The sequence below is a fragment of the Ambystoma mexicanum genome, chromosome 6q (assembly GCF_040938575.1).
Source record: "Ambystoma mexicanum isolate Mex_15411 chromosome 6q, UKY_AmexF1_1, whole genome shotgun sequence".
NCBI lineage: Eukaryota > Metazoa > Chordata > Amphibia > Caudata > Ambystomatidae > Ambystoma > Ambystoma mexicanum.
The window spans coordinates 516,998,462-517,286,819 of NC_090937.1; positions in this window are offsets into that span (position 1 = coordinate 516,998,462).

Below are 288,358 nucleotides of genomic sequence, written 5' to 3' on the forward strand. Positions count from 1 at the left end.
TTAAAGGGCACCCTCCAGATGTGGATCAATGCAACAGGAACAGATGTGGCTCAGGTGAATCTGAACGGCTCCCTAAAATGCGACGCCGGCTAACATTTACAGTGCTAGCATAGTTTGAAATGTGGTAGGGCTTCCAGGGTAGAGTGATTGCTCTACCCCCACCCTATAGGAAACATAGCACAATATAGATGTGTAAAAATCATGAGTATAATGAGGATCACATATGGCCACAAGCCGCAGGATGAGCAACAAGGGTAACCAGAACCAGGCTGCACAGAACAGAAAGGCCAGGGCTCACAGCCAAGGTCAGAGATAAGCAGAAAAATTACAAACGTGAAATGACAAGGGGCCATCTACAGAAAAACAGACTAAATCCTCATAAATTGCAGACCAGAATAGTTTCAGTTTGTGGTCCTCAACCACGTGATGCAGCCGAGCTAGACAATGGTTATTCACCCACGGTGGGAAGACGGACAGATATGAAGTGAAACACGAACAAGTTAACAACATTGCAACATGGAGAGAACTCTCACAGGCATATGTGGTACTGCTAAGAGATACATTGGGAACATATATTCATTCCCAACACCTTGAAGGGGTGCACAGAGCGTTGAGAACAGATATGGGTCCCAGGCTTTGGGAGACCAGTTCTTGCCAATCACGACAGAAATACAGGAGTGGATGGCAGAGGACAAAGGCCAATGGTCATCCTGTGACCCTGCAACAATGTAATAGATATTTTCTTGGGGAAGGGGCAGGTCAGCCACCTGACATGAGAAGGCCAATTAAGTAAGATCCATAGGAGATATCTATACTCTATACCACTCCAAGCACGTAACCAGAAAGAGGGATAGGTTTTTCGGGAGAGATCTCATGTTGTGACGACACTCTGCAACAAAAAGGAGTGACACAGGTTTGGGAGTGGTGACTGTGGAGATATTTGATTATTCTGTATGATCCCTGTTGGATTTTGTAATAGACGCCAGTTTAACTTGCCCTTGGATGAGTCCTCCACGTTCTGGGGGAGGGTTGTTGGGCCCTTGGGAGCTGAACGGGTTAGGTCATAGTAACCCTCAGATTTCTGGCATAGCAGACCTCACCAACAAGCTTGCAGCAGAGGGATGGTTTACTACGCCCGTTCAGCATCAACCACCTCTTCCGCCTCAGTGCCTGGGGGGTTGTGGGGCACCTCGCGGGAACCGGGCCTGACGGGGTGTGCACCCCCGTACAAAGGCTTTCAGTGGCCAGTTTAGAAATATCCTCCCTGTGGTCTGTGAGGAGTCTGGTGACCAGAAGGGTGACGTAACAGTTTTGGGGGAGCCGGTAGCCAAAAAACATCAGTGGATCACATTGTGTAAGTATTGACTCAGCTACACAGCAACTAAGGGGAGTCGGAAAGTAACAGGGGGTGCAGGTGGTGATGAATATTGTTGAGTACTTTTAACGTATTCTTGAGTATTGTCTAGTAATGTTGAGTATTGTGAAGCGTAGTAGGGAAAGGAGCAAAGAAAGATGTCATTTCTGTGGTTAGGTACATTCAGTCTTGAGGGAAAAGTTTCTGGTGAATAACCTAGACTATTGACTTAAGGGCACGGATGACAGAAGTTATGTGATATTCCTGTGAATTGGGCATTTTTGCTCAGGTCATGGATGATGGTATGCCCGTGTAAAGACGTAGCAAAAGGAGCTGGGCTACATTCCGGAAGGTGTTTGTCTGGTTAAGTCTCGAAGAGGTGGTTTATCTGCATTGTGACACTGTATGTACAGATTGAACATGAAAAATATTGGTATCCACTGTTAAGAGGCAGGAAGACAACTGTGAGTTCATGTTGGGGTTGTGTAAATGTGTGTGTAATGGGACATTGGCATTGTGAGTGCTGTAAGTGATCTGTAGCACTCCCTTGCTTAGTGAAGTGGTGATGTCACCCATCAGGTCTGTGGATAGGACTCGAAGAGCACAAGGTGTTATAGAAGTTGGTGATGAGAAACTTAAAATTGACAGAGGAGGCTGTTTGTTGGCAGTGTGCAGACGACGCATGCATGAGTTTGGAGGGTGTGCCTGAGGAGGTGGAGAGTGGCAGAGGGTGGTGCACGGAACATGCCTAACAGGTTGTTTTGAGGCCAGAGAGGTACAAGAAGAATTGTTAAGAACTGATATTTGTGCTATTCATAAATCTGTGCTGAAAATATTCATTGTGCTTGTGTAATAACACAGTGTCGAAAGCCTCCACTTGAGGTCAAGTAAGTGAACAAGTGATTTATCAAGGGAACACACACCCCAACAGCACTTGTGTAAGGCTCTTCAGCAAAATAAGGACACAATTTGTAAATATAGTATGGAATGGACCAGAAGCACAGAGTGTAAATTGACTAAGCCATGGCCACAATGAAAGGGGCCCCTAGGGGTCCCTCGTGCTATGGAAACAAGGCAATAACCATACACAAAAAGATGCGCCAGACACGAGGTTCAAATTCCCAATGCTAGGGTTTATTGCAAGCAAAAATAGTATCAATTGGCCAATTCTGATCTCACGCCCCGCGACGTGAGTTTCCTAGACCTCGAGGGACGCAAGAGAGCGAATTATGTACATCAGTTACATGTATACAAAATGCATATCATACAATCAGCAATGTCATGTTTAACACCCCTCTTTATTAAGTTCTTTTGAACTCGGGGTGACGATGGACATATCCGAAGAGTATGACGATTATGACACTTTCGATGTCTATTCTAGTAACAATGTGCAATTAGAAAGTGCAGAGGCATCTTTTAGTTGTTGAACAGAACACGGTGGTTCTGTTCTTGGAAGCAAGCTGCACACGGGGGTAGAGCCACATTCCAAGCTTTGCTATCTATGAGGTACTATTCGTGTCCTGGGAGCCGACACGTTCTAAAGGGTTTTGCGAAGGGGGGCCGTAGGAAGAGCATAATTCAAGCCTTTAGCTGTTTTATTCTAACATATTCTACCATCGTACGAGACTGGCTGGCAGCTGTGAATTGATTAAATGCCCTGCAGCTCTCTCCCAAGGCTACAGAGAGGGAGCGCGGGCATTCCTCTCTGGGCTACTCATGAGGAGTTTCAACGAACTCTTCAGTCCTGCGACCTTGTCCTTTCATATTCAGACAACAATGTTAACAGTTGAGCAGAGTAAGCAGAATTCACAAGAATTGGAAGCTGCAAAGCAGTTTTAGACAGAAAGCAATGAGCAATGGTTAACAAGCAAAATGGCGATTCTTGCTACATTTAAAATGGCCGCTTGTTGGTCAAGCATAGCAGTTTATATTTCTATAATTCGGTGCATAAGACGGTTGGCCTACGGCCATCAAGTTACGTCTGTCACTTAAATGAAGGGTATTCATTTTTCCAGATTGACAAACCCTCCTTTTGGCCGTATTCCAAACGTCTTATTCATTCATTGTATCCTCCTCCAATGAGGATAAGTCTGGGGTATCTATGTCTGAACCATCTTCATCATTAATGTCTATAGCCATGAATTGTTTTACTGTTTTTGTTTCCTCAGTGTCTCTGTTATTTCGGCTATGCGTAGGTTTTCCTCTCGACACCATGTACATCCATCAGTTATTTCCGTGCAAACTATTGGTAAGCATTGTATGCAACAGCAGCATGTTATGAATAACCCAAGTACCATCATTAGTATCGAAATTAACTACCACCCCCAAGACCGCAATAATCCCCAAAACCAGGATCCTATCCCCCAACGCCCTTCTTCAGTAGAGAGTGTGGAACTTATGACATGTAATTTCCGGATCGCTTTAAATATCGTAGGGGAGTAGTCATCTATATACACACAGCATGCAGTTTTTACGAGTTTGCAAACCCCCCCACATCAACTAATATTATATTGAGAGCCATCCTGTTTTGCAGTGCCATTAGTCTTGTTCCTATTTCTTCTAACGTCATATTCAATAAAATATCCGTTGTGGAATCTATTGTTTTTTGTAATATTCCAGACAGTGTTCTTATATTGTAAGAATGTTCTATTTGGGACAAGAATGGTATAAATGATTTGGCTATATCCATTGCTATCATTCCATCCTCGCTACTCCTTTGAGTTCTACCTTTTGTTCGTCTGGCTACTTCTGCTGTCTCCAAGAGGAACACTCCTGGAAACAGTAGACCTAGGTAGCATGTACCTCCCCAGTTCCTAGGTAACCATGGATATGCTTTTTCTCCACATATAAAGTAAACTGGGTCTCCTACGTACACAGGTTCTAGTTCGTGTTTTAAAACCACTGTGTTCAGGCAGTTGCTAAACGTTCCTACTTTATAGGAACCCTTTTTCTGTAGACATAGGGGAGCAGTTTTGGGGCTGTGATCCACTGTATAGGCAGGGGGAACAGCATCTTTATTCCATTCATCCCTCATTCGAAATGTCATTACTGATGTTTTTTCTGCTGGCGGGGTTGGTCTATTTTGCCTATGTAATCTATCTAGTCTTGTTATCTTTCATGTGTTCTTTCTCATGGGTTCTAGTGCAAACACGCAAGCTTTTTGGAATATGGAACAACCCACAGGTCTCATGATCACTTCCTCAAATTCATTCATATTGGTTTCATCTAGCTGACCCGTATTACTCTTGTTCCATTTCCCAAAGAACATTGCACTTAATGTTACCTCACATGAATAAATCAATGGCAACGGTTGTACATACCAGCCTATCCCTTTCCTACGTGCTGTGGTAAATGGGCGCAAACCCAGCATTCTTTTTTCTTTACAACCGCATGCGTCATGTTCATGATGAGCAACAATGTATTGTTGCCGTATCCTTCTCTATGTCTCTCTTCCATTAGGGGCAAAGTACCAGTGATTACATGAACCAGGCTTTCAGTAGCTGCTTTTGGCAAAAGGGTTTCTAATGGGTGCACGTACTCCAGGAACCATAGTGTAATAGCTGTTATTGTTGGTACGACCATACTTAAGAAACACAGGACCAATGTCCAAATCAGTACCTTATTCCTTTTACCATGCTTTTTCCTTAAATTTACAGTCTCTAAATCTATTATCTTTTCAGCAGGGATGCAGGAGGAGGCTGAAACCGGTCTTGACTTGTTCTTCATCGTCCTTCTTCTTGCTGGAAAAGTTTGTCGCAAATGTCTCTCGTTCTTGATGCCAGAAAAGTTCAACGAAAAATGTCACAGTTCAATTCTGCCAGCCTTTTCACAGCCTGGATCACTTATCCACTCCGAGCATGATTAGTTGTTCTTTCTCCCACTGCTCAGACGATTTCTGAACAGTTCTTTATTGATAGAGTAGTATGTGCATCCAGCTTGTCCCGCTCTGGCTTAGGACACATGTACTCTATCAGCCTTAGTACTTATGTGCGTCCAGCTTGTCCTGCTCTGGCTCCTGACATATGTACTTTTATAAGCGCACCGAGGAGCCGTGAGTCTTGAATTGTCCGACTTGCACAATTCTCACACTTCTGTCCTCTATGTCCCTGGCTCCTACTCCATCCGTGAGTGGAACCAAAGGCAAAAGAAAAGCACCAAAGATCTGTGGATCACTTTGCCTGTCGAGTCCGCAAATTATACCGAGTCACTCCTGGTATTGTATGATCCGTGAATAGTGCCGTTGCATTTTCAGTACCAGGCTCAGTGTCAGCCTGTGGCACAATGATGGGTAGCAATGAGCGCCGTGGCAATGATGTAGTTTCTTTCTTTGGTTTTGGTGCATTTGCAGAATCTGGTGGGCGCCAAAGGGGTACACGCGTTGTTTCTGCTCGTGTTTGCAATGCAGGGTTTGCGTCGCTCGGCAGTGATGTTGTTTCTGTTGAGCAACGTTGGGGCACTTTTCGCCCTCTCCCCTTACTGTCAGCCTCCTCAGGCTCTGTTTCGAGTTTCACTTCTCGCTTGCGCTTTGTTTCAACTTTCACTTTCCGCTCAGGCTGATGCTGTGGCAATGGACTGGCAACAGTTTCTTTCGTTTCCGAGACCGTTTCCTTTCTCTGGTTCGGAAGTTGTCTGCAGTCCTGGGAATCTTTTTGCATGTGTTGCATGGATCCATGCCTTCCGTCCGTCTACTCGGATGGCCGTTTGCGTCGCCAAAAGTACTTGGTAGGGGCCGCCCCACCTGGGTGCTAATCCTGTCTTCCGTTCAAAGTTTTTTATTAAGACCCAGCTTCCAGGCTCCAGCGAGTGCCCTGGTCCGGTATATCGCACTGGTAACGCCTCCTGCGCCTGCTGATGAATCAAACGCAACTTATGTATTAAAAATCCACAGTACGTGCTTAACATAGGATGCTCGACCTCACATAATATTTTGGGCTGCAGTGCGCACCACACATTTGCTGGTCTCCCCATTATAATCTCATAGGGGGTGAGCCCAGTCTTAGCCTGCACAGACGTGCGCATACACAACAGCGCTAGGGGTAATGCATCCATCCAACTCAACTTGCTCCCAGCGCAGATTTTTGCTATCTTTGACTTCAAGATTCCGTTATGTCTCTCCACAAGCCCGGCAGAACTGGGATGCCTGGAACTGTGGAATCTCTTCTGTATCTGCAGACCTGCACAGATCTGTAGCACTACTGCGCCCACAAAGTGGGGGCCGTTGTCTGACCACAGGACACGGGGCAACCCAAACCGGGAGAAATACTCCTTTAACATTACTTTTGCTGTTGACATGGCAGTACAGTCTTTTAACGGATATGCTTCCACCCACTTGCTGAATGCACAAATCACCACTAACACATATTTGTAGTTCTGGCACCTTTCGATTTCTATGAAATCAAAACGGACCACCTCAAATGGCATAAAGGGTGGGACGAAACTACCTGCTGGAGTCACGGTTCCCTTCCCTACATTGTGTTGCAGGCACGTAATACAATTCTGCACTAGTCTTTCTGCATGCTTTTTTATGTGCTCGTTTTTCCATACTGTGGATAAATGCTGTACCATCTTCACGTAACAATTTGGCAACATCCAGTTCTTTGTTTCCTTGTCCACCCAACATCCTTCCAAATCTAACTCAGCAGAGCCCTCAGCCCACCCCTGAATCTCTTCGGTCGTGGCCTCAGCCTGCATTTCTTTGACTGTGGCAACTCCATTCTCTATCATACAAGGTACTTCCTCAGTCTGTTCTGTCATTATTTTATTTCCCAAATCTGTGGCTGGTTGCTTCGCAATCCTGTCTGCAAATGCGTTTCCCTCTCCCACTCTACATGTTACTTTCTTATGCGCCTCGCACTTCACGATAGCTAGGCGCTTTGGAAACGTGTGTGCAGACAACAATCGCACAATCAAAGGGCCATGCTGAATCCTGGCCCCATTTGATGTCAAGAAACCCCTCTCAGCCCAAAGTCGGCCAAAGTTATGAACCACGCCAAAGGCGTACTGGCTGTCAGTATAAATATTCACGTTCAAATTCTCAGAGAGTTCACAGGCTCGGGTCAGTGCTATTATTTCTGCGGCTTTCGCCGAATTGTAGGGGATTCTTCTGCTTTCTACAACACTCTCTAGGGTAGTAATTGCATATGCGGCTGTTGATGTGCCATCAGGTAATTTAAAACAAGAGCCATCACAAAATAACTCCCCATCTGGCTCTTTCTGTGGGTTATCGCTCAAGTCAATTCTTCCCTTTGTTTCTTCTTCAGTGACCATTAAACAATCATGGGGTGGTGATTCGTTGTCACCAATTTCTGCTATTGGCAGTGGCATTAATTCTGCAGGATTCAATGCGCTACACCTCATAATTTGGATGTGGGGTGCAAACAAGATGAGCTCATATCTTGTCAGTCTAGCTGAGGTGAGGTGTTGCGTCTGTGTCCTATTTAATAGAAAGTCTATAGCATGTGGCACCATCAGAATTAAAGTGTGCCCCAATACCATTCCTTCCGTTTGTTTTACTGACGCAGCAGCCGCTGCGACAGATCGCAAACATCGTGGTAGTGCGCACGCTACAGGGTCCAACGCGCAAGAAAAATAGCTGCATGGCCTATTTCTTCCACCTTGTTCCTGTGTCAAAACCGCCAATGCAAATCCTTCACTCTAACTCACAAATAGTCTAAAGATCTTTTTATAGTTAGGAGTGCCTAAAACTGGCGCAGCACACAGTGCATCTTTCAATTGCTCAAACGCTTTCTGACATTCCTCATCCCACTGTAAAGGCATCTCTTTTTAGTCAACTTTATCATCGGCTTCACAATCAACGCAAAATTACTGATCCACTGCCGACAATAAGAGGCCATGCCTATTACAGCTCTCACTCCTTTTTGAGTTTTCGGAATAGGCATACTAGAAATACTTTCTATGCGTCTGGTGTTAATCTCACTTCTTTCGAAAGTAGGTAACCCAAATAAGACACTTCTTTCTGATTATACTGGAATTTCTTCAAACTTGCCTTATGACCATGGGTCGCTAAGTGTGTCGATAGTAATATAGTACTTTCTTTACAGATCTCTTTCGTGTCAGCAGCTAATAACAATTCATCTATGTACTGCAAGAGTACGCAACCTTCGGGTAATTCTAGCATGTATAGCTGCTCTTTTAGCGCTCTGCTTTAAATGCTCTGGCTTTCTGTGTATCCTTGTGGAATGCGTGTGAATGTGAATGATCGACCTCCTAGAGTGAACGCGAACAGATATCTACTGCTTTTATCCACTGGGATGCTAAAGAACGCGTTATTCAAATCAACTACACTAAAGTATTCTGCAGTAGCCGGTATCATTGTCAGTATTGTTGTGACATCTGGGACCAAAGGGAATTGCGGGTCTACCACTTTGTTTAATGCGCGCAGATCAATTATGAAACGATAGGGTACCTCATTGCCTCCTTTCTTGTAAACTGGAAGAATCGGGCTGTTGCACGTGCTACCTGCAATTTCCTCAACCACCCCCAATCTCACCAGGTCAGTAACAATGATTTTCAATCCCTTCTCACCTTCAACAGAAATTTTATACTGGGGAATTCGTGGTAGTGTGACACCTTCTTTCAAAGTTATTTTTGCTGGCTCTATTTTCAAGCATCCTACATCATTATCATGCATTGCCCACAGACAGGTTGGTACTCTACTTAGCTCTTCTGGCGACTCTTTTGAGATAAATTCCTTCACCGGTGCATCGTGAGGCCACATCGTGAGGAACACCCCGTCTGCCGTACAATGTATGACTGCCCCCAATTTTCTCAACAAATTTAATCCTAGCAAGTTCTCTCCACAATTTTCTGTCAAAAGAAATGGACACTGTTCCGTAAATGGTCCTATTGTAATTGGGACAGCTTCGGACATGGGGTTAATTACTGGTGTACCTGCGAACCCTACAGAAACATTCTTCTGCCCCGACAGTGGTATCTCCGGAACCAAGTGGTGGTCTATCGAGCACTTCTGTGCCCCTGTATCTACAAGGAAACGGTGCTCCTTATTCCCGACTCTCATTTCTACGTAGGGTCCTCTCTGATTCACGGGAATAGACACTGGTTCCGACCCCTGCCGTGGGCTGTCCTATCGCGAAAATAACACATCGTCCGATTTCTAGTAGCCTCTACTGCTATAATACGTGTTTGGTTGTGTATCAAAAATATTCCCATTTCCCCCTCGATGTCCTCCACTCCGATCATTTCTCTGTTGGCCCTGCCCGCCCTGATTTTGGCTCGAAACACTTTGGTTCAATGCCTGGTTCTGTTGCGCTTGGTTTTGACCATAGGATTGGGTTTGAGTACCTCCATTGGTATATCCTTGCTGCTGCTGCATGCTATTTCTGCTTGGGCCGTTTGACCCCTGATATCCTCTATGAGGCCTTCTCTGACCAAACCCACCTCTATTCTGTAGGTGCAGGCATTGCGTTCGCCAGTGTCCTTCCTCCTTACAATATGCACATTGATTTAATCCCAATGACACCCCATGCATATTATTCAAATTTCCTCTGCCTTGTGCATTTCCTCTACCTCTATTGTATCCAATGACCTGCTGCAGTAACACCCCTACTATCGTTCGCATCGCTTCTTTTCTCATCTCCAATGGGTACCCATTACATATCTCACTTACTTCCTTTACTGACATTCTTTTGTTCGACATCCATCGCATTGTTTCCCCTACCCATACCTGCAATCTTTGTTTATCACCTATTTGTCCTGGTACCGGCAAATGCATTGTACCACCTGGAAAAACTCTCGGCCATGATTTTTGCATATACAACCCTGACGCCTCCTTCCTACCTTTCTTAATATACTCACTACTATATTCAGGTGTAGCAAACATCTCAGCATATCTGTCTTCCATTTCATTTTTTACTTCAATGAGTGTGTGCACATGTTTTCTTACATCCTCATCTCTTTGCTCACTGCGTGCTAACTTATTCATATCTAACAATCTCTGTGGTGTGAAATTCCCGAGTATCTTTTTCCATTCTCCCACCAAAATTTCCCCCATCCATTCCAACACTACCTGTCTCTCGTCGCTTCTTTGGTACCCATACAATGAGGCCAATGCTGGCATCCCATCATTTCCTTCTATGTACATTTCTGCCTCTTGCCGTAATTCAATCTTTCTTTCTTTGCTGATCGCGCTTCGAGTTACTCGTCCAAATCCTGTTCCTTCAGCCCCACCTCTCGCCTCCCCGCTCTCAATTTTGACCTCGGGAGGGGCGGATGGTGCTGAATCTGTCTCTGGAGCGGGAGGTGCGGATGGGATAAGTGACACAGGTGGCATCTGTGAAGGGCCTTCCTGGATGCTGGGAAATTGTGTGTCCGTGGTCTGCACTTGCGGGAGTGCTCGTGCTGTTGGTGGGGCTTGGGTTAATGCTTGCGTGAGGGGAAGTGCTTGGGCTACGGGAGGGGGTATGAGAGCTACTGGTTGGGCCTGTGCAGTCACTGCTGGCGTGTTTGGTTTCGATTCTGGTTTTGGGCCTCGACCCCTGTTAGTTAACAAATGTTCCATTAATTCGTCCGCTATGTGTAGTTCCCGCTGCGGGTATATTCTTTCTATGTTCATCTGGTTACCACTCCCTTCCCGTCTTAGACTTGCCGTCCACTCCTCTTCCTTTTCTTCTGCTACCTCAAGCTTCGTTTTGTGCCTACGCGCATGCTTCTCTCTACTCCTAAGTCGGAGCATTGCTTCCCTCCTCGAATCTTTGACAGTCTCAAAAGCTGCAGGTCGCGCTTTCTTTCTAATTAGCACCCTCTCTAGGTTATCGATCCTCCCAATCTCAAAACTACCATTAATCGGCCACTGATGGTCGGGTTGCTTTCTAGTTTGCCTATGCCAAATTTCACAAAATATTATCGCACCCACACCATATTTTGCATACATATCGTAAGCCGGCGTTCCCCCAGGCGGTGCACTTTGGCCATATTCCAAGGACTGTCTACCGCAGCTGAAAAGCCCCGCTAAAGTGGACAATACTCCAAGCATGTTTCTTTAACCTTCCCCTTTGGTTAGCTAACTTTTACCTGGACGTTTGAATTTGCAAAATCAGCACTCTACCAAAAATCAGGTTTTTCTTTGAATCGGGGAATGACTCACCTGATAAAACAAGTCGCCTGTCCTAACGCAACCTCTCCCAACGTCATGTCTGTGCTTCTCTGGCTTCTGCCTCGTCTCGGGACCCTCGCCTCCTTTGCCCTCTGGCCCCGTACATCGATCAGGGATCAGATGTGTGCAGATCTGCGCAAGGAATCTCTCCTCTCTTCTACAGGGCGCCCCGTACACTTCTTTATCCCGGCTCGACCGTCCCGTCCTCGCCGTTCTTCCGCCTTTACTCCGTTAAAACGTATATAATGGGGCAAGTGGGGGAGGGTCCCTATTCGGGCGCCATCTTGAAAGGGGCCCCTAGGGTTCCCTCGTGCTATGCAAACAAGGCAATAACCATACACGAAAAGATGCGCCAGACAAGAGGTTCAAATTCCCAATGCTAGGGTTTATTGCAAGCAAAAATAGTATCAATTGGCCAATTCTGATCTCACGCCCCGTGACGTGAGTTTCCTAGACCTCGAGGGACGCAAGAGAGCGAATTACGTACATCAGTTACATATATACAAAATGCATATCATACAATCAGCAATGTCATGTTTAACACCCCTCTTTATTAAGTTCCTTTGAACTCGGGATGACGGTGGACATATCCGACGAGTATGACGATTATGACACTTTCGATGTCTATTCTAGTAACAATATGCAATTAGAAAGTGCGGAGGCATCTTTTAGTTGTTGAACAGAACACGGTGGTTCTGTTCTTGGAAGCAAGCTGCACATGGGGGAAGAGCCACATTCCAAGCGTTGCTATCTATGAGGTACTATTTGTGTCCTGGGAGCCGACACGTTCTAAAGGGTTTTGTGAAGGGGGCCTTAGGAAGAGCATAATTCAAGCCTTTAGCTGTTTTATTCTAACATATTCTACTATCGTACGAGACTGGCTGGCAGCTGTGAAGTGATTAAATGCCCTGCAGCTCTCTCCCAAGGCTACAGAGAGGGAGCGCGGGCATTCCTCTCTGGGCTACTCATGAGGAGTTTCAACGAATTCTTCAGTCCCGCGACCTTGTCCTTTCATATTCAGACAACAATGTTAACAGTTGAGCAGAGTAAGCAGAATCCGCAAGAATTGCAAGCTGCAAAGCAGTTTTAGACAGAAAGCAATGAGCAATGGTTAACAAGCAAAATGGCGATTCTTGCTACATTTAAAATGGCCGCTTGTTGGTCAAGCATAGCAGTTTATATTTCTATAATTCGGTGCATAAAACGTTGGCCTACGGCCATCAAGTTACGTCTGTCACTCAAATGAAGGGTATTCATTTTTCCAGATTGACAACAATGCAGAAGGTTCTCCAAAAATGTGCAGCAACCATTACAGACACACATAAAAAGACACCAACAAGGGGAAGAAGTTGGCCAATCATATGGCGATATTTGAGCACTGGCAAATGTTCCAGGAGGACAAAGGGGAAGTAGTAAGGTGCCAATGGATGCTGAGCCAGCAAGAGACACCAGGGGCAGCATCCTCGGCCCCCGCTCCGCACCTTCTCCTGAAAATAAGAAAGAAGGAGCTGAAGAAGCGCAGGGATTATACCCTATATGGGATCTAAAGTGGGGAACACAAATCCAATATTTCAACCTCAACCATACACCAAGGAGGAGGTGCAGAATATTGTTGTTGATTCAAATGGTGGAAAAGGAGCACACAGCAAGTCCCAGACTAGCATCAAGAAGGGGCTAGAGGGCATAGCATCAAACAAATGGGTCGGAGGGCAGATCCTTCTGAAATTGGATGGCAAGGCCACAGGAGAATCAGCCGGGGTGACTAAAGACATGGAGTGTCATAAAGGGAGCAGCAAAACACAAGACTGGGTGGAGATAAAGGAACAAGTAGAAAGAAAGGAGAAGGAAGAAGAGGAATGATGCGAAAGAGCGCGTAGGGACAAGCAAAGGGAGGAGGAGGAAGAGGAGAAAGAGCGGGATCAGCGAGAGATGAGGAGAAGGAGGGAGCTTGAAGAGATGGTGAGGTGAAGGGAAGGAGATGAGAAACAAAATCATGTTTTAATGAGAAGGGAACAGAGAAATTAAGAAAATGAACGACTCGTAAGAGAGCACAAACAGAAGGAGGAGGATGAGTGCACAACAAGAAACAGAGGAGTAAAGTGGGGAATTGGCACAATAGACAACGAAGCGGGAGGAGGTAGGCGAATGGAGCCAAATAGCAGTACCACACAGGACAGGGCTGCCACTCCACCAAACAGGACAGACGTGGGGTCCTTCGGGAGAAGGGGTAGTGGGGACCTGATTGACTTTTAAGGGAAGTTCAGAGAAGACACAACCTCTAAGAGGCTGAGCTTCACGGATGATTTAAACAGTGATATGGATAACGACTCAGATGGGGAAACAGAGGGAAGTGAGGACGAAGGAAGAGGGTGACCCAAGCATCGGTCGACAGGGAAAAGCACAGATAGAAGCGTGACATTTGAAGTAGGAAAAGACACAGTGGGATTTAGGGGAGACAAGGATGATCCATCATAACATTCCAGAGGCGCATCACGCAGTATGGACAACCTGACCCCACATGTGCAGAGGCTCAGGGATCTTCCAGGGAGAAGGAAGGGGGAGCCTGTAAAAACATGTAGTGGCATTAAAGATGCTGAGAGTCCTGATAGGCAGATCAGGCTGACACGAGGGGTGAATGGGGAGATCCGGTTCACACAGTTGCCTTTACTGGAAAAGGGAGGGAGGCAACCTCAAAACATACCATGGCAACACATAGACTAGTGTAACTTGAGTTGTAGGCTACCCTTGTTAACTGTGGGCGCAGGGAAACAGATATATGAAATGGAAAGAATGACAGTGGGACATAAATCAGCAGTGGGGGATTTTAAGGGGCTACTTGTGGTAATCCTCTGGGAAGGAATACCACCCAGGATACTGGGCACAATGGGGCGCCATTTGCTAACTGCCAAGTGGCCATATGGCAACTCGAGAAACTGGTGGGGATGAAGGCAAGGGCTGGTCAGAAATAGAGCTCATGATAGTACACTATTGCATATTAATGCAAGAGAAAGCAAGGAAAACATGGGAGAAAATAAAGCAGGAGAAGAAGCTATCTAAATATGCCATGGAAGGGACATTATTGATGAGAACAGGAGGACAAGAGGCACCACAGATGGAGTTCACACCACAGCCTGTGGGGGGCAGATTCATGAGGTGGGGGTGCACTGCATGGGTTTCAAGGAAGAGTGGGGTCACCTAGAGGATGTGGGTATGGGCATCAGATGCAGCAGAGCCACAGGGGATTACCGGGAGTTGGGGGGGTTGAGGATATGGGCAACAAATGCAACAGGTCCCAAAGAGGTTTTCGGGGGTCTAAAAGCAGGAGAGAGAACCACCCCAATGTTGACTGTGTGGACAGATAGGGCATATCTTGAGGGTGTGCAGAAACAGGGGAGGGGCACAACAGAATGGGGGAATGGAGCCAGCATACCAGTGAGAACAGGACGAGTATTACATGCAGGGCCAGACACCACAACAAGGACAGACACACCAGCCCATGACACAGGCACCACAAATGCAAGTGCCTATGCAGTAGTATTCACAGACACCACTGATGCCACAGATGCAGGGTGACACACAACATGCATACACGGCACAGAAAATACTGGAGACGCAGAACAGCACACAACCAAGCAACAGGACAATGGCTCACACATACTCCATGACAACAACTCCCATTAGGAACCTGGGGGGGTCATTGTAGTGAGGGGCAAACCATTCCTAGGGAACAGGGTGTACTTATACCCTCAATAGGACAGTCCACAGATGGACTTGATGTGTTCCATCCTATCGATTGCACCGACCCTGCGGATTAACCACGTATAGGGGTGACGATAGGTAACAAAACATGTTCCTTTTTTTAGACACATGGGCGACCAAATCCTGCATCTGGGAATTGAAATATGGTATGTTAGGTGATGCCATGAATACTTAAGGGTTCTCTGTGGCGATGGAAGTGGTTCCTTTTATAGACGATATTGCAATCCATAGAGGAGCACGATCTATTTACCCCATACTCTATTCTCAACAGAGACCTGTAAATATACTGGGGAGAGACATCATGAGCAGACTTAACATTACCATTTCATTCACTTACCAGGGAATAGTGTGTTCCACACCAGGGTTACACTATGTAAATGTTAGGGAAGTCATTCAAGCTTATTGTGGTTGAAGGGTACATGGGGATCGGTGCCAGTGGACGCAGAGCTGTTCCAATATGGGACTGAGATTATAATAACTTGACTTCCAGGGGTTCAGATGAAAATGTGGTGCCTTTAAAACAAGTACTTATTCAGGCCATAGATACCATTAGATAAGAAAAAAGGGACGATAGTGCCACTAGAATTAGATGTGGTAATGGTGTGGAATGATTGGATAGCAGTGCACTGACAGATGACACAGGGCGACCATGGCAAAATAGATGAAGAATACAGTTTGACTACAGTCACAGATGAAGAACTATTTAAAGACAACACATCAGATCACGAGATAGTGTTTTAAATGAGCATCACATTTTGGGTGAGAATACATTACTGAGAAGTACCACAGAGAATGGTGATGGCGCTGAAAGCACTGCCAACCTTTCTTGGGGAGGATTTGGCAAAGGTTAACAGTATTTTATGGACAAGTCCCTATGATGTGGGGCTTCTGAAGGGGATAGGAGCAGTGAAGATAAAACTAGAGCCAGGAGCCATTCTGTCATGAGTCAAACAATACCCACTTTCAAGTGAAGCAGACAAAAGTATTTATGAGACCATGGCAGCACTAGTGAAGCAGGGCATCATAGAGCCATCATAATCTCCATGCAACACAGCTGTGTGCCTTGTCAAAAAGGTGACGGGTCAATGCATTTTATACAGGACGTGCACCCTCTTAACAACATTGTAGAAACAGAATATCCTTTAGTTACAAACCCAGAAACAATATTGTGCAGCATCCCCACAGAAGCCATCTACTTCACTATCATAGATCTGAAGAATGCATTCTTATCTATACCATTACATTCAGACTCACAAGTCATTTTTTTTTTATTTGCATCAATTGATTTAAAACAAAATCTTAGATGCAAAACACAGAGACATCAAACTAAACTGGCATAAAAAAGCAGTCACATTTTTAAGAAAGAAAGAAAGAGAGAAGAGAAAAAGGAGAAAAGAATAAGAAAAAGAATCATAAGAATGAGAAAACAAAAAGGGTTACTCTCAGTTGTGATTATGATACAAAGTTTCACATTTCAGTAGTTAGAAAGTTTCAGAAGGCATCATGGCCACCTAGGTTCATTGTTTGAGAGGCTGTCTTTTATGTCTTTTGTACCATTAGCTCTAGAATGCCAAAAATCAACTTCACCAGATTCAGGAGCACCAACGTCGTAGACAGCCCCCCCCCCTCCTTAGAATCGGCCACCATTCTTCCAATGGTCTGGTAGCTTTTTCTTCAAAGAATTTTCCCAGGAACCTGGCTCTCGTGTCTGTTAATGGTTCGCAGAACATAACTAAGTGCTTCACGGTGTCAACCCTTTTCCACAGATTCGGCACATAAGGATCCTGTCCTCCCGGGCCTTCTTTCTTCATTTGATGGTCTCCCTGGTAAGGAATAGGTTTAAGTGGAATCTCAAAATGTTCAGCCTTTCCACCTGAGATGGAAACCTCTCCAAGTATGGTGGGACAGTACCCCTTTTAAAGTGTTCTTCCGGACCCTGACCTGACGTCTTGTAGGACTTTAATTTGTCCTTCGTAAGGATTCAGTCCTGGTCTAACAGCTTTGTCTTGACCTCAGTCGGATTGACCAGTAGTAATTCTTGAGACTGTGCTATGTTTTTTAGTATGGAAAGTCACGTTCCTCACCAGATGTTTGAAATAGGTACCACTTTGCCCTAAAATGCCAGATTGGGCATCGTGAAACCACATTTCCCTGGCAGATCCAGACATTTCCGATAAAGACCCAGTGATTTCCACACCATCAAAGAGTACAAGGATGATAGCCCCAGTTCTCTCCTTATGAATACTATTGGGAGTGAGTTTAGTAGCTGCATGACTCTCTTCCAAAATAACCTCTCCAGGCACAGCCACACCTTTGGAGTGATAAAGAGGTTTGCTTCAGCTGCATAAGTGAGAATGGGAGCAACTTTCATCAATCAACGGCAACCACAGAAATGTGCAGTACTTGTGTTTGATCAACAGTGCCTGAGAGGCCACATTTTTCGCTTTGCTTCTCAACTGGGCTACACCAGGGGCATCATTCCAACTGTCGTTCAGGGTTATCCCCATGTACACCATGGGATTAGGTCACCGTTCAACTTCCAATGGAATTTTTTGAGCTTTCTCGACCTTCCACCATCCCCCAGAATTAAGACTTTAGATTTCTTTGTGTTAATCTTAAGTGCGTTTTTTTGACCATAAGTATCCAGTGCCGCTAGCTGCCTCTGAAGGACTTTTTCAGTTTGGTCCAACAGCAGAAGGTCATCTGCAAAAAGTAGATGACCAACAGTGGTCCCTGCAATCCTCGGTGGAAAGCATCTCAGTAATTCAAATGCCTCTTCCATGTCTGATATAAAAAGGCTGAAGACTGCAGGTGCAAGGCGACAACCCTGCTTCAGCCCATTCCCACATTTAATTCCATTGGACAGCGTGACCCTTCTGTCCAGCCTGATTTTCAGTGAGGTGTTGTTGTGTCGAGCTTCCATTGCTTCTCTCAAGTCAGGAGGAAACCCCCACCTTTTCAGTTTGTTCTAGAGAATTCTCTGGTCACTGAATCAAAGGCCTGTACTAGGTCAATCAATACAATGTAGATGGATTTGATGGTTCTCTGTTTTACCATACATTTCAGTACACAGATGATAAAAAATGTTAAGGGCTGTGCCGATCCCCCTGCGGAACCCTGCCTGCCAAGTGTCCTATTGAACAGAGACCAGCTCCATGCATTCAGGTGCCCCAGAATGTCTGCCACAAAGATCTTACCAACAACATTGAGAAGGACGATAGGCCTGTATTTCTTGGGATTAGACCTATCGCCCTTCTTGAAGATCAGAACGACAATTGATCGTGTCCAAGACAACGGGATCTTTTTTTCCTTCTTGATGGTCTTGAACAGTTGCACCATAAAAGTTGCCCATTTGTCTGGATCTTCTATCAGAATTTCGTTGGCCAGGCCGTCCGGCCCTGCTGCCCTTAACACATTGGATTTGTTTATAAGGTCTAGAATGTCCTGTTTGTCAAATTTAAACTCCCATGGAGTGTTTGAGACCATGTGTAGCTCGCTGGGACCTGGGACACTGATATCATACAATTGAGACTAGGTTTACAATTCTTGAATCCTCGCGGGTATTAAGATCGTTGATCAGTTTCCACACTCCGGCAGTGTTCTTCTTAGATCCTAGATACAGCATTCTTTCGCTGTCATGTTGGGAAACTAAGTACCCATGTTGACGCAGGTAAGAGATTTTCGGTCTTTTTAATCTGGCTAGGTTTTCCGGTGTCTGTTTTTTTTTTCTCAATCTTCTTTGTTAACAGCTCTTTTTTTGGACGCTATTTGTACATCAAAAGCATGCCTGGCTTTAAATTCAGACCTTTTGTTGTGCTGGCCTCTTCCCATAAAGGCAAGAAGTGTTTCTGGATAATTAAGGATGCCCCCACTGTCACTTGAATTCCCTGAGCTCAAATCCATCAGGGAGTTCATTAGGGGTAGCATGTCTCTTGGTCTTATTCTTAAACGGTTTCCAGCCGGTGTGACCTCCTAGTGAATGTCTTGCTGGTGGTAGACTATTGAAGAGGTCTCTGTCACCCAGTGATTGACCTTCAGCTCCAAGAGTTTGTGGTCACTTCGATCCGTATTTTTGATAGTTAGGGATAGAGGTTTTCCAAACAGGCCTTCTGTAGTAAAGATGTAGTCAAATGTGTTACCTTGTGCCCCCCGTTGCCATGTTATGGCTGCCGGTTTGTCGCCCACGATGCTACCATTTGCCATATGGATGTTTCTCTCCGGAAGTTCTTTTTCAAATTCTAGGCCTCTTTTCACATTGTCAGACACGTTTAGGAGTAGTCTTGATGTTTTGAGACCTTGTTTGTTAAAGCACTCCGTGTTCATGTCCCCACACAGTAGAGTGTCCAGGTTTACCCATTCCGCCCTTCCGTTGTCAATAGTTCTTAATATTGAGTCCCTGACCCGACCCCTGGCCGGCCCTCCAGTATATGTTGCAGATCAACAGCTTCCAGTAGTCGGGGAGATTAGAAGCCCTGTTAGTTTTGACTGTTGAAAGTTGAGTACATGGGTTTATAGATGACCACTTGATCGTTTAATCCCTGTTAACAGACCTGCCGCAGGGCGACCTTTAAAATCCTTCAACACTGGATTTATAAAGATTTTGTACCCTTCCATGAGAGGTAATTCTCTGAGCCAGGTTACCTGGAAACAAAGCAAGTCGTACTCCATCATGTTAATTGTGCTGTTTCCAAACAGATGAGAAAACCCCCTTGTGTTTCAGCTAGCTAAGAAGGTATCTTTTTGGGGGACTGGGTAGCAAGTCTGCTGGCATTATGATTTTGTTGCCAGCAATCCCGCCAGCCAATCTTCACAGCTGCCTACCGAGACGTTGTTACATTTCTTAACTTTATTTCTATATAGAAATGAAAAATTGAAACATCCAAGACTTCCTCAAGGATACTGCGAATCACCATCCATAGTCAATAGGGTCTTCCAAATGGACCTAGGCAACATAGAGATAGAAAGCACAGTTATACAGTAAGTAGATGACATATTGATTTGCAGCAAGACAGAAGAACAGTGTAGAAATGACTCTGTACATATGCTGACAGTACTAGCAGAAAAGGGATACAAGGTGGACAGGGCCGAACTATAATATTTTCAGACAGAAGTGTTATACATTGGACAGCCAATCTCCCAAAATGGCCGACAAGTGATGCCATAAAGGGTGGAGGCAAAACGTAGGACAGCAAAGCCCACAACAGTCGGGGAGATGCATCAGTTCTTACAGCTATGCAATTACTGTAGGGCATGGGTATTCAATTACATCACTTACCCTAGGCCCTAATTAGGTGCACTGGAGGAAGAAGAGAGGGTTGAAGACAATACAATGGACAGCAGAAATTACTGAGGCATTTAACCAGCTGAAGGAAGCAATATGCACAGCTCCAGTTTTAGGGATCCCAGACTATCAAAAAGGAATTATTTATGTTCTCACATTCCGACAGAGTAGTGATGAAGGCAGTACTGACACAGCAGACCAACTTGGGGCACAATAGCATACTACAGCAGGATTTTAGACCCCGTAGTGAGAGGACACTATCCATGCAAAAAAGCATTGGCTGCAGCCGCATTCAAAGGGGACAAATCAGTATTACAAAGTATTACCATGGGATGGAGCACCATTCTTTATGTGGAGCATACTCTCTTCGCAATACTGGAAAGACCGAAATGCACACTGACAATGTAGCGTGCCTCGGGGTATGAGGTGTTACTATCTAACCCAGCCCTCAAGATTGTGAGATGCAGACTTGTCAACCTGGTGACCTTTCTCAAAAACATTTTAGAGAAGGGTGACTAAGCACATTACTGCACACCAAATCTAGAATAATTCAGTGACACTCGCAAGGTATAGAAGGACGTACTTGAGGGGGAGATGTGCTCTATATTGATGAGTCATCAACAATTGACCAGACGACTGGGGAAAGATGTACTCGCACAGCAGTCATGAGACTGAGAGAGGACGGGACAAGCGAGGTAGTGACAAGCACACGCATACCATCACATTATTCAGCACAAGCAGCAGAATTAGTGGCTTTAATATTGGCATTGGAGAACAGCAGGAAGACAGAAGTGACGATTTATTTAGATTCAGTCTATGTGACATCCACAGTGCATTCTGGGCTATCACGTTGGATGAGGGTGGTATTCAGACATGCTGATGGGTCACTGGTGAAGCACGCACTCATATTGGGCAGATTAGTAGACACCATAGATCTCCCAGAGTGAATAGCAATCATGAAATGCCAAGCACACACAAATGGGGAGGATACTATCTCCAGGGGTAACAAAGCAGCAGATGTGGAGACAAAATGTGCCACCTACTTTTGACACATTTTAGAAATGGATGCTTCATCACACGCGTGCGATTATGCAAGAACTTTGATACTAAAAGAGAGGTACTACATATTACAAATGACACAAATTATGGAACTACAGGGAGCCGCTCTCAGGAAGGAAAAGGAATTGTGGCTAAGGAGGGGATGTGCAGTGTCTCCAACAGATGCCCTATGGTGGCAAAAACAGCACAGGGAAGGTGGTCATGCCACTTGCATTTTTGCACACAGCACTGACGCATCTACACTATCCAACCCACACAGGGAAGGAGGTGCTTGCTACCCATATTGGTAAAACATGGTTCTGTCCTAACTTGGCAGCACTTGTGGCCAAAATTAATGATTAATTGTTTGGTGTGTAAACAATATACTGCAGGTCATACAATAAGGGTAGTGTCAGGATCCATGCCGTGCCCAGTGGGTCCATTCCAACACCTACACATTGACTATGTTGACATGATTCAAGTCTGCCAAGGGTACTGCAACATGATAGTGGTTGTGTGTCCATTTTCCTGTTGGATCGAGGCCGGTCCTTGTTCTCATCCTGATGCCCTTAGAGCAGCAACATTCATGGTCCGGGAGATATTCCAACGATGGGGCATGTGTGAGGTCCTGTTGTATGGCAATGGCCCTCACGTCGCCAATGAGATGTTCCAGCATATCACAACCTTGCTGGGGATTCAACACAAATTCTCCTGTGCCTACCACCCACAAGTGAACAGGTTCTGTGTATGGCTCAATGGCTCGCTAGAGGAAGCTATAGCAAAAACTAAAAAGAGTTTGAACAAGAGGATGAATGCATTGCCTTCCTCTAGCTCTGTTTGCACCGCCCAATAAGCCTGGGTCCGACCACCATTTAACCCCATACTAGATGTTGACAGGACGGCGCATGTAACTTTCCCTGGCTCCTCCCACAAGAGCAATCAGAGATGCTGAGAATGTGAATACTGTATTGGGTCAGGAAATGTTTGAGTATAGGACTTCCTTGATTGCTAGTGCCTTTTATTTCTTGCCAGCTGTAAAGACACCAGGAGAGGACTAAAGCCAGAGAAGGAAGCATCAGCATCAAACTCCAAGAGGAAATACTAAAGCAGCCAACCGTATACACAGGAGACCAGATTCTCCTGAGGAATGTTTCCAGAAAGTGGGACGCGCTACGGTTTACTGGACCCCATATAGTAGAGATTGTGACTGAGAGAGCTGTTAAACTAGTTGGAAAGAATATTTGGAATCAGTTAGGCGACATCAAGCCCTACAAAGCAGTGGCTTTACTTGGCACCAACATCGACAGGGCCAACAATCCTCAGCAAGAAGAACAGAGGAATGACTCGGAATCAGCACTGCTGAGCAGAGGACACCCAGTGGTTACTTTGTCACAGGTAGAAGGGTTAGGCCAAGGACTTCCTATACACCCAGATTGAGGGTACACTGTCTGTTATTTTTCTTTCTGCACACATTCATCATGAAAGTGTGACAGTTTTTATTGCATTTCTCACATGCTTCCCACTGATCCCCAGCTTGAAACCTTCCAAAGCCAATTTGTCCAATTTATTAGAAGGTCCAACAGGTCTCCAGGACGCCATACTAATATGTATTTTCATGTCTTCATAGCATACCTAGGCCAAGTTTATCCACACCTAGAAAGAGGAAACCCATCTGTCCATGCAGTCTTTAGAGACCCTAGAATTAAGGCTGCTTGGAAACAACTATTAATCTTTGCTATGACAAACTACATTGTCTACGGGGCATGAACTAATATAATACTAACTCATTAACGCTCCTTTTTACGCATTTCAGGCGGGCAACTGGTATCTCCATGCTGCACCAGGATCCAAGCAGCACAGGTAATGGAAAAGGTAATTATAAACATGCTCATCTTGTTGTGTCTCTTTTTTTCAAGTGGTATTTTTACACTTCTGTTTTGGCGAATATCCCTTGTATCTAGAGCTATCGCTGTATCCTATACTAACATTACCCCAACTCCAGCAGGTGGAACAACCATATCATGTGGACAGGGGAGCAATCTAAGCTCAGTAAGGAGGGGTAAGTTCAGTGCGGCTACAGACATGGGAGGGGTGAACCTATATCTCACTGACACTGATCGAGTGTCTAACAATATGGGTACAAACACATGGCCTTCCTCGGAGGCCCTAATCAGAAGTAGTATGCTGTTGGAGCTGCAGGACCAGCTCTCCCTCATCCCTCATCCCAACAAAGCCGTCAACTGCGGAAGCAGCTTCACTTTGTGAAAGCCAGTGCACAAGCTGAACCAGAACATCCAGCTGCTGTTTGCTCCACTATCTCAGTATCTCCGCCACCTGTGAAGCCCACTTGGCTGAACCCTTGCCTGATTTCAGCCAAATTTCATCCAGATTTGAAAATCTCCCACACGTGGAGCTCCCATGCCATGATACGGTCCATCTAAAATGGCTGCTGCTTCCCAGCTCATATTTTGTTTACCTGGTTACCTAGCAACCATCTACGGCACTGCCTATAGGCTCTGAGGGCAACATGAAGGTCAAAGCTGCCCCCCACGCCTAAGGCCTCACAGCACAAGGCCTTACCTGTCTGTGCATATCCATGGCCGTACATGCCGTCGGCCAGCTATTCTGTCCTACAGCCATCAACTCCCCCACTAAAGACTTCGCCAGCTTCGGATCCTGCTTATACAAATCATGAGTACTTCATGCTCTGTGTGACTTCCTATTACCCAGTCACCTCACCACTCTGCATACTGTGATAAGCCATGCCCAAACTGCACGTACTTCCTCACCTGCACAGTGTATTCATCTAAGAGTATATATATATATATATGTATTGTGTATACGAAATGTCGTTTTCACACTGTTAACATTTAAAAAACAGTATTTGCTGTGCCCATATATACATGCATCTGTATCATCTGTACCTGTACTCTAATAACTGTGTCCTGTACACCTCCCCCTGTCATTTGTGATGCCTATGGCTCCCACAATGCCAAGCCACAGCCACCTCACTCAAACTTCCCAGATCCCGGACGACCCACGAGCACAAGGTGAGCAGAAGCCCATTACTCCACCTTCCCATCTCACCTCCACACCTATATCCCTACATCATGCTCCAACAAACCCCCCTTCCCTCCTGATCAGGCATGCCTGCTTCCAAGCCTGCACTGACTCTATGCCTCACCATGTGCGCCCCCCAGCCCGCTCAGATACAGAAACTTACATCTCGGCTACAGGCTATAGTCGCCAGCCCATCACACATCGACCCATGATACGCCACCAAAACTTGGCCGCTTTCATCTGACACACAACTCCCCACCACGAAAACCAACATCTAAGCAAGCTGACCCTGCACAGAGTCCTCACCATGCAGAGCCCACACATAACACTCTAGCCCACTTGAATGTAAAAGCAGGAAAGAACCCTTTGCCTTTGCATGCAACACCATCCAACCATCCCACAAATGAAGATCCAATTCACATTGAAGCGCCCACCTACCGCACTAAAGTGAATATATGCCCAAACAACACCTCTGCATATCTCGCATTTTATGGAAAGGTTGTCCCAAACAACTATCTGCCTCCGCCTATGTATACCATGGAAGTTGTGCCTACTACTCACCTTAATGTAATGGCTACAAACAAAAATAACAATGATACCATGAATTGTATGCACTTCCCAGCCTACAATACTCCATCACTCAACAACATTATGGCTGCGGCTGATGATAACCGTATGCCGCCTCAAAGTAATGTCTCACCCAACAATGTTAATGATGATACTGTAAGTACTTGTATGCACTCCCAATCCAATCATTCACTTGACATTGCAAATAATGATATTGTAGGTACTTGTATGCCTATCCAAGACAATGACCTACCTTATAACGTAAATGATACTGCTACAGTCACATGTGTGCACTGAAAACAAATGACTTACCTAACAATGTTAATGACACTGCTACTGTCACTTGTGTGCAGCTCCAAAGAAATGACTTACCTAGCAATGTCAATTATATTGTTGCTGACACATGTGTGCCGCTCCAAACACATGACTTTCCTAACAATGTTAATGATACTGTTGGTGTCTCTTGTGTGCCGCTCCAAACAAATGACTTACCTAACAGTGTTAATGACACTGTGGCTGTCACATGTCTGCCCCTCCAAGCCAATGAATCACATAACAATATAAATTATACTGTTGTTGCTACCTGTATGCCCTCCCTAACCAATGACATGACGGCATCCAACAATGGAAATACAGTTGCTAAGGTCACTAGTATGCCGCCCCTGCCTAGTGCCATTAACACTTCTTGCAGTGGGGACAATGCACTTCTGAGATGCACACTGATCAATGCCCGCTCCATTAACGCTCACGCCTTACACATACATGTCCTCATCATTACCCATAACCCTGATATCCTCATGATTACTGAATCATGGCTACATGACACATCAGGACCTGCATTATCCCTCGCCTTACCGCCAGGGTACATTATCATTAGACAGGATCGCCACACCAAAGGTGGAGGCATAGCTCTGATAGCCAAAGACTCCCTTTCCACCAGACAATTCAACAAAGATATGGAAAACAATAGCGATTACCTCCTTCCTAAAATCAACCTCTCTCAACACTGCACTATATCTATTCATCTTGTCTACTGCCCTCCAGGATCCTTGGGGGACTTTCAGACAGCCCTCACCCACCTGCTGTCTGACAATCTCAAAAACTCAAACTAAATACATCCTACTGGGAGACTTCAACTCGGGCCTCAATGACGGCAAAGATCCAGCGGCCAAGTCACTCAACGCCACGCTTGAATCCCTAGGATTCAGCAATACCATATCTGGCGCTACCCACATTCAAGGCCGTACCCTTGATTGGACAGCTCATCATAACTACCCATATCCATCACTGGCAACACCCCTATTCCATGGTCTGACCACCATGCCACCCACTCTAATATCCCCACTGCCAAGAACAAGCACCTCACCCCACCACCCCTGCCCAACACATGCTCCAGAAGCTCCTGGCAGCTCACTAAGGAAAGGATACTTCCATACTTAGAAGGACCAGCCTTCAGACCCCCTTTCTCGATGGACCCAGAAACCCTCACCCTCAACTATGACAAAGCCATTAAATCAGCAGTTGAAGCAATTGCTCCACTCAAACCCCGAAAAGCTAAACCCAACAGCCACACTAATGCCTAGTTCACTGCTGATCTCCTGGAGCTCCATACTAGAAAAATGGGCGGCCTTATCCCTATGGTAAACAACCCACACCAAAGCAGCTAAACTAGATTTCAAAATCTAGTCAAAACAATGCAAAAAAAGCCATAATTCCGGCCAAATCCACTTCATTTTAAAGCAGGATCCATGAAGCACAATCCAACACCAAATAAATCTTTTCCATGTTCAGGGATTTAGAAACTTCAACACCTCCCCCTCAGAACATCACCAAAGACAAGACCTGGTGCTTTGGAATTCAAACAGCCAGGATTAACAAATTTAACATTCTCCAAACCAAAATCCAGACAAGCCGGCAGACCCTGACAAGCATGCATACCCCTGTCATCACACAGTCACCAACCAGAGACACTGCCACGTAATTCTCCTTCAACAACAGGACATGATTAATATCATGAAATCCATTAAGCCATCCAACTGTAAAGGTGACATCTGCCCTGCCGCAATCATCAAGGATTGCGCCAGCACCCTCACCCCATTTCTCACTGCATTCGTCAATGCTTCCTTCGCCACCGGGAAAGTCCCATCTTGTCTTAAGTAAGCTTGGGTACGCCCTCTGATAATAAAAATAACACTTTGGACCCCAACTCCCCCAAAAACTACAGGCCCATCAGCACTGTACCCTTTTTGTTGAACATTTTGGACAAAGCTGCCTATTTACAGGTGCAACAATTTATTGAGGACAACAAACTCCTTGGGCTATGCCAATCAGGCTTCCGTCCAGGGCACAGCACTGAGACAGCACTACTTGATTTGAAAAACCAGTTGGATGATGCGAGAGACTCAGGCAAACCTGCTCTTCTTCTTCTCCTTGATCTCTCAGCAGCATTTGACCTTGTAGATCACAACGTCTTATGCCACCACTTAACTTCTACCGCCAAGTTCTCAGCTAAAGCCACTGCATGGGTCTCATCCTTCCTACAAGGAAGAACCATGCAAGTATTTTCCGACATAGCCTCTCACTCTCCCATCATCATACTATGTGGCGTTCCACAAGGATAATGCATCTCGCCCACCCTCTAAAATATCTTTACACATCCACTCTTCAACATTCTCGACTCATTGGGTATCTCCTACACCACCTATGCGGACGATACCCAAATCCTTCTCACACTGACAGGTGACTATTACACTGACTCCAGGACCCTCAAAGAAATCTACACCACCATCCAGGCATGGATGGCCACAAACAGACTCTGTCTAAACTCTGACAAAACCGAGCTGCTCCTAATAGGATCTAATGAAACACTCAAAAACCTTGACTCACAATTCAACCATTTTAACAATGACTAGGCATGTCAACGACATTGCATCCTCCGCAGATTACCATGCCAAAATTCTGAACTCAGTCACACAGTTCCTTTCCAAGGACAACTGCATCACCATTGCTAGAGCCATTACATGGTGAAGACTAGATTACTGCAATGCCGTCTTCTTAGGCCCATTTTCAAAAAACATGGACACATTACAAGTCATTGAAAACAATTCCCTGCATGCAGCCATTGGCATTCCTAAAAGGGAGCACATCACGGCCACCAGGAAGCAAGCTCACTGGCTCCCAATCGAAGAGCAAGTACTCTTTAAAGCTCTAGCACTGACTGACAACTGCCCCTCCATACCTCTCTGCAAGAATACACCTCTCTACATCCACAAGACCAACCAGAACACCCTACTCAAACATGCTCACATTACCCAAAGTCAAGAGAGCCCACGCAGGAGGTGATAGCTTCCTCTACCCTGCAGCCCAACACTGGAATGCCCTTCCTCCACCAGTACGAGCTGAAAACTCCCACCTAGCATTCAGAAAAGCTATAAAAACATTTATCTTCGCCTGATCACCTCTCACTTCACCCCCTAGCCTGTAATCATGCCTGTAAGAAAATATACAATGTATTATGGCATGTAATTCTAACAAAGCCACAAACTATGATTTGTAACTGTAACCAAGTTCTGCACAAGTAACAGCGCCATGATGGCCAACGGCTGCCTGAGCGCTATAAAAATGTAATAAACAAATAAATAAATAAACCTCTGGGGAGAGCTGCTATGTGTGCTCACTAATCCCATATGCAATGAGTGCCTCCAGAATGTTTATAGCAACTGAAATACCAGCAGGAAGAGCACAATGCCTCATGTTCCTATCCATGGCTACAACCCAAGCAAGATTCCAAGGGAAGACAGCAACATTGAGATGTGCAAGGCAACGTTCCCCGTTGAAGACAGTTATATAACGACTATTGGCATGATGAACAATTACTGGCAATTAGACCAAGCTATACAATACATAACTAATGGCGCACAGAAATGAGAAACAAAAGCAATAACACTAAAAGAATTGCCATGCCCGAAGAGGGGTGTTAAGGAATTAGCAGGAGAACCTGGATGCTGGGAAAGACCACAGATGCTCGTGTATGGCCAAGAATACACTGCAGAAGGATGGAAAGAGGGAGTAATAAGAAGCAAATCACACACCCTAGTACAAGCAGCGGTCAACACAGTGCAAGCCAAAAACAACAAGTGCTTGAAGGAATGGGATGCAATCACCAAATTGCTCAGACAATGAAGCTGGACCAATGCCCATAATACCACTGAAGAAACCAGCACTATGTTACCAGAATGGTGGTACAATAAATGCTGGCGATCACACAAAGTGTAGATGCACAGAAAAACATCCAGTAATGAAGGTTGGCACAGAAGTATTTATGGACCATTAATGGGCTTGTGGATCCAAGGCATTCGAGTAACTGCCACCCAACTGGGGATGAGTTTGCTCGTTGGTGCAGATCAATATGCCAAGACTGGTAAATCCACAAAAGGATGTGAAGATAGACGACTTTCCTAAAATGGAGACTAATAAGAGAAAGAAGAGATCAATAGAAGTGGAAGAAAAGGGAAGAAAGAAACGGTCAGTAGAAGTGAGTAGAGTGAAAATAGCCAACTATTGCTCATCAGAATCAGAAGCATCACTAGACAATGTACCAACTGATCATCGGTTGTTCAACAGGACAAACATGTTTTTCGTGTTAGTAGTTCCAGCTTTCCAGTTTTATACAAACGTCAAATGGGTGCAGATAACCAGATGGGAGCTGAGGAAGACCATACACTCTGAAGTAAATGGCTTCAATATGATAAAAGAAGAGCTCCAAGCAGTAGGGTTAATGGCACTTCAAAAGAGATATGGTCTAGACCTTCTCACAGCACTGGAAGGACGGGTTTACACCAAGATAGGTAGTTCCTGTTGCACATTCATTCCTTTCAAATAACAGAGAGAATGGCACACTGACAGGAGCAGTGACAAGATTATTGTAGATGCATGCTGAGTTTGAGGAGGAAGCTGAAGGGACAGGAAAGGACAAGAGCTAGTTTTCATACATATGGTCATGGATGCCAACATGGCTTGCATATGGACCAAACGTATTACTAGATGCACTGATACTAATTTCAGTGGGACTATAAGTGGTTAATATCTGCACTATACAGTGTTGCAAAACCACTGAGAAGACAATAGGGTTGAAAGTGTAGCTAGATGTGAACATGGAAGAAGAAAAAGAAAAGACAGTAGAAGAGAGAAATAACCTGAGAGCAAGGATAAAGGAATGCCCACTGTTCCCGATTGAGATGATAACATTCAACAATCCATTTGACAATAACAGATACTGGGGGAAATGGGTATGGTGCAACCCGGAGGGAGACTCTAACTACATGACCTGGAGTTTTGATGACCATGCAAATTACTATGGACATTTTGGAGGAGTAACAAAGATATGGCTACCAAAAGCAAGAGTGACAAAGTATGGCAGTTTGGTCGGTATGTTGACCAGAGGGGTGAATGAAGAGAGGGTCCCTGGAATGCTCCTCCTCACCCACATGAGCATGACACCCTGAAGAGTCAAAAACACACAAAGAAACTCACTATTTGGCCAGGCCACAGGAACACAAGTTACTGACATGTATGCAGAAAGCTATTCTCTCAGACAACCATTCAAACCTTATCCAGAAATTATTTTTATGGATACAGGTGCTTCAACACTGGTCATGGAATTATGTTGACTAATGCAGAGAAACCCCTGTGCTGATGTCATTAGTGACACAATGACATAGCCACATTAGTCATGAAGTACACTCTCAACCATGCACAAGGTTGCACAAATACACACTCATATACACGAAGAACATGCTTACACAGTTCTGTAGATAGAGGACAGATATATATACATACTGTAAAAGATTTCATTATTTTTCTCATTAGCTAAGTGCAGAAACACTGAACACAAGGCAAAAAAGAGATGCAGAGCAAGCTTGCAGATACTTATGGCAACTAACCCTATGGAACTACAGGATCACATAAGGAGCATGACAGGACCAAATATGACTAACCTATAGGAAACATAGCATGATATAGATGTATAGAAACCATAGTATGAGTATAGCAAGGATCACATAAGGCCACACGCTTCAGGACAAGAGACGAGGGGAAGCAGAACCAGGCTGCACAGAACCGGAAGACCAGGGGTCACAGCCATGGTTAGAGACAAGCAGCACATTCAAAACTTAAAACAACAAGAGGCCATCTGCAGAAAAACAGAAACAATCCGCATAAATTGCAGACCAGACAAGCTCAATGTCATGGTCCTCGACGACGTGATATGACCAAGCTAGACAATGGTTATTCACCCACAGTGGGAAGACAAACAGTTCTCAGCACCACATATATGAAGTGAAACATGAACAAGTTAACAATGTTGCAACATGGAGAGCACTCTCACAGGCAAAGGTGGTACTGCTAATGGATACATTGGGAACACATAGTCATTCCCATCACCTTAAAGAGGTGCACAGAGTGTGTAGAACAGAGTGTGGTCTAAGGCATGGGGAGACCAGTTCCAGGCTATCATGGGACAGAAATCCAGGTATGGATGGCAGAGGGCAATGGCCAATGGTAATCCTATGACCCTGCAACAATGTAATAGATTGTTTCTTGAGGAAGGGGCAGGTCAGCCACCTGACATGAGAAGGCCAATTAAGTAAGATCTATAGGCGCAATCTATACTGTATACCACTCCGAGCACCCGGCCAGAAAGGAGGAAAAAAAATTCAGGAAAGGGCCCATGCTATGATGGTACTCTGCAACACAAATGGAGGGTCACGGGGTTTGGAGCAGTGACTCTGGAGATTTTCGAATGTCCTGTATGATTCCTGTTGGTTATTGTAGTAAACAACAGTTTAACTTGCCCTTGGCTGAGTCCTCCGTTTGTTCTGGGGGAAGAGTTGTTGGGCCTTTGGGAGCTGAACGGGTGAGCTTGTAGTAACCCCCAGACCGCTTGCAAACCAGACCCACCAACAACCAGTTAGGAATTATGTAATGACTGTTTTCTTTGGTCCACAGTTCTTTTATAAATCTAGAATAATTAGTAAATTAGGTGAAGAAGAGTGGAGTAAGTTCCACTTAAAGTGGTTAATTTCATGTTCTTTTGCCATGACCCTATCAAATAATCCACAATGAGTTGCTATAGATGTGATCACACAATGCTTAGATCTACAGGAGGCTCCCTCATCAAGTCCCCACCCAACTCACAGTGGATTTAGCCACAATAGCATTAGAAGACCTTATGTATGTATATATTTTACAAACACATGCATGGAACTTCAATGGGAGTAGTTTTTGCTCTCAGCTTGACAAATTATTTTGTTGAAAACTTTGAGGAATTGAATATTTTCGTCCCAGAAAATGCTTTTGCATCATCGATCAAGAAATACCAGAGATACATTGATCATAATTTGATTATTTGGCATAACGGTTTGGCAACACTTCCATCCTTTGTCACATGGATTGACTCTGTGTACCCTAATTAGAAATTTATGGTGTCTTCAAGTCAGACAGAAATTTTATTTCTCAACGTAATCATACAAGTCAAACAAGATTCCCTGGATGTTTCCTTTTTCCCAAAAGAAAGTGACAGAAATACCACTACAACAGTCAACATCCTGTTAGACTCAAAAAGAATATTCTGTTCAACCAAAAGCGGAAAGTGGGCGAAAGTGATCTGCGGTCACTGTGGATTTGGACTTGGACACAGATGTGCTGTAGACTGTTTACCATTGTGATTATTGGAGGCGTGACTTTGCTGATGGCTACTGCGACTACACTTCTAAAAGCCCATTCGGCCGCGGACCATGGAGCGGAAAGTTAATGAAAGTGATATGCTGTTACTGTGGATTTGGACTTGGACACAGACGTGCTGTAGTCTGTTTAACATTGTGATTATTGGAGGCATGACTTTGCTGCAGGCTACTTCGTCTACACTTCTAAAAGCCCATTCTACCGCAGAACGCAGAGTGGAAAGTGGGTGAAAGTGATCGGCAGTGATCGCGGGAGTTGAGGCAGTCGGAGGTTTTATAACCTCTGGTTGGCAGTGACTGCTGGAAGTTTTTCCCATGAACAGCTACTAATAGCCCAACCACGCTGCACAATGCCACAAGGTACTGTACATAAACTCAAGTTTTATTTAAGTTAGTCATACAGAGTGCCAATTGAGATTAGTCGAGAGACTGTAGGATAAAATCCTTTGATCTTGGCTAACATTGGCCTATGCAGAGCGAAGTATAGCTCTGCACGTGAGGTTGGGATTCTATCTGGCTCCTAATTTGTACTTGTGATTCTTGGCTGATTGTGAGTAATTTCTCTTGCTCTTACATCCAGTTACTAGCCTGGGGATCGTATGCCGGTCTATACGAATGGCGCCCAGTCTTGCTACAATCTCAGGAAGGCAAACAATAAAGGTTTCGCGAAAAACCTGACTATTGTAGAAGAAAAAGATCTACCCGGTCATAGTAGCAGCAATATGCAAGACTTGACCAACTATGGGAACATTGATAATAATTCACTACAAGAACTTTGTCTATCCATGCAAAGGTCAATCACCCCAGCTCCTCTGAAGCCTACGGTGAACAATGCTCGATGCAACAATGCTCAAGGAGCATATATCGAGGAGAGTTCTCCTCATACTGGTGCCACAGACAGATTATCTGCCTCAGCCAATCTGACAATAGATCTAGAAGGCTCTGCTGAAGAAGTTGAACCTGAGGCAATAGTGGACACTTTTTCATGTCCCATCGCACTAGCAGAATTTCAGTCTTCAATGGCCTCACTAAAATTTGCACTGAAAATTTTGTTAAAAATGTGTGGACGGATACTTTAAAATTGTATCATAAATGAAAATCCCTTCACTGCAATACCTAAAAATCCCAAGGCGAGAGGCTGATACTGTTCTACCAGATTCTACGCAAGATACCCCAGCCCTTGTGCAAAACCTAGAGCCTGATATGAACATCACGGATAAGTCAGTGATTTTCTACTCTAGGAAACAAATGTGCTTGACGAGAAGGGTGGCAGCGTGAAAACTCCCATGCATTGTTGCCTCTCCTCTCCCTGACACTGCATTAGAGGGTAAAAGAACAAAACAATCTAAAAAGGGAGCAGCACAGGTGAAACAATGCTTTCTAATGGACTGGGCATTCTGACAAGTTGGATCATACCTGACAAAGAAAACGAGACTCTCAGCTGTGATGTAGAAATTGTAGAGGCTGTACCATCTCATCCTCTGTGCGAATCGGCCAAGAACTCTTCTACGCCATATAAAAAGATTATAGCTTGACCACGAGAAAGGAGATTGTTCTCTTCCAACTGTACAGATAAAGCAACATCTATTGGCCAGAGTGTGAGCAAAACCTGCATAATTAAGAATCTGAATCAAAAAATCCAATGCAAATTGCTGGCAAGGACAGAATTCATATCTAAACTCCACTCGGTCCTGCAACTATGAGTATTAAAGAAGGAGGATTTTGAATTTGTTGAACCATTAAAAGTGCTTAACCCAAATGTAATTGCAATCCACTGCAAACTCCTTGCCACAGCTCAAATGATCTGCAAATACAGTGACAGACTATTGATGGCTGATGTGGAAATTGATGGTGACCCCGGAAAAGAAGATCCAAAGTGGTCAATCAAGGACCAATCTGAGAGCAAGAACATGTTCTGCCCTTCATCTTTGCAAAGTGGGAAAGATGTACAGATGGCAGACATTCAAAACATGTTCAAGTGGTTTGCCGAATCCTTACCAGTTGTTGTAAAAAAGCATTGAGATAATTCTATATTCTCATGGAGCTCGAGAGGTTTCAACCATCTTTTTTCCCTCAAGTGTTTGCCTCCTTATTTTGCGAACCACACATATTTTTGTATCCAGGAATCGGAATATTGGTTGACTTCTCCCATTATAATGAATGGCTACACAATTTATCAGTCTTTAGCTAAGAAGGGAATGCAGGGGAGACCGTATGGGGGACTAATTATTGGAGTCTTACACACAGTGAATTCCTGTTAAATAATGATGACTCTAGATGATAATATTATTGCTGTTGTGGTTGAAAGATCAGTATGTTCTTTGGTTAAAAAAATGCTGCTGATTAGCCTATACAATGCCTTAAGGCAAATCTAAAAGAACCCATTCAGGAGGCTCTATATGACCTTCTAATCCAATGGTCTTTATTATCTAAAAGCAAACTCATCATAATTGTTGGCAATTTTAATTGTCATATGTGCGGAAGACTGGGTATTACCACAAACCCTTCTCTAAAACCCAAGCGTGAAATGATACACTCAGTCGAGGACCCCGAGGGATTGTACTGGTTAAAGTTCTTTTATAGCTCGGAACTTGAAATGGTCAATGGGTGAACCCTCAGTGACTGGAGACATACTTGGAAAAGTGGAAGCGCCCAGAGTACCCTTGACTATATTTTCAGTAGCTCCGAAATAGCGACCCTTGTGACAGACATGACAGTCAGTCCCAATGATTGGAGTAATAATGATGTATTAATCTTGCCTTTCATTTCTGACAAAATAAGCCGTATAACCAAACCCATGGGCAACATGAGGACAAATCACTCTGAGACTCATATTTGCTGGTCAGAACAGAATATAGACAAGGCTGCTGCTGAAACGTCAGCGATTTTAACAACTAACTATAGATTGTTTATGACAATGTCTGCAAATGAGACCGAGTAGTGGATTTCCTCTTTCACGAGTCGTCATGCCAGTTCATCTACAACACTCATAATAAAAGAAACTGCTAAAAGCAACCCATATGACCTGGATATCAGAGATGCCAAAAGGAAATTAAGGGCTGATACACGTAAAGCTAAAAGAGTCTCTGGTACATCATGGATCTACTACTCTACCTGTAGGTCACTTAAGAATAGATGTAGAGCCTGGGTTAAACACCAGAGATCTGCTAAGAAGCACAATGGTAAAATACGGTCCAAATACTGTGCTCAGGAAATAACTGCAACATTTGAGCTATATTGGGGGAAGCCAGGGATGATATAAGGGTTCCTCTGATCAATCCAATCGGTGCCCAGGAGTGGGTTAGCTTCCTGGAAATTCGTAATATCAGTATGGGAGTGGATAACCAAGGAGAGGTTAAAGTATAACCTCCCTCTCCTACTTTTAATGTTTCATCAGACCTACTTGTTGCTAAAATTAAAAACCTAAATTCTTCTCGAGCACCCGAACCTAATGGGCTGGCAAATATTGTGCTTAAAAGCAACCATGAATTCTGGGCAAAGCTATTAAAAATATTGTTCAGTAAGGTAGTTGCGGAAGGAATAATATCCATCACCTGGCAGACTGCCATCCTTATCCCGGTCTTTAAAAAGCGTTGTAAGTTGTCTATGTTGGACTGTATGTGCAAACTCTTTGCTATTTTCCTCCTACATGAGCTACAAGTATGGGTAGATAAGACTGGACTACTTAAGTGGTTTCAGACGACGTTAATCTACAGCACATAATCTATTAATACTGGATAGGCTGCGAATAAAAGCTATGAAAACTGGTAACCCTACACTCTATGTTCTTTACGTAGATTTCAAAGCAGCATTCGACCTGGTCTGCAGGGAAAAACTCTGGCTTAAGTTAGAACTATTGGGCTGCCCTGAGGGATTGTTGTATTACCTGAAACTTCTTCACCATGATACCACTGTCTCTCTTAAACTTGACACCCAAGGTACCATGACACATCCTATAAAGCAAAATAGGGAGGGTTAAACAGGGTTGTGTGACTGTTTCATTACTTTATAACCTTTTCATCTACAATGTGTATCAATAGCCATTGCAGATGTTCATAATTTTCCTAAAAAAATAGGTACTACCCATTGCCCAGTATTAGCGTACGCTGATGATATAGTCATCCTGGACCACACATTTAGTGGTCTTTTGAGATCAGCTGAAGCATTATGGGCCTATGCGGATGCTAATGAATTGGTCATCTACAGAGAAAAAACCCAGGTAATTACCTTTACTGGCAAAAAAAATAGGTTGCCCTCCATTACTGGTGCAGGAGTTAGAGATCCTTCATACGCCCCATTATAAATATCCTGGGGTTGAGATTGAAGCTGTGGGGAATTATCTCTCCTGCATCTAGTCCCATAAGGCCAGAGCTGCCCAGTTGACTGCCCTAATCTTTCAATTTACCATCAATCTAAATGGCTATTCTATTTGGGGAGCTTGCCAATTATACATCCAGGTATTAATACTGATGGTAACGTATGGTGTGGAATCGCTTATGTTGATTGACTTGAAATAGCTGTAATTAGTTGAAGGTACATTTTGGAGGGAGATCCTTGGCCTTCCTCCTTGCATTCCTATGCCCATTATCCGACTTTAAATAGGCCTGTTATCATTAAAATCTATATTTCTAAAAAAAGCGAGCTGAATTGTATTTGAAAATCTTAAATGCTCCAGAAAATGTACTCTTGGTGTCTATGCATCAAGAAATATCTAAAGAATCTGGGAACCCACTTATCAAGAACAGCATGGAAAGTCTGTACAGTGAAATTGGTTGGGCTCCCAGATGGGGTGGTGATACTACCGAAATGAAGTTATCTTTGGCTAATTACGTTGATCTATGGGATTGGCAGGAAAACTACTTGCACCTTAGCGGCCTCAAAAGATATCAGTTTGTAATCTCATTTATTATATACATTTAAGATCTCTCAGAAATATCTCAAGCTCTGCCCTTCAACTAGGCTGAGGTGATTCATTCTATTAGTTAGAATTGATCATCTCCCTGTCTTGGCGGTTATGGGCAGCCAAAAATAGCTCCTGACAACTGAACGCAATTGCCGTATATGCAAGAATAACGAGATTATTGAGACTGCCAAACATGTACTCACTGAATGCCCCATTATGGCTAAGGTTTACCAAACTCAAAATGGAAGATATGTACATCATCTGGAATCTATAAGTGAGTCTACCTTTTCGCTGCAATGTCTTAATACGAGGAACCTTCATCTTCTTATATCTTTATATAATGTGTGGCTGGTGATTGAGAAACTCTTGAATATACGTGCATAATTATTGTGAATCCTAGTATATTATATCAGGGCCATGTTAATTGTGTAATCATGAATATTACTAATTCATAGGTGGTCCGATTGAAGTATTGCTTTGATGATGAACTGTGTGTTTGTTATTGACCCCGATCAGCATCAACATGATTTAAGCCTGTGTGATTTTTTTTAGATCAGTGAAAATCTTGTATCTATTTATGTTTTACCTAGATCACATTTAGGTTTGTCTTATTTTGTATTTGTGAAATGAAAATGTATTATCTGTTTTGATGTTGATATTTGATTTATTATGTGTAAAGTTTACTTGTAAACTGTATCACATTACATAAATAATAATTTCTGTGCGTTTGCAGAAATTTCACTAACCTTGATGAATTTTACCATCAGGTGAACATCATGAAAAGCGATTGTTGACACAGGGATGTCCCAAACGTATTTTAAATTGCTCTATTAAACAATCACAATTTTTTCACAGGGAAAAAACATTCTTGAATCTAAAGAGAAAATACCAAATAATTGACCTGTTTGCATCACTACATTTTTTTTCAATTAAGCAATGCAATGAGGAATTAATTTTTGCGCAATTGCCATTTTTAGCAAGTCCATGACCTGCAATTAGCCAACCCTCTATTTGCGTTAAAAAGGGAGTAAATCTGCAACAATCCCTAGTACATGCCCTAAGCAAACAAGAGGAATCCAACACAAACACTAGAGCTGTCCTTAGACTGACATCTTTGATAGGTCACCATAGATGTGGGAATTGCTCAGCGTGCCAGTCTTCATTAGAAATCAGCATCTTTGAAGCAAAGGGAAAATAAATGCCACTCCATCATTTTATGAATTGTAAGACAGCCTTTGCTGTTTATGTAATCATATGCCCATGCGGCAAACATTAGGTTGCCAAAAAAAAAGGTTAGTTCACATTTGTTTTAATGAGCAAAGGTTTAGAATTAGAAATAAGGTTATGACATCGCCCCTGGTGGTGCACTTCCATGAGCTGGAACATATACCGGATGACATTCATTTGTGTATTATAGAGAATATTGTGGTTGATAATAGAGGTGGGTCACTAGATGCTTTTTTAGCCTGGCGTGAGAAACATTGGACCTATCAGTTACAATCACACCTAGAGGGTATCAATGACTGGCTTGATTGGTCAGTTTTCATTTGAATATCTGACACTCTCATGTGACTGTATACATGATAAGACAGCAGAATGTTCTCTGTATAGTCACTACAACAAATTGTACAACATGTGTAGCACTAGTGCGATATGAAAATTCCATTTTAGAAAATCGTTCAGGATAGGAATAGTTAATTATTACAGGAAGGATTGCTATAATCTGTGAGTACAGTGATATGCCGCTTGACAGTGCGGAGTACACAGCTAGTGTGTTAGAAGTAAAATATCATACTACAGGAAGGTAAAGATCTCTATGAACAATAGGAGTTCTGTTTTCACAGTGTGTGCTTACATACATGTTTTGGATTATGGTGCTTTAATTGGTCACTTATGGTGTAACTGGAGAAACAAATCACGCCATTGCATGGTTTATACAGAGTGTTTGTTTGAGTTAAATAATTTTGCTGAGTACAGATTAATTAAGGTAACAATTGCTAAAGCAGTTCAGCAATGTTTAGATTGGTTGCCTCTTTAGTCTGAGGATCAATTTTTTACAGCCTGCACCTATATGAATGACGAAAAAGAAAGAAAAAAAAGATCTGTTTTTTTTTGTGCCAAAATTACTTGGTTTAATGCATGATTACAATTGCTGTTTCCTCGATACAAAGATTTGTGATCACACATTGGTGGCAAAATTTGATTCCATCTCTGAATTCTATATTTGCATTTCTAAATTGTATCAACTTCAAATAATGATGCCTTTTGGTTTATCTGAACTTGTTACTGATGAGATATAGTGTTCTCTCTCAATCTTTTTCAAACACTTTTGGTAGGTGGTGAATTGCACGGTATCTTTGATTGGTCCTCTCTGGGATATAGTGCCTCTCAGTTCCTTAAATAAGTTGTATTAATAATTCCTCTCTAGAATATGAATTGGTCTCTCAATCCCCTACGGAAGGTTACTCAATGCTTTGTTGTTTGATCCCATCAAGTTTCTCAATGATTCTTCTTTGATCTCCTAGACACATGTTTCTCCATCTTAAGCTTAGAGATGGTTCATCAGGAGGGTGCAAAATAAGATCCTGGTTAAAGTAACAATTTGTGGTAAGTATTGCAGTCTAGAATGGCTGCTGCAGAACTCGTCTCTCTCTTTCTGAACACTTGATTATTTAGCTTTGTCATAAATATGAGCTTCCTCCTTAAATTCGTGCTAAGTGGTAACCGCTCAGAGATGGAATCAAATTTTGCCATCAATGTGTAATCACAAATCTTTGTATCGAGGAAACAGCAATTGTAATCACGCATTATAGCAAGTAATGTTGGTGCAATAAATTGGATGCTTTTTCTCTTTTTCTTCAATTAGTGTACCAGGTACTGGACAGCCTCAGTATCGCAAGGATGCTGCCGATCTCTATAGCTGATACATCTTTTAGAATCTCCACAATTTATATTGATGGGACTTGCCTACAGCTGTTCAAGGCTGAGTTCATTTACTAACCTCTATGAATGATGTAGATTATGACGGTCGAATTGGTTGCTTGCGGGCCCCCTGGAGTAAATAACGTCTTCCTGCATAATGATTTAATGTTCGACAAGTACATTAGTTAGACATTTTTTGTCGCCCTGTTTACTTCATGTACATGTTTGTTTTAAATGATGAATTAATCTTTTTCTGGTACTAACAAAGGGACTAATCTCTTACATTATTTATCTATTTGTGGCTTCTTTAAGTACACAAGTAATCAGGAAGACCTGCAGCCCTAGATTTGTCTGAGGGGTCGCTCTGCAGGTATCTTTCTACTTTTAGTTGCACTTTGCTTTCCTTTCCCCCAATCATGTTTCATGATTGAAACATGATTGGCTAATTATTTGTTTCCAAATTGTGTTGTAGTTGAAATTTGATCCTGAAGAAGACGAGGCTCCTCATTTCTCTTTATCAAAACTAGTAGTTCCCCAGTGGAGTTATTTGTATGTAATGGTACACGTTTGTCTATTCCAGTGGGTGAACCTTGTTTTTGCATAATTTAATTACATTAGTCGCAGGTGTTTCATGACTAGTTGACCTGTGTATATATTTCATTGCCTGTGACTAGGTGAGTGTCCCATCACACGATGGCACTTCCCTAATAGTCTATGATTTTGAAAAGTATCTATCACTTTAGTTGCACTTAATACACTTTAGTAGTTTTGAGCTGCACAATTGCACTTTACACATTGAATACAAAAAATAATTCATCTCAGAAAATTATCTGTATATCTGATATGTATTGGTAGGTGGCTGATCAGGTTTTTATGTGATTTTTTGTATCAGTGATTTTTATGTGTTTTTATTCTGTACTCGGTTTTTTGCATACATTGTGGACACATGCAATTATTCATGGAGCATTGTTCATAGAATGGGGTACATAAGCATTGAGATTTTGAAGGACTTATTCCTCAAGAAGTGTACTCAATGTGTGTCCATAAATCATGGACATACTCTCACAATGAGATGCAGTATTCCTATTACATTGGGAATGAGTGTGTGGATTCCTTAGTCACATGTTCTAAAGTAAATGGTGCAATGCCTACCTATGTCAATCATTGCAGCATTTGCTCATTTGTCTCACAGAGAAAATATTCAGATTGTGGCCTGGAAGATTGTATTAATGTATGGCGGAGTGTGAGGGAGTGTTCCTGGTGTGGAGCCCCAAGCTGTTTTGTGGGGTTTGCTGGAGTGTTTCCTCACTGTCTACTGGGTGAATCCCTACCACCACTACAAAATCTCCATTCAGATGCGGAGCGTCGCGGAGTGTGAGGGAGTGCTCCTGGTGTGGAGCCCCAAGCTGTTTTGTGGGGTTTGCTGGAGTGTTTCCTCACTGTCTACTGTCTACTGGGTGGATCCCTACCACCACTACAAAATCTCCATTTAGACGCGGAGCGTCGCAGAGTGTGAGTGAGTGTTCCTGGTGTGGAGCCCCAAGATGTTTTTGTGGGGTTTGCTGGAGTGTTTCCTCACTGTGTACTGTCTACTGGGCGAATCCCTACCACCATTACAAAATCTCCATTCAGGCGTGGAACATCGCAGAGTGTGAGGGAGTGTTCCTGGTGTTCATGGTGGCCGGGGCTGGCCGACTGCGGAATAGAAGTAGTCCGCCGCCCAATGGTGCTGACTGCTGTAAGTGTTGAAACCTACATGAAGACACCCAGGGGTGTGCCTGAAATTGCTGCCAGAACAAGAGCCCAGATACGACGTAGGAAACCTGTGCTGGAGTCTTCAGGTCCGGAGTTGTTGGAGGGAGAAGAAAGTCATGTGACCTAGGCGGGTCCTTCCCAAGAAAGTTGCCACCCCTTGAATGTAAGTGATAGTGCCCATATTGGTAAGATAATACAGCCGATGTCTGGAAAAAATGACTCAGCCCATGGCTCGAGTGGCTCGAGCGGGGAGACTGAAGTGGGGGCATCACACAGAAATTGTTGCGTGCTAATATGTGAGATCATAACTAACGGAAGGGAGAAAATCGGCACTTCCCCCCTCGTTTCGAGTCCGCTGCAGCGGCTCGCTGAGTCTAGTCTGTGTCCGGCAGAAGGCTTAGTGAGAGAGAGACTCCCCCGCAAAGTTTGTACCTCCGTGCAGCGGCTACAAAATGAGGAGGAAGAACCCATAACACAGGATGAAAATCACTGCAAAAAGATGCATGTGTCCCTGAAAAGTAATATCAACGAAGTCCATAATCAAAAACAAAGTACAGAACAGTAGTTTACCTCGCAATGCGGTCCTCCCGCGGCAAGATTCTATTCATGCAGTGAAGTGCCATATTGCTGTAGAGCCCTCCCATTGACCGGCTGCGTGTTGCACGGCTGTTGGGGGAATGTTGTGTGCACAGTGAGCCATGCAAGAGTGGGGAAGGGGAAAGGGCAGTGGAGGCAGAGCCAGGGGCCGAGAGTACCAATGTTAGAAGTGTGGCCATAGGGCACGAATTTGGTAGCCCCGTTTGCCCAATGAAAACATACTCATGGGAAGAAATTGAAAAGGAAAAGAACAAATACCCTGATAACAACAAAGAGGATAATGTGGATCATACACCTGTGGAAGAGGAGGTCTTCAATGACCCAGACCAAAGAATTGCAATAGAACAATCAGAAAAATCAAAAACAACGGAGAGCCACAGAGACTTGCTAGCTGTCGCGGACCAGTTACTATCGGACCTTATTGCAATAAATGGGCAAATAGGCACCAAAAAACAAGGGAAGGACCATCTAAATGAAAATATGTGGCGTGACTCCAGATACGAAAAATTATTAACAGCTTCAAGTACCAGCACATGCCATTCTCTATCAAGACAAGGAACCTCAATCTCTTCAAAAAGAGAACAGCCCCTCAAAAGAAGAAGAATGGAAATAAGCCCGTATTCCGGCGTGGTGTGTTCACAGAAAAGAAAGTTGCAGAATAACGTGGCTAATAAAACCCAGAGTGGATTTGTGCAGCAACCGGGAAGAGAAGCATCTGAATCCTCCTCCTCGGCGGACTCCTCAGAGGACTCCGCCTCCGACTCCTCATTTATTCAAAGAGAATTTCCTAAGATAAGAAGAACTAAACAAGGGAAGAGCTGGGATAGGACTCGACCCACAACAGAGGTGCAAAGGGTAAAGGATACAAATACGGCGCAAAAAAATGGCGGAAGTGATTGCAAACGACATAAGACCATACCTAATGTCGGCAATTGGAATATCGTTGGCCCCTTTAACATAATTGTACGAGCAATTTCACGAAACATATAAAGATCAAAAGACCCTACTGGCCCGCATGACTTCAAAAATGGCCAAGATGGAAATGGATAAGGTTCGATGGGAGCAAGAATTGAAAAATAAGAAACAAAAAAATGAGGACGCAAATAGATTGATCAAAGAGCAATTAAGATACAACGCTGTGGAAAAGAGTCTATTCGCTGAGATCAATGATGATACAAACTACACACAGAAAAGGGGCCAGAAAAGGGGAAAGAAAAGACGAGGAGGAGATACTATCCAAGAAAACCTCCTGTCCGAAAGGGGAATGTAGTGAAAAAATTGCAGCCAAACCTGAGAGAGACCCAAAAGCCTCACCAACAAGTAGTAAAATTCAAAAGAACAGAGCTCCAAACTTAACAAATGGGAAAGAGCAGGATCAAGAGGAATTTATTAACAAAAGTGTGGTAGATGTGACGAATGACAAGGACCAACAAACTTTGCTCCAGGGGGAAAAAAACATTAACAGACTCAAGTGTGGAAGAGATTGCAACTGCCTTGACGTCCAAAATGGCAGAAGGAGAAACAACTGACCCCAACCAAATTTCTAAAGAAGGGGCCAAGGATGCCAAAAAGCCAAGTGAAGTATACAGAATCTTTGAGAAGAGAAAAAAAACAAACCACCAGTCAAAGAAGGAACTAAAAACGGAAAGTGCAACAAAAAAAAAACAAAGAATATGGTGCATAATAAAAATAAGCTGTCTAGAGGATTGTGCAAGTGTCTAAGGAACTTAAAAGCCCTAAACGTGACAATTCATACAGATCCCGTTGCAAACAGGGAAGCTTTGCACTTAGATGAAAAAAACAAAGGAAGTATTATAACAAAGTCCTCCCGGACTTTAGAAGAAGGTAGTGGTCCCAAGAAAATAATTGATGAAGAAATAACCGCTGAGAAACTATTGAATTTCTCTACATATGAAACTGACGAAGAGGAAGCCCTGGACCAGAGCCTCCGAACACATGATGTAAGAGTTGTGTCGATGTAGGAATCTGATATTGATGAAATTCGATCTCCTAAAAACATGAACAAAAAGAAAAAAGAGAGTCCTCTCTCGAAAAGGAGTTGTGTCTTTGTTTCATCAATATTGAATGTCTCAAAAACACAGACTCCAAAGACGGATTTGAAATTACTGACTGAACGGGTCATGAAAGTTGAGGAAAAGAGAAAAAAAATCTTGAACGTAGAAGTGGGGCTAGAAACACAAGGGCAGCTAAAACCCACACCGGTAAGATATGACAACAAAAAATGGAATGAAAAAAAGTGGGCAACTGACAAGATTCATAAAGAAAGTAAATCGAGGCAAGAAGAAGAAGTGCAAAAAAATAACCTAAATGATCGTGCTCTGACAAGTGACTTAACCTTATTATTGGAACGAAACAACCCAAGGAAGGACGGGTTGGTTCTGAACAGGCATAACATGATGCAATTGATACACCACATTCCCCATCTTAAGTCAATTTCCTCAAACGATGTGAAAATAGTAGAATTTGTGGATGAGGAAATAATGGACACGGTGCAGATTCACCTCTATTCAAAGTTAATAAAGGAAATCCTACTTGAAACTAGGGCTGAGATGCAGTGCCTAGGCTTTGACATAAGAGAGGAGAATGAGCCTGCGGACAGATTGAAGCGGAAAAGCCCAATTAGGATTGTGGTGAGCGAAAACACGGAATGCTCAAAAGAGAAGAAAGAGAAGAGGCCTGTAAATGAGGAATCACATAGCAGGGAGGCTGAAGTTGCATTCCAAGAGGACGGAAGCCCAAAAAAACGCATAAGGATAACATTTGCTGTGAATATGCAAGAAGAAGGTTTGTCAGGCAGCGTAAAAGGAACAAATGAAGATGGCGAGATCGACAATGGGTGGTCGTGGATCCCAAGATCCCTCCTTCCTTCAAATCAAAGTTAATTGTTGAAGGAGGGCAGACCAAGAATCAATTGTGGTTCTTGGAACACGAGAGGCCATGCCCATTTATTCGGTAACCACCTGAAAGCAATCCAGGATCTAGATATTATATGCCTACAAGAGACCTGGTTGGCAAATTGTCCATGTGTAGAAGGCTACGAGATCGCCTTCAATGCAGCAATTACGAATAAAAAAGGCAGTCTGATGGTTGGCCTAATGACCTTAGTGGAAAGAGGTAAGGGTCTACAAATTAAAAAGGAGATGAATATCAATCCATACCTACAATTGACTTCAATAACATGTGGAGATGTTGGCGGAGACCAGAGTACGACGCTCCATATACTTAATACATATTGGCATCACCAGAGAGCAGGAGACCTAGAATTTGTGGATAAAATATGTGACATCCTTGACGAACTGAAAATGCAGGTCCCAGGGGACGAGGTAATAATATGTGGAGATCTAAATATGAATCTGATACAAGAGAGAGAAACAAAACTTGTAAGGAATGGCCATATGAACACAAAGAGTGAATTGGGGAAAACATGGTCTGAAGAAATGGAGATCAGAGTAATGACAATGCTAAATGGTTGCACAAAAGGGGACATTCCTCCAAAACCAACCTGGGAAAGAGGGGCCCAAAACTCCATACTGGAATACTTTTATGTAAGTGAGTCTTTAGCAAGGAAAATAATAAGCCTGGAAGTAATAAGAAGCTGGGAAAGCGACCATAACCTCGTTAAAATAAACTGGGAGGAAAAATAACATGAAAAGCCCAAAAGTGGTCGACCAAAATAGAAATAGTCCTTGGTCAAAACAGGCTAAGGTTGAATAATAAACATATTGAAGACCTTACCAATATACTGAAAGAACAAGATCAAAACCAAGAGTATCTGGAATACGACGCTCTTTTGCAGAAGTACTCAAAACCCTTTAATAACAGAGGAAATAACTGCTATATACTGCATGCTTTTGATCCAACCATAGTAAGGAAAAAGAGAGAACTGAGGCAAAGAATAAGAGCCCTTGGGAGGATGGTTTCAACTAAAGTACAGGAAAAGAAGAGAAAGTTGAAACTACGATATAGGAACTGTATTCGGAACCACAGACGCATAATGCAACAACAAGATGCAGAAAAAATTATGTCAACATTGGAAAATAAAAATCGGAGAGATTTTTGGAACATTATTAACAACGTAGTCGCCCCTCAGGGGGCGCTAATAACAAACATGGTCTCGGAACAACAATGGATACAGCATTACTCTAGGCTCTTTGAAAGACAAGACATACAGAAACAGGAAGGATTGGCTCCTCACTCATCTTGGGATTTTGAAATACCAAAAGATGACATTCTTGCAAAAAATAAAAAACATCAGTTCGTCGAGAGCTCCGGGGCCCGATGGCATTACAAATAAAATGCTGAAGGAACATCCAGATGAATGGGCGGAACTCTGCATAACAATATTCAAAAAAATAATAAAAGAAAGGAGGATTCTGAAAACTTGTAAGTCTGCTATTATTGTCCCCATTTTTAAAAAAGGGGTAAGATCAGACCCGAGGAACTACAGGCCCATAGCCCTGCTTGATGTGATAGGGAAGGTATTTGCCACTCAACTATTACATCAGTTAACCTCATGGATCAATCAAGCAGGGGCGTACGACCGGAGACAGACTGGTTTCTTAAGGGGCGTGGGCTGTGGGCTGAACCTCCTAATACTAAATTTGTTGAAGATGGAAGCCATAAGGACCGGAAAAAAAATCTACGCGGCTTTCGTGGATCTTTCCCATGCATTTGATGGAGTAAATCTATTATGGGAAAAGATGGCCAACTTAGTGTGCCCCGTGAGCCTGCTACAAGCAATTAAAGATCTTCATTCAGGCACAAACATTAGAATATGCCTGGATCAAAGCGGAACCCTAACAAAACGGATTGACACCTCAAGAGGTGTAAAACAAGGCTGTCCGCCAGGATGCACACTCTTCAAATTACTAATTGCAGACGTGGGTGAAGCTCTTGAGGAAATCTGAGCATTCCCGCCGAAAATAAATGGGAAGCATGTAAGCTGGCTAATATATGCTGACAATATTGTCTTGTCAGATCTTACCCCAATAGGGCTCCAGCGGAAGCTAACAGTACCCTCAAACTACATAAAACAGAACGGGCTGGAAATAAACACAAAAAAAAACTGCAATTGTCCTGCTATCGGATCTAAAAGGACAGAAACAATAAAAAAAAGGTCGATATAGATGGACTTTGGAAAACGAGACAATTCAGAGCTCAACCCAGGTGACGTACCTAGGGGTACAAATAAGTGCAAGCATTATGGACGATCCCATGGTGAAGAAAATAAAAACAAAATGTAAGGTGTTATCAGACTAAGGAACAATGCTCCACAAAAAATATGGAATGTTCTCATATCATCCCATCCTGAACTTCTATAAAGCGAAAGTAATTCCTGCATTAATACATGGGGCGAGGCAATGATTGGATGTCCATACACTTTATGGTCCCAGTGTGAAAATATGTTCTGGAGAAGGATCTTGCAAGTGCCTCAGAGCACACCGAATGCGTGTATTAAATACGAGCTGGGTCTGCTTTCAATTAACGTGAGAGTCCAATGGAAGACTTTATCAATTTATAGGAAATCATTGAAAAAGAATGTGCTCTGCAATATGAGATACTGAGACCAAATAAAACAAATAACCCAAAAGATGTCTTCGAGCTCTGGAAAAAGAATTGTGAAGAAACCTTATTACAACTGGGTTCGACAAAGGAGATGCTGAAACAAAATCCCAATGCAGTAAAAAAAAAACTTTGGGAGACCGACTGGATCAATACGATCGCCCAGCAGGCTTCCCAGATGTGTATGAAAGATTATGCATGGGAAAGTAAGGCTTTAAATGTGACACCTAAATACCTAAAAAAGTTCCCTTGCCCAAGGAGAAGAAAAACGTTCTTAAAATTAAGGTTGAAAATATATCACACGGCGGAGATTAAAAATATGAGAAAAAGGAAGGGAGAGAAAATGGAACCAAATTGCCATTTCTGCAATAGTAAAACGGAGACATTAAAACACCTTATAATCTCATGCGCGAAATTGAAGGAATTGAGGACCAAATTCTTGGGAATAAATCTTGAAAAATTCTCCACCTACAGTGAGGAAGATTGGTGGAAAAAGATTCATGATGGAGAGGATGGAAAATTGACCTTTGCATTAACATTTTTTTTAGATGAACTGGACTCATTATTGACGGAGTGTGAAAAGCAAAGTAAAGTTTTAAGAGGAGATTTATAATAGTTTTTTAAAAAGTTTGTAACAAGCTGATTGAAATACATTTTTAAAAAAAATATGTATGGTAGGAAATATACACATGGCTGGTATAGGCATCTGCTCTTGAATTGCCTAGTACATGACACAGAGTTGTGTTTGATTATGAAGAGATGGGTACATAACGTCAGCACTGATGAGACAACATTACCACATGCAGCAATCATGAATTCTTCAAAGCACTGACCGCTGGAGGAAGAGATCTTGGAGTAAGAACATTTTGGGCTTACAACAGTTCACTGTAACACAGTTCAAGAGCAGGAGGAGGAGGGTCTGAATGTGATGCCACAGATGTACAGGTAAGATATCAGTGTGTGTCTGAAAATTGGGAGGCCGTGTGGCTTCAACTGGGACTTCCACCTTCAGAGGAGTATACAGATGTGATGGCAGAGAATGCTGCCCCAAGTCCCACGGGCACATTTCTGAGGTTCATTCAAATTGAGACGCCAAACAAATAAGACAGGATAGTCACATGTCTATTGCACATGCAAAGGATAATGGCAACTTCTGATGCAGAGACACAGTCAGAAGATCAAATCTGGTTGTAGATAATGACAAAAACGGACAGGCCAGACACTCTGCATGAGTGTGTCATGATAGCAGCAAACATCCAGCACAAGACTGAAGACCTGGTTAGGGCAGGGGTACTTGCCAACCATACCTGATACATGACAACAAGTTTTAAAGGATGGCATCTGTGGGGAAGGACATTCCTGGCCCAGGTTTGGCACCCAACCTCGTATGCCATTGCAGCCTATGGGCGTTCATGCAGATGGAGAGCCTCTTTGTATTTGTCACGAGAACATTCTCGAAATCAAGGGCATATACCCTACCAGGCTGAGTGGTTCCACAAATCCAGCTGTGGTTGGCCCAGGAATAATCCTCTGACATCGTCCATCAGTTCTCCTCCCTCTGCTTCTTGTCTTCCACTTACCCTTCTGCTCTCTCTATGGCCACAGCCCGAGCACTTCTGAAATTTCTCCAGCAGATCACCAACGAAAACACATTATAAAAGTATGGCTGGGCAAAACCCCACAAAGCTTTTCTTGCGGCACAAATGAAATACACCCAATTCTGCCATTAGATTTTCGAAGAGGAGGAAGAGATGAGGCTTCTGCACCTCTGCTTGCATTTACAGATGCAGCACGGCAGACATCAAGATCCATGCATTATAGGAGACAATTTAAACACTGCCAACAACACATGGCCTACCTTCCCGCGTCCCCACATCTGTCCCGATGAAAACGGTACCTCACATGTGTGGGTGCACCTACCAGGCACGCAATAACCCACTGGTAACCCCAAGCCTTTCGGCAGTGCACATTTTGTTCATGTGGGCAACCTACAGATTTGGGCCTAGGGTGCCAAAGCCAGCAAGGAAAACAGGGAACCCCATGCATTTACCAAAAGAGGACACCCGTGGGAATCCACAGAGGTCTGACTTATGCAAATCGGCCCAGAATGTATTACCCAGAACTCCCGGCAAAAACCCACATGGGAGAAGGGTGCCCAAGGCCAGGGATATTACCGCCGACTTTGCTGGAGCCCTGGCTGCCCTGCGTTACAGCTTCTCCCCACCAGGGAGTCCCAGCAGTGTGCCAATAACTCCCCAAAGGGAAAAGCTGTAATGCAGCTCAGCCGCAACTCCAGGACGGTTGGAGGTGATGTCCCTGGCCTTGGACATCCATGTATCATGTGGGTGTACCGTCTCCTAAGCACAGCAGCAGCTCCAGGGAGCCCTGGCAGAATTCCCATTCCTCCCCGGAGGTGACATCTGTAACGTAGCACAGCCAGAGGTGGAGCCTGGGCTTGCAGATGGACAACCCACATGGGAGGGATCCGCTCCCAGGGAAATACCAATGTTCTGCTGGCATGGGGGGCAATTTATGTCCTGCCCCTGCAATTGTGTCCCAGCCCGCCTACATATCTGCCCAGACGGCCTATTCCTACCCACACCACCAACAATCCAGCCCCAGTCTCACTCACCCCTCTGACAGTGGGCCCTAATCATAGAGTAATAAAAAACAGTACTCACATAACGTTGCAGCTGCTTGCGTAGAAAAAGCTGTAAACAAAACAAAAAACATGTGTTACCTACAGTCACACCAGCAAAAAGAAATCAATAATTTTCAAGCATGCCCTGCCCTTGCAAGAAATCCCTGGTGGTCTACTGAACCTCACCCCCCCAATGAAAACCCATTTGCCCCTTCCTACGGGCAGATATCTGCCCCCAGGGACGCCTGCATGAGGTACCCCTGCCACCTAGTTGGGGTCGGGGGTGAGAGGTCCACCAAAAATTGTGGGGCAGGCCCCCCAGTGGGTGGGGTAGTAAGGTCTGGGCACCCTGGGGGCAGATTGGCACACCAATGTGCCCATCTGCGCCAAGGGAAGTTTCATAAACAAAGAAACAAATTGAAAATAGCAGGCTGCATTTTAGGGGGGCTGAGGGGCACCCTACACTGCTGGGAAATTTTGTAATGTAAAAGGGGGTGCACCTCTCCACCCCCACCCCAATTGGAGGGGCGGCGCAACTCATGTAGCCCTCCCTGGGGGCAGATATGGGGGGCTGTCCTGCACTCCTCCCTGGGCTCAGGTGTCCCTTCCTAGGAGCAGATATCTGCCCCCAGGGAGGGCTGCATGACAAGGCCCCTCACTTCATTGTGGGAGGGTGGGATGGGGTCATCAACCCTTCCCATTAGAACATTCCCCATCAGTTTGTGGTGCCCCACAGCCCTCCCTAAAATGCGGTCTACCATTTTCACTTTTTTCCTTTGGTTACCAAACTCCCCTTGGAGCGGATGGCCCCAATAGTGTGCCAATCTGGCCCCAGGGCTCCCAAACCTTACTGCCCCACCCACTGGGGGGCCTGTCCCACAATTTTTGGTGGTCCTGTCCCCCCTCATCCCAAATGTGTGGCAGGGGCACCTCATGCAGGCCTCCCTGGGCCTCCTACAAATGGCTGTGTTAGGTAAAGCCCCCTCTCCATTTGGGGTGGGGGCAGAGAGGGCCACCAAAAATTGTCGGACAGGCCCCCCAATGGGTGGCACAGTAAGGTTTGGGCACCCTGGGGCCAGATTGGCACAACAAAGTGCCCTCTGCGCCAAGGCAAGTTTGGAAAATAAAGAAACAAATTGAAAATGGCAGGGAGGGCTGAGGGGCACCATACACTGCCAGGGAATTTTGTAATGTGAAGTGGGTGCACTTCTCCACACCCACCCCAATTGGAGGGGCAATGCATCTCATGTATCCCTCCCTGGGGGCAGATATGGGGGGGCTGTCCTGCACTCCTCGCTGGGGTCAGGTGTCCCTTCCTAGGAGCAGATATCTGGGCACAGGGAGGGCTGCATGACATGCACCCCACTCCATTGTGGGTGGGGGGAGGGGGTCTCCGCCGGTCCCATTAGAAAATTCCCCATCACTTTGGGGTGCCCCACAGCCCACCTAAAATGCGTTTCACCATTTTCACGTTTTCCTTTGGTAACCCAACTCCCCTTCGCGCAGAGGGGCACATTGGTGTGCCAATCTGGACCCAGGGTGCCCAAACCTTACTGCCCCACCCACTGGGGGGCCTGTCCCCAATTTTTGGTGGCTCTCTCCCCCTCACCCCAAATGGGTGGCAGGGGCACCTCATGCAGCCCTCCCTGGGCCTCCTAGAAACGGCTGCGTGAGGTACACCCCCTCCATTTGGGGTGGGGTGGGAGAGGGCCACAAAAAATTGGGGGATAGGCCCCCCAATGGGTGGGGCAGAAAGGTTTGGGCACCCAGGGGCCAGATTGGCATGCCAATGTTCCCCTCTGCGCGAAGGGGAGTTGGGTTGCGCCAAGGCAAGTTTGGGGGGCTGAGGGGCACCCTACGCCGCCAAGTAATTGTCTAATGTACTTGGGGGTGACCCTCTCCCCCCACACCAAATGTAGGAGGGGGCACCTCATTCAGCCCTCCCTGGGGGCAGATAAGAGGCGGGGCTCTCATGCAGCCCTCCCTGGGGTTACATGCCCCTTCCTAAGAGCAGATAACTGCCCCCATGGAGGCCTGCATTACATGACCCCAAGTCCATTTTGGGTCGGGGGGTCAACCCCTTTCCATAAAAAAATGTCCCTGGTGGTCCAGTGGAGAGGCACTCCCCCAAACACCGGCCATGATATTTTTTCTTTTTTTTTTGCCACCACCCCTGGGGGCAGATGGTCACCAATCCGCCCCCAGGGGTCTCCATTCATGTGGCCCCTTGCTTTGGGGCCACGGGGGGAGCGGGCCGCTTACCTTATAAGCAGCCCCACCATACTACAAAGACATCCATGGTGTCTAGTGGCCTTGCTGCCCACGGATCGAGCGCCCTGCGCCCGATCCGGGAGCAGCAATGCTTACACAAAGGGTGTTGTTGGAAAGGGGAATATCTCCCCTTTCCAACGACACCACCACAAAAAAATCCCTGGTGTCTAGGGCCCCCAACCCCCTCCCCCTTCCCTTACTCTTACTTTATTTGTTCTGCTTTTTTTTAACACATTTTTTTGCCCCCCCAACCCTGGGGACAGATGGTCACCCATCCGCCCCCAGGGGTCTCGATACATGTGGCCCCATGCTTTGGGGCCATGGGGGTGAAGGGCCACTTACCTAGTAAGCAGCCCCCTCTCCCCCCATACTACAAAGACAACCATGGTGTCTTGTGGCCTTGCTGGCCACGGATCGAGTGTCCTGCACCCGATCAGGGAGCTGCAATGCTTACACGAAGGGTGTTGTTGGAAAGGGGAGAATCTCCCCTTTCCAACGACACCTCCAGCAAAAAAATCCCTGGTGTCTATGGTCCCCACCCCCTCCCCCTTTCCCATGCTTCATTTCTGCTGCTTCTTTTTTCTTTTTTTTTTCCCCACCCCTGGGGCAGATGGTCACCCATCCGCACCCAGGGGTCTCCATACATGTGGCCCTATGCTTTGGGGCCACAGTGGGAAGGGGGTGCTTACCTAGTAAGCAGCCGCTCCTCCCCCCGCAATGTAAAGATATCCCTGGTGACTAATGGGCATTGCTGCCCACGGTTCGAGCACCCTGCTCCCGATCCGGGAGCAGCAATGCTTACAAAAGGGTGTCGTTGGAAAGGGGAGAATCTCCCATTTCCAACGACACCATCACCAAAAAAATCCCTGGTGTCTATGGTCCCCAAACCCCCTACCCCCTTCCCATTATGTATTTCTTTTTTACATTTTTTTTTGGCCCCCATCCCTGAGGGCAGATGGTCAACATCCGCCCCCAGGGGCCTCCATACATGTCGCCCCATAATTTAGGGCCACGGGGGGAGGGGGCCACTTACCTAGTAAGCAGCCCTCCCTCCCCCTGCACTGTAAAGACAACCCTGGGTTCTAGTGGGCATTGCTGCCCACGATCGTGCGCAGCAGTGCTGTCACACAAGGTATTGTTGAAAAGGGGAGAATCTCCCTTTTCCAACAAGACCTGCCTTGATCTCCGGCTTGAAATACAGCCAGAGATAAAGGCAGAGCAAGGTGAAGACTCACCTTGTGTTTTCACTGCATCAGCCGAAAATGGCTGCTGCAGTGAAAATACTTTCACTTTCATGTCGGTGTGGGTTCGCTCAAAACAGAGTGCTAAAAAGGACCAGCTATCTCGTCCTTGGCACTACGGAGGTAATGTCAAGGACGAGATAGCTCACCCTTGGCACTTAAGGGGTTAAACAATACAATTAGTAAATATTCCTTAACAATATATGTGGATAGGTATTGATTTTATACTCATTGTACGGATCTTGGCCCAGATTTACTGAAACATGTGCAAATCCTGTGCAAAATGTTTTGAGTATGCACTAGGATTGTGCAGCGCAAATGCATCATGTGAGGAGGCGATTTATAGAAATAAGCACAAGCAGGGACCAACAATGCAATGAGAATAGGATTGCACCTGGCACACCCATAACACGCCCCTAGTTCAAACAAAGGAACCACCAAAACCAATCGTTTTGCGCACATTTCAACCCGTAGAACCGAAATTCAGTGAAAAAAACACAAATAGCATGGTGAGTACTGACAAGCAATCACCATTGGCTGCACCAATACAAACCATAAACAACTCCATGAATGAAATAAACCTGCACACCCCAAATGCAGAATGCACCTACACCCACCAATCCTACTCCCTGTACACCCACTAAACTAAGCCGCCCACATGCAAAGGGCACCTACACCCACTATTCCTACTCCCTGTGCATCCACCAAATTGAGACAGACACATGAAAAGTGCTCCTACACCCACTATTCCCACCCCCTATAAACCCACGAATCAGAGCCTACCACATGCAAATTGCACTGCACCTACTATTCCCATCCTCTGTACACCCATGGAACAGAGCCAGCCATATGCAAAGTGCACCTACACCCACTATTCACACCCTCTGTACACCCACGAAACAGAGCCAGCAACATGCAAAGTGCACCTACACCCAACAAACCTAACCCCTGTACTCACACCAATCACCATACCATTTTGATGTGTGTTTTAATTGTGTGTTCTTTGGTTATGGAGTTTTAAAACAACTCCATAGGCATCATCTTTTTCTGTGTGTCACACAGCACCTTCAGTGCAGTGTCACAGGGTTGTCTTTCAGACTTCCCAAGGTTTAAATACCTTCTCTGGGTCTGACCACTGTCTCCCAGAGCATGTAAAGTTAAATTGACTTTACTAGTCTCTTTAAATTTACAGATTCAGCACACACTATCTTCCTGTAGAGTGCTGGAAGGGTTGCCTAGCTTCCCCTGAGTCAAAACACTTATGTGACAGCCAAATGTTACCCTTTCCTACTTTAAATGGCTGGTGGCCATCTTCCTGTAGAGTGCTGGAAGGGTTGCCTAGCTTCCCCTGAGTCAAAACACTAATGTGACAGCCAAATGTTACCCTTTCCTACTTTAAATGGCTGGTGGCAGTGGTTTAGATCAAAGCACCATGATTTTTCCCGACCACGAACAACGGTAGCTAAAAATGGGGTCAGCCATGTTTTTTAATATGGCGCCCAGGACCTATCTGTAAAAACAGACTCCGGACAACTTTTTTCAGCATTTCTTTTAGGAAAGGTCCTTCTTGTGTTTGTCTCTGCGTGCCAAACCAGGTCTGGTCCCTTTCTTTGTTGGCCTTTGGCAGGCATCAGTGCTGAAGCCCTCCTCTGGCACCAGGGTGTCTGTGGTGGACAGGATGTGAGGGAGGTGCCCGAAACTTCCTGTGCTTAGTCTCATAGGAGACCTGAATGCACTCTGGCATTATTGGCCGGCTGGCTGTCTAGCAAGAACAGCCACCCTGCTTTGTGAGTGACAGCCAGACTGGAATGAATGGGGGAAAACTGTTTAAAAGCAGGTCTCTGGGACTTGGACAGCAGAGTCGACCACTAGAACGAAATAACCGAAGACGAGCTGAAGGAAGAGGATTGCTGCAACTCCTGGACGACCCGTGAGGCCCTGCTGCAGATCTGAATTGCCTGAAACTCCATCAACAGAGAAGCCCTTCAAGGTTAACCTCTTCCCTTGAGTTTGGTGGGAACAACCAACTCGTAAGCTGCATGGACACTGTCCCCTTCTGGTCGAATTTTCTTCAGAGTGCTGTGGAAAAGAGGATAGCCAGTGGGAAGGATACTAATTTTGGTCTTTTAAGGCACTCACACCTTAAACCAACGTTTTGCCAAGCTTGAGCCCTCATCCCTGGGCAGTACTGGAACCTCCCAACATCCTACTTCTTGTCCCCACGACTGCTTCAGGAACAGCGAGATATGCTTGAACTGCCAGGGACAACTGCCTCACCTTCAGCTCTTCTTCACTTTCAAAGTACTGTGCAAACGCGGTCCGTAAATCCTTCGTCCACTGCGAAAGGTTGTGAAACTTTCCCAACTTTGAAGGCTTGTCCGTCCCTAAACATTCGTCTAACATTTCCCCTGGCCAAATTCTTCTAAACTCTGAGGCAGAGACTTAACTATTTACTACCAGAACTGTGCTATCCTATACAAAGACTCTGAACCATTGACTTTAGCCCAGGCCTATGAACTGAATTGCTGGTTGTAGTTCACTGAAACCCTTTGCCCTGCATGTGAAAGTATTTGTGCTATTGATTCTTACAACCTTGTCTTTTTACCCCTTTTAAAAGTATCTGAAGTGCCATTTTGCTCCCACTTAAGGGGAGCTAAACTTGTTCAGTAACTTATTGGCTGTGTATTTGTAGTATATTAATATCTGATATTTGTGGGATATTTTTACCCATTCCAATGTGCCCAACTGCATCACTTTCCAAATGGGGAAAGAAACAGCCCAAAATGGATGCGCTGAATCCTGGGCACGCCAAAATCTGCAAAACGGTGTCTGGGTCACAACCTAGGAAAGGCTGCACCCCTGCCACACACAGTGAAAGTGGGGCTGAAAACAGAGTTATCACTGCAGGAGCTTCCAGTGGGCTTTGCCACATTCAACATGGAACAAAACAGCAGAATTTGGTTGACAACGGAAAATGCTTTTAAAATTTAACTTTCAATCTTCAAAAGTGCTGTTTTGATGCTAGATCCATTTATTTTCCATTGAATCATTGAGAGTAAGAAGGGTACTGAAATGTCAGGATCATTTAGTGTGGCCAGAGGAACCGGGCCTCATTGACTGACAACAGTCAGTTCTGAAATGTATCTAAGGAAAAGGCAGTCCAGGAACATTTGTTTTAAGATCCACAGGGGAAAATGCAGCTAAAATTGCAACATGTAACTGTTGTGATGTGACTTCCACGCTTTCTTAGTTACTTCTTAGGTTTATTACAGGACTTAAAGACACAGTTACATGAAGGATAAATACATGAGAGTATGGACCATATATCAGCACTGGCCCCATCACCCAGGCAGGGGAGCTCTAACTGCCTCAGTATGGAACCTTCAGATAAACATTCCACCATCCACACAGTGACACTCCATGTGACATCACAGGCTCACAGCAAGACAGCATTACCCAGACAGCTACTACATAACACATCTCCTTTCCTTACCAGACACACACACAGGGGGTCACTACACAACACATCTCCTTTCCTTACTAGACGCCCACACAGAAGGTAACTACACAACACATCTCCTTTCCTTACCAGACACACACACAGGAGGTCACTGCACAACACATCTCCTTTCCTTACCAAACACACCCACACACAGGCAAAACAATAAAGAGTTCCACATAGACGCAGCCTATCAGGTGTAACCAGATTGGTCAACATGACCAAATACCACAGATCACCATGAGACACTGGCCAGACATCCCAAGCACATCTGCGTACCAGGCATTTGACTACTGATGACCCAAACAGAACTACAAGAGTATTATGCCAAACAGACTGCCTGGAGAAAATGCAGTCTTTGGCACAGCAAAATATAGGAAAAATATAAAAAAAACGAAGGCGCTACCTCCTATAAATATCTGTGGAAACATCCAACGCGAAACTAATCTACTAAGTTTCTATCCCTACTCCATACTGGCAGAGGCGCTACCTCTCGCACAACAGAATGTTCCACACGCTGGAGGCGCTACCTCCCTCGCGTACACTAGGATCCATGCTCACCAGAGGCGCTACCTCTCTTCAATACAATTCTTCGCATACGCACCGGAGGCGCTACCTCCCTCAAACGCCCTGGAGACACGCACAGAAGAGGCGCTACCTCACTTCAGCATTTATTTTTCCACATTAACCGGAGGCGCTACCTCCCTCAAATACCCAATTTGAGCCACACTCACCAGAGGCGCTACCTCTCTCACTCGTGACCCACCTACCGGAGGCCCTACCTCCAGATACTTCTGCAATGTCACTCAAACCAGAGGCGCTACCTCATGTCAATCCCAATGGTGACACAGTCAACAGAGGCGCTACCTCTCATTATAACTACAGCGTCACTCACACCAAAGGCGCTACCTCTGAGTGACATCCTGCGTCATCTTACCTTCATGCCCTTCTTTATGCATCCATCACTACAGTCAACCTTAACTCCAGCACACAACATTTTGCATTACACAGCTATAAAATGCATTGTTGACTGTGGTATAATGTAAATGCCAATTAGAACTGTAGATTTTCAAACGTTTCAACTTTTTAGTCCTAAAAGTCCATGGCCAGGAAATGACCCTAATCTGACTTGTGTAGTCCTACAAGTCCATGGCCATCCTATGACCCTAAGTAGGACCACAACAAACTTAAAAGTCCATCATGGTCTCTACCCACACCCGAAATGCCTCAAAATGGTTAAATCTAGCACTCTCATCCAGCTCTTCAACCCTCAAAATTGGATATCTCCTTTTTACTCTATAATGCCAACAGTTTCAAAACTACATCGTCCTTGAAGTGTTCAAAATGTCCACCCTGAAAATCCTCAAAAGAATTACTCTATACATCACATCAAACCTACTTTCCCACACCCATGACCTTGTCACTTAATCCTCTATATATCTTCACACGCACACTAGCTACACCCGCAGTCACACTTCACAATTTATGAGCGACAACTGCGCCGTATTGCGTTTCAGATGGACATTGTAGCCAGCAAAAACAAAATTCACAAAAGGATACAATCATGTTTCAGGGATTCAGGTCTTCCTTCTTCGCTCTCGTGCACGAACTAGACTTCCTCTGGCCTCATCCACGGACGTGACGCATTCCGAATTGTCTGTCTGTCCATGTTAGCAACACGCGCATTAGAACGAGATGATTCTTCAGCAACATCCACCGAGCAAAACGCACCCTTGCTCGAGTCCTTCAACCAACGCAACTTCCACAAATAAGTCCTCTTCCACAGCTCCTTTTCCTTTCGGAAATATGCGCCTGGTCACCACCTCCTTCTTCCAGCCACCGGCGCATCTTCCCCCACAACAAGGAACGTATGCCTTAACACGGCCGACTTTCACCCAATCAACCACGCTACCCGCAGATCTGGACGTTAGCACGTCTGAAACCACGTTCTCTAAGGTTCTTTACTCGAAATTTTCCTCATAACGCTTCCGATACTGACGGGGAGCGTCGTAACTCGAACCGGGCATTTACTCAGTTCAAATTCCCTCAGCGTTCGCATCGCAACACTGCATGACGCGCTCTTTGTCCACCAACTCCTGCCGCGTACTCTGTGACGTCATCAGTCACACCGCTAACCTGGAGCAGTGCGGACCTCTTCCAGCCAACCGTCACACAGCCGGGACGTTCGCTGTGGCTGGCCAAGTCAAGTCCCTGGGGCAATTAAGGTAACCTTACATCTTCCTGCGCACTACGGCGCTCCCAGTATGAGTGATCGCCATTTTCCCACAATAAGACACCCTTTTGTGGGCACACCTACAAGCCTCAAAGTGCCAAGTTAGCATTACTCTTCATTTTCTTGTTTGAAGATAAGCAGCTTTATTTTGCTGGTGGTATGCCCTACTCCCTGAGTGATTGATATGGGCTTCAATAGGGCTTCAATAAAACTTCTTCACCCTAGAGACTAAACTTCTTAGGGCATCCCTTGATGGCCCAGCTCCTCTTTTCAGCCAGCCCCTGGAACCCAGCTTTGTCTCCTACATGCTCTCTTGATCCCCCTGTATGGGCTCTCTTCAGCCGGCCCCTGGGACCCAGCTTTGTCTCCAACATGGGCTCTTGATCCTTCTATGTGGGGCTCTCTTCCTCAGCCCCTGGTCTCAGCTCTTCCCTCCAACTATGGGCAGCTGGTCCATGAGGACATTGGGCTTCACATATTATATAGAGCACCTGTAGTGGGACTTCCTTGCTCCTCCCCTCCTTGGCCCTGGGTGATGGGTCTCTTACTTGTATGTGGGGGCAGTGCTGACCACCACTTTGTCCTCCTCTCTCCTGCACCCCCCGCAGCAGGCTCCTTCAGACTTCAGCTTCTTCTTATGTGTGCAGGTTCTTTATGAAAGACATCCTCGTCGCCATTGTTGTGATGTGACTTCCACGCTTTCTTAGTTACTTCTTAGGTTTATTACAGGACTTAAAGACACAGTTACATGAAGGATAAATACATGAGAGTATGGACCATATATCAGCACTGGCCCCATCACCCAGGCAGGGGAGCTCTAACTGCCTCAGTATGGAACCTTCAGATAAACATTCCACCATCCACACAGTGACACTCCATGTGACATCACAGGCTCACAGCAAGACAGCATTACCCAGACAGCTACTACATAACACATCTCCTTTCCTTACCAGACACACACACAGGGGGTCACTACACAACACATCTCCTTTCCTTACTAGACGCCCACACAGAAGGTAACTACACAACAGTAACAATTTCAGCTGTGCAGACAAAAAACTTTAAACAAAGGCTGGATACATATATCCAGACTGCAAACAAATCACAGTACTCAAGGGAAGAACTGGTGCTGAATAAAATGTATCTGCTGCATGGGAAACGTGGATTTAAAAGAACTCAGCTTAATGTGTTTTTCCAGGAAGAAAGTGCAAAATCGCCTATCTGGAAAGCATGTTTTTGTTGAAAGGCCTAATTCGTTAAGAAATGTCAAAGGATTGCTATTGTAAGAATACCCTATAAACTGTGCTCATTTTATATGTTTTATTGAAAGATGTAGGTAACTTAAAGGTAAAACCCAGTCTTGAGTTAATTAACTATTAAAATTCTGCTTTGATAGTCCTCAGCCTAGGAAAGTTGACACTTCAGATTGACACTTCACTGCTGGCAGAAAGGCCTAATTGCTGTGGGGAGGTCTCGCATAATCATGACAAAGGACTCATCAGCCTCTCGTCTGGGTGTTAGGGAGAATTCTCTGTTTAGGCTGAATTTCCCTACCTAGTGAGTCCCCCAGCAGCTTTGCTGGATTTCTAGGGTTTCTTTTTTTCTCCTGCCAAGAGTGAGACTCTTTTACCCTCACTCTTGGGCATGTTGAAGTGTGTTTTCTTGGTTAAACCTTGTGTTGAATGGGCTATGGGTCTTTTACTCCATAGGGCCTCATGTATTTTTGTGATGTGGGTTACACAGCACCCTCTGTGCCGTAACCCAGGGGTGTCCTAGGGACTCCCCAACATAGACTCCATACCCTGGGACTGACTACTGTCTCCCAGGGCATGTAAAGTCACCAAAGACTTTACTAGTCTTGAATCCTGAACAGAACCAGTACAAACCATCATATTGTGGACGTACTGGCTGGGGCAATTCGATTGCCCCAGGGGCTGTTAGTCAAGGGGGCACGTCTCCGTCCCCCCTGATCGAGTTTTGGCTGGTGGCAGTGGAAACTACTTTTTATATTCGACCGCGAATATTTTCCTATGGGATTTCCCATTGTTTTAGGCTAACACATTTAATGATTTATTTACGATAGCCTCAAACATATCGCTGGTTTATATATTTGTTATTATAACTCCGGTTGGGATTTTTTGCCAAAACTTGATTCTAAAATGGCGTTGGCGTTCGCCTCTGTAACTCTGACCCGAAGTGGAGCCCTTTGTCCCACTTTTGGCGGGCTTCTCCACAGAAGCCCTCCAAAGTGGTGCCACTCTGTCTGGGGTACTTAGGAGGGGTGGAGGGGGATTTAGGCACCCTGGACTGAGTTACCTTGGTAACTCAAGTCGCACTCCGTCCTGATTGGCCCAAGTGGTGAGCCGGCCGGCTCACCACTTAGCATGTTTGAGTGACAGCTAGGCTGGGTGAATGGGGGTTTGCTGCATAAAAGCAGGGCTTTGGGGACTGGAACTTCAGAAGTCGCCACAGGACCAAGAATCCGACGAGGGAAGAGCTGAGCCGACCTGCTACGACGACACCACCCGGTGGAGCCCTGCTGAACCGTCTCACCACTTTTCCCAACGACCGAGGAGAACTCTTAACGGAGTGGCTCCTTCCCTTGACTGGTGGGGACAACCAGTTTTCACCTTCTTTTGGCTTCTTCGAGGCATCTCGTGGCCGCCTTGCCTGTGCCAAGCACCCCGGCAACCGGAATACCACACTTTTACCACAACCGCGAAAGTCGGTACAACCCTTTAACCGGAGGACTCCGCGGCTGGTTTCTTCCCGGGCAGTGCAACGACCTTCTTCTTCTGCTCTTCAGCGAGAACTTCTTCTCCCCTGACCGACGTCGAGCCTTGCTGCCACTGCCTGGAACAACTGCCACCGCTGGAGGATCCTTCCCGTTTAAGGTACCGTGTTCCGCCTGGCTTCCCTTGCCACCGACTGTACGGGGTAGTTTTAGCCCCCGGCTTTCGAACCTGGGAGTGTCTGGGACACCCTGGCTAAACTTTCTAAGCCTCTCTAAACTCCGTCTGAACTCTTTTCAAGACTCTGAATCCCTAATAACGGTGTGATCTTGGGCACATTTTCGCTCTGTCTGCTCTAAGAGTGGGCCCTGCCTAGTGACTCTTGCTCACCTGTGACTTTATGCTTCTTTGAGCCTATTGAAAGTGTTCGTGACCTTAGAGTGGTGTGTTTAGCCTATTCCTGCTTTTTCTCTCCCTTCTTTGAACCTACTAGAGTGTCATCTAAAGTTAAGCACTCACCTCTGTTTGAATTATGTGATGTTAACCTAGAGTTGTCTAGATAGGAATAAGGGTTGGGACTGCTTTCCATATAACTGTGTTTAGAGTGTTTTACTATATATATATTGCTAGGGTGTTTTCAACTTATGTGTCCTTAAAAATAAATAACTATATACTTCTGAAACCAAGCTCTGGTCAGTGTTTGCTTGTACTATTGTGTTTTGGTACCTATTGTGTATACTTCGCATACTGCCTAACTCTTCTTGAGGGAAGTCTGACTGCTCAGCCACAGCTACCAGGTAAATCTGGGTGGTACAGACTGCTACCAAGTGGGTTTACTGCTATACCTGTAGTCTTAAATCTTTTGCAGTGTTCCCCAAGGGAACTGCACAGGTTTCTGCCTAACACTGGTGTACAGCGGTGGGATTTGTATTGAGTATACATTTTGGTGTGCTTTAGATACCTTAGTGCAACTAACCACAAAGCTTGGCACTATAAAAGTAATCCTCTAACATGTCAGTTATAGAAAGCTATAGTCAAGAGTCCCTTGCAGCCAAAACTGCTGATTGTTTAAGAGTGCTCTGTAAACATAAGGATCTCATGACTAAGGGCAAGAAAATGGAGCTGATTGAAAGATTGTTAGCTAACCAAAGTCTGGGTGATGGTTCAGAGGAACCTACCACTCCAGCAAATGTAGATGACAGTATTGAAATTGACATAGAACAAAATGTTGATGATTTTGAGGAAGAGTCAGAAGAGGAGGGTGAGGCTGTTGTGACTGTCCCCCCTAGGCCTCTGCCTGCTCTACCTGCTGTGCCTACTGGACCTTTACCAGGTCCCACATTTGGTCCTCAGTACTATGAACTAGAGAAAATGAAACTAGAATTGGAGTATAAAAAACTTAATGCTCAAACTGAAAAGGAACTAAGGCTAAGGGAAATGGAGCTCAAGCATGAGCTAGAAATGAAGAAATTGTCTGTTGAGAATGCTTCTCTCTCTGGCTCCTCTAGAAGTTCCAGTCCTAAAAGACCCCGGATGCCTAAGGAATTGGTTGGTATGTATGAGCCTAAGTTGGATGTGTTGGATTGGTTGTCTCTGTTTGAATATAATCATGGGCTCCAGAACATCACAGGAAATGACTTACTCACCTGGTTGTTCTCTAGGCTTCCCCCTGTTGCAACTGATGTGGTAATGGAGATGGGGAGGAGGATAAGAAGGACTATGAATGTGTGAAACTAGCTTTGATAGCTAGGTTTGGGAAGACCCCTTCCCAATATCTTAAGAGGTTTAGGAGCCTCAAAAAGCATGATGGTACCCCTTGGGCTACCTGGGTGAGTGAAGGGTTGAAAAACTTAGAGGGATGGATTAAGGGTTACAAGGTGAACACTTATGAAGGTATGAAGAATTTGTTTATGTTGGAGACTATTTATGATGCCTGCTCTCCTGAGCTCAGACAACACTTGGCTGATTCCAAGGAATTAGATTCCCGGAAACTAGCTAGGGCTGCTGACTTGTGGGTTGCCAACAGGGACACTCACAAGGATTCTGGGGTAACTCAGAAAAAGGATGGGGAGAAACAGCCTAAGAAGGACTCCAAAGAGAATTCTAATACTACAAATTCCAAAGAGGGCCCCAAACAAAACTATAAGGGTAAGCCACAAGGGAAACCAAATCAGGCTAGTGTACCTTCTGGTCCCAGACCAGAAGGAGGTCAGAACAAGCCTCCATTCCAGCGAGCCTTTGGCTCATGCTTTGTTTGTAAGGCTACTGACCATGTGAAAGGAGATCCCAGATGTAAGGGTAAACCTTCAGGGGTCCAGCTTGCCTCCTTAGCCTTCGCTCCAGAAGAGGAAGTACATATGGCAAGTGGAAACTTTCTATTACTGGCTGATGAACCCACTGGAGTCTCAGCTAGTGTTTCTTTAGTCTCTCTGGGGTTGTGGGAACAACAGAACTTAGATGTCTATAACTCTATCCCAGATAATACTAAAGAGTATTATAAGGACAGTGTCCAGGTGAATGGTCAGGAGACTCCTGCCATTAGGGACACTGGAGCCAGCATAACTGTGGTGGATGAATCATTTTTCAAGGCAGAGGATGTTGCTAAGGCACCCAAATGCCTCACCAAGTTAGCTGGTGGGCCTGTGCAGATGTGTCCCCAGTTACCAGTTCTCATCCAATGTAATGATATGGCTGTAAAAATACCTGTCAGTGTACAATGTGAAGTGCCAGGTAGGGTTCTGTTGGGTAATGACCTCAAAGCTCTTGGAGTTGTGTCACATACCCCCAGACCACCTAGCAAGAGGTTACAGGAGCTCACAAAACCTGCAAGAGAGAAAACCCTGAGAGGGTTATCTCAGGAGATGATGACAGAAATCACTCCTCTCCCACTGGAGCAACTTACTGCAGTAACAACCAGATCAGGAGCAAAGGGGCAACCCAAGACTCCTAGGAAAAAGCCAGCAGCAAGCACTCCAGTGCTTCCAACAAGGACTTCCCCTAGGTTGTCCAAAGTTACACCTGTAACTCCTCCTCCCGCTGAGGCTGAGAGGGAGGTACAACCATGTGTGGTTGAGCTAGACTCTGAGGAAGAGCTAGAAGGAGGCCCAAACCTTATTGGAGATTTGGACCCTGAGGACCATCCTGAGCTGCAGTCTTTACTGGCAGAAGGTGGGCCTAGCAGGGCGGCTTTTTTCTTACAATTAGCCCATGAGATACCTTTGGCTGGTCACTTGAGTTTCAAGAAGACCAAGGAAAGGCTCTCTCTCTACTTTTATTGGCCAAAGATGGGGGCTGAAGTAGATAGATATTGTAAGAGCTGCCATACCTGCCAGACTTCTGGTAAGGTTGGTTCCAAGAATGTGGCACCTTTAGTGCCTCTCCCAGTTGTGGGAGTCCCATTTGAGAGGGTAGGGATTGACATTGTTGGTCCCCTTGATCCCCTAACCTCCTCAGGCGACAGGTTTATACTTGTTGTAGTAGACCATGCTACTAGGTACCCTGAGGCAATTCCTATGAGGACTGTTACCGCTCCGGCTGTGGCTAAGGCCCTCCTTGGTATTTTTACCAGGGTTGGGTTTCCTAAGGAAGTCATCTCTGACAGGGGGTCAAACTTTATGTCCCACTACATGTAAGCCATGTGGAAAACCTGTGGAGTTACTTACAAGTTCTCAACAGCATACCACCCTCAGACAAACGGGTTGGTTGAAAGGTTTAACAGAACCATGAAGAGCATGATAGGTGCTTTAGAGGAACCCCTTAAAAAGAAGTGGGACCTTCTACTGCCATGCCTTCTCTTTGCTTATAGAGAAGTCCCTCAGGAGGGATTAGGTTATTCTCCCTTTGAGCTTCTCTATGGCCATCCGGTCAGAGGTCCATTGGCCCTGATTAAGGAGGGATTGGAAGGTGCTCCTCCCCTCAAGCCAGTCAGAGGGACTGACTATGTGATAGGTCTCCGGAGGAGAATGTCACACATGATGGCAGAAGCAAGTGACAACTTGAAAGCTGGTCAAGCTCTGGTCAAACATTGGCATGACCAGAAGGCTAACATGGTTGAGTTTACTCAAGACCAGCTAGTTCTAGTTATGCTCCCAACAAGGCAGAGGGCCTTGCAAGACAAATGGATGGGACCCTTCAAGATTGTGGGAAAACTTGGAGAGGTCAACTATCTGGTGGATCTGGGCAGACCCAGGGAAGCTCCTAGAGTCTTCCACACCAACAGACTAAAAGCATACATCTCCAGACCTGACGTAGGAGCCTTGCTTCTAGCTTCAGCTGCAGAGGAAGAAGAGAGTGAATCTCTCCCTGATCTCCTCAGAGGTGTGCCTTTAGACGAGAAAGTTGAAGGAGTCAATCTCTCTTCAGACCTGACACCTGAGCAACAAGAGGAGTGCAAATCTATGTTAAATCAGTTTGCCTCCCTGTTCTCACTGTCTCCAGGCTTGACCCCCTGGGGCCAGCATGATATACTCACTGGTGACTGTCTGCCAGTCAAAAGCAGAGGGTACAGAATGTCAGAACACATCAGAACCCACATCAAAGGAGAGGTCAAGAAGATGCTTGATCTCGGGGTAATAGAGCCCTCTACTAGTCCATGGTCTAGCCCAGTTGTGTTAGTACCAAAGGCAGGATCCAAAGACTTGAGCTTCTGTGTGGACTATAGAGCTCTAAATGCAGTCACCAAGACTGATGCCCACCCTTTGCCCAGGACAGATGAGTTGGTGGATAAACTTGGTGCAGCCAAGTACCTCAGCACATTTGATCTTACGTCAGGCTATTGGCAAATAGCCCTGCCAGACCATGCCAAGGAGAAAACTGCATTTTCAACCCCAGTTGGCTTGTACCAGTTTAAGGTCATGCCTTTTGGATTAAAAAATGCACCTGCCACATTCCAAAGGATGGTGAACCAAGTTCTGGCTGGGATGGAAGATTTCTGCATGGCATACTTGGATGACATTGCAGTCTTCAGCCACTCCTGGGAGGAACATGTGAACCACCTAGGACATGTGTTGCAGGCCCTTGAACAGGCCCATTTGACAATCAAAGCCAGTAAGTGCCAGATTGGTCAAAGTAAGGTGGTCTACCTTGGACATGAGGTAGGAGGTGGAGAAATAAGGCCTTTGCTCAGCAAAATTGAAGCTGTGCAAAATTGGACAACACCAACTACTCAAACCCAAGTGAGAGCCTTCCTAGGCCTCACTGGGTATTACAGGAATTTCATTGAGAACTATGGGACCATAGCTTCTCCACTGAATGTAATCTCCTCTCCTAAATTCCCTAAAAAGGTAAAATGGAATGAGGAGTGCAATCAGGCCTTTGAAAAACTGAAGAGAGCTCTTTGCCAAGCTCCAGTATTAAGAGCTCCTGACTACCACCAAACTTTCATTGTACAAACTGATGCTTCCAATGTAGGTATAGGTGCAGTTCTAAGCCAACTGGATGAGAAGGGTAGGGAGCACCCCATTTGCTTCATCAGTAGAAAACTAAAGGATCCTGAGACAAGGTGGGCAACAATCGAAAGAGAATGCTTTGCTATTGTGTGGGCACTGAAGAAGTTTAGGCCATACTTGTATGGTTCTACTTTTGTTATTCAGACTGACCACCAACCCTTGAGATGGTTAATGCAAATGAAAGGGGAGAATCCAAAACTATTGAGATGGTCAATCTGCCTGCAAGGGTTTGATTTCACCATTGAGCACAGGTCAGGGTGTCACCATCAAAATGCTGATGGACTCTCTAGGATGTATATCATCGACTAGAGGTATGAGGTTCATCCAGGAGTGGATTAAATCCTCCTGTCCCTTAGTCTGGGGGGGCGAGTGTTAGGGAGAATTCTCTGTTTAGGCTGAATTTCCCTACCTAGTGAGTCCCCCAGCAGCTTTGCTGGATTTCTAGGGTTTCTTTTTTTCTCCTGCCAAGAGTGAGACTCTTTTACCCTCACTCTTGGGCATGTTGAAGTGTGTTTTCTTGGTTAAACCTTGTGTTGAATGGGCTATGGGGTCTTTTACTCCATAGGGCCTCATGTATTTTTGTGATGTGGGTTACACAGCACCCTCTGTGCCGTAACCCAGCGGTGTCCTAGGGACTCCCCAACATAGACTCCATACTCTGGGACTGACTACTGTCTCCCAGGGCATGTAAAGTCACCAAAGACTTTACTAGTCTTGAATCCTGAACAGAACCAGTACAAACCATCATATTGTGGACGTACTGGCTGGGGCAATTCGATTGCCCCAGGGGCTGTTAGTCAAGGGGGCACGTCTCCGTCCCCCCTGATCGAGTTTTGGCTGGTGGCAGTGGAAACTACTTTTTATATTCGACCGCGAATATTTTCCTATGGGATTTCCCATTGTTTTAGGCTAACACATTTAATTATTTATTTACGATAGCCTCAAACATACCGCTGGTTTATATATTTGTTATTATAACTCCGGTTGGGATTTTTTGCCAAAACTTGATTCTAAAATGGCGTTGGCGTTCGCCTCTGTAACTCTGACCCGAAGTGGAGCCCTTTGTCCCACTTTTGGCGGGCTTCTCCACAGAAGCCCTCCAAAGTGGTGCCACTCTGTCTGGGGTACTTAGGAGGGGTGGAGGGGGATTTAGGCACCCTGGACTGAGTTAGCTTGGTAACTCAAGTCGCACTCCGTCCTGATTGGCCCAAGTGGTGAGCCGGCCGGCTCACCACTTAGCATGTTTGAGTGACAGCTAGGCTGGGTGAATGGGGGTTTGCTGCATAAAAGCAGGGCTTTGGGGACTGGAACTTCAGAAGTCGCCACAGGACCAAGAATCCGACGAGGGAAGAGCTGAGCCGACCTGCTACGACGACACCACCCGGTGGAGCCCTGCTGAACCGTCTCACCACTTTTCCCAACGACCGAGGAGAACTCTTAACGGAGTGGCTCCTTCCCTTGACTGGTGGGGACAACCAGTTTTCACCTTCTTTTGGCTTCTTCGAGGTATCTCGTGGCCGCCTTGCCCGTGCCAAGCACCCCGGCAACCGGAATACCACATTTTTACCACAACCGTGAAAGTCGGTACAACCCTTTAACCGGAGGACTCCGTGGCTGGTTTCTTCCCGGGCAGTGCAACGACCTTCTTCTTCTGCTCTTCAGCGAGAACTTCTTCTCCCCTGACCAACGTCGAGCCTTGCTGCCACTGCCTGGAACAACTGCCACCGCTGGAGGATCCTTCCCGTTTAAGGTACCGTGTTCCGCCTGGCTTCCCTTGCCACCGACTGTACGGGGTAGTTTTAGCCCCCGGCTTTCGAACCTGGGAGTGTCTGGGACACCCTGGCTAAACTTTCTAAGCCTCTCTAAACTCTGTCTGAACTCTTTTCAAGACTCTGAATCCCTAACAACGGTGTGATCTTGGGCACATTTTCGCTCTGTCTGCTCTAAGAGTGGGCCCTGCCTAGTGACTCTTGCTCACCTGTGACTTTATGCTTCTTTGAGCCTATTGAAAGTGTTCTTGACCTTAGAGTGGTGTGTTTAGCCTATTCCTGCTTTTTCTCTCCCTTCTTTGAACCTACTAGAGTGTCATCTAAAGTTAAGCACTCACCTCTGTTTGAATTATGTGATGTTAACCTAGAGTTGTCTAGATAGGAATAAGGGTTGGGACTGCTTTCCATATAACTGTGTTTAGAGTGTTTTACTATATATATATTGCTAGGGTGTTTTCAACTTATGTGTCCTTAAAAATAAATAACTATATACTTCTGAAACCAAGCTCTGGTCAGTGTTTGCTTGTACTATTGTGTTTTGGTACCTATTGTGTATACTTCGCATACTGCCTAACTCTTCTTGAGGGAAGTCTGACTGCTCAGCCACAGCTACCAGGTAAATCTGGGTGGTACAGACTGCTACCAAGTGGGTTTATTGCTATACCTGTAGTCTTAAATCTTTTGCAGTGTTCCCCAAGGGAACTGCACAGGTTTCTGCCTAACACTTGGCCCCAGGCAAAGACAATGGCAGTTTTGAACACTCATCCCTACAGGGGAGGGGCAGGATGTTACATTCTCTGGGAGGAGCCTTCTCACTGAACTTCAAAGGACTGGCCATTTGCTCACACTGATGAAGCAAGAAATAAAAAAACCTGACATGGATTTTGAATTTAATTAGCTTATTTTGCCACAGAACTTCATGACATTTAACTTGGTGTCAAAAATAAGTAAAGGAATGAAAAGTACATACATTGAAATCTAAATGTATGGTAGACATGCAAAGACTTGGTAGAATTTCTTACTGTGTAAGGAACTGAAGTTATGCAAAAAGACTAATTGCGCCAAAACTAGCTAACCATATCAAATACTGTCTGGGGAGGTAAGCGTTGATGAGGATGGGATGGGATATGGCAGCAAGAAGCAAAAAACAGGTATTTTTTTGTCACAAAAATCATATGGTACATTCGGAGGTGTTCCTCAATATAATGTGCGTAAAGTACAGGCGAAGGACTAATGTGTCTGTGTTAAAATGTATTTCAAATAATAATGGAGTCATACTGCCGCCCCCTAGAGTCTGGCATCTGAGGCAGCCACCTGCAGTGTCTGATGCAAAGAGCGGCCCTGCACGTGTATGAGAATAACAGTTCTCATGGCGTCGGTGAGGAAAGTTTTTGCAAAGTGAGAAAGTATTTAGATTCTGAGTGAAGGTCACCAGCTTTGAATTTTTGGTTGCGAGCTAAGGAAGCCCACACATGGGACACACAGTATAAGGTTCAATTGTTTTTTGAGCTTGAGAGAAAGGGACCATTCCGTAAGGAATGCAATGAGAGGAGGTTTGTAATAATGAACATTTGATACTTTTATGCATTCCAAAAGTGTGTAAGGAACATGCAAATTCAGTTCATGAAGAATCTTTGGTGTGAACGCAGTGAGCGTTACGGTCTGACTTACGCCAAGTGAATGGAAATGGTGAATATAATGTAAGTTTGATTTTGACGATTGTATACCGGAACGAGTATTAACTTATTATTATCTGAAGATTAATTTTGGGTTATATTCTAATCATTTGTTCTGTGTTGCTTATTGCAATTTAAGGCAAGTACTATCTTTGTTTGTAGTTGTCTTTTTTACATGGTTATGGGGAGTGCAGCATCGAGGTGCATGTAGACCATTGCTAGGTTCACCCGGGTTCAACGCTAATTTTTTATTAAAATGTCATGTATGACCATATTGCATTGTGTATCAGTTTCCACATTGTTTTCTCTTTGTAGAGATTGTTTGATGTGTGTGCTAATCATTAGTTTAAACTCTATGCCAAATTAAAAAGTCAAAAGATACATTGTAATAAAGTTCAGGTATTGAGATACATTGGGCCTCATTACGAGTCCGGCAGTAACCGAGGCAGTAAAACAGCGTGGTTACCGCCGGACGAATATTACCATTCCACCTCCGTGACTCCCGGAAATACCAGGGCATTACGACCCTGGTGTCCCGGGAATTCCAGAGGCGGAATTCGGTAAATCCCCATTCCCATTGAGTCCCATAGGACTCAATGGGAATGGGGAAGTGGAAACACTGGCACCATCTCGTGATGGTGCTGGTGTTTCCACGTCCGCCTGCAGGCAGGCGGTGTTAACATCACCTCCCGCCTGCAGGAGTCGGGATCGGGCGGTCTGGAATTAACAGCGGTGGCGGGTTTACCGGCACTGTTAATTCCGGACCGCCAGACCTGTAATGAGGCACATTTTCTATTATGTTTTCGAACTAGCTACATCCTGCCTTTCTGCGATTGTCATAGATTCCAGATGCCAACTGATGGCTTCTTCAATCGGCAGCTGCACGTAGTTGTCAACGCCTGGATCACAGTGACTATTTTTTGGGATGATAGCCCAGGGCCCATATGCCCGCACGCTGTACTAGTGATTAGGAGTAACATAACATCCTTTATTGTGGTCTAGGCCCAAGTTGATGTAGAAGCCCTGGAATTCACTGTGCGACCCAAGCGGTTCTTTTGTCGAAAACAAACACTGTTTACGCAAAAAGAACATTGTGTGCCTCACGATAAACATTTTGGATCACGAGCGAAGAAACAAATTTGCAATTTGATTGAATATGGAAATAGTCGGATGTTCTCGGAGAGTTTATTGTGAAATAAAAGTACTTTACAAATTGTACAGTGTTATTGTTTTCTTTTAAAGTACGGTTTAATATTTCAAATTGTGACGTGCTGTGTTGTTAGTGGATGTGTGTTGATTTTCGGGTTCTGCGTCACGTGACGTAGGTGATTGTGAGCGCGTTTGGCTACGCTGAAGAGGAATGTCTCAGAGAAAGGTGGAGAATATCACTAGGGTTGGTGATGTGAGGGCCTGGCCTTGATTTAGTGACGTCAGAGCAGTTTACCTTAGGCAGATGCAGCAATGGATAAGAATAGCACAAGATGGACGCACCCTGCTGTCAGATTTCGTATGTTTTTAAAAGAGGAAAAGTGAGGTAAGGTGAATTGGAAATAATTGCGATAGATCATCGTATGTATAAAAATACATGGCGAACCCTCGGGACAATAATATTTTTTGAGCATTGCACTTGTGAAACTTATGAAATAATGCCTGGGGAGGTGATGGGTGATGATGATGGGTAGGATATTTCTGACTTCGAATGAGTTTACAAAGTTTGATGGGATTTTGTGCAGAGCTTATATGACAATTGTATGTGCATTAATTTGACAGGTTTGAAAAAATAAAACGTGGGTGGATTTCCAGCAAACTTGTGTAATGGGCATTGGCAAGGATCTAAAAGCATGATTTTGCAAATGTGGCAGTGTTTTCTCATTTCACAAGTGTCATAATGTAGTTTAAAAAAATAGCGGTATAGCTTTAGTGACTAAGGGGTAGCCTGTGGCCATGGGCAGTGGCCAGATTGTCCGGGTCATGGAATCAGGTCATGATCTAGACAATCTAGGTACTGGCCATGACCAGAAGGGACCAAACATAGGATTAAAGTGGCCATGTCCACCTGGGACTGGCTTTGTGATAAAGCTATTCCAAATTAGGATAGATTTGAAAGGGAAGAAAAATGTGTTCATGGTAATATGGTCATAGGGTTCTCTTTTTGCCTTCTGCAGGCTGCCATGGAAAGCGCAGAGGGTCCCTTTATGGAACCCCCGCCTTCCCTTTCCATGGTGGCCATCTTGGAAAAGGATTTTTCTTCCTAATCCCGGATGCCACAGATGTCCCCGTGTAGGATGAAAAATCGTCTTTTTTAGTACCCCGGGTTCCTGCTTTGGCACCCTAGACTGCTTATGTCCTTCATCCCCCATTTCAAGGGCTGGAATGGGGGTTAATGGTCCAGAGACCTCGTTATCCACCCTTGCTTCACTTGGGCTGATAACTTGGGCTGCTGGGCCGGTATCCAATATTCCAGTCCCTAGAACGGAGGATGAAGGCCCCAATATTTCCATTAGTATAACACAAAATGCAAATGGAAATGTTGGAAAATCTTATTGAATCAATGTACTTTACTGAGAAATATAAAGTAGATGGAGTCTATACGTTTTTTTTTGTTCTATTTTTTTACTGTGAAAGGTGGTTTCTAAAGGAACATTTATTTTGTTTTTGGATGGATTTTATTTTGGCAGGAGAGCTTAAAAAGAAAGGTGGGGAGGGAAATTAGGGAAGAGGCACCAAACACTACTATGGTGGGGCAGGTGGACAGGGGAACATTTTGCGTTTGTGTTATTTCTAAGGTAGGGGGCAGTGTTTCTCATGCTCCTTGATTACAGCAGTGGTGGTGTCTCTTGGGGAGGAGGGATGGCCTTAGCAGAAGCCATTTTAAGATAAATAGCAATGTTGCTAAAAGTATGTACTGTGTTGTAGATTGTTAATGGATAATGAGTAGTAATAGGTGTTGGAGCTGTGCAAGGGATATTTTGAAGTTGAAAGTTCCTAGATCAGTAGAAAATGCAGTTCTGAACTGTCCGCGAAGCAAATATCTTATCGTGAAGTGCGGACGGGTTCTCGGACACGTCATCATGCTGCGCGCCAGCATATGGTCATGTGGTACTGTCTGGAAGGTCCGCTATGAAGTCAGATGTTTGTAGACGGCTACGGATGCAAAACTAGTTGAATTAGTTGCAAAAAGTGATTCCAGAAGGTGGGAAATGGCAGAGTTTTAAGGTGACACTTTGTAAATGGGACACAAATATTGCTATATTGGGTAAGTATGATATTAGTAAATTGTAGGAAAATAACAGGCACTGGTAAAAAACTACGAAATTTACTGACAAAAACCTTGTTAAAGGGGCAATATGGTTTAGTTGGACTAATAAAAACCTATACAATTCAATGAAAAAACTTTGTTATGGGGACGATATGGTTATGTTGGACTAATAAAAACCTATAAAATTCAATGAAAAAACTTTGTTAAGGAGACAATATGGTTATGTTGGACTAATAAAAACCTATACAATTCAATGAAAAAACTTTGTTACGGGGACAATATGGTTATGTTGGATTAATTAAAACCAATGAAATTCAAAGAAATGTTTTTGTTAAAGGGACATTATGGTTAAGTTGCACTAATAAAAACCTATACAATTTAATGAAAAAACTTTGTTAAGGGGACAATATGGTTATGTTGGACTAATAGAAACCTATGAAATTCAAAGAAAAAACTTTGTTAAAGGGACGTTATGGTTTCAAGTAAAATTGAAAAACCCCAGAAATTCACCAGGGTGGTAAAAAAAAAAAGATTTTCCTTCCTACACCGTGACGCCTGCGGCATCCCGGTGTAGGAAGGAAAATCTTTTACCAAGATGGCCACCAAGGAAAGGGATGGCAGGGTGTATAAAGACAAGACAACAGGGCATGAGCAGGGGGTGGGGGCGGACAGGGGAGACACATGGGCATGAGCGGGGGGTGAGAGGGAACAGGGTACAAACGGGGCATGAGCAGGGGGTGGGGGGAAAAGGAAGGAAACACGGGGCATGAGCGGGGGTGGGGGGAACACGAGAGAGACATGGGGCATGAGCAGTGGGTGGGGAGGAACATGAGGGAGACATGGGGTATGAGCGGGGGGTGGGGAGGAACACGAGGGAGACAAGGGGCATGAGCGGGGGGGATACAGGGCACACACGGGACATGAGTGGGGGTGGGGGGAAAGGAGAGAGACAAGGGGCATGAGCGGGAGGTGGGGGGAACACGAGGGAGACAGGGGGATGAGCGGGGGTGTGGGGGTAACACGAGGGAAACACGGGGCATGAGCGGGGGATGGGGGGAACACAAGGGAGACACAGGGCAGGAGCGGGTGGTGGGGGCAACAGGAGACACACGGGGCAGGAGTGGGGGGTGGGGGCAACAGGTGACACATGGGGCTTGAGCGGGGGGTGAGGGCGTACACGATGGAGACAGGGCATGAGTGGGGGGTGGGGGGAACACGAGGGAGACACAGGGATGAGCGGGGGTGTGGGGGGGTAACACGGGGCATGAGCAGGGGGTGGGGGGAACACGAGGGAGACACGGGGCATGAGCGGGGGGTGGGGGCAACAGGAGACACATGGGGCATGAGCGGGGGTGGGGGGGAGAGCCACAGGGCATGAGCAGGGGTGGGGGGGAGGGGAGAGACACACTGGGCTTGAGCGGGGGGTGGGGGGAAAGGAGGGAGACGCGGGACATGAGCAGGGGGTGGGGGGAACACGAGGGAGACACGGGGCATGAGCGGGGGTGGGGGCAACAGGAGACACATGGGGCATGAGCGGGGGTGGGGGCAACAGGAGACACACAGGCATGAGCGGGGAGTGGGCGGCGGGAGGGTTAGAGACACGGGGCATGAGTGGGGGGTGGGCAGTGGGATGGATAGAGACACGGGGCATGAGTGGGGGGTGGGCAGCAGTAGGGATAGAGACACGGGGCATGAGCGGGGGGTGGGCGGCGGGAGGGATAGAGACACGGGACATGAGCGGGGGGTGGGCGGCGGGAGGGATAGTGACACGGGGCATGAGCAGGGGAGGGATAGAGACACGGGGCATGAGCGGGCGGAGGGATAGAGACACGGGGCATGAGCGGGGGGTGGGCGGCGGGAGGGATAGACACACGGGGCATTAGCAGGGGGTGGGTGGGAGGAATAGACACACGGGGCATGAGCGGGGGGTTGGCGGCGGGAGGGATAGACACATGGGGCATGAGCGGGGGGTGGGGGGAGGGGAGAGACATACGGGGCATGAGCGGGGGTCAGGGGGAGGGGCGAGACACACGGGGCATGAGCAGGGGGTGGGCGGCGGGAGTGATAGAGACATGGGGCATGAACGGGGGGGTGGGTGGCGAGAGGGATAGAGACACGAGGCATGAGCGGGGGGTGGGCAGCGGGAGGGATAGAGACACGGGGCATGAGCGGGGGGTGGGCGACAGGAGGGATAGACACACGGGGCATGAGCAGGGTGTTGGGGGGAGGGGAGAGACACACGGGGCATGAGTGGGGGTGGGGGGAGGGGAGAGACACACGGGGCATGAGCGGGGGGTGGGCGGCAGGTGGAGAGACACAAGGGGCATGAGCAGGGGTGGGGGATGGGAGAGACACACGGGGCATGAGCGGGGGTGGGGGGAGGGGAGAGACACACGGGGCATGAGCGGGGGGTGGGCGGCGGGAGGGATAGAGACACGGGGCATGAGCGGGAGGGAGAGAGACACATGGGGCATGAGCGGGGGGTGGGCGGGAGGGGGAGAGACACACGGGGTGTGAGCGGGGGGTGGGCGGGAGGGTGAGAGACACACGGGGAATGAGTGGGGGCTGGGCGGGAGGGGGAGAGACGCACAGGGCATGAGCGGGCGGTGGGCAGGAGGGGGAGAGATACACGGGGCGTGAGCGGGGGTGGGGGGGAGGGGGAGAGACACACAGGGCATGAGCGGGGAGTGGGCGGGATGGGGAGAGACACACGGGGCAGGAGCGGGGGGTGGGCGGGAAGGGGAGAGACACACGGGCATGAGCGGGGGTTGTGGGGAGGGAGGGAGACACACAGGGCTTTAGCGGGGGAGGGGGAGAGATGCACTGGGCATGAGCGGGGGTGGGCGGGAGGGGGAGAGACACACGGGGCATGAGCAGGGGTGGGGCGGAGGGAGAGAGACGCATGAGCGGGGGAAGGCGGGAGGGGGAGAGACACACGGGGCATGAGCGGGAGTGGGGGGAGGGAGAGAGACACACGGGGTATGAGTGGGGGGTGGGTGGGAGGGGGAGAGACACACGGGACGTGAGTGGGGGGTGGGCGGGAGGGGGAGAGACACACGGGGCATGAGCGGGGGTGGGGTGGAGGGAGAGAGACACACAGGGAATGAACGGGTTGAGAGACACACGGGGCGTGAGCGGTGGTGTGGGGGAGGGAGAGAGACACACGGGGCGTGAGCGGGGAGTGGGCGGGAGTGGGAGAGACACACGGTGCATGAGCGGGGGTGGGAGGGAGGTGGAGAGACACACGGGGTATGAGGGGGGGTTGGGCGGGAGGGGGAGAGACACACGGGGCATGAGCGGGGTGGGGGGAGGGAGAGAGACACACAGGCCCTGAGCGGGGGGTGCGGTGGAGGGAGAGAGACACACGGAGCATGAGCGGGGGGTGGGGAGGGAGAGAGACACACAGGGCATGAGCGTGGGGTGGGGGGGAGAGAGACACACGGGGCATGAGCGTGGGGTGGGGGGATGGAGAGAGACACATGGGGCATGAGCGGGGGGTGGGCGGGAGGGGAGAGACACATAGGGCATGAGCGAGAGTGGGGGGATGGAGAGAGACACACAGGGCATGAGCGAGGGTGGGGGGAACACGAGAGAGACATGGGGCATGAGCAGCGGGTGGGGAGGAACATGAGGGAGACACGGGGTATGATCGTGGGGTGGGGAGGAACACGAGGGAGACACGGGGCATGAGCTGGGGGATACAGGGCACACACGGGACATGAGCGGGGGTGGGGGGAAAGGAGAGAGACAAGGGGCATGAGCGGTGGGTGGGGGTAACACAAGGGAGACAAGGGGCAGGAGCGGGGGGTGGGGGCAACAGGAGACACACGGGGCAGGAGTGGGGGGTGGGGGAAACAGGAGACACACGGGGCTTGAGCGGGGGGTGAGGGCATACACGATGGAGACAGGGCATGAGTGGGGGGTGGGGGGAACATGAGGGAGACACGGGGCATGAGTGAGGGTTGCGGGGAACACAAGGGAGACATGGGGCATTAGCGTGGGTGGGGGAACAGGGCGCACACGGGGCATGAGCAGGGGTGGGGGAACAGGGCACACAGGACATGAGCGGGGGTGGGGGAACAGGGCGCACACACGGGGCATGAGCGGGGGGTGGGGGGGAACAGGGGAGACACATGGGGCATGATTGGGGGTGGGGGGAAGGGGAGAGACACACGGGGCATGAGCGGGGGGTGGGGGGAAAGGAGGGAGACACAGGGCATGAGCGGGGTAGGGGGAAGGGGAGAGACACACGGGGCATGAGTGGGGGATGGGGGAAGGGGAGCGACACACGGGGCGTGAGCGGAGGGTGAGGGAGAAGGGGAGAGACACACGGGGCATGAGCGGGGGGTTGGGGAAGGGGAGAGAGACAAGGGGCATGAGTGGGGGTGGGGGGGAAGGGGAGAGACACACAGGGCATGAGCGGGGGGTGGGGGGAAAGGAGGGAGACGCGGGACATGAGCAGGGGGTGGGGGGAACACGAGGGAGACACGGGGCATGAGCGGGGGGTGGGGGCAACAGGAGACACATGGGGCATGAGCGGGGGTGGGGGCAACAGGAGACACACAGGCATGAGCGGGGAGTGGACGGCGGGAGGGTTAGAGACACGGGGCATGAGTGGGGGGTGGGCAGTGGGATGGATAGAGACACGGGGCATGAGTGGGGGGTGGGCAGCAGTAGGGATAGAGACACGGGGCATGAGCGGGGGGTGGGCGGCGGGAGGGATAGAGACACGGGACATGAGCGGGGGGTGGGCGGCGGGAGGGATAGTGACACGGGGCATGAGCAGGGGAGGGATAGAGACACGGGGCATGAGCGGGCGGAGGGATAGAGACACGGGGCATGAGCGGGGGGTGGGCGGCGGGAGGGATAGACACACGGGGCATGAGCAGGGGGTGGGTGGGAGGAATAGACACACGGGGCATGAGCGGGGGGTTGGCGGCGGGAGGGATAGACACACGGGGCATGAGCGGGGGGTGGGGGGAGGGGAGAGACATACGGGGCATGAGCGGGGGTCAGGGGGAGGGGCGAGACACACGGGGCATGAGCAGGGGGTGGGCGGCGGGAGTGATAGAGACATGGGTCATGAACGGGGGGGTGGGTGGCGAGAGGGATAGAGACACGAGGCATGAGCGGGGGGTGGGCAGCGGGAGGGATAGAGACACGGGGCATGAGCGGGGGGTGGGCGACAGGAGGGATAGACACACGGGGCATGAGCAGGGTGTTGGGGGGAGGGGAGAGACACACGGGGCATGAGCGGGGGTGGGGGGAGGGGAGAGACACACGGGGCATGAGCGGGGGGTGGGCGGCAGGTGGAGAGACACAAGGGGCATGAGCAGGGGTGGGGGGACGGGAGAGACACACGGGGCATGAGCGGGGGTGGGGGGAGGGGAGAGACACACGGGGCATGAGCGGGGGGTGGGCGGCGGGAGGGATAGAGACACGGGGCATGAGCGGGAGGGAGAGAGACACATGGGGCATGAGCGGGGGGTGGGCGGGAGGGGGAGAGACACACGGGGTGTGAGCGGGGGGTGGGCGGGAGGGTGAGAGACACACAGGGAATGAGTGGGGGCTGGGCGGGAGGGGGAGAGACGCACAGGGCATGAGCGGGCGGTGGGCGGGAGGGGGAGAGATACACGGGGCGTGAGCGGGGGTGGGGGGGAGGGGGAGAGACACACAGGGCATGAGCGGGGAGTGGGCGGGATGGGGAGAGACACACGGGGCAGGAGCGGGGAGTGGGCGGGAAGGGGAGAGACACACGGGCATGAGCGGGGGTTGTGGGGAGGGAGACACACAGGGCTTTAGCGGGGGAGGGGGAGAGATGCACTGGGCATGAGCGGGGGTGGGCGGGAGGGGGAGAGACACAAGGGGCATGAGCAGGGGTGGGGCGGAGGGAGAGAGACGCATGAGCGGGGGAAGGCGGGAGGGGGAGAGACACACGGGGCATGAGCGGGGGTGGGGGGAGGGAGAGAGACACACGGGGTATGAGTGGGGGGTGGGTGGGAGGGGGAGAGACACACGGGACGTGAGTGGGGGGTGGGCGGGAGGGGGAGAGACACACGGGGCATGAGCGGGGGTGGGGTGGAGGGAGAGAGACACACAGGGAATGAGCGGGTTGAGAGACACACGGGGCGTGAGCGGTGGTGTGGGGGAGGGAGAGAGACACACGGGGCGTGAGCGGGGAGTGGGCGGGAGTGGGAGAGACACACGGTGCATGAGCGGGGGTGGGAGGGAGGTGGAGAGACACACGGGGCATGAGGGGGGTTGGGCGGGAGGGGGAGAGACACACGGGGCATGAGCGGGGTGGGGGGAGGGAGAGAGACACACAGGCCCTGAGCGGGGGGTGCGGTGGAGGGAGAGAGACACACGGAGCATGAGCGGGGGGTGGGGAGGGAGAGAGACACACAGGGCATGAGCGTGGGGTGGGGGGGAGAGAGACACACGGGCCATGAGCGTGGGGTGGGGGGATGGAGAGAGACACATGGGGCATGAGCGGGGGGTGGGCGGGAGGGGAGAGACACATGGGGCATGAGCGAGGGTGGGGGGATGGAGAGAGACACACAGGGCATGAGCGAGGGTGGGGGGAACACGAGAGAGACATGGGGCATGAGCAGCGGGTGGGGAGGAACATGAGGGAGACACGGGGTATGATCGTGGGGTGGGGAGGAACACGAGGGAGACACGGGGCATGAGCTGGGGGATACAGGGCACACACGGGACATGAGCGGGGGTGGGGGGAAAGGAGAGAGACAAGGGGCATGAGCGGTGGGTGGGGGTAACACAAGGGAGACAAGGGGCAGGAGGGGGGGGTGGGGGCAACAGGAGACACACGGGGCAGGAGTGGGGGGTGGGGGAAACAGGAGACACACGGGGCTTGAGCGGGGGGTGAGGGCATACACGATGGAGACAGGGCATGAGTGGGGGGTGGGGGGAACATGAGGGAGACACGGGGCATGAGTGGGGGTTGCGGGGAACACAAGGGAGACATGGGGCATTAGCGTGGGTGGGGGGAACAGGGCGCACACGGGGCATGAGCAGGGGTGGGGGGAACAGGGCACACACAGGACATGAGCGGGGGTGGGGGAACAGGGCGCACACACGGGGCATGAGCGGGGGGGAACAGGGGAGACACATGGGGCATGAATGGGGGTGGGGGGAAGGGGAGAGACACACGGGGCATGAGCGGGGGGTGGGGGGAAAGGAGGGAGACACAGGGCATGAGCGGGGTAGGGGGAAGGGGAGAGACACACGGGGCATGAGCGGGGGATGGGGGAAGGGGAGCGACACACGGGGCGTGAGCGGAGGGTGGGGGAGAAGGGGAGAGACACACGGGGCATGAGCGGGGGGTTGGGGAAGGGGAGAGAGACAAGGGGCATGAGTGGGGGTGGGGGGGAAGGGGAGAGACACACAGGGCATGAGCGGGGGTGGGGGGAAAGGAGGGAGACACAGGGCATGAGCGGGGGGTGGGGGGAAGGGGAGAGACACACAGGGCATGAGCGGGGTGTGGGGGAAGGGGAGAGAGACACAGGACATGAGCGGGGGGCTTAGGGAGAAGGGGAGAGAGACACGGGGCATGAGCTGGGGGTGGGCGAAAGGGGAGAGAGACACGGGGCATGAGCGGGGGTGGAGGGAATTGGAGAGAGACATGGGGCATGAGCGGGGGTGGGGGAAGGGGAGAGAGACACGGGGCATGAGCGGGGGAAGGGGAGAGACACACGGGGCATGAGCGGGGGTGGGGGGAAGGAGAGAGACACAATGGGCATGAGCGGGGGGTGGAGGGAAAGGGAGAGACACACGGGGCATGAGCGGGGGGTGGGGGGAAGGGGAGAGACACAGGCCCTGAGCGAGGGTGCGGGGAAGGGGAGAGACACACGGGGCATGAGCGGGGGGTGGGGGAAAGGAGGGAGACGCAGGACATGAGCGAGGGGTGGGGGGACACGAGGGAGACACGGGGCATGAGCGAGGGGTGTGGGCAACAGGAGACACATGGGGCATGAGCGGGGGGTGGGGGCAACAGGAGACACACGGGGCATGAGCGGGGAGTGGGCAGCGGGAGGGTTAGAGACACGGGGCATGAGCGGGGGGTGGGCGGCGGGAGGGATAGAGACACGGGGCATGAGCGGGGGTGGGCGGCGGGAGGGATAGTGACACGGGGCATGAGCAGGGGAGGAATAGAGACACAGGGCATGAGCGGGCAGAGGGATAGAGACACGGGGCATGAGCGGGGGGTGGGCGGCGGGAGGGATAGACACATGGGGCTTGAGTGGGGGTGGGCGGCGGGAGGGATAGACACATGAGGCATGAGCGGGGGGTGGGCGGGAGGAATAGACACACGGGGCATGAGCGGTGGTTGGGCGGGGGGCATGAGCAGGGGAGGGATAGAGACACGGGGCATGAGCGGGCGGAGGGAGAGATACACGGGGCATGAGCGGGGGGTGGGGGGAAAGGAGGGAGATGCGGGACATGAGCGGGGGTGGGGGCAACAGGAGACACACGGGGCATGAGCGGGGAGTGGGCAGCGGGAGGGAGAGACACGGGGCATGAGCGGGAGGGTGGGCAGCGGGAGGGATAGAGACACGGGGCATGAGTGGGAATGGGAGGCGGTAGGGATAGAGACACGGGGCATGAGCGGGGGGTGGGCGGCGGGAGGGATAGAGACACGGGACATGAGCGTGGGGTGGGCGGAGGGAGGGATAGTGACACGGGGCATGAGCAGGGGAGGGATAGAGACAAGAGGCATGAGCGGGCGGAGGGATAGAGACACGGGGCATGAGCGGGGGGTGGGCGGCGGGAGGGATAGATACATGGGGCTTGAGCGGGGGGTGGGCGACGGGAGGGATAGACACACGAGGCATGAGCGGGGGTGGGCGGGAGGAATAGACACACGGGGCATGAGCGGGGGGTGGGCGGAGAGAGGGATAGACACACGGGGCATGATCGGGGGGTGCGCGGCGGGAGGGATAGACACACAGGGCATGAGCGGGGGGACGGGGGGTGGGGGAGGGGAGAGACATACGGGGCATGAGCGGGGGTCAGGGGGGAGATGAGAGACACACGGGGCATGAGCGGGGGGTGGGCGGCGGGAGGGATAGAGACACGGGGCATGAGCGGGGGGTGGGCGGCGAGAGGGATAGAGACACGGGGCATGAGCGGAGGGTGGGCGGCGGGAGGGATAGAAACACGGGGCATGAGCGGGGGGTGGGCGGCGTGAGGGATAGACACACGGGGCATGAGCGGGGGTGGTGGGGAGGGGGAGAAACACAAGGGGCATGAGCGGGGGTGGGGGGAGGGGAGAGACACACGGGGCATGAGCGGGGGTGGGGGGAGGGGAGAGACACATGGGGCATGAGCGGGGGGTGGGCCGCGGGAGGGATAGAGACACGGGGCATGAGCGGGAGGGAGAGAGACACATGGGACATGAGCGGGGGGTGGGCGGGAGGGGGAGAGACACACGGGGCATGAGTGGGGGCTGCGCAGGAGAGGGAGAGACACACAGGGCATGAGCGGGCGGTGGGCGGTAGGGGGAGAGACACACGGGGCATGAGCGGGTGTGGGGGGAGGGGGAGAGACACACGGGGCATAAGCGGGGTGTGGGCGGGATGGGGAGAGACACACAGGGCGTGAGCGGGGGGTGGGTGGGAGGGGGAGATACACATGGGGCAGGAGCGGGGGGTGGGCAGGAGAGGGAGAGACACACAGGGCATGAGTGGGGGTGGGCGGGAGGGGGAGAGACACACGGGGCATGAGCGGGGGTGGGGGGAGGGAGAGAGACACATGGGGCATGAGCGGGGGAGGGCAGGAGGGGGGAGACACACGGGGCATGAGCGGGGGGGGGGGAGGGAGAGAGACACACAGGGAATGATCGGGGGGTGGGCGGGAGGGGGAGAGACACACGGGGCATGAGCTGGGGTGGGTGGGAGGGAGAGAGACACACGGGGCATGAGTGGGGGGTGGGCGGGAGTGGGAGAGACACACAGTTCATGAGCGGGGGGTGGGCGGGAGGGAGGAAACCCACAGGGCATGAGCCTGGGGTGGGGGGGAGGGAGAGAGACACACAGGGCATGAGCGGGGGGTGGGGGGATGGAGAGACACAGGGGCATGAGTGGGGGTGGGCAGGAGGGGAGAGACACACGGGGCATAAGCGGGGGTGGGGAGAGGGAGAGAGACACACGGGGCATGAGCGGGGGTGGGGGGAACACGAGAGAGACATGGGGCATGAGCAGCGGGTGGGGAGGAACATGAGGGAGACATGGGGTATGAGTGGGGGGTGGGGAGGAACACGAGGGAGACACGGGGCATGAGCGGGGGGGATACAGGGCACACACGGGACATGAGTGGGGGTGGTGGGAAAGGAGAGAGACAAGGGGCATGAGCGGGGGGTGGGGTGAACACGAGGGAGACACGGGGATGAGCGGGGGTGTGGGGGGTAACACGAGGGAAACACGGAGCATGAGCGGGGGTTGCGGGGAACACAAGGGAGACACGGGGCAGGAGCAGGGGGTGGGGCAACAGGAGACACACGGGGCAAGAGTGGGGGGTGGGGGCAACAGGAGACACATGGGGCTTGAGCGGGGGTGTGGGCGTACACGATGGAGACAGGGCATGAGTGGGGGGTGGGGGGAACACGAGGGAGACACGGGGCATGAGCGGGGGGTGCGGTGGAGGGAGAGAGACACATGGGGCATGAGCGGGGGTGGGGGGAGGGAGAGAGACACACAGGGCATGAGCCTGGGGTGGGGGGGAGGGAGAGAGACACACAGGGCATGTGCGGGGGGTGGGGGGATGGAGAGACACAGGGGCATGAGTGGGGGTGGGCGGGAGGGGAGAGACACACGGGGCATAAGCGGGGGTGGGGAGAGGGAGAGAGACACACGGGGCATGAGCGGGGGTGGGGGGAACACGAGAGAGACATGGGGCATGAGCAGCGGGTGGGGAGGAACATGAGGGAGACATGGGGTATGAGCGGGGGGTGGGGAGGAACACGAGGGAGACACGGGGCATGAGCGGGGGGGATACAGGGCACACACGGGACATGAGTGGGGGTGGTGGGAAAGGAGAGAGACAAGGGGCATGAGCGGGGGGTGGGGTGAACACGAGGGAGACACGGGGATGAGCAGGGGTGTGGGGGGTAACACGAGGGAAACACGGAGCATGAGCGGGGGTTGCGGGGAACACAAGGGAGACAAGGGGCAGGAGCAGGGGGTGGGGGCAACAGGAGACACACGGGGCAAGAGTGGGGGGTGGGGGCAACAGGAGACACATGGGGCTTGAGCGGGGGTGAGGGCGTACACGATGGAGACAGGGCATGAGTGGGGGGTGGGGGGAACACGAGGGAGACACGGGGCATGAGTGGGGGCTGGGGGAACACAAGGGAGACACGGGGCATGAGCGGGGGTGGGTGCAACAGGAGCACACGAGGCATGAGCAGGGGGTGAGGGGGTACACGAGGGAGACATGGGGCATGAGCGGAGGGTGGGGGGAACACGAGTGAGACACAGGGCATGAGCGGGGGTGGGGGGAACAGGGAGCACACGGGGCATGAGCGGGGGTGGGGGAACAGGGCACACACAGGGCATGAGCGGGTGTGGGGGAACAGGGCGCACACACGGGGCATGAGTGGGGGGTGGGGGGGAACAGGGGAGACACACGGGGCATGAATGGGGGTGGGGGGAAGGGGAGAGACACACAGGGCATGAGCGGGGGGGTGGGGGAAAAGGAGGGAGACACAGGGCATGAGCGGGTGGTGGGGGAAGGGGAGAGACACACGGGGCATGAGCAGGGGTTGGGGGAAGGGGAGCGACACACGGGGCATGAGCGGAGGGTGGGGGAGAAGGGGAGAGACACATGGGGCATGAGCGGGGTGGGGGAAGGGGAGAGAGACAAGGGGCATGAGCGGGGGTTGGGGGGAAGGGGAGAGACACACGGGCCATGAGCGGGGGTGGGGGGAAAGGAGGGAGACACGGGGTATGAGCGGGGGGTGGGGGGAAGGGGATAGAGACACAGGACATGAGCGGGGGATGGGGAAGGGGAGAGAGACACGGGGCATGAGCTGGGGGTGGGGGGAAGGGGAGAGAGACACTGGGCATGAGCGGAGGTGGGGGGAAGGGGAGCGAGACACGAGGCATGAGCGGGGGTGGGGGGAAGGGGAGAGAGACACGGGGCATGAGCGGGGGAAAGGGAGAGACACACGGGGCATGAGCGGGTGGTGGGGGGAAGGGGAGAGACACAGGGCCTGAGCGAGGGTGCGGGGAAGGGGAGAGACACACGGGGCATGAGCGGGGGGTGGGGGGAAAGGAGGGAGACGCAGGACATGAGCGAGGGGTGGGGGGAACACGAGGGAGACACGGGGCATGAGCGGGGGTAGGGGCAACAGGAGACACATGGGGCATGAGCGGGGGGTGGGGGCAACAGGAGACACACGGGGCATGAGCGGGGAGTGGGCGGAGGGAGGGTTAGAGACACAGGGCATGAGCCGGCGGTGGGCAGCGGGAGGGATAGAGACACGGGGCATGAGCGGGGGGTGGGCGGCGGGAGGGATAGAGACACGGGGCATGAGCGGGGGGTGGGCGGTGGGAGGGATAGTGACACGGGGCATGAGCGGGGGGTGGGCGGCGGGAGGGATAGAGACACGGGGCATGAGCGGGGGGTGGGCGGTGGGAGGGATAGTGATACGGGGCATGAGCAGGGGAGGGATAGAGACACAGGGCATGAGCGGGCGGAGGGATAGAGCCACGGGGCGTGAGCGGGGGGTGGCCGGCAGGAGGGATACACACATGGGGCTTGAGCGGGGGGTGGGCGACGGGAGGGATAGACACACGGGGCGTGAGCGGGGGGTGGGCGGGAGGAATAGACACACGGGGCATGAGCGGGGGGTGGGCGGCGGGAGGGATAGACACACAGGGCATGAGCGGGGGGTCAGGGGGTGGGGTGGAGAGACATACGGGGCATGAGCGGTGGTCGGGGGAAGGGGAGAGAAACACAGGGCATGAGCGGAGGGTGGGCGGCGGGAGGGATAGAGACGCGGGGCATGAGCGGGGGGGTGGGCGGCGAAAGGGATAGAGACACGGGGCATGAGCGGGGGTGGGGGGGGAGGTAGAGAGACACACGGGGTGTGAGCGGTGGGTGGGCGGGAGTATGAGAGACACATGGGGCATGAGTGGGGGCTGGGTGGGAGGGGGAGAGACACACGGGGCATGAGCGGGCGGTGGGCGGGAGGGGGAGAGACACACGGGGCATGAGCGGGGGTGGCCGGGATGGGGAGAGACACACGGGGCATGAGCGGGGGGTGGGCGGGAGGGGGAGAGACACACGGGGCATGAGCTGGGGTGGGGGGGAGGGAGAGAGACACATGGGGCATGAGCAGGGGAGGGCGGGAGGGGGAGAGACACACGGGGCATGAGCGGGGGTGGGGGGAGGGAGAGAGACACACGGGGCATGAGTGGGGGTGGGCGGGCGGGGTAGAGACACACGGGGCATGAGCGGGGGGTGGGCGGGAGGGGGAGAGACACACGGGGCATGAGCGGGAGTGGGCGGAGGGAGAGAGACACACAGGGAATGAGCGGGGGTGGGCGGGAGGGGGAGAGACACACAGGGCAGGAGCGGGGGGTGGGCGGGAAGGGGAGAGACACACGGGGCATGAGCGGGGGGTGGGCGGGAGGGGGAGAGACACACGGGGCATGAGCGGGGGATCGGCAGGAGGGGGAGAGACACACGGGGCATGAGCGGGGGTGGGGGGGAGGGAGAGAGACACATGGGGCAAGAGCGGGGGAGGGCGGGAGGGGGAGAGACACACGGGGCATGAGCGGGGGTGGGGGGAGGGAGAGAGACACACGGGGGAATGAGTGGGGGTGAGCGGGTGGGGGAGAGACACACAGGGCATGAGCGGGGGGTGGGCGGGAGGGGGAGAGACACACGGGGCATGAGCGGGAGTGAGGGGGAGGGAGAGAGACACACAGGGAATGAGCGGGGGGTGGGCGGGAGGGGGAGAGACACACAGGGCAGGAGCGGGGGGTGGGCGGGAAGGGGAGAGACACACGGGGCATGAGCGGGGGGTGGGCGGGAGGGGGAGAGACACACGGGGCATGAGCGGGGGATCGGCAGGAGGGAGAGAGGCACACGGTTCATGAGCGGGGGGTGGGGGATGGAGAGAGACACACGGGGCATGAGCGGGGGGTGGGCGGGAGGTGAGAGACACACGGGGCATGAGCGAGGGTGTGGGGAGGGAGAGAGACACACGGGATATGAGTGGGGGTGGGGGGAACACGAGAGAGACATGGGGCATGAGTAACGGGTGGGGAGGAACATGAGGGAGACACGGGGTATGAGCGGGGGGTGGGGAGGAACACGAGGGAGACACAGAGCTTGAGCGGGGGGATACAGGGCACTCACGGGACATGAGCGGGGGTGGGGGAAAAGGAGAGAGACAAGGGGCATGAGCGGGGGGTGGGGGGAAGGGGAGAGACACAGGGCATGAGCGAGGTTGCGGGGAAGGGGAGAGACACACAGGCAATGAGCCGGGGGTGGGGGGAAAGGAGGGAGTTGTGGGACATGAGCGGGCGGTGGGGGGAACACGAGGGAGACACGGGGCATGAGCGGGGGTGGGGGCAACAGGAGACACATGGGGCATGAGCGGGGGGTGGGGGCAACAGGAGACACACGGGGCATGAGCGGGGAGTGGGCGGCGGGAGGGTTAGAGACACGGGGCATGAGCCAGCGGTGGGCAGCGGGAGGGATAGAGACACGGGGCATGAGCGGGGGGTGGGCGGCGGTAGGGATAGAGATACGGGGCATGAGCGGGGGGTGGGCGGCGGGAGGGATAGAGACACGGGGCATAAGCCGGGGGTGGGCGGTGGGAGGGATAGTGACACGGGGCATGAGCAGGGGAGGGATAGAGACGCAGGGCATGAGCGGGCAGTGGTATAGAGACACAGGGCATGAGCGGGGGTGGGCGGCAGGAGGGATAGACACATGGGGCTTGAGCACGGGGTGGGCGGCTGGAGGGATAGACACACGGGGCGTGAGCGGGGGTGGGCGGGAGGAATAGACACACGGGGAATGAGCAGGGGGTGGGCGGCGGGAGGGATAGACACACAGGGCATGAACGGGGGGTGGGCGGCGGGAGGGATAGGCACACAGGGCATGAGCGGGGGATCAGTGGGTGGGGGGGAGGGGAGAGACATACGGGGCATGAGCGGGGGTCGGGGGGAGGGGAGAGACACACAGGGCATGAGCGGAGGGTGAGCGGTGGGAGGGATAGAGACACGGGGCATGAACGGGGGGGTGGGCGGCGAGAGGGATAGAGACACGGGGCATGAGCGGGGGGTGGGCGGAGGGAGGGATAGAGACACGTGGCATGAGCGGGGGGTGGGCGGCGTGAGGGATAGACACACGGGGCATGAGCGGTGTGTTGGGGGGAGGGGAGAGACACACGGGGCATGAGCGGGGGTGGGGGGGAGGGGAGAGACACGCAGGGCATGAGCGGGGGGTGGGCGGGAGGGGGAGAGACACAAGGGACATGAGCGGGGGTGGGGGGAGGGGAGAGACACACGGGGCATGAGCGGGGGTGGGGGGAGGGGAGAGACACACGGGGCATGAGCGGGGGGTGGGCGGTGGGAGGGATAGAGACACAGGACATGAGCGGGAGGGAGAGAGAGACATGGGGCATGAGCGGGGGTGGGCGGGAGGGGAGAGACACACAGGGTGTGAGCGGGGGGTGGGCAGGAGGGTGAGAGACACACGGGGCATGAGCAGCGGGTGGGCGGGAGGGGGAGAGACACACGGCGCATGAGTGGGGGTGGGGGGGAGGGAGAGAGACACATGGGGCATGAGCGGGGGAGGGCGGGAGGGGGAGAGACACACGGGGCATGAGCGGGGGTGGGGGGAGGGAGAGAGACACACAGGGCATGAGTGGGGGTGGGCGGGTGGGGGAGAGACACACGGGGCATGAGCGGGGGGTGGGCGGGAGGGGGAGAGACACACGGGGCATGAGCGGGAGGTGGGCGGGAGGGGGAGAGACACATGGGGCATGAGCGGGGGTGGGGGGGGGAGAGAGACAGATGGGGCATGAGCGGGGGAGGGCGGGAGGGGGAGAGACACACAGGGCATGAGCGGGGGTGGGGGGAGGGAGAGAGACACACGGGGAATGAGCGGGGGGTGGGCAGGAGGGGGAGAGACACACCAGGCATGAGCGGGGGGTGGGCGGGTGGGGGAGAGACACACGGGGCGTGAGCGGGGGTGGGGGGGAGGGAGAGCGACACATGGGGCATGAGCGGGGGAGGGCGGGAGGGGGAGAGACACACGGGGCATGAGCAGGGGGTGGGCGGGAGGGGGAGAGACACACAGGGCATGAGCGGGAGTGGGGGGAGGGATAGACACACAGGGCATGAACGGGGGGTGGGCGGCGGGAGGGATAGGCACACAGGGCATGAGTGGGGGATCAGGGGGTGGGGGGGAGGGGAGAGACATACGGGGCATGAGCGGGGGTCGGGGGGAGGGGAGAGACACACAGGGCATGAGCGGAGGGTGAGCGGTGGGAGGGATAGAGACACGGGGCATGAACGGGGGGTGGGCGGCGAGAGGGATAGAGACACGGGGCATGAGCAGGGGGTGGGCGGAGGGAGGGATAGAGACACGTGGCATGAGCGGGGGGTGGGCGGCGTGAGGGATAGACACACGGGGCATGAGCGGTGTGTTGGGGGGAGGGGAGAGACACACGGGGCATGAGCGGGGGTGGGGGGGAGGGGAGAGACACACAGGGCATGAGCGGGGGGTGGGCGGGAGGGGGAGAGACACAAGGGGCATGAGCGGGGGTGGGGGGAGGGGAGAGACACACGGGGCATGAGCGGGGGTGGGGGGAGGGGAGAGACACACGGGGCATGAGCGGGGGGTGGGCGGTGGGAGGGATAGAGACACAGGGCATGAGCGGGAGGGAGAGAGACACACGGGGCATGAGCGGGGGTGCGGGGAGGGAGAGAGACACACAGGGCATGAGTGGGGGTGGGCGGGTGGGGGAGAGACACACGGGGCATGAGCGGGGGGTGGGCGGGAGGGGGAGAGACACACGGGGCGTGAGCGGGAGGTGGGCGGGAGGGGGAGAGACACATGGGGCATGAGCGGGGGGGAGGGAGAGAGACAGATGGGGCATGAGCGGGGGAGGGCGGGAGGGGGAGAGACACACAGGGCATGAGCGGGGGTGGGGGGAGGGAGAGAGACACACGGGGAATGAGCGGGGGGTGGGCAGGAGGGGGAGAGACACACGGGGCATGAGCGGGGTGTGGGCGGGTGGGGGAGAGACACACGGGGCGGGAGTGGGGGGGAGGGAGAGCGACACATGGGGCATGAGCGGGGGAGGGCGGGAGGGGGAGAGACACACGGGGCATGAGCGGGGGGTGGGCGGGAGGGGGAGAGACACACAGGGCATGAGCGGGAGTGGGGGGAGGGATAGACACACAGGGCATGAACGGGGGGTGGGCGGCGGGAGGGATAGGCACACAGGGCATGAGCGTGGGATCAGGGGGTGGGGGGGAGGGGAGAGACATACGGGGCATGAGCGGGGGTCGGGGGGAGGGGAGAGACACACAGGGCATGAGCGGAGGGTGAGCGGTGGGAGGGATAGAGACACGGGGCATGAACGGGGGGGTGGGCGGCGAGAGGGATAGAGACATGGGGCATGAGCGGGGGGTGGGCGGAGGGAGGGATAGAGACACGTGGCATGAGCGGGGGGTGGGCGGCGTGAGGGATAGACACACGGGGCATGAGCGGTGTGTTGGGGGGAGGGGAGAGACACACGGGGCATAAGCGGGGGTGGGGGGGAGGGGAGAGACACACAGGGCATGAGCGGGGGGTGGGCGGGAGGGGGAGAGACACAAGGGGCATGAGCGGGGGTGGGGGGAGGGGAGAGACACACGGGGCATGAGCGGGGGTGGGGGGAGGGGAGAGACACACGGGGCTTGAGCGGGGGGTGGGCGGTGGGAGGGATAGAGACACAGGGCATGAGCGGGAGGGAGAGAGACACACGGGGCATGAGCGGGGGTGGGGGGAGGGAGAGAGACACACAGGGCATGAGTGGGGGTGGGCGGGTGGGGGTGAGACACACGGGGCATGAGCAGGGGGTGGGCGGGAGGGGGAGAGACACACGGGGCATGAGCGGGAGGTGGGCGGGAGGGGGAGAGACACATGGGGCATGAGCGGGGGTGGGGGGGAGGGAGAGAGACAGATGGGGCATGAGCGGGGGAGGGCGGGAGGGGGAGAGACACACAGGGCATGAGCGGGGGTGGGGGGAGGGAGAGAGACACACGGGGAATGAGCGGGGGGTGGGCAGGAGGGGGAGAGACACATGGGGCATGAGCGGGGGGTGGGCGGGTGGGGGAGAGACAGACGGGGCGTGAGCGGGGGTGGGGGGGAGGGAGAGCGACACATGGGGCATGAGCGGGGGAGGGCGGGAGGGGGAGAGACACACGGGGCATGAGCGGGGGGTGGGCGGGAGGGGGAGAGACACACAGGGCATGAGCGGGAGTGGGGGGAGGGATAGACACACAGGGCATGAACGGGGGGTGGGCGGCGGGAGGGATAGGCACACAGGGCATGAGCGGGGGATCAGGGGGTGGGGGGGAGGGGAGAGACATACGGGGCATGAGCGGGGGTCGGGGGGAGGGGAGAGACACACAGGGCATGAGCGGGGGTCGGGGGGAGGGGAGAGACACACAGGGCATGAGCGGAGGGTGAGCGGTGGGAGGGATAGAGACACAGGGCATGAACGGGGGGGTGGGCGGCGAGAGGGATAGAGACACGGGGCATGAGCGGGGGGTGGGCGGAGGGAGGGATAGAGACACGTGGCATGAGCGGGGGGTGGGCGGCGTGAGGGATAGACACACGGGGCATGAGCGGTGTGTTGGAGGGAGGGGAGAGACACACGGGGCATGAGCGGGGGTGGGGGGGAGGGGAGAGACACACAGGGCATGAGCGGGGGGTGGGCGGGAGGGGGAGAGACACAAGGGGCATGAGCGGGGGTGGGGGGAGGGGAGAGACACACGGGGCATGAGCGGGGGTGGGGGGAGGGGAGAGACACACGGGGCATGAGCGGGGGGTGGGCGGTGGGAGGGATAGAGACACAGGGCATGAGCGGGAGGGAGAGAGACACATGGGGCATGAGCGGGGGTGGGCGGGAGGGGAGAGACACACAGGGTGTGAGCGGGGGGTGGGCAGGAGGGTGAGAGACACACGGGGCATGAGCAGCGGGTGGGCGGGAGGGGGAGAGACACACGGCGCATGAGTGGGGGTGGGGGGGAGGGAGAGAGACACATGGGGCATGAGCGGGGGAGGGCGGGAGGGGGAGAGACACACGGGGCATGAGCGGGGGTGAGGGGAGGGAGAGAGACACACAGGGCATGAGTGGGGGTGGGCGGGTGGGGGAGAGACACACGGGGAATGAGCGGGAGGTGGGCGGGAGGGGGAGAGACACATGGGGCATGAGCGGGGGTGGGGGGGAGGGAGAGAGACAGATGGGGCATGAGCGGGGGAGGGCGGGAGGGGGAGAGACACACGGGGCATGAGCGGGGGTGAGGGGAGGGAGAGAGACACACAGGGCATGAGTGGGGGTGGGCGGGAGGGGGAGAGACACACAGGGCATGAGCGGGGGTGGGGGGAGGGAGAGAGACACACGGGGAATGAGCGGGGGGTGGGCAGGAGGGGGAGAGACACACAGGGCATGAGCGGGGGGTGGGCGGGTGGGGGAGAGACACACGGGGCGTGAGCGGGGGTGGGGGGGAGGGAGAGCGACACATGGGGCATGAGCGGGGGAGGGCGGGAGGGGGAGAGACACACGGGGCATGAGCGGGGGGTGGGCGGGAGGGGGAGAGACACACAGGGCATGAGCGGGAGTGGGGGGAGGGAGAGAGACACACAGGGAATGAGCGGGGGTGTGCGGGAGGGGGAGAGACACACGGGGCATGAGCGGGGGGTGGGCGGGTGGGGGAGAGACACACGGGGCGTGAGCGGGGGTGGGGGGAGGGAGAGAGACACATGGGGCCTGAGCGGGGGGTGGGCGGGTGGGGGAGAGACACACGGGGCATGAGCGGGGGTGGGGGGGAGGGAGAGAGACACATGGGGCATGAGCGGGGGAGGGCGGGAGGGGGAGAGACACACGGCGCATGAGTGGGGGTGGGGGGGAGGGGGAGAGACACACGGGCATGAGCGGGGGAGGGCGGGAGGGGGAGAGACACACGGGGCATGAGCGGGGGTGGGGGGAGGGAGAGAGACACACAGGGCATGAGTGGGGGTGGGCGGGTGGGGGAGAGACACACGGGGCATGAGCGGGGGGTGGGAGAGACACACGGGGCATGAGCGGGAGGTGGGCGGGAGGGGGAGAGACACATGGGGCATGAGCGGGGGTGGGGGGGAGGGAGAGAGACAGATGGGGCATGAGCGGGGGAGGGCGGGAGGGGGAGAGACACACAGGGCATGAGCGGGGGTGGGGGGAGGGAGAGAGACACACGGGGAATGAGCGGGGGGTGGGCAGGAGGGTGAGAGACACACGGGGCATGAGCGGGGGGTGGGCGGGTGGGGGAGAGACACACGGGGCGTGAGCGGGGGTGGGTGGGAGGGAGAGTGACACTTGGGGCATGAGCGGGGGAGGGCGGGAGGGGGAGAGACACACGGGGCATGAGCGGGGGGTGGGCGGGAGGGGGAGAGACACACAGGGCATGAGCGGGAGTGGGGGGAGGGAGAGAGACACACAGGGAATGAGCGGGGGGTGGGCGGCGGGAGGGATAGGCACACAGGGCATGAGCGGGGGATCAGGGGGTGGGGGGGAGGGGAGAGACATACGGGGCATGAGCGGGGGTCGGGGGGAGGGGAGAGACACACAGGGCATGAGCGGAGGGTGAGCGGTGGGAGGGATAGAGACACGGGGCATGAACGGGGGGGTGGGCGGCGAGAGGGATAGAGACACGGGGCATGAGCGGGGGGTGGGCGGAGGGAGGGATAGAGACACGTGGCATGAGCGGGGGGTGGGCGGCGTGAGGGATAGACACACGGGGCATGAGCGGTGTGTTGGGGGGAGGGGAGAGACACACGGGGCATGAGCGGGGGTGGGGGGGAGGGGAGAGACACACAGGGCATGAGCGGGGGGTGGGCGGGAGGGGGAGAGACACAAGGGGCATGAGCGGGGGTGGGGGGAGGGGAGAGACACACGGGGCATGAGCGGGGGTGGGGGGAGGGGAGGGACACACGGGGCATGAGCTGGGGGTGGGCGGTGGGAGGGATAGAGACACAGGGCATGAGCGGGAGGGAGAGAGACACATGGGGCATGAGCGGGGGTGGGCGGGAGGGGAGAGACACACAGGGTGTGAGCGGGGGGTGGGCAGGAGGGTGAGAGACACACGGGGCATGAGCAGCGGGTGGGCGGGAGGGGGAGAGACACACGGCGCATGAGTGGGGGTGGGGGGGAGGGAGAGAGACACATGGGGCATGAGCGGGGGAGGGCGGGAGGGGGAGAGACACACAGGGCATGAGTGGGGGTGGGCAGGAGGGTGAGAGACACACGGGGCATGAGCGGGAGTGGGGGGGAGGGAGAGAGACACACAGGGTGTGAGCGGGGGGTGGGCAGGAGGGTGAGAGACACACGGGGCATGAGCAGCGGGTGGGCGGGAGGGGGAGAGACACACGGCGCATGAGTGGGGGTGGGGGGAGGGAGAGAGACACATGGGGCATGAGCGGGGGAGGGCGGGAGGGGGAGAGACACACGGGGCATGAGCGGGGGGTGGGCGGGAGGGGGAGAGACACACGGGGCATGAGCGGGAGGTGGGCGGGAGGGGGAGAGACACATGGGGCATGAGCGGGGGTGGGGGGGAGGGAGAGAGACAGATGGGGCATGAGCGGGGGAGGGCGGGAGGGGGAGAGACACACAGGGCATGAGCGGGGGTGGGGGGAGGGAGAGAGACACACGGGGAATGAGCGGGGGGTGGGCAGGAGGGGGAGAGACACACGGGGCATGAGCGGGGGGTGGGCGGGTGGGGGATAGACACACGGGGCGTGAGCGGGGGTGGGGGGGAGGTCGAGCGACACATGGGGCATGAGCGGGGGAGGGCGGGAGGGGGAGAGACACGCGGGGGGTGGGCGGGAGGGGGAGAGACACACAGGGCATGAGCGGGAGTGGGGGGAAGGAGAGAGACACACAGGGAATGAGCGGGGGGTGTGCGGGAGGGGGAGAGACACACGGGGCATGAGCGGGGGGTGGGCGGGTGGGGGAGAGACACACGGGGCGTGAGCGGGGGTGGGGGGGAGGGAGAGAGACACATGGGGCATGAGCGGGGGGTGGGTGGGTGGGGGAGAGACACACGGGGCGTGAGCGGGGGTGGGGGGGAGGGAGAGAGACACAAGGGGCATGAGCGGTGGGTGGGCGGGAGGGGGAGAGACACACAGGGCATGAGCGGGAGTGGGGGGGAGGGAGAGAGACACACAGGGTGTGAGCGGGGGGTGGGCAGGAGGGTGAGAGACACACGGGGCATGAGCAGCGGGTGGGCGGGAGGGGGAGAGACACACGGCGCATGAGTGGGGGTGGGGGGGAGGGAGAGAGACACATGGGGCATGAGCGGGGGAGGGCGGGAGGGGGAGAGACACACGGGGCATGAGCGGGGGTGGGGGGAGGGAGAGAGACACACAGGGCATGAGTAGGGGTGGGCGGGTGGGGGAGAGACACACGGGGCATGAGCGGGGGGTGGGCGGGAGGGGGAGAGACACACGGGGCATGAGCGGGAGGTGGGCGGGAGGGGGAGAGACACATGGGGCATGAGCGGGGGTGGGGGGGAGGGAGAGAGACAGATGGGGCATGAGCGGGGGAGGGCGGGACGGGGAGAGACACACAGGACATGAGCGGGGGTGGGGGGCGGGAGAGAGACACACGGGGAATGAGCGGGGGGTGGGCAGGAGGGGGAGAGACACACGGGGCATGAGCGGGGGGTGGGCGGGTGGGGGAGAGACACACGGGGCGTGAGCGGGGGTGGGGGGGAGGGAGAGCGACACGTGGGGCATGCGCGGGGGAGGGCGGTTGGGGGAGAGACACACGGGGCATGAGCGGGGGGTGGGCGGGAGGGGGAGAGACACACAGGGCATGAGCGGGATTGGGGGGAGGGAGAGAGACACACAGGGAATGAGCGGGGGGTGTGCGGGAGGGGGAGAGACACACGGGGCATGAGCGGGGGGTGGGCGGGTGGGGGAGAGACACACGGGGCGTGAGCGGGGGTGGGGGGGAGGGTGAGAGACACATGGGGCATGAGCGGGGGGTGGGCGGGTGGGGGAGAGACACACGGGGCGTGAGCGGGGGTGGGGGGAAGGAGAGAGACACATGGGGCATGAGCGGGGGAGGGCGGGAGGGGGAGAGACACACGGGGCATGAGCGGGGGTGGGGGGAGGGAGAGAGACACACGGGGCATGAGCGGTGGGTGGGCGGGAGGGGGAGAGACACACAGGGCATGAGCGGGAGTGGGGGGGAGGGAGAGAGACACACAGGGAATGAGCTGGGGATGGGCGGGAGGGGGAGAGACACACGGGGCATGAGCGGGGGTGGTGGGGGGAGGGAGAGAGACACACGGGGCATGAGCGGGGGTGGGCGGGAGCGGGAGAGACACACGGGGCATTAGGGGGGGGTGGGAGGGAGGGAGAGAGACACACAGGGCATGAACTGGGGGTGGGCGGGAGGGGGAGAGACACACAGGGCGTGAGCGGGGGTGGGGGGGCGGGGAGAGACACACGGGGCATGAGCGGGGGTGGCCGGGAGGGGGAGAGACACAAGGGGCATGAGCGGGGGTGGGGGGAGGGGAGAGACACACGGGGCATGAGCGGGGGTGGGGGGAGTGGAGAGACACACAGGGCATGAGCGGGGTGTGGGCGGTGGGAGGGATAGAGACACAGGGCATGAGCGGGAGGGAGAGAGACACATGGGGCATGAGCGGGGGTGGGCGGGAGGGGGAGAGACACACGGGGTGTGAGCGGGGGGTGGGCAGGAGGGTGAGAGACACACGGGGCAAGAGTGGGGGCTGGGCGGGAGGGGGAGAGACACACAGGGCATGTGCGGGTGGTGGGTGGGAGGGGGAGAGACACACGGGGCATGAGCGGGGGAGGGCGGGAGGGGGAGAGACACACGGGGCATGAGCGGGGGTGTGTGGAGGGAGAGAGACACATGGGGCATGAGTGGTGGTGGGCGGGTGGGGGAGAGACACACGGGGCATGAGCGGGGGGTGGGCGGGAGGGGGAGAGACACACGGGGCATGAGCGGAAGTGGGGGGGAGGGAGAGAGACACACAGGGAATGAGCGGGGGGTGGGCGGGAGGGGGAGAGACACACGGGGCATGAGCGGAAGTGGGGGGGAGGGAGAGAGACACACAGGGAATGAGCGGGGGGTAGGCGGGAGGGGGAGAGACACATGGGGCAGGAGCGGGAAGGGGAGAGACACACGGGGCATGAGCGGGGGGTGGGCGGGAGGGGGAGAGACACACGGGGCATGAGCGGGAGGTGGGCGGGAGGGGGAGAGACACACGGGGCATGAGCAGGGGTCAGGGGAGGGAGAGAGAGATGGGGCATGAGCGGGGGAGGGCGTGAGGGGGAGAGACACACAGGGCATGAGCGGGGGTGGGGGGAGGGAGAGAGACACACGGGGCATGAGTGAGGGTGGGCGGGTGGGGGAGAGACACACGGGGCATGAGCGGGGGGTCGACGGGAGGGGGAGAGACACACTGGGCATGAGCGGGAGTGGGGGGGAGGGAGAGAGACACACAGGGAATGAGCGGGGGGTGGGCAGGAGGGGGAGAGACACACAGGGCATGAGCGGGTGTGGTGGGGGGGAGGGAGAGAGACACACGGGGCATGAGCGGGGGTGGGGGGAGGGAGAGAGACACACAGGGCATGAGTGGGGGTGGGCGTGTGGGGGAGAGAATCACGGGGCATGAGCGGGGGATGGGCGGGAGGGGGAGAGACACACAGGGCATGAGCGGGAGTGGGGGGGAGGGAGAGAGACACACAGGGAATGAGCGGGGGGTGGGGGCAACAGGAGACACATGGGGCTTGAGCGGGGGTGAGGGCGTACACGATGGAGACAGGGCATGAGTGGGGGGTGGGGGGAACACGAGGGAGACACGGGGCATGAGTGGGGGCTGGGGGGAACACAAGGGAGACACGGGGCATGAGCGGGGGTGGGTGCAACAGGAGCACACGAGGCATGAGCAGGGGGTGAGGGGGTACACGAGGGAGACACGGGGCATGAGCGGAGGGTGGGGGGAACACGAGTGAGACACAGGGCATGAGCGGGTGTGGGGGGAACAGGGAGCACACGGGGCATGAGCGGGGGTGGGGGAACAGGGCACACACAGGGCATGAGCGGGGGTGGGGGAACAGGGCGCACACACGGGGCATGAGTGGGGGGTGGGGGGGAACAGGGGAGACACACGGGGCATGAATGGGGATGGGGGGAAGGGGAGAGACACACAGGGCATGAGCGGGGGGTGGGGGGATAGGAGGGAGACACAGGGCATGAGCGGGTGGTGGGGGAAGGGGAGAGACACACGGGGCATGAGCAGGGGTTGGGGGAAGGGGAGCGACACACGGGGCATGAGCGGAGGGTGGGGGAGAAGGGGAGAGACACATGGGGCATGAGCGGGGTGGGGGAAGGGGAGAGAGACAAGGGGCATGAGCGGGGGTGAGGGGGAAGGGGAGAGACACACGGGCCATGAGTGGGGGTGGGGGGAAGGGGAGAGAGACACGGGGCATGAGCTGGGGGTGGGGGGAAGGGGAGAGAGACACGGGGAATGAGCGGAGGTGGGGGGAAGGGGAGCGAGACACGAGGCATGAGCGGGGGTGGGGGGAAGGGGAGAGAGACACGGGGCATGAGCGGGGGGAAGGGAGAGACACACGGGGCATGAGCGGGGGGTGGGGGGAAGGGGAGAGACACAGGGCCTGAGCGAGGGTGCGGGGAAGGGGAGAGACACACGGGGCATGAGCGGGGGGTGGGGGGAAAGGAGGGAGACGCAGGACATGAGCGAGGGGTGGGGGGAACACGAGGGAGAAACGGGGCATGAGCGGGGGTGGGGGCAACAGGAGAAACATGGGGCATGAGCGGGGGGTGGGGGCAACAGGAGACACACGGGGCATGAGCGGGGAGTGGGCGGAGGGAGGGTTAGAGACACGGGGCATGAGCCGGTGGTGGGCAGCAGGAGGGATAGAGACACGGGGCATGAGCGGGGGGTGGGCGGCGGGAGGGATAGAGACACGGGGCATGAGCGGGGGGTGGGCGGTGGGAGGGATAGTGACACGGGGCATGAGCGGGGGGTGGGCGGCGGGAGGGATAGAGACACGGGGCATGAGCGGGGGGTGGGCGGTGGGAGGGATAGTGACACGGGGCATGAGCAGGGGAGGGATAGAGACACGGGGCATGAGCGGGCGGAGGGATAGAGCCACGGGGCATGAGCGGGGGGTAGCCGGCAGGAGGGATACACACATGGGGCTTGAGAAGGGGGTGGGCGACGGGAGGGATAGACACACGGGGCGTGAGCGGGGGGTGGGCGGGAGGAATAGACACACGGGGCATGAGCGGGGGGTGGACGGGCGGGAGGGATAGACACACGGGGCATGAGCGGGGGGTGGGCGGCGGGAGGGATAGACACACAGGGCATGAGCGGGGGGTCAGGGGGTGGGGTGGAGAGACATACGGGGCATGAGCGGGGGTTGGGGGGAGGGGAGAGAAACACAGGGCATGAGCGGAGGGTGGGCGGCGGGAGGGATAGAGACACGGGGCATGAGCGGGCGGGTGGGCGGCGAAAGGGATAGAGACACGGGGCATGAGCGGGGGGTGGGCGGAGGGAGGGATAGAGACACGGGGCATGACCGGGGGGTGGGCGGCGTGAGGGATAGACACATGGGGCATGACCGGGGTGTTTGGGGGAGGGGAGAGACACACAGGGCATGAGCGGGGGTGGGGGGAGGGGAGAGACACATGGGGCATGAGCGGGGGTGGGCGGGTGGGGGAGAGACACAAGGGGCATGAGCGGGGGTGGGGGGAGGGGAGAGACACACGGGGCATGAGCGGGGGGTGGGCGGGAGGGGGGGAGACACACGGGGCATGAGCGGGGGTGGGGGGGAGGGAGAGAGACACACGGGGTGTGAGCGGTGGGTGGGCGGGAGTATGAGAGACACATGGGGCATGAGTGGGGGCTGGGTGGGAGGGGGAGAGACACACGGGGCATGAGCGGGCGGTGGGTGGGAGGGGGAGAGACACACGGGGCATGAGCGGGGGTGGGCGGGATGGGGAGAGACACACGGGGCATGAGTGGGGGTGGGCGGGAGGGGGAGAGACACACGGGGCATGAGCGGGCGTGGGGGGGAGGGAGAGAGACACATGGGGCATGAGCAGGGGAGGGCGGGAGGGGGAGAGACACACGGGGCATGAGCGGGGGTGGGGGGAGGGAGAGAGACACACAGGGAATGAGCGGGGGATGGGCGGGAGGGGGAGAGACACACAGGGCAGGAGCGGGGGGTGGGCGGGAAGGGGAGAGACACACGGGGCATGAGCGGGGGTGGGCGGGAGGGGGAGAGACACACGGGGCATGAGCGGGGGATGGGCAGGAGGGGGAGAGACACACGGGGCATGAGCGGGGGTGGGGGGGAGGGAGAGAGACACATGGGGCATGAGCGGGGGTGGGGGGAGGGGGAGAGACACATGGGGCATGAGCGGGGGTGGGTGGAGGGAGAGAGACACACGGGGGAATGAGTGGGGGTGGGCGGGTGGGGGAGAGACACACAGGGCATGAGCGGGGGGTGGGCGGGAGGGGGAGAGACACACGGGGCATGAGCGGGAGTGGGGGCGAGGGAGAGAGACACACAGGGAATGAGCGGGGTGGGGGGGAGGGGGAGAGACACACGTGGCATGAGCGGGGGTGGTGGGGGGAGGGAGAGAGACACACAAGGCATGAGTGGGGGTGGGCGGGAGTGGGAGAGACACACGGTGCATGAGCGGCGGGTGGGCGGGAGGGGGAGAGACACATGGGGCATGAGCGGGGGTTGAGGGGAGGGAGGGAGACACACGGGGCATTAGCGGGGGGTGGGGGGGAGGCAGAGAGACACACATGGCATGAGCTGGGGGTGGGCGGGAGGGGGAGAGACACATGGGGCATGAGCGGGGGTTGAGGGGAGGGAGGGAGTCACACGGGGAATTAGCGGGGGGTGGGGGGAGGGAGAGAGACACATTTGGCATGAGCTGGGGGTGGGCGGGAGGGGGAGAGACACACGGGGCATGAGCGGGGGGTGGTGGGAGGGGGGAAACCCACAGGGCATGAGCGGGGGTGGGGGGATGGAGAGAGACACACGGGGCATGAGCGGGGGGTGGGCGGGAGGGGGAGAGGCACACGGGGCATGAGCGGGGGGTGGGCTGGAGTTGGAGAGACACACGGGTCATGAGGGGGGTGGGCGGGAGGGGGAGAGTCTCACGGGGCATGAACGGGGTGGGGGGAGGGAGAGAGACACACAGGACATGAGCGGGGGGTGCGGTGGAGGGAGAGAGACACACGGGGCATGAGCGTGCGGTGGGGGGAGGGAGAGAGACACACGGGGCATGAGCGAGGGTGTGGGGAGGGAGAGAGACACACGGGACATGAGCGGGGGTGGGGGGAACACGAGAGAGACATGGGGCATGAGTAACGGGTGGGGAGGAACATGAGGGAGACACGGGGTATGAGCGGGGGGTGGGGAGGAACACGAGGGAGACACGGAGCTTGAGCGGGGGGATACAGGGCACTCACGGGACATGAGAGGGGGTTGGGGGAAAGGAGAGAGACAAGGGGCATGAGCGGGGGGTGGGGGGAAGGGGAGAGACACAGGGCATGAGCGAGGCTGCGGGGAAGGGGAGAGACACACAGGCAATGAGCCGGGGGTGGGGGGAAAGGAGGGAGACGCGGGACATGAGCAGGCGGTGGGGGGAACACGAGGGAGACACGGGGCATGAGCGGGGGTGGGGGCAACAGGAGACACATGGGGCATGAGCGGGGGGTGGGGGCAACAGGAGACACACGGGGCATGAGCGGGGAGTGGGCGGCGGGAGGGATAGAGACACGGGGCATAAGCCGGGGGTGGGCGGTGGGAGGGATAGTGACACGGGGCATGAGCAGGGGAGGGATAGAGACGCAGGGCATGAGCGGGCAGTGGTATAGAGACACAGGGCATGAGCGGGGGTGGGCGGCAGGAGGGATAGAAACATGGGGCTTGAGCACGGGGTGGGCGGCTGGAGGGATAGACACACGGGGCGTGAGCGGGGGGTGGGCGGGAGGAATAGACACACGGGGAATGAGCAGGGGGTGGGCGGCGGGAGGGATAGACACACAGGGCATGAACGGGGGGTGGGCGGCGGGAGGGATAGACACACAGGGCATGAGCGGGGGGTCAGGGGGTGGGGGGGAGGGGAGAGACATACGGGGCATGAGCGGGGGTCGGGGGGAGGGGAGAGACACACAGGGCATGAGCGGAGGGTGAGCGGTGGGAGGGATAGAGACACGGGGCATGAACGGGGGGGTGGGCGGCGAGAGGGATAGAGACACGGGGCATGAGCGTGGGGTGGGCGGAGGGAGGGATAGAGACACGTGGCATGAGCGGGGGGGTGGGCGGCGTGAGGGATAGACACACGGGGCATGAGCGGTGTGTTGGGGGGAGGGGAGAGACACACGGGGCATGAGCGGGGGTGGTGGGGAGGGGAGAGACACACGGGGCATGAGCGGGGGGTGGGCGGGAGGGGGAGAGACACAAGGGGCATGAGCGGGGGTGGGGGGGAGGGGAGAGACACACGGGGCATGAGCGGGGGTGGGGGGAGGGGAGAGACACACGGGGCATGAGCGGGGGGTGGGCGGTGGTTAGGGATAGAGACACAGGGCATGAGCGGGAGGGAGAGAGACACATGGGGCATGAGCGGGGGTGGGCGGGAGGGGAGAGACACACAGGGTGTGAGCGGGGGGGTGGACAGGAGGGTGAGAAACACACGGGGCATGATCAGGGGGTGGGCGGGAGGGGGAGAGACACACGGCGCATGAGTGGGGGTGGGGGGAGGGAGAGAGACACATGGGGCATGAGCGGGGGAGGGCGGGAGGGGGAGAGACACACGGGGCATGAGCCGGGGTGGGGGGAGGGAGAGAGACACACAGGGCATGAGTGGGGGTGGGCGGGTGGGGGAGAGACACACGGGGCTTGAGCGGGGGGTGGGCGGGAGGGGGAGATACACACGGGGCATGAGCAGAAGTGGAGGGGAGGGAGAGAGACACACAGGGAATGAGCAGGGGGTGGGCGGGAGGGGGAGAGACACATGGGGCAGGAGTGGGAAGGGGAGAGACACACGGGGCATGAGCTGGGGGTGGGCGGGAGGGGGAGAGACACACGGGGCATGAGCGGGAGGTGGGCGGGAGGGGGAGAGACACATGGGGCATGAGCGGGGGTGGGGGGGAGGGAGAGAAATAGATGGGGCATGAGCGGGGGAGGGCGGGAGGGGGAGAGACACACAGGGCATGAGCGGGCGTGGGGGGAGGGAGAGAGACACACGGGGAATGAGCGGGGGGTGGGCAGGAGGGGGAGAGACACACGGGGCATGAGCGGGGGGTGGGCGGGTGGGGGAGAGACACACGGGGCATGAGCGGGGGTGGGGGGAGGGAGAGCGACACATGGGGCATGAGTGGGGGAGGGCGGGAGGGGGAGAGACACACGGGGCATGAGCGGGGGGTGGGCGGGAGGGGGAGAGACACACAGGGCATGAGCGGGAGTGGGGGGGAGGGAGAGAGACACACAGGGAATGAGCGGGGGGTGTGCGGGAGGGGGAGAGACACACGGGGCATGAGCGGGGGGTGGGCGGGTGGGGGAGCGACACACGGGGCGTGAGCGGGGGTGGGGGGAGGGAGAGAGACACATGGGGCATGAGCGGGGGAGGGCGGGAGGGGGAGAGACACACGGGGCATGAGCGGGGGTGGGGGGAGGGAGAGAGACACACGGGGCATGAGCGGTGGGTGGGCGGGAGGGGGAGAGACACACAGGGCATGAGCGGGAGTGGGGGGGAGGGAGAGAGACACACAGGGAATGAGCTGGGGATGGGCGGGAGGGGGAGAGACACACGGGGCATGAGCGGGGGTGGTGGGGGTGAGGGAGAGAGACACACGGGGCATGAGCGGGGGTGGGCGGGAGCGGGAGAGACACATGGTGCATGAGCGGGGGGTGGGCAGGAGGGGGAGAGACACATGGGGCATGAGCGGGGGTTGAGGGGAGGGTGGGAGACACACGGGGCATTAGCGGGGGGTGGGAGGGAGGGAGAGAGACACACAGGGCATGAACTGGGGGTGGGTGGGAGGGGGAGAGACACACAGGGCGTGAGCGGGGGTGGGGGGGTGGTGAGAGACACACGGGGCATGAGCGGGGGGTGGGCGGGAGGGGGAGAGACACAAGGGGCATGAGCGGGGGTGGGGGGAGGGGAGAGACACACGGGGCATGAGCGGGGGTGGGGGGAGTGGAGAGACACACGGGGCATGAGCGGGGGGTGGGCGGTGGGAGCGATAGAGACACAGGGCATGAGCGGAAGGGAGAGAGACACATGGGGCATGAGCGGGGGTGGGCGGGAGGGGGAGAGACACACGGGGTGTGAGCGGGGGTGGGCAGGAGGGTGAGAGACACACGGGGCAAGAGTGGGGGCTGGGCGGGAGGGGGAGAGACACACAGGGCATGTGCGGGTGGTGGGTGGGAGGGGGAGAGACACACGGGGCAGGAGCGGGGGAAGGCGGGAGGGGGAGAGACACACGGGACATGAGCGGGGGTGGGGGGAGGGAGAGAGACACATGGGGCATGAGTGGTGGTGGGCGGGTGGGGGAGAGACACACGGGGCATGAGCGGGGGGTGGGCAGGAGGGGGAGAGACACACGGGGCATGAGCGGAAGTGGGGGGGAGGGAGAGAGACACACAGGGAATGAGCAGGGGGTAGGCGGGAGGGGGAGAGACACATGGGGCAGGAGCGGGAAGGGGAGAGACACACGGGGCATGAGCGGGGGGTGGGCGGGAGGGGGAGAGACACACGGGGCATGAGCGGGAGGTGGGCGGGAGGGGGAGAGACACACGGGGCATGAGCGGGGGTCGGGAGAGGGAGAGAGAGAGATGGGGCATGAGCGGGGGAGGGCGGGAGGGGGAGAGACACACAGGGCATGAGCGGGGGTGGGGGGAGGGAGAGAGACACACGGGGCATGAGTGAGGGTGGGCGGGTGGGGGAGAGACACACGGGGCATGAGCGGGGGGTCGACGGGAGGGGGAGAGACACACGGGGCATGAGCGGGAGTGGGGGGGAGGGAGAGAGACACACAGGGAATGAGCGGGGGGTGGGCAGGAGGGGGAGAGACACACAGGGCATGAGCGGGTGTGGTGGGGGGAGGGAGAGAGACACACGGGGCATGAGCGGGGGTGGGGGGAGGGAGAGAGACACACGGGGCATGAGTGGGGGTGGGCGTGTGGGGGAGAGACACACGGGGCATGAGCGGGGGGTGGGCGGGAGGGGGAGAGACACACAGGGCATGAGCGGGAGTGGGGGGGAGGGAGAGAGACACACAGGGAATGAGCGGGGGGTGGGCGGGAGGGGGAGAGACACACGGGGCAGGAGTGGGGGGTGGGCGGGAAGGGGAGAGACACACGGGGCATGAGCGGGGGGTGGGCGGGAGGGGGAGGGACACACGGGGCATGAGCGGGGGGTGGGCGGGTGGGGGAGAGATTCATGGGGCATGAGCGGGGGTGGGGGGGAGGGAGAGAGACAATGGGCATGAGCGGGGGAGGGCGGGAGGGGGAGAGACACACAGGGCATGAGCGGGGGTGGGGGGAGGGAGAGAGACACACAGGGCATGAGTAGGGGTGGGCGGGTGGGGGAGAGACACACGGGGCATGAGTGGTGGGTGGGCGGGAGGGGGAGAGACACACAGGGAATGAGCGGGGGATGGGAGGGAGGGGGAGAGACACACGGGCATGAGCGGGGGTGGTGGGGGGGAGGGAGAGAGACACACGGGGCATGAGCGGGGGTGGGCGGGAGTGGGAGAGACACACGGTGCATGAGCGGGGGGTGGGCGGGAGAGGGAGAGACACATGGGGCATGAGCGGGGATTGAGGGGAGGGAGGGAGACACACGGGGCATTAGCGGGGGGTGGGTGGAGGGGGAGAGACACACAGGGCATGAGCGGGGGTGGGTGGGAGGGGAGAGACACACGGGGCATGAGCGGGGGTGGGGGGAGGGGAGAGACACACGGGGCATGAGCGGGGGTGGGGGGAGTGGAGAGACACATGGGGCATGAGCGGAAGGTGGGCGGTGGGAGGGATAGAGACACAGGGCATGAGCGGGAGGGAGAGAGACACATGGGGCATGAGCGGGGGTGGGCGGGAGGGGGAGAGACACACAGGGTGTGAGCGGGGGGTGGGCAGGAGGGTGAGAGACACACGGGGCAAGAGTGGGGGCTGGGCGGGAGGAAGAGAGACACACAGGGCATGAGCGGGCGGTGGGGGGGAGGGGGAGAGACACACGGGGCATGAGCGGGGGGTGGGCGGGATGGGGAGAGACACACGGGGCAGGAGCGGGGGGTGGGCGGGAAGGGGAGAGACACACGGGGCATGAGCAGGGGGTGGGCGGGAGGGGGAGAGACACACGGGGCATGAGCGGGGGGTGGGCGGGAGGGGGAGAGACACACGGGGCATGAGCGGGGGTGGGGGGGAGGGATAGAGACACAGGGCGTGAGCGGGGGGTGGGCAGGAGGAATAGACACACGGGGAATGAGCAGGGGGTGGGCGGCGGGAGGGATAGACACACAGGGCATGAACGGGGGGTGGGCGGCGGGAGGGATAGACACACAGGGCATGAGCGGGGGGTCAGGGGGTGGGGGGGAGGGAGAGACATACGGGGCATGAGCGGGGGTCGGGGGGAGGGGAGAGACACACAGGGCATGAGCGGAGGGTGAGCGGTGGGAGGGATAGAGACACGGGGCATGAACGGGGGGGTGGGCGGCGAGAGGGATAGAGACACGGGGCATGAGCGGGGGGTGGGCGGAGGGAGGGATAGAGACACGTGGCATGAGCGGGGGGTGGGCGGCGTGAGGGATAGACACACGGGGCATGAGCGGTGTGTTGGGGGGAGGGGAGAGACACACGGGGCATGAGCGGGGGTGGTGGGATGGGAGAGACACACGGGGCATGAGCGGGGGGTGGGCGGGAGTAGGAGAGACACAAGGGGCATGAGCGGGGGTGGGGGGGAGGGAGAGACACACGGGGCATGAGCGGGGGTGGGGGGAGGGGAGAGACACACGGGGCATGAGCGGGGGGTGGGCGGTGGTTAGGGATAGAGACACAGGGCATGAGCGGGAGGGAGAGAGACACATGGGGCATGAGCGGGGGTGGGCGGGAGGGGAGAGACACACAGGGTGTGAGCGGGGGGGTGGGTAGGAGGGTGAGAAACACACGGGGCATGAGCAGGGGGTGGGCGGGAGGGGGAGAGACACACGGCGCATGAGTGGGGGTGGGGGGAGGGAGAGAGACACATGGGGCATGAGCGGGGGAGGGCGGGAGGGGGAAGAGACACACGGGGCATGAGCCGGGTGGGGGGAGGGAGAGAGACACACAGGGCATGAGTGGGGGTGGGCGGGTGGGGGAGAGACACACGGGGCTTGAGCGGGGGGTGGGCGGGAGGGGGAGAGACACACGGGGCATGAGCAGAAGTGGAGGGGAGGGAGAGAGACACACAGGGAATGAGCAGGGGGTGGGCGGGAGGGGGAGAGACACATGGGGCAGGAGTGGGAAGGGGAGAGACACACGGGGCATGAGCGGGGGGTGGGCAGGAGGGGGAGAGACACACGGGGCATGAGCGGGAGGTGGGCGGGAGGGGGAGAGACACATGGGGCATGAGCGGGGGTGGGGGGGAGGTCGAGAGTCAGATGGGGCATGAGCGGGGGAGGGCGGGAGGGGGAGAGACACACATGGCATGAGCGGGGGTGGGGGGAGGGAGAGAGACACACGGGGAATGAGCGGGGGGTGGGCAGGAGGGGGAGAGACACACGGGGCATGAGCGGGGGGTGGGCAGGTGGGGGAGAGACACACGGGGCGTGAGCGGCGGTGGGGGGGAGGGAGAGCGACACATGGGGCATGAGTGGGGGAGGGCGGGAGGGGGAGAAACACACGGGGCTAAGCGGTGGGTGGGCGGGAGGGGGAGAGACACACAGGGCATGAGCGGGAGTGGGGGGGAGGGAGAGAGACACACAGGGAATGAGCGGGGCTGTGCGGGAGGGGGATAGACACACGGGGCATGAGCGGGGGGTGGGCGGGTGGGGGAGAGACACACGGGGCGTGAGCGGGGGTGGGGGGAGGGAGAGAGACACATGGGGCATGAGCGGGGGAGGGCGGGAGGGGGAGAGACACACGGGGCATGAGCGGGGGTGGGGGGAGGGAGAGAGACACACAGTGCATGAGCGGTGGGTGGGCGGGAGGGGGAGAGACACACAGGGCATGAGCGGGAGTGGGGGGGAGGGAGAGAGACACACAGGGAATGAGCTGGGGATGGGCGGGAGGGGGAGAGACACACGGGGCATGAGCGGGGGTGGTGGGGGTGAGGGAGAGAGACATACGGGGCATGAGCGGGGGTGGGCGGGAGCGGGAGAGACACATGGTGCATGAGCGGGGGGTGGGCAGGAGGGGGAGAGACACATGGGGCATGAGCGGGGGTTGAGGGGAGGGTGGGAGACACACGGGGCATTAGCGGGGGGTGGGAGGGAGGGAGAGAGACACACAGGGCATGAACTGGGGGTGGGCGGGAGGGGGAGAGACACACAGGGCGTGAGCGGGGGTGGGGGGGCGGGGAGAGACACACGGGGCATGAGCGGGGGGTGGGCGGGAGGGGGAGAGACACAAGGGGCATGAGCGGGGGTGGGGGGAGGGGAGAGACACACGGGGCATGAGCGGGGGTGGGGGGAGTGGAGAGACACACGGGGCATGAGCGGGGGGTGGGCGGTGGGAGGGATAGAGACACAGGGCATGAGCGGAAGGGAGAGAGACACATGGGGCATGAGTGGGGGTGGGCGGGAGGGGGAGAGACACACGGGGTGTGAGCGGGGGGTGGGCAGGAGGGTGAGAGACACACGGGGCAAGAGTGGGGGCTGGGCGGGAGGGGGAGAGACACACAGGGCATGTGCGGGTGGTGGGTGGGAGGGGGAGAGACACACGGGGCAGGAGCGGGGGAAGGCGGGAGGGGGAGAGACACACGGGACATGAGCGGGGGTGGGGGGAGGGAGAGAGACACATGGGGCATGAGTGGTGGTGGGTGGGTGGGGGAGAGACACACGGGGCATGAGCAGGGGTTGGGCGGGAGGGGGAGAGACACACGGGGCATGAGCGGAAGTGGGGGGGAGGGAGAGAGACACACAGGGAATGAGCAGGGGGTAGGCGGGAGGGGGAGAGACACATGGGGCAGGAGCGGGAAGGGGAGAGACACACGGGGCATGAGCGGGGGGTGGGCAGGAGGGGGAGAGACACACGGGGCATGAGCGGGAGGTGGGCGGGAGGGGGAGAGACACACGGGGCATGAGCGGGGGTCGGGGGAGGGAGAGAGAGAGATGGGGCATGAGCGGGGGAGGGCGGGAGGGGGAGAGACACACAGGGCATGAGCGGGGGTGGGGGGAGGGAGAGAGACACACGGGGCATGAGTGAGGGTGGGCGGGTGGGGGAGAGACACACGGGGCATGAGCGGGGGGTCGACGGGAGGGGGAGAGACACACGGGGCATGAGCGGGAGTGGGGGGAGGGAGAGAGACACACAGGGAATGAACGGGGGGTGGGCAGGAGGGGGAGAGACACACAGGGCATGAGCGGGTGTGGTGGGGGGAGGGAGAGAGACACACGGGGCATGAGCGGGGGTGGGGGGAGGGAGAGAGACACACGGGGCATGAGTGGGGGTGGGTGTGTGGGGGAGATACACACGGGGCATGAGCGGGGGGTGGGCGGGAGGGGGAGAGACACACAGGGCATGAGCGGGAGTGGGGGGGAGGGAGAGAGACACACAGGGAATGAGCGGGGGGTGGGCGGGAGGGGGAGAGACACACGGGGCAGGAGTGGGGGGTGGGCGGGAAGGGGAGAGACACACGGGGCATGAGCGGGGGGTGGGCGGGAGGGGGAGGGACACACGGGGCATGAGCGGGGGGTGGGCGGGTGGGGGAGAGATTCATGGGGCATGAGCGGGGGTGGGGGGCAGGGAGAGAGACAATGGGCATGAGCGGGGGAGGGCGGGAGGGGGAGAGACACACAGGGCATGAGCGGGGGTGGGGGGAGGGAGAGAGACACACGGGGCATGAGTGGGGGTGGGCGGGTGGGGGAGAGACACACGGGGCATGAGTGGTGGGTGGGCGGGAGGGGGAGAGACACACAGGGAATGAGCGGGGGATGGGAGGGAGGGGGAGAGACACACGGGCATGAGCGGAGGTGGTGGGGGGGAGGGAGAGAGACACACGGGGCATGAGCGGGGGTGGGTGGGAGTGGGAGAGACACACGGTGCATGAGCGGGGGGTGGGCGGGAGAGGGAGAGACACATGGGGCATGAGCGGGGATTGAGGGGAGGGAGGGAGACACACGGGGCATTAGCGGGGGGTGGGTGGAGGGGGAGAGACACACAGGGCATGAGCGGGGGTGGGTGGGAGGGGAGAGACACACGGGGCATGAGCGGGGGTGGGGGGAGGGGAGAGACACACGGGGCATGAGCGGGGGTGGGGGGAGTGGAGAGACACATGGGGCATGAGCGGAAGGTGGGCGGTGGGAGGGATAGAGACACAGGGCATGAGCGGGAGGGAGAGAGACACATGGGGCATGAGCGGGGGTGGGCGGGAGGGGGAGAGACACACAGGGTGTGAGCGGGGGCTGGGCGGGAGGAAGAGAGACACACAGGGCATGAGCGGGCGGTGGGCGGGAGGGGGAGAGACACACGGGGCGTGAGCGGGGGTGGGGGGAGGGGGAGAGACACACGGGGCATGAGCGGGGGGTGGGCGGGATGGGGAGAGACACACGGGGCAGGAGCGGGGGGTGGGCGGGAAGGGGAGAGACACACGGGGCATGAGCGGGGGGTGGGCGGGAGGGGGAGAGACACACGGGGCATGAGCGGGGGGTGGGCGGGAGGGGGAGAGACACACGGGGCATGAGCGGGGGTGGGGGGGAGGGAGAGAGACACATGGGGCATGAGCGGGGGAGAGCGGGAGGGGGAGAGACACACGGGGCATGAGCGGGGGTGGGGGGAGGGAGAGAGACACACGGGGCATGAGTGGGGGTAGGCGGGTGTCAGAGAGACACACGGGGCATGAGCGGGGGGTGGGCGGGAGGGGGAGAGACACACGGGGCTTGAGCGGGAGGTGGGCGGGAGGGGGAGAGACACACGGGGCATGAGCGGGGGTGGGGGGGAGGGAGAGAGACACACAATGCATGAGCGGGGGTGGGAGGAGGGAGAGAGACACACCGGGCATGAGCGGGGGGTGGGCGGGAGGGGGAGAGACACACGGGGCAGGAGCGGGAAGGGGAGAGACACACGGGGCATGAGCGGGGGGTGGGCGGGAGGGGGAGAGACACACGGGGCATGTGCGGGAGGTGGGCGGGAGGGGGAGAGACACACGGGGCATGAGCGGGGGTGGGGGGGAGGGAGAGAGACACACAGGGCATGAGCGGGGGTGGGGGGAGGGAGAGAGACACACAGGGCATGAGCGGGGGGTGGGCGGGAGGGGGAGAGACACACGGGGCATGAGTGGGAGTGGGGGGGAGGGAGAGAGACACACAGGGAATGAGCGGGGGGTGGGCGGGAGGGGGAGAGACACACGGGGCATGAGCGGGGGTGGGCCGGTGGGGTAGAGACACACGGGGCATGAGCGGGGGGTGGGCTGGAGGCAGAGAGACACACGGGGCATGATTCGGAGAGACACATAGGGCATGAGCGGGGGTGGGGGGGAGAGAGACAGATGGGCATGAGCGTGGGAGGGCGGGAGGGGGAGAGACACACAGGGCATGAGCGGGGGTGGGCGGGTGGGGGAGAGACACACAGGGCATGAGCGGGGGGTGGGCGGGAGGGGGAGAGACACACGGGGCATGAGCGGGAGTGGAGGGAGGGAGAGAGACACACAGGGAATGAGCGGGGGTGGGCAGGAGGGGGAGAGACACACGGGGCATGAGCGGGGGTGGTGGGGGGGAGGGAGAGAGACACGGGGCATGAGTGGGGGGTGGGCGGGAGGGTTGAGAGACACACGGGGCATGAGCGGGAGTGGGGGGGAGGGAGAGAGACACACAGGGAATGAGCTGGGGGTGGGCGGGAAGGGGAGAGACACACGGGGCGTGAGCGGGGGGTGCGCGGGAGGGGGAGAGACACACGGGGCATGAGCTGGGGGTCGGCAGGAGGGGGAGAGACACACGGGGCATGAGCGGGGGTGGGGGGAAGGGAGAGAGACACATGTGGCATGTGCGAGGGAGGGCGGGAGGGGGAGAGACACATGGGGCATGAGCGGGGGTGGGGGGAGGGAGAGAGACACACGGGGCATGAGTGGGGGTGGGCGGGTGGGGGAGAGACACACGGGGCATGAGCGGCGGGTGGGCGGGAGGGGGAGAGACACACAGGGCATGAGCGGGAGTGGGGGGAGGGAGAGAGACACACAGGGAATGAGCGGGGGATGGGCGGGAGGGGGAGAAACACACGGGGCTTGAGCGGGGGTGGTGGGGGGAGGGAGAGAGACACACGGGGCATGAGCGAGGGGGGGCGGGAGTGGGAGAGACACACGGTGCATGAGCGGGGGGTGGGCGGGAGGGGGAGAGACACATGGGGCATGAGCAGGGGTTGAGTGGAGGGAGGGAGACACACGGGGCGTTAGCGGGGGGTGGGGGGAGGGAGAGAGACACACAGGGCATGAGCTGGGTGTGGGCGGGAGGAGGAGAGACACACGGGGCATGAGCGGGGGTGGTGGGAGGGGGGAAACCCACAGGGCATGAGCGGGGGGTGGGCTGGAGGTGGAGAGACGCACGGGTCATGAGGGGGGTGGACGTCAGGGGGAGAGTCACACGGGGCATGAGCAGGGTGGGGGGAGGGAGAGAGACACACAGGCCATGAGCGGGGGGTGCGGTAGAGGGAGAGAGACATATGGGGAATGAGCGGGGGGTTGGGGGAGGGAGAGAGACACACAGGGCATGAGGGTGGAGTGGGGGGGAGGGAGAGAGACACATGGGGCATGAGCAGGGGGTGGGGGGATGGAGAGAGACACACGGGGCATGACCGGGGGGTGGGCGGGAGGGGAGAGACACACGGGGCATGAGCGAGGGTGTGGGTAGGGAGAGAGACACACAGGACATGAGCGGGGTGGGGGGAACACGAGAGAGACATGGGGCATAAGTAGCGGGTGGGGAGGAACATGAGGGAGACACGGGGTATGAGCGGGGGTTGGGAGGAACACGAGGGAGACACGGGGCATGAGCGGGGGGGATACAGGGCACTCATGGGACATGAGCGGGGGTGGGGGGAAAAGAGAGAGACAAGGGGCATGAGCGGGTGGTGGGAGGAAGGGGAGAGACACAGGGCATGAGCGAGGGTGCGGGGAGAAGGGGAGAGACACACGGGGCATGAGCAGGGGGTGGGGGGAAAGGAGGTAGACATGGGACATGAGCGGGGGGTGGGGGGAACACGAGGGAGGCACGGGGCATGAGCGGGGGTGGGGGCAACAGGAGACACATGGGGCATGAGCAGGGGGTGGGGGCAACAGGAGACACACGGGGCATGACCGGGGAGTGGGCGGCAGGAGGGTTAGAGACATGGGGCATGAGCGGGGGGTGGGCAGCGGGAGGGATAGAGACACGGGGCATGAGCGGGGGGTGGCCGACGGTAGGGATAGAGACACGGGGCATGAGCGGGGGGTGGGCGGCGGGAGGGATAGAGACACGGGGAATGAGCGGGGGGTGGACGGTGGGAGGGATAGTGACACGGGGAATGAGCAGGGGAGGGATAGAGACACGGGGCATGAGCGGGCGGAGGGATAGAGACACGGGACATGAGCGGGGGGTTGGCGGCAGGAGGGATAGACACATGGGGCTTGAGCGGGGGGTGGGCGGCGGGAGGGATAGACACACGGGGCGTGAGTGAGCGGGGGGTGGTGGGAGGAATAGACACACGGGGCATGAGCGGGGGGTGGGCGGCGGGAGGGATAGACACACGGGGCATGAGCGGGGGGTGGGCGGCGGGAGGGATAGACACACAGGGCATGAGCGGGGGGTGGGCGGAAGGAGAGATAGAGACACGTGGCATGAGCGGGGGGTGGGCGGCGTGATGCATAGACACACGGGGCTTGAGTGAGCGGGGGGTGGTGGGAGGAATAGACACACGGGGCATGAGCGGGGGGTGGGCGGCGGGAGGGATAGACACACGGGGCATGAGCGGGGGGTGGGCGGCGGGAGGGATAGACACACAGGGCATGAGCGGGGGGTGGGCGGAAGGAGGGATAGAGACACGGGGCATGAGCGGGGGGTGGGCGGCGTGATGCATAGACACACGGGGCTTGAGCGTGGTGTTGGGGGGAGGGGAGAGGCACACAGGGCATGAGCGAGGGGTGGGCGGAGGGAGGGATAGAGACACGGTGAATGAGCGGGGGGTGGGCGGCGTGAGGGATAGACACACGGGGCATGAGCGGGGTGTTGGGGGGAGGGGAGAGACACACAGGGCATGAATGAGGGGTCAGGGGGCGGGGGGAGGAGAGAGACATACGGGGCATGAGCGGGGGTCGGGGGAGGGGAGAGACACACAGGGCATGAGCGGAGGGTGGGCGGCGGGAGGGATAGAGACACGGGGCATGAGCGGGGGGGTGGTCGGCGAGATGGATAGAGACACGGGGCATGAGCGGGGTGTGGGCGTAGGGAGGGATAGAGACACGGGGCATGAGCGGGGGGTGGGCGGCGTGAGGGATAGACACACAGGGCATGAGCGGGGTGTTGGGGGGAGGGGAGAGACACACGGTGCATGAGCGGGGGTGGGGGGAGGGGAGAGACACACGGGGCATGAGCGGGGGGTGGGCGGGTGGGGGAGAGACACAAGGGGCATGAGCGGGGGTGGGGGAGGGGAGAGACACACGGGGCATGAGCGGGGGTGGGGGGAGGGGAGAGACACACGGGGCTTGAGCGGGGGGTGGGCGGTGGGAGGGATAGAGACACAGGGCATGAGCGGGAGGGAGAGAGACACATGGGGCATGAGCGGGGGTGGGCGGGAGGGGGAGAGACACACGGGGTGTGAGCGGGGGGTGGGCGGGAGGGTGAGAGACACATGGGGCTTGAGCGGGGGTGGGCGGTGGGAGGGATAGAGACACAGGGCATGAGCGGGAGGGGGAGAGACACACGGGGTGTGAGCGGGGGGTGGGCGGGAGGGTGAGAGACACATGGGGCATGAGTGGGGGCTGGGCGGGAGGGGGAGAGACACACGGGGCATGAGCGGGCGGTGGGCGGGAGGGGGAGAGACAAACGGAGCATGAGTGGGGGTGGGGGGGAGGGTGAGAGACACACGGGGCATGAGCGGGGGGTGGGCGGGATGGGGAGAGACACACGGGGCAGGAGCGGGGGGTGGGGGGGAAGGGGAGAGACACACGGGGCATGAGCGGGGGTGGGGGGGAGTGAGAGAGACACACGGGGCATGAGTGGGGGTGGGCGGGTGGGGGAGAGACACACGGGGCATGAGTGGTGGGTGGGCGGGAGGGGGAGAGACACACAGGGAATGAGCGGGGGATGGGAGGGAGGGGGAGAGACACACGGGCATGAGCGGGGGTGGTGGGGGGGAGGGAGAGAGACACACGGGGCATGAGCGGGGGTGGGCGGGAGTGGGAGAGACACACGGTGCATGAGCGGGGGGTGGGCGGGAGAGGGAGAGACACATGGGGCATGAGCGGGGATTGAGGGGAGGGAGGGAGTCACACGGGGCATTAGCGGGGGGTGGGAGGAGGGGGAGAGACACACAGGGCATGAGCGGGGGTGGGTGGGAGGGGAGAGACACACGGGGCATGAGCGGGGGTGGGGGGAGGGGAGAGACACACAGGGCATGAGCGGGGGTGGGGGGAGTGGAGAGACACATGGGGCATGAGCGGAAGGTGGGCGGTGGGAGGGATAGAGACACAGGGCATGAGCGGGAGGGAGAGAGACACATGGGGCATGAGCGGGGGTGGGCGGGAGGGGGAGAGACACACGGGGTGTGAGCGGGGGTTGGGCAGGAGGGTGAGAGACACACGGGGCAAGAGTGGGGGCTGGGCGGGAGGAAGAGAGACACACAGGGCATGAGCGGGCGGTGGGCGGGAGGGGGAGAGACACACGGGGCGTGAGCGGGGGTGGGGGGGAGGGGGAGAGACACACGGGGCATGAGCGGGGGGTGGGCGGGATGGGGAGAGACACACGGGGCAGGAGCGGGGGGTGGGCGTTAAGGGGAGAGACACACGGGGCATGAGCGGGGGGTGGGCGGGAGGGGGAGAGACACACGGGGCATGAGCGGGGGGTGGGCGGGAGGGCGAGAGACACACGGGGCATGAGCGGGGGTGGGGGGGAGGGAGAGTGACACATGGGGCATGAGCGGGGGAGAGCGGGAGGGGGAGAGACACACGGGGCATGAGTGGGGGTGGGGGGAGGGAGAGAGACACACGGGGCATGAGTGGGGGTGGGCGGGTGTCAGAGAGACACACGGGGCATGAGCGGGGGGTGGGCGGGAGGGGGAGAGACACACGGGGCTTGAGCGGGAGGTGGGCGGGAGGGGGAGAGACACACGGGGCATGAGCGGGGGTGGGGGGGAGGGAGAGAGACACACAGGGCATGAGCGGGGGTGGGAGGAGGGAGAGAGACACACGGGGCATGAGCGGGGGGTGGGCGGGAGGGGGAGAGACACACGGGGCAGGAGCGGGAAGGGGAGAGACACATGGGGCATGAGCGGGGGGTGGGCGGGAGGGGGAGAGACACACGGGGCATGTGCGGGAGGGGGAGAGACACACGGGGCATGAGCGGGGGTGGGGGGGAGGGAGAGAGACACACAGGGCATGAGCGGGGGTGGGGGGAGGGAGAGAGACACACAGGGCATGAGCGGGGGGTGGGCGGGAGGGGGAGAGACACACGGGGCATGAGTGGGAGTGGGGGGGAGGGAGAGAGACACACAGGGAATGAGCGGGGGGTGGGCGGGAGGGGGAGAGACACACGGGGCATGAGCGGGGGTGGGCCGGTGGGGTAGAGACGCACGGGGCATGAGCGGGGGGTGGGCTGGAGGCGGAGAGACAAACGGGGCATGATTCGGAGAGACACATAGGGCATGAGCGGGGGTGGGGGGGGAGAGAGACAGATGGGCATGAGCGTGGGAGGGCGGGAGGGGGAGAGACACACAGGGCATGAGCGGGGGTGGGCGGGTGGGGGAGAGACACACGGGGCATGAGCGGGGGGTGGGCGGGAGGGGGAGAGACACACAGGGCATGAGCGGGAGTGGGGGGAGGGAGAGAGACACACAGGGAATGAGCGGGGGTGGGCAGGAGGGGGAGAGACACACGGGGCATGAGCGGGGGTGGTGGGGGGGAGGGAGAGAGACACGGGGCATGAGTGGGGGGTGGGCGGGAGGGTTGAGAGACACACGGGGCATGAGCGGGAGTGGGGGGGAGGGAGAGAGACACACAGGGAATGAGCTGGGGGTGGGCGGGAAGGGGAGAGACACACGGGGCGTGAGCGGGGGGTGCGCGGGAGGGGGAGAGACACACGGGGCATGAGCTGGGGGTGGGCAGGAGGGGGAGAGACACACGGGGCATGAGCGGGGGTGGGGGGAAGGGAGAGAGACACATGTGGCATGTGCGAGGGAGGGCGGGAGGGGGAGAGACACATGGGGCATGAGCGGGGGTGGGGGGAGGGAGAGAGACACACGGGGCATGAGTGGGGGTGGGCGGGTGGGGGAGAGACACACGGGGCATGAGCGGTGGGTGGGCGGGAGGGGGAGAGACACACAGGGCATGAGCGGGAGTGGGGGGGAGGGAGAGAGACACACAGGGAATGAGCGGGGGATGGGCGGGAGGGGGAGAAATACACGGGGCTTGAGCGGGGGTGGTGGGGGGAGGGAGAGAGACACACGGGGCATGAGCGAGGGGGGGCGGGAGTGGGAGAGACACACGGTGCATGAGCGGGGGGTGGGCGGGAGGGGGAGAGACACATGGGGCATGAGCAGGGGTTGAGTGGAGGGAGGGAGACACACGGGGCGTTAGCGGGGGGTGGGGGGAGGGAGAGAGACACACAGGGCATGAGCTGGGTGTGGGCGGGAGGAGGAGAGACACACGGGGCATGAGCGGGGGTGGTGGGAGGGGGGAAACCCACAGGGCATGAGCGGGGGGTGGGCTGGAGGTGGAGAGACGCACGGGTCATGAGGGGGGTGGGCGTCAGGGGGAGAGTCACACTGGGCATGAGCGGGGTGGGGGGAGGGAGAGAGACACACAGGCCATGAGAGGGGGGTGCGGTAGAGGGAGAGAGACATACGGGGAATGAGCGGGGGGTTGGGGGAGGGAGAGAGACACACAGGGCATGAGGGTGGAGTGGGGGGAGGGAGAGAGACACACGGGGCATGAGCAGGGGGTGGGGGGATGGAGAGAGACACACGGGGCATGACCGGGGGGTGGGCGGGAGGGGAGAGACACACGGGGCATGAGCGAGGGTGTGGGTAGGGAGAGAGACACACGGGACATGAGCGGGGTGGGGGGAACACGAGAGAGACATGGGGCATAAGTAGCGGGTGGGGAGGAACATGAGGGAGACACGGGGTATGAGCGGGGGTTGGGAGGAACACGAGGGAGACACGGGGCATGAGCGGGGGGGATACAGGGCACTCACGGGACATGAGCGGGGGTGGGGGGAAAAGAGAGAGACAAGGGGCATGAGCGGGTGGTGGGAGGAAGGGGAGAGACACAGGGCATGAGCGAGGGTGCGGGGAGAAGGGGAGAGACACACGGGGCATGAGCAGGGGGTGGGGGGAAAGGAGGTAGACATGGGACATGAGCGGGGGGTGGGGGGAACACGAGGGAGGCACGGGGCATGAGCGGGGGTGGGGGCAACAGGAGACACATGGGGCATGAGCAGGGGGTGGGGGCAACAGGAGACACACGGGGCATGACCGGGGAGTTGGCGGCAGGAGGGTTAGAGACACGGGGCATGAGCGGGGGGTGGGCAGCGGGAGGGATAGAGACAATGGGCATGAGCGGGGGGTGGCCGACGGTAGGGATAGAGACACGGGGCATGAGCGGGGGGTGGGCGGCGGGAGGGATAGAGACACGGGGAATGAGCGGGGGTGGACGGTGGGAGGGATAGTGACACGGGGAATGAGCAGGGGAGGGATAGAGACACGGGGCATGAGCGGGCGGAGGGATAGAGACACGGGACATGAGCGGGGGGTTGGTGGCAGGAGGGATAGACACATGGGGCTTGAGCGGGGGGTGGGCGGCGGGAGGGATAGACACACGGGGCGTGAGTGAGCGGGGGGTGGTGGGAGGAATAGACACACGGGGCATGAGCGGGGGGTGGGCGGCGGGAGGGATAGACACACGGGGCATGAGCGGGGGGTGGGCGGCGGAAGGGATAGACACACAGGGCATGAGCGGGGGGTGGGCGGAAGGAGAGATAGAGACACGGGGCATGAGCGGGGGGTGGGCGGCGTGATGCATAGACACACGGGGCTTGAGCGTGGTGTTGGGGGGAGGGGAGAGGCACACAGGGCATGAGCGAGGGGTGGGCGGAGGGAGGGATAGAGACACAGTGCATGAGCGGGGGGTGGGCGGCGTGAGGGATAGACACACGGGGCATGAGCGGGGTGTTGGGGGGAGGGGAGAGACACACAGGGCATGAATGAGGGGTCAGGGGGCGGGGGGGAGGAGAGAGACATACGGGGCATGAGCGGGGGTCGGGGGGAGGGGAGAGACACACAGGGCATGAGCGGAGGGTGGGCGGCGGGAGGGATAGAGACACGGGGCATGAGCGGGGGGGTGGGCGGCGAGAGGGATAGAGACAAGGGACATGAGCGGTGTGTGGGCGTAGGGAGGGATAGAGACACGGGGCATGAGCGGGGGGTGGGCGGCGTGAGGGATAGACACACGGGGCATGAGCGGGGGTGGGGGGAGGGGAGAGACACACGGGGCATGAGCGGGGGTGGGGGGAGGGGAGAGACACACGGGGCTTGAGCGGGGGGTGGGCGGTGGGAGGGATAGAGACACAGGGCATGAGCGGGAGGGAGAGAGACACATGGGGCATGAGCGGGGGTGGGCAGGAGGGGGAGAGACACACGGGGTGTGAGCGGGGGGTGGGCGGGAGGGTGAGAGACACATGGGGCTTGAGCGGGGGAGGGCGGTGGGAGGGATAGAGACACAGGGCATGAGCGGGAGGCGGAGAGACACACGGGGCATGAGCGGGGGGTTGGCGGCAGGATGGATAGACACATGGGGCTTGAGCGGGGGGTGGGCGGCGGGAGGGATAGACACACGGGGCGTGAGCGGGGGGTGGTGGGAGGAATAGACACACGGGGCATGAGCGGGGGGTGGGCGGCGGGAGGGATAGACACACGGGGCATGAGCGGGGGGTGGGCGGCGGGAGGGATAGACACACAGGGCATGAGCGGGGGGTGGGCGGAAGGAGGGATAGAGACACGGGGCATGAGCGGGGGGTGGGCAGCGTGATGCATAGACACACGGGGCTTGAGCGTGGTGTTGGGGGGAGGGGAGAGGCACACAGGGCATGAGCGAGGGGTGGGCGGAGGGAGGGATAGAGACACGGTGAATGAGCGGGGGGTGGGCGGCGTGAGGGATAGACACACGGGGCATGAGCGGGGTGTTGGGGGGAGGGGAGAGACACACAGGGCATGAATGAGGGGTCAGGGGGCGGGGGGGAGGAGAGAGACATACGGGGCATGAGCGGGGGTCGGGGGGAGGGGAGAGACACACAGGGCATGAGCGGAGGGTGGGCGGCGGGAGGGATAGAGACACGGGGCATGAGCGGGGGGGTGGGCGGCGAGAGGGATAGAGACACGGGGCATGAGCGGGGTGTGGGCGTAGGGAGGGATAGAGACACGGGGCATGAGCGGGGGGTGGGCGGCGTGAGGGATAGACACACGGGGCATGAGCGGGGTGTTGGGGGGAGGGGAGAGACACATGGTGCATGAGCGGGGGTGGGGGGAGGGGAGAGACACACGGGGCATGAGCGGGGGGTGGGCGGGCGGGGGAGAGACACAAGGGGCATGAGCGGGGGTGGGGGGAGGGGAGAGACACACGGGGCATGAGCGGGGGGGAGGGGGAGAGACACACGGGGCTTGAGCGGGGGGTGGGCGGTGGGAGGGATAGAGACACAGGGCATGAGCGGGAGGGAGAGAGACACACGGGGCATGAGCGGGGGGTGGGCGGGAGGGGGAGAGACACACGGGGCATGAGCGGGGGGTGGGCGGGAGGGCGAGAGACACACGGGGCATGAGCTGGGGTGGGGGGGAGGGAGAGTGACACATGGGGCATGAGCGGGGGAGAGCGGGAGGGGGAGAGACACACGGGGCATGAGTGGGGGTGGGGGGAGGGAGAGAGACACACGGGGCATGAGTGGGGGTGGGCGGGTGTCAGAGAGACACACGGGGCATGAGCGGGGGGTGGGCGGGAGGGGGAGAGACACACGGGGCTTGAGCGGGAGGTGGGCGGGAGGGGGAGAGACACACGGGGCATGAGCGGGGGTGGGGGGGAGGGAGAGAGACACACAGGGCATGAGCGGGGGTGGGCGGAGGGAGAGAGACACACGGGGCATGAGCGGGGGGTGGGCGGGAGGGGGAGAGACACACGGGGCAGGAGCGGGAAGGGGAGAGACACATGGGGCATGAGCGGGGGTGGGCCGGTGGGGTAGAGACACACGGGGCATGAGCGGGGGTGGGCCGGTGGGGTAGAGACACACGGGGCATGAGCGGGGGGTGGGCTGGAGGCGGAGAGACACACAGGGCATGATTCGGAGAGACACATAGGGCATGAGCGGGGGTGGGGGGGGAGAGAGACAGATGGGCATGAGCGTGGGAGGGCGGGAGGGGGAGAGACACACAGGGCATGAGCGGGGGTGGGCGGGTGGGGGAGAGACACACGGGGCATGAGCGGGGGGTGGGCGGGAGGGGGAGAGACACACAGGGCATGAGCGGGAGTGGGGGGAGGGAGAGAGACACACAGGGAATGAGCGGGGGTGGGCAGGAGGGGGAGAGACACACGGGGCATGAGCGGGGGTGGTGGGGGGAGGGAGAGAGACACGGGGCATGAGTGGGGGGTGGGCGGGAGGGTTGAGAGACACACGGGGCATGAGCGGGAGTGGGGGGGAGGGAGAGAGACACACAGGGAATGAGCTGGGGGTGGGCGGGAAGGGGAGAGACACACGGGGCGTGAGCGGGGGGTGCGCGGGAGGGGGAGAGACACACGGGGCATGAGCTGGGGGTGGGCAGGAGGGGGAGAGACACACGGGGCATGAGCGGGGGTGGGGGGAAGGGAGAGAGACACATGTGGCATGTGCGAGGGAGGGCGGGAGGGGGAGAGACACATGGGGCATGAGCGGGGGTGGGGGGAGGGAGAGAGACACACGGGGCATGAGTGGGGGTGGGCGGGTGGGGGAGAGACACACGGGGCATGAGCGGTGGGTGGGCGGGAGGGGGAGAGACACACAGGGCATGAGCGGGAGTGGGGGGAGGGAGAGAGACACACAGGGAATGAGCGGGGGATGGGCGGGAGGGGGAGAAATACACGGGGCTTGAGCGGGGGTGGTGGGGGGAGGGAGAGAGACACACGGGGCATGAGCGAGGGGGGGCGGGAGTGGGAGAGACACACGGTGCATGAGCGGGGGGTGGGCGGGAGGGGGAGAGACACATGGGGCATGAGCAGGGGTTGAGTGGAGGGAGGGAGACACACGGGGCGTTAGCGGGGGGTGGGGGGAGGGAGAGAGACACACAGGGCATGAGCTGGGTGTGGGCGGGAGGAGGAGAGACACACGGGGCATGAGCGGGGGTGGTGGGAGGGGGGAAACCCACAGGGCATGAGCGGGGGGTGGGCTGGAGGTGGAGAGACGCACGGGTCATGAGGGGGGTGGGCGTCAGGGGGAGAGTCACACTGGGCATGAGCGGGGTGGGGGGAGGGAGAGAGACACACAGGCCATGAGAGGGGGGTGCGGTAGAGGGAGAGAGACATACGGGGAATGAGCGGGGGGTTGGGGGAGGGAGAGAGACACACAGGGCATGAGGGTGGAGTGGGGGGAGGGAGAGAGACACACGGGGCATGAGCAGGGGGTGGGGGGATGGAGAGAGACACACGGGGCATGACCGGGGGGTGGGCGGGAGGGGAGAGACACACGGGGCATGAGCGAGGGTGTGGGTAGGGAGAGAGACACACGGGACATGAGCGGGGTGGGGGGAACACGAGAGAGACATGGGGCATAAGTAGCGGGTGGGGAGGAACATGAGGGAGACACGGGGTATGAGCGGGGGTTGGGAGGAACACGAGGGAGACACGGGGCATGAGCGGGGGGGATACAGGGCACTCACGGGACATGAGCGGGGGTGGGGGGAAAAGAGAGAGACAAGGGGCATGAGCGGGTGGTGGGAGGAAGGGGAGAGACACAGGGCATGAGCGAGGGTGCGGGGAGAAGGGGAGAGACACACGGGGCATGAGCAGGGGGTGGGGGGAAAGGAGGTAGACATGGGACATGAGCGGGGGGTGGGGGGAACACGAGGGAGGCACGGGGCATGAGCGGGGGTGGGGGCAACAGGAGACACATGGGGCATGAGCAGGGGGTGGGGGCAACAGGAGACACACGGGGCATGACCGGGGAGTTGGCGGCAGGAGGGTTAGAGACACGGGGCATGAGCGGGGGGTGGGCAGCGGGAGGGATAGAGACAATGGGCATGAGCGGGGGGTGGCCGACGGTAGGGATAGAGACACGGGGCATGAGCGGGGGGTGGGCGGCGGGAGGGATAGAGACACGGGGAATGAGCGGGGGTGGACGGTGGGAGGGATAGTGACACGGGGAATGAGCAGGGGAGGGATAGAGACACGGGGCATGAGCGGGCGGAGGGATAGAGACACGGGACATGAGCGGGGGGTTGGCGGCAGGAGGGATAGACACATGGGGCTTGAGCGGGGGTGGGCGGCGGGAGGGATAGACACACGGGGCGTGAGTGAGCGGGGGGTGGTGGGAGGAATAGACACACGGGGCATGAGCGGGGGGTGGGCGGCGGGAGGGATAGACACACGGGGCATGAGCGGGGGGTGGGCGGCGGGAGGGATAGACACACAGGGCATGAGCGGGGGGTGGGCGGAAGGAGAGATAGAGACACGGGGCATGAGCGGGGGGTGGGCGGCGTGATGCATAGACACACGGGGCTTGAGCGTGGTGTTGGGGGGAGGGGAGAGGCACACAGGGCATGAGCGAGGGGTGGGCGGAGGGAGGGATAGAGACACAGTGCATGAGCGGGGGGTGGGCGGCGTGAGGGATAGACACACGGGGCATGAGCGGGGTGTTGGGGGGAGGGGAGAGACACACAGGGCATGAATGAGGGGTCAGGGGGCGGGGGGGAGGAGAGAGACATACGGGGCATGAGCGGGGGTCGGGGGGAGGGGAGAGACACACAGGGCATGAGCGGAGGGTGGGCGGCGGGAGGGATAGAGACACGGGGCATGAGCGGGGGGGTGGGCGGCGAGAGGGATAGAGACACGGGACATGAGCGGGGTGTGGGCGTAGGGAGGGATAGAGACACGGGGCATGAGCGGGGGGTGGGCGGCGTGAGGGATAGACACACGGGGCATGAGCGGGGGTGGGGGGAGGGGAGAGACACACGGGGCATGAGCGGGGGTGGGGGGAGGGGAGAGACACACGGGGCTTGAGCGGGGGGTGGGCGGTGGGAGGGATAGAGACACAGGGCATGAGCGGGAGGGAGAGAGACACATGGGGCATGAGCGGGGGTGGGCGGGAGGGGGAGAGACACACGGGGTGTGAGCGGGGGGTGGGCGGGAGGGTGAGAGACACATGGGGCTTGAGCGGGGGTGGGCGGTGGGAGGGATAGAGACACAGGGCATGAGCGGGAGGCGGAGAGACCCACGGGGCATGAGCGGGGGGTTGGCGGCAGGATGGATAGACACATGGGGCTTGAGCGGGGGGTGGGCGGCGGGAGGGATAGACACACGGGGCGTGAGCGGGGGGTGGTGGGAGGAATAGACACACGGGGCATGAGCGGGGGGTGGGCGGCGGGAGGGATAGACACACGGGGCATGAGCGGGGGGTGGGCGGCGGGAGGGATAGACACACAGGGCATGAGCGGGGGGTGGGCGGAAGGAGGGATAGAGACACGGGGCATGAGCGGGGGGTGGGCGGCGTGATGCATAGACACACGGGGCTTGAGCGTGGTGTTGGGGGGAGGGGAGAGGCACACAGGGCATGAGCGAGGGGTGGGCGGAGGGAGGGATAGAGACACGGTGAATGAGCGGGGGGTGGGCGGCGTGAGGGATAGACACACGGGGCATGAGCGGGGTGTTGGGGGGAGGGGAGAGACACACAGGGCATGAATGAGGGGTCAGGGGGCGGGGGGGAGGAGAGAGACATACGGGGCATGAGCGGGGGTCGGGGGGAGGGGAGAGACACACAGGGCATGAGCGGAGGGTGGGCGGCGGGAGGGATAGAGACACGGGGCATGAGCGGGGGGGTGGGCGGCGAGAGGGATAGAGACACGGGGCATGAGCGGGGTGTGGGCGTAGGGAGGGATAGAGACACGGGGCATGAGCGGGGGGTGGGCGGCGTGAGGGATAGACACACGGGGCATGAGCGGGGTGTTGGGGGGAGGGGAGAGACACATGGTGCATGAGCGGGGGTGGGGGGAGGGGAGAGACACACGGGGCATGAGCGGGGGGTGGGCGGGCGGGGGAGAGACACAAGGGGCATGAGCGGGGGTGGGGGGAGGGGAGAGACACACGGGGCATGAGCGGGGGTGGGGGGAGGGGAGAGACACACGGGGCTTGAGCGGGGGGTGGGCGGTGGGAGGGATAGAGACACAGGGCATGAGCGGGAGGGAGAGAGACACATGGGGCATGAGCGGGGGTGGGCGGGAGGGGGAGAGACACACGGGGTGTGAGCGGGGGGTGGGCGGGAGGGTGAGAGACACATGGGGCTTGAGCGGGGGTGGGCGGTGGGAGGGATAGAGACACAGGGCATGAGCGGGAGGGGGAGAGACACACGGGGTGTGAGCGGGGGGTGGGCTGGAGGGTGAGAGACACATGGGGCATGAGTGGGGGCTGGGCGGGAGGGGGAGAGACACACGGGGCATGAGCGGGCGGTGGGCGGGAGGGGGAGAGACAAACGGGGCATGAGCGGGGGTGGGGGGGAGGGTGAGAGACACACGGGGCATGAGCGGGGGGTGGGCGGGATGGGGAGAGACACACGGGGCAGGAGCGGGGGGTGGGGGGGAAGGGGAGAGACACACGGGGCATGAGCGGGGGTGGGGGGGAGTGAGAGAGACACATGGGGCATGAGCGGGGGAGGGCGGGAGGGGGAGAGACACACGGGGCATGAGCGGGGGTGGGGGGAGGGAGAAAGACACATGGGGCATGAGTGGGGGTGGGCGGGTGGGGGAGAGACACACGGGGCATGAGCGGGCGGTGGGCGGGAGGGGGAGAGACACACGGGGCATGAGCGGGAGTGGGGGGAGGGAGAGAGACACACAGGGAATGAGAGGGGGGTGTGCGGGAGGAGCCGAGACACAGGGGGCATGAGCGGGGGTGGGCGGGAGTGGGATAGACACACGGTGCATGAGCGGGGGGTGGGCAGGAGGGGGAGAGACACATGGGGCATGAGCGGGGGTTGAGGGGAGGGAGGGAGATACACGAGGCGTTAGCAGCGGGGGCGGGGGGAGGGAGAGAGACAGACAGGGCATGAGCTGGGGGTGGGCGGGAGGGGGGGAGACACACGGGGCATCGGCGGGGGGTGGTGGGAGGGGGGAAACCCACAGGGCATTAGCGGGGGTGGGGGGGAGAGAGACACACGGGGCATGAGCGGGGGGTGGGCGGGAGGGGGAGAGGCACAAGGGGCACGAGCGGGGGGTGGGCTGGAGGTGGAGAGACACATGGGGCATGAGGGGGTGGGCGGGAGGGGGAGAGTCACATGGGGCATGAGCGGGGTCGGGGGGAGGGAGAGAGACACACAGGCCATGAGCGGGGGGTGCGGTGGAGGGGGAGAGACACAAGGGGCATGAGCGGGGGGTGGGGAGGAGGGAGAGAGACACACAGGGCATGAGCGTGGGGTGGGGGGAGGGAGAGAGACACACGGGGCATGAGCGGGGGGTGGGGGGATGGAGAGAGACACACGGGGCATAAGCGGGGGGTGGGCGGGGAGGGGAGAATCACACGGGGCATGAGCGAGGGTGTGGGGAGGGAGAGAGACACACGGGGCATGAGCGGGGGTGGGGGGAAAACGAGAGAGACATGGGGCATGAGCAGCGGGTGGGGAGGAACATGAGGGAGACACGGGGTATGAGCGGGGGGTGGGGAGGAACACGAGAGAGACACGGGGCATGAGCGGGGGGGATACAGGGCAGTCACGGGACATGAGCGGGGTGGGGGAAAGGAGAGAGACAAGGGGCATGAGCGGGGGGTTGGGGGAACACAAGGGAGACACAGGGATGTGCGGAGGTGTGGGGGGTAACACGAGGGAAACACGGGGCATGAGCGGGGGGTGGGGGAACACAAGGGAGACACGGGGCAGGAGCGGGGCGTGGGGGCAACAGGAGACACACGGGGCAGGAGTGGGGGGTGGGGGCAACAGGAGACACACGGGGCTTGAGCGGGGGGTGAGGGCGTACACGATGGAGACAGGGCATGAGTGGGGGTTGGGGGGAACACGAGGGAGACACGGGGCATGAGTGGGGGTTGGGGGGAACACAAGGGAGACATGGGGCATGAGCGGGGTTGGGGGAACAGGAGCACAAGGGGCATGAGCGGGGGGTGAGGGGGTACACAAGGGAGACACGGGGCATGAGCGGGGGGTGGGGGGAACATGAGGGAGACACAGGGCATGAGCAGGGGTGGGGGGAACGGGGCGCACACGGGGCATGAGCGGGGGTGGGGGGAACAGGGCACACACAGGGTATGAGCGGGGGTGGGGGAACAGGGCGCACACACGGTGCATGAGCGTGGGGTGAGGGGGAACAGGGGAGACACACGGGGCATGAATGGGGTAGAGGGAAAGGGGAGAGACACACGTGGCATGAGCGGGGGGTGGGGGGAAAGGAGGGAGACACAGGGCATGAGCGGGTGGTGGGAGGGGAGGGGAGAGACACCCGGGGCATGAGCGGGGCGTGGGGGGAAGGGGAGCACCACATGGGGCGTGAGCGGAGGGTGGGGATAAGGGGAGAGACACACGGGGCATGAGCGGGGGGTGGGGGAAGGGGAGAGAGACACGGGGCATGAGCGGGGGTGGGGGGAAGGGGAGGGACACACGGGGCATGAGCGGGGAGTGGGGGGAAAGAAGGGAGACATGGGGCATGAGCGGGGCGTGGGGGCAACAGGAGACACACGGGGCAGGAGTGGGGGGTGGGGGGAAAGAAGGGAGACACGGGGCAGGAGCGGGGCGTGGGGGCAACAGGAGACACACGGGGCAGGAGTGGGGGGTGGGGGCAACAGGAGACACACAGGGCTTGAGCGGGGGGTGAGGGCGTACACGATGGAGACAGGGCATGAGTGGAGGTTGGGGGGAACACGAGGGAGACACGGGGCATGAGTGGGGGTTGGGGGGAACACAAGGGAGACATGGGGCATGAGCGGGGTTGGGGGAACAGGAGCACAAGGGGCATGAGCGGGGGGTGAGGGGGTACACAAGGGAGACACGGGGCATGAGCGGGGGGTGGGGGGAACATGAGGGAGACACAGGGCATGAGCAGGGGTGGGGGGAACGGGGCGCACACGGGGCATGAGCGGGGGTGGGGGGAACAGGGCACACACAGGGTATGAGCGGGGGTGGGGGAACAGGGCGCACACACGGGGCATGAGCGTGGGGTGAGGGGGAACAGGGGAGACACACGGGGCATGAATGGGGTAGAGGGAAAGGGGAGAGACACACGTGGCATGAGCAGGGGGTGGGGGGAAAGGAGGGAGACACAGGGCATGAGCGGGTGGTGGGGGGGAAGGGGAGAGACACCCGGGGCATGAGCGGGGCGTGGGGGGAAGGGGAGCGCCACATGGGACGTGAGCGGAGGGTGGGGATAAGGGGAGAGACACACGGGGCATGAGCGGGGGGTGGGGGAAGGGGAGAGAGACACGGGGCATGAGCGGGGGTGGGGGGAAGGGGAGGGACACACGGGGCATGAGCGGGGGGTGGGGGGAAAGAAGGGAGACATGGGGCATGAGCGGGGGGTGGGGGGAAGGGGAGAGACACACAGGGCATGAGCGGGGGGTGGAGGGAAGGGGAGCGGGGGGTGGGGGGAAGGGGAGAGACACAATGGGCAAGAGCGCGGGTGGTGGGGGGAAGGGGAGAGACACAGGGCATGAGCGGGGGTGGGGGGAGGGGAGAGACACACGGGGCATGAGCGGGTGGTGGGGGGAAAGGAGGGAGACGCGGGACATGAGCAGGGGGTGGGGGAACACGAGGGAGACATGGGGCATGAGCGGGGGGTGGGGGCAACAGGAGACACATGGGGCATGAGCAGGGGGTAGGGGCAACAGGAGACACACGGGGCATGAGCAGGGAGTGGGCAGCGGGAGGGTTGAGAAGGGAGTGGGCAGCGGGAGGGTTAGAGACACGGGGCATGAGCGGGGGGTGGGCAGCGGGAGGGATAGAGACACGGGGCATAAGCGGGGGGTGGGCGGCGGTAGGGATAGAGACACGGGGCATGAGCGGGGGTGGGCGGCGGGAGGGATAGAGACACAGGGCATGAGCGGGGGGTGGGCGGCGGGAGGGATAGTGACACGGGGCATGAGCAGGGGAGGGATAGAGACACAGGGCATGAGCGGGCGGAGGGATAGAGACACGGGGCATGAGCGGGGGGTGGGCGGCAGGAGGAATAGACACATGGGGCTTGAGTAGGGGGTGGGCGGCGGGAGGGATAGACACACGGGGTATGAGCGGGGGGTGGGGGAGGGGAGAGATACACAGGCATGAGCAGGGCTCGGGGGCGGGGAGAGACACACGGCGCATGAGCGGGGGTGGGTGGCGGGAGGGATAGAGACACGGGGCATGAGCGGGGGGTGGGCGGGAGGGGGAGAGACACACGGGGCATGAGCGGGGGGTGGGCGGGAGGGGGAGAGACACACGGGGCATGAGCGGGAGGTGGGCGGGAGGGGGAGAGACACACAGGGCATGAGCGGGTGTGGTGGGGGGGAGGGAGAGAGACAAACGGGGCATGAGCGGGGGAGGGCGTGAGGGGGAGAGACACACAGGGCATGAGCGGGGGTGGGCGGGTGGGGGAGAGACACGGCATGAGCGGGGGGTGGGCGGGAGGGGGAGAGACACACAAGCCTTGAGCGGGGGGTGGGCGGGAGGGGGAGAGACACACGGGGCAGGAGCGGGGGGTGGGCGGGAAGGGGAGAGAAACACGGGGCATGAGCGGGGGGTGGGCGGTAGGGGGAGAGACACACGGGGCATGAGCAGGGGTGGGCGGGTGGGGAGAGACACACGGGGCATGAGCGGGGGGTGGGCGGGAGGGGGAGAGACACACAGGGCATGAGCGGGAGTGGGGGGGAGGAAGAGAGACACACAGGGCATGAGCGGAAGTGGGGGGAGGGAGAGAGACACACAGGGAATGAGCGGGGGGTGGGCGGGAGGGATAGAGACATGGGCATGAGCGGGGGGTGGGCGGAGGGAGGGATAGAGACACGGGGCATGAGCGGGGGGTGGGCGGTGTGAGGGATAGACACACGGGGCATGAGCGGGGTGTTGGGGGGAGGGGAGAGACACACGGTGCATGAGCGGGGGTGGGGGGGAGGTGAGAGACACACGGGGCATGAGCGGGGGGTAGGCGGGAGGGGGAGAGACACAAGGGGAATGAGCGGGGGTGGGGGGAGGGGAGAGACACACGGGCCATGAGCGGGGGTGGAGGGAGGGGAGAGACACACGGGGCATGAGCGGGGGGTGGGCGGTGGGAGGGATAGAGACACAGGGCATGAGCGGGAGGAAGAGAGACACATGGGGCATGAGCGGGGGTGGGCGGGAGGGGGAGAGACACACGGGGTGTGAGCCTGGGGTGGGCAGGAGGGTGAGAGACACACGGGGCAAGAGTGGGGGCTGGGCGGGAGGGGGAGAGACACACCGGGCATGAGCGGGTGGTGGGCGGGAGGGGGAGAGACACACGGGGCGTGAGCGGGGTTGGGGGGAGGGGGAGAGACACACGGGGCATGAGCGGGGGGTGGGCGGGAGGGGGAGAGGCACAAGGGGCACGAGCGGGGGGTGGGCTGGAGGTGGAGAGACACATGGGGCATGAGGGGGGTGGGCGGGAGGGGGAGAGACACACGGGGCATGAGCGGGGGGTGGGCGGGAGGGGGAGAGACACACAGGGCATGAGCGGGGGTGGGGGGGAGGGAGAGAGACACATGGGGCATGAGCAGGGGAGGGCGGGAGGGGGAGAGACACACGGGGCATGAGCGGAGGAGGGGGGAGGGAGAGAGACACACGGGGCATGAGTGGGGGTGGGCGGGTGGGGGAGAGACACACGGGGCATGAGCGGGGAATGGGCGGGAGGGGGAGAGACACACGGGGCATGAGCGGAAGTGGGGGGGAGGGAGAGAGACACACAGGGAATGAGCGGGGGGTGGGCGGGAGGGGGAGAGACACATGGGGCAGGGGCGGGAAGGGGAGAGACACACGGGGCATGAGCGGGGGGTGGACGGGAGGGGGAGAGACACACGGGGCATGAGCGGGAGGTGGGCGGGCGGGGGAGAGACACACGGGGCATGAGCGGGGGCGGGGGGGAGGGAGAGAGACAGAGGGGGAATGAGCGGGGGAGGGGGAGAGACACACAGGGCATGAGCGGGGGTGGGGGGAGGGAGAGAGACACACCGAGCATGAGCGGGGGGTGGGCGGGAGGGGGAGAGACACATGGGGCATGAGCGGGGGGTGGGGGGAGGGAGAGAGACACACAGGGCATGAGCGTGGGGTGGGGGGAGGGAGAGAGACACACGGGGCATGAGCAGGGGGTGGGGGGATGGAGAGAGACACACGGGGCATGAGCGGGGGATGGGCGGGAGGGGAGAGACACACGGGGCATGAGCGAGGGTGTGGGGAGGGAGAGAGACACACGGGACATGAGCGGGGGTGGGGGGAACACGAGAGAGACGTGGGGCATGAGTAGCGGGTGGGGAGGAACATGAGGGAGACACAGGGTATGAGCGGTGGGTGGGGAGGAACACGAGGGAGACACGGGGCATGAGCGGGGGGGATACAGGGCACTCACGGGACATGAGCGGGGGTGGGGGGAAAAGAGAGAGACAAGGGGCATGAGCGGGGGGTGGAGGGAAGGGGAGAGACACAGGGCATGAGCGAGGGTGCGGGGAAGGGGAGAGACACACGGGGCATGAGCAGGGGGTGGGGGGAAAGGAGGGAGACGCGGGACATGAGCGGGGGTGGGGGGAACACGAGGGAGACACGGGGCATGAGCGGGGGTGGGGGCAACAGGAGACACACGGGGCATGAGCGGGGAGTGGGCGGCGGGAGGGTTAGAGACACGGGGCATGAGCGGGGGGTGGGCGACGGTAGGGATAGAGACACGGGGCATGAGCGGGAGGTGGGCGGCGGGAGGGATAGAGACACGGGGCATGAGCGGGGGGTGGCCGGTGGGAGGGATAGTGACATGGGGCATGAGCAGGGGAGGGATAGAGACACGGGGCATGAGCGGTCGGAGGGATAGAGACACGGGGCATGAGCGGGGGGTGGGCGGCAGGAGGGATAGACACATGGGGCTTGAGCGGGGGATGGGCGGCGGGAGGGATAGACACACGGGGCGTGAGCGGGGGGTGGGTGGGAGGAATAGACACATGGGGCATGAGCGGGGGGTGGGCGGTGGGAGGGATAGACACACGGGGCATGAGAGGGGTGTTGGGGGGAGGGGACAGACACACAGGGCATGAGCGGGGGGTGGGCGGAGGGAGGGATAGAGACAGGGGGCATGAGCGGGGGATGGGCGGCGTGAGGGATAGACACACGGGGCATGAGCGGGGGTCGGGGGGAGGGGAGAGACACACAGGGCATGAGCGGAGGTTGGGCGGCAGGAGGGATAGAGACACGGGGCATGAGCGGGGGGGTGGGCGGCGAGAGGGATAGAGACACGGGGCATGAGCGGGGGGTGGGCTGAGGGAGGGATAGAGACACGGGGCATGAGCGGGGGGTGGGCGGCGTGAGGGATAGACACACGGGGCATGAGCGGGGTGTTGGGGGGAGGGGAGAGACACACGGTGCATGAGCGGGGGTGGGGGGGAGGGGAGAGACACACGGGGCATGAGCGGGGGGTGGGCCGGAGGGGGAGAGACACAAGGGGCATGAGCGGGGGTGGGGGGAGGGGAGAGACACACGGGGCATGAGCGGGGGTGGGGGGAGGGGAGAGACACATGGGGCTTGAGCGGGGGGTGGGCGCTGGTAGGGATAGAGACACAGGGCATGAGCGGGAGGGAGAGAGACACATGGGGCATGAGCGGGGGTGGGCAGGAGGGGGAGAGACACACGGGGTGTGAGCGGGGGGTGGGCGGGAGGGTGAGAGACACATGGGGCATGAGTGGGGGCTGGGCGGGAGGGGGAGAGACAAACGGGGCATGAGCGGGAGTGGGGGGGGAGAGACACATGGGGCATGAGCGGGGGGTGGGCGGGATGGGGAGAGACACACGGGGCAGGAGCGGGGGGTGGGCGGGAAGGGGAGAGACACACGGGGCGTGAGCGGGGGTTGGGGGGAGGGAGAGAGACACATGGGGCATGAGCGGGGGAGGGCGGGAGGGGGAGAGACACACGGGGCATGAGCGGGGATGGGTGAGGGAAAGAGACACACAGGGCATGAGTGGGGGTGGGCGGGTGGGGGAGAGCCACACGGGGCATGAGCGGGGGGTGGGCGGGAGAGGGAGAGACACACGGGGCATGAGCGGGAGTAGGGGGAGGGGGAGAGACACACAGGGAATGAGCGGGGGTGGGCGGGAGGGGGAGAGACACACAGGGCATGAGCGGGGGTGGTGGGGGGGAGGGAGAGAGACACATGGGGCATGAGCGGGGGTGGGCAGGAGTGGGAGAGACACACGGTGCATGAGGCGGGGGTGGGCGGGAGGGGGAGACACATGGGGCATGAGCGGGGGTTGAGGGGAGGGAGGGAGACACACGGGGTGTTAGCGGGGGCGGGGGGGAGGGAGAGAGACAGACAGGGCATGAGCTGGGGGTGGGCGGGAGCGGGAGAGACACACGGGCATGAGCGGGGGGTGGGCGGGAGGGGGAGAGGCACAAGGGGCATGAGCGGGGGGTGGGCTGGAGGGGGAGAGTCACACGGGGCATGAGCGGGGTGGGGGGAGGGAGAGAGACACACGGGGCATGAGCGGGGGGTGGGGGGAGGGAGAGAGACACACAGGGCATGAGCGTGGGGTGGGGGGGAGGGAGAGAGACGCACGGGGCATGAGCGGGGGGTGGGCGGGAGGGGAGAGTCACACGGGGCATGAGCGAGGGTGTGGGGAGGGAGAGAGACACACGGGCCATGAGCGGGGGTGGGGGGAACACGAGAGAGACATGGGGCATGAGCAGCGGGTGGGGAGGAACATGAGGGAGACACGGGGTATGAGCGGGGGGTGGGGAGGAACACGAGGGAGACACGGGGCATGAGCGGGGGGATACAGGGAACTCACGGGACATGAGCGGGGGTGGGGGGAAAGGAGCACACGGGGCATGAGGAGGGGGTACACAAGGGAGACACGGGGCATGACCGGGGGGTGGGGGGAACACGAGGGAGACACAGGGCATGAGCAGGAGTGGGGGGAACAGGGCGCACACAGGGCATGAGCAGGGGTGGGGGAACACGGCGCACACACGGGGGCATGAGTGTGGGGTGAGGGGGAACAGGGGAGACACACGGGGCATGAATGGGGGGTGGAGGGGAAGGGGAGAGACACACGTGGCATGAGCGGGGGGTGGGGGGAAAGGAGGGAGACACAGGGCATGAGCGGGTGGTGGGGGGTAAGGGGAGAGACACACGGGGCATGAGCGGGGGGTGGGGGAAGGGGAGCGACACACAGGGCGTGAGCGGAGGGTGGGGGATAAGGGGAGAGACACACGGGGCATGAGCGGGGGGTGGGGGAAGGGGAGAGAGACACGGGGCATGAGCGGGGGTGGGGGGAAGGGGAGAGACACACTGAGCATGAGCGGGGGTGGGGGGAAAGAAGGGAGACATGGGGCATGAGCGGGGGGTGGGGGAAGGGGAGAGACACACAGGGCATGAGCGGGGGTGGGGGGAAGGGGAGTGAGACACAAGACATGAGCGGGGGGTGGGGGGAAGGGGAGAGACACAATGGGCAAGAGCGGGTGGTGGGGGGAAGGGGAGATACACAGGGCATGACCGGGGGTGGGGGGAGGGGAGAGACACACGGGGCACGAGCGGGTGGTGGGGGGAAAGGAGGGAGACGCGGGACATGAGCAGGGGGTGGGGGGAACACGAGGGAGACACGGGGCATGAGCAGGGGGTGGGGGCAACAGGAGACACATGGGGCATGAGCGGGGGGTGGGGGCAACAGGAGACACACGGGGCATGAGCAGGGAGTGGGCGGCGGGAGGGTTAGAGACACGGGGCATGAGCGGGGGGTGGGCAGCGGGAGGGATAGAGACATGGGGCATGAGCGGGGGTGGGCGGCTGTAGGGATAGAGACACGGGGCATGAGCGGGGGTGGGCGGCGGGAGGGATAGTGACACGGGGCATGAGCAGGGGAGGGATAGAGACACGGGGCATGAGCGGGTGGAGGGATAGAGACAAGGGGCATGAGCGGGGGGTGGGCAGCGGGAGGGATAGACACATGGGGCTTGAGCAGGGGGTGGGCGGCGGGAGGGATAGACACACGGGGTATGAGCGGGGGGTGGGCGTGAGGAATAGACACATGGGGCATGAGCGGGGGGTGGGTGGCGGGAGGGATAGTGACACGGGGCATGAGCAGGGGAGGGATAGAGACACGGGGCATGAGCGGGCGGAGGGATAGAGACAGGGGGCATGAGCGGGGGTGGGCAGCGGGAGGGATAGACACATGGGGCTTGAGCAGGGGGTGGGCGGCGGGAGGGATAGACACACGGGGTATGAGCGGGGGGTGGGCATGAGGAATAGACAAATGGGGCATGAGCGGGGGGTGGGTGGCGGGAGGGGAGAGATACACGGGCCATGAGCATGGGTCGGGGGAAGGGGAGAGACACACGGCGCATGAGCTGGGGGTGGGCGGCGGGAGGGATAGAGACACGGGCATGAGCGGGGGATGGGCGGCGAGAGGGATAGAGACACGGGGCATGAGTGGGGGGTGGGCGCCGGGAGGGATAGAGACACGGGGCATGAGCGGGGGGTGGGCGGCGTGAGGGATAGACACACGGGGCATGAGAGGGGTGTTGGGGGGGAGGGGAGAAACACACGGGGCATGAGCGGGGGTGGGGGGTGGGGAGAGACAACCTGGGCATGAGCGGGGGGTCGGCGGGAGGGGGAGAGACACAAGGGGCATGAGCGGGTGTGGTGGGAGGGGAGGGACACACGGGGCATGAGCGGGGGTTGGGCAGCGGGAGGGACAGAGACACGGGGCATGAGAGGGAGGGAGAGAGACACATGGGGCATGAGCGGGGGGTTGGCGGGAGGGGGAGAGACACACGGGGCATGAGCAGGGGACGGGGGGGCAGGAGAGAGACACACAGGGCATGAGCGTGGGGTGGGGGTAGGAGAGAGACACACGCGGCATGAGCGGGGGCTGGGGGGATGGAGAGAGACACACAGGGCATGAGTGGGGGGTGGGCGGGAGGGGAGAGTCACACGGGGCATGAGCAAGGGTCTGGGGAGGGAGAGAGACACACGGGGCATGAGCGGGGGTGGGGGGAACACGAGAGAGACATGGGGCATGAGCAGCGGGTGGGGAGGAACATGAGGGGGATTCGGGGTATGAGCGGGGGGTGGGGAGGAACACGAGGGAGACACGGGGCATGAGCGGGGGCGATACAGGGCACTCACGGGACATGAGCGGGGGTGGGGGGAAAGGAGAGAGACAAGGGGCATGAGCAGGGGGTGGGGGGAACACGAGGGAGACACGGGGATGAGCGGAGGTGTGGGGGGTAACACGGGGCATGAGCGGGGGGTGGGGGGAACACAAGAGAGACACGGGGCAGGAGCAGGGCGTGGTGGCAACAGGAGACACACGGGGCAGGAGTGGGGGGTGGGGACAACAGGCGACACACGGGGCTTGAGCGGGGGGTGAGGGCATACACGATGGAGACAGGGCATGAGTGGGGGGTGGGGGGAACACGAGGGAGACACGGGGCATGAGTGGGGGTTGGGGGGAACACAAGGGAGACATGGGGCATGAGCGGGGGTGGGGGCAACAGGAGCACATGGGGCATGAGCGGGGGGTGAGGGGGTACACGAGGGAGACACGGGGCATGAGCGGGGGGTGGGGGAAACACGAGGGAGACACAGGGCATGAGCAGGGGTGGGGGGAACAGGGCGCACACGGGGCATGAGCGGGGGTGGGGGGAACAGGGCACACACAGGACATGAGCAGGGGTGGGGGAACAGGGCGCACACACGGGGCATGAGCGGGGGTGAGGGGGAACAGGGGAGACACACGGGGCATGAATGGGGGGTGGAGGGGAAGGGGAGAGACACACGGGGCGTGAGCGGGGGTTGGGGGTAAGGAGGGAGACACAGGGCATGAGCGGGTGTTGGGGGGGAAGGGGAGAGACACACGGGGCATGAGCAGGGGGTGGGGGGAAGGGGAGCGACACACAGGGCATGAGCGGAGGTGGGGGAGAAGGGGAGACACACACGGGGCATGAGCAGGGGGTGGGGGAAGGGGAGAGAGACAATGGGCATGAGCGGGGGTGGGGGGAAGGGGAGAGACACACAGGGCATGAGCCGGGGATGGGGGGAAAGAAGGGAGACATGGGGCATGAGCGGGGGGTGGGGGGAAGGGGAGAGACACACGGGGCATGAGTCGGGGGTGGGGGGAAAGAAGGGAGACATGGGGCATGAGCGGGCGGTGGGGGGAAGGGGAGAGACACACAACGCATGAGTGGGGGGTGGGCGGAAGGGGAGAGACACAATGGGCAAGAGCGGGGGGTGGGGGAAGGGGAGAGACACAGGGCATGAGCGGGGGTGGGGGGGAGGGGAGAGACACACGGGGCATGAGCGGGTGGTGGGGGGAAAGGAGGGAGACGCGGGACATGAGCAGGGGGTGGGGGGAACACGAGTGAGACACGGGGCATGAGCGGGGGGTGGGGGCAACAGGAGACACATGGGGCATGAGCGGGGGTGGGGCAACAGGAGACACACGGGGCATGAGCAGGGAATGGGCAGCGGGAGGGTTAGAGACACGGGGCATGAGCGGGAGGTGGGCAGCGGGAGGGATAGAGACACGGGGCATGAGCGGGGGGTGGGCGGCGGTAGGGATAGAGACACGGGGCATGAGCGGGGGTGGGCGGCGGGAGGGATAGAGACACGGGGCATGAGCGGGGGATGGGCGGCGGGAGGGATAGTGACACGGGGAATGAGCAGGGGAGGGATAGAGACACGGGGCATGAGCGGGCGGAGGGATAGAGACACGGGGCATGAGCGGGGGGTGGGCGGGAGGAATAGACACACGTGGCATGAGCGGGGGTTGGGCGGCGGGAGGGATAGACACACGGGGCATGAGCGGGGGGTGGGCGGCGGGAGGGATAGACACACAGGGCATGAGCAGCGGGTGGGGAGGGACATGAGGGAGATTCGGGGTATGAGCGGGGGGTGGGGAGGAACACGAGGGAGACACGGGGCATGAGCGGGGGGGATACAGGGCACTCACGGGACATGAGCGGGGGTGGGGGGAAAGGAGAGACACAAGGGGCATGAGCGGGGGGTGGGGGGAACACGAGGGAGACACGGGGATGAGCGGAGGTGTGGGGGGTAACACGGGGCATGAGCGGGGGGTGGGGGGAACACAAGGGAGACACGGGGCAGGAGCAGGGCGTGGTGGCAACAGGAGACACACGGGGCAGGAGTGGGGGGTGGGGACAACAGGCGACACACGGGGCTTGAGCGGGGGGTGAGGGCATACACGATGGAGACAGGGCATGAGTGGGGGGTGGGGGGAACACGAGGGAGACACGGGGCATGAGTGGGGGTTGGGGGGAACACAAGGGAGACACGGGGCATGAGCGGGGGTGGGGGCAACAGGAGCACATGGGGCATGAGCGGGGGGTGAGGGGGTACACGAGGGAGACACGGGGCATGAGCGGGGGGTGGGGGGAACACGAGGGAGACACAGGGCATGAGCAGGGGTGGGGGGAACAGGGCGCACACGGGGCATGAGCGGGGGTGGGGGGAACAGGGCACACACAGGACATGAGCAGGGGTGGGGGAACAGGGCGCACACACGGGGCATGAGCGGGGGTGAGGGGGAACAGGGGAGACACACGGGGCATGAATGGGGGGTGGAGGGGAAGGGGAGAGACACACGGGGCGTGAGCGGGGGTTGGGGGGAAAGGAGGGAGACACAGGGCATGAGCGGGTGTTGGGGGGGAAGGGGAGAGACACACGGGGCATGAGCAGGGGGTGGGGGGAAGGGGAGCGACACACAGGGCATGAGCGGAGGTGGGGGAGAAGGGGAGACACACACGGGGCATGAGCGGGGGGTGGGGGAAGGGGAGAGAGACAATGGGCATGAGCGGGGGTGGGGGGAAGGGGAGAGACACACAGGGCATGAGCCGGGGATGGGGGGAAAGAAGGGAGACATGGGGCATGAGCGGGGGGTGGGGGGAAGGGGAGAGACACACGGGGCATGAGCCAGGGGTGGGGGGAAAGAAGGGAGACATGGGGCATGAGCGGGCAGTGGGGGGAAGGGGAGAGACACACAGGGCATGAGTGGGGGGTGGGCGGAAGGGGAGAGACACAATGGGCAAGAGCGGGGGGTGGGGGAAGGGGAGAGACACAGGGCATGAGCGGGGGTGGGGGGGAGGGGAGAGACACACGGGGCATGAGCGGGTGGTGGGGGGAAAGGAGGGAGACGCGGGACATGAGCAGGGGGTGGGGGGAACACGAGTGAGACACGGGGCATGAGCGGGGGGTGGGGGTAACAGGAGACACATGGGGCATGAGCGGGGGGTGGGGCAATAGGAGACACACGGGGCATGAGCAGGGAATGGGCAGCGGGAGGGTTAGAGACACGGGGCATGAGCGGGGGGTGGGCAGCGGGAGGGATAGAGACACGGGGCATGAGCGGGGGTGGGCGGCGGTAGGGATAGAGACACGGGGCATGAGCGGGGGTGGGCGGCGGGAGGGATAGAGACACGGGGCATGAGCGGGCGATGGGCGGCGGCAGGGATAGTGACACGGGGAATGAGCAGGGGAGGGATAGAGACATGGGGCATGAGCGGGCGGAGGGATAGAGACACGTGGCATGAGCGGCGGTGGGCGGCGGGAGGGATAGACACATGGGGCTTGAGCGGGGGCTGGGCGGCGGGAGGGATAGTCACACGGGGCATGAGCGGGGGGTGGGCGGGAGGAATAGACACACGTGGCATGAGCGGGGGGTGGGCGGCGGGAGGGATAGACACACGGGGCATGAGCGGGGGTGGGCGGCGGGAGGGATAGACACACAGGGCATGACCGGGGGGTGGGGGGAAGGGGAGAGATACACGGGGCATGAGCAGCGGTCGGGGGGAGGGGAGAGACACACGGCGCATGAGCGGGGGGTTGGGGGCGAGAGGGATAGAGACACTGGGCATGAGCGGGGGGATGGGCTGCGAGAGGGATAGACACACGGGGCATGAGTGGGGGGTGGGCGCCGGGGGGGATAGAGACACGGGGCATGAGCGGGGGGTGGGCGGTGTGAGGGATAGACACACTGGGCATGAGCGGGGTGTTGGGGGGAGGGGAGAAACACATGGGGCATGAGCAGGGGTGGGGGGAGGGGAGAGACACACGGGGCATGAGCGGGGAGTGGGCGGGAGGCGGAGAGACACAAGGGGCCTGAGCGGGTGTGGGGGGAGGGGAGAGACACACGGGGCATGAGCGGGGGGTGGGCAGCGGGAGGGATAGAGACACGGGGCATGAGCGGGAGGCAGAGAGACACATGGGGCATGAGCGGGGGGTGGGCGGGAGGGAGAGAGACACACGGGGTGTGAGCGGGGGGTGGGCGGGAGGGTGAGAGAAACACAGGGCATGAGTGGGGGCTGGGCGGGTGGGGGAGAGACACACGGGGCATGAGCGGGCAGTGGGCAGGAGGGGGAGAGACACACGGGGCATGAGCGGGGGTGGGGGGGAGGGGGAGAGACACACGGGGCATGAGCGGGGGGTGGGCGGGATGGGGAGAGACACACGGGGCAGGAGCGGGGGGTTGGCGGGAAGGGGAGAGACACACGGGGCATGACCGGGGGGAGGGCGGGAGGGGGAGAGTCACATGGGGCATGAGCGGGGGTGGGCGGGAGGGGGAGAGACACACGGGGCATGTGTGGGGGGGAGGGAGAGAGACACATGGGGCATGAGCGGGGGCGGGCGGGAGGGGGAGAGACCCACGGGGCGTGAGCGGGGGTGGGGGGGAGGGAGAGAGACACACGGGGCATGAGTGGGGGGGCAGGACAGGGAGAGACACACGGGGCATGAACGGGTGTGGGGGGAGGGGAGAGACACACGGGGCATGAGCGGGGGGTGGGCAGCGGGAGGGATAGAGACATGGGGCATGAGAGGGAGGGAGAGAGACACATGGGGCATGAGCGGGGGGTGGGCAGGAGGGGGAGAGACACACGGGGTGTGAGCGGGGGATGGGCGGGAGGGTGAGAGACACACAGGGCATGAGTGGCGGCTGGGCGGGTGGGGGAGAGACACACGGGGCATGAGCGGGCGGTGGGCGGGAGGGGGAGAGACACACGGGGCATGAGCTGGGGTGGGGGGGAGGGGGAGAGACACACGGGGCATGACCGGGGGGAGGGCGGGAGGGGGAGAGACACATGGGGCATGAGCGGGGGTGGGCGGGAGGGGGAGAGACACACGGGGCATGCGTGGGGGTGGGGGGGAGGGAGAGAGACACATGGGGCATGAGCGGGGGCGGGCGGGAGGGGGAGAGACACACAGGGCGTGAGCGGGGGTGGGGCGGAGGGAGAGAGACACACGGGCCATGAGTGGGGGGGGCGGGATGGGGAGAGACACAAGGGGCATGAACGGGCAGTGGGCGGGAGGGGGAGAGACACACGGGGCATGAGCGGGGGTGGGGGGGAGGGAGAGAGACACACAGGGAATGAGCGGGGGGTGGGCGGGAGGGGGGGAGACACACGGGGCATGAGCGGGGGTGGTGGGAGGAGGGAGAGAAACACACGGGGCATGAGCGGGGGGTGGGCAGGAGTGGGAGAGACACACGGTGCATGAGCGGGGGGTGGGCAGGAGGGGGAGAGACACATGGGGCATGAGCGGGGGTTGAGGGGAGGGAGGGAGACACATGGGGCATTAGCGGGGGGTGGGGGGGAGGGTGAGAGACACACAGGGCATGAGCGGGGGGTGGGGGAAGGGAAGAGACACAGGGCATGAGCGGGGGTGGTGGGTGGGGGAGAGACACACGGGGAATGAGCGGGTGGTGGGGGGAAAGGAGGGAGACGCGGGACATGAGCAGGGGGTGGGGGGAACACGAGTGAGACACGGGGCATGAGCGGGGGGTGGGGGCAACAGGAGACACATGGGGCATGAGCGGGGGGTGGGGCAACAGGAGACACACGGGGCATGAGCAGGGAATGGGCAGCGAGAGGGTTAGAGACACGGGGCATGAGCGGGGGGTGGGCAGCGGGAGGGATAGAGACACGGGGCATGAGCGGGGGGTGGGCGGCGGTAGGGATAGAGACACGGGGCATGAGCGGGTCTGGGCGGCGGGAGGGATAGACACATGGGGCTTGAGCGGGGGATGGGCGGCGGGAGGGATAGTCACACGGGGCATGAGTGGGGGGTGGGCGGGAGGAATAGACACATGTGGCATGAGCGGGGGGTGGGCGGCGGGAGGGATAGACACACGGGGCATGAGCGGGGGGTGGGCGGCGGGAGGGATAGACACACAGGGCATGAGCAGCGGGTGGGGAGGAACATGAGGGAGATTCGGGGTATGAGCGGGGGGTGGGGAGGAACACGAGGGAGACACGGGGCATGAGCGGGGGGATACAGGGCACTCACGGGACATGAGCGGGGGTGGGGGGAAAGGAGAGAGACAAGGGGCATGAGCGGGGGGTGGGGGGAACACGAGGGAGACACGGGGATGAGCGGAGGTGTGGGGGGTAACACGGGGCATGAGCGGGGGGTGGGGGGAACACAAGGGAGACACGGGGCAGGAGCAGGGCGTGGTGGCAACAGGAGACACACGGGGCAGGAGTGGGGGGTGGGGACAACAGGCGACACACGGGGCTTGAGCGGGGGGTGAGGGCATACACGATGGAGACAGGGCATGAGTGGGGGGTGGGGGGAACACGAGGGAGACACGGGGCATGAGTGGGGGTTGGGGGGAACACAAGGGAGACACAGGGCATGAGCGGGGGTGGGGGCAACAGGAGCACATGGGGCATGAGCGGGGGGTGAGGGGGTACACGAGGGAGACACGGGGCATGAGCGGGGGGTGGGGGGAACACGAGGGAGACACAGGGCATGAGCAGGAGTGGGGGGAACAGGGCGCACACGGGGCATGAGCGGGGGTGAGGGGAACAGGGCACACACAGGACATGAGCAGGGGTGGGGGAACAGGGCGCACACACGGGGCATGAGCGGGGGTGAGGGGGAACAGGGGAGACACACGGGGCATGAATGGGGGGTGGAGGGGAAGGGGAGAGACACACGGGGCGTGAGCGGGGGTTGGGGGGAAAGGAGGGAGACACAGGGCATGAGCGGGTGTTGGGGGGGAAGGGGAGAGACACACGGGGCATGAGCAGGGGGTGGGGGGAAGGGGAGCGATACACAGGGCATGAGCGGAGGTGGGGGAGAAGGGGAGACACACACGGGGCATGAGCGGGGGGTGGGGGAAGGGGAGAGAGACAATGGGCATGAGCGGGGGTGGGGGGAAGGGGAGAGACACACAGGGCATGAGCCGGGGATGGGGGGAAAGAAGGGAGACATGGGGCATGAGCGGGGGGTGGGGGGAAGGGGAGAGACACACGGGGCATGAGCCGGGGGTGGGGGGAAAGAAGGGAGACATGGGGCATGAGCGGGCAGTGGGGGGAAGGGGAGAGACACACAGGGCATGAGTGGGGGGTGGGCGGAAGGGGAGAGACACAATGGGCAAGAGCGGGGGGTGGGGGAAGGGGAGAGACACAGGGCATGAGCGGGGGTGGGGGGGAGGGGAGAGACACACGGGGCATGAGCGGGTGGTGGGGGGAAAGGAGGGAGACGCGGGACATGAGCAGGGGGTGGGGGGAACACGAGTGAGACACGGGGCATGAGCGGGGGGTGGGGGCAACAGGAGACACATGGGGCATGAGCGGGGGGTGGGGCAACAGGAGACACACGGGGCATGAGCAGGGAATGGGCAGCGGGAGGGTTAGAGACACGGGGCATGAGCGGGGGGTGGGCAGCGGGAGGGATAGAGACACGGGGCATGAGCGGGGGGTGGGCGGCGGTAGGGATAGAGACACGGGGCATGAGCGGGGGTGGGCGGCGGGAGGGATAGAGACACGGGGCATGAGCGGGGGATGGGCGGCGGGAGGGATAGTGACACGGGGAATGAGCAGGGGAGGGATAGAGACACGGGGCATGAGCGGGCGGAGGGATAGAGACACGGGGCATGAGCGGGGGTGGGTGGCGGGAGGGATAGACACATGGGGCTTGAGCGGGGGCTGGGCGGCGGGAGGGATAGTCACACGGGGCATGAGCGGGGGGTGAGCGGGAGGAATAGACACACGTGGCATGAGCGGGGGGTGGGCGGCGGGAGGGATAGACACACGGGGCATGAGCGGGGGGTGGGCGGCGGGAGGGATAGACACACAGGGCATGAGCGGGGGGTGGGGGGAAGGGGAGAGATACACGGGGCATGAGCAGCGGTCGGGGGAGGGGAGAGACACACGGCGCATGAGCGGGGGGTTGGGGGCGAGAGGGATAGAGACACTGGGCATGAGCGGGGGGATGGGCTGCGAGAGGGATAGACACACGGGGCATGAGTGGGGGGTGGGCGCCGGGAGGGATAGAGACACGGGGCATGAGCGGGGGGTGGGCGGCGTGAGGGATAGACACACTCGGCATGAGCGGGGTGTTGGGGGGAGGGGAGAAACACATGGGGCATGAGCAGGGGTGGGGGGAGGGGAGAGACACACGGGGCATGAGCGGGGAGTGGGCGGGAGGCGGAGAGACACAAGGGGCATGAGCGGGTGTGGGGGGAGGGGAGAGACACACGGGGCATGAGCGGGGGGTGGGCAGCGGGAGGGATAGAGACACGGGGCATGAGCGGGAGGCAGAGAGACACATGGGGCATGAGCGGGGGGTGGGCGGGAGGGAGAGAGACACACGGGGTGTGAGCGGGGGGTGGGCGGGAGGGTGAGAGAAACACAGGGCATGAGTGGGGGCTGGGCGGGTGGGGGAGAGACACACGGGGCATGAGCGGGCAGTGGGCAGGAGGGGGAGAGACACACGGGGCGTGAGCGGGGGTGGGGGGGAGGGGGAGAGACACACGGGGCATGAGCGGGGGGTGGGCGGGATGGGGAGAGACACACGGGGCAGGAGCGGGGGGTGGGCGGGAAGGGGAGAGACACACGGGGCATGACCGGGGGGAGGGCGGGAGGGGGAGAGACACATGGGGCATGAGCGGGGGTGGGCGGGAGGGGGAGAGACACACGGGGCATGTGTGGGGGGGAGGGAGAGAGACACATGGGGCATGAGCGGGGGCGGGCGGGAGGGGGAGAGACACACGGGGCGTGAGCGGGGGTGGGGGGGAGGGAGAGAGACACACGGGGCATGAGTGGGGGGGCAGGACAGGGAGAGACACACGGGGCATGAACGGGTGTGGGGGGAGGGGAGAGACACACGGGGCATGAGCGGGGGGTGGGCAGCGGGAGGGATAGAGACATGGGGCATGAGAGGGAGGGAGAGAGACACATGGGGCATGAGCGGGGGGTGGGCGGGAGGGGGAGAGACACACGGGGTGTGAGCGGGGGATGGGCGGGAGGGTGAGAGACACACAGGGCATGAGTGGGGGCTGGGCGGGTGGGGGAGAGACACACGGGGCATGAGCGGGCGGTGGGCGGGAGGGGGAGAGACACACGGGGCATGAGCGGGGGTGGGGGGGAGGGGGAGAGACACACGGGGCATGACCGGGGGGAGGGCGGGAGGGGGAGAGACACATGGGGCATGAGCGGGGGTGGGCGGGAGGGGGAGAGACACACGGGGCATGAGTGGGGGTGGGGGGGAGGGAGAGAGACACATGGGGCATGAGCGGGGGCGGACGGGAGGGGGAGAGACACACGGGGCGTGAGCGGGGGTGGGGCGGAGGGAGAGAGACACACGGGCCATGAGTGGGGGGGGCGGGATGGGGAGAGACACAAGGGGCATGAACGGGCAGTGGGCGGGAGGGGGAGAGACACACGGGGGATGAGTGGGGGTGGGGGGGAGGGAGAGAGACACACAGGGAATGAGCGGGGGGTGGGCGGGAGGGGGAGAGACACACGGGGCATGAGCGGGGGGTGGGCAGGAGTGGGAGAGACACACGGTGCATGAGCGGGGGGTGGGCAGGTGGGGGAGAGACACATGGGGCATGAGCGGGGGTTGAGGGGAGGGAGGGAGACACATGGGGCATTAGCGGGGGATGGGGGGGAGGGTGAGAGACACACAGGGCATGAGCGGGGGGTGGGCGGGAGGGGGAGAGACACACGGGGCATGAGCGGGGGTGGTGGGTGGGGGGAAACCCACAGGGCATGAACTGGGGTGGGGGGGAGGGAGATACACACGGGGCATGAGCGGGGGGTGGGCGGGAGTGGGAGAGGCACACGGGGCATGAGCGGGGGTGGGCGGGAAGTGGAGAGACACACGGGGCATGAGCGGGGTGGGGGAGGGAGAGAGACACACAGGCCATGAGCGGGGGGTGCGGTGGAGGGAGAGAGACACACGGGGCATGAGCGGGGGTGGGGGGGAGGGAGAGAGACACAGAGGACATGAGCGTGGGGCGGGGGGACGGAGAGAGACACACGGGACATGAGCAGGGGGTGGGGGGATGGAGAGAGACACACGGGGCATGAGCGGGGAGTGGGCGGGAGGGGAGAATCACACGGGGCATGAGCGGTTGGTGGGGGGAGGGAGAGAGACACACGGGGCATGAGTGGGGGGTGGGCAGGAGGGGGAGAGACACACGGCGTTCGTGTGCAGGTGGCAGATCCCGCTCCTTGGCCCTCTGCTGGCCACCGTGTGCCGATGGCGTGAACAGGGGGCTGGAGGAACAGGGGAGACACAGAGCATGAGTGGGGGTGAGAAGACAAGAAGGACACACATGGCATGAGCAGGGGTGGGAGGAACAGGAGACAGACACGAAAGACTTACTGTGCAGGCGGCAGATCCCGCTCCTGCTGACAAAGCCTCTCATGCGAGGAACAAAGATGGCGGGGGTCTCTGAAGCCAGACGCACTGCACGCTTTCACTGCATCCAATGAGAGAGCACATCAGATGTCCGCGGACATCACCAAGCTGCTTGCCCAATCACAGTCCTGTCTGCAGAGCGAACAGGGAAGTGTGTCCGCGAAGCGAACACAGATATCACTAATTTTTTTCACTTACATTGTTGTCATTTTTTTTAAAAACTACTGGACGGATTTACACCAAATAAAGCAAAGCACGCTTTGGGACCAAGCTGCCACTCCTTCCGCAAATCTGGTGTAAATCAGTCCAGCGGTTTGGGCTGTAGGCGTGAGCACATTTTTTTCCCATTATGTCTATGGGAAAAAACAAAAGTTTTGGGACCCCCCTATAACTTTTCCCCCCCTGGACGAATCGTCACCAAACTTTGCAATTCAGAGTGGGCCATATACTTATTTTGCAAAGTTTGGTGAGGATTCCTCCAGTGGGAGCGAAGTTATAAGCCGCCCAAAAAGTGCTCTTCCTATGCAAACACCAACTTAACCATAACTACATGGCCACAACCGTGGCCATGTAATACATGTATATATATATATATATATTACATGGACACGGTAGCGTCCATGTAGTTATGGCTAAGTGTGGGTTTCCATAGGAAGAGCATTTTGGGCGTGTGTAAATCCGTCCAGTATTTTTTTTTAAAATGACCAAAATGTAAGGCAAAAAAATTAGTGATATCTCTGTTCGCTCCGTGGACGGACTTCCCTGTTCGCTCCGCGGACAGTGCCCTGATTGGTCGTGCAGCTTGCGCGATGTCCACGGACATCCGACGTGTTCGCTGATTGGACGGCGTGGGGCGTGGAGCGCGTCAGATTTTTGGTGGCTCCCGCTATCTTGCATTCGCGGACGACTGCGGACATCGAGGTGAAACTTGGTTTAAAAATTGTATTTAGTGGAGTGTGTTGGTGTGTAAGAGTGTTTGGGGAGGGTCGGGGAGTATAAGATAGGTGCAATGTTGTATTTTGTTATGTGCTAGACGCTTTTATTGTGTTCGATTTGTCTGCGGACAACACGGCTGTTCTGAAATGTTTGTAAATAAACAGAATGGAATCAGTGTCAAGTTGAAAGTGTTCTGAGAAGACGCGTGGGGTCCTGGAATGTTCGCAGGGGGTTGTCTGTATTGTTCCTTGTCAAGCTGAAAGTGTTCTAAGAACACTCGCGGTGTCCTGAAATGTTCATACATAAAGAAAATGGGGGTGTCCTGATGACGCTGTCCGTATCGTCCTCTGGCAAGTTGAATGTGTTCAAGGAACTTCCTTGTGTCCGTGGACATTAAAATGGTTGAAATGCTTGAATCTATGGCTGTGAAATGCTGCAGTGGTTGTGGCCAGGGTATAGAATGTTAGGTGCATGGCCATTTGGCCATGCACCCAAGACTCTATGCCCTGGCCACAACCACCGCAGCATATCACACTCATATGCCATGCACCCAAGAGTCTGTGCCCTGGCCACAACCACTGCAGCATATCACACTCATATGCCATGCACCCAAGAGTCTATGCCCTGGCCAGAAGCACCGCAGCATATCACACTCATAGTGGTTTATAACTTTGGGTCAAAAACAAATTTATAAGGAACAATGTTATAAGCCAGTATGGGTGTGAAATGCTGCGATGGTTGTATTTATCATGTTATACTTACTATTTGGTTTAGTAACGGGAGTCCATGTTTTTCTTGTTAATTTCTGTGATAAAAGAAAATAGCATGTTAGTATTAGTATTTTATAAAGATTATTACATTTTACAATCACAATTTTTTCTTTTTTTTGACCCTCATATTTAGAAGATGACAAACCAGAGTACTGTGCAATTTGCTGAGTTTCTGTGTTTGTTGCTAAAATCATTGGGTCTGTGGGAGGAAAAAAAATCCATGTTGGATTAAAAAAAACCTTTTTCTGTTATGCTACAGTTTATTTGTTTGTTGGTTTTCAGTGTTTACTTTTTGTTTCTGGCTAATGCTTTATACATTGGATTGTTCCAGTTTTTGGGAGCAGTAAGATATTAGGTATTTGTTTGAATATTTTAAAATTTTGGAGCAGTTAGATGCCAGTAGGCGTATTCTAACTGTTTATTTTTTGATATAATTTCGTGGTATTGCTTTATCTATTTGGATATTTCTATATTTTGGGACAGTTAGATACCAATTGGCGTATTCTAACTGTCTATTTTTTTATCTTATTTGCATATTTCTAAAGTTTGGGACAGTTAGATACCAATTGGCGTATTCTAACTGTCTATTTTTTGCTCTATGTGAGTGGTATTAATGTATCTGATTAGTTATTGTAGCATCTTTGGGCAGTTAGATAGCTTTTGGAATATTGTGACAGTTTATATTTTTTACTACAAGTGTACTTAAGGTTTAAGTACAGTTTAGTTATCAAATTTTGGTTTTAAGAACATTAAATAAGCGTTTGTAAGATTTGCTGGTAATCTCTGCTTTAGAGTAACGGTACTAGAATTATATTCAAACCATCCACATTTCTTTTTTATATATGCAGTGTAGTGCTCTGAGTTGGTTGTGGCTCCTGCGTGGTAGAATATACCTATTGTTGTGAAGGTTTTCCTACCAAGTGATATTTGACCATGTGTGAATCCAGTCAGCTTGCAGTTCTTTTTGGTACCATCTGCATTGTAACGAAGAAGCATTAGTATTACATATTTACTATGTGTTTGTATTACTAAAGTGGAGCGATTATCTGAATTGCAGGTCGAACATAATCTACCGTGGTTTGCATTTTGTACAAGTTGCTGAAATGGAACGGATTCACAATTAGGTATTGATATATACACAAAGCTCTCATTGGGGATTTGTTATTGTGTCACATTGTTGCAGAGAGTGCATTTGTGTTTCAACATGTATGAAATATGGAAGATTTCATTTATAGGTATGTTTTTGTTTTCCAGTACTAATAGTAAGTACATTAGAAATTCTTGTGGATCTTCCTGTGAGTTTATAGTGAATCTCACCATTCCAGCACAGTAGTCCAATTAATGTCTTATTCCATAAACACTATACGTGTTGTCAGGATTGTTTGCTGCATTTCTGTGAAGTACTAACATTTGCAAACACAATGGGTCTGTACTGTGTAAGTAAATGTTCTCAACAATTGGTGGTAATTGAAATAGAATATTCATTGCTACATTTGTGTAGCAACTTACACCAACTATATTTAAGAGTTTAAATGGACCAGGTAGTTCTGTATCTGACGGCTTTTTTTGGAGTGTGTCTTCCTTCTTTGAAGAAGTACCTGGTTCACTTTCCCTAATTGAATCTTTTTTGCTTGTGGCACTTGATGAAGTATTACTTTCTTTTAATCTCTTTGGAGGATTTGCAGTGACATCCTGTTGCTTTTTTGTTTGATTTATTTTTCTTTTATAATGTTTTACTTTTTGTGAAACAGAATATGTGTTTAGATGGGGAGTGTATAGTTAACGAAGTCTATTGTATTCTAAAAAGCAAGGAATATCAGCGTTTATTTTACTTGCATCAAAGTTGATTAGAAATAGACCCTCAAGTTTACATAAGCGTAATAGTGCTACGTAGCTCATGCCTTCTTTAAATACTGTGTTACCAATGTCTATCATTGCTTTGTCTAGGGTAAGACCTTGTCATTTATGAATGGTGACTGCGTATGCAAGAGTTAGAGAAAATTGTTCTCTGCGTACATACATGTCTTTGAAGAGAAGGAATCGAGCTGTTGAACGTCCTATACTTTTTACTTCTGAAAGTTTGTCAAAGAGAATATTGACAAACTGAATTTTGTTGTCACGTGGGTATGTTTGAAAGCCAACAACTGTACCCAGTGCTCCATGAACTAGTCCTTGGTCCACCTCAAGGTTACGTTTCAGCATTAGTCTGCAATTTAAGGATAATTTTAATATCTTTTCCAAGCCTGCTGTGTTTGAGATTGATTTTCCTAAACTATTTAGTCTTGTTGTGGCTTGGTCACACATGGGTAGTGCCATTCCATGTACATCTAGTTTGTCTGTGGCGCTAATTTCCATTATTGGTTGCATTTCTTTACTTAACATTATTTCATTGAATTTGAAACAGCTTGCAAGCATTGGCATTAAGACCATAGAATTTACATTTTTGTGGGCTAATTATTCCATAACATCTGTAGCACATGCATTATCACCATAAAGTGCATGAATGTGCCGGGTTTTCGATATTGCTTCTTCTTCTTTAGAAAGTATACCGACTCTGATACTTTTTAAGATGTTGGCATAAGTGAGATCTGCCGATTGGCACATGTTTTCTCACCTTTACTGGTGTCAATTGAAGAAGATCTCCGAAAACAATAATGTGTTTTCCTGCAAAGAGCTCTTCATAGTTTGTTTTGAGTACTTCTTGTAATCTGAGGTGAATCAAAGCCAACATTAGGTTGGACACCATGCTCACTTCATCTATTAGTAGCATTTCATTTGTTTCAATACTCTGCGTAGTTCCATTGCAGCTTCTGCAGAAAGTTTGTAATAATCTAATTTGTTTTGGAGTTCTACTCGCAGAAGTAGTAATCGGTGTAAAGTGACACCACCTATGTTGTAGGCAGCTAAACCTGTGGGGGCAGTGACAACAGCTGACAGTTTGTTGTTTGTCAATTGTTGAAGGAAATTACTGATGATTTTGATTATGAATGTTTTGCCAGAACCAGCTTCACCACTGACATACAATAGTATAGGTTTGTAATTTTGACAGGTGCATTCTTTGTTTTCATGTTGTACACCATGTGCAATTTGCTACGCTGCTCATTGTTTAGCTTTGATTGCAGTATAGTTAAGTCTTCTTTTTCTTCATACTGACACATGGTGTTTTCTACTTCTATCATAGTTATTTCTGCCTCATTTGTTATTAGTGGGTATCCCAGTGGTTCTTGGCTTCCTGTTATAGAAGGTTGACTACTGTCAGGAGTGTCCTTATCTAGTTGGTCCTGGAGTTCTTCTTCGTGTTGCTGTTCATTGTGCAACATTGTTTTGTACTGTGCAAAGTTTACATCAGTTATACTGCTTTCATTTGCTTTGAAAGCGTCTTCATATGAGTCATAGTTATCTAGTATTTCTTCTTCTTTTCTCCATGGTTTAAAGAGTTGTAGCATGGACATGTAATATACTTCTTTATGTTGAGGAGTCTTTAAGGACAATTTGATATGATTAATTAAATTTGGTTTGGTGAGTTTTACTAAGCTGCCTTCACAGTTTGTCACTTTGTATTTATGGTTTTCTTCATTAGGTTTTCTATTATTTTTGTATGTGTAGTTTTGGGCTATGTGGTATAGGCTCATGGTTTTGAAGTGGGAGAATGGAAGAGCAGGCTCCCGTCCTTCCCCTCTCGCGCTTGGCCTAGAGGATCACGGCCTAGACACCCGCCACGAGAGGAGTTTGCCTATCTACCAGATGACCAAATACCCTGGTACAGGAACATACGGATGTGCCCACCTACCTGCCCAGCAGCTCGCCCTGCCCATGCCGACACCTGCGGCATGGATCAACTCGACTAAACCTACACGTCGTTAGAGATGCCATGACGACCTAGCCAACGGTCAGCACATCTGTGCAAACATGCACACCGGACACTCCCACACCAATCCACACGAAGAACATACTCAGTGCTATGACGTAGGTGACAGACATACCCACGGACGTGCATCTTTATTATTTTCCACATAGGCTCTCAAAATGCAGAAACACAAGACGCATAATGAACTTATCTAAAAAGGCTTGCTCACGCTTCTTCTAAGAACCATGTACCATAATGAAGAATATAACAGAGACACGATACTGGGGATAGAGCAATATGATACCGTAACCTAAAGCGCTCTGCATCGGTTCCACCTATGCACCAGGCCCAAGTAGGCCGCAAGCAAAAGCTTCCATGAACATTGAATGAGCAAGAGCTCGGTTGCTGACCCTGCAGAATGAGCCCGGCGAAAGCACACAGCCAAGGGCACGATGTTGCAATCTCGCACGCCACAAGCCGACGCCAAGGTCGCACCTGCAAGATAAACCAGGCACACAGTGGGAAAAACAATATTAATTGTGCTGAATTCTGCCTCAAACACGGTCCCACCTCACGTGACAAAGCCAAACCTGACAGGATGCCAAGACCAGGAGGAAGGAGACGCCTGAATCCCACGTTTCAAGACACAGGCAGATACAATTAAAAGACTCATTGGACATCTGCAGCAGTGGGAGTAGTCGACCTCCCAACATATGAATAAATCCACATTGTTTACACCTACCCATAGTAAAACATTGTTGCAAATGACAGGTGCACCGCGAGCTGGGAACAGCGATAGTCCCAGACTGTGAGGCTCGCGAGCGGACCAATCAGAACATGGGGCTCTTATCACTGACGCCATTAACATTGACCAATCCTCAGAGGTCTTCATGTAACAATTTTTATGTATCAAATTGAAGGGACAGCCCAAGTATATCACCTGACTAACCCTCAACCACTAACACCGTTCTCTATATGTATGCTATACTAACCCTACCACTCGAGTAACCAATCCAGAGTGGAAATAGGTTTGTTGCTAAACTTTCTAAGGTGACGCAAGTAGCGCGTCATACTAAGGTAAAAAGGGCCTGCGAGCCCCACGATTGTGTGTGTGTCAGGACGGACGCGTACGATCCTTTACCCATCCCTGCCGTTTTGTCTAATAAACAGCAGAATCACCTTGCTTCTTGCGTGTGTCTCATACTCTATCTCTTTTGGGATATACGGGAGGAGTTGGGGCCTCCATGCCCGGAGGTCTACGGACGGCCCGGCCGACCCCGGCAGAATTTCCCCCCGACAAGTTGGAGGCACTGCTGAGATCTGTTTAAGATCTGCTTTTTTATTTTTATTTTTCCAGGTACTCCCGTTGCGAGGAGGCCCGGCGGCGTGGCCCCCTCTGCCGTTGCCCCCTTCTGAGGACTACAGGACCATCGCAGAACTGCGAGACGACCGGACAGCGCAATCCGGATATTGGCCTTCGGGAGCCGGTTGAGAAGTATCCCGCCCGCGGTTGGCGAGTGTCCAGACGTGGTCCAGACGAGGGGAGGTGGCGAGCCGCTTGGAGGGGTGCACGCAGTCGAGCGGCCCCGCATCAAGAGAACTTGGTTAGCATGCCACGCACAACAAGCAATGTGAAATTGTGAGGGAGGGGGGAGGAATTAAATACGGGAGGTGGGAGGTGTTGCACAGGTCCGCGGCGAAGGTTTGACAATTTAGTGTTGGCAATGAAATGAATGGTAGCCGAACGAGTGCGAGAGCAGTCGACTACGTTACGCGAGAGAGGGGGGTGGAGCACGAAAACATCACGTGCGGCCGCTCGTAGACACTGATTGGCCTAGGTCGCGACTAAGTGTAAGGGTGTGTGTGTATGGTTTCCTACGATTTGGCATTTATTGATCAATGAGTAGATGAGGATCCCTATTGTTCGAGCAAGAAACTCGATCACGTTTCCCTGTAGGCGGTAGCTAGTGGTTGCCCAATACGGAAGATAATTGGCTGGTTAAGCCCTCCTGTCGAGGGGCGTATCACACGCGAGGCGACGCAGTGTGCGCAGTCCGATTATATTATTGATTACCTTGTTCCAGGAGTGACAGGAAGACAACTGTGAGGTTAACGGGGGTAGATTGCAAGGGTATTTTGGACTTAAAGAATATATGAAGAACTTACCAGTAGTTCGAAGAGATCGGTGACGTCACCAGTAGGGCTTTCATAGGATATCCCGAGCACAAGGCATCTTTCTTTCTGAGAGTGGTGGGGAATTGAACTGTGGTAAGGGAGTGGAAACGGAGATAAACGGTAATGAGTTGATCGGGGAAAGGCGAAACGGGGGACGTGGCTGCGCACGGAGAACGCCGGCCACGGCAAGTGTAGAAGAAGGAGGAGGAGCAAATGAAAAGCAAAATGAAAATAGGACGACTGTATAAGAACGTCACAAGGGGTACGCAGCTGCAGGGGGCTACGTGCGCCTCAACCGCAGGGGGCCGTAAGGGTGTTGTGTAAAGGAAGAAAGAAAGAAGAAAATATACAAATGTAAATACTATATTTTAATAATTTTCCTTAGCGGACTATCGCAAGTCCCCAAATTTACGGGGCCAGGTAAAGGTATAAGGCTGTCTATTGTAAGTGTTAGTAAGATAATAGCTACCAAATAGGGGAAGGATAATAAGTGAAGCGCTACTATGTCATACGGGACAGGATTGGGAGGGTGGGGGAACACCCTCACTACCCCACTACAACACATATGTACAACACTGTCACCCCATAGGGAGAAACTGATCAAGTATAGCATAGAATGGACACAGGGGGCAGACAACAAAATGATAACACCATGGCCGCCTAATGGTAGCTTCGATCCATATACCCAACATTCACTATTAAACCATCTGCATAATACATACAAAGGGAAGAAGTTGACACACCACGTGGAGGTGTTTTACTTATGGAGGATGTTCCAAGGGTCCCGACCGGGACCAAATGGAATGTTCACTGTGGGGGAAATACCGGAAGAAAAAGAGATTAAGGAGGAAGGAGAGAATGGGGAAAAGGGGAGTGAAGACCCAAAGAACACGGGGAACAGACAAGAGGGAGGAGAAAAGAATAATAACTCAAAAGAAAATGAAATAAAAAAGGAACAGAGCAACGATATACCCCTAGCAAAGGTAGTGAAAACAGAGGGAGGGGGGTTGTACCCTTTAAGAGAATTAGGAGAAATAGAAAGAGGACAGTTAAGGGCGGCTGAGGGGTACTCGAACCCGGCATACAGCCCGCCACCATATGTGGCTCATAGGAAGATGCCAGCAGGGGAGGGGAGGACTGGAGAAGAACAAACTGTGGAAATAGGACATGATGAGTGGGTAGCTGCGCAGATACTATTAAAATTACTAGGTTTATTAACAGGAGAAGAGAAGGGGGTAGTAAGGAAAATAGACAAGGATAATACCAGGGAGAGTGGAATGAGAGGGGAAGAGCTGTTACGACAAAAGGAAGAGATTTTGGAGGAACGACTAGCAGAGTTAAGGGATGACCAGAATGAACTGATCAAACAGCTCGAGAGGGAGGAAAGAGAGAGAGCGAGGGAAAGGAAAGAAGGTAAGAACGAATTGGAAAAAATAAGGGAACGAACTGAGGAGCAAAGGAGAGAAGCTGAAAGGGTAAAAGCAGCAGCAGAAAGGGTATCAAGAGCAGTACTACGAGAGAGGAAAAAGGAAGAAGAAGAGAAAGAAAAAGAAATGGCAATGTGGAAGAAGAGATTACTATCAGAAACGACTAGGAAATACGAAGAAGGGAGGGTGATAGAGAGTATATTAGAAAGGGAGAGGGTGAGATGGGAAAGGAAGAAAGAGGATGAAAGGATATTGGAAAAGATGAGTAGTGAAGTAATGGAGGAATTAAAAAGGAAAAGGGAGGAAATTGGTAGAGAGATGGAGGAGAGAAATGAAGGGGAAAGAGAAGATAGGAGAGGGGAGAGTGTAGTAAGGGGGTATGTATATAGAGACACAGAAGTAGCAACAACATCAGCGCAAAGGTGAGCGGTTGGTAAAGGAGAAAAGGGAGAACCGGACCTAATAGACTTAAAAACAGTAACAATCAAGGGGAAAAAGACAGAGTGGGGGCTGCCATTTACAAATGACTTTTGTAGTGAGGAAGAAGAAGGAATGGAGAAGGAAGAAAGAAACAGTGAAAGGGAAAGCCTAGATAAACTATACACCACCCGGACCAATACAGACTCACCATGGATCTGTAGGAGAAAGGATGAACTGGAGAGAAGTGAGGAGGAAGAGCAAGGAATAGCGGAAAGACAGACACATGAAGCCACACCGTCACCATCACACCCTCTCCCATCCCACCCTACATGCTCAACCACCTCACGCTCATTACGTACAACCAAACTTGCGCCCTTCACAAACGAACTGACACCCTATGCAGGTAGGCTTAGAGACCACCCTAGACGCAGGCAGGAAGGACGAATACACACGCCCACATTAAATACAGGAAATGATGGAAGAAGGTGAAAAGATGGAGAAGAAAGAGTTACGAGCAGGGGAAATACAGACGAAATTGACGATGTAGGAGAGAGGGAAGAAGAGGAGGGGTGTGAGGACTCGATTTTATGGAACCCAAGGGGTAAAACGAGACACAACTTAATGCCACTTCTGGAGAGGGGAGGGGTTAGACCACAATACGTCCCTTGGAAGCATACAGACAAAGAAAATATAAAGTGCAGGCTCCCATCATTAAGTGGAGGGGCGGGTAAATGGATATATGAAATGGAAAAACACACCGCAGGACAGAAACTGGCAGTGGGAGATGTAAAGGGCCTTCTAATATCGATATTAGGGGATGCAGCGGATGACATTTGGAAGAGAGCGGGATTCACTGGGGTAACAATAGCAAACACATCGCACAATGGGGCACCATTCGCAAACTGCAGACATGCACTATGGCAGGCACTGAGGGTACAGTACCCAGACACATCAGACATAGGAGCAATTACCTCACGCAAGATGCGTGAGAACGAAGATCCTGTTGATTATATCCAGGAAATCCAAGAGAAGTGGCGCATGGAAACTAGAGAACAATGGGACAAAACACCAGCAATATTCTATCATATACTAGTACAAGGGATCCCAGAAGGAGTTCAGAAAGAACTGAAGAAAGTAGTGGGAATGGAAGCAAAAGCATGGCCAGAAATACAACTGACAATAGTGCATCATTGCAGGACATGGCAAGGAAAAATGAAACAAAAGGAAGAGGACAGGAAAACGGAAGAGGCTAAACTAGTACAGAAAAAACTTACTAAATACACAATGGAAGGGGCACTAATAACTACACCTACAACAATGACCCAAAGCCCCACACAAGTAGTGGCTGCACAAGATCCCTCCCAAATACCACCCTCACAGACTATAACACAACAGGTGCCGCCACTCCAACCATACACGACCAACATGGGAGGAGGTTACTCAATGCCAGGAGCTGGGTATTATAATTACAACAGGGGAAGAGGAGGAATTATGAGAGGGAGAGGATACAGATATAACACACAACAGCAGGTGGGAGGACTTAGAAATTCCTACCCCACCAGGCAACCAGTATACCAGGACAACACAGGAAGCTTTCCATGGCAGAGTAGGGAACCACCGGTGTGTTGGAGTTGTGGATTAGTAGGGCACATGTCACGCACGTGTAGAGTAAGACCAGGAACACCATCATGGAGTGAACAGGGACAGCCAAGGCCCACACAGGAACAGCAGGGCATACAGCAACAGCAGACGTTGCAACAGGGAAATGAACAGCAACAACTAATAACACAACAACAGCCACAGACATATTCACTGCCACAACAACAGGTAGCGTTAACACAACAACCCCAAGCACAACAAACACAACTGGGTAGGGTGACGGTCCTGGGACACAACCCTTACACAGGAAATGGTCAATCGTTGTACCCTCAATAGGACAGCTCACAGATGGCCTTGGTGTGTCCCATCCTGTCAGTAATACCTAATAGTGCGGAGGAACCACGCATAGAGGTAACGATAGGTGACAAAAAATGATCATTCCTTGTTGACACCGGGGCGACCCGGTCTTGCATAAGGAAAGGTAAATTTAAGATGTCGGGCGAAGCCATAAACACCCAAGGATTCTCTGGGGCTAGAGGGTTGGTTCCCTTTACTGATAACATTCCCTTATCTATAGGAGATTATGACATGTCAGTCCCACTTTTATATTATAGTGCCTCACCAGTAAATATACTGGGGAGAGACATCATGAACAGGTTGAATATGACGATATCCTTTACGGAGGACGGCATAATTTGCTCTACTCCAGGAATTAACATGCTCACAGCACGACAGATTATGCAAGCATACTGCGGACAGACAGCGATTAGGGCTGAGCCAGTAGATGGCGAACTATTCCAGTACGGGACAGACATGGCATTTGCATGGATGTCAGGGATAGAGGGAAAGATCTGGAGGAGGCCAGCAGCCTATTTGTTCAGACCAGAAACACCAGCCAATGAACCAGAAGGAAAGGTGGTTCCAGTGGACATTGAGAGCATTGTAGCAACAGCTGATTACATTGCGGTACATGCCCAAGACAGAGAAGGAAGAGCATGGAGGGCAGTGATAGCACTAGCAGAAGGATGTAGACTCACCCAGGTGTCAGATGAGGAGCTGTTCTCAGAAGAAAAGGAGGAAGGTGAAATGGTGTTTATGATGAGTGTGGAAATATGGCTAAGAGTGGCGTACAAACAAGTGGCACAGAAAGTTGCAATGGCACTTGAGGCACCCACATCCACCCCAGTTCCCTTCTTTGAGGAGGATATGACAAAAGTACCCACATCATTATGGACTACTAGCCCCTATGACGTGGGGTGCATAAAAAGTATAAGGGGAGTAAGGACAAAATTGAAAAAAGGTGCAATACTCCCCAGAGTGAAACAGTACCCACTATCAAAAGAGGCAGATGAGGGCATATATGAAACCATAACGGCCCTTATAAATAATGGCATATTGGTCCCCTCAGAATCACCATGTAACACGGCTGTATACCCAGTGCGCAAGGCTAGAGGGGGGTCTTGGCGCTTCATACAGGATCTCAGGCCCTTGAACAACATAGTAGAAGCAGAATACCCCATAGCCGCAAACCCGGCCACAATATTGTGTGGCATTCCAGAAGAAGCATCACGATTTACAGTGATCGACCTTAAAAATGCTTTTTTCTCAATACCATTGCACCCAGACTCACAAGATCTGACAAGCTTTACTTACAGAAACACAAAGTGGAAACACACCAGATTGCCACAAGGGTACTGCGTATCACCCTCAATCTTCAACAGAGTAATACAGATGGATTTGGGTAACATTGAAGTGGAAAGCACAGTGTTGCAGTATGTCGACGACATAATAATTTGCAGTACAAACGAAAGAACATGCAGAGAGGACTCATTAAAGATGCTGCCAATATTGGCTGAAAAAGGTTACAAGGTAGACATGGAAAAGTTACAGTACTGTCAAGAACAGGTACTTTACATTGGTCAGCTCATATCCCAACATGGAAGAAAGATTGCACCACAAAGAGCACAGGCCATTTCAAAAACGCCAGTGCCACAAACAGTGAGGGAACTGCAGCAGTTCCTGGGTCTGTGCAACTACTGTAGAGCATGGGTATTTGATTACAGCTCATACATGCTTGAGGCGTTAAAGGAAGCTAATAAAGGGGAGAAAAAGTTGGGGTGGACAATGGAAATGAAAGAGGCTTTTGATGAACTGAAAGATGCGATATCAACTGCTCCGGTACTGGCAACCCCAGACTATGAGCGACAATTCTTTATATTTTCACATTGCGACTCAGCAGTAATGAAAGCAGTGTTGGCTCAAAAAACAAGCATGGGCTACAAACCAGTAGCATTTTACAGCGGCCACTTAGATCCTGTGATGTTAGGTCATTTCCCTTGCGAACAAGGTCTTGCCGCAGCTGCTTTTGCGGTAGAGAAAGCATCAGCAATCACCATGGGGTGCCCAACTACACTGTTTGTGGAACATGCACTATTTGCAATATTGAATAAACCTAAGTCCACCCTAACCACGCAAAGGGCATCAGGTTATGAGATCATCTTATCCAGAGCTGAACTATCAATTGTTAGATGTAGCACGGTCAACCCTGCAAGGTTCCTAGCAGAAGTAATTGAGGAAGGAGGTTATGCACACGATTGTACGCAAATCACTGAAATGTACTCATGTACTAGAAAGATTGAAGAGAACGCACTAGAGGGAGGTGAGCTCCTGTTCATTGATGGGTCATCAACTATCGACCAAAGGGATGGTATAAGGAGGACTGGAGCAGCAGTGGTAAAAATGATGGAGGTACCGGTGTGTGTGGCAATGAAATGTGTACAACTACCACAGCATTATTCCGCTCAAGCAGCAGAATTATTTGCACTAATCTTGGCGGTGAAGGAAAGCTTTGACAAACGAGTGACCATATATTCCGACAGCGCATATGTTACATCCACTGTCCACTCAGGGCTGTCGAAATGGAGAAGAAGAGGGTTTAGGAGAGCTGATGGCACTCCAGTGCAACATGCCCTCCTATTGGCTGAACTAATTGAAGCAATAAATGACCCCCAAGAATTAGCTTTGGTCAAATGCACCGCACACACCAATGGTGAAGACCACATTTCAAAAGGGAATGCAGCAGCAGACGCACATGCGAAGTATGCTGCATATTTTGGTGAGACATGGAACCCCCCAGAGTCAAAGAGAGGGAGAGGGAGGGGAATGGCTAAGGAGATGATGATAAGAGAAGGATACACCCATCTCCCAGCCACACAGATAATGGAGCTACAAGCGGCTGCACCAATGGCAGAAAAAGAAATATGGGTAAAAAGAGGATGCACAATGTCACCAACTGACGCACTATGGCGCCAGGGTGACACTGGAAAGATTGTAATACCACTGGCACTATTGAACACCGCCCTGAGCCAACTACACCACCCAGCCCACACAGGCAAGGAAGTAATTGCAGCACGAATTAGGGAAGACTGGTTCTGCCCCGAGTTAAATTCTCATGTGTCAAATTTTATCAGCAATTGTCTCACATGTCAACAGTTTACGGCTGGTCACACTCTGAAGGTGATAAGAGGTACTATACCCCGGCCAGAGGGACCCTTCCGACATCTCCATATTGACTATGTTGATATGATCAACGTATGTCAAGGAAATAGGTATATGATTGTAGTAGTATGCCCATTCTCGAGGTGGATTGAAGCAGGGCCCTGTTCACACCCAGATGCATTCAGAGCAGCTAAATTCCTAGTGAGGGAGGTCTTCCCCAGGTGGGGAGTGTGCGAGGTACTACGGTCAGATAATGGCCCACATTTTGCAAACGAAATGTTCCAGCACATCACATCCTTACTGAACATCAAGCATAAATTTGCATGTGCATACCACCCACAGGCCAACGGTATATGTGCACGCCTGAATGGCCTATTAAAGGAGGCAATTGCAAAAATACAGCAAACAACAAAGAAGAGTTGGTTGTATTGCCTTCCACTAGCCCTATTTGAGCTAAGGAATAGACCAGGTTCCGACCACCACCTCACCCCTCACAAGGTGGTTATCGGACGTCAAATGCGCCTTCCCCTAATGCCAACATCAAGAGCATTTACCGACCACGAGAGTACTGCAAATGTCCTTGGTGATGAAATGTACCAATATGTGTCTTCTTTGATTACTAGTGTAGTGTTTGTGTCTCAACAGCTCGAGCGCACGCGGGGCGGGTCTAACAGTGATCAACAAGAGACACGATACTGGGGATAGAGCAATATGATACCGTAACCTAAAGCGCTCTGCATCAAACATTGAATGAGCAAGAGCTTGGTTGCTGACCCTGCAGAATGAGCCCGGCGAAAGCACACAGCCAAGGGCACGATGTTGCAATCTCGCACGCCGCAAGCCGATGCCAAGGTCGCACCTGCAAGATAAACCAGGCACACAGTGGGAAAAACAATATTAATTGTGCTGAATTCTGCCTCAAACACGGTCCCACCTCACGTGACAAAGCCAAACCTGACAGGATGCCAAGCCCAGGAGGAAGGAGACGCCTGAATCCCACGTTTCAAGACACAGGCAGATACAATTAAAAGACTCATTGGACATCTGCAGCAGTGGGAGTAGTCGACCTCCCTACATATGAATAAATACTCACATTGTTTACACCTACCCATAGTAAAACATTGTTGCAAATGACAGGTGCACCGCGAGCTGGGAACAGCGATAGTCCCAGACTGGGAGGCTCGCGAGCAGACCAATCAGAACATGGGGCTCTTATCACTGACGCCATTAACATTGACCAATCCTCAGAGGTCTTCATGTAACAATTTTCATGTATCAAATTGAAGGGACAGCCCCAGTATATCACCTGACTAACCCTCAACCACTAATACCGTTCTCTATATGTATGCTATACTAACCCTACCACTCGAGTAACCAATCCAGAGTGGAAATAGGTTTTTTGCTAAACTTTCTAAGGTGACGCAAGTAGCGCGTCATACTAAGGTAAAAAGGGCCTGCGAGCCCCACGATTGTGTGTGTGTCAGGACGGACGCGTACGATCCTTGACCCATCCCTGCCGTTTTGTCTAATAAACAGCAGAATCACCTTGCTTCTTGCGTGTGTCTCATACTCTATCTCTTTTGGGAAATACGGGAGGAGTTGGGGCCTCCCTGCCCGGAGGTCTACGGACGGCCCGGCCGACCCCAGCAGAATTTCCCCCCGAAAGTTTCCAAAGTGATACTCCTGTTTGGGTAGTATGTGGCCAATAAATTGTTTTTTTAAAATGACTTGGCTGTTGGGATCTTGTTTGGCTATTGTTTCTATATCTTCGTATGATTTTAGAACTCTTTTTCTAGATTTAGCTGGCCCAAGACTTGGCCATACTATATTTGCAGATTTACCATACAATGCAGTACCAGTTAATCGATCAGCTGCTTCACAGGATCCACATTCTCTATGGGACAGCATTTTTATGCCCAAGCTGTATAATTTCTGAGACACTGTTTTATCTGATGACAGGTCATTCCAGAGGTCTTGGAGCTCTGTCTTTTCTGATTTGGTTAAGTATGCTATGACATATCGTGCAACTGCAGTAGAATTGTCTGCAATGTACTGCACATCTATGTTTGCATTCCATAAGTGGGCAATGATTGCATTGTAATCATTGATATATTTTTCTTCTTCTTTTCTTTTTATGCAATATGTATTTTTAGGTGACTTACCTTTAACACTATGTCTAACTGAAGGCATGAGGTTGTTCACTTGACCTGTATTTGTAACTGGTCTAGGGAAACCAAATTGGCATTTGGTGTAGTATTTCCCTTTGTTTTTGTATTTGCGACGACAATATTTGCCACATTTGTAATTGTAAAATTTTTGCAGGAAGATCACTATTTGCAGATTCTGATGGAATTTGACAAGTGACATATTTTTCAATAAACTGTAAAACTGTGGCATCACTGTCTTGACCAAATTTAGGAGCATCTTTAATCCATAAAAGCATTTGGACATGTGGTGCTCCTCTGGCTTGGTATTCTTTTCTCCAAAAGAAGTGTTGCACTTCTCCAAGGGGAGGAACAGTTTTGTTACAAATAAAATGTAGCATAGCAATGAAGCGATGGTGAAAATATCTTGAAACATTAACAAGATCCTGTGAACAAAGTTCTCCAGGTGTTAGTATATCTATGTTTGTTTTGTTTTCGTTTGATATGCGTAGGAAAGCATGTAAATCTTCCCATGCATATTCTGCACAACTTAATGTAACAAACCAAGTGGGTGGGCCAAGGTTTCTGATCATACAACGTAGATCTCCATGACATCGAAACCAGTACTCTTTAGTACTACGCATATTTGCTAATGGATTTGTAAGATTTGCTTGTAAAACCTCATCTTTTTGTTGAACTTTTTGTAATAATTGTGTAGCTGTCATATTTTGAAAGTGTGATCCTGTTCTTAATATGGGTGCAACTCCGTAACATAAAGTTGCTAGTTCACTTTCAAAGAGTAGGTGGAATATGTATTCCACATTTTGTCGAAATCTGGGATCTTCAGAATACATTCGTAATGAGCGATATTCTGATGCTGATATTTGAATAGGTCTATCATTGTATCTTCCTCCTTTGCCAGTAGGAAAGAGTAGAGGAAAAGCACGTGCTTCTATACTTTTTTCCCGAATCATGATTGGTGATGCTTTTGTTTGACGCATTTGGTAAGTTTCCAGTGCATCTTCTATGGTGTCATTAGAGTGCAATGGATGAATTGTATAATGGTCTAAAGTGTTTGATATTGTTGCAGGATCTAGGAGCTCAAATTGACCAGCTTCTTGTGTCTCTTGAATCATTTCAGTTGTATCTTTCAAGTTTTCTCCAATATTAATTTCTTTGTAATATTCATTATTCTCTTTAAGATATTGCAGGGCTTCTCTAGCTTTATGTAAATCTACCAGTTTGTGACACATTTTTTTTGTCTTTTGTAGGTACTCCATTTACCAGGATAATTAAAGATTGCTGTATTGGACGTTGCACTCCTAGAGTGTGCACATATTTTTTTAGATCTAATGGTAAATACACTACTTTTCCACGAATACCTTTTACTAATTCAGAGGGAGGTAATTTTGCAGTTTTTGGTTGAAGGCGTATTATTGCTTGAAATGGGTGCACTGTTTGAATGATGTTGCTCTCCTATAAATTAAGTTGTTGAAGGGGTTTTGGTAGTGGATATAATTCCAAGTTATTTGCGATAGCACGTGAAGGAGTTTGGTTGTTGTCAAGTTTTATAGTGCAGTAACTGCAAAGTATTATGAGGTCAGTTATTTCGTATTTGTTTTCTGCTATAAGGTAGAGAGCTAATTCAAACCATTTAGAATCTTCATTGTCTTCTATTTTGTATGATAGGTCTACAGTTTTTGTGTTACTTTTATAAAAAGTTCTGCGGCAACATACACACACGTGGTTTGGTACTTCAGCTGAAGTACTTTCAAATTTTAGTATTTCTTTTTTGTATGTGTGTAGTGAAAGGTTGCCATGTGCAGATTTGTTTCGAAGTTGGTTTACAGCTAACTCATCTTGTAAGTGGGCTTCACTTCCAAAATATTTTGTCTGGATATAGTCGATTTCTTCTAGTAGGTCTTTTGCTGTACCATGTAGAAGAATGTTATTTAAATTGGCTAGTGCTAAAATTGGACTTTTGGCATAGTACAGTTTATAAACTAGATTTCGTATACTTGCATGATGTGTTGCTATCCTTTTGATATCATGGAAGGGTGTTTTGCAAGTAGGTCCTGTAATGCAGGCCAATGCATGTCCTTGTAGTCCTGTGTAGTTGCGTACTGGACAAGCATCCATATTTTGCAGTAGTTTAATTTTGATTTTGTCTTTGCTTTTCACATATTGATTGAGGAATTGGCGTAAAGACTTGAACATTTTTTTTGGGAATGTTACACATTGACGTGCATGGCCATTTGTACACTAGATGTTCTGATTCCGTTGAATGGAGGGGTAAATCTATGTTTTCAGGGAATAGTTTTGTAAGGAGTACTTCTTGTTCCATTATGGTATTATTAACTTTTTCATAACCTCACAACCTTGCAAATGGCCCCAGTGTGGAATGAGTTCAGGTGTCGCTTTATGGTCGTAGTCCCAACCATGCCTCCAGCCACTGAGTACCATTTTGCACTCATTGCAGGTGCATGGTTCGCACAAGCCTTAGGACCATTCCCATGAACGGTAAACAACCGCCACACCCAAGAATCACGCCGAGGATGGGTAGTAGGGTTTTCCTTTACCTCATTCTCGTCATCCTCTTCTTCCTCCTCTGTATCCTCACTCCTGTTCCCCTCTTCAGGCCCTTGGGAAGGTGGTGGTGGTGGAGGGGGTTGGGTGGTGCTGAGGCAGATACAGCACCAGGTGGCAGCAGTGGAGACACAGAAGCCATCAGGTTGAAGATGGAAATCTGCAGGTTGCAGCAAAAATCTCTGTGCTCTGTAGAATAGCCAGAAACACAATGAGAATAAGCTCTAGGGCGTGGTCTTTTATATGGGTGCTTGTGCGTGGTTCGCGGACATGAGCGCCGTCCGCAAGACAGATCGAACACCAAAAAAGGTTCAAAAAGTCACAAAAACTATGTGGAATCTTAGGATTAGTATTTGGGATTTGTGGTATGTTGAGTTTATAATGAGAAATATTGTGGATTACTTGGAAATGTACTTTTAAATTGTTCGGGGACACGAACAGTGTCCGCATTCAGAACACGCGATCAGCGTGGGCACGGTCACATGATTGTTTCATGAGCATGTTCGCTAAGGTAGCAGCCGTCCGCGGGACACCCAATGTACGGACATTGTTTTGCGCATGCGTGTTGATGTTCTACGGACAGTGTTCGGGTCCTGAACTAATTAAAAGTGCGTCATACGAAAAAAAAAACAGTTATGGACAGCCGTTTGTTCTTAGCACAGTTTAATTTACTTGTGCACAATACGGACAGAAATAGCGTCTCAAGCACACCTCCATTTTGGTTTATTTGCGAACAATTCTGGACACCAGGAGTGTTCTTACAACAGTTTCAACTTGCTAGCGAACACTACGAACAGGCATAGTGTTCTTAAGGACACCTCCATTTTCTTTTATTTACAAACATTTCAGGACACTACGAGTGTTCTTAGAACATTTTCAACTTGCATGAGAACATTACGGACAGATATAGTGTCCTCAGGACACTTATATTTTCGTTTATTTACGAACATTTCCGAACAACCGGACTGTCCGTGGACACCTAAATTGGTTTTACCACAAAGAACTGAAAGTAATTACAACACAATATAAAAAAGTAACTTTATTTAACATATATAAACAATTTATGACTGAGAAGGTGGGGCAGAAACAGAAACAAAACAGGAGAATCAGGGTTTTCAATATAAGTGGGATCAGGTGAATAAGGGATGGAAATCTCATCAAAACTTTGTGGTCCATGGAGAGAGTTTGGGGTTAAATGAATGGGATATGGTGAGGGGGGACATGTACAGGTGGGACAATGGTATGTTGTTGGTGGTTTTAGGTGATCTTCTACAAAGTTCTTTAAATCTGTAGAATTTGCCATAAGTTGGTCCATTTTGTGGGTAATGTGTTCAAGAGTGTTATCCACTGCTTCTTTTTGTTTGTAAGTTGCAATTTTTGTAGGGTCGTTAAAAAAAAGAAATGTGTATGTTGAATGTATACAAAATAATATGTATTAATTGGTTTATTTAGTAAATTGTGTACCATTAGGTGGACTATCTTCTAACATTTTGTCTCGTGGGAAATGGTCCTCTAGCCAGTCCAGAGTACTACACATTTCTGTGAGAAAACAAAAAAGTAATATGTTTTTTTTTTTTCTAATATAGCAAGTTTATAAATATACGAGTAAAATGAAGTGCACTTACTATTTCTGGTAAGATATGTAATCAGTAGTCTGTACGTCTGGTCTTGCTGTTAGTTGTGGAGTGTCTGTGAGGTAATTATGTTGGAAGCCACTTTATCTTCTTTTGGTATATTCCATTTTAGAACATATTGTATTTAAATGAATGGTTAGTGTGTTACATATATGGGTTACATTTCTTAAGTATTACTACATATACTTGGTATGTGTGCTGATTTGTGAATTTGTTAAATGTTCCTATGTTATGATATAACAATTACACATACCCCCCCCAGAGTTTTTAGGTGCTGGTACTGTTGTCCGAACATGTCCGCGGAGCGTCAAATTCAGTAGAAAGGGTTCAGTATGTTCCATATTACATGTACATAAAGTCAAAGTTATTATTGTTAAGTTGTGCTACTAAAAAACTATGAAATTCAGTAAAAAAACTAGGTGTAAAGGGACGTTATGGTTAAGTTGCGCTACTAAAAACCTATGAAATTCAGTGAAAAAACTTAGTTAAAAGGGACGTTATGGTTAAGTTGTGCTATTAAAAACCTATCAAATTCAGTAAAAAAACTTTGTTAAAGGGACGTTATGGTTCAAAGTAAAACAGAAAAACCCCTGAAATTCGGCAGTTATGGTAAGATAAGCAACCATAACTTGTGCCACCGTGCACTGTTAACACTAACACCCAGGACATCAAAGATGACATCACAAATGTCATTGATGACATCACTGATGACATCACATGGCTGGCTCTCACTTTTTTTCCTTTACTGACATATCTAAGCCACATAGTTTTCTTCAGTAACAGTCGGGAAGTAAAAATTGAAAAGGTACTATATTTGTAGACTTAGGGTCAAGTCATATCACATGAAACATATACATAGCGGAAGACACAGGCTTGAAAGCGAGCAATCCTTTCTGTGCATGAAGATACTCATTAGGGTTATCAGCACTTTCTCATAGTTTTATTTTTATTACTCTACCTTCCCTGTATATGCTCATATTTGTATACATTATACTCACACTCCTTTCCTTTGGGTGCAGTCACATCATGTGATACACATACATATGGTAAGTAGCAGCTTTGAAACAGAGCAATAGTTTCTCTGCATAAAGACAATCAGTTAGGTTATGAACTCTTTCTGCTACTACTTCTGCTTTTTTGCTTACTTCTTTGTCCCTGTATATACTCATATTTGTATGTGTTGTTGTCTCTTTGTGTTTTGTCTGTATTAAGTGTAATTATGTATTAAGTGGGTTTTATTAGCTACTTATTACATGTTAGATTATGAATATTGCACCTTCATCATGTATACTGCACACACTGCCTACATTTCTGCATGAGTTGCTTAGTATACTGGATAGAACTTCATAATAGAATGCTGTTTATATCAATGCATTTCTTAATGCACTAATTAGCTCATGATATTTATTCAAATGATCCTTCACACTTTTTGGTCAACATTATAAGAATCCCTCCTACAGAGTTTTCATGAAAAATAAATGCACATGTGATGTCATCAGTGATGTCATCAATGACATTTGTGATGTCATCTTTGATGTCCTGGGTGTTAGTGTTAGCAGTGCACGGTGGCGCGGAGTATGGTTGCTTACCTTACCATAACTGCCGAATTTCAGGGGTTTTTCGCTTTTACTTTGAACCATAACGTCCCTTTAACAAAGTTTTTTTACTGAATTTCATAGGTTTTTAGTAGCGCGACTTAACCATAACGTCCCTTTTAACAAGGTTTTTTCACTGAATATATATATACAGCAAACTTGTTGATCTACAAAGTTTTGTGAAGTTCAGTGCACAGTTGGTTAACTTATATTGGACACCCCAAGGTGTTTCCTATAGTGGAAAAAAACAGACATTGTTTTGTGGGTCTTGTTGGTATGGGCCACAGCCTTTGGACTTTGTTTCATGGGATCGGGCTGGGTCCACTGTCTCAAACCACCTCTCAAGCAAACCGAACAAGTCCATGGGGTGAGTGGTAGCACGCTTGCCCACCACCGCAATTGGGCGTGTCCACCCCATGGCTGAAGGCCAGCTACTGGAAAAGAAAACACTGAACTTGGCCACTGCCCATGGCCAGTAACTATGCCATGTGGCATGGGCACCCAGGCCATGGCTTAAAGTCACTCCTTGGGCAAAGTTGCACTTGGTTGATAGCGGTACTCTTGGCATGGACCATGACTGTTCCTATGCAAAATGCCATTCCCAGTGGGAACGTGGGGCATCTTGGAGATGCTGGGCCATGGCATGAGATCATGCTTCTTAGAAAATGTCCACTGGGCGTGGCTGCAGTCCATGCCCATTCACTATTTCCAGGCTCATGCAGAATCTTGGTGAATGGCTGATTGTAAATCTCTGGGACATACAAAATGATCACGCCAAAAGCCATTCCCAGTGTGCACATTGAACATCAAGGGGTTCTAGGACATGCTGTGTGAAAAAGTGCCACTGGACATGGCAGAAGGTCAAGACAACTGTTCACATTAGGTGTCCTGCCGGATGTATCCTGGGGAAAGTGCACACTGCCACATCCTATATCTGGGAATAGCTTAGAGCATAGCTGAATGCTATGACTCGAGCAATATGCCCCAGTCCATAATGAGTGGGTTGAAGGGTTGTCTATGAGGTGACTGGGTCATGGCCAATTGGTCGCCACAGGTAATGTGACCATTCAGTGTGGCTGCAGGCCTCACCCGATGGGAAGATGTGTGTATAGGAGGAGATTGGTGCATTTCCAAAGACAATGAACCAGGCAAAGTGTCTACTTGATATGCCCAAAATTCATGTCCAAAAGAAACATTGGAGCGTGGGAGGGGCCTGGTGCATTGCTGAAGGCCATTTACTTGGTGCACTGTGCATTGGGCCTTGTGAAAGACCTTACAAATGTGAATCAATTGGTATCTTGAGCCATGCCAGAGCCAAAGTGTGCAATGTAGGTATGTTAATGTACATGATTAAAATAAAAAATAAAATAAAAAAAAACTGTTACAAAGTTTGGTTAAAGAGAAATGCTGGTTAATTTTATTTTATGAAATCCTTCCAAAGGCCCCAGTTGAAGAAAAGAAAAACACAAAAACACTAGTTTAGGGGATAGTATTGCTCCCACGCAAAATACCACATTCTCACAAATTCAGCAGCATTAGATTCATAAACAAATTTGCCACCTCCATGTTCTGTTCATGGGACAACACATGCCAGAACAAATGGTGTTCCCATCACCACAGTCCCTTGAGGAATAAAATCAGCCAAGGAGCCATCTGGGAACCTTAAGGAGAGAATTGTATAATGTTGCAATTCTCCTCTGCAACAATAACATCCCTTTAACGTAAATATGTTTACTGACTAGGCATATTGATATATACATGAACAAGCGGCGAGTTGGCCGCGGAACGCGTGAACGTCTCAGCAAACTGCAAACTGATTATTGCACTTGGGAGGACCCGTGTATTTTGGTCATTTTTGATTTTAAAAGGATTTCCATGTTTTGTACTACACGATTTTCCCTGTAAGAAAAATAAAGGAAGGTCATTTTGGCTAACAAGGTGTGGATCCGGCAGTTTATATACTTTTTCCAATTGGGATTGACTGGCCTGAAAACTACTATGGAGATTGCAGCTTGAATCTTCTGCATGAGAATGGCAGTATTTTGAACATATATATATATATATATATATATATATATATATATATATATATATATATATATATATATATATATATATATATACTGTATAGACAGGCAGTTTATTTTATTTTTTATTTGATGACCATCTGATGGAATCCCAGTCCCTGCTTGGAGGGAATGTAGGGTTAGCTGCAGATGTAATGCGATGGATGTTAATTTACATGCCAAGGACGAGTAAGCTCGTCCTTTTCGCATAGACTTGCATAATAACCAAGTCTCCTTGAAGAGTTTAATATTTGTTCTTTTAAATGATTGCAGATTGAGAAGGGTGCAAGGAATGGGTGAAACTCAACAAGATAGAAGCTCTTCTTACCCATTCCTGCTCCTCTGCTACCCACCATCGTACCTGTTGCCTCTGGGTGCCCCTCGACAACCATATGTAGAGTTCTCTGTTGCTACTCTAAACATGCCATGTATGTATGCATGCATACACATGTACATTTACCATGGCTTAATCCCTTTACATACTCTCCTCAAGAAATGTGGCAATGTGCAGAACCAGCACAGAAGAAGTGTTTCATCACAGGTTTGTGGGCTAGGCACGTAAGACTGGGGAATGAGTGAGTTTTGTCTGTCCTTTTTTGTAAGTTCTCCCCGTTGAGAAATGTAGAGATCATCAGTGTTTTGGTCCAGACCCTTTCAGGCAGGTTTGAACAATGTGCATATCTGACGAACTTGAATGATTGCATTACACTCAGAAATCAATTGCCTTACTAACTCTCTTATAATGCATGTATAAACCTGTCACCATTCAGTCTGACAAAGAGAATATGGGCTTGTTTAAGTGACGTGGAAAGGTCGGGAATATAGAGAACAATTTGTTTTTTTTTTCATACATGGAGAGTGTTCTCAGGAAATGAGAGCAATCATGTGTGGAATGCTGAAGATCAAATTATTCAAATATTTCACCAGACTGAACATGCCTGCTCCCAATTTCCTGCCTCTGTAGTTTTCTCAGCAACCCTGAGTCTGTCAATTTGCGGATTGCTCGGGAATTGATGTTACAAGGTGACCAACTGCGGCATTTCTTCAATCTAACAGAATAGAAAGTCATTATGAGGTCAGAGAGAGATGAGAAATCAAGTTTCAATACCAATATACAGAATGCCATTACACCTCCAAGTAGAAGTGCTGCTGCTTTGCATATCACATGTCTTTTACCCAAGGGGGCATCCATCTGTTGGCATGTAAAACACACATGCTTCTCGGGGCTTCTTTATTCCTTTTGATGTGATGCGAGTTTTCTTTTCTCAGCCTGCTAACAAGAATGCCTTTCTTTCTGGAAAACGTAACATATTAAACAAATCTTTCCCACGATTGTGTCATGCTCGGCATGTTTTCGTGTTCTAATGCTGTATGAAGCGAGCCTCTTGCATCAACTCGTGTTATACGAAGACATCATGAGCCCATGTGTGTAAACTGCTCTGCTGAGGCAGTGCATTGAAGTCTGCATTGAAATTTCCATAGACAAATTAAAAATTAACTTCCGAATAGCTTTTTAATTTTTTTTTATTGATGCCCAATGCTCACTAAACATTTAAAAAGGGAAAATATAGTTTGTTCTGACAGGGTCTGGAAACACTGACCAGGATTTCAAAAGTTGGGGGTTATTACAACCCTGGCGGTAGGGGGTTAATGGGGCCGGTAGAGCTGCCGGCCTCGTTAACCCCCTACCGCCTCATTACGAGGTCTGCTCTCGAGATCCACTAAGGACGCCTGGTAAAACCAGGCATCCTTAGCTGGTCCCGCGAGTGGTCCAGCATGCTAACAACGGGTCCGTCATTAACGGGCCTGTTGTTAGCATGCTCCCCATTCCCATTGAACCCTATGGGGGTTCTAATGAGAATGGGGATGCACAGTTTCTGGGTTCCCTGAATGGGGAAATACCGGGCCCTCCAAGGTCGGAATGGCCCGGTATTTCCCCATTCAGGGAACCCGGTACCCGGTATGGGGGTAGCCATGCCGGTTAGATCGACATGGCTACCTCCATATCGGAATGACCCCCCCCAAGACTTGTAAAAACAAATATGTACTCCTATTACCTGGTTTGTAACAGATGTATCAGAATTAGCTGTACCAATTTGCAAGGTGACTTGTCCTGATCTAGCAAAACCGGTGACACTAGAATCTGCCATTTTGGGGAAGTAGCTCTTAATTGGGGTACTAAATGTATTGATGTTTCACATATGGCCACTAGATCTGTCAGTGAGTCTGATAGAAATTATTCACAATTTGGCTCGAAAATGTAGTTTACCAAAAGGGCAATCTGAAATTCGGTTGGAACTCATCCAGCCTCATTACGAGGTTGGCAGTAACCCACCGGTACCACCAGTAGGTTGTCGCCAACACTGCAACACTGTTATAGAGTCCTATAGGACTCTATGGCAGTGGGGAGATGGAAGCACCAGCACCATTGGTAACGGTGCCGGTGCTTCTGTGAAAACTGTGCCTACCAGGGCCGATGCGCCCGGCAGGTCAGACCCTGCCACACGCAGAGGCCCCAGGCACAGTTGTAGTCTGCCAGTCTGGAATGGGTGCCGTTACGTTACTACCAGCACCCTTAATTCCGGACCAGCAGACTTGTAATCAGAGCCATCAGAGCCATAGAATTTGACCCTAATCTTGGATGGAGCTCCTGCAATTTAGATCTAAACTTATCTTTTTCAGGTAGAATTATAGTTTGTACATTTTGTTTGGTAAAACAGAATTTCGCTTCAGAATCCAAGTTTTATGAACACACTTATTCATAACGGCAGGAGTTAAACAACAGTGTCACAGTTTTAACACTTTATGAACATTGTATTACGCATACGGAAACGTGCAATTGTGATCAGAAAACAGGTAAGCAAAAAAGACATAATACTTTCTTCACCTGAAAAAAGAAAACAATTGAAATCAACTAGTTTTCACTGGAGTCATCGCTGCCAAGGGGTCAAATGTTACTTTTGCATTTTTCTATGCAATCTGGGACTTGTAGTTTTAATGTGCACATAATAATATGGTCCAGCAAGTCTCAAAATGAAAAATGAAAAGTTAGGTGTGGTTCCAGGTTTTGTGGCATGGTGTGTACACATGGAACATATGTTAAGTTTATAATGAATTACAAGTGGCTGAACCATATGCATAGAAACTTACATTTGTAAAACATAATACGCACACTTTCAGTAACATGATCGGAGAAAACAAAATAGTCCACACCCCAGACAATCAGGAATATCAAATTAAACATATACAGGTATATTTATTTACCAAATTGTGTAAATCGCTCCTGTGAGGAAGCCCTGTGAGAAAAGGCTGTTCCGTGGCTGTCCCTGTGGCTGTCTCCATAATAAAATATTTTGGACTTACTACAGTGTTTGTTTTTGTGGAAAATTCCTAAGTGCAATTGCATCCACCCAATCTTCCCACAATCTTATTCTACAACAGCACTCGTGCCTCTGCGCACGCACCTGTGAGGAAACCCTGTGAGTGAGGGCTGTTCCGTGGCTGTTCAGTGCTGGGTAGTGCGGGTGAGTAACCCCACCATAGCACTGGATTCCTTTTTGTTGTCTATGTATAAACTGTGTTAACCTTCAAATAGGTATATTTTTTTATCCGCTCTTTTGTTCAGTGCATGCGGAAGTCATCCAGTACCACCTTGATTAGATTGAAATCCAGCATGCCTTCCAAATTAGAAACAATCAAGCTAATAGAGCGATTGAAACGCACGCCGTGCAAGGATCAGCAACCTTTGCACTCCCATAATAACTCCATACCCAAATTGAAAAATAGAGCGTATTCGGCATTTACCGATATACGTTCCTTTTGCACAATCGAACTTAATAAAAACGATGAGGTCATTGAGATTCCAGACGCAGATTCCAACCAAGTTTTTTCAGCAACTGAAGACTTGTACAACAATCATCTTAACACTGACGAATACTGGGTCTTCACTTGTTTCAGCAACAGAGAGCGAAAATGATGACACTCCCTCATACGTATCCTCTGAAATGACCGACGACGCTGTGCTGCTTACTTCACGACTTCAATCACTTCAAACTAGTGATTTACTAAATTTGAACACACCTGTGCATAACTGCTCTAATCAGAATGTTTTTAATTATCCTGTCTTCCAAGCGACAGAATCGGCTATTTCTAACTTGCAGCATAATTTGCCCAAAATACCTCATTTGATAACGGAACCTAGTGAATCACTAATTGCTCAACCGATTCAACAAAGTGATTCACTCTACATAGTGGAGAATAACCAAATCAATTAGCAGGAGTTATTGCACTTGGCACAACAAAGTGACACACAACTCAAAACTGATAATATTGGGACTAATGAACAAGAACTGTCTCAACTAATCTTGCTATCTCAATCTCCAATTATGTTTGCAACGGCTGCTTCTAATTCTTCGCCTCTTTCAATTGTATTCGCTGAGCATTCGTTCTGAAGAGATCCTGCTTTTAGTAGAACCCAACAGAAATCTCTGACAATGAATTTGCTGCTTCAGCCCACTCTAATGTCTATCAATCTGGCCCTAACAACCATGATTAAACTGTATGAGTCTGTGGACAGAAGACAGAACGCGCATTTGGAACTCATAAATAAAATCTTAAAACATCAGTCCGAGACATATCGAACTATACTCAAACTGGAGTCTCATTGTGATAGTAATCGGCATTAAAGATTTAATGAATGCCTGTTGTTACAATCGACCTAAGGTCTGTTTACATGCAGCAACTCAGACCATTTTGCCTTTCGAAGCAACAAAGCCTCCAGATCTAATCGAGATCACAGAAAGTTAATCTTGTGCGAATAAATCCATACTACTTGTTGGACTAATAGAGCCTTCTGAGAAGACTATAGTTGACCATAAAACCATGAAAACACAAACCTCAAATTGTTCAGAATCCTGTGCAGATTTTGATATTTTCTCTAAGCCAACTTCAGTTCCTTATAAAAAGGCGAAATTCTTGCCCCAGTTTTATCCAAGCAGTTTCAACATCTTCAAGATCTACCTCCAAACAATTTATAAAGAATGTGACAAGACCAAACAAACACAAACTAAATGCCATTGAAGCTATAACTAATAAATACAGCAATATCACAAAAATAATAATACGTTGAAGGAATCAATTCAACATGAACCACTTGATGCCACAATTGACACACTTGACCAACACAAACAAAATTCAAATAAGCCCACTCACAAAGAAGTTTGAACAGAGGATCGAACATAGCCTAGCAAGCAAAGTCAACACAAGAATGTAGATACCTCTAAGATATTAGATTAAACACTAACAGACATAGAAAAACTAATTCAATGCTTTCTCTCCGCATCGCCCTCCGATACTTCTCCTCAAGCACAAACAACTAGTGTTAAGGAGCTACTAGGACAACATCCTCAACAGCTGGAGTCAAGAGTTCAATTGAGTTGTGAGCCCACTACAAAAACTGTTTTGCATTTGAAAGGACTTAATGTTTCACATTTTCACACCATTATAAAACAATGTCCTTCAGACCTATCAGAAAGGTACGATCTAAACCGATCTTCAATGTTAAACATCTTCGCAGAAATACCAGCCTTAGAAGATCTATAGTCTTTTGACATAGATAGAGCAGAATTTCTTCATTAAACGGATCTAACTAGCGCCCGATTATAGAAACAATCGGGTGCTATGTTGAACCTAATCTGGCGTGCAAAACTCTCAATTATTTTATTGGGTTTCACACTTAATTATGAGTCATTTGAACAGTACAACACTATTTCATCTACAACAGGATCCTTTTTCCAGGAACATCATTTTGCTACTCAACCAAACTCTATTCCTATTCAAAAAAATGCACACCCAATTAACAAGCAGTTTACACATGAATCAAACCAAAGTCATACTCGATTTCAAGTATGATGTTTGCCTAACTCATAACTATCAACGTCTCCTAAAGATCTAACCTTAAGTCTTGTATCCTGTAACACCCGGGGCCATTCTCATCTTTTCAATAATCAATGTAATAATCTTATTCATTTCGATATTATAATCCTACAGGAAACATGGTTAACCCTGATTCCTGTTTGGGATAACCACACTGTAACAATGACTCCTGCTGTCACACAAGTTAAAGTGAGACCAATAGCAGGCCTCCTAGTTGCTATAAAAAATTCTAGAGGTTTAACCCTCTATGATTGGGCGCAACCAAACAACTATATCCAACTTGTTAAAATAGTAATGCACTAACATTGTATTTCCCTTATAAAATTGTATTGAAACCATCTTGCTATCAATGACAACAATTTTCTGAATGATATGGAAGCAACGCTGAACTTAATTATTTATTTATTATTTTAATATTTATATTGCACCGGTAGCTCACGAGCCTTGTGCCGCAGAAACAAACTGGTGACTAACTGGAAGACGGGACAGCCATATAGGGTTACTCAAATGCTAGGTGTGGCTTACAGATTATTATTTATTTAAAGATATGTGTTTTCAACAATTTGCGAAAATGAATGTAGTTAGTTTCCAGTCTAATGTGGTTCGGAAGATTTTTCCAAAGACCGGCTGCAAGCATGGGAAAGGATCTGCCTAGGCCGCATTTGAGTTTGTGTGGGGTCACTAAGATTTTACCAGGGTGGGACGATCTCAGGGTTCTACTGGGTACATATGATTGAATCCTGGTTTTTTAGTAGGTCGGAGCATTTCCAAAGATACATCTGTGCACAATTGTTAGGGTATTGAAATGTACCCTATCTTCAATTTTCAGCCAATGTAGCTCCTTTCTGGAGTCGCTGATATGTTGTGATCTAGCTTTGTGCTTGACGATTCTTACAGCATTGTTCTGGGCAACTTGGTAACTGTGCAGACACTGCTTAGAAGTGCCCAGGATTAGAGAGTTACCATAATCGAGGCGGGTCATAATGATAGCTCTTGCAATAGTAGCACAGTTGTCCTCTGATATGTAGGTCCTGATAGATGTTATTCATCTGAAATGGTAGGCACAGTTTTTTTTTTATGTACTGTACTTGGGCATCAGCCCCAGGGGATGATTCTAGCATCATACCTAGGGTTTTGACCTTACTTAGGACCGGTATGGGTGTGTCTTTAATCAGTAAAGACCTATAGGAGGCTGCGGCTGATCAAGATGTCACGTCCATTATTATAGCAGATGATTTAAATTTACATAGGGCCTCATTACGACCCAGGCGGTAAGTTACCGCCTGGGCCGTGACTTTACCACCATGGCGTAAACTACGTTTACGCCATGGTGGTTGGCGGACTTACCGCCCCATTCCGACCTTGGCGGGGCGGTAAGTCCCCAATCCCCATTTACCCTTCCCCATTCCCATTTTTGCCCCATAGGGCATAATGGGAGTGGGGAAGGCGTTAATTACGCCACCGTAAATTATGGTGGCGTAATTAACTCCATGGTCCCTTAGCGCCATGGATTTTAACACCTGCTAAAAGCAGGTGTTAAAAGCACCATGGCGCTAGGGGACCTCGTAATTGGCGGTAAGGGGTCGGCGCAGCTAACGCTGGCGTAAACCCCTTACCGCCAGGGTCGTAATGAGGCCCATAGTCTTTTTGACACCAAGCCACTCCAAACGTCTAGTGCATGCAGATGGTTCAATTTAATAACAAATTGGCAAATAATGATTTTAAACAATGCTGTTCAGGGTGATTTGCCAGCTAGACCTACGTGGCATTGTGGGAATCAACAAGCTACAATTGATTATATGTATAGAGACTGTAATTTGTTCTCACAGTTTTCTACTTTTTCTGTTATGAATAAAAATCAAAGTGATCATGACCAACTCATCGCTTCCAGGTCATGGCCAGCTCAAGAAGTAAATATTATGCCACAATGCCTTATCAGCCAACTGAAAGTAAGCAATGGCCGCAATCATTTGTTGTGGAACCCAGGGTGATTACACAATCTGCATGAATTGCTGAAATCGAGTTCTGAAAGAATTAAGGATCAATCATGTCCTGGAAATGATTACACATCAATTTTACATTTATTTTTGGAAGAGTATAATTCATCCAACAAGCCTTTATACAAGCACAAGCATAGCTGTGATTTTGAGCTCAAACAGAAAAAAACACAACTTCGAAAAGACATACATAAAGTGCCTATCTGTGATAATGATAGGGTTAGCATAATAACAGCCCAAAAATCCAAATATAGAAATTGGGTCATCTCTAGGTGAACCCTTCTATATCAGCGAGATGGAAAGTCTATGCTTCGAGCCCTAGCTTCTACAAACTCTGGGGCCATATGGCAGTTACTTAACACCATCTCCTTGACATTGCAAGCTTCACTACAGATAAATGCTGTTGCAGAACAAAAATGGATTGAATATTTTACTCAACCCTATTTCAGTGAAGACAAGAATGTTCGATCCATTGGAATCTCTGTACCTTTTCACCCGGCACTTGTGTTTGATTTTGAGGACACAGAGATGTACATTAACAGACTGAGCCATTCAAAAGCCCCTGGCCCTGATGGACTGTCCAATTGACACTTTAAAACCAATCTGATGCATTGGGTGGAAATACTCTATACAATTTTCCAAAATATATACCCAAAAGCTGGCGTAAATCAATCATCGTTCCCATTTTTAAGAAGGGGAACCGCCAACATCCTGGGAGCTAATGACCGATGGCATTACTTGATGCCCCGGGCAAGTTATTTTCCAGGTTAACATTGCGAGATCTATCATTCTAGATAAATCAAAATAAACTCTTTAATCCACATCAGACCCATTTTATTCTGGGCATGGATACATCCATTAATCTTTTGTCCATAACTGCCATTCAACAACAGATCAACAAGTCCAAACAATCAATATTTATGGCATTCATCGATTTCAAATCGGCATTTGATTCGATCAGTAGGCATTTTATGTTTCAGAAGTTATTAATAGCAGGTTGCCCCAATCACTTATTGAACTTGGTCATACAACTTCACATGCAAACATCTGTACGTGTAAGGTTAACCTTGGATGGTAAGCTCTCTTGCCTATTGGAACTGAACGTGGTTTGTAAAAAGGATGCATCGATAATATTTAATTTTTTCATTACCAACATGGACCATCTTTTTTCATCTATAATATAATATCCAATCCCCCACACTTGGGGCGAAATCTGGTGGCTTGGCTCTTTTATGCCGATGATTTACTTTTACTGTCAAAAACACCCAATGGTCTTCAAAGACTTCTAACTGCATTGGAGGAATACGCTAATGCCAATTACATGGTACGTAATGTTAAAAAAAAAACAAATTTCTGACCAACACACCAGCCAAACCAGGACAGCTGCTCAATTTCAAATGGAGACACAATGTGAATGACCTTGATGTTGTCCAACAAAACAATTATCTGGGAATTTATGTAAGTAACCAATATACAGATGTCTCATATTTAGCACCTCTCGAGACCAAAATGCAAACAGCTGTATCACAAGCATTGACCCTTAAACATAAATTTAGCAAGTTCTCGTATTCATCAATCATCTCCTTTTACTCACAGAAAGTCACAGAAATCATTTTATATGGATGATATACCAAACCTCCAAAGATGCAGCATTTTTGGACAAAATTGGAAGGCAAATTCTGGAGGAGGATTTTAGTTATCCCACAAAGCACACCTATGTTGATAGTGAGATACGAATTGGGACTTTCCTCACCATTGTTGGAAGGTGTTGAGCCTATATACAAAACGAATTATGGCTCAACAATCTTCCCTCCTTATAGATGAACTTGCCCAATACATGCTTACATCTGATCATGTATTTCCTTGTAAATGGTGTCTCCTTGCGACCAATGTAATGGAAGAAGTGGGGATAACAGCAGAGACACCCACTTCTAATCCAAGAAAAGCCAAGAACAAATTATGGCATATAGATTGGATCTGGACCCTAGATCAATGTAACCAGCTAGAAAACTACAAAGAAATCAAATAAACAGGTGAGAAGCTACAAGTAACAGAGCAATATCTATTAAAATGTCCAGCTGAACACTATAGATAGATCTCTTTAAGATTTTGACTTCATCTAGTAAAAACCAAACAAATACTAGAACAACGCTGCCAAATAAAAGAAGTAGAGAACTGCTGTCGTTTTTGCCTCACGCCGACATGCAAGGGTACCCTTCAACATTTGCTTACTGAGTGTCCTAGTCTATTATCTAAGCAAATTTTGTTATTCAAATCCCATTTTGATTATCTCACAATTTCCACAGCGCAGGACTTGTGGAATAGACCTTATCACTCCGAAATTATGGTGATACAGATAGCTATAGCCAAATATATTGTGCATATCGGAATTGAGGCATGGAGATTGCAAAACTGTATCTTGGGAAGCTTTGTTCAATCCTGACAAGTTCTTGATTGTTGACATGACAGAGATTATGATTTTAATACTGTCGGAAAAGTTGTATGTCAACTGTATCAATTAAATAAAATAAACAATGTAGACATCAGTTGTGATACTTCAATTCAGACAGCTCAGTGTGTTAACTACATGATTCTGATATCTTCATTCCTGCTGAGTCTTTAGTTTGATTACAAAATTTCCCAATACCTTTCTTCATGAAAGACAACAAAGGCAAATGGAAGACCACCTCAACTAGGACCACTTTACAGGACCTTTGTGGTGGTGCATGTTTAACTTTCCACAGTATTAGCTCTAGGGTGTGGTTGAAATGGCCTCCTGTTGAGGTAAACTGCTCTAAGGATGGAGTAATATGATTTGCATCCGATCATGCTTGCCAAAACCAAACCTACATGCCCTAGGCAGTCCGAGTTCTATTCTAGGGATGTGGCCGGTTTATTTCAGAGAATAGTTCTGTACCCCACGTAATTCGCGAGGTGGTGCTAAATATCTGTGAATTACACATAACAGTTGTATTCTTAGTCAGCAACTTGGTCTTTGGTCTACACCTCAGGCATCTTGCAAACATTTGTATTACACTCCTATACATGTTTACTATTAGATGCCATGAAACATCCATACAGAGTTTGATCAGAAAAACAAGCATTTAGACTTGCAATATGGTGTATCTTAAAACTCATAAAATAGAAACACACAAGCACTGCTTTTGCAGTTTCAGCTATCATGCATATATGTTTGTTCCCTTGTAGAGAGAGTGTATGCTACATGTATGGTATTGCTATACAATAAGCCATTTCAAAGATAAGCAATGTTGTGCTTGAAAATATTCCTATGTTCCTACTTTTTCCCTATTGACTTTTGCGTAGAGATATTGAGTATTCTGACGACAAAAGTATTCAGAATGTTTAAATGCTGTACTATGATCATGCCTAAAAACACAATTTTGAACCCAACGCCTCACGACGATGTAGGGTTTGTGGCAATTATTAATGTCATATAGATAGTAAAACATCTCGTTTTTCTAACACCTATCTTTTGGGAATAATTTCAGTTCATGTAAGTGTACGGCTCCCAGTGAGACCTTTTACCCGCTAAGCAAGATTGTTTAGGAAGCTATAGAAAGACCAATGGCAAATAATGATTAAATTTATTATTCCAATAGAAAGGAATTGCCATATAGGGACTGACGCAGCTGAAGGCATCCTTAGAATGAAAAGTACATTTGCCTCATACGTCATGGCCACAACCAGAAGGAATCAAACCATGTAGAGAAAGCGACATTAAGCATTGTTAATGTAGTTAACACTGTAGAACAACCTGATTGCGCACAGCGTTGTTGTAACTCTACTGTCACAGGTATTTGACATTTAAACACATGCTGCTTAAGGAAGTTTTGTTTTACAGAGCACACTGCAGTTGGATTTACCTGGCTAGCCACCAGAAGGTTTCTTTCCCTTTACAAACACTGGCACAAATACAGTGCATAGTCCATATGTATTCTTGCTTAATGCCAGCTAATTAAACACATAAAACAGCCATAAATAGAAGTAAGAAAGAGGAGAACAGAGTTTGCAGCATCATGGCCATGCCTCTCAAACACCAATGCTACCCCAGTATGGACTAACTGGGACTCAAAATTCATATTCATAAGTCACCCATAACAATATCCATGAATATTTCCAACTTTACATTCCATTTGCAAGGCTCTGGAAATTCACTATTACATTGCCAAGCAGGGTACCCCATAATGTACTGTGTGGCTATTCTCGAAATCCTTATGCATCCATCTGAGAACTATAATCCCAGAAGCCCTATAGGTCAGTCCTGCTTTCCCAGACCCATGAAGGGAATAGGCAGATTTAAGCCTGAGGCAGCACTTGAGGCAGCACTAGGTTATTTCACTGAGTTATCATAAAACCTCTTTCTTTGAACCATGGTTTCCCACTGAGTCCTGTTGCTGCTGCCTCTGGTTTAACTTCCCACTCCAGAACCTTTAACCCATGCTCCCTGCCTTGCAACCCTGCGTTTTCTGCCTTAGAACACTGTTCCCCTACCCCATTGCCCTTCTTCTTTGTTGTTTGCAGTCCTTTGCTCTCTCCAAGGCAGCCTTTGCCCTATGCGTTCTGCTTTGCAACATGTTGTGCTCTGCCTTTCAACCCTTTGCCCGCAGCTGTGCAGCCCAACTTGTCTGTTTTTAGTCTTTTGCTCTCTGTCCTGCAGTCCTGGGATCTATGCCCGCAGCACTAGGTCATCAGCCTTACAACCGCATGAACTCTGCCTACAGTTCCCCAGCTCCACTGCCTACAGTCCTCTGCACTCTGAAGGCAGCACATTGCTTTCCACCACCAGTTCTCTTGTTCTCTGCCTATTGTCCCATGTTCTGTGCTCATAGACCTTGTTACCTGCATAATCCCTCTTATTTTCAGCCTTCAGCTCATTCCTTAAGCAGACTTTGCCTCCATAGTGTCCTTGTGCCAGTCTGTTCAGTATTCTCTTGATTCTGTGACATAGTTTCCAATGCCTTTCCAGTACATTGAAACCTTGCATATATTAATTTTCCCCCAATATTTTCCTCAGAATTTATTTCATTTGAAGTCCCCCTTCCCTTGATATTTTTGTGAATTGTTTTGTTACTGTTCTTGTCCTCAATTTTGCTCTTGATATTCTTTTGAGTTTGGCTACTAGGTTTTCCAGCAGGGAATCTCTTTCCCTTTCCTTTGTCACATCTCAGTTGCATTATTTGTCATTTGATGTTTGTATAGTGCCTACTGCCATTGGTATGGCCTTAAAGCACTGTGATGGCTGAACGCCCTTCACAGACTCTGGTCTAATAAACATGTAAATGACAGTTGCTGTACAATGCATGCCAACATCATAACCATGTTGATGATCAGCAGAGATGACTATGTTAGTCATTTTAATGCAGGGCTCATTGCAATATTTATTCCAATAATTTGTCATTGCTGACATCATTCTACGTGTAATTCGTAAAACCCTAACATGCAACGTGATTGGTTATAGGAAGGTAACTTTGCTATATCTGTATGTGGAAACGGGAGAGGAGATTGGATAATCAGTGTCAGGTGGGGCAACTAAACCCTCCCTTAAAAATGGCCACTATGAACGTCATTAAATGTACGACGTCCTATTGGCTACACACACTATAGGACCCTAGATTACATGGTCCACTATGATTGGGTTGGCATCAACCCCACTTATACATTTCCATCTACGTCTAGCAGCACACAGAATGAACATCCAGGTGCAGAGGAGCTAGCCCTCACCCCAGCTCCCCACCAATTATGTTGCAATCAATCATCACTTCAGTAGCCATGTGTCAATTACTGCTTTGTATTTTGGCCTTGAGTCTGCTCTGTGGTCTTGAGAACTTTTAAGGAGTATGGGCATGGCAGGGATCCATGCGCAGGTGTGAAAGTGTCGCTCTTCCAGCCTGCCTCGTCACGTGAATGGACACTGTGAAATAGGCTTTTCTCTGTGTCTTTTTGTATATTTGATTTGTTTCTACCAGTCCTCCCCCATATGTAGCTTATCTTGACCTTTCTGAACAGGATCTTCTGTTCTTTTCTCCTTAATTGTATCCAATGTCAGACTTTTCCAGACAGGTAAGACCTCAGCTTTTTGGCATGATCATCCTCAGCTGGGTTTCGTGCTGCCCTGATTATGGATTTTCTTACTGCAACACACTCCTTTTGAGGCCTTTAGTAACCTTTTGTTCAATTCTGTTCATGTGCGTAGTGTAATTATACTTATATATAAAGTACTTTTGAGGTATATACTTGTACATGTTGGTGCTTGCCACAGTCTATTAAGCATAAGCAAGCTTTACGATTTCTTTGCTTCTTGGGGTTATTTGCATCTGTACACGTTTAAACTGACTGAATATCTTCATCATGTATGTGGCATGAGTTTCTTCATTTTGGATCAGCTTCTTCATAGCAGGCTCAAAATGTCATTCATCCATAGTCTCTCGTCTTATGTCGGCATTCTCAGGTCATCATATCTTCTATATGTGTGTGTCAGTCAATTTCTCATGACGTCACCATTCATCTTCGTTCATTATCTTCTTGGCTTCTTCTGGTATTTCCTTCTGACAACCGTCATACTGTCTCGACTGTGAATATGGCTTTCTCAATGGATACCATACTGTCCATGTTTTCTTAGGTGTTGGTACTTCAAGAGGTGCTGTTATTCTGATAGGTACTGGACAGAGCACATTTGCTGCTTTCTGCTCGTTTATCTGTTCATCATATGTCACATATTTTGGTGTGAAAGTACTGGGCACTACGAAGGGGGCAACTGGAGTGGGGACGATTCTTGACACTTCCTCTTCAGCGTTATTGGCAGCGCTAATTCTGTTACTGCCACTTTTAAGGGTTAGCATCAGACTTGTGATGAGGCCCTTAGTCAGGTCTGAGTCCATATTACAGACAAGATTTCCTACTGCGTTGGCAAGGGGGGAGGTGGGCCTAGGGACGAGGGCCTAGGGGTGTGTTGCTGGAAGAGGGCATCTTTCTCACATGGTATGATCTCTGTTTTCCCTGGGTTGAATACAAAGTGATTGTTTGTCATAAAGCATTCAAATTTGGAGAGGCACGATGCAAGATTGGTGGTGAAAGTGGATGGCCTAATTGAGATTTTGAAGATAAAGTTGGCTGTCGTCAGCATAGTTGTGGCAAGAAAAACCATGAGATCAGATAAGGGCAAGCAGTGGGATTATGTAGAGGTTAAAGAGGAGAGTGGGGAGAGAGAGAGGCATCTTGTGGTACCCTGTGGAGAAATTGGTGGGATGGTTGAGAGGGATTTTAGCACAACAAAATCTGTGTGTCAAAGGTGATTTGAAGATCAAGTCACTACAGCCTGTCACCGTGTGTTTGAGCAAAGAGAGTTCAACCACTGTACTCTCAGTGAGTTCAATGTAAAAAGATTCCACGACGGCTTCAGGCCGAAACACGTGTCATGCACTGGACACCTGCGATGTAACACACCTCTTAGATATGTTTATTTAAACCAGTCAATTAAACATCCTATGTAATTTGGCGCAGACAGCGTGGTGGCATCTTTTTACCCTGTGGAGAAATAGCTAGGGTATTGAGGAGAATGGAGGCATATACATGATTTGTGATCTGTTGGAGAGGAAGGAGGATCTCTATTTCAGAGCTAGGTTGTGATGCCTAGAGTGTGTAGCCTTGAAGTTAGTTTTGTACATTGTGCCATATTTATTCACTGTGTGCTTGATCCTGTTTCAGAAGGTTGTCAATAATCTGCTCCTGTTGCACCCATAAGACTTAAGTGTTTTGCTATTGTTTCCTTGCGTTGGGGTCCAGACTCAGAAGTCTACTCCTGTTGCTCCTTTCAATGAGTGAGGCACTGTAGGAACAACCATCTCAGATGGCTAGAATTTTCCAAGACATTATAGGAAACCCTGAATCTGTTTTGTTTACACCCCAAGTGAGACCCAAAAGTGTTTGTCTTAGTTTTACACTTCTGTGTCCTTTTCTGTTCACTGTGTTGTTTGTGTCTTTATAGTTGAAGCCTATATGTTCAGCTCTGCTGGATTTCCTTTCATTCCTGTCTCTTCTCTGGTATTCCCCCTTCGGCCTTTGGGGCACAGGTCCCCTTTCACAAACTTGACAAGTGTAAGAGGATTCAATTCAACACTACAGCTAAGTCAACGCCTAGTCTATAATACTGAATGAAAACCCTTATTGATATATCTTTATGTCCAGTTCATGCGTTCTGGATGACTACCCCTATATAACACCCCTCTCTGGGAATCCTCCTGACCCCACTGAGCCAAGAAGTAGTTCTGGTTTGCAAATTAAAAGGTTTATTCGATAATTTAAACAATAGATATGTATATCACACTTTATAATAAATTAATAATTGAATCTCACACTTAATCTGATATGATAAATATTAACAATGGAGAATCTGGCACTAACACGCTCCTCTATACTCAATAAGGAGTTGACATGAAATGGATAAGGTAGCACAGTGGTAAATAGGTACAGAAGTATAATGTGGTAGATAATGCCTTATAGAGTTCAAATGGATGGAATGTTGAATGAATGAAATGCAGTATAGAAAATACTCAATATGATTTCAACAAAACAATGTAATCACTTTTCTCTAGCAATCCACTCCCCCCCTCTTTATGGGATGCAAGGAAATGGAAGGAAAACACACAGTTCTCAGAAATGCAATCAAATGTGATTCAGTTCACCCCAGCAAGCTTAGACTACAGAAGTTTGAAAACACAGGCAAAATGCTTTGATATGTGCTGGCAATTCAGTGAAAAGTATGCTAAAATGCTTTTGATTCCCTGTAGAGGTTCAGGGTGAGTGGTATCTAGTTAATATTAGTCCAGGCTCACTTTAGCAAGGATCTAGGAGTAACTGGTAGGTTAAACGAATTTCTGGCAAATGGAAGCAAGAAGCTCCTGTTTTCACACGTGGAAAAATTTGCAAATCGCGGCAAAATTCGCGAGTGCGTTTTTCACGATTGTGGCAAAACTATAGGGGGTAGGAATGCGGTTCTAGGTTCGTAGAAAAGCCACGATTCTCATCTTTCAGGGGAAAGTTACTGCAAGTCTCTAGCACAAACGGTCGCGGAGATATGAGCGATTTTGTGAAGGTCGTTTTTCAGATTTGAAATTTTAAAAGCTCAAAATGACAAGTGACAGATTTTGCAGCTAGAATGACAGGTGACAGATTTGGAGCTATAAGGCAGTTCTACTTAGGTTAAATAGATTGAATTAGATGCATTTAAACTAAGAGATTGGTTCTACACAGTTCTGCTGGGTACTCACACTATATTCTTGAATTAAATGGGCCTCATCACGGATCTGGTCAGGGTTATAGACTGGGCTCTGGTCTCTCTCTGGGCACAGCGTCTGGTCTCTGGAACTGCTCGCTCTCTGGTCTGGTCTCTTAGTTCTGGATAGATTGAAGTCTCTAGTTTGGCTTTCTGGAGGTTGATGAATTTGAAGTCTGGATCTCTGGATGTTGTATGGTCCGGCAGAGCGCGTTGCAGCAAATGGAATTGAAGTTCCCTATCTGTCCTGTCTGTCTGCTTTTATGTGTTTTGAGAGTGGGTGGGTATGTTGGTCATAACTAAACTTGCCCCTCTCACTTGTCATTGGTCAAATTTCCATTCCTCACTTGATTGGCGAAGCTAAGTTGTGTCAGAGTGATGTCATTTTATGGCTTGCAGATAGGACACTCCTCTGTCAGATTGCACACATTCTATATTTGATAACAAAAGACATATTTCACAGTTACACAGTTGCTTGAAATTACATATACATGGTGTGGCTGAATTTAGCCATGTCTCTGTCCAAATCTGTTGTTTCTAAGAGCTTGCATTCAGAAATGGCACATAATTGACTTTTTAACTGATTTTTCAATTTCTGACATTGACCCAACTTTACATACATGTGCGCAGGGAGTATGGACATTAACTGATGAAGTTTCAGATTTTTAACATGCATACATTTAGAGTAATATCCACTTTTCCGCTGACACCCCCCTGAACATACCACCGGTTCTAAAAACCTCTTAAACTGTGGGCAGAAAAATCACAAGAATTATGGTATCATTTATAAAATTTTCACATGTCCGCTCTATGAATGATCCATCTTTTTAAAGTTATGTTCTGGCTCCAAAGGGGTGTGGTTTCCTCTCAGCACAAGGTAGAAATACTGGTTTATCCAGTTCTGCCAAGCCAGCTTCTGTCTCCAGTTTCTCCCCCTCCCAGTTTCTGCCAAGAGTAAGCCACTTTTACGACCCCTGCAATATAAGATTTGCTTGGGTCCTGAAAGGCTCAATGTTCAAGAGGAAGCCATTTATGATCCTCTCAATAAACCCTCTGCCTGGGTGAAGGGAGTTGCATTGTTCACTCTCCTGCAGAGCACAGGTAATTCAATTATCAGATAGATGGTATATTCTTAGTGTGGCCAGCAAAAAGGCAGATAGTCCTGGGAACACAGCTGTGACTCAAGTTTCACTCCTGATGGGGGTAGTTGTCAAGCAAAATGAAGTTCCTTAAGCCAGACTTTCAGCTAACTGTCATGTTTTTTGTTGCTTTTTAAATTAACTTGCAATTTTACACATGCAGCTAGAATGCTGATTCTAAGTGCAAAACTATGACATTTCAACAGTTACAAAGGCATGTGACACCAAACATAGGTCACTCATTTAATCTAAACATTTTCGATTTTAGTGTCTTTAAATCCAGTGCAATTTAAACTGCTGACTCCATAGCTCAGCCAGTTTTGTTATAAGCATTGTTCTGGGCTCTTCATTTCCCAGATTTTATAGGCACACAAAACTCCATTCTGCCAAATGTCTGCTGGTGTTCAGTGAATATTTTGCACATATTGTAATGTTTGAAAATAGGCATTTTGAGCCTGCCTTCAGAGAAACACAGGGTGGTTTTAAAACGCCGGCTTTTGGATAGTGGTGAGTACTGGTACTGCACCCATTTTTGGGATTTAACAAATGAATTCCCCACAATTCTAAGTTGCATTTGGCAATCAGCATTGCCATTCCCAATGGTTTCAGACTACTGTGCGGGTAGTCCAATGGTGGTTTTAAAGCGCTTTGAAGCTAACCGGCGCTACTGTTTTTCCTTTGGCAACCCATTTCCCTCATGGCAACCCGGCCTTTCATTCTCGCACTGGTGGGTGGCAAGTGAGGCAACCATTTTGGTGTGCGCACAAACTGCGCAGCTTTCCTGGATTTCGGCGCACATGTGGGTTTTCCGCCATCTTGAATTTTCTAAGCCCACAGCACCAAATGTTGTGGCATGATAGCTTAAACGTGGGTCAGGACACCCAACAAGCCCCCCCACGCGACTGCACTTTGAATTTGAGTCGATGGGGAGTCGCGTGCCCAAGGGTTTTGACCCACGCACCGGTCTGTCCGCATAATCTTCTTCCTACTCTGTAGATGGCACAGTTCAGCATCTTCTTCTCCATCCGGTACTGATCGATCGGTTCTCCTCGCCGGTCCTGATGGGAATATTGGGCGGTCCACTGGGCCCATTGGATCTTCGTTCCCGGTCTCCGGATCGCCCTCCTTGGCCCGTCTCCAGGTCTTCTTTCTCCTAGGACGACAAAGGAAGAGCGGCAATACCTACTCATAGACGTTTTTCCACCACTGTTGAGATAGTGGGGCAGCATATGCATTTCATCATAACGAAACATTACATTCTTATTTTGAAAAAAAAACAGTATAACTAAGAGACAGTTTCATGCAAATCACAATATTTTAGAGACTAGATGTGGTATGTTTTATGGTTGGAACTGAATTAATCTGAGACAGTGCCCGCTAGGATTCCAGAGGATTCCTCCAGTTGTTGCAGAGTGTGCCTGGGATGGCAACATTTCAACTGGTTTATGTGGACCCACTTGTCTTCCCCCGCTGCCAAAGGACCTTTGGGGATGTGGATTTTGTAGGCCACAGGAGAGATCTTGTCGATGATCTCAAAGGGTCCCTTCCACGTAGGCAAAAATTTGCGCTGATTTGCCTGGTTTCTTTGGAAGTTGTATAAATAGACCCGGTCCCCCACCTGATATTCCTTCCTGGAAGTCTTCAGGTCATAGTGGGTCTTCATGCTATCAGCTGATCTTTCTAGATTCCGCTGAGCATAAGCAAAAGCATGTTGAAGGTGTTTCCTTAAATTCTCCACATACTCATGAGTAGTGGAGGCATTTATCAGTGTCTGCTCTTGGGTCCTGTAGAGCAAATGCTGAGGAAGCACCATCTTGCGCCCAGTCATCAACTCAAATGGTGACATTTTGGTTGCAGATGAAGGGGTAGATCTGATGGCCATTAGGACCAGAGGTAATCGGATATCCCAACTCGGCCCAGAATCTGCCACAAACTTCTTTAATATGCTCACAATTGTCCGGTTATATCTCTCTACTGCCCCAGAAGAAGCTGGCCTGTAAGCAATATGCAGCTTTCTCTTGACCCCCAGTATCTCCCACATCTTTGTCATTACTTCACTGGTGAAGTGGCTACCTCTGTCTGACTCAATCCTTTGAGGTAGACCAAAACGGGAAAAGATGTGGTTAATCATCAAGGCAGCTGCAGTTTCTGCCTTGCAATTTGGGGCTGGGAGACATTCCACCCACTTGGTGAACAAGCATGTGACGGTCAACATGTACTTATTCCCCCTAGCAGAGCGAATCACAGGGCCTACAAAGTCGATTTGTAAATCTGACCATGGCAGGGTCATCCCCCTCTTTTGTAAAGGCGCCCGGTGTGTGAGGGATGTCGGCTGAAATTGTGCACACACAAGACAACCCTTCAAATATTGGTCGAGGTCCTGCCCCATGTGTGGCCAGTATGCAACCTCTCTTAAGATTTCCAATGTTGTGTGAAACCCCCTATGACCGGCGGTGGCCGCATCATGGGCGTGACTTAACATCAGGCTTCGGAATGAGGTAGGAACCACCCACTGATCGTGGCCAGCTTTGGATTTCCTTACCAACAAACCGTCTTGGATCCGGAACATTTTTGGACATTTCATCAACACTCTTAGGTCCTCTTTCCCAATGTAATCGGTATCCGTCAGGGGAAAGTTCTCAGGGTCCTCAAGGTGTTGGTAAAATTTACCAATTATTGGATCCCCCTTCTGAGCTGTAATCAAATCAGCATCAGGGGTCTCCTTACTCCATTGTGCAATTGAAAGGTCGTTGTGAGCATTTGTCCGGGACCTAGTGATAGCAGTGACCTGGATTTCCCCCAACAGGGACTCAATCTCAATTAGATCCCCTTGGATGGCCCCGGTTTTGGCCAGCTGATCAGCTAAGTCATTTCCAGTTTTGTCTGGTCCCTCTACTGTGGAATGACCCTTAATCTTTTTCCAGTAGATGGTCATCCCATTCGATGTGACCAGATCATCAATGTTTTGGATCAACTTCCCATGTTTCAAGGGTTTGTTGTTAGCACATAACATGCCTCTGGTTTTCCAATTAACCAGGTGCTCCACGAACCTGTTCCGTACATAATCCGAATCTGTGATTATGACCAGTTCGTGGAGTTGATGCTGGACAGCAGTGAGGATGGCCTGATGCACAGCCATCAATTCTGCCACCTGACTACTTCGGGGACCAATTTTGTATCCAGCGGAGGGTTCTGGGGACTCATTCACCCATGCATTCCCTACGCCGGCCACCAGTTCTTTCTCCCCGTTGGTGTCAACATGGTAAGAGCATCCATCCACATACACAGTGGGCATTCCCTCACACTTGTCTTCTTAAAAGACTTTGTGGGGGGAATTAAGGTATGCCTCCATGTTGTCCTTTATTTTTAGACTTTCGTCCTCGAGACAGTTTTCTCTGGCACAATCATGCAAGTCAGCCAGACCTTGCGCGAGGGGACTCTTCTTGTTTTGGCCATATCGGACCTCCACAGGAAAGCCCTGCATTGACAGAATCCAGGAAGTAATTCGGGAATTACTCACATTTCCGGCCCGGATTCTGTCACTTTGGAGATATTGCAGAGGCTGGTGTGGAGTCTCCACTATGATGTGTTCCCCCTGGATAAACGGGCGGTAATTCTTCAATGCCCACACAGTTGCCAGGAGTGCCTTCTCACAATCGTTGAATTTTTCCTCCACAGAGGATAAAGTTTTGCTCGCATAGGAGATTACTTTATTGACCTTGTCATGCTTTTGGTATAATACGGCCGTCAAGCACGTATTAGAGAACCCTGTCTCCAGGAAGAACTCCTTGTTTCTGACAGGGTAAGCTAGGCAAGGCGCTTGTGAGAGGCTTCTCTTGAGTTGTCTTACTGCCTCGGATTGTTCTGGACCCCATTCCCACTTGACCCCCTCCTTTAGGAGATGAATCAGGGGTCTGGTGATCTCTGCGTAGCCCTCAATGAACTTTCTGCTGTAATTAGTCAGTCCAAGGAGGCTCCTTAGTTCCCGCAGAGTTGTGGGGTCTTTCAGTTTCTGAAGTGCTTCCACTTTCTTTTCCTGGGGACAGAGGCCCTGAGGAGTAATCTCATGCCCCAAGAAATTAACACGGGTTCTACACCACTGTGCTTTCTGAAAGGAAAGTTTTGCTCCGGCGGCCCTCAACTGTGTCAGAACATAACGGATCTCCGCTATGTGTTCCTCCACAGATGAACTTTTGATGAGGACATCATCTACATAAGCCAGGTTACCCCTCGCACCCAGGTCGGGCATGGCCTTATGTAGGAAAATGTTGAATTCATTGCCGGAGTTGAGGTATCCGAAGGGAGTCCGGGTCCATGTGTACTGCTGGCCCCCAAAGGTAAAAGCCAGTTTGTATTGGTCCTCCCTGCTGACAGGCACGGTCCAGTATCCATTGGTCAGGTCTATTGCAGTGAATACCTGTGACCCCTGAATCTGGGCCAGCCCTTGGTCAATGTAGGGCAGAGGCCATCGGGAAGTATGGACCCGTTTGTTGAGCTCCCTAAGGTCGGCGCAGAGTCTCCACTGGCCGTTTGGCTTCAATATTCCCAGCACCGGATTATTGAAGGTGCTGTGGACGGGACGGATTATTCCCCGGGACTCAAGGTTCTTAATTATTTCGGTAAGGGACTCCATTGATGCGAGAGGCAAGCGATATTGCTTCACAAACACAGGAGTCATGCCAGGGTCCGTGGGGATTGTTGTTGTGTGGATGTCAGTGCGACCACAGTCATATGAGTCTACCGCAAAGAGATTTTGGAAATCCAAGAAAACTTGTTTCAACTTTTGCTTTTGTTCCAGAGTCACACAGGCATCAGCTAGGTTGACTCTCTCTTCCACCATCTGCCTGAAGCCTGGAAAGACTTCTGGTCTGGCTATCTCTGCGGCCTCCTCCAGCTGGGTGGAGAAGTCCCTGGTCAGAGTGCTGATTTGGACCGGAGGCTTCAGGTGGGAAAGGCAGCCCTCATGGACCTGGAAAATCACCTCATCCCTCCTGAAGTCACAAGTCACATCTTCCTTACCATAGGGGCAAGAAGTGTACACCAGGAAGTTCCCCCCATGCCGGGTAAAAATCCTGTCTGGTGTTGTATGGTCCTCACTGTCACTGTCAAAACAGTCCTTGGGGATTGGTCCTAACAGTTCATTACCTAAATCAATGGAAAAATGTCGGTCATCAACCGCCATTCCAACAATGGTGCCTGCGGCTAGAGTAATACTCTTTAAGTCGCTGTTATCCACCTCTATTGGAATGGTGTCATGTTCTATGTTGACTAATGGAGTTGGGTTTACCCCCAACCCTTGCTGTTGGAGAGAAGCATTTAGATGTATGTAAGCATCAGGGTTTTTCAACTCTTGTCCCCTTTTAAATTTCACTTCCAGGGAGAATTGTCGGGTCCTTTCTGGGATGGTGACTTCCTCTTTAACCTGAATTTCAACTGCATAAGGTAGCAATTGAGCTGACCTAAATGCTTTTTTCTGGATCATCAAAGCCCATGGGATTATCCGCTAATCGGGACCAAGCTTTGAAGTTTATTAGGTCCAAACTAATGGCAAAGCGATTGAGAATGTCACTGCCTAAGTAAAAGGCGGCAGGGACGTCTCGCACGACCCAACAATTGTGGACTATGCTCTTGTTGCCAATGGAGATTTTGAGCATACACCTGCTTGGCAGGAGATGTTTGGAATTAGGTGCTTCCAGGTCCATTTCCCATTTGTCTATCAGTTTGAAGGTGGGAATGGCTGGATCTTTTGGGAGTTGGCGAAACATGGCTTCGCTGATGAAGCTCTTACCGTTGTTCACACACACTCGAGCGAGAACAGAGTCCTTCCCATCATTTAACTGAACAGGGATGAACAACTGCTCTCCAATTTGCTGAATATCAGCCAGGCTCTGAGCTGATTTCACATCTTTCTGGACTATTGGAGTGGGAGTTTCTGATTGTGGATTAGTATAGAATCTCAGAGTGTTTCCTTCCAGCGTGGAGTACCACTTTAGACTGGAAGGCAGGTTGATTTTCAGAAATAGAGAGGACCCCCCATCACCAGTCTGTTGTCCTACTGCTATTACTGTCACGTCTGGAGTTTGGTTGTTCTGGAAGTGAAATTCTACTTGGTCAGATTTTTGTTCAACCATGTGGCAGGTGCCGTTTAAACTAACATGGTTGACACTCCGTTTTAATTTTATTGGTCGGCTAGTCTGGGTCCAGAGGACCTTGTTTACGCAATCTATTAGGGGTGACAACCTTCTCAGGAGGTCATTCCCTAGTAAACAAGGGGTGCCCTCTGGAGTCACAACTATGACCGGGTGTTTCAACTTGTGTCGCCCGATCTTAATGTCCAAGTCTGCCGTCCCCTCGACAGGAATTTCCTTCCCGTCAAAGTTCTGGAGTTGTCCAGGAAGAGAGGTGAGAGGAATTTGGTAATTCTCTCCCCTTCCTGCATTCAGTTCGTCAAAGGCCCTTCTGGACAGAAGGGTAGCTTGAGATCCAGTGTCCACCAGTGCCAAAATTGTACCCTGCCCCTGTACTTGTACCGGGGCATAGTATCTTCCCTCCTTCTCCTCAAGGGGGCACAGATAATGTACATTTTTGGACAACTGGTGGGCTAATTTTCTGGTTTTGGACATCGCTAGCGAAGAGATTTGGGCAGAATTCTGTGGAGAGCCTTGGGAATCTGAAAGAAAAATTTGGCAACTGGAGATCAGAGCCAGTGTGGGTTCCCCTGGCTCTAGTTCCGGGCCGCCCCCCCCTTTTTGGAGGCAGTCACCAGGATGGGTTTGAACCAGGGGATTTTCTTGCTGTTGGTTCTGGGATGAGATGGTGGGCGGCAGTAGCTCAGTCTCCATATTTCCCCAGTCTGGATTTGCATCCCTAGGGACCCATTTTTCTTTGGGAGGAGTTCCCCCTCTCTGAAGGAGAAGATGCTTTTCCCAGGATCCTCTGAGGATCCCTCTCCCTCAAATTGGAATATCTGTACCTCCTCCTCAAACTGAGTCTGTTTGGGTCTTTTGTTTCTCCTACCCCCCCTCTGCTCCTTAGGAGGCAGACTTTCAGGGGCAAGAGATTTTGTTTCCGGTTCCTGGGTTTCCAGGGGCTGTTTACAAGTGAGGAAGGAAGCTTCCTCCAAGGCTTTACACCCCCCTTCCCCTTGTGCCTCCTCCCTGGGAACCGGTGTGTTATCGGGGTGCTGCCCCCGTCATTGTTCTGGAGCACCAGGTCCAGAGTTGGGTGCGTTCTGCGCCGGCACGTCCATCTGAGGGTTCTGCTGAGCCCTCAGTATGTGACCCAGATCCCGCGCCATGTTTTGAACCTGGCGCTCTAACTGGGAAACCCGCTCAGGCTGATACGGGGCCCTGTTTTCTCCCCTGGGCTGATCCCGGGAAGGGTAGCTGTCCCTCCTCTGGTAATACCCCGGGTTGGGAAGATTTGGGTACCCCTCCACCCTTGGCCTCCCCTTTCCCGGATTCAGTGGTCTGGGCTCAGGGAATTGGGGAAAGAAGGATGGATGGTTTTGGGGCTGAAAGTCGGGTGGATATATGGGGAAAAAGTTCTGCCCAGGGTTTGGTAAATTTCTGCCCTCCTGGGGGAAGTTTGGAGGGAAGTTCCCTGGGTTAGGTGCTTGGCTGGATCCCCCCCCTTGGGCTGGAGGAGTCCACACATAACCCAGGATGGGTCGATTTCCCTTGTAACGGGGACTTACATAATCAGGAGAGCGAGGGACCCCATTTGTGGGGCTGCCTCCTTGGCTCCCTGTCTGTGACTGACCCGAGGACCTCCTGGGCCTAGCATTATTAGGTGCAGGTAGGTTTTTAGGCCCCCCCATCTCCAAATCCAAAACGGGGGTGACCTTTACCTCTGCCACCTCGGCAGCAGCAGGGGTGCTGTTGTCTTTGGGGTTTTTCTGGGCATTACTTTTGCTATCTATCGGTTTCTGCACCTCATAGATCCGGGTAGCCTGTTCAATGACCCAGTCTAAAGATCTTTTCTCGTGAAAATCCCTCACGAGCTGGGTCATGATATATTTGGGCAAGGCATGGAAAAACGTATTAATAAATTCCCTGCTATCCGTGCGCACCCTTCTTGTGGTCTGTGCAAAAGCACGCTTTAACTCCTGCACAAATTCTTGTGGGGCCTGATCCTCCCCACATTGCAAATTGTAGGCTGCCTTGCGAGCCTCTTGAGGATTTCTGTGAACAGAAAAATGTTTCAAGATGGCCGCCTTATAGGTGGACCATCTTAAATGATTGTGGTCCTCCAGCCCCGCAAAGAAACTGGAGTATTCCGGGGAGAAGGTCCACTTTACATATTGAATACAGCTTTGGCTGTCCTTCAAATGGAAAGTCTCCATCATTTGTTCAAACAACTCTAAGTGCTCCCAAACAGAATACTTAGCGTTCTTATGGTAAGGCGTGATGACGCTCCTGATCGCCTTAATCTGCTTTAAGGGGTCCTTAAGCAAGGCCCTTTTTGCCTTATTGGCCTTTTTGGTTCGGGTAACCCTTGTCCATTCGTCCTCGGACTCAGAGGCACTGCTCCCAGAGGTTCCCGTCTGTTCTTCCAGGTTTTCCCGGATTCTGCGAGCCTGGGAATGGCTGGCAGAATGTGGGGACCTGGTCTCCTGTGTCCTGCGCAGTTCAGAGGAGTCTTCAGATTCCTCCTTGCTGCCAGGATTTGATGGGTACCCCCTCCACTGACCTAACTGGGCAGAGGTTTTCAGGATGCCCTTAATGGGCCTACTCTCCTGGGGTTCCCCATTGAACTGTACTGTACTTGGGTGCCCATACCCGGATGCCCACCCCTCCATTCCTGAGTGGTACTGGCCTATGAGCCCCATACTCTTAGCTGGATAGTAATCTGCCATCCCTGTGGCCCTGTGCTCATGTGCGCCAGGGGACATGGGGGTGGTAGAGTCCAGGGACTGGGGGAGATGAAGGCCCCTGGTGTTAGGGCTCCTGCGGTTATGGTCAGGAATCTCTCTTTCCCAGCGGACCTCATCTCTATCCGCCCCTGCTCCCTGTTGCAATGCAAGAGCCTGCATTTGTGCTTTCAGTTCCTCTGTTAAGGCCTTACTCGACTCTATCAGTTTCTCCTGCATCACTACCTGTTGCTCGAGCCTCTCATTGTGCTGGCAGAGAGCCTCATTTTCCCTCTGTGCTTCCTGGTTGGTCCTGGAGAACTGGGCCAGTCTTTGCTGCAGGAGGGTTACCTCCTGAGCTGTGTCCCTATTGGCCTGCTCCTTTCTTGCTAGAGCATCCTCCACCCTCCTGGTGTGCTCTAACAAGTTCTGGTGTTCTTTTTGGAGATCACCCAGTCCCTGGTGGGCCAGGTGATTTTCTTCCATTTTTCTTTTTAAATGGCAGACTTCCTGGCCTAAGGCGTCTCTTTACTGACTAAGAGCCTGCATTTGTGCCGCCAGGTCGTCCCTCTGCCTTTGAAAGGCACCAGCTTTCTGGCGTTCTTCATCAAACTCTGCCTGGGTATCCAGGTCTTTCAAAATCAGCTTGTTGCTCTCTACCTTCACTCTATCTAGATGACTTTGCAGGGTGGCTACCTGCTCCGTGCATGCCCTGTTAAAGTCTAATTGTTGCTCCAGCTTTTTCTGGCTCTGTCCAAACTGTCTTGGTGCTCCTTCTGCAGGGCCAGAAATCTAGTATCCTGGTCAGCCTTTTCCTGTTGCAGTATATCCATATCCTCCTTTATTTTAGTGATGTACCGTCTGCTGTCATTTTCTGACTCCTGGCTCCTCTGCAGCCTCTGCTCAGAAGAGTCCAGATCAGATTGGGCCTTCTGTAATGCCATCTGTTGCCTATTTGCCAGATTTTGGCTTTCAGCACATCTATCCTGCATGTCTCCCATGTATAGGTACAGGTATGCTGCTATCCTGGCAATCTTATTGTGTTCCTCTTTGGCTTTAGGAGCCATATATAGCTCACTCAGGGCCACGGTCGCGGAGATATGAGCGATTTTGTGAAGGTCGTTTTTCAGATTTGAAATTTTAAAAGCTCAAAATGACAAGTGACAGATTTTGCAGCTAGAATGACAGGTGACAGATTTGGAGCTATAAGGCAGTTCTACTTAGGTTAAATAGATTGAATTAGATGAATTTAAACTAAGAGATTGGTTCTACACAGTTCTGCTGGGTACTCACACTATATTCTTGAATTAAATGGGCCTCATCACGGATCTGGTCAGGGTTATAGACTGGGCTCTGGTCTCTCTCTGGGCACAGCGTCTGGTCTCTGGAACTGCTCGCTCTCTGGTCTGGTCTCTTAGTTCTGGATAGATTGAAGTCTCTAGTTTGGCTTTCTGGAGGTTGATGAATTTGAAGTCTGGATCTCTGGATGTTGTATGGTCCGGCAGAGCGCGTTGCAGCAAATGGAATTGAAGGTCCCTATCTGTCCTGTCTGTCTGCTTTTATGTGTTTTGAGAGTGGGTGGGTATGTTGGTCATAACTAAACTTGCCCCTCTCACTTGTCATTGGTCAAATTTCCATTCCTCACTTGATTGGCGAAGCTAAGTTGTGTCAGAGTGATGTCATTTTATGGCTTGCAGATAGGACACTCCTCTGTCAGATTGCACACATTCTATATTTGATAACAAAAGACATATTTCACAGTTACACAGTTGCTTGAAATTACATATACATGGTGTGGCTGAATTTAGCCATGTCTCTGTCCAAATCTGTTGTTTCTAAGAGCTTGTATTCAGAAATGGCACATAATTGACTTTTTAACTGATTTTTCAATTTCTGACATTGACCCAACTTTACATACATGTGCGCAGGGAGTATGGACATTAACTGATGAAGTTTCAGATTTTTAACATGCATACATTTAGAGTAATATCCACTTTTCCGCTGACACCCCCCTGAACATACCACCGGTTCTAAAAACCTCTTAAACTGTGGGCAGAAAAATCACAAGAATTATGCTATCATTTATAAAATTTTCACATGTCCGCTCTATGAATGATCCATCTTTTTAAAGTTATGTTCTGGCTCCAAAGGGGTGTGGTTTCCTCTCAGCACAAGGTAGAAATACTGGTTTATCCAGTTCTGCCAAGCCAGCTTCTGTCTCCAGTTTCTCCCCCTCCCAGTTTCTGCCAAGAGTAAGCCACTTTTACGACCCCTGCAATATAAGATTTGCTTGGGTCCTGAAAGGCTCATTGTTCAAGAGGAAGCCATTTATGATCCTCTCAATAAACCCTCTGCCTGGGTGAAGGGAGTTGCATTGTTCACTCTCCTGCAGAGCACAGGTAATTCAATTATCAGATAGATGGTATATTCTTAGTGTGGCCAGCAAAAAGGCAGATAGTCCTGGGAACACAGCTGTGACTCAAGTTTCACTCCTGATGGGGGTAGTTGTCAAGCAAAATGAAGTTCCTTAAGCCAGACTTTCAGCTAACTGTCATGTTTTTTGTTGCTTTTTAAATTAACTTGCAATTTTACACATGCAGCTAGAATGCTGATTCTAAGTGCAAAACTATGACATTTCAACAGTTACAAAGGCATGTGACACCAAACATAGGTCACTCATTTAATCTAAACATTTTCGATTTTAGTGTCTTTAAATCCAGTGCAATTTAAACTGCTGACTCCATAGCTCAGCCAGTTTTGTTATAAGCATTGTTCTGGGCTCTTCATTTCCCAGATTTTGTAGGCACACAAAACTCCATTCTGCCAAATGTCTGCTGGTGTTCAGTGAATATTTTGCACATATTGTAATGTTTGAAAATAGGCATTTTGAGCCTGCCTTCAGAGAAACACAGGGTGGTTTTAAAACGCCGGCTTTTGGATAGTGGTGAGTACTGGTACTGCACCCATTTTTGGGATTTAACAAATGAATTCCCCACAATTCTAAGTTGCATTTGGCAATCAGCATTGCCATTCCCAATGGTTTCAGACTACTGTGCGGGTAGTCCAATGGTGGTTTTAAAGCGCTTTGAAGCTAACCAGCGCTACTGTTTTTCCTTTGGCAACCCATTTCCCTCATGGCAACCCGGCCTTTCATTCTCGCACTGGTGGGTGGCAAGTGAGGCAACCATTTTGGTGTGCGCACAAACTGCGCAGCTTTCCTGGATTTCGGCGCACATGTGGGTTTTCCGCCATCTTGAATTTTCTAAGCCCACAGCACCAAATGTTGTGGCATGATAGCTTAAACGTGGGTCAGGACACCCAACAAGCCCCCCCACGCGACTGCACTTTGAATTTGAGTCGATGGGGAGTCGCATGCCCAAGGGTTTTGACCCACGCACCGGTCTGTCCGCATAATCTTCTTCCTACTCTGTAGATGGCACAGTTCAGCATCTTCTTCTCCATCCGGTACTGATCGATCGGTTCTCCTCGCCGGTCCTGATGGGAATATTGGGCGGTCCACTGGGCCCATTGGATCTTCGTTCCCGGTCTCCGGATCGCCCTCCTTGGCCCGTCTCCAGGTCTTCTTTCTCCTAGGACGACAAAGGAAGAGCGGCAATACCTACTCATAGACGTTTTTCCACCACTGTTGAGATAGTGGGGCAGCATATGCATTTCATCATAACGAAACATTACATTCTTATTTTGAAAAAAAAACAGTATAACTAAGAGACAGTTTCATGCAAATCACAATATTTTAGAGACTAGATGTGGTATGTTTTATGGTTGGAACTGAATTAATCTGAGACAGTGCCCGCTAGGATTCCAGAGGATTCCTCCAGTTGTTGCAGAGTGTGCCTGGGATGGCAACATTTCAACTGGTTTATGTGGACCCACTTGTCTTCCCCCGCTGCCAAAGGACCTTTGGGGATGTGGATTTTGTAGGCCACAGGAGAGATCTTGTCGATGATCTCAAAGGGTCCCTTCCACGTAGGCAAAAATTTGCGCTGATTTGCCTGGTTTCTTTGGAAGTTGTATAAATAGACCCGGTCCCCCACCTGATATTCCTTCCTGGAAGTCTTCAGGTCATAGTGGGTCTTCATGCTATCAGCTGATCTTTCTAGATTCCGCTGAGCATAAGCAAAAGCATGTTGAAGGTGTTTCCTTAAATTCTCCACATACTCATGAGTAGTGGAGGCATTTATCAGTGTCTGCTCTTGGGTCCTGTAGAGCAAATGCTGAGGAAGCACCATCTTGCGCCCAGTCATCAACTCAAATGGTGACATTTTGGTTGCAGATGAAGGGGTAGATCTGATGGCCATTAGGACCAGAGGTAATCGGATATCCCAACTCGGCCCAGAATCTGCCACAAACTTCTTTAATATGCTCACAATTGTCCGGTTATATCTCTCTACTGCCCCAGAAGAAGCTGGCCTGTAAGCAATATGCAGCTTTCTCTTGACCCCCAGTATCTCCCACATCTTTGTCATTACTTCACTGGTGAAGTGGCTACCTCTGTCTGACTCAATCCTTTGAGGTAGACCAAAACGGGAAAAGATGTGGTTAATCATCAAGGCAGCTGCAGTTTCTGCCTTGCAATTTGGGGCTGGGAGACATTCCACCCACTTGGTGAACAAGCATGTGACGGTCAACATGTACTTATTCCCCCTAGCAGAGCGAATCACAGGGCCTACAAAGTCGATTTGTAAATCTGACCATGGCAGGGTCATCCCCCTCTTTTGTAAAGGCGCCCGGTGTGTGAGGGATGTCGGCTGAAATTGTGCACACACAAGACAACCCTTCAAATATTGGTCGAGGTCCTGCCCCATGTGTGGCCAGTATGCAACCTCTCTTAAGATTTCCAATGTTGTGTGAAACCCCCTATGACCGGCGGTGGCCGCATCATGGGCGTGACTTAACATCAGGCTTCGGAATGAGGTAGGAACCACCCACTGATCGTGGCCAGCTTTGGATTTCCTTACCAACAAACCGTCTTGGATCCGGAACATTTTTGGACATTTCATCAACACTCTTAGGTCCTCTTTCCCAATGTAATCGGTATCCGTCAGGGGAAAGTTCTCAGGGTCCTCAAGGTGTTGGTAAAATTTACCAATTATTGGATCCCCCTTCTGAGCTGTAATCAAATCAGCATCAGGGGTCTCCTTACTCCATTGTGCAATTGAAAGGTCGTTGTGAGCATTTGTCCGGGACCTAGTGATAGCAGTGACCTGGATTTCCCCCAACAGGGACTCAATCTCAATTAGATCCCCTTGGATGGCCCCGGTTTTGGCCAGCTGATCAGCTAAGTCATTTCCAGTTTTGTCTGGTCCCTCTACTGTGGAATGACCCTTAATCTTTTTCCAGTAGATGGTCATCCCATTCGATGTGACCAGATCATCAATGTTTTGGATCAACTTCCCATGTTTCAAGGGTTTGTTGTTAGCACATAACATGCCTCTGGTTTTCCAATTAACCAGGTGCTCCACGAACCTGTTCCGTACATAATCCGAATCTGTGATTATGACCAGTTCGTGGAGTTGATGCTGGACAGCAGTGAGGATGGCCTGATGCACAGCCATCAATTCTGCCACCTGACTACTTCGGGGACCAATTTTGTATCCAGCGGAGGGTTCTGGGGACTCATTCACCCATGCATTCCCTACGCCGGCCACCAGTTCTTTCTCCCCGTTGGTGTCAACATGGTAAGAGCATCCATCCACATACACAGTGGGCATTCCCTCACACTTGTCTTCTTAAAAGACTTTGTGGGGGGAATTAAGGTATGCCTCCATGTTGTCCTTTATTTTTAGACTTTCGTCCTCGAGACAGTTTTCTCTGGCACAATCATGCAAGTCAGCCAGACCTTGCGCGAGGGGACTCTTCTTGTTTTGGCCATATCGGACCTCCACAGGAAAGCCCTGCATTGACAGAATCCAGGAAGTAATTCGGGAATTACTCACATTTCCGGCCCGGATTCTGTCACTTTGGAGATATTGCAGAGGCTGGTGTGGAGTCTCCACTATGATGTGTTCCCCCTGGATAAACGGGCGGTAATTCTTCAATGCCCACACCGTTGCCAGGAGTGCCTTCTCACAATCGTTGAATTTTTCCTCCACAGAGGATAAAGTTTTGCTCGCATAGGAGATTACTTTATTGACCTTGTCATGCTTTTGGTATAATACGGCCGTCAAGCACGTATTAGAGAACCCTGTCTCCAGGAAGAACTCCTTGTTTCTGACAGGGTAAGCTAGGCAAGGCGCTTGTGAGAGGCTTCTCTTGAGTTGTCTTACTGCCTCGGATTGTTCTGGACCCCATTCCCACTTGACCCCCTCCTTTAGGAGATGAATCAGGGGTCTGGTGATCTCTGCGTAGCCCTCAATGAAATTTCTGCTGTAATTAGTCAGTCCAAGGAGGCTCCTTAGTTCCCGCAGAGTTGTGGGGTCTTTCAGTTTCTGAAGTGCTTCCACTTTCTTTTCCTGGGGACAGAGGCCCTGAGGAGTAATCTCATGCCCCAAGAAATTAACACGGGTTCTACACCACTGTGCTTTCTGAAAGGAAAGTTTTGCTCCGGCGGCCCTCAACTGTGTCAGAACATAACGGATCTCCGCTATGTGTTCCTCCACAGATGAACTTTTGATGAGGACATCATCTACATAAGCCAGGTTACCCCTCGCACCCAGGTCGGGCATGGCCTTATGTAGGAAAATGTTGAATTCATTGCCGGAGTTGAGGTATCCGAAGGGAGTCCGGGTCCATGTGTACTGCTGGCCCCCAAAGGTAAAAGCCAGTTTGTATTGGTCCTCCCTGCTGACAGGCACGGTCCAGTATCCATTGGTCAGGTCTATTGCAGTGAATACCTGTGACCCCTGAATCTGGGCCAGCCCTTGGTCAATGTAGGGCAGAGGCCATCGGGAAGTATGGACCCGTTTGTTGAGCTCCCTAAGGTCGGCGCAGAGTCTCCACTGGCCGTTTGGCTTCAATATTCCCAGCACCGGATTATTGAAGGTGCTGTGGACGGGACGGATTATTCCCCGGGACTCAAGGTTCTTAATTATTTCGGTAAGGGACTCCATTGATGCGAGAGGCAAGCGATATTGCTTCACAAACACAGGAGTCATGCCAGGGTCCGTGGGGATTGTTGTTGTGTGGATGTCAGTGCGACCACAGTCATATGAGTCTACCGCAAAGAGATTTTGGAAATCCAAGAAAACTTGTTTCAACTTTTGCTTTTGTTCCAGAGTCACACAGGCATCAGCTAGGTTGACTCTCTCTTCCACCATCTGCCTGAAGCCTGGAAAGACTTCTGGTCTGGCTATCTCTGCGGCCTCCTCCAGCTGGGTGGAGAAGTCCCTGGTCAGAGTGCTGATTTGGACCGGAGGCTTCAGGTGGGAAAGGCAGCCCTCATGGACCTGGAAAATCACCTCATCCCTCCTGAAGTCACAAGTCACATCTTCCTTACCATAGGGGCAAGAAGTGTACACCAGGAAGTTCCCCCCATGCCGGGTAAAAATCCTGTCTGGTGTTGTATGGTCCTCACTGTCACTGTCAAAACAGTCCTTGGGGATTGGTCCTAACAGTTCATTACCTAAATCAATGGAAAAATGTCGGTCATCAACCGCCATTCCAACAATGGTGCCTGCGGCTAGAGTAATACTCTTTAAGTCTCTGTTATCCACCTCTATTGGAATGGTGTCATGTTCTATGTTGACTAATGGAGTTGGGTTTACCCCCAACCCTTGCTGTTGGAGAGAAGCATTTAGATGTATGTAAGCATCAGGGTTTTTCAACTCTTGTCCCCTTTTAAATTTCACTTCCAGGGAGAATTGTCGGGTCCTTTCTGGGATGGTGACTTCCTCTTTAACCTGAATTTCAACTGCATAAGGTAGCAATTGAGCTGACCTAAATGCTTTTTCTGGATCATCAAAGCCCATGGGATTATCCGCTAATCGGGACCAAGCTTTGAAGTTTATTAGGTCCAAACTAATGGCAAAGCGATTGAGAATGTCACTGCCTAAGTAAAAGGCGGCAGGGACGTCTCGCACGACCCAACAATTGTGGACTATGCTCTTGTTGCCAATGGAGATTTTGAGCATACACCTGCTTGGCAGGAGATGTTTGGAATTAGGTGCTTCCAGGTCCATTTCCCATTTGTCTATCAGTTTGAAGGTGGGAATGGCTGGATCTTTTGGGAGTTGGCGAAACATGGCTTCGCTGATGAAGCTCTTACCGTTGTTCACACACACTCGAGCGAGAACAGAGTCCTTCCCATCATTTAACTGAACAGGGATGAACAACTGCTCTCCAATTTGCTGAATATCAGCCAGGCTCTGAGCTGATTTCACATCTTTCTGGACTATTGGAGTGGGAGTTTCTGATTGTGGATTAGTATAGAATCTCAGAGTGTTTCCTTCCAGCGTGGAGTACCACTTTAGACTGGAAGGCAGGTTGATTTTCAGAAATAGAGAGGACCCCCCATCACCAGTCTGTTGTCCTACTGCTATTACTGTCACGTCTGGAGTTTGGTTGTTCTGGAAGTGAAATTCTACTTGGTCAGATTTTTGTTCAACCATGTGGCAGGTGCCGTTTAAACTAACATGGTTGACACTCCGTTTTAATTTTATTGGTCGGCTAGTCTGGGTCCAGAGGACCTTGTTTACGCAATCTATTAGGGGTGACAACCTTCTCAGGAGGTCATTCCCTAGTAAACAAGGGGTGCCCTCTGGAGTCACAACTATGACCGGGTGTTTCAACTTGTGTCGCCCGATCTTAATGTCCAAGTCTGCCGTCCCCTCGACAGGAATTTCCTTCCCGTCAAAGTTCTGGAGTTGTCCAGGAAGAGAGGTGAGAGGAATTTGGTAATTCTCTCCCCTTCCTGCATTCAGTTCGTCAAAGGCCCTTCTGGACAGAAGGGTAGCTTGAGATCCAGTGTCCACCAGTGCCAAAATTGTACCCTGCCCCTGTACTTGTACCGGGGCATAGTATCTTCCCTCCTTCTCCTCAAGGGGGCACAGATAATGTACATTTTTGGACAACTGGTGGGCTAATTTTCTGGTTTTGGACATCGCTAGCGAAGAGATTTGGGCAGAATTCTGTGGAGAGCCTTGGGAATCTGAAAGAAAAATTTGGCAACTGGAGATCAGAGCCAGTGTGGGTTCCCCTGGCTCTAGTTCCGGGCCGCCCCCCCCTTTTTGGAGGCAGTCACCAGGATGGGTTTGAACCAGGGGATTTTCTTGCTGTTGGTTCTGGGATGAGATGGTGGGCGGCAGTAGCTCAGTCTCCATATTTCCCCAGTCTGGATTTGCATCCCTAGGGACCCATTTTTCTTTGGGAGGAGTTCCCCCTCTCTGAAGGAGAAGATGCTTTTCCCAGGATCCTCTGAGGATCCCTCTCCCTCAAATTGGAATATCTGTACCTCCTCCTCAAACTGAGTCTGTTTGGGTCTTTTGTTTCTCCTACCCCCCCTCTGCTCCTTAGGAGGCAGACTTTCAGGGGCAAGAGATTTTGTTTCCGGTTCCTGGGTTTCCAGGGGCTGTTTACAAGTGAGGAAGGAAGCTTCCTCCAAGGCTTTACACCCCCCTTCCCCTTGTGCCTCCTCCCTGGGAACCGGTGTGTTATCGGGGTGCTGCCCCCGTCATTGTTCTGGAGCACCAGGTCCAGAGTTGGGTGCGTTCTGCGCCGGCACGTCCATCTGAGGGTTCTGCTGAGCCCTCAGTATGTGACCCAGATCCCGCGCCATGTTTTGAACCTGGCGCTCTAACTGGGAAACCCGCTCAGGCTGATACGGGGCCCTGTTTTCTCCCCTGGGCTGATCCCGGGAAGGGTAGCTGTCCCTCCTCTGGTAATACCCCGGGTTGGGAAGATTTGGGTACCCCTCCACCCTTGGCCTCCCCTTTCCCGGATTCAGTGGTCTGGGCTCAGGGAATTGGGGAAAGAAGGATGGATGGTTTTGGGGCTGAAAGTCGGGTGGATATATGGGGAAAAAGTTCTGCCCAGGGTTTGGTAAATTTCTGCCCTCCTGGGGGAAGTTTGGAGGGAAGTTCCCTGGGTTAGGTGCTTGGCTGGATCCCCCCCCTTGGGCTGGAGGAGTCCACACATAACCCAGGATGAGTCGATTTCCCTTGTAACGGGGACTTACATAATCAGGAGAGCGAGGGACCCCATTTGTGGGGCTGCCTCCTTGGCTCCCTGTCTGTGACTGACCCGAGGACCTCCTGGGCCTAGCATTATTAGGTGCAGGTAGGTTTTTAGGCCCCCCCATCTCCAAATCCAAAACGGGGGTGACCTTTACCTCTGCCACCTCGGCAGCAGCAGGGGTGCTGTTGTCTTTGGGGTTTTTCTGGGCATTACTTTTGCTATCTATCGGTTTCTGCACCTCATAGATCCGGGTAGCCTGTTCAATGACCCAGTCTAAAGATCTTTTCTCGTGAAAATCCCTCACGAGCTGGGTCATGATATATTTGGGCAAGGCATGGAAAAACGTATTAATAAATTCCCTGCTATCCGTGCGCACCCTTCTTGTGGTCTGTGCAAAAGCACGCTTTAACTCCTGCACAAATTCTTGTGGGGCCTGATCCTCCCCACATTGCAAATTGTAGGCTGCCTTGCGAGCCTCTTGAGGATTTCTGTGAACAGAAAAATGTTTCAAGATGGCCGCCTTATAGGTGGACCATCTTAAATGATTTTGGTCCTCCAGCCCCGCAAAGAAACTGGAGTATTCCGGGGAGAAGGTCCACTTTACATATTGAATACAGCTTTGGCTGTCCTTCAAATGGAAAGTCTCCATCATTTGTTCAAACAACTCTAAGTGCTCCCAAACAGAATACTTAGCGTTCTTATGGTAAGGCGTGATGACGCTCCTGATCGCCTTAATCTGCTTTAAGGGGTCCTTAAGCAAGGCCCTTTTTGCCTTATTGGCCTTTTTGGTTCGGGTAACCCTTGTCCATTCGTCCTCGGACTCAGAGGCACTGCTCCCAGAGGTTCCCGTCTGTTCTTCCAGGTTTTCCCGGATTCTGCGAGCCTGGGAATGGCTGGCAGAATGTGGGGACCTGGTCTCCTGTGTCCTGCGCAGTTCAGAGGAGTCTTCAGATTCCTCCTTGCTGCCAGGATTTGATGGGTACCCCCTCCACTGACCTAACTGGGCAGAGGTTTTCAGGATGCCCTTAATGGGCCTACTCTCCTGGGGTTCCCCATTGAACTGTACTGTACTTGGGTGCCCATACCCGGATGCCCACCCCTCCATTCCTGAGTGGTACTGGCCTATGAGCCCCATACTCTTAGCTGGATAGTAATCTGCCATCCCTGTGGCCCTGTGCTCATGTGCGCCAGGGGACATGGGGGTGGTAGAGTCCAGGGACTGGGGGAGATGAAGGCCCCTGGTGTTAGGGCTCCTGCGGTTATGGTCAGGAATCTCTCTTTCCCAGCGGACCTCATCTCTATCCGCCCCTGCTCCCTGTTGCAATGCAAGAGCCTGCATTTGTGCTTTCAGTTCCTCTGTTAAGGCCTTACTCGACTCTATCAGTTTCTCCTGCATCACTACCTGTTGCTCGAGCCTCTCATTGTGCTGGCAGAGAGCCTCATTTTCCCTCTGTGCTTCCTGGTTGGTCCTGGAGAACTGGGCCAGTCTTTGCTGCAGGAGGGTTACCTCCTGAGCTGTGTCCCTATTGGCCTGCTCCTTTCTTGCTAGAGCATCCTCCACCCTCCTGGTGTGCTCTAACAAGTTCTGGTGTTCTTTTTGGAGATCACCCAGTCCCTGGTGGGCCAGGTGATTTTCTTCCATTTTTCTTTTTAAATGGCAGACTTCCTGGCCTAAGGCGTCTCTTTACTGACTAAGAGCCTGCATTTGTGCCGCCAGGTCGTCCCTCTGCCTTTGAAAGGCACCAGCTTTCTGGCGTTCTTCATCAAACTCTGCCTGGGTATCCAGGTCTTTCAAAATCAGCTTGTTGCTCTCTACCTTCACTCTATCTAGATGACTTTGCAGGGTGGCTACCTGCTCCGTGCATGCCCTGTTAAAGTCTAATTGTTGCTCCAGCTTTTTCTGGCTCTGCAGTAAGGAGTCCAAACTGTCTTGGTGCTCCTTCTGCAGGGCCAGAAATCTAGTATCCTGGTCAGCCTTTTCCTGTTGCAGTATATCCATATCCTCCTTTATTTTAGTGATGTACCGTCTGCTGTCATTTTCTGACTCCTGGCTCCTCTGCAGCCTCTGCTCAGAAGAGTCCAGATCAGATTGGGCCTTCTGTAATGCCATCTGTTGCCTATTTGCCAGATTTTGGCTTTCAGCACATCTATCCTGCATGTCTCCCATGTATAGGTACAGGTATGCTGCTATCCTGGCAATCTTATTGTGTTCCTCTTTGGCTTTAGGAGCCATATATAGCTCACTCAGGGCCACATGTAAGGGACCCTGATCTCTATATATATCTGACCCTGTTTCAGTGACCTGTTGTGTGATGGCCTGCAACCACGCATCCTGGCCCTGTTCGGTCCATTCACCTCTCACAAATAGCTTATGCAAGAGGTGCTCTCTGGCTATTTTCATGTCTACTAAGGTCGTCATTCTAGAGATTGGTCTCTGTCCTGACTTACAGAAGTTTGTATTTTATTTTTGCAAAACAGACCTTTTCCTAAGAGCGTTCCTTTGAGGAGTGCTTTACAGCGTAACACAGCGTGGTGATCCGACCGGATATGTGTATCTGGTCAGCTGGCACGCTGTATTAATCTGCACAAATGGTAAATCTAACCCAAACGTCCGGCCCGAGCCCCCAATTTGTAAGAGGATTCAATTCAACACTACAGCTAAGTCAACGCCTAGTCTATAATACTGAATGAAAACCCTTATTGATATATCTTTATGTCCAGTTCATGCGTTCTGGATGACTACCCCTATATAACACCCCTCTCTTGGAATCCTCCTGACCCCACTGAGCCAAGAAGTAGTTCTGGTTTGCAAATTAAAAGGTTTATTCGATAATTTAAACAATAGATATGTATATCACACTTTATAATAAATTGATAATTGAATCTCACACTTAATCTGATATGATCAATATTAACAACGGAGAATCTGGCACTAACACGCTTCTCTATACTCAATAAGGAGTTGACATGAAATGGATAAGGTAGCACAGTGGTAAATAGGTACAGAAGTATAATGTGGTAGAGAATGCTTTATAGAGTTCAAATGGATGGAATGTTGAATGAATGAAATGCAGTATAGAAAATACTCAATATGATTTCAACAAAACAATGTAATCACTTTTCTCTAGCAATCCACTCCCCCCCTCTTTATGGGATGCAAGGAAATGGAAGGAAAACACACAGTTCTCAGAAATGCAATCAAATGTGATTCAGTTCACCCAAGCAAGCTTAGACTACAGAAGTTTGAAAACACAGGCAAAATGCTTTGATATGTGCTGGCAATTCAGTGAAAAGTATGCTAAAATGCTTTTGATTCCCTGTAGAGGTTCAGGGTGAGTGGTATCTAGTTAATATTAGTCCAGGCTCACTTTAGCAAGGATCTAGGAGTAACTGGTAGGTTAAACGAATTTCTGGCAAATCGAAGCAAGAAGCTTCTGTTTTCACACGTGGAAAAATGTGCAAATCGCGGCAAAATTCGCGAGTGCGTTTTTCACGATTGCGGCAAAACTATAGGGGTTGGAAAGCGGTCCTAGGTTCGTAGGAAAGCCACGATTCTCATCTTTCAGGGGAAAGTTACTGCAAGTCTCTAGCACAAACGGTCGCGGAGATATGAGCGATTTTGTGAAGGTCGTTTTTCAGATTTGAAATTTTAAAAGCTCAAAATGACAAGTGACAGATTTTGCAGCTAGAATGACAGGTGACAGATTTGGAGCTATCAGGCAGTTCTACTTAGGTTAAATAGATTGAATTAGATGAATTTAAACTAAGAGATTGGTTCTACACAGTTCTGCTGGGTACTCACACTATATTCTTGAATTAAATGGGCCTCATCACGGATCTGGTCAGGGTTTTAGACTGGGCTCTGGTCTCTCTCTGGGCACAGCGTCTGGTCTCTGGAACTGCTCGCTCTCTGGTCTGGTCTCTTAGTTCTGGATAGATTGAAGTCTCTAGTTTGGCTTTCTGGAGGTTGATGAATTTGAAGTCTGGATCTCTGGATGTTGTATGGTCCGGCAGAGCGCGTTGCAGCAAATGGAATTGAAGGTCCCTGTCTGTCCTGTCTGTCTGCTTTTATGTGTTTTGAGAGTGGGTGGGTATGTTGGTCATAACTAAACTTGCCCCTCTCACTTGTCATTGGTCAAATTTCCATTCCTCACTTGATTGGCGAAGCTAAGTTGTGTCAGAGTGATGTCATTTTATGGCTTGCAGATAGGACACTCCTCTGTCAGATTGCACACATTCTATATTTGATAACAAAAGACATATTTCACAGTTACACAGTTGCTTGAAATTACATATACATGGTGTGGCTGAATTTAGCCATGTCTCTGTCCAAATCTGTTGTTTCTAAGAGCTTGCATTCAGAAATGGCACATAATTGACTTTTTAACTGATTTTTCAATTTCTGACATTGACCCAACTTTACATACATGTGCGCAGGGAGTATGGACATTAACTGATGAAGTTTCAGATTTTTAACATGCATACATTTAGAGTAATATCCACTTTTCCGCTGACACCCCCCTGAACATACCACCGGTTCTAAAAACCTCTTAAACTGTGGGCAGAAAAATCACAAGAATTATGGTATCATTTATAAAATTTTCACATGTCCGCTCTATGAATGATCCATCTTTTTAAAATTATGTTCTGGCTCCAAAGGGGTGTGGTTTCCTCTCAGCACAAGGTAGAAATACTGGTTTATCCAGTTCTGCCAAGCCAGCTTCTGTCTCCAGTTTCTCCCCCTCCCAGTTTCTGCCAAGAGTAAGCCACTTTTACGACCCCTGCAATATAAGATTTGCTTGGGTCCTGAAAGGCTCATTGTTCAAGAGGAAGCCATTTATGATCCTCTCAATAAACCCTCTGCCTGGGTGAAGGGAGTTGCATTGTTCACTCTCCTGCAGAGCACAGGTAATTCAATTATCAGATAGATGGTATATTCTTAGTGTGGCCAGCAAAAAGGCAGATAGTCCTGGGAACACAGCTGTGACTCAAGTTTCACTCCTGATGGGGGTAGTTGTCAAGCAAAATCAAGTTCCTTAAGCCAGATTTTCAGCTAACTGTCATGTTTTTTGTTGCTTTTTAAATTAACTTGCAATTTTACACATGCAGCTAGAATGCTGATTCTAAGTGCAAAACTATGACATTTCAACAGTTACAAAGGCATGTGACACCAAACATAGGTCACTCATTTAATCTAAACATTTTCGATTTTAGTGTCTTTAAATCCAGTGCAACTTAAACTGCTGACTCCATAGCTCAGCCAGTTTTGTTATAAGCATTGTTCTGGGCTCTTCATTTCCCAGATTTTGTAGGCACACAAAACTCCATTCTGCCAAATGTCTGCTGGTGTTCAGTGAATATTTTGCACATATTGTAATGTTTGAAAATAGGCATTTTGAGCCTGCCTTCAGAGAAACACAGGGTGGTTTTAAAACGCCGGCTTTTGGATAGTGGTGAGTACTGGTACTGCACCCATTTTTGGGATTTAACAAATGAATTCCCCACAATTCTAAGTTGCATTTGGCAATCAGCATTGCCATTCCCAATGGTTTCAGACTACTGTGCGGGTAGTCCAATGGTGGTTTTAAAGCGCTTTGAAGCTAACCGGCGCTACTGTTTTTCCTTTGGCAACCCATTTCCCTCATGGCAGCCCGGCCTTTCATTCTCGCACTGGTGGGTGGCAAGTGAGGCAACCATTTTGGTGTGCGCACAAACTGCGCAGCTTTCCTGGATTTCGGCGCACATGTGGGTTTTCCGCCATCTTGAATTTTCTAAGCCCACAGCACCAAATGTTGTGGCATGATAGCTTAAACGTGGATGGGAATGTGGTTAATGTAGCAAGGCAAATACAATGTGAGGGTCTTCATAGAGAAGGGCAAGAAAGCACACATTCTAGAGGAAAAATAGGTGCATTTTAAATGCTTGTTGGATAAAAAGACAGCCCCAGAGTGACAGAGATTGAAAGGCCATGATAGGCCCCTATTGTGGGAGTGAAGCTGGATAATGTGGAATACCATTGAAATATAAAAGCCATTACAAAACAGCGATTTCGACGTAAGGCCTAGTGAAATGGAAAGAAATGTTGTAAAACTGCAGAAGTGCACAATGAAAGAAAAGACACCTTTGAAACAATGCGCATTTGAAAGATAAAAAGGAGGAATGATGCCTGACATTTAAGGCGTTATGTCAAGTGACAGATTGCATTTATCAGGAATAAAAATACTTCATTTCCATCATATAATATGACAGCCTGTAAAGATAAAGGCCTATTTTGTTTTTGTAAAAGTGGACACTGGTTTCATATGTCAACTGTGGCCTATCTGTGTGCATAGGATTATTGATGTGTTTACCTCTGTTCTAATATAGTAGAAAAGAAACATAGTATTTATGAACAGCAGGCCTAGATGAAATGCAAAAATGTTACATGTAACCACATCTCGTTGATTTAAAGCTGTATTTTCTGTAGTATGGATGCCGCTGGTGTTTTCCCCACCAAACTGAAAGGTCTGTGCCTTTTCACCTCAAGACCTTTGGCTGAGAACCTCTAGGAGAAGAAGGTCTGGTTTTCAGTTTAAATGCTGAGATATTCAAAGACCTAGATCGCAATTATGGGATTTTCAGATAAAGCCAGCAGAAATGATCTTTAAGGTCAGGTCTCCCCATGACCTGTACATTAGCTTTGAACACAAACCTTTGAAGCCCGGGAGGAGAGGGCATGGTCACATGGGCCAGCCATATGTCATGATCAGGCCATAGAAGAGAAATGCAGCCTAAGAATTGGTGGGGGCTATGTGAAGCTGTGGGACTCGTGGTGCATTGCCATTGACTAACATTTAATACATTTTCTTGAATAGAAAGTGCACTCTGCGTCCCAGTGAGCTCATCCCAGGTTCATATTGAAGGGGATCAGAAGTCCGTCAGAACCATGAATGTTGTGATGGACACAATTTGAGTTATGAGAACATTTATGATTCCGCCCTTCTAGTAATTCCGATGGAATATAAAATTGTTGTGATGATAGCTCAGGGAAGTAAGGTATGAATCAGGAAAGGACAGATTTGTGACTATTTCGCCTTAGGATCAAATCTCAAAAAAACTATAGCTACATCCAGGAAATGCATGCCAAAATAAAATTAGTATTTGCCAACTTTTAAAGAGATTAGCCACATATTATTTCCTTAAAGGGCTAAAACAGGGCTGTTAAATAACATTATTATCTAAGTTTCTAGATCTAAAAATACTCACAAAAATTGTATAGACAGTACATTCAATAAAGGGCCTGAAAGGGGGTATTTTAGTCATTCAACACAAAATATGGCACTTATATTGAGTCTTGTGGTTTGAATGCATTGTCAGTAATTCTGGATGGATAGTCCTGCCTTTGCCACTGCCATTGAAGTCATTTGCAAAAAGCAGGGTGTATCTAATAGACTTTGTGACACTAGGAATCTAGATCCTGCAACCAATCAACAATGTCAGATCCATCTAAAACATGGGGCAATAAATATAAGAATATATTCACTCTAGTATTGTCAGGACAGGTAAGTCATTAGCCATGTGATGCTATTACAGCTACTTTGCCTTTGCCTCTACCTTCATACCCTCTCCCCTGCCCTCAGGCTCCACCACAGACTCTGCTCTCTGCGAACTTCACTCAGCAATCACCATTACCCTTGACATGCTTGTCCCAATCATGAGGATCTGGCTGAAACCTGCCTCTAAGCGTAACGCCTGGTATGAGTCTTAACTTGCAGCCCTGATACGAAAGTGCAAAGCAGCAGAACAGAAGTGGCAAACCTCAGGTTCACCCTCTGACAAACTGGCCTGCCGCCTGCTGCAAAGGCAATACAGATTCACCATCTGTACCAAGAAAAGGATACGCATTCAGGCACGGGTATCAGGTACATCCAATAACACGGCTGAACTTTTCAAAATCAGCAGGGAGCTAGCCAACCCTTCCGCAGTCTTGTCCTCTCCCTCTTCCTTCCCAGACCATCTGCAATGCACTGGCCACACACATTTCCACCAAAGCTCAGGACATCTTGAACGCCCTTGTTACTCATCCTTCTAACCCATCCCAATCCCTTTTGCGGCCCTTGGCCCCTCACCCCCCTCCTTCCACCTACACCCCTGTCACGGCTGAAGAAGTTAACAGAATTGTCCGCTCTATGAAGGCTTCTTCCAAACAGGCTCCCCCTGCTCGTCCGAAACATTCAAGGACAACATTATCTCTCTTGCCCCCACACTCAGAGATTTCTGCAATCACTCCTTCTCCACTGGCTCTTTCCCCTCCTCCATCAAGCACTCCATTATGCACCCTCTATTGAAAAAGCCTTCAGCAGACCCAACCTGTCCTTCCAACTACCACCCTATTTCAATCACCTTCCTTCCTGGGGGTGGGGAAACTGTTTGCGAAGCTGGTCTTGCCACAACTCAAGTCGCACACCGAACATGTTGATGGTGTCCACGATCATCAATCTTGATTCCGAGCATCCAGAGGAATGGAAACTGCTCTTCTGAAGACCTGTCAAGAACTGCTTGCATCCCTGGACTCCAACTCCCCTGCTGTCCTCATTCTACTTGATCTCTCTTCTGCCTATATTGCTGTGAACCATTCCATCCTCATACAAAAGCTCCACGATACCCTTGGTATCTTGGAACAGGGACTGGAATGTCTGACTTCTTTCATAACTGACCGATCTTCCCATATCATCCTGAGCACATTGTCCTCTACCACTTCGTTCTCCATCTGTGGAGTCCCCCAGGGGTCCAACCTTCCCCCCTGGCTCATTAAGATTTACCATGCATAGATGGTTCACCTCATCACCTCCTTCTCCCTCTACTTCCAGTTTTATGCAGAGACACTGAACTCTTATCCAGATATTCCTGAAAACTCACTCACGCCTTCCTTCATCCTTGACTGCGTGACGCCATCCAGGTTTGGTGCTATTCCAATGATCTCTGCCTCAATGCCACCAAAACTGAGAGCCTTCATTTAGAGACCCCGCCTCCCTCCTTCTTCCCTTCTCTCTGGCCTCCCACCTTGGGCTCTCTTCATGCTCCATCTTCTGCAGCCAGAAACCTTGGGGTCATCTTCGACTCCTCTTCATCCTTCCTCTCTCACAGGGAGGACTTTGCCAAGAATTCCCACTTCCAACTCTTCCTTCTCAAAGGAATTCTCCCATTTCTCACTTTCCCCCAGAAGCTCAATATTTCCCGAGCTCAGGTTCTCCCGACGGCTTGACTACTACAACAGCCTCCCCCTCAGTCTACCTTCTTCCACTCTGCAAACCATTCAGCTAATCCAGAATAGAGCAGCAACACTTATCCTTGGCCTTTGGCACAGGGACCACAACTCTCCTGCCCTAAAAAGTCTCCACTGGCTACCGGTTGCGTCATGGATCAAGTTCAAATCCCTGTGCATCATCCACAAGGCTGTTGGGGCCTGGGGACCACAGCATCTGTAACTCTCTCTTACCAAATACTCCCTGTGTCTCAAGCATTTTGCTAAAAAGGGAGCGTGAGGTTGTTCACTTTCCTTAGCTGCATCCCTCCTATCGAACAGCCTCACCCTACCTACGCCTCTTGAGCAGGACCATCATAGGTTCCTAAAGCACCTCATGACTTTCATATGTCCTCCTCCTTCCCTTCTTCCTTCCTCTGCTAATCTCACATTTGCTGTGATTAGTGTTTTGGACCCTTATGCATCCTCGGGGACCCTGACCACTCACACCCAATTTCCCCAGCTTCTGTCTAGCCTCAGCACTTGCCTTGGCACACCCTATACACTATAGTCTTGCTCGATTCCACTCAACGTGGCTCCTGCTTTGCCAATTCCAGCTGGAGGTGGTCCCAGCAAAACTGATCTTTGTAGAACGGATGGTGGCATCTGTTGCGAATCTAGATAGCATGCCATGACATTAAATAACAGAACACTGCATTTCTGGTATGCCTATAGTGTATCACACTATCATTATTTCAATCTTTTTAAAGGATTGGCATATTATGCTAATCTTATTTGCTACATTTGGTGCTAGTTTCACATCGAATAATGTGGAACATGAGACCATTTACATTAACACTAACCAACTTGGAGATCATTCACAAACTGTAGACACTAAAGGATCATTTTAATGCTAATTTGCTAATTTGCTGGTGCTATCAATGCAACTTCCCCACTTTGTACTGTATTGTGTGCTCCAAAAACATCTCACATATCAACAGTGCCATTGTTTCATTGTGTACATTGTGTAGCATGCCATGTATGTCGGCATGCATGTTTTTAAGGCACTTTTTACTGGCCATCCTAGGGATTTTAGCCCTGCTATTTTGTTATACATGACCAGGCATTTTATGGGCGATTGTGTCAATTCTTTGGAAAGGGGATTGAAGATCGTGGCACTGTAATCCAGGCAGCATGTGCTCAGATGAACCCGTTTGTGTTTTCCCTGTATCAGTGCTCATCAGACGAATCTGAAATTTGGGCACCATTTGACAGCTTGTGTCTCAGCTCTCACTTTATGTCTCTCAATCCCCTCTATGTCTGCCATATACACAACAGTCAAGTCTCCTCAGATGGATAAAGAACTGTGGTTAAGTGTTCTTTGCAGTGTTTTACACATGCACACAACATATCACTTTATTGTACTACCTCATAACTTGTCCGTGGTGAATATTTGTGTAGAATGTACATACATTGCCACAATTTAATATCTTTATTTTTCCAAAGCCAACCTACCTGGGATTTGGGACTGGAAATGGATAATCAACAGAGGAGCCTTCTTTGCAAACTTCTCTGCCAGGGCTTTCAGCTCCACATCAAAACTTGTCACTTTCTAGTGGCGGTTATCACCACCCCTGTGCTTTTTGATTACTTCCATAGTGTTCTGATCTTGATGGTTGTGCAGATTATTGAACCTCCGTCCCCAAGTACCGCACAGACAGAAAGGATACACTGTCTGTGCAATCTTTGAGGCCACAGGTGTGTTGAGCCGTCAATCAGGTAGCAGGAACACCGGAAGGACCCCTGACCGCTGCAAGGCAATGGTTAATGGTTAAACAGGAGCAGTGCAATTGATACGGGTAACTGGTAACAATCAGTATTGACAAGGCTTACCAGGAGTGTTGCAAGTAGGGTCCTAAATGTGGTAAGAGCCACAGATTGTTGGTGGTGGTGAAATAGGCGTTCTGCATGGCTAGAAGGTGGTACACACCTGGGTCTGATGTAGATGTACCAGCAAAGCAAGAAGATCAAAACCAAGTTCCAAGATACTAGATTCAGAGAGGATAATCCAAAGGCAGTCCAAGAGAGTTCCAAGGTCAAGGTGCCGGGGAAACAAGGTGGAATCCAAGAAACAGAAATCCGAGGGGCATGCAAGACAAATCCAAAGAACAGTCGAGGTCGCAAAAATCCGTAATCAGAAACAGGAAAACCAAAGCGCTACTCAATCCTCAAGAGATCAGCTGTGAAGCGCTGTAACCACGTTGCCAAGATGCTTTTAAACTGATGTGTCTCATGGACGTGTGAGACGTGACGTGATCACGTGGTCACGGGACGCTGGATGTTCGCTGCCGTGGGAGTCTCCGTGGGCATGACCAGCCGTGAGCGTGTCTCCATGGTAACTGCCAGTGAAACAAAGGACGGTAGACGCCGGGGCTACAGGCTGGTGTCCTCCTACGCCAGGCAAACTGCTGGTTCTTTCTATGTGCAGGGACTGCTCTTGTTGTTAGGTGTGATGTGGGGCTTGTGGTTGTGCGGTTCTTAATGGGGCGAGCAACGGGAGACGTGACAGAGCCCCCCCTCAAAGGCCCACGACCCCGTGGGCTGGACGGGTTATCCCGATGAAAGCGAGCAACCAGACGTGGGGCATGGACATCCCGGGAGGGAACCCAGGAGCGTTCTTCAGAGCCATACCCCAACCAGTCAACCAGATACTGGAGGCGACCCCTGCAGAGACGAGAACCCAGAATAGCACTGATCTCATACGTATCCGGGGAGGACACAGAAACAGGGGCAGGAGACTGGACCAACCGGATGGCAGAAAGACAGGGCTTGAGTAGGGAAGTGTGGAACACTGGTTGGATATGCCAGGAAGAGGGAATTGAGAGCCGTTGGGCTACCGGGTTCAGAACATGTGAAATCTTTTAGGGACCGACAAACCGGAGTAACAGTTTCCGGCAACCAGGGATCCGCAAATGGCGAGTCGACAGCCAAACACGGTAACCAACCTGATAAACAGGAGCCGCCACCCGTTTCTTGTCGGCCTTGGTTTTCATAGAGGCTTGGGCTTCCCGCAAATGAACCAGTGTCTGGGCATGGATAGATTGCAGATCCCGAGCACAGAAATTGGCGGCGGGATTGGAGGAGGAAGAGAAATCGGGGAGAGGGAGAGAACGAGGGTGCTGCTCATAGAGCGAATAGAAGGGGGAGAACCCGGTGGACGAATGCCAGGCATTGTTGTATGCGAATTCTGTGAAATGGAGCAGGTTCAACCATGTATCCTGATACTGAAGGGTCAGGCATCGCAGGTACTGCTCGAGAGCGTGGTTTACCCTCTCGGTCTGGCCTTCGCTCTCCGGGTGGTAGGCTGAGGAGAAGCGGGCATCAATGCCAAGGATCTTGGTAAGGGCTTGCCAAAAACGGGATGTGAACTGCGTACCGCGATCGGATACAATGACTTGTGGAAGACCAAAGAGACAGAAGATCGACTTGAAAAATAGTTGGGCCAGTACAGGGGCTGAGGGAATCCCATGAGAAGGAATGAAACGGGCCATCTTAGTATAGGAATCGACTACCACCCAGATGGAATCGTACCCTTGTCTGCGAGGCAAATCTGTAATGAGGTCCATAGAGACCGTATGCCATGGTCTGGGAGGAATAGGTAGGGGTTGAAGGAGACCCACGGGACGACCCCTGCGTGTCTTGCACTGTGCACAGATGGAGCAAGTGTTTACATAATGTTGCACGTCACGTCTCATAGATGGCCACCAACACCATTGCTTTAGTAACTCCAAGGTGCGATGCTGTCCAGGGTGTCCATTGATGGCCGCGTCGTGAGACCAAGCAAGTGCCTGGTTACGTACATCGCTAGTGGGGAGGAACAACTTATCATGTATGAAGGGGAACCCTTCCTGAAGAACCAAATCCCATTCTGTTAGTGCTTGTGGATGATGTGAAACCCACTGTCGGATGAGAGTTAGCATGGAGGGAGAAGGAGTGCACATGCATATGACATGACCTTCGTTCAGAAGGGTATCTGGGTATAGGGGCAAAGAATCCCCTCCGGGCGAGCGAGATAAAGCATTGGCCTTGCCATGTGAAAGCCCTGGTCTATGTTTTACCACAAAGTCATAGGCGGCAAAAAACAGGTGCCAACGCACTTCCTGCTGTTCAAACATTTAAGGGAGGCCAGGTCTTGCAGGTTTTTGTGATCTGTGTAAACCACGGTTTGATGTTTGGCCCCAATGAGATGGTGTCGCCAGGTCAGTAATGCATCCTTAATGGCCAGTAGCTCCTTCTCGGTGACTGTGTAATGGGACTCGGAAGGTGTAAATTTCCTTGAGTGGAATGCTACGGGATGCAACTGACCCATGGAGGGACAGGGTTGGGAGAGCCTGCGCCTAATGCAAAGGAAGAGGCATCGGCTTCCACAACAAACGGAAGTTTGGGGTCGGGATTCTGTAGTACAGGAGCTGTGGTGAACCTAGCTTTGAGTGTTTCAAAAGAACGCTGATGTTCTGAGGTCCAACAAAACTGGACCCGAGGACTGGTCAAGGCAGTCAGTGGTGAAACAATGGATGAAAAACCGGCAATGAAACGCCGATAAAAGTTGGCAAAGCCCAAAAACGACTGGAGCTGTTTGAGACAGGTCGGAGCGGGCCAGTCGATGATGGCACAGACTTTGGACATGTTCATGGATAGACCTCCAGGTGTAATAAGAAAGCCTAGGGACTCTACTTCCCTAGTATGAAACACACATTTCTCGGGTTTGGCGTACAAGGAATGTCTTTTTAGCCGAGTTAGGACTTCTGTGACATGGCCTATGTGTTCCTCCAGTGAGGACGAAAATATCAATATATCGTCTAGGTAGGCCACAACAAAAACGTCTAAGACGTCAGAGAATACCTCATTAACAAAACGTTGAAACGTAGCGGGGGCATTGCAGAGACCGAAAGGCATTACAGTATACTCGAACAGCCCTTGTCGAGGACAAAATGCCGTCTTCCACTCGCCTCTGCTACGCATACGAACCAAGTTGTACGCCCCCCGAAGATCCAACTTAGTAAAGATGGATGCCTTTGTCAATCGGTCTAATAGCGTGGAGATGAGGGGTAAGGGATACCGATTCTTGATGGTAACGGTGTTCAATCGTCTGTAATCAACACATGGACGTAAGTCACCCTCTTTCTTGGGCATAAAAAAATCGGACTAGCAGCTGGAGAGCTAGAGGGTCGTATGTGACCTAAGCGTAGGGCCCGTTGGATGTATTCCTTGAGTACTAACTCTTCCGATGGAGATAAGGTGCATATTCTGCCCTTTGGTATAGTTGCCCCAGGAACCAAATCAATGGGGCAATCATAGGGTCGATGTGGTGGTAGGCCTTCTGCCGAAACTTTGTCAAAAACCGCTCGGAATTCATGATAGACAGTGGGAATCCCAGCTGTAATGGCCCCCACAGTATGTGGGACGTTCATAGATGGATCTGTCTCCTCAAGGCTGGCGGAGGCCATTGCCCCAAGGACAGTGGCTGGGGATGAAATCGTAGCGGACTCGATCAAACAGAAGTGTTGGCATACTTCAGATTCAAAGGTGACTTGTCCATTGCCCAAATTAATCAAGGGATTGTGTTGTTTGAGCCATGGAATGCCTAAAATGATACCGAACTGCGGCGTGGAAATGAGGTCAAACGTTAGTGTCTCTTGGTGCGTGCCCTGAATCACCACTAACATGGGAGCGGTCTGGTACTCAATGGGACCAGAGACAAGTGAGGTACCATCGACCACTTGTACCGGCTCTGGATACTTTTTCTTGATCAAGGGTAGATTAAGGTTGTGAGCCAGCGAAATATCAATAAAGCAGCCAGTGGCCCCAGAGTCAATCACAATCTGTACTGAGTGTACCAAATCTCCGGCTGGCTTCAGCTGGGCCTGGACCGTAATTGGTCTGATGGGACCAAATGCAGGTTCATTGGAGGTCAGAGAAGGACTCGCCCGTACCCCAATGCCTATGGGGGAGCCTTCTGAAAACCCGATGTTTTATTTTTAGGGCGGCAAGGACATTCTTTAACATAGTGCCTTAAAGTACCACAGTAGAAACAGGCGTTATCGGTTCTCCGACGTTCCCGTTCGGCCTGAGTGATGGGACTCCGGATCCCACCAATTTGCATGGGTTCCGGAGCAGAGACGGATGGGGTTGGGGGTGTCTGATTGGAAAAAGCCGTCTCTGCTTTCCTCTCAGACCTGCGAGCGTCCACCTGTAGGGCCAGATCCACTAACTCAGGGAAGACTGAGGGAAGAGCCGGCACTACAGAAAGAGCGTCTTTCATGTGGCTACAGAGACCACGGTAGAACACTATGGCTTTCTTTTCTTCAGGCCACAAAGTCTCTGCAGCAAGTTGATTGAAACGGGTGATGTAATCAATCAGAGTTTGTTTTCCCTGTGTAAGATCAAGCAATTCCAGGTCTCGGGATTGTGCCTTATACCTGGTGTCAAACACTTTTGCCATTTCTGTCACCAATAGATCGAAATTGTATAGAGCAGGGTGATCACTCTCTAATAATGGGTTCGCCCAAATGGCCGCTACACCTGACAGGTGAGAAAGAAGGAAAGCTGCCTTGGTAACAGAGTCAGGAAAAAGCTGGGGTCTACACAAGAAGTGAAGTTTGCACTGGTTGAGAAAGGTATGATATTTCCTGGGATCCCCTTGATAACGTTCGGGGGCAGCAAGAGGAAAGGAGGTTGGAAGAACCACTGGAGTGGGGACTGTGGTTGCTGTGGATGGATGTGCAGGCGCATCTGGGGGGGTGGGGTCACCGAACTCGGCATCTGCGGGTAAAGGGGCACGTGTGCTGTGTAGGGCATCGAGTCTATGGTGGATAGCCATTGTGGCTGCGGCCATGTCGGTCCTAAGGGCCGCAACCGCTTGCATTAAAGCGGCCACAGGGTCCCCGGAGGAGGTATCCATACTCTGGATGACCAGGAAGGCTTCACAGTCTGTTCTGATCTTGATGGTCGTGCAGATTATTGAACCTCCGTCCCCAAGTACCGCACAGACAGAAAGGATACACTGTCTGTGCAATCTTTGAGGCCACAGGTGTGTTGAGCCGTCAATCAGGTAGCAGGAATGCCGGAAGAACCCCTGACCGCTGCAAGGCAATGGTTAATAGTTAAACAGGAGCAGTGCAATTGATACGGGTAACTGGTAACAATCAGTATTGACAAGGCTTACCCAGGAGTGTTGCAAGTAGGGTCCTAAATGTGGTAAGAGCCACAGATTGTTGGTGGTGGTGAAATAGGCGTTCTGCATGGCTAGAAGGTGGGACACACCTGGGTCTGATGTAGATGTACCAGCAAAGCAAGAAGGTCAAAACTAAGTTCCAAGATACTAGATTCAGAGAGGATAATCCAAAGGCCGTCCAAGAGAGTTCCAAGGTCAAGGTGCCGGGGAAAGAAGGTGGAATCCAAGAAACAGAAATCCGAGGGGCAGGCAAGACAAATCCAAAGAACAGTCCGAGGTCGCAAAAATCCGTAATCAGAAACAGGAAAACCAAAGCGCTACACAATCCTCAAGAGATCAGCTGTGAAGCGCTGTAACCACGTTGCCAAGATGCTTTTAAACTGATTCAGTAACCACGTGATGTGTCTCACGGACATGTGAGATGTGACGTGATCACGTAGTCACGGGATGCTGGATGTTCGTTGCCGTGGGAGTCTCCGTGGGCGTGACCAGCCGTGAGCGCGCCTCCATGGTAACTGCCAGCGAAACAAAGGACGGTAAACGCCGGGGCTACAGGCTGGTGTCCTCCTACGCCAGGCAAACTGCTGGTTCTTTCTATGTGCAGGGACTGCTCTTGTTGTTAGGTGTGGTGTGGGGCTTGTGGTTGTGTGGTTCTTAATGGGGCGAGCAACGGAAGACGTGACACATAGTCCCCATTGCCACCCATGTTTGTTGGGTGGCTGCTGGACTGGATTTATAAGAGAAGGTTATTTTGTTTACTTCTGCATGTAGTAATGTTCTCTTTCATTGGTGTAAGCGACCATTTTTGTTTCTCTCATAGCAGAGATGTCCGGTTTTCTGGGAGGTGGAAATGGTACCACCTCCATGTTGTCTGTCAACATATCATCCATGGAACAAAACTAGACATTTCCTCGAGTAGTCAGAATCATTATCTTGCCTAATCAAGCATTTTCTTTAACCTCACTAGTTTTAGATCCAGGTTGTTCCTTCTCTTTACGTTCATACTTGTAAGGCTAATCCCATGGATACCATCATGAACTACCTGTCAGAAGCATGAGCTACTACTGAGCTACTACTGGGCACTACATGCAGACTAATTCAAATTGGGGTTGGTAAATGCCCTACGAGCAATACAATTCCTTCCTGCACAGTGAGTGATTTATGAGGGCCTGGGGCAGCATTACCAAAAGGAAATGACCTATTGTGATTCAAAACATCGAATACACCTAAACAATCTATAAGGATATTGACAGGCCAAGTGTTCCTATCAATGACAAGAAAATGAAAGGACAACTCAGTCTTACTGTATTTCTCATACTTCAATTCATCAACATGTGTCTCTTGTAAAAGACCAATATCACAGATGAGTCATGTGTGGGTCATAACAATGGTTTAGGTCTACTTGATTGAAAATATTTGACCTTTTCCAATTTGACCTCATTTTCTTTGGGGGTTTTTGTTGGTGGAAAATGCACCACCACCACTTCCCCCATCTTTTCCTACTCCCTTACCCCTCCCCATATATTTATTTATTTTAATTTGACCAAAAAAAAACCAATCAAATTCGTTCAGATTGAAAAGGTCAAATGTTGTTTGATCAAGTATGCTAATACCATAACAATCGTGTTCCTTTTTAGTCGTTTCATTATCACCTGAACATTTCAAGATATAATCTTAGCAAACCCCATAATCCTAAATTATGAAAAATTGATCTCTTTTCCCTCCGAGTATCCACATACAAAGCAATTTGACATGTATGAATAATGCACCATGAAGCATTAGAAAATCTAACACATGTACCTAGGTTGATGCGCTCAAATAGAATGACGAGAACTGGGGGAGGAAGGAGAAATGGTGGAGGGGGCGTAATGAACACTTCTGATAGGCCACAACATGTGGGAACAGTAATTAACATGTTTTCCCATCCATTTCTTAGGACATAATAGCTTTATTGACCATACCCTCAGGCAGTACCAGGAGTTATGGTCCTTCATTGTGCTCAGGCCTTTAACGTGTTCTTCGGGGCACATCACTCTTGGTACAGCCCTCGGGTAAGGTCTAAAATGCTCAATTGTATGTGTTTAACGCCAGGCAGATGGATAGGAACTTTTTTTTCATTTATCAACCGTGTCTTTCACAAAGTCGTGGTGGATATACACGTTTTTTTCCCTTTCATTTTAGAGAGCCAGCTGCTCTATCCAACCACAGTGTGTTTTGTACTTGAGTTTATTTAGGCCAAAATATAGTTATGTCTCCAGGGTGAACATATTTGCCTGGATTCTTCTGCTGGCCAAGTTGCTGAGCCCACGGGATGTCCCGTTGTGCTGTGGACTGAAGGCACTGGAATCACATATACTGTGATGTTGTTGTGAAGGGTGTAATTTTACATATTTATTACTTTGGCGCTAATATGTTTAATTGCTTTTTTTTCAGTTTGATGACTGGCCATGCTTTCACAAACTCTGACTCCGTCATCTTTGGGCCCTGACACCTTTTGAGTTTCTGAAAGTGAGCCCATGTTGCCACTTTTAATGCATCAAATATTGTCAATCATGTGTCCAATCATGGTGTTAGAGAAGCAATGTCCTCCGTTAGTTCCATCAACTCAGGGTCAGGCACTTGTTTTGTATTTGCCTAGGTGTCGGAATTGCTCTTTGCACCAGTGGAGAGTAAAAGTGATATGTCCTTTTTTTCTTCATTACCATTGACCCTTTCTTTATTAGAAGCAGTGCAACCCCCACCCAGTACCAAACGGGGATTTTTAACGTTTTTGCCTTAGTTAGGTGACATAAGGCTTTTTATTATACCCGTTTGTATATTGTGACATGATGCTGCTGGACTCCTGGGAGTAATATAGCCTTTACCATGTAAGGTTGCAGGTGTCTTGGTGTGCAATCCCTTTTTTATGCTGGTCATTTTCTATCCCCAGGATGTCAGTTTCAGGCAAGATTTTGTCTTTGATGTCCTAGAACTACATCTAAGCATTCGAACTGCACTTAAAAAATGCTCAGCTCAGCATCGGATAGGAACAAATGTGACACTATGGGCCAAATTCTCAAACATAGACTAGTAAATCAATGAGATGTGCAATTGCACACAGTTTTTCTTACGTCATTGCACGTTGCAATGCATCCCTCAGATCCACAGCAAACACACTGAAATCATCTGCCCTGCCCTGCACAAGAGAGTGCAACTATGAAAATTAAATAACACACACAAACGTGTAATTAATGGAACATCTGACAGGATGTGCAGTCACCTGGTGCATCATCTCAGATGTGACAAATAAGGATGTAGACCTTGTCAGATGCTTCGAAAATGTGTGCACAAGACACACACCAAGAAACATCCCAAAGCATCTGTGAGCATTGGAAGTCCCCAAACTTCAACAAGCACCATAAAGCAGGGAACTCTTGAACGCACCTCGAGAGTCTTTATCGATAATACAGCTGCTTACACGATCTATGTACCCCTGGGTGTTCCCCAAGGCTCCTGTCTGTGACACACCCTCTACAACACCTATGCCAAACCCCTATTCGACATCCTGGTCTCCCTTGGTATCATCTATACCAATCTTGCTGATGACACCCAAATACTCATCCCTATCAAAATCACTCTGATGACACTGCTGCCATTACTGGTGTGTACAGCACTATTCAAAACTGGATGGCCACCCACAACCTTTGCCTCAATGATGACAAAACAGAACTACTCATTGTTGCCTCCCCGCACCTCCTCAAAAACCTTGACATGGACTATTCTTCATTTCCCATCAATGGCACTGTGATACCGGTCCTCAATCATGGCAAGGACTAAGCAGTGGGGTGACCTGAAGTGGTGGAAAAAAACTACTTGGCGGACATGCATAGACATGCCACCGCAAATGGGGAGGGCCACCAGCAGATCATCACATGGCACCTCTGGAGTATGCAGTAGCAGGAATATTACACGCATCTGCTGTAGAAGACTTTGGTAGCCCAAACACAATGGTTCTAAAGCCAGGTATGCCATACCAACACTCATAACACGTGCATGTATACGTTATGGCACTTTGGATTGTGCTTACATTGTGCCTCATTACAAGGTTGGTGATGAGGGAAAAAGCTGGTGCTAATTCTGTTGCTGCAACTTTTATTATTGATAACAGCATTACTTATCTTTTTTTCCTGCACCACCAAACCACACGTTTGTCCTTAAAGTGGTGGATTTTACTCCAGCATTATGCTGGTGGTATATCCATCACTATGATGCCAAATATTTGTGGAATTACTGCAGCAGAATTACTGCTTGCTGTGATTCCACTAAAAAACCCACAGATTCTCTTTGACTCTTAAAATGGTGATGAAGCTGCCCGTCTACCACTTGTAATCCCATGATAAACACACATGACCAAGTGGGGGAAACTGTAAGCAAGTTTGTGGTTATTCAGCAGATATACCGGCGAATTACCACCAAGCCCGTAATGAGGCCCACTATTGTACAACATTTCACCACGGCAATGCACCTGTTGAATAAGGACATACATCCATGGTCCAAATTATCCACTTACACACTGCATTCTTACACTGATGATTTACTCATATCCAAGGCTACCAAAACTGCAGTTGTTGTGAGGGTGTATTTGCCATGTTAGTATTTGTCTGCAGGTTTTCTAAAGACAGTGTACAATCCTACACAGGGCCCATACTTTTTGTTACTGGCTGTGATGTGTATATGCTATAATATTGGAGCTAGTGAAGAGCAAGAGGGTAGTGCAAGTTAAAAATCTGGGTGGAATGTTCTCTGATGGGCTGTTGTGCTAAGAAAGACCTTAACAATTTTCAGGCATATGCCACTCCACAGCGCAATTCAAATGTTGACAGCGACTCAGAAATTATACTTCTTGAGGGAGATGACATTGTAGTGCATGGTCCCAAAGAGAAATCCATGAAACAGACTATGCCACAGGTATCCTCCATGACTTAGGTTAGCCAAGCAGATGATGAAGGGCCAGGACACAAGCATATATTGCATCAGGGCATACATAAATCACCACAATGTTTAAAAATGCTTTGTAACTTGAGAAAAGGGTGCAAGAGAATGCTTAATCAGTCTCTATGTTCCAACCAAGTGGACCAAGCAGTATCATAGTCAGTTCTTGCCTGTTAGATGCCATTGAAGGAGGCTTCTTATCATTGTGTAATGGAGAGCAGGCATAACGATAGATTCAAACTGGGGCTTGATGTAGTTTGATGCTGCGTTTGAAGGAAGCAGGTTGCATGCAACATGCAATTTCGTAGCAAACCTGGCACCCAGGGTCGGTACAACATTTGATCTTAGGGTCAGTGATGAAGATTGTGGTGGTTCAAGGAACTGTTCAAAACATGGCAGTTTGAGGAATTCTGCTGCAGAAAGCTCTTTGTTCAAACCGGTGCAATCAACATGCTCAGCTGGCATTGTGCAGATGCAAACTTGTTCAAAGTTTGAATGAGTGCCAAAGTTAGCACCAGGGGGTCCTGTTGAATCGAACACAGTGAACCCATCTCAAATATAAGGCAATGAAGAACAGTTATCCTGGCTGTTCTGGCTCTAAGGAGGCTCTGATTTCCAATCCAGGGCCTCATGGACAAGATTGTGGAATAAAATGAGATGCTTGGATTGTTATCATTAGAAGAATCATAAGTCTCATTGTAGAGAACCATTACCCATTATTAGACTCAATGTTAGAGAATCATTAGAATCACCATTACCCAATCATTACTCTTTGCTATGGAATCATTCCATTATTGCTATCCATTATTGCATTCGGTTTAGTTCTGATAGGAACATTGCTGAAGTAGACACTATCCACATTATTAGACTGCCACCTTTGTATGCATTTGCAATTTGTTTATAGATTGACATGTTATGCATTGTCTGAGAGAAATAGGCCCTGTTATATGAAGGGTCTGTTTAGTTATGTTATGACAGAAAGATTTGCTTTTATAATGATATGTTTGCATATAGTGCTTGCCATTAGGAGAGAAACATGCTAGACACTTTGCCATTTGCAATAGAATGACACTTGCACATATTTTAAAGTGCCATGATTGTGCTTTAGAGACACAGTATATTTGCATTATGATATGCTATGCATTTATGTTTGCAATATAAATAGCGCTTAGGCTGAGAGAGAAACATATTGTTTGCACTAGGAGAGCAGAACAAAGTAGGCCTGGAAATGACACACACAGGCATATTTGAAATGACATGAAGAGCCATTTAGTATGATGACGCATGTATGCTTTGTAGTTTTATATTTAGAGATATGTTTGACACACATGTATGTATGTTGGGTGTGTACTTAGAATGAGTTTGCATTGTGTTAGCGCTTGCATTGCGAGAAGAATAGCGTAAACGTTAGAAAGCATTAGGCTGGCATTTGAATCCATTCTGAAGGAGACACATTAGAAACGCCACTGGGCTCAGCACGAAGATGTTATGAGTTAACAGTGTACCAGGAATTTGTAAACATTTGCTTGGCAGACAGAGATAACATGAACCCTTGTCAAAGAAGGGAGGCTAATCAGCTTGGCTTCTGAGCTTTGTGGAGACAACACGAGGGTTGGGGCCGTGAAGGGAGCGACATGGAGAGCTAGGAGGGAAGCCTTCTCAGCAAAGGGAGTTGATTTGAAAACAGGCACACAGAGAGCATTTTGTGATGCCAACAGTGGAGTGAATGCTAAATAGAGGGAATTAGGTGGTGTTTTTCGCACCAGACACGGATGGAGATGCTTGTGGTACGTTATTTGGAAATCTGCGGAGACTGACACTTTTTGTTGAGATCTGAACTAGGTTTTGATTTCCAGTTGGTTGAAAATGTGTGGGACATTTTTTGGCAAGCTTGCCATAGACGAGATCTGTTAGTTTTAGGAGAAAGTCTTGGGAACTTGTTTTTTTTTTTAAAAGATTTTTGAAACTGCAGTATGAGCACATTTCTTAGTGACCTGAAGGTAATGAGAAATCGGCTTAGAAGTATGTTTGAGGCCTGGGGAGAAATTTCACCACCACCAACCATATGAGAAGTAACTGTGAAAATGTCCCAGCAGCAGCAGTTGCAGAAATAAGTCGTACCCATTGAAACATTTATTGAAATAGGCAGGGACAGAGTTCCTATATACATATTGTTCATGGGGAGAAAGAGTTACCTCAGAATAATGCATAGAAGAGTGCCTATGACATTTTGGCAGAAGCAGTTTTTGTGGCCTACGTTTTCGAGTGAAAAAAAATATTGTCTAATGACATAAATATTTTTATAGCATTTAAGGAGAACGTTGATAAAGAGAATCGCGTTGAAACTAGGTGTTTATAGATTTAGGATTGTTTGATTTTTGGAGTTTTGTATGAGTGCATGAGAAAGGATGTTTGTTGACATTAGAGATTGCGCGGAACTGGCAGATTGTGTATTTGAAGCAGGAGTAAGCAGTGCATTATAGAATGAAGTCTAAATAGAGGGAATTAGATGGTGTTTTCCGCACCAGACACGGCTGGCCAAGGCAAAGAGATATGACGTTCTATGTCACGATGACAGTACACAAAGTCAAAGTACATGCAAAACACAGACTGGCAGGCACGGCCTGAATATAGAATGCTGAGCCAGAAAGAGACATTCTTAGAATGTAACCATAAAAATGGGTGTGTCATTGGAGACTAAAACCAGAGGTGAAGAGAGAGGAGAGTTGTTAGTTGCTAGTTCGAGCTAGTTGCTAGTTCAAAGTTGCTGAGAGTCTGATGGAGGATGCAACTAGAAACTGATGGAGTTCATTCGAGCTAGCTGCTGATGGAATTTGGATGGAGAATGCAATCCTGAGAATGAGAGAGAGCAGAATCCGATGGCTTTGAGAGAGAGCTTGGCAGAACTTGGCAGAAGCAGTTGTGTGACCAGATCTTAAGGGGCCTGCCACTGCTGACTGACTGATTGAAGAGAGTAGCGGGAAAGGAGAGACCTGGCTTGACAAATGCAGAGCTGGAGACAGAGAGATACACATGCTAATGGGGAGTATCGTTCATGGCTAGACAAACTGATTGATTACATTTTGAAGGGTTAACTTTGCTGATGGGTTGGAGAGGACATGACATCTGAAGGGGAGGTGCCTGAGCCAAATGAGTGGGGACAGAATGGTGTGCCATGGAGATTGGGGGGGACGTGCATCCCTGCCCCCCCAGAATTATGCCCATGATTAGAATGTGGCACCATCTAGTTGTTGGTCAGACACTCACACAAACAGTTTTGAGTTTGGGAAAGGGGAGATCAGACAGGGATTGTCTTAAAGAGAGTGATTGTGAAGCATGGTGTGGATTGGTGTGGATTGAAGAGAGGTTTGATTCTGTATGAAGGAGAGGATTGTTGGATGTTTGACGCTTGCACGATAGACTTGTATTTTAGACTGCATTAGAAACACATGCATTAGGAACCTGAAAGACTTATAGATATTGCATGGTAGATTTGCACCAAAAGTATAAAAAGGTGCAAATTCGATCTTGGCTAGAGTTTTAGCATTGCCTGAATTGTGCTTTGGTGTGCCCAAATAAATGTATTCCATTGTTATAAATGAATCGATTAATGTGTTGTTCTTTGTGTCTTGTTATTTGTGTCCACACTGGTAAAATAGGAGTATGTTGGTATTGTGTCGGTATTACTTGTTCTGTACAACATGGGTATGTTCCTAGAAGTAATCTAGGAGTAATACAGTGCACAAGGGGCCTGAGACATGGAGGTTGGGGGGGTATAGGCGCCACATACACCTCCCCTAGTGGATTGTCAGAGATTGTCTGAGACTGGAGCATGCTTGCCCAGGGGGGAGCGAGACGATGATAGGGCTTTATTTTGCAGACTAACAAGATGTGTCCTTGTTCTCCTTCTCACAACCCAGGGAAGGCTGGCTAAAACATGCAGGGGTTCTTCACCCCCAGTAATGACCTGGGAACTGGTGTAGCTGGCAGAAAAGCAGGCCTTTCTCTAGCAGCACTTCACCCCCACTGTTCCGAGGAAGTGGGTAAGAGCATAGCTTGCCTCTTCCTTGGAAGGTTCCAACAACACCTCACTGTTACATGGCTTTGGAGAAGACTGCTCTGCTAAAATATGTTCTGTCTGTCCATCGCTTAACCGTTCATATAGGATCTTTGTAAAAAGATCCCTCCACTGAAAGGTCACTTTAGAAAGACCGCTCTGTGTCCACACAGAGAATTATTTCTAAAGCAAACTGTCAAGCCCCTGCCGCACACGAGTGCGCGCAGGGGCTGACAGGCTCTGTTGGACCCAGAAGAGCAGGACCAGGAGAACGGGTAAGTGTGTGGGTGCATGTGTGTTGTTGTGTGCCTTGTGAGTATGTATGTGTTTTGGTGTGTGGTAGCGGGTGTGGTCTTGGGGGAGCTTGTGCTGAGAGATGGGGGTTCATCGGAACGTGTGTGTTGTGTGTATGTGTTTTGGTTTAGGCGGTGGGGGATTGGGACAGAAATCCCCTGGGTGGGGTAAGAGCGCTGGGGCTGAAATCCTATGCAGCGTGGCAGAGGGTGGGGTGGAGAATTGGTGGGGGGCAATTGAGGCTTGGGGTGAAATCCCCTGAATATAAAAAAAAGAGGGGAAACCACATTGTAAAGGTCTCAGGAGAAAAAAACCTTTGTAATGATGGTTTTATGATCAAAAGAATATCGGTGAAATTAAATCATCCTTTTTCTCTTGAGACCTTAACGTAAAGGTCAATTCACATATAAACATATATTGCTGTTGTGTGCTTTGACATTGATCTGGCTTTGACTAGGTTGCGGTGTATCAGGATTGACTGTTTAAAGCATCAAACTGTGCCATGTGCAAACCTATGCCTAGGGGAACCTATTCCCGTGAGCTTGCTGTTTCTCTAGGGATAGGCTTAGCCATTGTCTAAACCTTAACCTAGGGCCAAAAACCTTATACTTGGAGCACGGCCGATCACAGGAGAGGAGCCTATCCCAGGGGTGGGGCCTATTGCAGGTGTAGGAACAATCCCATGGGCGGAAGCTAACCCAGGAGCCAGAGCTATTACAGGGGCAGGAGCTATTCTAGGGGCATGAGCAATCCCAGGGGTCTGAGCTACCCCAGTACCATGAGCTATCCCAGGAGCTGGAGCTATCCCCAGGGCTACTAGAGCTTTCCCCAGTTCTGAGCTATCCCAAAGGCTGAACTATTCCAGGGGCTGAGTTATTTCAGGGCAGAGCTGTCTCATGGGCAGAACGGTTCTCGGGGGAGGGCTGTTACCGTGGCAGAGCTATTCCAGGGGCCAAACTATTCCAGTGGCAGAGCTGTCCCAGGGGCCAAACTATCCCAGTGGTAGAACTATCCCAGTTGGAACTACTTTAGGTGAGAATATTCCAGATACAGTATTATCCCTTTACCCATGTTTTTTCTGTGTTGTTTTACTGTGATATATGATTCTTAATGCTAGGAGCTTGTGATGGGGATGACTCCCAATGGCATGATTTCCGAGTGGTAAGTTTGTACTGTGTTAGGGTTCCTGTTTGTGAGTCCTCATAGCGATGGTGCCTTGTATTGGTGAATTGCTTAATGTAGCTTCAGCTTCTAAATGGTTTGGGCTCACTTTGTTGGTGCCTTGTAGTGGTATTGGGCTCACAGTGGTGATAGCCTGTCTGTGGTGGTTGTATGTTATTCTCAGAGTCTCTTGGTGCTTGGGAACCAACGTTTGTTAGAGTGTCATAGTTGTATGGGGTTCACAGTGGTGAAAGCCTCTCTGTGATGGTTGTATCTTACTCTCAGATCCTCATGGCGCTTGGAAACCCAGGCTTCACAGTGGTATTGTTAGAGGTAGGAGATTGAAGGTTTCCAGAATTAGTAGTGTGAGGTTCACAGAGTTAGAGTCCAAACAGTTGGGTGGTTGAGTGGTGAGGTTAGGAGAAGACATATCTATGCGGTGTGCTGTAAAGTAGCACAATTCAGGGTGGGCCTTTCCCCACCACATCACACTTCAAAATTAGTCTAACGTCGCAGTGGTAGAATATGAAAAGACGGCGCTAACAGTGGAAATGTTCAAACGGATGAGAAGAGGATCAAAGTGGCAAAGTTTAAACGAGGCAAGGTGTGGGATCGATAAAATCTTAAGCATAAGAATTCAAGGTGAGGAGAATGGTGCATTGATCAAAGTTCAAATGTAGTGTACCCATGCAGCAGTAGAGTTTGAATGTTATGCAGTAGTATCAAAATTCAAAAGTGGTGCAACCCAGCAATAGCAAAATTCAAATGTGATGTAACGACTCAGTAGCAGAATTCCAGTGTGGTACAACCCCATCAACATTCAGAAGTGGTTAAACCCAGCAGGGGTAAAATTGTAATGTGGTGGAACCCAAGAGCAGCAGAGTTCCAATGATGTACCACTCCAACACTATCAAGGTTTAATAGTGGTACAATCCAGCAGCAGAAGCAAAATTCAAATGTGGTGTGGTCTGGTAAGCAGCAGAATTCAAATGAGGTGCCACCCCAACAGTATCAAAATGCAATAGGATGCCACCCCAAAAGTACCAAAATTCAATAATGTTGCAATCCTAACAGTATCAACATTCAAAAGAGGTGGGACCCATCCGTAATTACATTTAAATGTGGTATAATGCACGCAGCAGCGGAATTCAAATCAGGTGCAAGCTCAATAGTATAACAATTCAATAGGGTGCATCCCAGCAGTAGCAAAGCTCAAATGTTGTGTAACCTCACTTTAGCCATTCCAATGTGGTGTAACCCCACATTATCAAAATTCAAATAAAGTATATAGAGCAAAATACAAAGGTGGTGCAACCCTGCAGCTTCACCATTCAAATGTTGTGTATTCCAAAAATATCATAATTCAAAAGTGATGTATTGAGCAAAATTCAAATGCGGTGCAACCCCAATAGTATCGAAATTCAAATGTGGTGTTATCCACACTGTAGCAGAACTCAAATTCGATGCTACACCAACTATACCAGAATTCAATAGTGCTGCAATCCCAACAGTATCAAAATTCAAAGGTGGAGCAACCCAACAGCAGTGACATTCAAATGTGGAGTAACCCCAACAGTATCAAACTCAATAGCAGTGCAACACATCAGTATCAAAATTCAAATGTGGTGTAACACCAACAGTATCAAAATTCAATAGTGGTAACATTCCAATAGTATCAAGATTCAAAAGTGGTGCAACCCTACTGTAGCAGCAATCAAGGTGGCCAAATTCAAAACTGTAGAAGTTATAGGTGGAGCGATTTTTAAATAGTAGCATACACACATTGTTATGTTGCATCATGCCTTATCTTTTGTAGATTGTCTTCTGGGATGATGGGGGGCTGCAGGGCTGGGTTCAAGTCAAACAGGCACACAGGAACATTGTCCTTGTCCTCTGCCCTTTGCTTGGCTGCCCAAGGAGCAGTGACTAAGAAATGGAGAGTGGGAGGGGAAAGGAAAAGACCAGAAACAAACAACGGACTAGACTACAAAGACAGTGAACTCCAGCAGCAGTCCAGATCAAGAAATGGGCTAGAAATCAGTGTAAAAACACAGATACTGTTAGGCAGAATCACATGCAGTACCCTTTGGGAACACTACCCACAATTAAGACTACATGTGTCAGTACAATTTCCCCTTTGGTACAAGCCTGTACTACACAGTAATGTGGTAGCAGTGGCTGAGTAGCCAGATTTTTATTGAACAGTAAAGAAAGCAGTACCAGAGGTTACACAAAGGACTAGCAATCACAGTGGTTCAAACAAACACGTACTCAAGGTTTCTTGATAAAAGAATATACATTTATTTACACACTCAGTTGGAAAACATTCCACTAGTAAGAGCAGCTCAATATCACAATCTAATATACTACAATATACAACCAATCAGTTTCTGAACAAGTTCAGCTCCCCTGAAGTGGGAGCAAAATGGCACTTCATTTACTTTAGAAAGGGGTAAAAATCCAAGGTTATAAGAATCAACAGCACAAATACTTTCAGAGGTAGGGCAAATAGTTTCAGTTCACTACAACCAGCAATTCAATTCAATAGGCCTGGCCAAAGTCAATGGTTTAGAGTCTTGGATAGGATAGCACAGTTCTGGTAGTAAACGGTTAAGTCTTTGCCACTGTTTTTCGAAGTAGTTGGTCAGATGAAAAGTTAGATGTTGGATTAGGGAAGGACATGCCTTCAAAATTGGGAAAGTTTCACAAACTTCCACAGCGGCCAAACAGAGTTCTGAACCGCACTTTCACAGTACCTTTAAAATGAAGAAGAGCTGTAGCTGAGGCAGTTGTTCCTGTCAGTTCCTGCAGATCTCGCTGTTCCTGAGCTTCAGTCATGGGGACAAGAAGGAGGACGTCGCGAGGTTCCGGCACTGCCCAGAGAAGAGGCCACAAGCTTGGCAAAATGTTGGTGTAAGGTGTGAGTGCCTTAAAGACCACAAACTGGTACCTTCCCATTGGCTATCCGGTTTTCAACAGCACTCTGAAGAAAATTTGACCAGTATAGGGACGGTGTCCAGGTGACTTGCGAGTTGGTTGTTCCCACCAAACTCAAAGGAAGAAGTTAACCTTGAAGGGTTTCTCTGTCGATGGATTTTCAGGCAATTTAGACCTGCAGCAGAGCTTCACCGGTGGACCAGTAGTTGCAGCAGTCATCTTCCTTCAGCTCGTCTTCGGTTCTTTTGTCCCAGTGGTCGACTCTGATTTCCAAGTCCCAGAGGCCTGCTTTTAAACAGTTTGCTCCCATTAATTCCAGCCTGGCTGTCACTCACACAGCAGGGTGGCAGTCCTGGCAGCACAGCCAGCCAATCATGCCAGAGTGCATTCAGGTCTCCTAGGAGACTAAGCACAGAGAGTTTCGGCACTTCCCTCACATCCTGTCCACCTCAGACACAGGCGCCAGAGGTGGGCTTCAGCACTGAAGCCCGCCAAAGGCCAACAAACAAAACCTGTTTTGGCGCACAGAGACAAACACAAGAAGGACCTTTTCTAAAGGATACAGCGAAAAAAGTCAACCGGAGTCTGGTTTTACAGATAGGTCTTGGGCGCCATATTGGAATATATGGCAGAACCGATTTTTAGCTACTGGTGTACGTGGTCTGGAAAAATCATGGTAGTATGTTAAAAACCACTGCCATTGGCGATTTCAAGTAGAAAAGGGTAATATTTGACTGTTACATGAGTGTTTAGACTCGGGATGCTAGGCAACCAGTCCAGCACTCTATAGGAAGCTAGTGTGTGCTGGGTCTGTACATTTAAAAAGACTAGTCAATTTAACTTTACATGCTCTGGGAGACAGCAGTCAGTCCCAGAGAAGGTATTTAAACCTTGGGGAGTCTGAAAGACACCCCTGTGCGACTGAACTGAAGGTGCTGTGTGACACACAAGAAAAAGATGATGCCTATGGAGTTGTTTTAAAACTCCACATTCAAAGAACACACAAGTAAAACACACATCACAATACATGAAAGAGTGGGAAAAAGGGCTCACACACTTTCCAGGTAAAAATTAAAATCCTAGAATTCCAGCAAAGTTGCTGGGCGTCTCAAAAGGTAAGGGAAATTAGCACATTCTTGTGAATTCTCCCTAACATATACACCCCCTCAAAAGGCACCACATATGTCCTAAACCTGTTAGCAAGTGGTTGCTGTGCAAGATGGCTATAGATTGCAAGCAGGAAAACAGTGGAGAGCAGTAAAAGAGGGATGCAAAAACAAAAGGACAGTGACATCATAATTATGTAGTTTTGGAACAGAGGTGCACATTACAATGTGATATATGTGCTGACATTACTTGGCTGTCACAGCAGTTGTCAAGAGGGCATGTGTGACCTTTGACCTTTGATCCCTAAAGGCTATGCTGCCAAGTATCGATATAATCTCAAAATATGCTTTTCAAGTACTTATGTACTCAGAATGGTATTTGTTTGTGAGGTGCACATTTTGTCTACAGTCTCCACACATTAAAACAAACCACAAAATGGTGCTTGCTGGCAACTGACTTGTTTGTGGAGTAACAATGGCCCCTTCCCAGTGAGCTGTGTTGGAGAAAGGGGTCCTTAGCACTCTCCATTTTGTGTCTGACCTAGCCCTGTAATAAAAGCTAAAGCTTAAAAGAAACAAACTGGGGAATATCTTGGGGCCTGTGAAGCGCAGCTATGAATTCAGCATCACAATATGTAAAAGCCCTTGATAGGTGACATCGTCCATATAAAAAATCAACCCTTTTGTTTGTATGTCACAGAGGCAGATCTGTGTGTTTTACACTTCAAAAAGCACCCTGGTCCTTGATTTCAAGGACGAGTATGCGTACCACACAGCCATTTAAATGCCACCACCAAGCATGTGCCCCACACCTTTACATGTAGAGGCCGATTCATGGAATTAATGTGCGCTGAAATTTTCGGCGCAAGCGTGCGAAAGCGTGCGAAAGCGTGCAAATCGCAGTGCAAGTACGAAAATCACAGCGAAAACCCGTGCACAGCGATTCATGGAAGTCCGTGCGCGTGTAAATCCCTGGATGTGCGCTAAAATTCTGCGTGGCACACGCTGGCGCACACATCTCCAAACAGCGTGCACTAAGCGCACAGTAAAAGCGCACATAGCGCAACGCACACAACAAAAGCAGGCGGAGCAGGGGGCATAACACGCGGAATGGGGAACAAGTCGTGAAAATGTGGGCGTCACGGGGGAAGTACAGGAGGCAAATGCGCAGAACGCCCACATGCGCATCTACAACACGTATTCATGGAATCGAACGGGGCTAATGCATGCGCCAAAAAAGACACGCTAATCCGGAAACACGTACGCCAGCAGGAAGCAGGCGTACGTGGACCTGCGCAGCATAAAAGTGCACGCAAACAACAAACAAGCCCAGACTTCAAGATGAATATACCATTCCTAGCAGCAGTGGTCGTGGGAAACCGCAGGAGGAGGAGGAGGATAGTCAGGCCCTGAATTTGTACACCCAGAATCAGCCTTTTTGGGATGCCTGATGACCAGGTGTATGGGAGGTACAGGTTTCCACCTCATATAATACTCGACCTGGTGAGTGAGTCGGAGGATGACCTCACATCACCCAACCTGTGCTCCAAAGCACTCAGCCCCCTGGAGAAGGTCCTCAATGTACTGCACTTCTTGGCCACTGGATCATTTCAGCGGACAAGTGCTATAGTGGGGGGAGTGTCACAGGCCACGCAGTCACGCTGCCTACACCAGGTGTTGGCCATCATGACTGCACACCCATCAGCCCGCAGGCACATATACCTGCCCAGAACACCTGCAGAAAGGCAGGCTGCCGTCCAGGATGTCTATGGGGTGGCACAATTCTCCAAAGTGCTAGGTGCCATTGATTGCACCCCTTGTGGCTCTACGTCCCCCCAGGGCATCTGAGCACATCTAAAGAAACCGCAAGCACTGGCATTCCATCAACGTGCAGGTAGTATGTAATGCCAAGGGAATCATCACCTCAGTATATGCCAACTATCCCGGGTCAACCCACGACAGCTTCATTTACCGAATGTCCACCCTAAGCCGGGACCTAGAAGCTGGCCGGCATGGCGATACATGGCTGCTTGGTGAGTATGAATGCCACTGCACATGCATGCATGTCAGATACTGAGCAAGGTCACAACCCCACCAATGATACCAATCACCACCTCCACAGGGGACAGTGCCTACCCTCTCAGCCCCCACATGATGACGCCAATTCGGAACCCCACCACGCCACCCCAGGTAAGATATAACGCAGCCCACATTACAACCCGGGGCATAGTGGAGCGCACATTCGGATTGCTGAAGTCACGCTTTCGCTCCCTTGACCGTTCTGGCGGGCAGCTGTTGTACGCTCCCCCAGTAGTGTGCAGGATCATAGTGGCAGCATGTGTCCTGCACAACGTTGCAACACGGCGGGGCCTGGCCGTGGACATGGTCGTGCCCCCCCATCCCCAACCACATGCACGCCCGCTGCGCATGGGAGGGGAAAGGGCACGGGGTGAGGCAGCCCGTACACAGCTGGTGGGTAATTACTTCACATAAAATCACACCCCTGTGGAGTGCACACAGCCCTGGCACATATCAGCTGACAATCAATGATGATGACTAAGGGACACTCAACTGTCACAACCATACCAGCCTGAGATTGGTCACCTGGAAGTGTTACATTGTGTGCATCCCTCCCTACCCAAACACCACCAATGTTGTGTCATCAAAAGACATACATCTATGCTGCTAAATTCATTACCCCCTTGCTAAATACAACATGAGAACACTGCCATGTCACCCAACCCCTCCCCAGCTCCACCACCAAACAAACCATGGCATGTCATGCAATGTGAAAGCAAAAAAAACAATGCATAAGACATGACACAAGTGTCACAAAGTACACTGTCCCTAATGGAAACTGCCCACACACAATATGCTCCCAGTAATGTATAACTAACAGCACACATTACCAAATACTTACCACCAACACAATGCTGCAACACACCATAGAAAAATGCAAAAACATGACAGTACTAAGTTCAAGTAGTGGTAGTCTTACAACCTGAATACGCCAGCACATCGACCCCTTACAACTGTAGAGTGTTGCTGCCACGCAAATGTCTCAGTGTACTGCATACAACATGAACTGCATCTGCAAAGTAGACGGCCTTGTGAAGACATGAGGAAGAATCCTGCAGATTAGGGGGAAGAAATGGATGCACAAGCACATATCAATACACCATGCAGTATACAATACAACAACAATATCCACTAGGGATGTCTACACAGTATTGACTACAGACTGCCCACACAGCTCATGGGAGCCCAACGTCACTGTGTAATTCACTGTCACTTGGTCACACCCTTTCCAAGCCCATGGAAACGGGAAGCAGGAGGGGTGTGTGTCTCACGAACCCAAGCAACTAACCCAAACTCAGGACAAGCCTGCATGTGTCCAGCCGGAATACAGTGGATGCCCACGGGAGCCACACAAGGCAACACACTAAAAAAAAATCAAAAATCAAAAATGGCCATGTGGGGGCCAGGGGGGGTAGGGGAGGCCACCCAGGGGGTTCGAGGACAGGGTGCACACCAACACCCACCTGCGTGGATGTTTCAAAAAAAAATTCTTCCTTGGGCTCATGGCCTGCACGGCTATGCCATTGTGGGAGAACTGCTGTCGCTCTGCTCATCCTCTGCTGCTGCATCAGAAGGCGGTGGCACTATGGGAGGCAGCCCACGAAAAGCCCTGGATTGGTCCTCCATGGCAGCAAGCATGCGGGTCTGGAAGGTCTGATTCTGGAGGATTAAAGTGTGGAGATCCCCATGCAGCACATCACGGATTGCCTGCATTTCTGCACGCATGGCCTCACGTGATGCCCGGATCTCCTCACGTGTTGCAAGCAGCTCAGCTGAGAGCGAACGTGTGAGCTGCTCCAACTGCCTTTCTGCCCTTAAATTACTGGATCCTCATGTGCAACCAGAGTCTGCCTGAGGTTATGTATTTCTACCCTCAGGGACTCCCTGTGGCCCTGGGACTCTATTGATATGGATTCGCGCAGAGTCTCCAGTGCCGCCCGTCTGTCCCTGTTGGATGCCAACATGTCTTCCCTGTGTGATTGGCAAATGGAGTCTGTTGCCTGCTGTTGTTGCTCCATCTGCCTTTCAGGGGGGATAATGGAAGTGGCCACCCTCTCCATTGCCTGAGCCATCATTTCTACTGATGCTGCCTGTTGGGTTGCCATACTGTACATGGAGTTTTCCCATACAGTATTGCCTGGTGTGGCATGGCCACCACGTCGACAGGCACCACACCTGTTTGGGGCAAGGCGATCTGCACCTTGCTGTGCTAGCACTGCCTGAGGCTGCAGGACTGCATTCCCCCTCTGATCTGCTGGCCCAGGAACAGGATCAGATGCTGTGGAGTGTGACCCTGCATCCGTAATCGCCAAAGGTGGACCTACCAACACTGACATCCCCATAGAGGGTTCTACCCCTGGTCCAGGTGGGTTGGACAGAACAGAATCCCTGCCAGAAACACCTGTGACAGCACATAAGTCTCATCATCCAACTCAGCACCTGAATAGAGGTCTGGGGAGGTGCACCCAGAGGCACCCTTGGACAGCATGGTCTGCAGTAACTTTGGGTTTTCACCCACCACCACACCACGTCCCCCACTGGTGCCCGGTCGTGCCTGAGATTCCTCCTGGGTCTGCACCATCTTCTCAACCTCAACAGCACCAAGTGCATCATCACCTGCAAAAACATGAAAGACAACAAATGGAAACAGGCATGAGCACCATAGCACACACATAGGCCGTGACAAGCCAGAGATCCAGTACATGAATTCCACATGTCCCACATGACTATGACCCTGCCATGCATGCACTGTCAAGAGTTGGAAGTGGAGTAAAAAAGGCAGACACTGGGGAGAGCAAGATGGATATGCAACACATTTGCAGCATGTTGGGTAGCACTGGCATAACACATCAGGCTGTGAGTGGCATGTTCAATACACATACATGACACATGCCACCACACAGATGTCATGCAGTATAGCCACGGTAAATTACAAAATTACAGCAATATGTCAGTGAATGAGTACTGTCACACATCCCTGTCACATCGACATGATGCGAAGATTGATGCTGAATAGTGTTGCAAAATATAAATGTGCCACACACTGAAACACATCCAGTGTCCAATAACACAGTCATTGTGGGCTGATCAATGGTTGGTCACTTTAACATTACAGGAAACATCTGTCATCTTCCACATGCAAACAGGCCCTAATAAAAAATGTCTGCAGCCCAATACTCCATCGGCCTGAATGGTGTAATCATTAACATAACCAGGTAAAAGTAGGGGCCCAGTGTGGGCTGTAAACAATGACCAAAGCATATCACAAATGTTGCAATAGGGCAGAGTAATGCATAGTAAAAATGGGAGAGTGGAAACAATCAGCCTGAATGAACACTTACAAAATCTGAACAATGTAGTTGCAAGATGACAGTTCAAGGTAAAGTGCACTAATATGGGCGTAATTGGCAACTGTGGGCAGAAGGGATACAGTCATACTCAAATCCAAGGCACGTGAATGTATGGGAGGAACAAAATGGGTGACCCATAACACTCAGGAGTACACACCCTCACCTGGCACTCAATCAGAAACCGTCACCCAAACAACATACACATGGATTACACACACACACATGGGCACTCACCAGACAGACAATGCATTGTAATCAGGTAGTTCTCCCACACCTTGGATCTGTTCCTGCCAGTCACCAGAGTAGCGGCATGATTTGAGGCCAACTTGTTCTTTGATCTGCGTTTCCGGTCATTCACCCCGCTTGTAGCAATCATCAGCTGTGCGCCTCACAAATCCAAGGGCACTTACGCGGTCCGCGATGGTCTGCCAGTGTGCCCTACGTTGACCATGTGTGGTCTTGCACCCTGCAGTCACCAACATTTCATGGCTATGTGCCAACACGTAGCTCACAAGTGCATCAAGTTCGAGGTCATTAAAGCTAGGCTTCCTTGACGTGCCGGACTGTGTAGCCGTGTCTGGGGTCTCAGCCTGTAGTGCCAGAGCACCCTTCTTCCTCTTTTTCAAAGGTGGAGATGAGCCTTAGTGGCTTGCGCCGCTCTGGTCAGTAGGGGCAGAAGCGCAGGTGGACTGGGTACTGGGAGTGTGCGAAGGCACAATGACCATTGATGTTGGTGCAGGTATTGGCTGAAGTGTGATGTTGGCAGGTGCAACGTCAGTTTGATGGACCAGGACCGACACTGTCCCGGCTGGGAGACTCAGAGCTTGGGTGGATAGAGCTGCAGCAGCCTACCCACCCTGCCTACTTGGGGCAGCAGATGACATCGCTGCCCCAGATCCACGTGGCCTGGTGACACCAACTTGCACCGACACACGTGGCTTAGACTTGCTGATCTGGAAGTCAGCCTGGGAGTCATCCTGTGCCGGCTCAGGTGCCACAATGGCTGGTCCAACAAGGGCTGAGCAGGGATGGTGTCAACCAGGGAGGCGGCATGGGTGTCCCTGATTGGTCCTCCACACATGCGGGTCTAGGGGCACCCTGCAAATCCTGGCCATGTCCCCTACCGCGCCCACCACGCCCACCTTTTGGAGGTTGGCCACCTTTGCCTCCCTTACCGCTAGGTCGCCTTCCAACCATGGCACTGATGTTGTTGTGCGTATGGGAGTTGCAGTAAGCAATTGTCCTGGGAAATTGGGGGAGAAAGGGGTAGAGTACTAGATGGAATTTGTAACCTAGTGCTCTAGTAAGGCTGTCTGTGACCCCTGGGGGATGATGACGGGTCACGCAATACACAGTCACCCCAAAAACAAAAAGTAACGTGCACGCAAGCCCTCGTAGACCACGTGCGTGAAAAAATGAACCCACACTATGCTGTGGCACGCAGAAACACAGAAACAAGCGTACATGTGTTACATGTAGCCTACAATGACCTCTGAAGGGGTACGCGACACATGGGGCAAGCACAGTTGGTAAATGCGTGCGCGACTCACGGTCACCCTGGAAAAAGAACGTGAAAAGAACCCGCCAGTGCAACACCCCCGCCAAAAGAAGAACTGTACGCTGTCTGAGGAGACAGGACAAAAGAAGAAGTGAACGATGTTAGAGGAAACAGGCCCAAAAAAATAAAGAAAGCTGTCAAATGTAACAGGGAGTACGAACTTGAAATGCTGTGAGGTAATCACGTGTGAACCGACAAGAAGTACAGAATTCACCCATTCGCTCTCCACGAAAAGCTCGTACAAGGGAATGGGGTCCAACACGTACCTTTTAAAGCGGCCCACACGTACAGCGTCACTTACGGCCCTTTCCTCCAATTACACGAGCTGACACTCGGACGTGCAGTTTTTGGACATGTTCGATGAACATGCACCCGTGTTGATGGCAATGCCCGCGTGCGTCACGTCACTTATACGCATAGGCCCTTTCGTCAGATTACACGCATCCACACGCGGGCGTGCAGTTTTTCCACGCGTGCTGAACCACTATGCCCATGTCACGAGGGAAACGCCCGCGCAAGTCATGTCACAGAAGTGATTACACGCTAAGGGCCTTTGGTCCAATGAAACCGCGTATGTGTGCTGACGCGCTTACGCGCGAAGGGCCTTTCCTCGAATTACACGCTGACGTGCAAGATTTTCACGTGCCAAATCACTCCGTATCAAGCTGGCCACGTAACAACACATGGAAGACCATGCTCCTGCCCAGAAGGCCGAATTACTGCCCCCCAGACCCCCGAGCATGCTCCCACTTGCCATCTGCTTCTGCCTGACTGCCTGCTGCCCACGTGCCCTGCTATTTGCTGCCTGCACGTCAGCCAAGGGTGCAGTTGCTGTGACCACCCCTGCTGGAACCGAAGACTCCTGACTGGGATATCATCGCTCCACAGCCCAGCCCCAGGACCCAGTTGCCCACCCACTCCTGCCTCAGGGGTTGCCATATCGGGCACACCATCTGGCACCACTGGCAACCCCAAGCCAGAGAGGCAGAGGGCCACCAGCTTCAGCCGGGGAAGTTGGTGTCCTGGTGGAGCAAGTCCTGGGGCAGAATGATGCCCTCTTTGGAAGGTTGCGCGCCGACAATGAAGGACGGACCAGGATCTGGATGGACATCATGACTGCCATCAACGCGGAGGGGGTGGCAGTCTGCGACCTACAACATGTCACGAAGCACTGGGAGGACTTCAGGTCCAGGACCCTCAACAAGGCCCAGCGCCTTGTCAAGGGTTTTGACCCATGTTGAATCAATAGACTGGGTAGATGTGAAGATGAGCTGCCGCCGCCCATTATTCTATCCCAGAACAAACTAAATCAATAGACTGGGTGGATGTGGGGATGAGCTATCGCCGCCCACATTCACGCCAGAATAGGAGAACTGCGCAGTTGGTACGAGACCACTCCAAAGATACAACCTTCTTGTGGGGAGTTCCACATCACCACTCTACTGTAAGGATGCCATCAAAACAACGTTAAGCAAGGGTCCTATACTATCAAGCAAAAGACCACTCTATTGAAATGCAGTAATTCAAGACAACTCAAAAATGGATGCAGTACCGACAAATTCCCCAAGGTGGCGCTAGCGGTCTTAACTCTGACAGGGAAACTGTATTTAGGAGTTGCAAGAGGGGCAGGGACTTCAAAGCTTGTTAGTTAATTGGAAATCTAGCCACCTGCTGTTCCCAGAGGCCAAGAGGCTGAGAACTCTTAACACCCCAGAGACTCACCACAGGAGGCAGGATATCACATGACCCTGTTGATTGATTGAGGAGAGACTTCCAGGCAGCCTGCTGGAGCCCACACAAAAGGCTATTTCTGTTGAATGGGGTATGTTAATTTTGAGTGTTTCCTGTCAACAGCCCTCTGCCAGCAAGGAGAGACAAGTGATCACTGACCCACCCAGACTCCTGGAGGCGGACCCAAACACTTGGGGGGGTTGAATTGCAACAAATATATATTTTATAGAAACAGTGATAATTTATTGTAACCAAATGACAGGAATGTACAACTTTGAGAGTCTTAGTTTGAAAAATGACCTCACGATTTGAGTCCAAACTCCAATTTGTACAATGTTCTGGGGCAAAACCCTGCTAATTACGATTATTGTAGACAATGGCCCTCATTACGACCCTGGCGGAAAGGGGTTTACGCCGGCGTAAAGCATGGCGTACCTTTCCGCCTGACTACGAGTTCCCGTAGCGCCATAGTGCTTTTTTCGCCTGCTTTTTCCAGGCGGAAAAATCCATGGCGCTACGGGACTTGTTGTTAATTACGCCACCGTAATTTACGGTGGCGTAATTAACGCCTTCCCCACTCCCATTATACCCTATGGGGCAAAAATGGGAATGGGGAAGGGTAAATGGGGATTGGGGACTTACCGCCCCGCCAAGGTCGGAATGGGGCGGTAAGTCCGCCAACCACCATGGCGGAGTTGGCAGCTTAGCGCCATGGACCATGGTGCAAATTGCACCATGGTACTCCGCCAGGGTCGTAATGAGGGCCAATGTGTTTAAGATAGAGACATGAAAAGTTACTGGGATATATGTGGAAGGGAAATGTACCTTTGTATAATTTTTGATGAAAAATCAATGTTGCAAAACCCACTAAAATCAAAAATAAGTTGTCATTTTTTAATGCAAGCTCCTAGAAATGCCAGAGTCGGGACAGGGGCTATCTTTAGTAATATACGATGTGTGTATGTGATGTCAAACAACTGTGTACCTGGGAAATATGTATTTGGATCAGGAATAGATTTGTGTGAACATTGACCAGGGGAGTGTCATTTCTGCAGGTCATAAAAATGACATCACTCTGACACACTATCCCTTCCCAAATCAGGGACCAAAGAATCTATTGACCTATCAAATCAAGAGAGGGGCAGGCTTAGGGATGGCTGCCTCTCCACCCACTTTTTAAAACACATAAAAAGAGTCTGCTGGGACGGGTCGGGACATTCAATTCCATTTTCTGCAGAGCATGCTGACCGACAACTTCACATCCAGAGATCCAGACTTCAAATCCATCAATCTCCAGAACCTGTAACAGAAATTAACTCCAGAATCTGTAGCAGAAATTAACTCCAGAATTTGTAGCAGAGAGGCCTGAATCCACCAGCTGAATCCTCTTCAGCAGGACTCAAAACCAACCAAACTATTCAACAGCCGGGCGAGCTGTTTGAATTTTTGCCAATAATTTTTGCAAGAACCTGTAGCAGTATCCAGAAAGCAGATCTGTATCCGGAACTCGAGAGAGCCACAAACCAGACCGTTACGAGCAGAACCGGTGCTTGACAGACCCAGAGAGCAGAGCTGACCCAGATAGCCGGGACTTCAGAACCACCCGCCGGAAGTCCCGTCCAACCTGACCAGATCGTGACAAGGCCTATTTCAAATTGATATTGTGAGTACCTAGCAGAACTGTGCAGAACTAATCTCTTAGTTAAAATAATCTAATCCAAACTATTTTAACCTAAGTAGAACAGCCTCCTAGAAATCGTGTCATCTGTCATTTTTAAAGCTGCACAACTGTCACCTGTCAATTCTGCAGCTGCAAGCTGTCACCTGTCATTTTGAGTTTTACTTTAAATCTGAAAATCTACCTTTATTAAATCATCCATATCTCTGGAACCGTTTGGGCTAGGAACGTGGTTTAACTCGCAAAATTTACCACGATTTGCGGTTTGGCCCGATTTCTTCATCTGTAGAAATCAGCAGCTTTTTGCTTCTCTTTGCTAAAATTCGTTTGCAATCTGCTAATCATTCATAGAGTATTGTTTAAGTGAACCTGAACTAATATAAAGTAGCCATCACCTACCCTGAAACTCTAGAGGGAATTAAAAGCAATTTTAGAACCTTTTCACTTCCTTGCAAACCACATTAAAGTAATTTGCCTGTGTTTAAAACTCATCCCTGTTTTCCCTAAGCTTGCTGGGAGAACTGGAACTGTGTATTGCATTATAAAGTGTGATTTGTGGGGATTCTTGAAGACTGTGTGCTCTCCTTCCATTTCTTGTATTGCATAGGGGGGAGTGAATTTTCAAAAGAAAAAGTGATCATATTACATTTTGCTAAAATCATAACAAGTTATTTCTGTACTGCATTTTATTCCACCTTGCGTTTCCTTGAACCATATAAAGCATTCTTTCCCACCTTATTCTTCTGTTCCTATTCATAAGTACCTCTGCTGACTACTGCTCATATTCACAAGTGTAATATCCATTATCAATTTATTTATAGAAGTGTGATATACATATATTGTTTACATTTTCAAATAAACCTTTTAATTTGCAAAACAACCTACTTCTTGGCTCAGTGGGGTTAGGGGGATTCTAAGAGGGGGGTGTTATACAAGGGTTGTCATCCAGAGTACTGAACTGGACATAAAAATACATCAATAGGGGTTTTCCTCAGCATCCCAGACTAGGCATTGACTTGGCTGTAGTGTTGATTGAATATCTCTTACAAAAGTGGGGGCTCGAGCCGGGATATTCTGGGTTAGATTTACCACTTGTGCAGATTAATACAGTGTGCCAACTGACCAGATACACATATCTGGTTAGATCACCACGCTGTTTTACACTGTGAAAGCATCCCTCAAAGGAACGCTCTAAGAAAACGGTCTGTTTTGCAAAATAAAATACAAACTTCTGTAAGTCAGGAAGGAACAAAAATTCCAGAATGACGACCTTGGTAGATATGAAAATAGCCAGAGAGCACTTCTTACATAAGCTATTTGTGAGAGGTGAGTGGACTCATCAGGACCAACCGGTCTGGTTGCAGGCAATCGCGCAACAGGTCACTGAAACAGGGTCAGATACATGGAGAGATCAGGGTCCCTTACATGTGGCCCTGAGTGAACTATATATGGCCCCTAAAGCCAAAGATGAACATAATAAGATTGCCAGGATAGCAGCATATTTGTATCTATATATGGGAGCCATGCAGGACAAATGTGCTGAAGGCCAAGATCTGGCAAATAGGCAACAGATGGCGTTAGAAAAGGGCCAATCTGACCTGGTCTCTTCTGAGCAAAGGCTGCAGAGGAGCCAGGAGTCAGAAAATGATAGTAGGCAGTATATCATTAAAATAAAAGAGGACATGGATATACTGCAACAGGAAAAGACAGACCAGGATACCAGAATTCTGGCTTTGCAGAAGGAGCACCAAGACAGTTTGGACTCCTTACTGCAGAGCCAGAAAAAGTTGGAGCAACAGATCAATTTCAACAGGGCATGCTCAGAGCAGGTAGCCACCCTGCAAATCCAATTAAACAGAGAGAAAGAGGAAAGCGATACATTGATTTTGAAAGACCTGGACACCCAGGCAGAGTTTGATGAAGAACGCCAGAAAGCTGGTGCCTTTCAAAGGCAGAGGGACGACCTGGCGTCACAAATGCAGGCTCTTGGTCAGGAAAGGGATACCTTAGGCCAGGAAGACTGCCATTTAAAAAGAAAAATTGAAGAAAATCACTTGGCCCTCCAGGGGCTGGGTGGCCTCCAAAAAGAGCATCAGGGCTTGCTAGATCACACCAGGAGGGTGGAGGAGGCTCTGGCAAGAAAGGAGCAGGCCAGTAGGGATGGGACTGAGGAGGTAACCCTCCTGCAGCAGAGACTGGCCCAGTACTCCAGGACCAATCAGGAGGCACAGAGAGAGAATGACGCTCTCTGCCAGCACAATGATAGGCTCCAGCAACAGGTAGCGATACAGGAGAGACTGATAGAGTCTAGTAAGGCCTTAACTGAGGAACTGAAAGCGCAGGCTCTTGCTTTGCAACAGGAAGCAGGGGCGGATAGAGATGAGGTTCGCTGGGAAAGAGAAACTCCTGAGCATAACCTCAGGAGCCCGAGTACCAGAGGCCTTCATCTCTCCCAGTCCCTGGACTCTGTCAACCCCATGTCCCCTCGGGCATATGAGCCCAGGGCCACGGGGATGGCAGATTACTATCCAGCTAGAAGTATGGGGCTCATAGGCCAGTACCTCCCAGGAATGGATTTGCGGGCATCCTGGTATGGGAACCCAAGCACAGTGCAATTTAGTGGAGAACCCCAGAAGAGTAGGCCCACTAAGGCCATCCTGAAAACCTCTGCCCAGTTAGGTCAGTGGGGGGGATACCCAGCAAATCCTGGTAGCAAGGAGGGATCTGAAGACTCCTCTGAGCATCACAGGACACAGGATACCAGGTCCCCACATTCGGCCAGCCATTCCCAGGCTCGCAGAATCCGGGAAAACCTGGAAGATCAGACGGTAACCTCTGGGAGCAGTGCCTCTGAGTCAGAGGATGAATGGACCAGGGTTACCGAACCAAAAAGGCCAATAAGGCAAAAAGGGCCTTGCTTAAGGACCCATTGAAACAAATAAAGGCAATAAGGAGTGTCATCACGCCTTATCATAAGAATGCTGCATCCAGTACGTCAAATGGACCTTCTCACCAGAATACTCCAGTTTCTTTGCAGGGCTGGAGGATCAAAACCATTCAAGGTGGTCCACATACAGGTCGGCCATCTTGAAACATTTTTCTGTGCACAGAAATCCTCAAGAGGCTCGCAAGGCAGCCTACAATTTGCAATGTGGGGAGGATCAGGCCCCACAAGAGTTTGTGCAAGAATTAAAGCGTGCTTTTGCGCAGACCACCAGAAGGGTGCGCACGGATAGCAGAGAATTTATCTATACGTTTTTCCATGCCTTACCCAAATACATAATGACCCAGCTCGTGAGAGATTTTCATGAGAAAAGATCTTTCGACTGGCTCATTGAACAGGCTACGAGGTGCAGAAGCCCATCGAAAATAAAAATAATGTGCCGAAAAACCCCAAAACCAACAGCACCCCTGCTGCTGCCAAGGTGGCAGAGGTAAAGGTTGCCCCCGTTTTAGATTTGGAGATGGGGGGGCCTAAAAACCTGCCTGCACCAACTAATTCACAGCCCAGAAGGCCCTCGGGCCAGTCACAGACAGGGAGTCGAGGAGGTAGTCCCACAAATGGGGGCCCCCGCTCTCCTGACTATGTAAGTCCCCACTACAAGGGAAACCGACCAATCCTGGGTTATGTGTGGACTCCTCCAGCCCAAGGGGGGGATCCAGCCAAGCACCTGACCCGGGGAACTTCCCTTCTAACTTCCCCCAGGAGGGCAGAAATTCACCAAATCCTGGGCAGAACTTTTTCCCCAGGTATCCACCCAATTTCCAGCCCCAAAATCATCCATCCTTCTTTCCCCAATTCCCTGAGCCCAGACAACCTAATCCGGGAGAGGGGAGGCCAAGGGTGGAGGGGTACACAAATCTTCCCAACCAGGGGTACTACCAGAGAAGGGATAGCTACCCTTCCCGGGATCAGCCCACGGGAGAAAATAGAGCCCCGTAACAGCCTGAGCGAGTTTCACAACTTGAGCGCCAGGTTGTGGGTCTGGGTCACATGCTGAGGGCTCAACAGAACCCTCAGATGAGCATGCCACCGCAGAATGCCCCAAACTCTGGACCGGGTGCTCCAGAACAATGACGGGGCAGCACCCCGATAACCCACCGGTTCCCAGGGAGGAGGCACAAGGGGAAGGGGGGTGTAAAGCCTTGGATGAAGCTTCCTTCCCAACTTGTAAACAGCCCCTGGAAAATCAGGAACCGGAAACAAAATCTCCTGCCCCTGAAAGCCTGCCTCCCAAGGAGCAGAGGGGGGGTTGGAGAAACAAAGGACCCAAACAGACCCACTTTGTGAAGGAGGTACAGGTCTTCCAATTTGAGGGAGAGGGATCCTCAGAAGATCCTGGGAAAAGGATCTTCTCCTTCAGAGATGGGGGAACTCCTCCCAAGGAAAAATGGGTCCCAAGGGATGTCAATTCAGACCAGGTAGATGTGGAGACTGAGCTACCGCCGCCCATCATCTCATCCCAGAACCGACAAGACCAAAATCCCCTGGTTCAAACACATCCTGGTGACTGCCTCCAAAAAGGAGGGGGGGGCAGCCCAGAACCGGAACCGGGGGAACCCACAACGGCTCTGATCTCCAGTTGCCAACTTTTTCTTTCAGATTCCCAAGGCTCTCCCAGAATTCTGCCCAAATCTCTTCGCTAGCAATGTCCAAAACCAGAAAGTTAGCCCACCAGTTCTCCAAAAATGTGCATTATCTGTGCCCCTTTGAGGTGAAGGAGGGAAGATATTATGGCGCGGTACAAGTACAGGGGCAGGGTACAATTTTGGCACTGGTGGACACTGGATTCCAAGCTACCCTTCTGTCCAAAAGGGCCTTTGATGAACTAAATGCAGGAAAGGGGGAGAATTACCATATTCCTCTCACCTCTCTTCCTGGACAACTGCAGAACTTTGACAGGAAGGAAATTCCCATCGAAGGGACTGCAGACTTGGACATTAAAATTGGGCGATACAAGGTGAAACACCCGGTCATAGTAGTGACTCCAGAGGGCACCCCTTGTTTACTAGGGAATGACCTCCTGAGAAGGTTGTCACCCCTAATAGATTGCGTAAACAAGGTCCTCTGGACCCAGACTAGCCAACCAATAAAATTAAAACAGAGTGTCAACCATGTTAGTTTAAACGGCACCTGCCACATGGTTGAACAAAAATCTGACCAAGTAGAATTTCACTACCAGAACAACCAAATTCCAGACGTGACAGTAATAGCAGTAGGACAACAGACTGGTGATGGGGGGTCCTCTCTATTTCTGAAAATCAACCTTCCTTCCAGTTTAAGGTGGTATTCCACATTGGAAGGAAACACTCTGAAATTCTTCACCAATCCACAATCAGACACTCCCACTCCTATAGTCCAGAAAGATGTGAAATCAGCTCAGAGCCTGGCTGATATTCAGCAAATTGGAGAGCAGTTTTTCATCCCTGTTCAGTTAAATGATGGGAAGGACTCTGTTCTCGCTCGAGTGTGTGTGAACAACGGTAAGAGCTTCATCAGCGAAGCCATGTTCCGCCAACTCCCAAAAGATCCAGTCATTCCCCCATTCAAACTGCTAGATAAATGGGAAATTGACCTGGAAGCACCTAATTCCAAACATCTACTGCCAAGCAGGTGTATGCTCAAAATCTCCATTGGCAACAAGAGCATAGTCCATAATTGTTGGGTCGTGCGAGACGTCACTGCCGCCTTTTACTTAGGCAGTGACATTCTCAATCGCTTTGCCATTAGTTTGGACCTAATAAACTTCAAAGCTTGGTCCCGATTAGCGGATAATCCCATGGGCTTTGATGATTCAGAAAAAGCATTTAGGTCAGCCCAATTGCTACCTCATGCAGTTGAAATTCAGATTAAAGAGGAAGTCACCATCCCAGAAAGGACCCGACAGTTCTCCCTGGGAGTGAAAGTTAAAAGAGGACAAAAATTGAAAAATCCTGATGCTTACATACATCTAAATGCTTCTCTCCAACAGCAAGGGTTAGGGGTAAACCCAACACCATTAGTCAACATAGAACATGACACCATTCCAATAGAGGTGGATAACAGCGACTTAAAGAGTATTACTCTAGCCGCAGGAACCATTATTGGAATGGCGGTTGATGACTGACATTTCTCCATTGATTTAGGAAATGAACTGTTAGGACCGATCCCCAAGGACTGTTTTGACAGTGACAGTGAGGACAATACAACACCAGACAGGATTTTCACCCGGCATGGGGGGAACTTCCTGGTGTACACCTCTTGCCCTTATGGTAAGGAAGATGTGACTTGTGACTTCAGGAGGGATGAGGTGATTTTCCAGGTCCATGAGGGCTGCCTTTCCCACCTGAAGCCTCCAGTCCAAATCAGCACTCTGACCAGGAACTTCTCCACCCAGCTGCAGGAGGCCGCTGAGATAGCCAAACTAGAAGTCTTTCCAGGCTTCAGGCAGATGGTGGAAGAGAGAGTCAACCTAGCTGATGCCTGTGTGACTCTGGAACAGAAGCAAAAGTTGAAACAAGTTTTCTTGGATTTCCAAGATCTCTTTGCGGTAGACTCATATGACTGTGGTCACACCGACTTCCACACCACAACAATTCCCATGGACCCTGGCATGACTCCAGTGTTTGTGAAACAATATCGCTTGCCTCTCGCATCCATGGAGTCCCTTACTGAAATAATTAAGAACCTTGAGTCCCGGGGAATAATCCGTCCAGTACACAGCACCTTTAATAATCCGGTGCTGGGAATATTGAAGCCAAACGGCCAGTGGAGACTCTGCGATGACCTTAGGGAGCTCAACAAATGGGTCCATACTTCCCGATGGCCTCTGCCCTACATTGACCAAGGGCTGGCCCAGATTCAAGGGTCACAAGTATTCACTGCAATAGACCTGACCATGGATACTGGACCGTGCATGTCAGTAGGGAGGACCAATACAAACTGGCTTTTACCTTTGGGGGCCAGCAGTACACATGGACAGGTACTCCCTTCGGATACCTCAACTCTGGCAAAAAATTCAACATTTTCCTACATAAGGCCATGCCCGACCTGGGTGCGAGGGGTAACCTGGCTTAAGTAGATGATGTCCTCATCAAAAGTTCATTTGTGGAAGAACACATAGCGGAGATCCGTTATGTTCTGACACAGTTGAGGGCCGCCGGAGCAAAATTTTCCTTTCAGGAAGGACAGTGGTGTAGAACCCGTGTTAATTTCTTGGGGCATGAGATTACTCCTTAGGGTCTCTGTCCCCAAGAAAAGAAAGTGGAAGCACTTCAGAAACTGAAGGATCCCACAACTCTGCGGGAACTAAGGAGCCTCCTTGGACTGACTAATTGCAGCAGAAAGTTCATTGAAGGCTATGCAGAGATCACTAGACCCCTGATTCATCTCCTGAAGGGGGGGTCAAGTGGGAATGGGGTCCAGAACAATCCGAGGCAGTAAGACAACTCAAAAGAAGCCTCTCACAAGCGCCTTGCCTAGCTTACCCTGTCAGAAACAAGGAGTTCTTCCTGGAGATAGGCTTCTCTAATACGTGCTTGACGGCAGTATTATACCAACAGCATGACAAGGTCAATAAAGTAATCTCCTATGTGAGCAAAACTTTATCCTCTGTGGAGGAAAAATTCAACGATTGTGAGAAGGCACTCCTGGCAACGGTGTGGGCATGGAAGAATTACCACCCGTTTATCCAGGGGGAACACATCATAGTGGAGACTCCACACCAGCCTCTGCAATACCTCCAAAGTGACAGAATCCGGGCCGGAAAATTTGTGAGTAATTCTCGAATTACTTCCTGGATTCTGTCAATGCAAGGCTTTCCCGTAGAGGTCAGATATGGCCAAAACAAGAAGAGTCCCCTCGCGCAAGGTCTGGCTGACTTGCATGATTGTGCCAGAGAAAAATGTCTCGAGGACGAAAGTCTAAAAATCAAGGACAACATGGAGGCATACCTTAATTCCCCACACAAAGTCTTTGAAGAAGACAAGTGTGAGGGAATGCCCACTGTCTATGTGGATGGATGCTTGTACCATGTTGACAACAACGGGGAGAAACAACTGGTTGCCGGAGTAGGGAATGCATAGGTGAATGAGTCCCCAGAACCCTCCGCTGGATACAAAATTGGTCCCCGAAGTAGTCAGGTGGCAGAATTGATGGCTGTGCATCAGGCCATCCTCACTGCTGTCCAACATCAACTCCACGAACTGGTCATAATCGCAGATTCGGATTATGTACGGAACGGGTTCGTGGAGCACCTGGTAAATTGGAAAACCAGAGGCATGTTATGTGCTAATAACAAACCCCTAAAACATGGGAAGCTAATCCAAAATATTGATGATCTAGTCACACCGAATGGGATGACCATCTACTGGAAAAAGATCAAGGGTCATTCCAAAGTAGAGGGACCAGACAAAACTGGAAATGACTTAGCTGATCAGCTGGCCAAAACGGGGGCCATCCAAGGGGATCTAATAGAAATAGAGTCCTGTTGGGGGAAATCCAGGTCACTGCCATCACTAGGTCCCAGACCAATGCTCACAATGATCTTTCAACTGCACAATGGAGTATGGAGACCCCTTATGCTGATTTGATTACAGCTCAGAAGGGGGAATCAATAATTGGTAAATTTTACCAACACATTGAGGACCCTGAGAACTTTCCCCTCAGGGATACCGATTACATTGGGAAAGAGGACCTAAGAGTGTTGATGAAATGTCCAAAAAGGTTCCGAATCCAAGACGGCTTGTTGTTAAGGAAATCCCAAGCTGGCCATGATCAGTGGGTGCTCCCTACCTCATTCCGAAGCCTGATGTTAAGTCACGCCCATGACGCGGCCACCGCCAGTCATAGAGGGTTTCACACAACAATGGAAATCTTAAGAGAGGTTGCATACTGGCCACACATGGGGCAGGACCTCGAAAAATACTTGAAGGGGTGTCTTGTGTGTGCACAATTTCAGCCATCATCCCTCACACACGTGCGCCTCTCCAAAAGAGGGGGATGACACTGCCATGGTCAGATTTGCAAATGGACTTTGTAGGCCCTGTAATCCGCTCGTCTAGAGGAAACAAGTACATGTTGACCGTTACATGCTTGTTTACCAAGTGGGTGGAATGTCTCCCAGCCCAAACTGCAAGTCAGAAACAGCAGCTGCCCTGATGATTAACCACATCTTTTCACGTTTTGGTCTACCTCAAAGGATTGAGTCAGACAGGGGTAGCCACTTCACCAGTGAAGTAATGACAGAGATGTGGGAGATACTGGGGGTTAAAAGGAAGCTACACATTGCTTACAGGCCAGCTTCTTCTGGAGCAGTGGGGAGATATAACCGAACCATTGTGAGCATATTAAAAAAGTTTGTGGCAGATTCTGGGCCAAGTTGGGATATCCGATTACCTCTGGTCCTAATGGCCATCAGATCCACCCCTTCATCTGCAACTAAAATGTCACCATTTGAGTTGATGACTGGACGCAAGATGGTGCTTCCCCAGCATTTGCTCTACAGAACCCAAGAGCAAACGTTGATAAATGCCTACACAACTCATGAGTATGTGGAGAATTTAAGGAAACACCTCCAACATGCTTTTGCCTATGCTCAGCGGAATCCAGTAAGATCAGCGGATAGCATGAAAACCCACTACGACCTGAAGACCACCAGGAAGGAATATAATGTGGGGGACCATGTCTATATATACAATTTCCAAAGGAACCAGGCCAAACAGAGAAAATTCTTGCCTACATGGAAGGGAACGCTTGAAATTATAGACAAGATCTCAACTGTTGCATACAAGATCCGCATCCCCAAAGGCAGTTCGGAAGAGGTGGAAGACAAGTGGGTACATATAAATCAGCTAAAGTGTTGCCATCCCAGATACACTCTGCAACAACTGGAGGAGTCCTCTGCAATACCAGAGGGGACCGCTCCAGAGTGATTCAATTACAACCCTAAAATATCCCACATATAGTCTCTAAAATATTATGATTTGGAAAGAAAATGTCTTATAATTGTATCTTGTTTTTTGTTAAAATAAGAACGCAAATGTTTTGACTATAAAATGTATATGCCACCCCACTATATCACTAGTGGGAAGAAATGTTTACGGATAGGTATTGCCGCTTTCCTTTGTCGTCCTAAGAGAAAAAAAACCTGGAGACTTGCCAAGGAGGACGATCCGGGGACCGGGAGCAGAGACCCGAGGGGCCCGGGGTACCACCCAATATTCCCATCAGGTCCGGCGAGGAGAACCGATCGATCCAACCGGATGGAGGAAAAGATGCTGAACTGTGCCATTTTCGGAATTGGAAGAAGATAATGCGGACATACCAGCGCAAGGGCTCAAAACCTCCTTTGCAGCCTACTTCCCCTCGACTTGAATCAAAGCGCAGTCGGGTGGGGGGATTTGTCAAGGGTTTTGACCCATGTTGAATCAATAGACTGGGTAGATGTGGGGATGAGCTGTCGCCGCCCATTATTCTATCCCAGAACAAACTAAATCAATAGACTGGGTGAATGTGGGGATGAGCTATCGCCGCCCACATTCACGCCAGAATAGGAGAAATGCGCAGTTGGTACAAGACCACTCAAAAGATACAACCTTCTTGTGGGGGGTTCCACATCACCACTCTACTGTAAGGATGCCATCAAAACAATGTTAAGCAAGGGTCATATACTATCAAGCAAAAGACCACTCTATTGAAATGCAGTAATTCAAGACAACTCAAAAATGGATGCAGTACCGACAATTTCCCCAAGGTGGCGCTAGCGGTCTGAACTCTGACAGGGAAACTGTATTTAGGAGTTGCAAGAGGGGCAGGGACTTCAAAGCTTTTAGTTAATTGAAAATCTAGCCACCTGCTGTTCCCAGAGGCCAAGGGGCTGAGAACTCTTAACACCCCAGAGACTCACCACAGGAGGCAGGATATCACATGACCCTGTTGAATGATTGAGGAGAGACTTCCAGGCAGCCTGCTGGAGCCCACACAAAAGGCTCTTTCTGTTGATTGGGGTATGTTAATTTTGAGTGTTTCCTGTCAAGAGCCCTCTGCCAGCAAGGAGAGACATGTGATCACTGACCCACCCAGACTCCTGGAGGCGGACCCAAACACTTGGGGGGGTTGAATTGCAACAAATATATATTTTATAGAAACAATGATAATTTATTGTAACCAAATGACAGGAATGTACAACTTTGAGAGTCTTAGTTTGAAAAATGCCCTCACGATTTGAGTCCAAACTCCAATTTGTACCATGTTCTGGGGCAAAGACCCGCTAATTATGATTATTGTAGACAATGTGTTTAATCTAGAGACATGGAAAGTTACTGGGATATATGTGGAAGGGAAATGTACCATTGTATAATTTTTTATGAAAAAACAATGTTGCAAAACCCGGTAAAATCGAAAATAAGTTGCCATTTTTGAATGCAAGCTCCTAGAAACGCCAGAGCCGGGACAGGGGCTATCTTAAGTAATATATGATGTGTGTATGTGATGTCAAACAACTGTGTACCTGGGAAATATGTATTTGGATCAGGAATAAATTTGTGTGAACATTGACCAGGGGAGTGTCATTTCTGCAGGTCATAAAAATGACATCACTCTGACACACTATCCCTTCCCAAATCAGGGACCAAAGAATCTATTGACCTATCAAATCAGGAGAGGGGCAGGCTTAGGGATGCTAGCCTCTCCACCCACTTTTTAAAACACATAAAAAGAGACTGCTGGGACAGGTCGGGACATTCAATTCCATTTGCTGCAGAGCATGCTGACCGACGACTTCACATCCAGAGATCCAGACTTCAAATCCATCAATCTCCAGATCCTGTAACAGAAATTAACTCCAGAATCTGTAGCAGAAATTAACTCCAGAATTTGTAGCAGAGAGGCCTGAATCCACCAGCTGAATCCTCTTCAGCAGGCCTCAAAACCAACCAAACGATTCAACAGCCGGGCGAGCTGTTTGAATTTTTGCCAAGAATTTTTGCAAGAACCTGTAGCAGTATCCAGAAAGCAGTGCTGTTTCCGGAACCGGAGGGAACCACAAACCAGACTGTTGCGAGCAGAACCGGTGCTTGACAGACCCAGAGAGCAGAGCTGACCCAGATAGCCGGGACTTCAGAACCACCCGCCGGAAGTCCCGTCCAACCTGACCAGACCGTGACGAGGCCTATTTCAAATTGATATTGTGAGTACCTAGCAGAACTGTACAGAACCAATCTCTTAGTTAAAATAATCTAATCCAAACTATTTTAACCTAAGTAGAACAGCCTCCTAGAAATCTTGTCATCTGTCATTTTTAAAGCTGCACAACTGTCACCTGTCAATTCTGCAGCTGCAAGCTGTCACCTGTCATTTTGAGTTTTACTTCAAATCCGAAAATCTACCTTTATTAAATCGTCCGTATCTCTGGAACCGTTTGGGCTAGGAACGTGGTTTAACTTTCATTTTAAAGCTGTGATTCTAGGCTGTCCAACGAACCTAGAACCGACTTCCTATACTTTTTCCTTAATCGTGAGACACGCATTCGCGAAATTTACCTCGATTTGCGATTTGGCCCGATTTCTTCATCTGTAGAAATCAGAAGCTTTTTGCTTCTCTTTGCTAAAATTTGTTTGCAATCTGCTAATCATTCATAGAGTATTGTTAAAGTGAGCCTGAACTAATATAAAGTAGCCATCACCTACCCTTAACCTCTAGATGGAATTAAAAGCAATTTTAGCACCTTTTCACTTCCTTGCAAACCACATTAAAGTAATTTGCCTGTGTTTAAAACTCATCCCTGTTTTCCCTAAGCTTGCTGGGAGAACTGGAACTGTGTATTGCTTTATAAAGTGTGATTTGTGGGGATTCTTGAAGACTGTGTGCTCTCCTTCCATTTCTTGTATTGCATAGGGGGGGAGTGAATTGTCAAAAGAAAAAGTGATCATATTACCTTTTGCTAAAATCATAACAAGTTATTTCTGTACTGCATTTTATTCCACCTTGCGTTTCCTTGAACCATATAAAGCATTCTTTCCCACCTTATTCTTCTGTTCCTATCCATAAGTACCTCTGCTGACTACTGCTCATATTCACAAGTCTAATATCCATTATCAAAGTATTTATAGAAGTGTGATATATATATATATATATATATATATATATATATATATATATATATATATATATATTCTTTACATTTTCAAATAAACCTTTTAATTTGCAAAACAACCTACTTCTTGGCTCAGTGGGGTCAGGGAGATTCTAGGAGGGGGGGGTTATACAAGGGTTGTCATCCAGAGTACTGAACTGGACATAAAAATACATCAATAAGGGTTTTCCTCAGCATCCCAGACTAGGCATTGACTTGGCTGTACTGTTGATTGAATATCGCTTACAGCCTCTTGAAGGCAGCGGATGCCAAGGGGCGCTGGGGCCACCTGTCCGACCACCAGATGAGGGTCCTGGAGCACATATGCCCAGAGCTCCACATCCAGGTCCTTGAGAGGCATACCTGTCTGGAGTCGAGTGGTAAGTGTACATGCATATTGATTGGACACTGTTATTGTGGTGGTGTGCCAGTAGTGTGCAGGTTGCACATGTGTTTTTGTAGGGCCATGTAGGGATGTATATGAACAGGGGCGTGAGGTTGCCACATGTGAGTCCTCTTAGGTGTGAGACACATCGATGGTGTATGTGTTGGTAAGCATGCTGTGCAAATACAGGTGTGGTAGCACACATGTTTGAATTTCTGTGTGTGTACATTGGCATGGTTGTGGTGTCACACATGGATGGTGGTTCCTGCTGCATGTATCTGCACTGTGTACATGTGCATGTGTGTGTATTTGACAAGTGTGCAACTGTGATGCAACATGGATGCACGTGACACTGATATGTAGAAGGCTGAATGCCAGATGTGACATGTATGGCGATCGCATCACTGTGACAGTTGGAGGAGATGTAGACATGCATGTAAGTGTGGTGGCGTGTGTGCGTGTCTAGTGCACTCCCTGTGTTTCATGTGATGTCAGGCTCACCTTGGGCTGTTCATGCTGTTGTATGTGTATGGATGTTGGTGCCTGGTGCAATATTGCTGTGGAAATGCTCATGTGTGTGAGTTGAAATGACATGTGTGTCGTGGAGTGTGATGTCAACGGGGCATGCGAGGTGACCTGCAGTCTTTTCGTGGAGAGACTGCACGTCATCTCGCATGCCTCTTTGACCATGTTGACCTACTGAGACGGGTCACCGGTGCTGGATTCCTCTGTGTGCTGGACCTTCTTGTGACCCCCTCCTCACCTGAACCCCCTACACACCAGTCGTCCTCCATGCCATCTTCCCACCCATGTATCACCTGGGTACCCTGTGGAACTGCCCCTGACCCAGCGGCCAGGCTGGTGGAGGACACATCCCTGCCACAGTCGGGAGTCGGACATCCAGCAGGGCTGGCCACCACGACAACTGCACCCCAGCCGGAGGAGGACGTGCAGACAGCAAGAGCCAGGGTGCAGGCACAGGCACAGCAGCAGCAACATGGTGGGAGCAATGATGGCTCGGGGCCTTCAACATCGGTGGGGCAGGCATCGGCCATACGGCAGGAGGACCCCGGATTTCAAGTGTCTTCCGTGTGGAAGCGGTTGGGCCACGCCATAGATGTGGAGCGGCAGCGGGCGGAAGAGGCACGGCTCACAATGGTCAGGACGGAGAACTCCATGAGGAGGGCCCTGAGGCGGGCCGAGTGCCTCGAGGCAATTTGCAGGGAATTGGAGGTGAACATAACATCGTTCCTGCGAACCCTCGGGGCCATGGAAGAGGACCGCCTCCAGGACATTGAGCGGGAGTTTGATGATGCCCTGGCCCGGTACATCAATAAGTAAGCCCTCGTGCTAGCCCGCTGCCATTGTAAATAGGTAGATAGTGTTAGGTTTCCTTTCTGTTTTTGTTTATTTTGGGGCGATTGGACAATGCACCACGTTTTTGTAAATAGTTCTTTATTAGGTATTCTTTTTAGTAGGTTTCATTTCATTTGTTAGGCTCATGGACCCTGGATTGGTGATTTGTATATAGTTGAAAAGTGGATTTATTATTATTTTTTTCATTTCACCATGGAGCAATGGATTTCACTTGTTTTTTTCCCTTGGATTTGCTTTGTTGGACTGAGACTTTGGACACATTTTCATTTGGATTTCTTTGGATTCTGAATTCATATTTTTGATTTTTTTCTGGACATGCTGTGTTTTATTTCTTCTTCACATTATTGTGTGTTTTCTTTTCATTACATTAATTTTGGGTTCAATACATTTTTGTTTCATACTTCGATGTGTGGTATTCTCTCATTGATTTCATGCATTTCATGATGTGGGTTTTCACATTCACTTGCACCCATTGTGTGTGTGTGTGATGGACATGTGTTCATTTACATACTTGCCATTCGGATTGTATCATGTAATGGGCATTTCTATGTGGGTGGATGCAATACTTGGTTGGGTCTTTGGGCTGGGGTGGCGTGGGGTGTGATGTGGCTGGCCATTAGGCCCATGATTGAGGATCATCATGACATGGGGGCAGGGGGAGATGAGTGGGGGCCTGCTGGCAGGTGCACCTGACTGCTGGGGGGTGGGGGTGCTGGGGGACATGAGTGGGACATGAGTGGGGGCCTGCTGGCAGGTGCCCCTGACTGCTGGGGGGTGGTGGTGCTGGGGGACATGAGTGGGGGCCTGCTGGCAGCTGCCCCTGACTGCTGGGGGTGGGGGTGCTGGGGGACATGAGTGGGACATGAGTGGGGGCCTGCTGGCAGGTGCCCCTGACTGCTGGGGGGTGGGGGTGCTGGGGGACATGAGTGGGACATGAGTGGGGGCCTGCTGGCAGATGCCCCTGACTGCTGGGGGGGTGCTGGGTGACATGAGTGGGGGCCTGCTGGCAGGTGCCCCTGACTGTTGGGGGGTGGGGGTGCTGGGGGACATGAGTGGGACATGAGTGGGGGCCTGCTGGCAGGTGCCCCTGACTGCTGGGGGTGCTGGGGGACATGAGTTGGTGATGAGTAGTGCAAGGTGACATGTGGCTTGGCTTGGGGGCATGCCCATGGTGGATGGGCTGCCTGCGGGACATGACCAGGGGTGCAGGGTAGTCCCCTGTGGTGTGGGCTGCCTGCAGGGGCCGTGGAGGGAGTAGAGGGAACACCTGGGAGGACCCACACTGCCAATTCACGTGTAGGACGCCCTGTGCACCCCCGAAAATCACATACGCCGCTCTGACAGCAAAATCATGTGTGAAACTTCCTGCGCACCCCAGGAATACACGTACCCCACTCGCACAGGGCCTATCGCGTGTGAAACTTCCTGCGCACCCCCGAAATACACATTCCCCTCTCCAATCGCGTGTGAAACTTCCCGCGCACCCCAGGAATACACGTACCCCACTCGCACAGGGCCTATCGTGTGAAATTTCCTGCGCAACCCAGGAATACAAGTACCCCACTCGCACAGGACATCTCGCGTGTGAAACTTCCCACGCACCCCTGGAATAGACGTAACCCACTTGCACAGGGCATTTTGCATGTGATACTTCCCGCGCACCTCAGGAATACACGTACACGTACCCCACTCGCACAGGGCATTTCGCATGTGATACTTCCCGTGCACCCCAGGAATACACGTACCCCACTTGCACAGGGCATCACGTGTGTGAAACTTCCCGCGCACCCCAGGAATACACGTACCCCACTCGCACCAGACATTTCGTGTGTGATACTTCCTGCGCACCCCAGGAATTCACATACCCCACTCGCACAGGGCATTTCACGTGTGAAACTTCCCGCACACCCCAGGAATACACGTACCCCACTCGCACAGGGCCTATCGCGTGTGAAATTTCCCGCGCACCACAGGAATACACGTACCCCACTCGCACAGGGCATTTCGCGTGTGAAACTTCCAGCGCACCCCAGGAATACACGTACCCCACTCGCACAGGGCGTATCACATGTGAAATTTCCTGCACACCCCAGGAATACACGTACCCCACTCGCACAGGGCCTATCGCGTGTGAAATTTCCCGCGCACCACAGGAATACACGTACCCCACTCGCACAGGGCCTATCACATGTGAAATTTCCTGCACACCCCAGGAATACACGTACCCCACTCGCACAGGGCCTATCGCGTGTGAAATTTCCCGCGCACCACAGGAATACACGTACCCCACTCGCACAGGGCATTTCGCGTGTGAAACTTCCAGCGCACCCCAGGAATACACGTACCCCACTCGCACAGGGCATTTCGCATGTGATACTTCCCGCGCACCCCAGGAATACACGTACCCCACTTGCACAGGGCATTTCGCATGTGATACTTCCAGTGCACCCCTGGAATACACATACCCCACTCGCACAGGGCATCACGCGTGTGAAACTTCCCGCGCACCCCAGGAATACACGTACCCCACTCGCACCGGATATTTCATGTTTGATACTTACCGCGCACCCCAGGAATACACGTACCCTACTCGCACAGAGCATTTCGCGTGTGAAACTTCCCGTGCACCCCGGAAATACACGTTACCCTCTCCAATCGCATGTGAAACTTCCCGCGCACCCCAGGAATACACGTACCCTACTCGCACATGGCATTTCGCATGTGAAACTTCCCGCAAACCCCTGTTATACACATACCCACTCCAATCGCGTGTGACACTCCCCGAGCAGCAGGGTATGTGTATTCGGAGGGGTGCGCGGGGAGTTTTACAGGCGTTTTCATGGTTTGGGCCCTGTGCGCCATGTACGGGATTTGTGCGCTCTGCATGGCGCACGGGGAGGCGTTGGGGGCGTAACTGGCGCTGCTGCAGGGTCGCTGCGCCAATCTGCACCACGGCTGGTTTTGGAAACTAAAATCCATGAATACGCTGTGCGCTGAAATTGATTTTAGCGCACGCGGCTGGCGCAGAAAATCGCATGCGCACACTGTGCGCCAGCCGCGTGCGCCACTTGTGCGCTGAATTCTATGAATTACCCTCGTAATCTTCTGCCTCCATAAAGTAGCAGCACAAGCAATGTAGACAATATGTTTTAGTTTAAAGTAGCGGCACCAGCAATGAAGAAATGATGTTTTAGTGTTGTTGCGGGAGTCCTTTCTCTCCCAATTGTTAAACATTTCACATGTGTTGAGTAATACCTTCTTTTCAGTCTTCACAAAGTTCTCTCCAACATCCTGGTGAATATCCATCCTGACAACTTAAGTTTAGAAGTTCAGACTCGACCAGTTTTTATTTTTTTTTATTTTGCCCCAATTTGTACACAGCGCAGAATAAACGTTTTTTTTTAAACTCACCCATTGGTCTAGTCTTTATGTGTCGATCAATGTTAACCACGTGGCAGCGCTCTTGGAACACACTGAAAAAACATTCGGCCTTCAGTACATATTATACAGCAGAACACAAACAAACATAATTCCATAACTGACCCTCACACAAGACACTACAGACCAAATGTTGGCACCAACAACAGAATGCGTTAGGAGCCACACTTTGCGCCTATGGTCCATTGGGTGCCACGCTAGAACAAATGCCTGTGGACACTATGATACAAGCAGCACTCATAGCCACCACGGAGACACTCCAGAAAGCCATTCTGATCCCGATAAGCAGGCATGAGGCAGCCTTGGCAAGGATACTTATACTGGGGCACAATGATAACAGCCTTGTTTTGATGGACTGAGTAACTAGGCATTTCATGCTCTCAGACATTAAGAAACCATCTTCTTCTATTAAAGAGCTAAGAATTCAATTGAGACCGTTTTCCTGGCAGATCATTTTTATACAACTATAAATAACACCGCCCTTGTGATCCCTTTCACGTTCTAATTTTAAAACACTTGTTGGCTTCTAAATGACAAACATAGGTTGTACAATCAGTGCATTAACTATTAAAAATCAAGACAACATTTTATTGATGAATTAATTAACAATGGGCACCAAAATCAAGAGTATGCATCGAAGAATGTATGCACTGTAGGCTTATAAATGCAAATATTTACTTAAAAATAATTGAAAACATGTTCACTGTGCTTTTAGGCCGGTTGACCTATAGGGAGCACTACCAACAAGGCCATAACACTGGTGCAATTGTCAATTACTAAAGAAGCTGGGGACTTGTGTGGTGCACTTGTTCCTCCAAACCTCACAAGAATCACAAAATCACAACATTATCTGTGTGGTAAATCAGGTGTTTGAGTGCCATTCTGCACGGAAAATTCTGTGTGTCGATTCATGGAATCGACTGCGTAGGACTTTTCCGGGACTTGGCTGGAGGTCGTGCCGGGCCAGCACGTCTCTGCGAGTGGTTGAGCGCCGTGTGCGACCCTCGAAGCTGAGTGTGGGCCGGCCCTGTGTAACGACCCAAATAGGGGGGCAGAACATGCAGAATGAGGAAGAACAAGTGAAAATGCAGACGTGTTGACGGCTAAGCAATCACGCGCCAATTTCAACGCAAATACAACCGTATTCATGGATTTCAACATGGAACGGCACATCATGAAAAAATACATGCAAACCATGTGATCCATCTGCCACATGATTGCAAGCATAAACCTCAATGTGCATAGGAACCAGTAAGAATAAAGCATGCCCACCAAAGCAGTGTCTACAGCCACGATGAAACCAACAATGGTAGATGCTTTAGTGCACGGACACCGTAGGAGGAGGACGATGACCAGAGCCCTGATCTTCACAGCACGCACCACGCTGATTGGGATGCCTGTTGACCAGGTATATGCCAGGTACATGCCCCCTACCATATAAGCCTAGACCTCGTCAGGGAGTGAGAAGATGGCTTGGCATCACCCACCATCTGCTCCCAGTTGCTAAACCCCCTAGAAAAAGTGTTGACTGTACTCCATTTCATTTCAACTGGGTCCTTCCAGCGAACCACTGCAATTGTTGATGGGATATCGTAGGCCAACCAATCCTGCTGCCTATTCCAGGTATTGTCATGCATAACAGCATGTGCATGTGTGTACAAGTACATACATATCCCCCGAACAGTGGCGGAAAGGCAGACAGTGATACAGGAATTTTATGCAGTAGCACACTTCCAATGTGTACTAGGTGCAATTGACTGCACACATGTAGCACTTTGGCCACCCCGAATGATGGAGCACATCTACCAGAATAGTAAGTACTGGCACTCCAATAATGTGCTGGTAGTGTGTGATGGCAATCAAATGATTATCGAAGTGTATGCCAATTTCCCGGTCAGCACACATGATAGCTACATCTTTCGCCAGTCACCACTGCATTGGGCCCTGGCATCTCAAAAACATGGTAATGCATGGCACATTGGTGATTATGAACAGTCATGCACATGACAAATGTAACAATAGACCCTGACAATAAATGCCAATGAAAACCATGTACACATTGACAGGGGACAGTGCCTACTCGCTGTCAACATTCATTATGACACCAATCTGGAATCCCACAATACCAGCTTAGGTGAGATATAATACAGCACATGCAGCCACTAGGGCCATAGTGGATCACACCTTCAGAGTGCTGAAGTCACTGTACGGCTCCCTTGACCACTCTGGTGTGGTCTTGCTATATGCACCACCAGTAGTATGTAAAATCATAGTGGCTGCATGTGTACTTAAAATGTTGTAAGAGGATTCAATCCAGCACTACAGCTAAGTCAATGCCTAGTCTGGGATACTGAATGGAAACCCTTATTGATATATCTTTATGTCCAGTTCATGAGTTCTGGATGACTACCCCTATATAACACCCCTCTCTTGGAACCCCCCTGACCCCACTGAGCCAAGAAGTAGTTCTGTTTTGCAAGTTTAAACAGTTTATTTGATAATTTAAACAATATATATATATGTATATCACACTTTATAATAAATTAATAATTGAATATCACACTTAATCTGAACAGTAATCAATAATGGATAATCCGGCACTAGCACACTTCTTTATAATCAATGATGAGTGGTCATAGGATGGATAAAATAGCAACAATACTTTCATGGTTTCAAATGGATGCAAGGTGGAATGAAAATGCAGTACAGAAAAAAAACTTGATAGGATTTCAGCAAAAGACAATGTAATCACTTTTCTCTGGCAATTCACTCCCCCCCTTTCTGCAATGCAAGGAAAAGGAAAGAAAGCACACAGTTCTCAGAAATGTAATCAAATGTAATTCAGTTCACCCCAGCAAGCTTAGACTACAGAAGTTTGAAACACAGGCCCAAAATGCTTTTATATGTGCTGGCAATGAAGTGAGGAATATGCTGAAAATGGTTTAAATTCCCTTTAGGAGGTTCAGGGTGAGTGAAATATACTTGGGATGAGTTCAGGCTCACTTTAGCAAGGATCTAGGAATGGTTGTCAGGTTGCAAACGAATTTTTGCAACGGAAAGCAAGCAGCTGCAGATTTTTACACGTGAGCTAACCTTTCAATTCGCGGCAAAATGTCAAATCGCTGCAGATTTTTCTGAGTGCGCCGGGCGCCATTACAGAGGAACTACAAGGAGTAGCACAGCCTAGGATCTCAGCTTCCAGATGAAAGTTAAATTTCGCTCCTAACCCAAACGGTTCCGGAGTTATGAACGATTTGGTAAAGGTAGATTTTCGGATTTAAAACAACTCAAAATGACAAGTGACAGCGTGCAACTTTGGATTTACATATGACAGCTCGCAGTTTAAGAATGACGGGTGACAGGATCTCTAGGAGACAGTTCTACTCAAGTTAAAATAGCTTGCATTAGATTATTTTAACTAAGAGATTGGGTTCTGCACAGTTTTGGCGGATACTCACTCCTAATTTTTAGAAGGACTGGGCCTCGTCACGATCTGGTCAGGTGGTTTTCTTCACTCGCCACGGACGGTCTCTGCACACAGCGTCTGGGTCAGCTCTACTCTGCTGGTCTGGGTCTCTGGTTCTGATCAGGTCTGTTGGTCCGGATACAGCGGTCTCCGGTTCAGCTGGTCTCTCTCTGGATACAACACTGCTTTCTGACAAATGGCAAGGGTTCTTGCAAAGAATTCAAACAGCTCGCCTGGCTGTGAATAGTTGCAATGATTTGAGGCCTGCTAAAGAGGGATTTAGCTTGTAGTTGACCTCTCTGCTACAAATTCTGAAGTAAAGTCTTGGTCTCAGAAGGTGGATAGATTGAAGTCTCTGTGTTGGCTCTCTGGAGGTTGATGGAGGTAAAGTATGGATTTTCCCGGCAGAGCGTCCCGCAGCAGATGGAATAGAATCTCTCTTTCTGTCCTGACTGTCTGCTTTTATGTGTTTTGAAAGTGGGTGGAGAGGCTAGCTTTCTAGGCCCTACCCCTCTCCACTTGTCATTGGCCACTTCCTCCTCTTCCCCTTGATTGGGGGAATGAAATGAAGTGTCATCATGATGAGGTCTGTTTATGATACAGAGAACCCACCCCTGTCAACTTTACACACAATCTATATCTGATCCAAATACATACTTCCCCGATAGACAGTTGTTTGGCATTGCATACACACATCATGCATTTACTGATGGTAGCCCCTGTTCCAATTCTGTCGTTTCTAGGAGCTTGGGTTCAAAAATGGCAACATATTTCACTTTTTGGTCGGGTTACCAATATTGGATTTGTCCCCGCATTTACACAAATGTTTGCAAAGCATGTGGGCATTAGGTGGTGGAGTGTCAGATTTTTAACATACATACATTTAGAGTAATATCCTCTTTTCCGCTAAAAACCCCCCTGAACATACCACCGGGTCCTAACACGTCTTCAAATGTGCACAGAAAAATCACAAGAATAATGATATCACTTATAAAATTTTCACAAGTCCGCTCTATGAATGATCCATCTTTTTAGATTTATGTTCTGGCCCCAAAGGGGTGTGGTTTCCCCACAGCACAAGGTTGAATTTCTGGTTTTTCCAGTTCTGCCAAGCCAGCTTGCTCTCACAGGCAGTGCTCCTCCCCTTTCCTTCCAGGAGGAAGCCACTTTTACGACCCCCCCCAATAAAACATTTGCCTGAGTCAGGACAGGGCTTTGTTCAATTTCCTGCAGAGCCCAGGTAATTCAATCAGAGAAGTGTCATATCCCTTTTGGTGGGAACAGCAAAAGGCAGCTAGGCCTGGGAACACAGCTGTTGTGCAAGTCTCAACTCCTGTTGGGGGTAGCTGGTGGGCAAAATTTCCTCTCTTTTTAAGCCAGGCCTCAGCTAAATGTCTCTTTGGCTGCCAGTTTTCCTGTCCAAATCAAACTTCCAATTTTTACGCATGCAGCTAGAATGCTGATTCTAAGTTTAAAACTATGACATTTAAACAATTGCAACCTATGTGACACTCAAAAGTAGGTTACTCATTTCTTTTAAACATTTAGATTTTTAGTGTCTTTCAGTCCAAATTTACTTAAACTGCTGAAATCCACAGCTCAGCCAGTTTTGCTATGAACATTATTTTAGGCTCACCCTCTTTCCAGATTTTGTATGCCCACAAGAATTTATTCTGTCAAATGTCTGCTGGTGTTCAGTGAGATTGTTGGATATTCTGCAATGTTTGAAATGGGCATTCTGAGCTTGCCTTCAGAGAAACAAAGGGTGATTTTTAAAGTGCTTTCTAGCGAACAGGCACTGCTGTTTTTCTCTTTGGCACCCCATTTCACTCATGGCTCTTCTGACCCAGCACACCCGCACCGGGGGGTGGCAAGTCAGGCGACCATTTTGGTGTGCGCACAAACTGCGTGGTTTTCATAGATTCTGGCGCACATGTGGGCTTTTTCGGCCATCTTGGATTTCCTAAGCCCACAGCACCAAATGTTGTAGCATAATAGTCCAAACGTGGGTCAGAACACCCAACAATGTCGTCACATGGTATGGTGTACCAGTGGAAATGCAGGTGGGACAACGCCCGCACCCACAGGCACCACCTTTGTCGATGGTTGCCATAAGGGCACATGGATAGGTTGCACGCACCCAGCTGGTGCAATCATATTTTACATAAAAACCAGCCCCTGGGGAGCATACACACTGATGCCACACCCCAGGTGCCAATCAATGATGAATTGGGGCCTATCCTCTGTGCCCAGAACAACACCCTGAGAATGTGCCTCTGGAAGGGCAAAATTGTGTGCATCCATTAGACATAAAACAAAATGCACAAACTGAGCCCCAGATAAGATTTGTAAGTGGAAGTACACCACTCTCACTTTACAAATTTGGGGGTAAAATGATTCTGTAGGCAGAATAAATGTACAAATGTGAAAAATACATAAACAAGTAAAACATGTTGGAACAGAAAAATGCATCAACTTGGCAACATTCAATTCTCATAACATAGTCATTCACGGACATCAAAAGCAACATGTTCACTAATTCTAATCAGCCACTCAAAATAATATTGTGCACCTGTGGCACTACAGGCTCAAACGTATCCATGTTGCTTTGAGCGTGAACGCAGTGGTCAAGATTCCACATGTTACATAGATACAGTGAATAGGGAGACTTTGCACCCATATTAAAATTACCACTGAGTATGAGCCAATTTGTAAAAAAGAACAAGTAATTGATACACCCCAAGGACCTGATTCACAGAAGCGTCAGAAATGGGCCAATCCAATAGTGAAACACTCTGTGAATCGTGCCCCTAATCTGTATGTTTGTGTACAAATTACCAACAAATGTATAGCAACTTGACCCAACAGTGTCCATGTAGTACACCCAAAAGCACACAGCAGAAGCAACAAAGTCCATGACCACCTTCACATGGACAACAAGAACTTGTGCATTTAGAGACAAAAACACGCAGGTGAAACCACAAGTAGGAAGGCATACTACAAAATGGATGCAAACAACAAAGACATGCAAGGACAGGTCGGTGCTTCCTTTTATTGCACCTATGTCAGTACACTGTGGAACATAATTATTACTGGTTTCTGAGATATTCCTTGAAGTATCATTCAATACAGCACCAGTATTATATTTTACTAGTTTCTGTGCATCCAAGCTTTTACAAGTGACTACACCTTCAGTCAATGGCTGGGGGGTGCAAGATTTAGATGAAATGACAGGGACATCAGCGATATTAATATTGGTAATGGTTACAACTTTGTTATCCACCCACGTACCTACCATTAATATACCAATCAAATCCTAGTTACTCCCTCCAGTCTGCTCGATAATAGCGCAAGAGGGTTCAGATATGGTATGCCCCATCCTTCCATCATGACCTTAGCTGTCCTCCTCCTGTAGAATCTTAACCTCGACTTCTGTAACCACTTTTTTAAAATATGCTTCAATAGAATTAAAGTCTCATGCCCTTTACTCTTCCCCTTCTATCTTGTGTGCTTAGCCGTAGTTCGATGGTACAAATTATTGCCTAATTAATTATATTCAATAATGATTAGGTTATTTAAGTTTCAACAGATCAATAAAGAGGTAAATAGCAAACGTGTCGAATCCAAGCACCCCTAGCAGTTTGCCATATATCACCCATATCAGTCATATAGCAATAAAAGGTCATAAAGTGGGCAGATTGTCTAATTGACAGAGAACAGTACAAATATGCAAAAGAGATCTGAAGTAAACCAGATGAATACGTTCTTTGTGAAGGCCATTAGGTGGACATGATGTATAGACACATGTCAATTGAGTGGGCCAAGATGAAAACAGTTCAATGATTTGCACACAAAAGACAAACAATTAACTTTGTTTGTGTTGCAGAATAGAAGCCTATCCGCAAACAGTGTCAACATCAGTGTTGTCAGATGTACACAGGCTCCATGGTGATAACATAGGCATTTTGGTCTAACTCATAGATCGACCAACGATTCCTGTGTTCACTGCTCTGTGGCTCTTCCTCCTCCACACACACATATCTGGGTCCTCAAATTGCACTCAGCAATTACCAGTGACTGCCCTTCACACCTGCACTTTGTTGTGGGCCCAGCATCCAAATCGTTGGTCTCCTACATTTACTCAAGTGCATCTCCTCTTCAACGTACAATGCTCAGTCCACACAGTACAGTCAGCGACTAATGCTGACTGCCCTATCTGCTGCCCTTCGCACCTGCACTTTATACTGGCCACAGGATTCAAATTGGCTACCTCGTGGATTCACTGAACAGAGGCTCCTCCTCCTCCACGCACGACACTGGGTCCTCATGTAAAAAGGTATGTGTTTACTGTTGAAGATCACTATTGTTCAATAGTGCTGAGATTGATTTGTCCAGATACATTAATAAGTCTGAAAGATATGAATGGTTGTGTCGAAATCTCCAGCGCTGAGTGGGCATCAACATTCCTCCTTGTCCTTACCATTCCACTGCCTCATCACAGTTCCAATTGGAAGGACTATACATTTCTTTCTAGTGATGCACAGCGGCTCTGATAGTGAGCGGTACAATGATAGATTATTGGGCAATGTTGTATCTGGCAAGGATGCAGTTAAAGGAGCCAGGCTCCTGACATCACCAATGCCGGCGGCCTCTCAGAGGCCGGAAATGTAACGCATGCACAGAGCTTCATGCTCGGTATGGAGCCGGTTGCCACACGAAGGAGTAAAGCATTGGTCAGCTGATGTGCGGATGTGTGCATTTATTTCTCCTTACTGAGTAGGAGCCTGTCTCCGGCACATTCATGACAGGACAATGGTGACGAGGATGGGATAGGATCGTACGACTGCAACCCGCATCCACAACAACATTTTTTTAAAAAAGACAAATATTTTTTTTCTCGTTCCTGCAAGGATGTGAGAAATAAATGCTCCATTACACCTGCAGGATGTCAGAGCAAGGACAGTAACAACAAGGATGCCATGAGGATGCCATGGCCGACGCAAACGCATTCCGCAGGCCGGTGCTTTTCGATATGCAAGATCAGCAATCACTTGGACTAACTTGGGATAGATGGTTGCAGTGATTTGAAAACTACCTCGTGGCCCATGATGAACAGGCGCCTGATCTCTTTGCATGAAGATAGCTTGTAAACCTTGTGGGATACAACGTAGAAGACCCCAACCCTACTTTCCCACCAGAAGAAGTGCAAAAAATGTGCTGGTCTGAAGGAGGCACTATGAGCATATTTTGATCCACAGAGAAACATCAAACAATAAAAGGCACACGTCCAATACTGCATGCCAACTCACAGTTGAGAGCATGTATGTATTTGCAACCAGGCTTCTCAAGCTGGTGGCGCACTTGAATTCCACAAATTTTCAAATGAAGAATCAATACATCTCAGGATCATTGGTAGCTGTCAACATCATTCAGGAAGAAGCTGTTATAAGAGCCACTTCGACTGAATACCATTCTACAGATGGCCAGGACAGAAGCATGTGCCGACACTCAAGAGACACAAATGGAGAGTAACAGAGGACCTACAGAGGAGCAGATATATCAGGTGACTCCAGGGGATGTAGTCGCTACACTGGTGGCAACCAGACAAAAAGTAATGTTTCCATGAGCAGGTGCTATCACTTCGGACTGACAGTTCCACGTGAGCCAGGCATGAAATACCCAGCATTTGGTCAGAAATGCACTATCTGCCGTCTTCTGAATCATCTGGCTATTGTGTGAAATGCCCCGCCAAGTCGACCTCAGGGGCCCAACTATAGTATGATGAGGCAAGAACAAACCACATGCAGCATGGTGCCAAGAAGAGACAAACATGTGATGAGATGTTGCAAGGCATGTAAGCCAGATCACAGGAAAATCTCCTTCACCCTCAATAGTGGATGAGAGGGAACCCCGTAACTGTGCTTACATGATGAATGCTGTGACAACGCTGGCTGAGAGTGACGTTAACATGAGGATAGGAGACCACCCAGCAAGTTTTGTGATCGACACAGGGGCCACTCTTAACATCTTATGCATCTCAGAGTGCAAGAGTACAAGAAAATGTTAAAACATCCATGACTGGTTCCATGCAACTGAGTATATTTCAATGGGGAGTAAAGGGAGTAAAATTGACCTGTGCACAATCGCAGAAAATTCTCCACAACTCTTTGGTACAAAGGCAGACATGCCGTCAGGGAGCTATATGTACTACACGGTGAAGTCCCCAGGAGCAACCTGCTAGGCCACCCTACCACCCTTAAAATGAAGATTGCAGCAGTAACCCACAACATGTGGCAGGACAACTCCATCATATAGACTTTTCCAGCACTGTTTACTGGGTACATATCAACAAGTCTGTCACTCCTGTCACTCTGCACCCCAAGAAGATACCTTTTCACCTCCAGGCACAGGTGAAGAAAGACATACAAAGTCTGCTCGAACAAGATAAAATTGAACCTGCCAGTGGCCCTACCGCATGGGTGTCTCACATAGTGTTAGTTCCAGAAAAAGGCACACTTGATGCAATGTGCATATGCGTCCACATGAGAGAGGCAAGCAGAGCAATTGAACGGGAGAGACACCCCACAATGCACCTGGACGACATGACTAGTCTACTGAATGGATCCCGGATCTTCTCGAAACTCAATCTCATCAAGGGATACCATCAGAGAAAGATAGATGAGCAATCGAGATATATCACCACCTTTGCATGGACGTTGGGCTTTTTAGGTACAAAAGGCTCAGCTTTAAAATGTCGTCATTGGCAGAGCTATTTCAGGAAAGCATAAGAAAGGTCATTTGTCACATCAAAAACTGTTTCAATTACCATGATGATATCCTGGTGTCTGAAGCCACCTCAGAAGAGCATGATGAGCCACTATATAAAGTATGTGCTGGTCTGATGGAAGCAAGACTAACGATACATTTTCAGAAGTATGCATTTCGTAAGGAACATCTCAAATTCTTTGGGCATATATTCTCGCAAAGAGGGATGATTCCAATCCAAGCAAGATTGCTGCCATAACAAGGATTTTGCCACCGGGAGATTTTAATGATGTCAGATCGTTCAAAGGAATGGGGAGCTACTGCAGTATATATTTACAGGACTTTTCCACCGTCAGTGCCCCATTCCTAGAGCTTACCAAACAGTGGCATGTTTTTCAGTAGACCTCAGATTGTCAGAGAGCATTTATGCAGATCAAACAAGGCATAGTGTCTGCAGAGCACATAGCATAATTCCATCTAGACCAATACACAGAACTAACAGTGGACGCTATTCCAGTAGGACTAGGAGCCATTCAGGCGCAACACCGACTGGGACGAGAAACACCAGGGCAAGTGGTTGCATATGCCAGCAAAAAACGGTCTGAAATGGAAACAAAATAGTCTCAGCCAGGAAAAGAGGGGGTAGAAGTTGTATGGGCCTGGAAGCATTTTCTCTAAGGAAAGGCATTCACTGTCATCACGGACCATCAAGCGTCAGTGACCATCTATGGAAATCCATGCTGCAAAATGCCTCCACGCATATAAAGATGAGTCTACGTTTACAAGACTTTGACTTTACCATAATATACAAGCCAGGCAAGGAATATAACCCTGCAGACTTCATGTCATGTCACCCCCTCCACATCACCACACCAGAAACAACAATGGCAGAAGAGTGCATCAACTTTCTCACACAACAAGGAACTCCGAAGGTAGTCACCACCAAAACACTAAGAGAACATACTTGACAAGATAGTATGGTAAAGAAATTGAAAGACATCATAAATCAAGAAGGTGGAGAGAAGTGAACAGTGGAAAAGCAATAGAACTAACTGCATTCAAGTGGGTACACGAGGGGTTCTTGATATCAGCAGATGGGCTGGTAATACAAGGACAGTGGATAGTCATTCCCGAGAGTTTGTGTAAATTTCATGTTGACTTAGCACACGAAGGACACAGAGGTGTTGTGGCAGCTGAACAGCAAATTAGGGACTCCATGTGGTACCCAGGTCTGGGTGAAATGGTGGAACGTGTTTTCAGCACATGTCATATTTGCAAAACACCTTGAGAGCTAATGCTCCGGAACCACTTCGAATGTCTGAGCTGCCAGAACGACCCTGGACGCATCTTTCCATTGATTTTTATGGACCATTTGGAGAGAACAAATACTGAATAGTCGTCATGGAGGAGTTTTCAAGATTCCCTGTTGTCCAGCTACTGAAAGCCACATCGGCCAGTTCAGCAATACAAGAGCTAGACAACATATTTTCAGCATGGGGCATTCCAGAAGTGCTGAAATCGAACAATGCACCACCGTTCAGCAGTACTGAATTTGCTTGTTTCATGGAACACATAGGTATAAAGCACAGAAAGATCATGCCGTTATGGTTTCAAGTGAACATCATGGTTCAGAGATTCATGGGAAGACTAAAGAAAGTGCAGCAACAAAATGAATTACATTCCATGTCAATCAATCAGACTGTCTGCAACATGTTGAGGCAATATAGGAACTTGCTGCATGGGACAACATGACAGTGTCCCTCAGAATTGATGATCGGTAGAAGGACCCAAACCAGATTTCCGCACAATGCAACTGTGCCAGTGAGAGGAGAAGACGAACTTCGAATAATGGACGTGGCTAAGAAAAGGAGAATGAAAGAGTACGCCAATGTCAAGCGGCGTGCCACCAAGTCAAGCTTTCAGGGCAGTGGCAAACTCCTTGTGCGTCAAAGGCATACCAAAAAAACAGACTGTGAATTCAATTCTGCACACTTGATAATCACCCATATGAAAGGTCTGATGGTCACTGCCAAATCTCCTCACAAGGTCATCATGAGAATAGCATCTCAGTTCAAGCTGTTCAAAGAAGGCGAGTGGCACAGTGAGGAGGATGAAAGCAATGTACCACTGCCCGAAGATGATGGTCAGGAACCAGAAGCTGAGGTGAGGCTCGGGAGGCACATCACGCATCTGATACGGTTGATTGAGGAGATATGACTGCAGAAATGTGAGTGAACATTATTGTTAAATTGTTGTCAGAAAGGGAAGATGTAGTGTCCGGCAAGTATGCGGTCAAAGGATCCAGGCTCCTGACATCACCAATGCCGGCCGGCCGATCAGAGGCCTGAAATGTAACGCATGCGTAGAGCTTCATGCTCGGTATGGAGCCAGTTGCAACGCGAAGGAATAAAGCATGGTTCAGTTTAAACACGGCCCTGTGTACTAATTTCTCCTTACTGAGTCAGAGCCTTTCCCCAGCACATACGCGACATGAGAGGCATCCTCGTCAGTTTAACTGTTTGAGACATTACTCACTTCAAGCCTGAAAAGACATGTGTTGAAGACTTTCAGGGAAAATGCATTGAAACAGCTTATCATTTACCATGCACTATTTAAATAACTGTAGTGTGGTCATCGATTGAACCCTATACAATTGAGAGGTTTTTGGTAATTTCTGGGAAAAACAGTCAGCATCGAGCATGCTCCAAGGGCATTGAAGATTTACTTTGATCACAATATAACCCATTGGATACTTCTTCACTTTGATTGACATTATGTTAAGTGTGCACAAGTCTGGCCTGGAACTAATGTAGAACGGCCCATCCCTAAGGGGACCCCACAGAGGGAAGGGGGTGTGTTCGGCGCCTGGCTGAAAACACAGGGGCAACCAAGCGTAGCGAGGGTGCACAGACAAATCATAGGAAATTCAGTGGGCGGAATTCCCTAAGACATTGTTTAAAGTTAGGAGTTAAAATTTTGCATTTTACAGAAACGTTCTGTGGTAAATTTGACAAAAAGCCAGTTTACAATCGCTTTTGTACGATAAAGCATGAAAAAAGCCCATTACATGCCAAGTCACCAACAGTGAACAGGACAATTGTCCAGTGCATTTTTATAATGCATTTACTGACTATATGCCAGTACACTGTAAGTGTAAAAAAGAAAGTTCATACTGATTGTGCCCACACATGTCCATTCTGCTGCACCTATATATGCCAGTATTCCTGCATAACAACATATTCTAGTTTGCATTCCCATATGCCAGTAATGAAATTGTAACAAAATATGTTCATGCTGGCTCTGCCAATATATGCCAGTATCCTTGTGGCAGAACATACTCCTTTTGGTGTTGTCTTAATGCCACTAAAACAATACCATGCCACAGCCCTTGCTGGCTTCACAAACCCTCACACACATAAAAGAAGACTCGTCATTTTGTATTCCCCCAACACCAGTAAAAAATGTCATGCAACAGTCAGAAAACATGGCATTGTGGGCTGCACATATGCCCTCTCCCCATGTTAGAACACTTATCATGTTAACTTTAACAGCAGTAAAACAATACCATGCCACCATAAGGATATTTGCCATACCCTCTCCCATTTAAGAACACTCATCATGTTGGCTGTGCCAGTAACATGAGTACAGAATTCCATGCCACAGTAGTACTCAGTCAGTCCCATTGTAGCACCCCCCTGCCCCCAAAACCTCCTTCACATAATGATACATAAGTGGGCTTTGCTTTGTTCAATAACACCAGTAAAACAAGCCAGGTTGCAATAAAAAATATGTGTGTGATCCAATGACCATCCCAAGTCCCAAGTCCCCAGCCATACACACACACACACACAAACACACACACACACACACACACACACACACACACACACATGCACACACACATGCTCACAAACACACAGATATACACACACACAGATTGACACAAAAATACAGAGATATAAACATAAACACAGAGATACACACAAAGAAATATACAGTGATGTGCACACACAGATACACACTCAGATGAACATGGGCATACACACATAGACAGAGATACACACAGATATGCACACACAGTTGCACACATACACAGAGATATCCACAGATAGGCAGACAGAAAATACACACACACACACAGATACTTACACACAGAGAGATACACCCATGAACACACACATACACAGATATCCGTATGCACAGAGATATACACAGGCAGATATATATACATGTACACACACACACACACACACACACACACAGGTATGCACACATACACATAAACATGCACACGCACACACATGCACACGTTCATTACACATTCCTCACCAGTCACACAGCCATAAAGCGTCTTTGTCATTCACAAGAGCACCCAGAAAATTCACACTGCATTCAAACCCCTACTTGCACCCATGTATCACCATCTGCACTGCATTCATTCATATGTGTGCACTTACAGACAAACCCTCACATACATGCAAAGATAGATACATGCATTTACACACACACACACATGCACACATGCATGCACACATACAATCCTTGCACACACCACAAAAGCATGCACGAAGAGAAAAGTGTTTTTCTTAACCCGCTTATTTATTTCACTTCATTTCAAAAACCCAGGACATCCTGTCCACCCTCTCCACCCACACTCCTCCTCTTCCCTCTCCATCTGTGCTTGCTGACCCTCCTTTAGCCACCCTCCCACCATCCTTCTCGTCCTTTCCTCTTTTCACCCCTGACGAGTTTGATAGACAAGTCTGATCTATGAAAGCCTCTTCAAAACAGGTTCATCCCTGTTCCTCTAAAACCATCAAGGACCACATTGACACCCTTGCTACGGCCCTTGCTGATTTCTGCAACCACTCCTTTGCCTCTGGATCCTTCCCCTCCCCTGCGAAGCACTCCTTTGTGCATCCTCTTCTCAAGAAACCCACAGCTGATCCTTCTTGTCCAGCTAACTATCGCCCAATTTCCATTACTCCCTTTCTTGGCAAACTCCTGGAAAGGTTGGCCATCTCTCAGCTTAACCTTCATTCCTATTCTGTTGGCTGTCTCCATGACCACCAGTCTGGCTTCAGAGCTGCCAGAAGCATGGAAACTGCTCTCCTAAACATCCATGAAGATCTGCTCGCCAACCTTGACTCTAACATTCCATCTGTCCTCATCCTCCTCGATCTCTCTTCTGCCTTCAACACGGACAACCATACCATCCTGCTCAACCGTCTCCGTGAAAACCTGGGTATCACTGATCAGGCTCTGGCCTGGCTGACCTCTTTCCTCTCAGATCGACCCTCCCAGGTCCAACTTGGGTCCTTCCTTTCATCTATCTTCCTCTCTACCTGTGGTGTGACCCAGGGATTCTCTCTAGCTTGGACTATTGTAACAGCCTCTTTCTAAATCTACCTGCCTCTACTCTCCGCCCTCTGCAACTAATCCAGAACAGGACTGCAAGACTTGTCCTTGGCCTCAAGCCCTGGGATCGTATCTCTCCAGCTCTGAAATCTCTCCACTGGCTCCCAGTGGATGCAAGGATTAAATTCAAAACCCAAGGCTTTCTGGGGCCTGGGTCCAAAATACCTTCAGCTATCCCTTCACAAATACCTCCCCTCTCGAGCTCTTCGCCCCTCTACCTCCAACTCACTCAGGGTCAGATGTTTTTCCAAGAAGCAAGCTGGGGTAGATTTCTGTCTTCGACTGGGGCCTCCCTCTGGAACAGCCTCCCTGCCACTCTAAAACTTGAGAACCATCTTCGGTTCCGGAAGCACCTCGAGACCTTCCTCTTTTCTTCTGCCTTCGCTCCCCCTCTCCCCTGCTGATCTGTTCTCTCTGGGCACCATGCACCTGGCCACCCTCTGTCTTTTGGGCCCAGGTACCTGCTCATCCTGCCACCCTCCCGCACTGCCTCCGGGCCACCCCTTGAACTGCGGTCTGCATCTGTACCCATACAGCCCCCCCTTTTTCTTCCTGCACTTATCAGACCTACCCTGTCTGCTGCTTTAAACCTAGCACTTGCAAATTGCTGGCTGCATTACCACTGTTTGTTGCCTTTATTATTGATTTATTGCTATTTATCTGTTTCTCCTCTGCTTCGCACTTTCACCTTCTCCCCCCTTCCATACACTTTTCCGCTCCCCCCTCTCCCATGCACTTGCGCGTTCTCAGTGTCACTGG